This window comes from Panthera tigris, chromosome D4 (genome assembly GCF_018350195.1).
Source record: "Panthera tigris isolate Pti1 chromosome D4, P.tigris_Pti1_mat1.1, whole genome shotgun sequence".
In the NCBI taxonomy this organism is placed as follows: domain Eukaryota; kingdom Metazoa; phylum Chordata; class Mammalia; order Carnivora; family Felidae; genus Panthera; species Panthera tigris.
Window position 1 is genome coordinate 57,940,378 of NC_056672.1, and position 288,358 is coordinate 58,228,735.

Consider the following 288,358-nt stretch of genomic DNA (forward strand, 5'->3'; position numbering starts at 1 on the left):
TCCCAGAGAGGCACGAGTGGAATCCTTCCTTGGGCTGTAGGTTGACCCAAAATGGCTCCTGTGATCTTTTGACACAATGATTTACTAACAACTGTCAGGACATCTGAGTATGGCAGGAAGTTTTTAAACGAATATATCCTCTTCCTACTTAAAATTGGAAGCAGATGATGAAGCTACATTAGTGGCAAATACAAAGGCCCAGGATACTTTTCCAGAGCTCAGTAGTATCATCAAATTAAACTCATAGCAAAGCTACTCTGACACATGGTAATGATGCAAATAATTGTTGTTACCTGGATGATCAATTAACCTAAGTTCACTTCATTGACTCTAAGCAGTATAATTTTCATTAGTCAAACATGCATTTTTATGTTTTTCTTTTCTAGCTTTATTAATCTACCTGACTTTTAAAGCAGTGCTGAATTGGGAAGTTTTTCTTGATGCACTGTAGGGTTTGTAGGGTTTTATCTTTCTTGGAGAAGCCGTTAGAGGATGGGAAGCTTGGAGGTGGGGGATCACTCCTTGGTTGGATAGGAAGAGCCAGGCAAAGGCCAAGGACCTGCCTGGTGATCAGGAGCTATGGGTAGGGAAGACCTGACAGGAACATGGGTCAGAGCTTGGGAGTCTGGGAGGAGCAATCAAGCTCTCAGCAGAAACTACAGTGATCCCACAAAATGGCCCAGCCCCTTGGGACCAAAGTCCAGGGCAATGGTCAGAGGTGATAAAATAGGGCAAATGCAGGAGGAATGGTGTGAATAATATGTGGCCCCTGCCTCAGCATCTGGGCCTTTGTCTGGATCCCCTGAGGGCAGGAGCCAGTTCCACATGGGTGGGCATAGGTTCTGGATACAAGGGCAAGAAATTGTAATGGATAAGCAAAAAGACCCAGTACAGGGGTCCCAGGAGCTCCTGGTAGTAAATCCAGACCAATGTTTGCAAGCAAACCTCCTCCCTCCCCAAGATCTTACCCCCATGGGGGTGGTGGTTGGGGGCACAGGGCCGTGATTCCAGTCCCAGCACTGTCCCAACAGTGCATAGCTTTGGCAACATCCCTTCTTTCTCAGGCCTCAGTTCTTCATCTCTACAGTGGGAGAATTGGTCCAGACGTTCCCTAAGGACCTCCCAGTTCTAAATCATGATGGGAGTGGCTCTCAAACATCTTCTTCCCCTTCTAAAGGGCTGTCGGGAAGATTAAACCAACCATGAGTCTTTTGCTCTTCTGCTTAAGAATTGAGGATTTCTATGAACTAGAGTTTTTGATGTGCAGTCCCAAGAGCAAACTGGTTCAAGAGGGAATAATAAGCTCTTTTGCCTTGGAAGCTCCTACAAGTAATGATGGATGTCCCGAAGGGATGGTACATCCAGGAAAGTGTCCCCAGCCCCCCAGCAGAAATCAATCTCCCCATCCCCTGAATGCCCAGCATCTCCCTAATAGCATTTTCTACCTAGTATTTTGAGCAACTGCTTATGGGTCGTATATCCACCAACTAGGTCCTAAGCCTCCTGAGCTCAGCAACCGTGTACCTAGTAGGCTCTCGGGCAAGATTTGTGGTACAGCTGATGGCTGGCTGGATGACTGGACATCTCTGATTTCAACCAAGTGTCCCACCTCATTTTGTTGGGAAGATCTACTAGGATCTGCACTGCTTAAATGCACAGAAGCCCTCCTACTCTGGCATTCCTGAAAATAGAAAAAATCCACATGGGTAGGAGGGGGGTGTGCTAGGTAGAAACTATCCAGGCATTCCCTGGAATGCAGACTCCTAGAAGCTTTGTTTCTTCCACCTGTGATCTTAATCCTGGTGACACTCCAGAGCAGACCCCTGGGGGTGGCACCTGGGCTGGCCTGGGGGCTTCCAAAAAAGGCTCCATGCCATCTTCTTATGGTTGGAGGCCCAAGAGCTGGGGTTTGGTGATATTATGCTCTAAATAATAAAAAGTAATCATTGATGGTGAGTTTACATTTTGGCAAAGTCTGTGCTCAGCCTTTTACCTACTGAATCCTCGTCACAACTTTATGATGAGAGAACTATTGTCACTCCCAATTCTTAGAGAACTAAGACCCAAATCCATACAGCGAGTGATACTTTTCCTCTGGCACCTCACATGAATCCTTCTCATTCCTGTCTCAGCCTTGAACGTCCCTTCCTCAGACCAGCCATCCAGATCACTCCTCAATCAAGAGGTCCCCATGCTACCCCATCATTCTATATCCAAAGTCCTCAAAGTTGAGCATGTAACAGAGTCTCCCAGAGAGCTTAAGACATACATTGCTGGGCTCCACCCTAGAGGTTCTGATTCAGTTCTCCAGCAGGGCTGGCTCATGCCTAGGTAAACCAGCCCCAAATTTCTGATTGTGTGCAAAGGGGCTGTTCTGCCATGGTCCGGTCATGTATATCCTAGAAACTACCTGGAACCTAGAGAGGCCAAGAGGCCCGGTGAACAGTGGGGATAATGTTATAGTCACAGCCTCCAGTTTCTGACTACCCACATGTAACAGGGCAGCTGAAAGCCCAGGAGGAACTGACCCAGCACAGCACCGGCCCATCTGGTACTTGGAGCTGTGTAGGCCCAGTCAGAGGGCCCCAGAGACCCAGGTATGACCAGAGAGGACAGCTGATGGCAATGGGACTGCTGGCTGCATGTTGAAGCATATAGCCTTGTAGATTCTCACTCCTGAAGAGGAAAGCACAGGAAGAAGAAAGCGGAGAGGAAGGACAGAAAGAGGATAATAGAAGCACATCGCGCACTGTGCTTCTCTTTGGCAAACCAAATGCTTATTGAAATTAAGATAAGCTTGACAGACTTTTGTTAGCAGTTTTGGGGCCTATCTGAGAATATCTTGCCTTGAGAGACTTCTATTAGAACTGACTCCACAACTAATAATGTAGTCTCTGTCACTTAACTCAAAAGTCCCTCCTGGACCCGCACAGTGAAGCGTTAAGGAAATGAAATCTTTTTTTTTTTTTTAAACATATACAGCAAAGTTTGATTTGTTGAGAACATTTCTTCAACTGACAAGTTACAAGCCATGTCTGAGAGGCCCACTGGGAACTTTCAAATTTTGAGCAGCAGTTTCTAATCACTGACGATCATTAGCATTTTAGTGAATAGATTTTTGATAAGAAAAATCTTTGCTCTGTGGGTAGAAAAAAAAAAAAACCCTGACATTTGATAATGCAAACAGAGTAGCAATTTTAATTAGGCCTGCAGTCCTTCTTGGTGTGGCAAACATTGCACAAGATCCAGATGTTTTCCATCTTACAGGATGTGAACTTAAGGCTGTGTCAAGCCACTGGTGCCGGGCGCTTTGCTGATTGGATCTCCAGGGTGAACATAATAACCACTATTTACTGAGCACTTACTACATGCCAGATTCTCTGCTGTTTCATATGCATGATCTCAATTGGTTCTCAAATCTATCTGATGAGATAACTTATTATTTTCATTCCCATTTTACAGGTGAGAAAACTAAAGACCAGAAAGGTTCACTAACCCAAAGTCACCCAGCTCATTATTGGTGGAGATACTAACCAAAGTCTGTGTGACTTCAGAATCTCCATGTTTACCCACTAAGCCATGCCTCCTCTCAGAGTCATGTGACCTCTCCCAGCCTCAATCTGCTAGTCTGTGGGATGGGGGTGTGATCAGTCATATTTCCTTCACTGGACTCTGGCAGAACTCTGAGGAAGGGATGGCTGTACTTAGAACATTTTTTCCTCTCAGGGAACTAGAACCTAACACTTTGTTTTTTCCATTGATCCTAGCCTTACCTTTTGGGGTCACCCAGAAGAACCCCGATTCTCTTTCCTGGTGATATTCAGAAATTTGTAATCGGCTCTTGCTGGGCCATTGGATAGATAGATGTTTAGCTTTTCAAGAAACCACAGAACACTTTTCAAAAGGAGCTGTACCATATTACACTCCAAACTGCAATGTGTATGAGTTAGAGCTGCTGTATATCCTCTCCAGCATCTGGTGTTTTAGCCATTCTAGGTGTGCAGTGCTATCTCACTGCAGTTGTGATTTGCATTTTCCCAATGACTAATGATGTTAAAAGACTTTCCATGTATTTCTTAGTCACTTGTATATCTTCTTTTGTGAAGTGTGTTTTCAGACTTTGTCTTTTGTTCATTTTTTTAAAAATTGTGCTGCTTGTCTTTATTATTGAGTTGTAGGGGTTTATGTATTCTGGGTACAAATCTTTTGTCAGATAAATATGTTGTGAATATCTTCTCTCATTTTATGGTTTACCTATTTCTTTTTTTTTCTTTTATTTTTTTTTAGAAATAGCAGCACAAGTAGGGGAGAGGGGCAGAGGGAGAGAGAGAATCTTAAGCAGGCTCCATGCCCAGTGGCCTCTCACAGAGCCTGATGTGGGGCTCGATCTTACAACTGTGAGATCATGACCTGAGCCGAGATCAAGAGTTAGACACTTAACCACCGACTGAGCCACCCAGGCGCCCCCATGTATTTATTTTCTGAATGGTGGTTTGTAATGAGCAGATGTTTTAATTTTAATCACGTCAATTTTCTCACATTTTTCTCCTATGATTTAGACTCTGTGTACTTTCTAAGAAATCATTAGGTTACAAAGATATGCTTTCTGCTTTCAGTTTTACTTTTAGGTCTATAATCCATCTTAAGTTTATTTTTGTGTACGGTGTGACACAAGGTCAGAGTTCTTTGTTTTTCATATGGATATTCATTTGTCCCAGCACCATTTGTCAAAGACTTTTTCCTTTCCTCATTTAATTGTTTTGGCATCTTTGTTAAAAATCAAATGACAATAAATGTACGGACCTATCTCTGAACCTTCTATTCTGTTCCATGGATTTGTGTGTCTATCCTTTCACCAAAACCATACAGTTTTGATATTTTTAGCTTTATAGTAAATCTTAAAATCTGGTAGGTTAAGTCTTCTTATTTTGTAATTCATTTTCAAGGTTGTTTTGTCTATTATTGGTCCTTTGTCTTTCTGAATGTTAAAATCACCTTGAGTGGGCTTACAATGGATCTTTCAATCAATTTGAGGAAAATTGACATTATGATAATATTGAGTCTTACAATCCATGATTTTTTCATTCAATTTTTAATTTACTCAATTTATTTAGGTCTTTTTGATTCCTTTTGGTATTATTTTATAGTTTCACTATAGAATACTTTCACATCTTTTGTTAAATTTTTCCTAAGTGTTTGATGCTTCTGAATGCTATTATAAATGGTATTTATTTTTAGTATAATTTTCTGATTGTTCATTTCTAATATATAGGTGTGCAGTTGATTTTTATATCAATTTTATATATTGTTACATCTTAAATTCACTTATTAGTTCTAGTAGTTTTCCTTCTTTCTTTGTAGGTTCCTTAGGATCTCCTATGTACACAGTCATGTCATCAACAAATAGAGACACATTTAGTTCTTTCTTTGCACTCTATATGCCTTTTATTTATTTTTCTTGTCTTATTGCATTAGCTAAACATTTTCCCTTTAATGCATCTTAAGAAAATCTTGATTTTGGTAAAAGTCAGTCTTTGCACAGGTCTCAGTGTTTTTTGCCTTCATAAAAAAAATCACAAATAATCAGTTGCAAAAATCTCTTCTACTCACAGGGGTAGTATTTTTCCAGACTTAAGAGCAAACTCAAGAACTTGGCTGTCCTTTTTCTTCTTGACATGGGATGAAATTTAACTTGCATAGTAGTTTTTAGAGCTGTTTGCCGAATGTTCCTAGTCTTTCCACTTTCTGGACACAAGATAGCACTGCACTTCTTTGGTAGCTCATGGTTAGGTGGAGCTGTGTGACTGGTTTCAGCCAATATGTGAGTGCTGAAATGATATGTGTCATTTCTGCACCAGGGCATTGAACTACTACTAATCCAAGAGTCTCCAGAGCTCTCTTCTTCCTCTAGCACATTAACAAGTGATGTTTGAGATGGAAGCCACTCCATCTGCCTAGATCTCTGAATGCCTAAATGAGCAGAGTGTCCCCAGTCCTCCCCCTCTCCCATTCCCTCCACTACCACTGACCCACAATGGACATATGGCTTAAGGTAGAAATAAAATTTTATTGTTTTGAGGGACTGAGACTTTTTTTTTGTCGTTATAGTAGCATTACCTAGCCTATCCTGACTGATACAACTTGCATGAAGTTTTAAAGAGAGATGACTAAGCAAAATGATAGGTGGAGGCAATGTAAGAAAACACATTGTTTTAGTTTTCTTTTAGTGAGACAAAGGACATATACTTCCAGAGAAACCAGCAGTGAGCCAAAGCCCAGAATCTTATGTGAGTTTTGAAATACAACCAGATCCCCAGTGCCCAGCATATAGTGTACATTCAAAAGAGGTACTTGCTTGCATTCAATTAAGCCAGAGTTCTCCCTTCAGCTTGTGCTTGGAAAAGTAGAAGCGTGGCATTTTCCTTCACTTTCCTGCACTACTTTCTTGCCTGCAAATGGGAATGGCAAAAACAACTTGTCCGCGAGAATTGTTGGGAAAAATTGTGCTGATTACAAAATGCTTTGCAAAATGTAAAATCCTATCTAAGTGGCAATTTTCTCCATTGCTCTGCCAATTGTAATAAATAAATATTGTTTTTAAAGCTGGCTCCTGGCTTGCTTTCCAGTGACCATCCCATCAAACACTCTAACATGCCTAGGGTTATTGTCCACTCTGGATTTGCATGTGTGTGCATGGCATTTGTGTAATGCTGTTTACAGAGGAGTTGAGTAAGCCCATCTTGTAGCAATAAAACTTGAGAACAATGTCATACTCCATTGGAGAGGTGATGGGTTAGAACAACTCGTTCAGGACAACTGTGCTATATGCTCCCCAAGGGCACAGGAGCTTGTTTCAAGTCATTTCTGTAGCTCCAGTGTACCTGGATTAGGGGATGTCCTCTGTGGTTATTAAAATTTTTCAGTTCTTTGCCCAGCTTGGATTGAGACCCTAGGTTCCTGGTTCATATTATAGCACCATGGGCAGAGTTCTAGAACTCCCATAAACTATGTAACTGCTGACCACATGGTAGGACCATGTTCACTGACCACCTACTATTGACCACATGCTAGGAACCATGAGGGATGTAAAGATTACTGACATAGTCTCTGATCTCAATGAGCTTCCAGTTAGTAAGGGGCTAAGGGAGACGTTCATTCATCCATTCATTCGTTCACCTGTGCAGTCATTGATCCTACTAATACTAATTCCATAATATTGACTGATATTCCAGGTACTATTCTAGCTACAAAACAGAGTCTCAGCTCTCATAGGAGCATATATTCTAATAGGGGGATACAGACATTTATCAAATAATTACAGTAACAGATACTTTATTCTAAGCTGTGATAAACACTGTTGAAGAAGACTTTAGAGTGCTGTAAGGACAAGAAAACAAGAGGAATAGACTTTGTCAGGGAGAATCAGCCAAGAAAGACTTCTCTGAGTAAGTGACCTTTGAGTTGAGATCTACAGGATGAATTAAGAGTTGCCCAGTCTGGGTGTTGGTGGGGGGAGGGAAAAGCCAGGCAAAAGAAACACTACATTTAGTACAAGACAGACTATATGATGAGCTACAACATGCTAGAGGAGGTCCCAGAACAAGTTTAATTATTACTAGGGGAATGAGAAAGGCTGCCTACAAGAGGTGGTGCTTGGGCTGGGCCTGGAATGACAGGAAGGACTTTTGCAGGTGGAAGGAGAAAGTACAAGCAAAGACCCAGAAATACAAAGAGTAGAGGGTGAAAAATCTAGGACAGATTGTGAAGAGTCTTTATTGCAGACTAAGGAGTCTGGTCCTTACCAACTGTTGGTGGTGGAGAGTCACTGAAGGTGTCAGAACAGGACAGTGATGTAATCAGAGCAATTGAGTGAGAGAGACTTCTTTGTCTCCCTGGAGACAACTTTGTCTGTAACCCGAAAGGATCTCAGAGCCCCTGGCCTCCCTGGAGCCCAGATACCCCCTTGGGGTTCCAGTGGTCAGCTCTCTCTCTGCCCACAAGGAGAAACCCCAAGGTCCTGAGGATACAGTGCAGGAGAGGCAGGGAGTGGGGGACATAGGGTCCTAAAGCTAGGACCTTCTTCCCTAGTGGCAACAGAATGTATTTATGAGCACTGTTTCCAAAGTGACTCAGAGCAGAGAGCTGTGTGTGTGCCAACCATTGTGTGAAACAGGCTGACATGAGAAAGGGCCTTGTATTAGTTTTAGGACTCTTTTATGTGCAAGGGAAAGAATCCCAATTCAATCTAAAACAAAGACTAAACAGAAGTAATTGAGCCATGGAACTGGGTACCTTCAGGGGATTGCCCTGGTTTCAAGCACAGCTGAATCCAGGGACTAAACCAAGTCGTCAGGATTCTCTCTCTCTCCATCTCTTGGGTTTGTTTCCATCTGTCTTTGCAGTTGGACTTCCTTTATGCAGGTGAAGAAAAGAGCTGTTGAAAGTCCTAGTCTTACACTCCAGCAGACAGAGGGAGTTTCTATGTCAGTACGTAAGTCCCAGGGAAGCACTCTGATTGGCCCTGATGAGTCACATGTGCATTTCTTGGACCAATCACTGGTGCCACAGAGAGGAGGTACTATGGTTGGTACCGTCCTGAGATTGACTGGCAACCCCAGCCAAATCTCATACAATGGAGGAGAGCACAGCCCCAGTGAAAGCAAAGCTGAGCTAACAAAAATAACCCAGAGCCATTATGGTTCTTTCCTCCGGTTGTCCACTGTAGAGCAAATCATAGGAGAGTATTTATATTCATCCTAGAAATCTGGGAGGCTGAATCATTTAAGGAGAGCATAATACTAATTATATATATTTAAATGAGATTTTGAAGACAGGTATAGTAAATAGTTTCCATATGACAAGATTAATTAAAGTTGTGGAGTTATTTTTTTTAATGTTTATTTATTTTTGAGAGAGAGAGAGAGAGAGAACATGAGCAGGAAGGGGCAGAGAGAGGGAGACAGAATCCCAAGCAGGCTCCATGCTGTCAGTGCAGAGCCTGATGCTGGGCTTGAACTCACAGCGCAGAGCCTGATGCAAGGCTCATATGCATGAATGCTGAGATCATGGCCTGAGCTGAAATCAAGAGCTGGACGCCCAACTGACTGAACCGCCCAGGCGCCCCTGTGGAGTTGTTTTCAGTAGGGTTTCAGTTGCTCCTCCAAGGGGTTTTGATGCAAAGGGTTTGATGGTGCTGTTATTTTGGGGGAGGAGCCTCAGAGGGAGTTGGGGTGACCTTGGCTCTGCCTCTGGGCCTGCGCACAGCTCACTTTGTGATTTTAGACAAGTCCTTTCCTCTCCCTGGACCTCAGTTTGCCCAGTTTTACAATGAGAGCCATGGTGTCTGCTGGTATATCTCATGGATCTACCACAAAGCCATGGATCTATCATAAAGCCCACTCCTGTACTATCCGCTCTCTCTTAGTTAAATCACATTGCAGGAGAGACCTGTTGGTCCCACAAGCACAGGATGCCCCAACAAGGAGCACATGAATTCTGCCCCTGTCGGCTTCTATCTGAAGACTTAGAGAGGCTTGTGCTGGGATTAAGACTGAACCAAAGTTCAGTATTCCTGAAGTGCCTGGCCCTGGTGCTGGCCCCGCTGACAGGGGCTCACAAAGAGGGCATTTACCCAACTATGATTTCTAAGAAGCAGATACACAGAGTCATAGAGACTCTGGGCTAGAAGTTCCCACGAGGTCCCTGAGCCAAGACTGCTGCTGTCCTATGCTGGAGGCTCCTCCCCAGTAGCCAGGAGAGTGCTCCTCCGTTGCTGCTGCACACCTCCCATGACATGGGCACACTTCCATCTAGACCCCTCTGAAGTCCAATCTGCCCTGAAGCTTGCTACAAGTCTCAGTGGCAGAGGAGAGTATCCCAGTCACAGATTTGGGGGACAAAAAGCTCAGGATGTCCGGAGCCCTGAGCAAGTACGTGGCAGGAGTAGGAGATGAGGGGCAAGAGAAGGCAGGCCTTGAAGACTAAAAAGGAAGCTGAATTCTGCCTCGAGGGCAAGGGGATACCTCTGGAGGACATTAGGTGAGAGAGAAAGTTGACCCTTCGGAAAGGCCTCTAAACTGTGGTTTGGAAGACATTGGGGCCAAGCTGGTGCCTAAATCCAAGAGAGATGATGGATGCCCGCACTATGGAGTTGATAAGAGAAGACCCAAAGGCTGACTACGTGGCATTTGGTGACCCAGTAGTCATAGGATGGCGTCCAAATCAGAGGACAGAAGCTGAGATACCATTGGCTGGGATGGAAACCCAGGGAGGCAGCTTTGAAGAAGGACTAAGTTCATTAGTAGACACAGGGCGTGTGAAATTCCTGGCTGGCCATCTGGAGGTTTCAGGGATCGTAGTGGAGGTCGGAGGTTCAGACCAACTTCTCAGATCCCAGAAGACCCCTGGAGGCCTCAGCAATGCCTTACCTACCCCGGATATCTGATAGAAAGATGGAGTCCAGTTCTAGCTGAGGGCCATCATTTCTGAACAGGGATTTCAGTGCCTTTCTTCCTTTGGGAAGGTTCTTGATCACAGAGTCCTGAAGGGCTCCTGACTCTCTGGGATCAGGGAGATCCTGCAGTTTCCCTTCCTCATGACTGCTCCAGGCCAGCTTGGAAGGTGGGTGGAGGTTGCGGGGGAAGGAGGGCAGGCAGGTGTGCAGGTGTGCAGGCTGCCCAGGGTGGAGGGGCAGGGCTTGCACCAGTACAACCTGTGAGTGTGCGTTCCTGTTTTATTAAGCATTCCTGGTGAAGTATGTCTCATCTGCAAGGGGCCACACCAGAGGATCTTAGCACTCACCTCTGCTTAAAAATGGAGACTAGTTCCTTGAGTCTGAATTTAAAGAAACTTCCTGTCAAAGCCATTTAAAAGGCTGAGGAACTGCTGAGAGGGGAGAAGATTGGATCAGAAGCCTGTAAAAATGAGTTTAAATAAAAGAAAAAAAGGAAACAAAATGAGTATACAAGCAGTATGTATTTGTGAAATAGAAAGTGCAATGTGTATTGAAGAAAAGGAGAGTGTCCTTCCTGGCCTCCCTACTTTCCTTTAGGTGGTTGCTGGGGTGCGGGGGCGCTGGGTTCCCCACCTTTGGTCCTGGAGGTTTGGCCCAGTGGGGTAGGGAGGGAGGCTGGGGGGCAGGCAGGGTTGGGAAGGCCACACCTCCTGGTGGGTGGCATGAGCCCTGGATCTGTAGCCTGTGACGTCAGGCTCTGGCTGGACTGCCCCTCTCTGGCCTTGGCTGCTTCCTCCGGAAAATGGGGCGAGGTGCCCGTGGGGCCTCCAGCCAGGGGGCTGAGCTGATGATGGGCATGAGGGAAGGGATCAGGGAGCTGGCTGGAAGCTGGTAATTAATAAATGAAATGCCCTGGGACTGCTGCCGAGCCGCCTCAGATGACATATCTGTCGCGGGCTCGGCAAACCATTAAATGACCATTTTCTGACAGAACGACTTCCCCGCTTGCCAGGACATATTTTCTCTTCTTGCCCTCTTTTCTCCTCCGCTCCCCTCCCCCATTTCTCCCTCACCCTGGACTCTGCCCTCCCTGCTGTGCCACTGTCCTGGATGTCTCTCTTTCTGTCTCCGCACGTGTCTCTGGCTATCTCTCCATCTCTCTGCCTCTCCCTGTATATGTGTGTCTCTGTGTGTCTGTCCTCCCCTAGTCTCTCAGTGTCTCTATCTCCCTCTATCTCTGTGTGTCTCTGTCTCTCCCCTACCGTCCCCTCCCCGCCCCCCCCCCACCCCCATCTCTTCTCTTTGTGGCTGCCTCTCTCTTTCTCAGGTCTCTGGCCTTCTCTTCTCCCAGGCTGCTCTCTCTCTCCCCCACCTCCCCTCTCTCTGCTTCTCCCCGTCTGTATAAGGTTTAACTACCCCCCCACCCCCCCTTGTCTGGCTCAGCCTACCCCCTCCCTGCCTCCCCCCTCCCCGGCTGCCTGACGGCTCCAGTTCATTTCTGCCTGTTTAATTGGGCCCCGGATGAGTTTGGTCGACAGGGCCATTCATCATGTGGCCGCGGCTGGCGGCGGAGCCCGGGGGAGCGGGGCTGACAGCTCCGCCAGGCTGGGATGCGGCCTGCGTCGGGAAGTTCACATATTTGGGCATTAGTGCAGCTATTAGTTTAACAAGCTTCGTTTATCCTTGTCACTACCACTTCAGCTTCCCATGTAATCATTTGAAATGTAGATTACAGCCAGACAAATGGGACAGCGCAAGACGCGCAGGGTGGAGGGAGTGACACGCAGCTCGTTAGGGCCGCCTTCCCAGCCCCATCCCTTTCCAGGCAAGTCTTTGATTAGCTTAATATTCACATGATTTCAGTGGGAAGCGCCAGTCACATGTGCCAAGCCCCCAGTGCTGGGCCGAGGTGCCCAGGGTGTACCTAGGTGAGGGTCCAGGTCCTGCCAGGATGGGGTTCCTCTGGTTCAAAGACTACCCACGCTGCAAGGAAACGTGGGTGGCCAGGGCCTCAGAGTCTGCCCTCCCAAAGTGGTCTTCCAGGATGAGGTGGCTTCCAGACCCTGGCTGTGCCCTCCAGCTCTGATTTTGGCATCGTGGGCTATTGACTTCTTGTGTGACCTGAACAAGGTCTGGCCTTCTCTGGGCCTTGTGTCCCCATCTGGAAAGTGAGGGTTCCAGATTGGATTGGGTGGGCCTGCTTTTCTCCATTCCCCTGCCAAGACCCCTCACCTTGGTTCTTTTGAACCCAGTTTCCAGTCATTACTATTCTTTACTCAGTAGATTTAGGGCTCCTTTCAAAATGTAAACCTGGCTGTGTCTGTGTCCTGCTCCGAAGGCCCTCATGGCCCTCAGAATGAAGGCTGAACCCCTTCCGAGGTCTTGGAGTGAAGGTGGGGAAAAGGAAGGCTTCGGTATCTCCTACTGCCTGCCCTCCAGCTTGACCTCCTCTGTTTATGCACTTCAGTTCCCTGCAGGCCTGGAAGTTGTCAAATGCCCCGAGCCCTCTCTCAGCTCTGGGGTTTTATGCATGCTGTTTTCTCTGCCAGAAATACCATTCTCCCTGTGCCCCCTTCCCCAACCCTTTTTCTCAATCCTCTTTCTTATCCTTCTCATTCTTAGTTTAGATGTTCCTTCCTCCAGGAAATCTTGTCCCCCGCCCCGGGGTCCTTCTGCCCAGTGCCTGCCCTATGTGCGTCTCAGAGCCCTACCTACAATAGCACTTAGCACGTGCAAACTGTCTGCTTGTGTCCCCCACTGGACTGTGAATTCCATGAGGGCAGGGCCTGCCTAGCACAGGACCTGGCCCTGGAAGCTGAAAGAGTAGGTGGACCACCAGCAGCGCCGTGCCTGAGCAGCCTTGGACAGAGAGGCCCTCACACACCAACATTCCTCGTGCAGCAAGTTCATTATGCCTAGGCTCCTTCTTCCTGACCCCCTGTCCCCCATCCTGCTGACACTGCCCACCTCCCTCCACCCACACGCACAGCTCCAGAAGAGTCAGAGTCTGGTTCCCTGGGAGGACCTCCTGAATCAGTCAGGGCCCAGGAGAAAATGTTTGGCCCTCTCAAAGAGTTCAACCGAGGAGAGTTTACTGACGGGACTCTGCAGAGCTGTGAGCCAAGCTAGGGAAACCAGTATGGAATAGTGAGGCATCGGTGGGGAGCCATCACACTTTAAGGCCTGAAGGGCAAGGGCGAGGGAGTATTGTTGCCAGAACCTGGAGAAAGAAGATGTAAACTTTATAAAGCAGTCACCATAGAGTTGGGGTGAGGCAAGGAACGACTAGGGGTAAATCTTCTGACTCCTCACTCTTCTCTGCCTCTACTGTCTGTCTGGTGCCTCCCAGAGGGCCAGGGGACTCTGAGAGCTGTGGTCCATGGAGATTAACCTCCTGGGATACAGAGCAGGGAAGAGAATAAAAGAGGGGGATGACCTGGTAGAGGTGGGGGTATGGGACAGATAGAGAATACCCCGCATACCCCCCAACATTGCCACAGGCCAGCCCCTCTGCAGAGAGGCCAGAAGGGCCCTAAGCAGACTCGCCTCTGGAGAAAGTGGAGATATCCTCTACAGAGGGCTCCACAGGGCATGGACATGAGTGCCAGCTGCCTTTTACATCATCCCTTCACTGGGACATCTCCCTGCTCAACCCAGCCAGGCCAGGGCAGTCCTAAACGGTTTCTTTTTTCACCTCTCCCCCTGCTGAGCAGCTTGTCTCTGTTTTCTTCCTGACACCTTCTGAATAATGACACCAGACCTTGAAGCCAACGAGTCGTGAATCAAAGTGGCTTCTCGATATCATAAAAGAGATGTTCTAAACCCCAAACATAAAGATCGTTTTATCTTTATTAATAGTTTAATGCATCTGAGAAAGCTATTTGACATTTTTTACACCTCCAACTCTTTCCTTCATGCATTGCTGGTCAGATTACACCAGGGTTCAGCCACTTAAATCCACTTAATAACTGACTAAATTCTACACTGAATTTACATTGAGCTACAAGCTGATTTGCAGATATAGGGGAAATTTCTAGCAAAAACAAATAAACAAACAAAAAACCCTACACCAATGTCCTGACTCCAAAGTTGTAAATCTGCTTTAATAATGAAAAAGGAATTAAAGTATTGGGATTGATGTCACATTTAATAGTACTTCCTGACGAAGACTCTGCAACACAAAGTGAAGAAATGTATCTCAATTAATAACTGGGAGTATTTTCTTCATCTATTTAATTAAATTATTGCACTTGCAAACACATAATGTGGAATTAATTAAAAACACATAGAATTTGGGAAATGGAGACTAATTCAACTCCTCCCAGTTGCTGTCAGGCCCAGTACACATCAGTGCATGACACTGAGAGGAGAAAGGCTTGGTTACTAATGACATCTGAATTGGAATAACATCTAATTAATTGGCTAATTGTTTCTATCATACACACCGCCGCCACCACTGCCATTGCCACATCACAAAAACGTATCCAAACACATATGACTACACTTAATATATACATGTACACACACTGGAGCCCAGCACACACCTACAAACATACAACCCCACATGCTGGGCACTTACATGCAAATATTCTCTCATAGGAGATACACATGCGTAAATTTATATATCACACACAAATACTCCCAAGTAAAGGTTAGTGGAGAAGAGAGAAAAACCTATTCTCTGCTTCTCCCCACCTTCCCAGAAAGGAAAAAAAAAATGTAACTGTCAGAAATGTGATAGGACTGTCGAAGACATATAGAAAAAGCTCAAACAAACCATGTAAGTTGTGAAACATAAATCCCAATTCTATTTGTTCTGCGACATTGTATAAACCACACATTTTTCAATAAGATAGAAAATTAAAATCCTCACCAGGTTCAGAATTGCTTGGGGAAGTTAGATAGAAAGCCTACTGTCCTGGCAAAAGGAGAAGCAACTGTTGGCTGGTCAAGTACTGAAGGATGCTTCAGGACCACGGACAGCAGGGCCTCCCTTCCTCCTCATTTTAGAGCCGCTATAAATGTGTTCACACACCCAGGGCTGTGATTGGCCAGACATTCCATAGGCATAGTCTCTACTTAAAAGATTACTCAATTCCTTGATTCCTTCAATTTCTGGGGAGTCCTTGAGCATCTCTAATCTACACATAGCTCCTGGGGTGTGCCTTCTACTCCCCCAAATCTGTAGTCTGTCCTTTCCTGCCCCTCCCCTACCCCACTGAAGTTCACTTGATTCATTTAAATGTTTTAGTTCCAAATGGCTTAACATCTTCCTCACAAGGAATTCTCCCCAGTGACTATCAAATATTAAGTAAAGCCAGTTAACCCCACACCCTAGAGAATTGTATAATGTTACTATATTCTGTTCAGAGAAGTTTTATTTATCACATTTGGTTTCCCTTTCCCTAAGCCAATTTGTTACTCATGAAGAAATGTTTCAAGACTTCTTGAAAAGCTCATTGTTTTTAGTGTGTTTTCTGTGGAATGTCCCCAAGCCATTTGAAGACTAAATAATGACATCCTTTGGTTCGTTCTCATCCAAACATCATTCTTCCTCAAACAAGCTTCCTTGATCAGGCAGACAGGCTTCTCTTTGCAGGAGCCTCACTCCCCCCTCCCCATGGTTTGTCCCTCATGGACCTCCAAGCCACTATTTTTAATAGTTTCCCCCAGACACTTTCTGTTGACAAGCAGTCTGCTGCCATGGCAGCCTGACCCTTCTTTGGCTTAGGGGTAATTTTCAATGACAGGTACCTCATTGTAGCCAGAGTTCTACAGTTTCATTCTTCACTTTCTTCCCAGCCCTTGGGTTGGTGCCAGTGTTGATTGAGATCTAGCTCATTGCCTAAGCAGGATCAAGTGCCTGGGGGCTTCAGCCCTTTTGTGGGATGGAGATTACCACAGGTAAGGCCAGACCCAGAGATCCCTCAGTCTCTTTGATCTCTCATCTTTGACTCTGAGTCCTTGTGGTCAATGCTTGGTCCCTTGCCTTTGATTCATTTAGAATCACAGACTCATTGTCACTTTGAGATGGAAGGGCTGGAGAGCATGTCATTAAACCTTATGTCCTCCACCCCATTGTGCATATGGAGAGCCTGAGCCCCAGGTAAGGACCTTCTGACAGGGGTGTGAGAAGATAAGACAGGAAGATGCCATTTCTCTCAGTGGGGATAGAGTGGGGGGGTCCCAGCCAGTCCCTCTCGAGTTTCTGAAGCAGAAACTCTGGGTCCCCTACCATCTTCATACAAGTCTGCCCTATCTCCCGTCTTCCTTCAATTTAATTCAATGAATGCTTATTCAGTATGGACTAGTTGAATAAAAAGGAAGGAATCTCTTCTCTGAGCCAGGCAGTGTGCTACAGGCAATGGAGACAAGGTGGTGTGGCAAAAACTTCTGCTTATGTTCCAATATCCACTCTCTCCCCTTCCCAAAGCAATAGAATTTGTAGCTGGACAAATAGGGCCACTCAGAATAAAGATCACATTCTCCAGTTTCCCTTGCAGCTAGATGTGGTCATGTGATTTAGTTGTGGCCAATGGGATATAGGCAGAAGTGTCAGGTACCAGCTTCCTGGAACCTTACTTAAGAGACAGCTGGTTCTCTTTTGTCTCCTTTATCCTGATCCCTGCAGTCCTGATGCTGCCATCTTGGACCTTGGGGCTGAGGAACTAAAAGGAGGTCTCTGTGGGCCTCCTGCTGCCAAGTTGCCTTATCAGCCCTGATCACCAGCCTCCAGACTCCATATGTGACAGAGGGTAATCTTCTGCTTGTTTAAACCACTGTTATTCTGGGTTTTTCAGTCATTCATAGCTGATGTATTCTAATATGGGTAGTAAAATAAATACTTAAGGGTTTTTAATTTTTTTCTATTCTTTCTAGCTTTGCCAAGAAAACATTGGTCTCTTTCAAAAGGAAATTTTATTCCTGGGGGCTCAGTCAGTTAAGCGTCCGACTTTGGCTCAGGTCATGATCTCACAGTTCGTGAGTTCGAGCCCTGCGTCAGGCTCTGTGCTGAGAGCTCAGAGCCTGGAGCCTGCTTCAGATTCTGTGTCTCCCTCTCTCTCTCTCTGTCCCTCCCCTGCTCTCTCTCTCTCTCTCTCTCTCTCTCTCTCTCTCAGAAATAAGAAAACATTAAAAAAAAATTAAAGGAAATTTTATTAAGAAACTAGATTCTCTAACTAAAAATATTTTAAATAAAGCGATGTGGGGGCGCCTGGCTGGCTCAGTTAGTTGAGCATCTAACTCTTGATTTTGGCTCTGATCATGATCCCATGGTTGTGGGATCAAACCCCACATCAGGCTCCATGCTCAGCATGGAGTCTGATTAAGATTCTCTCTCTCCCACTCCCTCTGCCCAACTCATTCTCTCTCACTAAAAATAAAGGCAAAATTTTTAAAAAGAGATGTGTATATACATATGATGTCTATATATGCATAAATTATCTCTGGAAGAATAAAAAGAGACTGTAGTCATGGGAAAGAACTGGGGGCTTCAGAGGTGGGAATGAGACTTACTGCCTACTTTTTTGCTCTGGATTTTTTCACACAAGTATGTGTTATCTTTTTTTAGTGCTAAGACCTAAAAATGAATGAAATACCATTTTATACCTTGGAGGCCCCCAGCCCAGTCACTCTCAGAGGAACCTTTTCAATGTTGCCAAATGGACATCCATTCAGCTCCTCTTTCAGCCCACCTCCTCCCGGGACAGCTTAATCTCTCTGTGGAAAATGAGGAAAACGACAAACACGCCAACCTCCGAACCTGTTTGCGCATCTGGGGAAGATAGAGGCCCTTCTTCCAGGGCTGTGGCAGCTACACCTGGTGAGCTGACACATCCTAACTGCTCAGCAAAGGTGATGATGACTGTTACCACATCCTGTGCCTGCTTGTCGTTCCTGGGTGTCCCACAGCACCTCACAGACACCACTTGCTCGTGCAACCATTGTCCTGATATGGTTTGCCTCCTCACTACCAGAGGGGGAGCTCCATGAGGGCAGGGTTCATATTTCATTCATCTCTGTCCCCAGCCGCGGTGCCCAGACCAGACCCTGGCATGGAGCAGAAATCAAGGAGCATTTATTGGCTGGAGGAAGGAGAAAACAACGGGCAGTTCATTTTAAAAATGCAGACCCTGATGGTTCCCGGAAATTCCAGTTGATTCATGGTTTTTGACTGGAATTGTGGTTTTCCCTGGATTCAACATTCAGCTGAACCCAAGGAGTGCCAAGGTGAGGCATGTTAGGATAAGGGAACCCTGGAACTCTGCCCAGAGGTATCACCCAGGGAGTACTTTTCTTAAGAGGAGTAACAAAATCCTCTTGGTGTCTCCATGAGGACTTCACTGTCTGTGGCTGGACCAGGGCACTGACCACTCACAAACTCAGCCCACAGCCAGAGTGCAATGACTCTCAGAGACTCTGCTCTGGGGTCACAGAGCTTGGCTTCTTATCTTGACCCCACTGTTCACCAGCTGTGTGAGCTGGGGCAAGATATCTGAGCTCTCCAGGCTTAGTTTCCTCACCTGTAAAAGTGAGGATCCTAACAATTGTACTTACCTCATAGGGTTAATGTAAGGATTTTAATGAGATAATGCATGTGAAATCCATTTATTAAGGAGTCACAATTCTTTGAGGTATGAACATGGTTTAACTTTTCCCCCAGCTGCTCCAGCTGTGCTCTATGGAACTATCCCCTCCCCCACCTTTTCTGGTAGGGGAGCAGTCTCTTTACTGACATCTTAGGCATATTTTAGAACTTTCTAGTAAGTTCGTTATTAGAACAGTTTCATTCCGGAATTTAACACTCAGTCCTGTTCTTTTTGGAACTTTAGTCTCAAACGTAACTCAATACTGATATTCTACCCTCATCCTCCCAAGTAGACAGCATCTTTATTTAGCTCCCATAACCTGCAGAGAAACTGTATTAGTTTTCTATTGCTGCATAACAACCCCAAACTCAGTGGCTTAAAACGACATAAATATATCATCTCACAGTTTCTGTGGGTCAGGAGTTTGGGCCTTCCCTTGAAGCCTCACCAGACTGAACTCAAATATTGTCTGGGGCTGCAATCTCATTTAAGGCTTGGGATCCTCTTCCAAGTTCACTGATTATTGACAGAATTTGGTTCCTTGTGGTTATACAACTGATGCCCTCAGCTCCTAGAGGCTGCCCACCGTTCCCTGCCACATGGCCCTCTCCACAACATGACACTCTGCTTCTTCAAGGCCAAAAGTAGGGCACCTGCTTCTCTGACATCTAGATACTCTTAAAGAAATCACCTGCTTATGTCAGGCCCACCAGGGTAATCTCCCCTTTGATTAACTTGAAGGCCACTGATTAGGGACTTTAATAACATCTGTAGACTCTCCTCACCTTTACCATAATTTGGAAAGCCTGTGTGCCTCCCCTCCCTGACTCCTGGATGTGGGAGATCTGACTCTGCTTCTTCTCCTTCCTCCAGCCCCACCAAAGGTGGTCATCACACACCACATGACACAGCCTCCAGCTGACAGCCTTCAGATGTCCCCTCACCAGGGAGAGGCCCTTTGGGGCAGGGTTCCAGTAAGGCATTGTAAAGGTGACAAGTAACTATAGTGCCCCCACAACCCATAAGGCTTACCCATATTTTTGTCTGGTTTCCTTTCCCCTTCTTCAGTAAACACAGGCACAGGTCACCAAATCTTCAGGCCATACAAGGAGTGAAATTCCAGTCTTCGTTTCTTGAAAATACCTCCAAACTTCCAAGGGATGCTCTTAAAGCCACTTTCCCTTGGCTTTGGAGATAGGAAGCAGCAGTTCTGCCCCAGGACACCTGAACCTGCATTTTGCCCAAGCTGGCCACCTGTTTCTGTCTCAGTCTTCTTATATTTGTACTGGAGGGATGAAGGTAGGAGGATGTTATTGATAGTCATTCTTTAAATTGTCATCTCTCAGGTAGCACTGTAGAAGGTGACTGGACCCAACTGGTAGAGGCTCCAAGAACTTTGGGTTTCAACTTTGGGTCTTGGCTGTGCAATGTGGGGACAACAGGAAAAATTCTACTAAGTCTCAGCACCTGGTAAACAGTGCTTAATAAATGCTAATGGGTATTATTGATCAGAGCTCAACTCGAAGAGTCTTGCATTGAGAAGCAGGGCGGACCAGGAGTCAGAGTGGACCAAGAGCAAAGCTGCAGATGACAAGTGGTGGGACTCCTTCAGTACCTGCAGGCCAGGAATACACTTGTTCTCCAAACCTGGTGTCAGTTGGAGTTCAGGCGAGGGTAGGGCAAAGGTGAGGAGCAGAGAGGGCAGGACATATTCATGCCATTCTTTTGCTTCAGGCTGTTCGTCCTTCACTGCCTCAGAGGTGGCAGGAAAGAGCTGAGTGAAGCTGAGATTGAAATGCTCTGGAATTCGTGGCGTCATGAAGATACAGCCTGGCTAACTATCCCCAGACCCATTTCCTTTTTTTCTTCAGCACACAGGTAGACTACATTTCTCAGCCTCTCTTGCAGTTGGGTCTGGCCACAAGACAGAGTTGTGGCCGATAACATGTGAGTGAAGATGTCTCCCATTTCCAGCCCTGCCTGTGGAAATCTTCCAAGGCATGATACTCCAGATGCTTATCTTTTTTGCAGCCTTGATGCAGACAAACAACTTTGGAGGCTACACATAAAGAGGGCAGAGCCAAAAGATACAAGGGACCTCGATCCCTGAGTCACTTTGTGGAAGGCTGCCTCCCTACCAGGAACACCCACATTTAACCGTCAGGTGAGTGAAAGGTGTATGGTTTTGTGTGGAGACATTTCAGTTATAGGGTATGTTTGTTGCATCAGCTGGCACTGCCTTATCGGACACACGAGTTCACAGAGCAAATGAGAAAATTAGCCTGCATCCACACTGTCCACACTGTAAGAATTTCTACGAGTTTCAGGAATGTATCTGCCATGCTCTACAAAGTATGCACAATGTTTTAATTCCACTTCACAGAAAGGTTTTCTTTCCAAACCCTCTTCAGGGGCCTTCCCTATTAAAAAGTCCCATTTATAGAAACTACTACTTAGCATTTTTGGAACCTGTTATCCTATTCAGCAGAGTCTAAGTCAGGAGGCTTTGAACTCGGACATTACTGCTCTTGATTAACAACAAGAACTGATGAGTTGGCCTTTCCAGTGTGCTAAGCAAACTCAGCCAAGCAGAAAATATCACTGAAGGGGAAACAATGGGAAGTGATTTTCTTGGTTACATTATGAGCCGTCGTGATATTTACACATGTTTGTGGATAATGTGGGAAACTCTGCTGCTTGCGTGCCCTTGCAGATGACACTGTTGGGCTTGAAACACCATGTTTCCCACTTGATTTGGGCTGCAGATGTCATCCTGCAGGCAGCCAGCCTAGTGGAAAAACCACAGACCTGGGAGTGGGCAGGTGTGGGTGCAGGATGCCTGAACCGTGTCTTTGGAGCACCTGTTCCTCCAGGTGTCCCTGGGGCCAGCACCCAGGCCTGGAGCCTCATATTGTCAGACAGCCCAGTGGCAGCATAAGTGTCCATTTCTTTATACCTTTGACACAACTGGGTATTTTAATTTTTTTTAATGTTTATTTTTGAGAGAGACAGACAGACAGAATGTGAGTGGGGGAGGAGCAGAGAGAGGGAGACACAGAATCCAAAGCAGGCTCCAGGCTCTGAGCTGTCAGCACAGAGCCTGATGCGGGGCTCGAACCCGTCAACTGACAGATCGTGACCTGAGCCGAAGTCAGACGCCCAACCTACTGAGCCACCCAGGCACCCCAACAGAACTGGGTATTTTAAAAGAGATCTTTGTGAAGTTGAGTCATGTTGCTTTTAATCCCAGATTGCACATTTACTTATATTTAATATGTCTGCATTTGTGAGTGATCTATGTAAGTCCTTTATCCATTTCTCCTTTGGGGATAGTAGTAGTTTTCATATCATTGCATACAAAATTTTCATTTATTAATGGCATTGCACCTCTTCATGTTACTTAGGTTTATTTTTCCAAGTTATTTGTCCTTTTTTTGTTCATTTTTTGTACATTTAAAGTTAAAAAAATTAAGTAGCCAAAATTCTATTTTTTCCATCCTTTTAAGCTTCCAAAGTCACATTTCATAAGGAAGTTTGAGATATATTCATCTATAAACCCTACTAGATTTATTTTAAATATTTAAAACGTAACTGGTTAGGGACCCCTGGCTGGCTCAGTCAGTAGGGTATGCGACTCTTGATCTCAGAGTCGTGAGTTTCAAGTCTATTTAAAGAAAAAAAAAAGTAACCTTCAATCCACCAGGGGCTTATTTGAGTGGAAGATGTGAAGTGAAGATCTTCCTAGGGCTTCAGTAGGTTCCTTGATAGTTCATTTCTGCATTCTACCTTTGTCTCAGTCTGCTCCAAGTCCTATAACAAAAATACCACAGATTATGTGGCTTAAACAACAAACATTTATTTCTTGCAGTGTGGGAGGCTGGGGATCCAAGATCAAGGCATCAGCAGATTTGTATGTGTGAGGGCCTCTTTCCTATGTCCATAAATGGTGGGAGGGATGAGGGAACTCTCCAGGGTCTCTTTAAAAGAGCACTAATCCCATTCATGAGGGCTCCACCCTCATGACCTAATGACCTCCAAAAGTTCTCTTCTACTAATACCATCATACTGGGGATTAAGTTTCAATATAGGAATTTTGCCTGGACACAAACGTTCAGTCTGCAGCAACCCTCCTCCTGAGTTTGGTAGTGAGCCTGGCTCAAAGAAGCTTCCGCCTAGAGTTTAACCTTTGGATGTAAAAATCTGGCTTCCTTACAAGTGAGGAAAGAGGTTGGCAAACTCACACTGGTCATTTAGAAAAAAAATTTTGCACGGCACATGTATTCTTCACATCTTCAAAATAAATGTTATGAGATTTATACCCATTGTGCAGAAGAAAAAAACCAAGGCTCCTAGAAGTGAGGAGACTGCTCATACCAGCAAACTGACTCCCAAGATCTAGAGCTGAGAGCCAGCCCAGGCACTTAGGAGCCTTTATCCTTCTGCCTTTTTCACAGCCCTGATGCAGCCTGATCCCTCCACGGATCACCTCTTTACCCAGCACCTAGCATGGTGGGAGTTTAGGGAACGAATGGGCCTAAGGCTTAAGTCTCACATGGCAGATCAGCCATCCCCCTCTCCTCCTCTTTGTGATGGTCACTGAGGCTGCTGAAGGCTGCCTGAGCGTACTCAAGGTTGGCATTTCCACCCTCCTAACTGGAGGCCTCGCCGTGGCCTCCTTTCTGCCGTCATGTGGGGACTGCACGTGCCCGGGTTACTGCATATACTGGTGTCCCATAACTGAGGAGGGCAGGCTTGAGGCCCCTCTGTCCCAGGGGAGCCAGGAACGAGGGCCGTGGCATCAGAGACAGAGGGGCCTGCTCTGCCTCACCAAAGGGTCCAAGTTTCAGTTCCAAAATGCTGCCACTTGTCTTTGAAGCTCGAGCCCCTATGCCTCGAGCGCTGGGAAGAAAGGAGCTGGGCCAGTGCTCCGCTGCACCAGCATCCTTCTCTCTCCCTCAGGAATCACCTTCGTCACCATCCATTGCCAAAATGAATGGAAGCCGCACAGCCGGCTTTATTAAATATGAATGAGTCACAGCCCACGGCCCCCACGCGGTCACTCACCCACTCCATCTCTGGCAATTACCGCGTCGCACACACTGTGCCAAGGGGCGCCGCGGTCCCTGCCTGCCCTTGCAGACTGACACCGCCCAGCAGGGGCAGGGCTCAGGTCTGCAGCTGCCCCTGATGGAAAGCCACTCCTGGGCTCCTATGCAGTCCAAATGCTCCGCTCTGAAGCTATAGGGACAGGGCACCTTCCGCAGAAGGATCGTGGACGCTTGGGCTCTGAGGTCTGGCGGGGGATAGCCTGTGACTTTGGAGCCCAAGGTCTCCTGGCAGGACGGACTCCTAAGCTCTGTCTGCATGTCAAGGGTGTGTGGGTAACAGATATTTTAGATTTCAGGCAATTTTAAGATCCAGCCTGGATCAAGGTTAAGAGCATGTGTGCAAGGGCACACGGTCACCGAGCACACATGCAGTGTGTGTTCACGTTCCCCGCACAGGAGCCCAGTAGATTGTGAGTTTCATGTCACTGGGGTCCTTGTTAACCCCGTTCGCTGCTGTGTCCTCGGTGTTTGTTGAATGAATAAATGAGGCAGGTGTTACCGACCATTTTGGAGCTACTGAAGTTGAGTTACGGAACTCACCAAGGTTCCACGGCTGTGGAATATCAGAGCTAGGTGTCAAATCCGGGGTTGGGCTCCACCCTGCCAAGTGGCTGGCGGCTTGCCTGGGAACCCCTGCCCTGCCCAGGCCACGGTCCGATGCCTCAACACAGCACTCTAGTTACATAGATTTGTTTGACCCTGGTTTCATCAGGAGAGCCAGTAAAGTTCCCCACAGCCCATGTGGCTTCGTCAAAGGTTAAAAACAAATGCAAGTTGTACAAAGTTGGAAAAACAAATGAGATACAATTCTTTTCCTGAACTTAAAAAATTACTTTTATTTTAGGAACCAATAAAATTATGGCAAATATTTACAAATAATTATCTCACATAAAGGTTACATAAAATCAATCCTTCACAAGTAACAGTCACTCATGAAAAGACACACAGATATTGAAACTACGCCAATCTTATTGCAAGTTTCTCCAACTAATCTAAAAGAAAAGTGTTGCAGTCAACCATTTAACTTAGAATGAAACCACAAATTCCAAGTTTGACAAGAAAAAAAAAGGTAAAAAATGAAACCAAAATCCCACCCCTGTTTTCTCCCAAGTCCCACCCCAAGCCCCTGCCCTCCTCCCAACAAAAGAAAAATATGTCCAACATCTTTGGCAAATCGGCACTGCTGTAATTACATTCAAATATTATTACACACAAAAGCAACACACGTCACTAAGAAAAAAAAAACCACCAATATTTCAAGTCAGGTATTTCTACTAGAAAAAAAGAATACAAAACATACACATTTTTAAGAAGCATTTTTTTTTTCAATCTGTTGGAGACAGATCATCTCCTACTTTCAAAGGCAATTCAATTGTGGTTTTTTGTTTTTTTGTACTTTTTTTGTACTTTTTTTTTTTTTTTTTTTTTTTTTTTTACAAGTAAGCGTCTATGCAGGCATCACAAACTTTGGCGGATATAGTAGATATGTATTTCTTTGATGCTGGAAGGTCAGTCCCTAAGACAAAGTCAACTGTCTCAAAGAATGAAAAGCTAAATCCATGTGTCTTCCTGGCAAAGAGTTCCATTTGCAATGTAATCTGCATTTATTTCTATAAATAGTCAATGTCCAAAGGCCACTAGAGGGTGAAGAACCGGGGCAGCGTCTTCCAGCAAGAGTCAGGGCAACACCCAAGTCAGATTTCCACCCTCCGCCCAGACTTAGAGGCCCAGCAGCTGGGGCCAAGGAGGGGGCCCTCAGTGCCCACAATACCCCACTCTGAGCTGGTGGCTCCGGGCCAAGGGATGGGCTGCTGCTAGGTCTGCTCACCATCTCTGACCAAAGGCCAGGAGAGCAGGCAAGAATTGGCATGAGGAGACTCAGCACTATCTCTGAGTTTCAAGTATGTCTGAGGTACAGGGGTGCGCGTGTGTATGTGCATGTACACACTCACATGCACACATATGGAGGGGAAGGGCTGATCCAGAGGCTTTGAGCTTTGCAGGGCATTTCAAAAAGACTCAGGACTTATTTATTTTTAGCTTTATAGCAATTAATTGGCTATTGATTGGTTGGAATGTTCAACTCTCCATTTCCTCAAATACAATAAAATAGTTTCATTAAAATGTATTCATGCTTGAAAATAGGGAGCCATTAAATGGTTTCCTTTCTGTTCCACTCCAAGGGAAATGCACCGTTTGTAAATCAAAAATCCATCATCCAAAATCACTTGTTCTTAATGGTGCTTTTAGAGAAGATGAGAGACATGGTCGTAAGCATGGTGCTTTGGGGGATAAGGGTGGCCTGGTGGCCATAGTTGCAGGACTGGGTGGGCCCGCAGTTGGGACGGGTGAGGCTCAGCTTGGCCCCCTCCAGCCAGGCCTCAGAGTCAGGGAAGGGGACACAGAACTCCCAGTCTCGCCCTTCCCCTGCTACTTCACACTTCCTTCCGCATGCCATGCTCAGAGCTGTCTAAAGCTGAAAGGTGGGATTCCTGCCCACAGGCCAAATACACTACCTGAGACTGACCCCATTTTAGAATTAAGATTTCCTCAATAAATATATAAACAGCTGCATTTTCTCCTTATGCCGCTCAGGGGTCTCAGATGTGGGAAGAGGAATATCTAGACTTACTGCACGGTGGTTACATTTGCCCCTAACTCAGAGATGGGCTAAATGGGACCCCTGGGAACACGTGGACTCAAACTCTAGATTGGCAGGGACATGATCCTGACGTCTCCTTTGATCCTGGGGTGGGGGTGGTCCAGGAACGGGACCCCAGTGTTGAGAAATTACAGTGAATGCAAGAAAGTCTGGTGCCTGCCTGCTCCTGGCAGCAGCCCATGTCAGAGACACTGCAGACCCCTCCTCAGGAGAGCGGGCAGGCTAGGGACTTGCTTCCAGTCCTCCCCACAGCCCCTCGGGACCTGGCCGCCACTCTGGAGGTGCAGCCATGAGCTGACAGTGGGGAAGTGCAGATCAACACCATGGCTCCACCATGAATATGCAAGAGGGAATCCTGAGGTAAGGGGACATCAGGGGACAAGGGGCTGAAGGGGCTGCTGGGAGGTGGGGCAGACTGCAGGCTAGGAGTCATGGCCTGACTGTCCAATTTTCCAATAATGTGTTTTGTTACCTTTTAAGAAATGCACTTGCCTTGGACCTCTCTGAGGCCAAAAGAAGTAAAGGAATAAATTCTCCAGGAGCACCGATGTGCGTGCCTGGAAACCATCAGAGACAGGCTCCTAGATGGGTGACAAGGCCAAGGCTGCAGAGCCAGGTTCTTAGTGGGGCCACCGAGGAGCTGGTCTAGCTGAGTGCTATGGGATCCACCCACACCAGCCTGGGCCTGGCCTATCCAGGGACCCGGATTTTTCTCTACCCTCGGGGCAGCTGTGTCTCAGACATATCTTGTTTCTAGGTATTTGTCAGGAACGCTTGGTTTGTTTTTAAGATTTGCTCCCCATAGCTTGGAGCTAAATTCTAGCTGAAATGTCATCCAGAAGGGGGTAGCCGGTGTCAGAGGCTGCAAAAGCAGGGCAAATTGCTCTGGGATGTGACTTCTCATAAAGGGATTTCACCCCTCAGTGCCCTGTGGCCACATCTGGGGCTCTTCCCTGCACAGAGGAAACGCCCCAGCAGCACTGACCTCCTCTCAAAACCAACAATCCCTCCACCCCCCCACCACCTCCAACTGTTCTACCGCACCCACCTTCAAAGCCCAAACGGCCTGCAAGAACCCAGGTAAGGAGGGAGGTGGAAAGGACTGGGGTGCCTGTTCCTGACAGCAACTGGCCAATCTGAACCGCATCTTCCATCTCTCTGGGCTCCCATCTCCCCCCAAATCTTCAATGAAGAGCAAGGAGGTGGAGAACAGGGGCGCCTGGGGGCTCAGTTGGTTAAGTGTCCAACTTTGGCTCAGGTCATGATCTCACGGTTTGTGGGTTTGAGGCTCCGCATCGGGCTCTCTGCTGTCAGCACAGAGCCTGCTTCAGATCCTCTGTCCCCCTCTCTCTCTGCCCCTCCCTTGCTCACTGTCTCTCTCTCTCTCTCTCTCTCAAAACAAATACACTTTAAAAAAAAAAGGAGGTGAAGAAGAAAGGGAGCACTGGACAAAAATTGAGGGCCACAGGGGCACCTGGGTGGTTTGGTCGATTAAGCGTCTGACTCTTGGTTTTGGCTCAGGTCATGATCTTGTGGTTCATGAGTTCGAGCCCCACACTGGGCTCTGTGCTGACAGTCACAAAGCTAGTTGCCAGTGAGTGGGTCAAATTTCGCCCATATTTTTTGGCCGGAAGAGCATTTTAAAAGCTTTCACATTTGAATGCCATTGAATGGGGTAAGCAACCTGGTTGTCTTAGGTCCCACCACCCCATGCTGCCTCATGCCCTGCCTGAGTGGCAAGATTACTCCACCTGCCTGACCTGGAAAGTAGCAGTTTGGGGCTCTTGAGATTGTGATCTGTGTTTCCCAGGCCTGTGAGTACCCTAATGGGCCTGCTAGGGGACTCCTGCATATTGTCACAGCCAGGCCTAGAGTCTGAACCACAGTGGGATGGATAAAGAAAAGAGTGAGGGACATCTCATAACATCTCACGACAGACATCTCATGCCACTGGAAACTTAGACCCCAGAGGTCAGATCTGGTCCCATGTCTAGGCCCTGCCAGGGCTGATGGTACAGTCCTGGACAAGATCCGATCCCATCGGAGTCTCGGGACACAGCAGGGAAGGAGTCTGATGAAACCTCAGAAGCACTGATGTGAGTGAATCTGGGCAAAGACTTTGTAGGTCTTGGTGTTAATGGGAATCAAGTCAGACCAGCAAAACTACCAGCCTGCAGGCCCTTTGGTCAGGCCAGCCTCTGGGTCCCTGTTCTTTCTTTCCTCATTGTGGGTCTAGGGGGTTTCTAAGATATTGAAGGGTGTGTCTAAGTCATAGGCTCCCATGACAGGAGCGCAATTCTGTGGAGGGTGAACGGGGCCTGGAGATCTGAGAATTCACTTCAGCTCTGTCTTACCGTGCAAGCCCCAAATCTCAGTTTTCCCATTTGTAAAATGGGCATTGTGATCTTTGCCCCAGAGAATGGTCAAGGATGGCAAAGCACCATACAAATGTCAGTTATGAAAAGGCTAACCCTAACTAAGGCGCCTTGGGAAAGGGATGTTGGATTTGATATGTCATCAAATTTTCAAGGCTGGAGCTAGACTAATGGTATGAAACTTTTTCATAAAATTCACAAGGTCCTTTTCCAAAAGTCAGAGCTGGAACATAGGGCTGAAGGTCCCTAGGCCTCCAGCCACGATGCTGGTGAAAGCCCTGACCTTGTGTTTTTCATTCAGAATTCTCTGGCATTTACTCAACGGCTTGTGTCCTTCGGAACCGTTCTCTCTGAGCTCCCGGGCAGCTCAACCAGCGCGGGAACTCTGAGCTGGGGAGAGCAGGTGCATGTGTGAGAACATGCGTGTGCGTCCATGTGCTCTTGTGCTTCTGCCTGGCAGCCCAGGAATCAAGTGCTTGTCTAATAAATACCAATGCGATCTGAAGACCAGCAGAGCTTCAGAGAGGAAAGGCATGGAGGGAGCTCATCACAGGGCAAGGAGAAAGAACAGTATGGGGCCAGATGGGCTTTAGTGTGCGCTTCAGGCTGTTGGTTCAGGGAAGGCTGGCCTCCCAACAGCCTGAGACCACAAGGAGCGACAAGGATCCAAAGATGAGGATGCAAGAGGTCAAAGGCCTGACCCCATCACTTCCTGAAGAAGGGAGGGAGGAAGGGAAGGAGGAAAGGAGAGGCCAGCTAACATACCTTCTCCTACCTTGTCTGGCAGGTAGAGGCTGGAGCTCGTTCATCCTGTTTTCAGAGGTGGGCTCTGCCCCAGCTGCCTCCCTTCTTTGCCCAGAAGGTTCCAAGGTGGTGGGTGTGCCTGCAGTGAGCTCACTGGCTCCACTTCTGCCCTGGGTGCCTGGGCTCCCTCAGCAGTGCTAACAGCCCAGGACACTCCATCTGTGGCAGTGGACCCAGAGCAACCTCCCACTGCCCTCACTCTCAACTGCCCTCCCCAAGGATGGGAGGATCACCTTGTTCCTGGGGTCAGGGGGCTGAATGCCAGCTCCACCTCTGCCAGTCACTGCTTGGGGACTCCACCTTGTTGAGCCTCAGTTTCCTCTTCTGTCCTACCGCCTCGTAGGATGTTGGGGAGAAAACACTTGGTGGTGGCCACAGGAGGTCTGTTCTATCTCCCTGCATGGTCCTGGGCTTCCCCAAATGGGGCCTCAGTTTCCCCTGAGGGAAGTTGGACTAGGTCTTCCCCAAGGCTGATTCCCACGCCTCTGGGTGTTCTTATTTCCTATTTGGTCCAAATATTAGCAGGACTCGGGTGCCCACCCTGTATGGTTGCTCAGAAGTGGAAGATATGCCCCAGATGACTCTGTTACAGCCCCAGCATCCTGGGAAAGAGGAAGGCAAGGAGAGAGCTGTAGGATGACCCTGCAGGTGACCCTGCTATACCAAGGGAGCTGAGGCTCAGAGAGGTGAACGTCTGAGGTCCCACAGCAAGGAAAAGGTACGGCCAGGACAAGACCTCTCAGGCCCAATAACGTAAAGTTCAGGCTCTCTCTACCCCAGCTCTTTGCCAATTTGGTGACGTGCCAACATTGGGGACACTGTCACATGAGATGGCAACATCCATTGTTCTCACTGTAATTCAGCCCAGATTCGGGTAGTGCCTCACCTTGCTGTTCTGAGTTGGCAAAAAAACTATTCAAGGAATTGAGGCCCTGGGAGAAGAGATGGTGGCCCCTGGTACCCCTATTTCAAAACCACTCCCAGTTCAGACACCAGTTCCTCACTGCCTGTCCTAATCTTCCCAGAAGGCCTTCCTCTGTCCCCTGCATCCTCCCAGGTGGGTTTTTCTGATCTCACCAGCCCACAGCGAGTTCTCCAAGCTCCCCTCTCCAGGCTCCTTGGGCCACTGGCCATGGCTCTGACCATCACAACCCCTTGCATCAATAGGTACATACCCACTGTGCAAGGTTAGGCATCTGCTCCCACCCCAGCACCTCTATTCCCAGCTGCATACTAGGCTCCACGAGGGTGGGGAGGGGTTGATCATGAAGTTCTGGCTGACTTCTGTAGGTGTTTGTGGTCCTCAGTGCAGGAAAGTCCTTTTTGTTAATCATTGTCTACATGGCAGGGACAGGCTTGCCCAGAATCCACTCTCTGGCATCCTGGAGGGTGGGAGAAATGTCCACGGTGGGTGTCCGGTGTGATATGAACCTGGGAATTCCTCAGAAAACACATCCCAGTTCAGTTCAGTGGTTCCAGGGCCTTGGGGTTCCCGCCTAGGACTATGGTCTCCTGGTCCTGTCCAGCCCTAGCATTCAAAGTCCGCAATGCAGTCAGCACCTTGGACAGCATCTTACTTTAGAGTAGTAGCTGAAGACTCTCCCAGACAGTTCTCTTTGAGTCCTTTGATATGGAAAAGAGCTGCTCACACTGCATTGGGCCCAGGGAAATGAAGTCAGGAAGCCAGGGCATCTCTCCAGAGTGTGTTTCTCCTGAGGAGGTTCTCAGGGGGGAAGCTTGAAGCATAACTAGCCCGATGAGACTCCTAGTCCAGACGTTAAAGAAGTAGCAATGAACAGGAGGCTGGGCCCTGAGGTGGGCATCCTTAGTCTCAAGGACAACTCCAAGCCCACCCTTGGGGGGCAGCCAGAACAGAGGGGATACTCTGCACACAGGTCTAAGATTTCCTGTGACACATCGGGAGTACTGGATGCATAATGGGTGGGCTGTCTGCTCAGCTGGACCCTCAGGCCCACAAAAAAGCAAGAAGGTATTTACATGGGTGCTGTTGAAGCGACAAAAGCAAGCTCTCCTTCCCAGGCCTGGGGCAGGAAGACAGGTGGATGGTCAGACAGCTGGGGACTGGCAGGCTAGGCTGGGGCTACAGTTGTCTGAAGAATAGTCCGTTGGTTTGCAGAGACCCAGCTGCTGTTGGGAGAAGCTCACTGATTGACTCTTAGAAATGGACGCATGTCTACAAGTCCAACAGCCTTACCATGGAACCCCAGAGTCCCTGGCAGGAAAAGGTTGGGAGGGAGTTTCAGGTGAGTGGGGGTTGCTGGGGGATGGTCTCGTTGGGCCCCTCTGGCCATCTTCAGAGGGGCTGAGAGGCTATCGCCCTCAGTGATATGTGTTATAAGTGCTTGGCGCCTGCCTGGCTCCGAGGGTCAGTGACGGTCATAGGCAGTGGCGGCTGCAGGTGGGGCAGCCCCTCGGGCAGCGGCGCTGTAATAGTATGGGGAGCCTGCGAGAGACAGAAGAGAGCACAGAGTTCGAGGGTGACCTCGTGCCCCATACCTGGGGTCCCCTTTCCACCAGTGTCCCCCACCCCTGCCCCTTCCTCCCTCCCAGCCAGTCCAGGCCAGTCTGTCCCAGTCTGTTCCCCAAATTGCAAACCTGATCAGGGTTGCTTCCTGCTCACAAGATTTCAAGGCCTCCTCACCGCCTAGAGCTGGAGTGGGCAGACTGGGGCCCTCAGGTCAAATCCTCCCTGCCGCCTATTTCAGTAAACAATGCTTTACTGGAACTCAGCCTTGCCCACTTGTTCCCTGTGTTGTCTGTGGATGCTCTCATGCAACTACAGAAGAGCTGAATATTGCAACTGAGACCACACAGGCTGCAAAGCCTTAAACTATTTACCATCCAGCCCTTGACAGAACGAGTTTGCCAACTTTTGACCTAGAGGATGGAAAGTCATCACTTCTCAGTTTGCCCTGTGGATACGTCGGGACCTAGCTCCGCCGACCTCTCTGGATTTACCTCCTACAACCACTGCTTCCCACTCCACACCGCTCACACATCACACTCCGGTGAAATCAGACTCTGCAGGCATCTCACACAGACCCTAATGCTAATAGTAACTACCACTGGATGAGCATCTCTTCTGCCCCACACCGCAGTGTCCTTCACATGTGTTGTCTCACTTCAACCTACAGGGCAGGTGAGTCAGCCCATTTTATCATACTCTCTGATGCCTTTTCCCATCCTCTGCTTCCTGAAGCCCCTTGCCCCGAGCTCACACTCTGCCGCAGCCTGGACCATGTGCTCTTATCACCTCTTCAGTTGCTTCTTCCTCTGCCCGTGGATAGAGAGCCCCACAAAGGCAGAGGCTGGACGCTGCTCTTCTTGGCGTCTTTCTTTAGTCCCCAGTGTGTAACCTGGCACGTGGCATGTGCTCACAGCCAGGTTTGTTGAGTCAGTGAACAACAGCACTGAGTAAACGAACGACAGTGAAGACCCCTGCCCGGTCATTCATTTATTTTCTGGCTCTACTGCAGCAAGGGGCAATGCTGCACAAATATCACACACAGACCAATGTTCAGAGTCAGGAGGGGGATTTGAGCTCCGAGAGAAGAGCTCTGGGGAATTCAAGATTATTCTGGCAGGGTCAGGCTTCCTGGAGGATGTGGGTTGGACTGGGTTTGGAGGACAGGAAGATATGGACATGGAAAGACTGAGGTATGTGAGTACGTGGGAGAAGGGCCAGGTGCTGCCCGTGACCTCCAGACAGAGCCAGTGTGAGGGCCAAGCTGGATTCCTCCCACTGTCTCTAGGCTTCATTCTGTGACTACATGCTTTGGATGAGGCCTCCAGAGGCTTATTCTGTGCCCTGACTCCTCCCCAGGGATGAAAGAATCTGAGGGGAGTCCAGCAGATTCTCAGAACCACAAAGGCTAGGCTGTTGCCTCCTTCTACAGATGAGGAAACTAAGCTCAACAAACCAAAACCATGTGCCCAAAGTCACAGGGCCTCTCAGTGCCACAGCCTGGCCTGGATTCAGGACACTTTCCACCACAGTGCAATTCATGGCCTACACGATGCTGGAGGCTGTGTTTATCCAAGTGGACAGCAGTAGGGGTCCTCGTTGCCATCGTAGATCAATACATCTCTTGGGGTGGGAATAGTGAGCTTCTTAATTCCCCAGGGGAACCAGCCCAAATTTATTCTGAAATCTCAGCCAAATCCAAACCAATCCTGGCAATTCTCCCGGATACCATAACTGAGCACCAAGGCCTGGAGGTGGCTAGTCAGGCTCTATCACTCTTGGCTGAGTGACCTTGAACAAGTGGCTTCCCTCCCTTGAGCCTCATTTTTGTCATCTGTAAAAGGGGGTCACAATGGAGCTATATGAGGGCACCATGAGAAAAGGATGTGAGAGTGCCTTGGAAATAGGCACTTTTCTAAGCCCTTTATAGCCATTAACTCTTTCCATTTCCAAAACCATTCCATCAGGGAGGAACTAGTATTGTCCCCGTGTAGTAGATGAGGGAACTGAGGCGCAGAGAGAATAAGCAGCTTCCCCAAGATCACACAGCTAATCTGTAATCAAGAGGGCAAGCTGGGGCAGGGAGGCACTCTAGCATGTGCCACAGTGGCCCTCCAAACCCAGTCCTAACTAGCAGATACACTACTTCCTCCCTTTGCCTCCCTGGGAGGCAATATGGCTCAGGCAGCAATGACAACAGAGGAGGAGCAGGCAGTGCCTTGCTATGCTGTTCCAGAGGCAGAGACGCCAATCCCAGCCTATGTATTCCCAGAGATGCGTTTTCTGATGCCTCCTCTGTGACCTTCCTAGTTGGAGCCCTGACTCAGAGACACCTGTCAGCCGGCCTCCTCTGCTCTCTCTTCTGGGATGGGGACAGCATTAAGACAGTCACCCACAGAGCATCTGCAGTGCTAGCCCTGCCTGCTGCCTGAGCCCAAGCGAGAGGAACGTGTGTGTGTGCCTATGGTGGGGGCATCCCTGCACGCCTGGGCATGGCACGGGAGCAGGAAAACCACAGGAGCTGTCCTCGCAAATGGGCCTCGAGGGACAGGAAATGGAAGTAAAGCTTCTTGGACGATCCTGGCTCAGCCCTCTGAGCTCCCCACTGGCCACCTCTCACCCTCGGCTCTGACTCACTCCCTTCTCGAAGCCTAATCTCTTGGCCAGCCTGTCCTGCAAAATCAAAACTGCTTGCGTTTACCATAAGAAATAAAAACAGCACCTTACAAAGTACTCTGTCTTTCTGGTGCCCATTAGACCTCCTTCTAGAATAAACTTGTCCTTTTCTTCTGTCATTTTTCCTCTCTAATTCTCATTATCATCAATTTACTTCTTGGCACAATCATTCCAGGCTCCTGCTCACTCTCTCATCCCCTTAGAGTGGCCACAGGCACACCCCATTCTAATCCTAATTGACCATCGCTTTCTTCCCCACGGCCTGCGTCTGTGCCTTCCCAGCCTGATCACCGTGCCCTGGCTGGGCCTTGTGTGGACAACCTACAGGCAGTTCCTGCAGAGGAGGCTCAGTGGGGAGGGAAGTTCACCTGAGCAGTCAGTGTGCAGCTTCATTAGGCAGCACTGTCCCTCCACTTTGGTGGTGTTTCTGTGAAGGGGGCTTCAACCAGGCTGGCCAAGGTTGGACAGTGTGGGCAAGGGTGTGAGTGCGCATGCGTGTGCGTGTGCGTGTGTGTGTGTGTATAGGGTCTCACCTGTTTCCACAGCTCCCATGGATCTAGCAGGAGCACCATGGAACCGAGGAACAAGTTTCCACACCCCTGGTGCCCTCCCCAGAAATAGTCTAGCTCCCTGCTGCAGTGGGATTCTTTCAGCTTAAAGCCCTGAAGACGCTCTGGGTAAAGGGAAATCTGGGAGATGTGAGTGGGCCTGGAGCTTATTTGCAAGACTATGGTAGAGGGAACCTGGCATCTCACCCATCTTCAGGAAAGTGGGATCCCTGCTCATTCAGGGCTGTGGGCCTCAAGAGAGCATCATATCAGCTGCTTGCTTGCATGAAGCTGCCACTGGCAATCACCCTCACTTTACCCCTGAGGCAGCTGAGGCCCAGACTGGTTGATGACCTGACCGTGATTCCCCAGGTCATAGAGCTGGATGGTGCAGGGGCCACCTCTCACGTCTGTAACTGCCCAACATTGTTTAAGCTTTTCCTGTATCTGCAGGGTCTCCTGTGGTATGAGGCCCGCCTCTTCGAGCTAGAAGTCAGAACTCGTTCTCCCAGTCGTGTGCTGCTAGGGCACAGGTATATCACCTAGGTTCTGCCATTTAGACTCCCTGGCAAATGGTTTTGACTGGAAAGGGAGCAGCCTGAGGAGGTGAGTGGGCTGAGGGACTCGATCTGCTCGGATCGCTCAGCAGCCTGGCTAGTGCAGCAGCATAGAGCACAGGGCCAACCGGCAGCAGCAGGAGGCTAGAGCGGCCCTGGGAGTGTGGCTGCGTGTTGTTCCTCGCTGTGTGTCCCGACCCGTGTCTCTTTGGTCCTCCTGGAGGTCCTGGAAGCCCACGATATCCCTCAACAAATTGGTTTTCTGCTTAAACTAGCCAGAGTGGATTCTGTTGTTTGCAACTGAAATTCTGACAGGTGAATACAATAACATGGCTTTCAAAAATTGACCAGAGCTATTCTCATCACATACATAGTCTGTATTTAGGACCCGCAAAGCTTCCTATGGAGGGATGAGGCTGAAGTACCGTTGGGACGTAACTGGTCAGGGGATGAGAGCGCCACATCACACGCTGGTTACGAAAATAGGCTCTGGGCTCCACGTAACCTGAGTCTGAGACCTCATTCTGCAACCTGCATGCTGTGTGACCTCAGGTAAGCTAATTAACCTTTCTGAGTCTCACTGTCTTCATATGTATGTGATGAGATAGTAGTATGTGCTCCCTTGGGCTGCTGAAATGATAAAATAATGTAACCCACACGAAGAGTTTTTGCCTGGTGTCCACACAATTAGCAGGTACTCATTTAGATGGACAGGATTTTGTTTCTTCTTCCTTCTCTCCATACTGGTTCTGGTCCCTCTCAAGGCACTAAGCACCTCCCAGCACAGACACACTTGCCTGAGGCTCCCTCACCTCCAGCCTGGGAGCGACCTGACACAGAGTCTACATCCTTTCCATACCAGAAACACAGCCCATGCCTGATAACTGGGGATGTGAACTGGATTTCACTTGAGCTTGAGCAGCTAAGGCCTCAGATGCGGTCTAGTCCCACCCTCCCCTTGCCATCCTCTTGGGCTCCAGACCCATCCCTCTGCCCCTACCCCTGCTAGAATTCTGGTTCAGGGAGACCATGGTTAGCCCTTGCCTCCTGAGACTGACAGCTGGGCCTGAGGCTGAGACCCAGGTCTCTCAGGGGGTTTGTTTAAGGAAAAGCATTAGGTAAGTGGAGACATGGCTCCATACTTAGAATTAATTTTTACCAAAACCAAAAAAGAAGTCTGAGACATAGTCCACAGATGAGCCCCTCTGGGAGGCCATAAAAAAGACCCTGGTCTTCTATGAGTGACATCGCCAGACATAGGGACCTGGAGTACTAACTGGCATTGTTCTTTATTGTACCCACAAGTTTTGCATAATATGCCAAAATGCTTTGGGCAGCCTGAGGCCCAAGTACATGAAAGGGTGGTCTATGTGTCTATGTCACGTGTCTGTCCTAATCACCTAATCACGATCGTGACTTCAAGGCCTCCTTCAAAGACCCATGACCTGGCAATTTGAGTCTGAAGGTACCAGGTTCTTGCTTTCTTGATGAAGTCTGTTTTCCAGTCCTAAAATAAGTTAGGATCCAGGAATTAATAGGTTCTGATTTAAGCAGGCCTTAGTAAGCTGGACGGACAGACCTGGATGGTCTCTGAGGCTCTTCCTGACCTGTGTAGAAATTCCTCAGCTGACTGCTGGGGCAGGATCAGTGTTGTCACTTGCAGGCTCATTGGCTAGCGCTGCCCCCACGTGGTGAGTGACATCTGTCAGCCCTGGGCCCTGGTTTCATGCTCCAGAAACTTGAGCTCCCATTATCACTCACCAGCTGGTTTCATGTAAGTTAATTTCAACAAAACAAAAGGCTCTCCTTGGCTTTTTGAGGGCTGAGTTAGCCCTGCTTGATCTTTGGAGTGGCCCAGATATCCTTGATGATGTACACAGATCAGGCTGGCCCCAGCAATGGATAATCTGGGCTCCAACTGAGCTCAGAATGGCGTGACTTGGAAGGCCTTCAGCCACAGGGCAATCAGTTTCCAAATGGAGCTGGCTCTGCTGATGTCCATGGCAGACATCACTAATCAATCACTAAGCCTCAGAGTCCTTATCAAGATGGGTAGCCACTACCAATCAATCCAAGTCGGCCTCCTCACTGCCTCTTACTTAGAAATTTCTCACTGGAATATTCAATGATTCTTAAGAAATATGTTACTCTTGGGCAGGCAATTTTTCTACATTCCTCTCATTTCTTCAATGCCCTTTTTTTTCTGTTTCCCTTCTCTGCCATTTTCCCTTATCCACCAAAACCTCTGGGGGAGGGATAAGGGTACATGGTGGGCTGCAGTGTGTTTACTGTCTGAAGCTCCCATCACAACCCCCAGACTACCCATCCCCAATCAGTGACCAAAACTCAGGCTGTCAAGGACCCTGGCCCAAAGAGGAGTCCTAATGGGGCAGCTGATGACCCAGAGGCCCCATAGGGCCTCTACCAGTACTCACCGAGCAGCCCCGGGTTGGGGAACCTCCAGGAGTCGTTGTATGAGGGATACTGAGGGTGGCTGTAGGGGCTCCCGGAAAACTCACTCCCTGTATGTGGTGGGTGGGGAGAGAAACAGGAACCAAATGTCAAATCAGGTTTGGAAAATGCCAATGGCATGTGCCTCTTACGTTAACGGCAGGTATTTTTTGTAACCAATAAAGGCAAGTCTGGTCCACATCCTGACTCAGTGGACAACTATCATTGGTATTGTATTTCCCCCTATAACATTTTTCTCAGCAGTGGGAGTACATACTGGCCTCTAACATGTGTACTGTGAAACTACTATGAGCCAGGTGTTCCCTGGGGTTATTGGACCATTTTACAGGTGAAAGGGTCTCTCACAAAATGACTTTGACCCAAGTTCAAAGCTCCAGGCTGCCTGGTTCTCAGCCCTGACTGAGGCACTCCAGTGCCCCAGTGTGGATTCGATTTCACTTCCCATGTGTTTCCCGAGTGGCTCTGAACTGAGAAGCCAAAGGCAACCTCAACTGTAGTCTGGCCCTCTGTGTGGTAAACCTAGAGGTGGCTGCTCCGTGGGCCTTGGTCTAATGGGGGAGGATGAGACACAAACTCAGACCCAAAGCCAGGAGAAGGCAGATGGCACTTGACTGAGATGAAGGGACAAGCCAGAGGGCTGGGGAGCACAGAAGGGGGAGTGGGTGGGGGCCTTGCAGGCACTGGAAAGGTGTGCTCAGGCAGGAACTACAAGCTGGGCTGGGGGGCAGGGGGGCGGGCAGCGCTGGGGAAAAGGGCATAGCAGGCCTGGAGGACGGCTCCCTCTTACCCAGCTGCTCATGGGGCAGTGGTTCTTGCATCCAGCCCTTCCCTGTGCTCTTTCTTCAGCCCCACAAGAGCCTGTTTACCACCAGCCAGTCATAGGAAAGGAGTTCAAAATCCCTGCCCTCAAACCTTGCTGTCCTGGCTCTGTAGCAGGAGGGCCCTGCACGTCTTGTCCCTGTGGCTGGGACTCCAGAGGGCCTGGTTTGGGCCTGATGCATAGCAGAGACCTCAATACCTGGCCCAGGCTGTTGGTAGCTGGCCGTTGACTGGCTTTTTAAGCCACTGGTTACAGAGTTGTGCACCCCTCCCTGGCAGTGGTGATGGGAGTTATACAGCCCCGTGAGACCACCCTGGGCCCAAACATGCTTCCATGGAGTCTTCTCAAGGATGCCAAAGGGCAGGGGCCTCCAGAAGGACCAACCAGAAGTCAGGACCTGGAGCACTGCTCTTTCCCCAGCAGCCAGGCCCAGATGTAGGGTCCCTGGGGGCTCCCCCAGGTTGGGCAGGAACAATAAAGGAGGCCTGCGGGGCCAGCCACTCCCACCCCTTGGGCCCAGCTAGCCTCCTCCCCATTTCTACAGGCAACCACAGGCAGAGCATGCGACAGACACACACACACACACACACACACACACACACACACACACACATGCATGTGCTCCTCCTCAGGCCTCTCTGGGGGCCACTCCCAGCCTGACAGGCTGAGCCTTCCAATTCTCTGTTTTTTATGCCTCAGTGGTCAGCGTGTCAGGTTCCGGCGTAGGGAGGGAGAGCATGGTGACAGTGCTGGGCCGCAGCAGCCCAGCCTCCGCATATCCATCAGTGCCTCCTCCTCCTCCTAGGGGGCAGGGTGGGGGATCAGAGAGACCGAGCAGCCTGGAGAAGGGGGACAGCCACCCTCCCCTCAGGGCTCCGGGCTGCCCCATCAGAGGCACTTCCTGACAGCGTTGCGCCTGGGCCCAGGGCATCTGCTGGCAAAGGCTGTCTCTGCTTCTCCATCCAGCAGCATCATGCCTGCCGGCCAGCTCAGCTCCAAGGCCACCTCTTCCGGGAAGCCTCCTGGATCTCCAGCCCCCGGGAGTGCAGGTCTTGGGTCCATTCGGCCGGAGTTTACTGTGTCTGTGTTATCTGCCCTGCACCCCCCACCACCTCCACCCTGTCCCCAAATTGGCTCTCTGATACCTCTTTCTCTGGGAAGCTGCCTCTTCAGATGCACTCAGTTTCCCACAGCACTTACATGGGAGTTTCCTGTGATGCGGAAGTGTCTGCCCTGCAGGTCTGGGTGTGGTTCCTCTCTACACCTGTGTGCTGCCTCCCCCCGTACCCCGCCCCCTGCGTGACGCCCCAGCCACCGAAGACAGTCCGTGTTCCATGAATCACTGCTAACTCGCCTGCCTCTACCTGTAACACAACAGTCTTGCACATATGTCTGCACGACTCTCTCCCTCACTGCCTTCTAGGCTTTTTCAATTTTATCTCCAGACCACTGAATTTATTTTTTTTTAATTTTTTTTTAATGTTTGTTTATTTTTGAGAGAGAGAGAGAGAGAGAGAGAGAGACAGAGCACGAGCAGGGGAGGAGCAGAGAGAGAGGGAGACACAGAATCTGAAACAGGCTCCAGGCTCTGAGCTGTCAGCACAGAGCCCAACGTGGGGCTCGAACTCACAAACAGTGAGATCATGACCTGAGCCGAAGCCGGACGCTCAACCGACTGAGCCACCCAGGCGCGCCCAGACCCCCGAATTTAAAATGGTAACTCCTCCCGCCTGATCCCTCTTTCCTGCTTTATTTTTTTTTCCCCCATAGAACTGATCACAATCCAACATATCTTGTTTTTTGTGCTTATCTTTTTAATTCTGCCTCCTCCAGTATGAGGTAAGCTCCATGGGGGCAGGAGTTTTGTCTGTCAAATTCATGTCTCCATCCCAATGTCTAGTACAGGGCCTGGCATCTAGCAGGCATTGAAAACTATTTGTTTGGTTTTTTTTTAATTTTTTTTTTTAATTTTTTTTTCTTTTGAGACAGAAAGAGACAGAGCATGAATGGGGGAGGGTCAGAGAGAGGGAGACACAGAATCTGAAACAGGCTCCAGGCTCTGGGCTGTCAGCACAGAGCCCGACGCGGGGCTTGAACTCACGGACCGCGAGATCGTGACCTGAGCCGAAGTCGGCCGCTTTAACCGACTGAGCCACCCAGGCGCCCCAATGTTTATTTATTTTTGAGAGAAAGAGAGAGAGTGCAAGCAGGGGAGGGGCAGAAAGAGAGGGAGACACAGAATCCGAAGCAGGCTCCAGACTCTGAGCTGTCAGCATGGAGGCCGATGCCGGGCTTGAACCCATGAACTGTGAGATCATGACCTGAGCTGAAGTCGGACACTCAACCGACTGAGCCACCCAGGCGTCCCTAAAATTTTTTTTAATGTTTATTTATATTATTTCTGAGAGAGAGATAGACAGAACGTGAGTGGGGGAGGGACAGACAGAGAGCGAGACACAGAATCTGAAGCAGGCTCCAGGCTCTGAGCGGTCAGCACAGAGCCCAACGCGAACCCACAAACCGTGAGATCATGACCTAAGCTGAAGTCAGACACTTAACCGACTGAGCCACCCAGATGCCCCTGAAAACTGTTGAATGGCTGAATAGGTACTCCCCAGTCAACTAGGGACACAGATGGTGGCTCCCATCTGTTATTAGTACTGACGGCCAGGATTCAGGCCAGTTTATCTGATCCACTGTCAGGTTCCACTCACCACACTATCCTGCTCCTCAGCAGAAGATGTGAACCCCGAGGGACGCCCTGCCGGTCTGTTGAGTAGGGTCATGGTGGGCGTCCTTGGCAAGCCCTGCTCTGTGAGATGCCCTGGGAGAGTGAGCATTCTGGGGGAGGGGTCATGAGGCTGACCTGTGGGCGTGGTCAGCCTCCCCAACTCATGCTCTGTTTCTGGGATGCTCCGAGGTGCCACTCAGAAAGCTAGTGTAGGGAGCCCTCAGCCCATGAGATGTGGGGAGGCCGGGTCCTCAACCACCCAGGAAGCTGCCCGTCTATAAACCTCACCTCGCCTGGCCCCAAAGACGGCTGGGAAGCAGCACACTGCCTAGGTTCAAGCCCTTGTGCTACCACTGAACCCTCAAGTCAGTTTGGCACAGAGGCTGGGAGCAAGGGCTCTAGAGCCAAACTGCCTGGGTTTAAATCCCGAGTCGGCCTCTTCTGAACTCTGTGATCTTTGGCAGAGTTAAGATCATTCAGCCTCTTCATGCCTCAGTGTCCTCCCCAGTGAAGTAGGGGCAACTAACAGATGCCCCTGATCTGGTCATTGTAAAGACTGAATGAGTGCTACACAGAGAGTGCCTGGTGCACAGTAAATGCTCAGCAAAGATGACCATGACCTGAGACCGGCCGCCAGAGCCTCCCTGGCATCCAGAATCTCATTTAACCCTCCTGACCATCCTGTGAAGCTCACAGGTGGGTGCAAATGTCTGCATTTTACATGTGAGGAGACGGAGCCTCAGGAAGGCGGGGGTGGGGGGCGGGCTCCCAAACGGGCATCCTGCCTTCCAGCCTAGGACCCTCTGCCTACGTGACCTGCCCTCCCATTTTGGCCTCTGTCTCTCTTGTTTTCGAGGCCCTTGTCAGCTGAGTTTCATTTTCACTTCTCAGGAGCCATGGTGTAGAGAAGGAGGCCTTGTCCGTAGGGCTCACTGAGTCCCACCTGCTGCTGGCTTCTCCAGGTCTGGAGGCTCCAACCTCCTGCTTCATCTCCCTGCTTAAATTCACCACCGACACGACACCCGGGGAGCATTCACCTTCTTTCCTTTCAAACTTCACAACAGCAGCTTAGAAGAGGGAATCTTGCCCAACCAGGAGAAGGTCTGGGGAAAGCACGGGGGGTACTTTCTGGCATGCAGTGGGGAGCATGTGAGCCAGGATAGATAGGATGTTGATATGCAGAGGGGAGGCAGGGCATCCCAGGCACAAGCAGAGGTCTGGGGTGGGTCTGGTCAGAGTGTGAACCTCTGCATGGCCAGGTCATTGTGAGGCCCCGGCGGAGGCAAGTCGCAGAGCAGAGCTGGTGGGGCAACAACGCTGTGCTTTTCTCCCATTAGAGCCGGTACCCGGGGAAGACCAGGCAGTGCCAGAATCTGGAGGACAGCGGGAGAAGGGGAGCCTGCGGTCAGGGAGACCAGCCAGGTGACGGCAGCCACAGTCCAAGCAAGCGGGAACAACCACATGGCTACAATAACCATAGGTACAAAATGATGCTCCTTGGGGCAGAAAACCGAAGTCCCCAGTTCTGGCTCATCCTTAGGACCCTCAGCTACCCTCCGGCTAGCTGGCCAGAGACACAGATCACACAATAAGCACCTGCTCAGATGGTAGCTACCCTTGCAGTGAGCGTAGCTGTCACGTATAAACACGTTGAATCACTATGTTGTGCACCTGAAACAAATGTAACGTTGTGTGTCAGCTACACTTAAACACAAAACTGAATTGAAAAAAATAATAAAAACCTTCTCTTATGACTGCACAGCACAAAGGACAGCATGGGCCCCTTGTCTCATTCCACTAACTTACCCATGCTTTTGGCACCTCTCAAAAATACCACCCCCTTCAACTGGGAAACCTTTATTTTTTATGCATTAATAGAAAAGTCCCTATGAGGCGGAATGGGTGCCAGCTCATCTCATGTCCAGGTGGCTGTCACTCAGGGGCCAGTGACACCTCCATCCGGAAGACACGCGGCACATGGGCCCTCCTCAGAGACAGCTCCTGGCCTGTCTGGAGGTGGTCACAGATAAGCCCCCAGGAACTCTCACCAACCAAACACATCATCATCTTCTCCATCCCGGACCTCCTGGGAGGGAGCAGTCCCAAGGGGAAACCAGGATGGAGTGAGAGCAGAGTTGGAGTCAGCACTGCAGGTTGGGCCCCTGATGCTTTGTGGGAGCAGAAAGTAGGCAGGGGTGAGGGAAGGTGGGCCCACAGGTGGGTGTGGACATTCCTGTGGGAGGGCCGGGCTCTGCACTCAGCCCTTCCCTTACTGGCTGCGTGGCCTTGAGTAAGTGATCGAACCTCTCTGGACAGTCTCCTCATCTTGAATATGGGCCTAAGAAAAGCACCTGTATCATAGGAATGGTGAGAGGGAAACAAGATAATGTTACTGGGAGAACAGAACTTTCCTCTACCCATACCTGGGAGACTGAGGAGGCTGGGGAGAGAGGGAGGAGGAAGAGTCTCTTCTAAAAACCGAGAAGGCCCTGAAAGGAATTTTACAACATTCACTGAGTTCTTGAATATGCAAAAGAAAGCCCATACTGGTTTAGGAGTGGAGTTTAGAGACCCTAGTGCTGTGCATGAGAAAGGACCTGTATCGTGGGAGGTTCTACTATTGAGAGGGATAAAGGGAAAAGAGGATGTGTATATCCCATCACGTGTATGTGGAGGGTAGGAGGGTGAAGAACATTTAAGTGGGGGTCTAGATTCCCATTTTAAATCATCCGTATTGGGGGCTGGAACCCCTCCCCTCCCGCAGCCACCATCTCAAATACATTTAAGCCCACCGCATATCCCAGTGCCTTTCACGACTAGGTTGGTGATTTCTCCGTATGTGGAAATCAAAGGAAGTGGCTGAGTGCTGTGGTTTGGTGGCCAGCGGGGTTGACACGAAGGACGTGGTCCAAAAGCAACATAGATCACAGAGCCCAAGAATTCTGTGACGTCAGGAGGCCTGGGCCATCGTGTGCAACAGTGAGCCGCCCCTGGAAATGTGGCAGAAGTCTAAGGGAGGACAGGACCTTTCCACGAGGCAGGGAATAAGGGTTCGAGTCAAGCTTACTTGGTCTCCAGGTGCCAGAGACACCAGCTGGCTGTTGTTGGCATTCTGCACCGGGTAAGGCAGTGGTGGGGCCCGAGGGGGCAACTGCCTGGGCAAATGCAGGGAGGTGGGACCAGGCAGATGGGACATGGTGGGACTCTGGGGCACCTGAAGCAGATTCCCCCCTCCTCGGCACTGTCAGAAGGACCAACGACAGAGGGCTGGCCCCTTTCAGGCTCCCACCCAGGGCCACACCCAAAGGTATGCTCCACCTTCATCCCTGCCCAGAGCTGTCTACCCTGGAGAAGACGACAAAAAATGGCCTTTAGAGTCAGACAGACCCACGGTCCAGGCCAGACTCTGCCACCCACAGGCTGGGTAGCCTTGGGCACGTGAATTTCTCTCCTGCGCTTCAGCTTTCTCATCTGTAAAATGGAGGGAAGGAAAATCTCTATTTCTGAGGCTTGTGGAGATCGGCTGACTTAATGGTGACAGATCTTTGCACACCCTCCTGTGGGGAGGATCCGGTGCCTCCTCATCACTGATGGTAGAGAAAACAAATTCGGTCGTCCCTGCTCCCACCCCAAACCCTCTGACCACAGCCCCGACTGCTGAAAGAGGCCCCTGGCACACATCAAAAGTCCTTCCAAAGCAGAATAAAGGTGAGGAATATATGTTCTTCCCTCAAAGACTCAGAAAGGAAGCAGAGGCTTGAGACATTTAGGATAAATGGTGGGCATCCCCCCAAACAATGCTGTCTTCCAAGTACAGAAGAACTAGCGATAAAAATCAATGAGGTAACTAGGAGCGAACATGTGTTTTCCCGGAGAGTCCAGAGCCAGGAACATTGTCAGCATCAGAGATGTTTTGTTTCTCCTTCGCTAAAAAGCTCAGAGACGGCAAGAAAGTCGAAGTTTCCTAAAATTCTCAGAAGTGACAGGTAACCGGCTCAGTGTAGCTCTTAATTAACCCAAAACGACACCTGCCAGATGATGGGGATTTGCAGAGCTCGCCGGGGGCCGACCCCATCTGCAGATGGTGGGCTCCCACCTCTGCTCGAGACCTTGGCTGGCTGTAATTAACATACGGAAAGTCTTTCAAAGTGACTTCGCGGCCAAGTTCTATTTCTGAAGGATTGAAACTGGGCTTTGAGAGAAAATCTTTGCAGAGGAGGAGGAGGAAGGAAAGACTTGAAAAGGACCGTGAGATTTCTCCAGCTCCTCCCCATGGTTTTGTAGAACCGCATGATGTGCCGTGGCTTGAGGGGCTTGAGGGTCAGTGGGTACTCGGTGCGTTGCTGTCTATAGTCAGATGATAACTGCAGCATCCCACACAGGCACAAACTCTCAAATATATATACATATATTCTATAATTGTATATACATTGTATTACTATACTAGGTATTACACGTGTAACATACATGTGTATACACATAACCTATATATATATATATACACACATATATACATGAATATAGACATGTACATACATACACATGTGTATACATGGATGTGCATGTTGTGCACACACACTGAAGTCTGGGGCTCTGTCAAAGCCTCCCTGAGTGATTTTGACCAAGCCCCTTCTCACCAAGCCTCAGTTTTCTCACCTGTAAAGAAAGTGTGTGCCGCAGAGATTTAAATAACTGACCCCAAAGGGTGTTCAGCACTAACACTTTCCCCTTTCCTACTCTCACTGCACCCACCCCCAGATGGGCCCCCTTGAAGGCCAAGGCTTCTCAATCTCCCTCTCTCCAGAGCAAGACCTTCGTGGACTCCCAACAGGGAAAGGAAAACCCGAGCCAACTCAGTAAAGGTCAGCCCTGTCAGCCCAGACAGCCTGGTACACAGAGCATCGATCCATTCCTGGGAAAAACCTCTTCTCCCACCAGCTCAAGCCAGCCACGAAGGCCTTCAGAAAAACAGAGAAGAGAAAAACCGAGAGAGAGGGCAAGCGTGAGAGAGTGAATGCTGAATGTGTCTCACTTCTGTTTCTCAAGAGAGCCGTGGGCTTTGCAATCAGACGGAGACTGGGCTGGAGACCAGGGCCGAGCCCTGGCTCTCTGCCACTGACTGGCCTTGAGGCAGCTGAGTGACCATTCTGAACCTCAGCTTGGTCCTCTGTTGTGCCGTTAGCTCGATTCCTGCTGTCTACCGCAAGAACCTGAATGCAAGGGCCCTTCGGGGAACTCAAGGGAAACAACCCCACTGTCGCATTACAGCACCTCCACCGTGGGCTACAGGGTGCACAGCAGACCCCACCAGCTGGCCGTCGTCAGAGGCAGGAACTGGGGCCTTCTGGCCACGTGGGGCCAGTCAGAATATACTGATGGTCAGCCCAGTGTTTTAAAGGGGCAAGTGTGTCATCAGTCACAAGCAATTTACAACCATTGCCTTGTCCCCCAAGGCTGACTTCCCATCTTCCTGTAACCTGTCTGGGCCCCTGTAGACATTTCAATCTGAGACACTTGGCCATGCTATGGCACGTTTTGAGCAGTTCTGGGTCAATTTTAATCTGCTCACCCGCTGTGGTATTATTCCAGAATTCCGTCTCCATGCCCTCATCTAAGCAAACAACGGGCAAGACAATGTGCAATGTGCAAATTGCTCTTGCAGCCTCTCTAGGGCACAACACCTGATTTGTGTGTGGGGCGGGGGCGGGGGGGGGAGGCAAGGGAGTTCCCAGTCTCTGGGGTGCCTCACCCGGGAGTGCCCACAGGCAGCACAGTTGTGATGACAAAGCCGCAAGACGATGACCAGAAGCTCCATGGTGCCATTCAAGACCCTGTAGGGTCTGGTCCCAGTGAGCTTCTGAGCCACACCTCCCATTCCCCGCTTGCCCCAAAGACCAATTGCCAGTCCCCTGATGCTCCATGGGGCCCATCTCCATCCACTCATGCTGTGCCTTTCATCTGAAATACCACCTTCCTCTTCCTCTTCATGTCTAATCTCCCAACTTGTCAAGACCCAGCTCAAATACTGCTTTCTCCAGGAAGCCTTTCTGGAGTGATCGTGCCAGCTGAGAGCATTCCCCCACTTTCCTCTGAATCCTCAGCCCCATGGTCCAGAGCACTTCCTGCCCAGACTTAGGGTAGTTGTGACCCTGTCTCCATTCATCTGTTGGGGAGTCCACCTCCTCCTCGAGGGCGTGAACCAAGACGATCACCAAGTGATCACCAAGTGATCACCAGGACCAGCAGATCCTGGCAACCTTCCCTGCCCCCAGCACAGGGCCCCACCCACAGCATAAATGCACCCCTCCTTCCTTAGGCCAGCTCCTATGGGTGTCAGACCCAACCGGGTCATGGAATCATGCTAGAAAAGCAGTAGTAAAACTCTGGTTCTTGGTCTTTGGTAGAAGCATGAGACAGACAGAGGAAGACAGCAAAACACACAAGGAAAGGGAAGTGGGCTACGTTTGTTGCAGGGGCCAGGGTGCAGGTCCCGTGGGGGAAAGGAGCCCCGGATGGGTGCTCTCCTGAGGGGCTGGGCTCCCACCAGGCCTGGCCAGGCCTCTCTGACACACAACAATGGCACCGAGTTTGGCTCCCTACAGGAGGGTCTAAGAGAAGTGTGGTTCTTGCTATCATTTTGCTTTGGTGTTTTTAAAAGGCAAGAGCAAAACCCACTGGTAGTTAGAGCTCAGAAAAGAGCAAGAGCGAACTGCATTCCTTGGGGCTGCAGCTGGGCTGGATAACTAGGAAGGTTTTTTTCCTTACCACTCCCTTGGCCATCGGAAGATGCTGAGTCTGGAAACCTGAAGGTTTTCTTCGAGTGACCTTGCCAGAAGCCCCCATTCCATGACCTAAACTTCGAGGCTCCAGATTCCGCAGAATTCAGCTGGCGTTAACACTGAATCGTATCCACCCCCCACCCCAAATCCAGTTCACATATCTGTGATGGATGTCTAAAAAACTCATTAAGATTTTGGTAAATCTATTCAATTCAGCACTGACAGTGGCCCTACTCCATTCAGAGCTCTGTGCTTAGCCCCCGGGAGGGTCTCACACTCCAGTTCTCAGGAACTCCTTGCATCTAAGGGGTTCTTAGACCCTGACCTAGAAATTTGGGTACAAGAAAAGGGCAACGTGAGTTTAAAATCAGAGAGGAAGTTAAAATTTATTCTAGCTGGGGTATTCAGGAGGGCTTCCTGTAGGAAGTGGCTGAGAAGTGGGCCTCAGTGAACATTCATGCTTCATCATTTAGTAGGTTACCAAAACCTGTCTCTATGTACCTCCTGCCAGCCCTGGCTGCGTTCAAAAGAGTCAAAGTGTGAGGCCCGCATCACCAGGGAAGGGAACCTGGGGGTGAGGTCAGTCTCCCAAACAGGAGGCCAGTTTAGCAGGACGCAGTGTGTCCTGGCATGGGACAAGCCACAGAGGCCCAACGAGGCAACTGCTAAAGTAGCACACTGCCCAATAAACCCCAGACACTTTTGGGGCGCCTGGGTGCCTCAGGTGGTTAGTCCAGCTTCAGCTCAGGTCGTGATCTCATGATTCGTGCATTCAAGCCCTACATCAGGCTCCACACCGACCATGACAGCCTGCTTGGGATTCTCTCTCTCTCTCTTCCTCTCTCTCTGCCTCTCCCAGGCTCATGCACTTGCTCACTCTCTCTCTCAAAATAAATAAATAAACTTAAAAAAAAAAAAAAAACAAACAGAAACTCTTTAACTGCTTGGAAACACATCGCGATTTTGGTTTTTTTTTTTTTAATTTTTTTTTTACGTTTATTTATTTTTGAGAGACAGAGAGAGACAGAGCACAAGCAGGGGAGGGGCAGAGAGAGAAAGAGACACAGAATCGGAGGCAGACTCCAGGCTCTGAGCTGTCAGCACAGAGTCCAACACGGGGCTTGAACTCACGGACTGTGAGATCATGACCTGAGCCGAAGTTAGATGCTCAACTGACTGAGCCCCTTTTATTTTTTTGTAATTAATTGTAAACGGCGGGCCTGATGTTCTGCACAGGCCCTGACAGCAGCAATGGCTGCCACACCGTGTTGATAGCAGAGGGGATGGGAAGACCGTGGGCTTGCAGCCAGCCAGTCCCTGTCAAAGCCCCTCGGCCACTTAGCTGAGTGGCTTGGAGAGGTCACCTTACCTCTCTGAACCTGACTTCCTCATTTGCTACATGGTATTACAACACTAAATAATATTGGTGCATGTCAAAGTCCTGTGGGAATCAAAAGCATTCTACAGAGGTGAGGGGCTATTTAATGCTTAACTCAGTCTTCGGCACACAGCACATGCTCTGTGTGATTGTTGAAAAAAGGGATGCACTCACGCTTATTTTCTGAATAAAAATTGTATTTCTAGGTAGATTCCTCATATTTCAACAAGTGCCCCAAATACTTGATTGCAGAGAAAGTTTTAACCTAAGAGTTAGGCCCCTGATCTCATTCTGTCTCTACCACAGTGTGACCCTGAACATGGCTCTTTCAGGTTCACCTAGCCTCAGTTTCCCCAAATGGACAATGGCGGGGTGGGAAGGAGACAAGACTGGGTTCCAATCTAAATACTTTTTCTTCCCAGACTCCTTTGCTTGCTCAAATGATGAGTTTAACGCCGTGCCCTTTTAAAGTGTTCTATGAGGCCTTTTTGGGGGCAAATGGACAATTTCCACCAGGCTGTCTATAAAGCTGAAACGAGTCCCCAGCCCTTATTATCGGCTCCCAGACTCAAAAAATGGCTCAAGCCTCCTCCAGGTCAGAGGCCATCTAGCCTCTGGGCACATTCCCAGGGCTTTCAGGGACTCTACCTCTCAGCCCAACGTCAGCCCAAAGCTGACTTACTCTTCTGTGGTCTAGACCTTGGCCTGTCCCTCAGAGCAGCCAGGGGTCCTCCCTGGAAGAAATCACCTCCCCCTGGCTGGGCCCAGCTCCATGCAGAGGCCCACGCATCCTGCCGCTGACTAATGAGAGGGAGGTGATGGTGTCATACCTTGCTGGGAAGTCACAGTGCTAGTCCCGACCTGAGCCGCCTGCCATCAAATTTTAATGCTGCTGCTGACATATTTATGGAAAGCCTCACCAAGTGTTTGCGAGGAGACCAGACAAGATTTACCTTCACAATTACTACCACGATGCGCAGGCTTTGCTGTGCCCTGGGAACTCAGTAGCACAGAGGCCCTGAGCACCACCGCGCCCGGAGGAATACACTCAATTCCACACACCTTTCCTACCCCCAGCACGCAGGGCCTGGGGCCTGGGGAGGCAGAGATGAATCAGACACGGTCCCTGCCCACCAAGAGCCCACAGTCTGCAGGAGGGGGAAACATACACATAAATTACATGGGTCCTGGGTGGTTGGGGACCAGTTCAGGGGTACAGGTAGAGAGGCAGAGAGGCAGGCTAGGCTGAAGCGGGGGAAGGGAGTTACTTCGCTGTCAGAGGCAGGGTTAGGATTGAAGCCAGAGACCAGGGCTCTGAGGGGCCATTCAGCTGCTTCACCTCTCCTGGTGGCTTCTCTGCCGGGGAGGGCTTCCCAGGCTCTCTCTATCCCTCCCTCACTGCTGGCATCCAGACTCAGCAGCCCCATCCTTTGGTATCCGTGCCCCCCACTGCATCCTTGGGTGCCCTCTCCTGTGCCCAGGAGCGGGATGCAGCCTCCCAGCTCCTCACCCCTCCTCATTGCGTCAATCCCCCACCTTTGTCTTTCAGTTGTATTGCTTCCCCAGAGCGGAGCTGCCCCGGGTGCAGGGATGATGTACAGTGACCCAGGCCAGTGGTTCCCGAACCTTGCTGCCTGTTAGAATCATCTGGGGAGTTTTGAAAACCTCAGGTGACCAGGGCATACCTCATCCCAGTTGAATCGGCCTCTCCGCGGTGGGGCCAGATAGCAGGATTTACCCAAACTTCAGAGGTGACTGCAACGTGCAGTGAGCAGGAGCACCAGTGGATAGCGACTTGAATGTAGCCACGTCAGCATCACTGGGGAGCTTGTTCAAATGCAGCCTCCTGGGCCCTACTCTGGGCTTACTGGACCAGAATCTACTCTGGGAGATGATCCCCAGCTGGCCTTGTGCAGTCAAGTTCGAGAAGCACTGCCCCACATGAAGGAGTCGCCCAACAGCCCCAGGGGCACACAGGTGTCTAGTCCCCAGGTCCTAAGGAGGCCAACCTCTAATTACACTACGAAGGGCTTGGCTGGTGTGGCTGAAGTCCAAGCAGGTCATTGGGCAGCCATCACCACTACTCAGTGAGCTGATAAGGCACAGGTTCTGCGGGGGGAGCTGAGTCAGGACTGCCCCTCAGGCCAGTCTCACAACTCTAAGGACCAGGAGGGAGTCTCTTCTCTACCCCAAACTCAGTTCAGGCCTCAGTTTCCCCTGGAGTGTACTGAGTGGATCAGCCCTGAAGTTGGCTGTGCTGATGGAGATCTCTTCTTTCTTAAATTCAACCGACATGTTCATCTGTGTCCTCTGTGACCAGCCCACAGACCTGGCTGAGAGGCGTCTTCTGGGGGGAACAAGCTGGGGGGACAGGAGAAGAAGGGAGAGATCTTTGGGGGCTAAGGAAGGAAGAGTCGAGAAGCCTCTTAAGGGAGCAAATGCAGGGCTAGGTGGGGGAGCACCACAGATGTGCTGGGACATCCCGTCTGTGTTGACCTTGACGCAAGGCACACAGCAGCTCATCCACTTATCCACTGACTTATTCCTCAGCTATTGACTGAGTACGTACTAAATACCTGGCACTGTTCCAGACACCGAGGATACAGCCATGAACAACACAGATAAAAGACCCTGCCCTCACAGAGCTCATATTCTAGTGCTACAAACAGACAATAAACAAAACAAAATAAGTAAAACTACAGCATATAGCATGTGTTATGGGGAAAACATAAAGTGGTAAAATTTTAGATAGACCGGGTAGGGATGGCTTCACCAGAAAGGTGACTTTTGAATAACAAGCTGAAGGAAGTGAGAATTAGCTATGTGGATATCAGAGGGAACAGCAAGTGCAAAGGCCCTGAGGCAGGAGCGCAGGCAGTGTGTTGGAAGAGCAGTGAGGAGGTCTGCATGGCGGGAGAGGAGAAGCGAAGGGGAGGAGGTAGAAGATGAGGTGAAGGAGGGAAGTGGGGAGGGAGAGATGATATAAGGATTTTGGCTTCTACTCTAAGTGAGCAAAACAGGGACATGTCCTGACTCAGACTGTAATGGCTTACTCTGGCTGCTATGTTGGGAATGGACTAAACATTGGCGGTGGGGAGGCCAGTAAGGAGGCTACTGCAAAGGTACTGAAAGACTGCCCTATCCACAGAGTGGTCCCTTCTGGCCACTTGGGGAAGAAGTGCCACGAGGCCAAGAAGGGCCAGGCTGTGGGGTCACGCAAGCAGATGGTCAGCTGGCCAAAGCCAAGGACACTCGGGGAATAAGGCCAGATGTGGGCTGTTGGTGGAAGGAAAAGTACCTGGCTCTGTATGACCTCGGGCCAGCCCCTTCCACTCAGTCTCTAACAAAAGCGATAACCAAGGGTACCCACGGGGTTGTGACAAGGATTCCAGGAGAGTATGCACGTACCAGCCGTGGGTAAACTGAGAAAGGCTGAGGCGGCAAGAGGCATTCCTGCCGGGTCCTGCCACATACCAGGAACGCAGCAGAGCGTCGCACCCCAATTCTCCACTAGGGGGAGCCTGGGCAATTCTTCCTAGAGCAGAAATGCAGTTTGCAGGCATCCATCCGTTCTCATTCAGGGAACTTAGGATGTCTCCAGGACGGCCTCTGGGGTGGGAGTGAGTGTGCCCCTGAATTGTCCTTATAGTGCCTGAGACCCTGTGGTTGGAAGGACTTGTTCTCTTCAAGAGCCCAATAGCAGCTATTGAGAGATTGGTGCATACAGCCCTAAAGTTCCATCAGGCTCATGCCATGGGCCCCCAATAAACAAACCAAAGACTGGATGGAAAGAAAAATCCACATGGAAATGAAAGTCACAGCTGGCTGAAGGTGTTTGGTCTGAGGTACACAGGTTGGATGACCTGGCACATATTTGCATATTTTAGTTCATCCTGGCACATATTTGCATATTTGTTTTTTTTTCTTAGTCCGCGTGTTATTAAATGTGGCTTCTAAACCTTTATTGAGCATCTGCTCTGTCCCAGGCTCTGTGCTGAGCAGTGGGTGGTGCTGGGATGCGGCAGGGACTCAAGCTCATGAGCCTGCTTCTGCCCCCCAGACAGCCAGGAGCCAGCTGGGGTTTTGGATTTCTCAGCATCTCTCTTACCTCTGTGTTTGTTTACCTGAAAGCTCAAAAGGCCCAGTGAGATTCCCTTAAAACAGACAAGGGGGCAGGCAGCCATGTAAGGATGAGTAGGTTGTTCACTGCCTAAGAGCTACCAGCTGATGGACTGAAATCCATCCCGCTGTCCACTCACCAAACCCTGCCATTTGGCATGGGGCTGCATCTGGCTGATGGCGAGGAAGGAGCAAGCTCTTGAGAAACAGCATGAGGGAACTTCAAGATAAGCCTTGTGGCTCCCCCTCTTTCTCCTGCAGTAGCTTCTTCATTCTGCTGTCACAGATCAGGAGGGGAACATAAGAATGGATACTGGGGATCCCAAGCACAGTCACACCCAGGCCCACCTGGTTCTCTTCCTTCACACGTTTATTTAGTACTGAGGATGTGCCAAACCCCGTAAGAGCGTGATTCACCTGCAAGGTGGTGTCCTGGTGCTTTTCTCAGAAGTAGACCCGGCTCTCGGCGCCCTGCGCCTTCTCCTGTTAAAAGGGCCCTGGAGCAAGCAAGACTGGACTGTCCTGGCCCTGCCACTTGGGCAGGTTCCTCTGTATGAGCAGAGGCCTCAGCCTCCTCCTCTGTGAAAGAGGGTAAGATCAACACCCGCCCCGTGGGGTTCTTGTGAAGGGCAAGCAGGCTGGGAAGTGACCAGCACACGGAGGTTCTCACTACACATCAGCTACTAACTACTAGACAGCAGGGCCTTCTCCCTCTCTCTTACCCTCACGACAGCCCTGAGAGGAACACCATAAAGATGTCCCCACTATAAAGGTGCAGAGACTGAGGTCCAGAGAGGGGAAGGTGACTTGCCCCAAAGGCTGGTAAACCTGGAGGCAGGACTGAGGCCCAAGGGTGTGGAGTCCGGTCTAGGACACCCTGCCCAAAGCACATACCGTCTTAGCCCCCCCCCCCCCCCCAGTTCTCCAATATGGCTGAAGGAAGTCCATGCAGAATTTGCACAGAGCTGTTCCAGGTGTGGGGGAGGGGCAGTCCTACGTTAAGTCAGACCGGGAAGACAAAGAAGGGAGAGCAAGGCAGGATTTGAATTGGCTCCTTGTGGACGTGCACGTGGGGGAAGAGGCCCAGAGTCCCCACTCTCAGAACCCGCCAGCAGGGAGGGTCCCTGCGTCCCAACGGGGCCCTGAGTCAGGGGGCCACAGCTCCACCCTCCCTCTCTCCCATTGCCCCAGTCAAGCCCAGGCTGGTGGACCTGAGCGTTGGCCAGCCTCCCCCACCAGCCCACCTGCCTACTTGCCTCCTTCGGCCGGCAGGCACGGTGGCAGGCCCTGCCTGCTCCCTGGGGAGCCTGCCGCCAGGCCTGATGGCGCTGACGGAGGGAGGGAGGCCGCCAAGCTGTCAGTCTGGAGGTGCCCCTCGGAGCCCCTCCCTGCTGGAGCGAGGAGGGTGGGCCGGCGCTGGAGCCAGGCTGTCAGGGCCTTCACGGAGACGAGGCCGGAGAGGCGCTGCCTGACAGCTCGCCCACCGAATTAGGACCATTTGCATGCTAATTTCCAGCACTCTAACGGGCTGGCAGGCTGGCTGGGGTGTGTAGAGTGTGCAGAGAGAGGCGCCACGGCCTCCCTGCCCGCGATGGAACAATGCTTGACTGATCTAGCTGCGTTAACGAGCAAATTATGGTAATTTTGTTATTACAAATGCATAGAAATTTCCAAAGCGGGCAGCCATTCAGGGCAGCTCCCTGCTCCTCCCCACTCCTAAATACAGAGTCCCCTGTTTGTACACATGGGTCTGGCACCCACTTCAGGGTGAAGACTTCCAGGGACCAGGCTTCCCTCGGAGCCCTCCTGGGGAGGCCCAGGGTCAGCTGGCCACAGGCCAGAGCATCCCTTCCTGTCAGCAGGCGAGCCCTCGGCTCCTGCATCCCCCAAACCTCACCTTCCTATCCCCCCTCCCCCCTTCCCCAGGGTCCCTGCTTGGTCTCTGGGCCTAGCGATCCCACAAACTGCCACAATCAAGCTGGTTTCTTTCCATTCTGAGTAGGTAACATGGGTGATATGCCCCACAAATGCTCCAAGGACTTGAGAAATTCAATTATTTCTGTGCCCACTCTGTGAACTGGGCTCAGCACCCAGGAAGAGCTGAGGGATTGTCTGATGAAGAAAGGAAGGAAGGAAGGAAGGGGGAAAAGGAGGGAGAAAAGGAAGATCAGAACTTATCCCACAGTTGAGGACCATTAAGAGACCCCACCCGCTCGGCTCGCTGGCGGTGTAATTAATCAAAGACCTCACCGGAGGAGTTTATTTGCCAACTGGCAACCCCTCTTGGCATTTATAATCGTCCACTGTCAAAAAAAAAAAAATCACAATTTGTCCCAGTTTTTCTGGTGATCTTCTTTTTGATTAAAAGTATGTTTTTGGAAGCATGCTCTGGAACCTATCCAGACAGAAACTGTTTCCAAGAAAGTGAGCTCCCTGCTCCAGCAGCGAAGCATGGGCAACTCCAGGTGCAGAGCTGGGCACAAAGCATGGGCTCGATGGTGGGACCCCGACCAGCAGTCCACTCATGGAGGGGGGGTGTGCAACAGCAGCCTCGCTCCCGGGCCTCTGCACGAGACCCACCTATTGTATAACAGGGATTTCAGGTTTGGGCCGATGCTATTGAAAGGTCAAGAAGCTGTCTCAAATCCATTTTGGAAGTCAGTGGGGAATAAAGCATCAATTACAGAGGAGCACGACACTGAGGAAGGTCTGCTCCAGGTGGCCAAGGAAGCCTGAGCCGGCCAGGACTCACAGGAGAGCGTCAGAGGTAGAGACCTAAATGCGAGCAGAGACTTTATAACCTCAGCTGGGGTCGTGGCCAGATTTTTCTATTTGTCTGATTTTCTAATTGGGTCACAACTTCCAGAGGGAAACTGAACCCAGGAAAAGAAAACAATCATTTCTTTTTTGTCTAGCTGCTTGACTCCGGAGGAAAAGCAGAGAGCGGGAGGAGCCGGGTCCTGGCCTACAGGTCCCAGGCAGAAGCTCTGATGGGGACAGGGACGGGGACGGTCCGGATCCCAGGAGATGCTCTTGCAGCTGGCCAGGTCCCAGGCCGGGGAAAGAGGTGGGCTCAGGAAGAACACGACAAGGCGGGAGTAGGTAAGAGTCCTGCTTTGAGTTGTTCTAGAAGCCAGGTCATCCCGGGCCACCCCAGGAATACCAGGCCTGCCTGAGGTCAAGAGACCAAATGCTTTCTTTTCATTGCTTCAGGGAAGCGCTGAAAGGTGGGGAGGGCATTAGTATTTCCCCAGTGGGAACCACAGGGCAGGCTGCTACCACGGCAAGGGCCAGCCTGGCTCTTCCCCTGATTTGCTGTGTGACCCTGAGCAAGTGCTTTTCCTTGACCTCGTCTGCACCCTGGCAGGCTGATTTCTAAGGGTGAGTCCAGCCCTGTCCTCTCATGACAGAGGGAGTTGTAGCTACAGAATGTACTACGGTCCTCTGTGAGATACGTGCTAGAACAGACCCCTGCCCACACCACAGAAACACTCCCCGATCTAGACCTGTGCTAACTGCCTTTAGTGCTTTTCCTACATGCAGATTCCACCAAAGCCAAGGGCAGGGTCCCCACTGAGTCATTGTCTTTGCTGCTGCCCCCAGTAACCTGCTCCACACCCCACCACAAGATCCTAGGTAATGGCGGATGATACCTAGCTGGTCTCCAGGTTCTGTTCCCTTGCAGCTATTGTCCCAAGTGTCTCTGGCTTCTTCCCGGGGAGTTCTGTTTCCAGAAATCCCTTACCCAAAGCACTCTCAGAAAGTCTGCCATAGACAAAGCCCTGATGGAAAGTTCCAGGGGCTGTGGGGATTTGCTTCAATCCAAGACTCCTGGGTACAGACATGGTACCTCCCCTTACCCAGATCTGCTCATGTACACCCTTCTCTAAAAGCGATTTCTAACAGTGTTTCTGAGAGACAAACACCAAATTGCAAAGTCCCCTTGTCATCTGGACTGGACCACGTGCTAGCTGTGTGACCGTATGCAAACCACTTTTCCTAAGCCTCAGTTTTCATCTCTGTGAAATGGGGCTACAAACTGTGCCCTCCTAACACTATGGTACGGATCCTTTGAGATGATGCACGAAAGAGGCTTGTAAATTGTAAAGATCCGTCCAGATGGTGATTCGTATTCTTTGCATTGTTGTGAACAAGACCTCAAAATGGCCACAACTGTCATGCATCCTGCTCTGGCAGGACAATGCCCAAGGCATTTGTGACCTGGGATTGCTCTTTAGACAAAAGGACATGATAACACAGTTGTCATTTTAGAATTTCCCTTCCTCCCTCTTTCATCTCTCTTGCTCTCTTTTCCGCTCCTTCCCTCTTTCTTTCTCTCTTTTTTCCAACCCTGGATCTAAGTCTCCCTGATCTGGGTCCTTTATGTGTGTCGTTGCACATAGACTCCTTATAAAGAAAATTCATTTGTTCAGGGTCACCGCGTGGTTTTTCATTAAAAACAAATTACCCGCATTCAGGGAGGACATCTGGGCTTCGCGGGTCCCATTAATGACTATATTTCCAGCCTCCCTGGCCCGGTTGGGCTCCCCTTGCCTGTCACCCCGCGTTCCTGGCCCCGGGAGGACAATGAGAGTGACAGTCAAGTGAAAGGGAAAACATGAGGGATGAGGGCGAGAGGCGAGTCCCCTGAGAGGGGAAGGAGGGAAAAGTGAAAAAAATAAATAACTCAAACAGAGGGTAACAAGGGCCATTGTCTCGGCGTCTTCCAGCGAGAAGCCAGAGCAAATATTGGAAGAAAGAGTGGGGGCATGGAAGTCAAGCTGAAGCCCTGTTTAATTACACACATTTGGGCCCTAAGCCCCTGACTCTGGGTCGGACACGGTAGGGAGGGGCATGTGCCCAATTCAAATGAATTCCACTCATATCCATCGAGCGCCTACTGTGTTCAGGGACCACGTAGGTAGAGGATTCCAAGAGGAGCAACCAGGATATGAGAGCACTCAGTCACCACAGCTCTGACGAGGTAGACCATGGGCAGTACCCTGGGGTATGCTCAAGGGAGAGATGAGGCCCGGGGGTGTGTGTGGGGGGGTGGTGGTAGCAGGCTTCCTATAAGACAGAGCGTTAGATCTGGGGTCTAGGAGGACAGGTCAAACATGCACAGGGGAAGGTGGGGAGTAGAGGGAAGGTACTGGAATCTGAAGTGTGGTTCCCTGGTGTCCCAGCTGGGAAGAGCCTCATCTGGACCATAAAAAGGTCTCTGGGTCAGAAAGGCCATCCACAGCCCTGACGGACCACCAGGAAAACCACGACTGTCTCCAGGGCCCAGAGCCCATTCCTTCTCACTCTCCATGGGCACCAGGAGCTGGGTGAACTTGAGACATGAGTGCCAGTTTCCAGGCCCAGATGCTCCCCTGTTGGCTGTGCACTCCTGGCAAGGCATGCTACCTCTCTGAACTCAGCTAGCATGTCTCTGAAGTGGGCCTAAACACTCCAACCTCACAAGGTGCTTTCAAACTGCAACTAGGGATAACAGATAGGGCTCCTTTTATACCACCGCGCAGGCTGGCGGGAAGGCTTGCTGGTGGAAATTAGATTATGGACGTAAGCAATTCGGCCTCATTAAGAAGTCTTTTGGAGGGCAGAAGCCAAGGCCTACTGGCTCTCCCTGCCCCCGAAGGCTCAGAGCACTGTCCAGAAGTTCTGGAGAGAACTTCTCTCTTCCGGAGAGAAGTCCCAGGTGGAGTGACTCACAGACTTGGAGAGGGTGGTCAAGCCAGCTAAGGGCTAACAGCTGATGAGGTCTTGTAGCTGTGGGCTGCAGATTCCAGCAAATCAAAGGGAGGAAAACACAGATAACTCCCAGCAGATTCAGTCTGGTTTGGGGGAAGGACTCTAGCATGTGTAGAGGCAGAGCGTACCTTTTGTCCTTACCGTCCCCCACCTGCAACCCATTCATTTTCTCCCTCCTCACTCCACATTCCATTGGCTAACATATGCTTCATCCCCAGTGACAAGCCAAGCCAGAGACTCATCTCTTCCTAGATCCCTCTCCTGACCCAGGGTTAGCTACACCTCTAGCCTCTTTCGTTCTTTGATGTGGACAGTATTTCACAGTTTTAGCCAAACTCTGCAAAAGCAGCTTCAGACATGCCCTCCCCACTCCGACCCTCCTACAGAAAAATTCTGGAGCCCTCCATGCCTGACATCCCCAGTCTAGGCTGTACCCCCCCCCTTCTCTGTGCTCCCAGAGTCCCTGAGTTTACCTGTTACCACATTCGTCCCCCTAGACCCTTACTGACTTGCCCATCTGTGCTGTAGACTAAGAGCTTTTCATGGACAACGGTCATGGATTTCACCTTTATATCCCTAGGCTCATGCTTGGGATGTGCAGATAGTCAATAAATGTTGGAAGGGAGGCAGAGAGGGATGGGGGAGGAAAGAAAAAAGGATGCATGGATAGATGGATGGATGGATGGATGGCTGCTGGCACCAGCTCAACCTGATCAGCTCAAGGCCCCACCATTAATTTTTATGTTCAATACGGCTCAACAGGAAACCAGGGTGTCTCATGCCTCTTCTTCCCAACCACGTACCTTCCTATGGAAGCATGTCTCCAACCCACCTTACGGCACTTCACACATAAAGGTACCACAATGATGATACTTTTCAGTAAAAATAAGAAAGGCTTACTTTTATAATTCCATCTTGGAAATTATTTGGCCACAGTCATTTATCTAATCTATGGGTGGCTACGATTTCTCAGCAATCAAGACACGGAGTAGGGAATTCTTGCAAAGTGAGAAAATCTAACTTAAAAATTATTTTCAAATGTCATGAAATTTTTATGAGCACTAAATGTAATAGTTAATGAAGTTAACATAATGTTATAAGTTGTAGACACTAAACTTAACATTTATTAATGCCAGTTTCCCAGCTTCATTTTTGAGTTTCAGAGGCAAAAACAGTTTGGGTCAGGTCTCATATTATTGTAAATTCCCGAAAAACTCTTAAGCTTTTAGTCCGGGACCTCTCGGGGACCATGCCATCCCCTATTACTGTCCCGTGGAAGTCCCGGCTAGGATGTCAATCTCCTTCAGGAGTTTAAGTCTGATTGGGGCTAAGGTACACTCACAGATAATGTCATAAAAACTAAAAGGAAAGTTAGCTGGAAGAAGTTAGCTGAGCTTCAAATGGCTAGACGGCTAGGGGGCTTGTCTGAGCCCTGGCCACCGTGGGGCGCTGGCTCCTTCATGGGGAGCCCTTCCAAGAGGCCTCTCCCTTGCCCACCCAGCTGAGCCAGGTCCAAAGCACCTTTTCCTCATTTGCCCCTAACCAGGACTCAACCACTTAACCAGAGAGAACTGTCACCCAGCCCTCTCGGACCTTCAGGCAAGAAGTGATACTGGGAGGCAGTGGAACAGAGTGGCTTAAAATCCCAGGGGCTCGAGGCAGGCTGCGCTGCCACTTCCTGTGGGCCAGGTGCTCAGGATGACCCCCTGTCGCTGCTCTCCAAGGGCCTGTGCCTACGTGAGCGGCAGCCCTTGTCCAATCCTGAGGGTGTATCTCCTAGAATCTGATTCAGCCACCAGGATTTAGGAGGATGAAGTCCCCAGGCCCAGGGAGGCCGCCCATTCTCCTCAGGACACTCACACTCTAGGGCTTTGCACCTGCACTGTTTCTGCACCAGCCTGGGAACCCAACCTCTTAGGGCAGGAAATGCCACCCACTGCTCAGATGCCCTCCAAACACTCCATTTCTTCTAAAGCCAATCCTGGTCGTATTCCCCGATTTCCTAAAAAGGCATCATAATCCAGTTTTTTGTTTGCTTGTTTGTTTAAAAAACACATGAGGCACATGAGGGGGAAACTGGAAGTCAGGAGCCCAGACATATGGTGTCCTGTACTCATGACTGCCTCTCAGTAACCGCCATCAGAAGGAGCAGAGTGGGGGTAAAGGTAACAAGTGCACGAGACAGAGTAGCCGCAGGAGGTGAGATGTCCCCACCTCTTGCTCCAAGCTCCCAGTGCTGGACATTTCCTAGGCAGCCAGTGAGCTCCTGGCTCTGGGCAGGGCCCTCCTCCCTAGCTAGGATTGGATTTCTCACCTGTTCCTGTCATGGGCTATGTGAGAAACGCCCGTGATGTGTTCCCTCCGCCTCCTCCCATGATCCCCAAAAGGACACTCTGTTGAGATGGAACGAGGGGCACCTGGGTGGCTCAGTCAGGCATCGGACTTTGGCTCAGGTCATGATCTCGCAGTATGTGAGTTCAAGCCCTGCGTCAGGCTCTGTCCTGACAGCTTAGAGCCTGGAGCCTGCTTCAGATTCTGTGTCTCCTTCTCTCTCTCTCCTGCCCCTCCCCCACCTGCACTCTGTCTCTGTCTCTGTCTCTCTCTCAAAACTAAATAAACATTAAAAAAGTTTTTTTTAAAAGATGGAACAAATCACGTGGCCTTTGCTGCTTCTAAAATTTGCCCTAAAATTCTAGATTCTAAAGTCTGTAAGAACCCATCCCAGGGTGTGGAGGCCCTGAAGGCTAGTCTTTGTGTTAGGGGAGGACCTTCCCTGTGGAGACAAGGATTCCCTGTGGGTGAATAGGATTGGCACATCCCGAGGCCCCCTTCCTTCAGCTCTACCCCTTGGAAGTCATTATCAAATGACACATGATAGCCCAGGGCCACCGCCTTGTCACATCACAGACCCAGTCCTGAGCGGGACTCGGAAGCATTTGCTGCCCACTTAGAACAGAGGTGGCGGTGCTCAGCCAGGCTTCCAGTCCAGCTGGGAGGTGATACCGGCAGGCAGGGATGTCACAGACTTAGAAGCCCTTGAATGGCTGACCAGAAAGGCCCTTAGAGAGCATCTTATCTAATCTCCCCACCCACCGCCTGCCGTTTTAAGAGAGAGCCAAGGAAGCCCCAAGGCCATGTCCCAAGGTCACACCGTGAGTACTTGGAAGCTGGAATCAGAACCCAGATCTGTGAAATTCCAAAAAGACCTTCATGCTTCTGGCATGTTTTCCATCTGAGTCTTTGATTTTGCAATTCTTCTTTCCCCAATACAACAAAGAGATCATTAGGCTCACACTGGGTATCAGTTTCTCCCCAATCCCAGCATCACTTCAACGCAGGGTTCCCAGGAGCTAGCTAGCTAGACTGTCCAGATCAGACCACTCCAGACCCCTCAATGCTCCGTTCTGTGAGGGCACAGCCGCCTCACCCTGACTCCTATCCAGATCGGCCTGAGCAGAGCCTGCCATCTGTCAAGGCTGCTGGCTGCACTCTGTCATGCACTCCAGGTTTCCAGGGGGTTGACGTCTGGGTGCTGGGAGAGGCCCTTCTTCATTCAGCTCGGCCTGTCCTTCCTGCTTGTCCCTGCCAGCACCCCAAAGTCTTGGTCACACCCAGCTCCTGCATGGATGCCCATGCTCTCTGGTCCTTCTGTCTTCTCACGCACTCGTCCCCCACCCTACAACACCCTTTCAATTTCTCAGACTGCAAAATTACCTTTCAAGGTCCAGCCCAAGTGGCCTCCTCTGGGAAGCCTTCCCTGATTTCCCCCACCTGGCCCCATGGCCCCAGCAAATTCAGCAGCACCCTCCTTTGCATTTCCTCAGCATATTCCTACATTTTAGCTCCTGACACAGCATGCAGGGATGACTTTTTATATCTGTCTCCCCAACTAGTCTGTGAACTCCCTGAAGGCAGGGACTGTGTCTGCAACACCACACCTAGCCTAGACTGGCACTTCCAGGAAACGTTTGAAGAATGAACAAATGACTAGCCGGCTGTTGTTTCACACTGGTTGTGCCTGGTATTCCCCTCCCACCCTCCACCCCTCACCCTCCACCCCCAGTCAGTTCCTGGTGTGGTAGAGTGACTAGAGGCCACTAGAGGGCAGTAAAGAGTCAGGAAGGAGCAACAGGTGGGCGATGGGGAGCCCAAGGTGAGCTTTGAAAGGTGTGGAGGGAGCTTCAAAAGTACCCAGGCCACAGGACCACCAGAAGCCCCGGTGAGGGAGAAGTAAGAGCTAAGGCCCAAGGCCATTCATTCTCTGAGCAAGCACTCTCTGAGCCTGATACTTAGGCCTTGGGGGGCACTGGTCCAACCCCCCACCTTGATGCTCCAGTCCCTCCACCAGATCCTTGCTGGCTTCTGCTAGCCCCTTCTCTCCCAAACCTGCCCGTGTGCCTATCTTCAGTTCTAATTCTGGGGAAGGGTCTTCATACAAGGCTGAAAAGGGATCCCTCTGGCTCCCATTCATGGTCCCAGCCATGACTTACAGAATTGTGCAGTGTATTTTACCCGTGGCCCACGTGCCAAATGAGGCCCAGAAAGTGGAAATGTCATGTCAGATCACACAGCGAGTTCCTGGCTGACTCTGGCCACCATCCAGGCTTTTGCCTCCCTGCCTGGTGCTGGGCCCCCCCTCCCCCAAATCTTGGCTTCCAGAGAGCAGGCCTGCCCAGCAGTGGAGGCTCAAAGTCAGGGAGGGGCTTGCTACAGATAGGGAAAAGAAGCCCTCCTCCCCTACTCTCCTGCCTCATATGGCTGGTGTTTCGGTAACACTACAACCATCATTTCAAATGATTCTCGAAAACAGCAGGCAAGGCAGACTCAGGTCATGGGGCTTGTACGTAGTCACATAGATAGTCAGTGGTGAAGCCACCCTCCTTCCATGGTAGTCCTCACTTTTCTTGGGGAACTCTCTCTCTGTCTCTCTCTGGACCAGGTCTTGGCCCTGGTGTTCCTGACCTGCTTTGACACCCGCAGAGGACCTTGCCTGGATATCTGCTTGGCCTCTAAAAGTCGAAAACTTGAGTCCTAATCTCGCTGGTCACCAGCATCCTCCTCCTCAACCAGCTCTCCTTCCTGCCAACTTTATTTACTCATTTACCGGGGTAGCTGTGCCATGCTCCATACACGTGAACCCACTCCAGCCACTGGGCTCAACCCTGCCCCACCCCCAATGCCCCTGCCCTCCTGCTCAGATGGCCAAGGATACACTTGTCACAGCCCAGCCTAAGGGCTCCCTTCAGCAGGACACCTTTCTCAACTGAACCACCCCCAGGTGTCTTTCTGTTTTCTCCAAGGTGGCAGCATTCAGGGTCTGCCCCCACCCCTGCTTGACAACACTCTTGTCTGTGACTGGATTCTCTTTTGTTCTCCAACTGATCCATGGGCTCCATTGGGCCATGAACTCTGCTGGAGAGCCCTCAATCTGATGTCAGCCCAAGTCAGGCCAACTTTAGGCATGCTAGCTAGGTGTCTCCTCTCACTGCCACACCCAGCTCAGCCCCTGTATAAACAACAATCATCATCATCATCATCATCAACACTTGCATGGCACTTAATATGTACCAGGCAAAAATCCAATAACAGTGTTTACATGCATTACATCATTTAATGCTCACTCTTATTCCCATCACCCCATTTTACAGATGAGGAGGAAACCAGGGCATGAAGAAGTTATGTAACTTGCCCCAAGTCACACAGCTAGTGAGAAACAGGATGGTGATTCAAAACTAGGCAACCTGGGGGTGCCTGGGTGGCTCTAAGCATCTAACTTGGGCTCAGGTCATGATCTCACGGTTCGTGAGTTCGAGCCCCGCATCGGGCTCTGTGCTTCACAGCTCAGAGCCTGGAGCCTGCTTCAGATTCTGTGTCTCCCTCTCTCTCTCTGCCTATCTCCTGCTCGCTCTCACTCTCTCTCTCTCTCTCAAAAATAAATAAACATTAAAAAACTTAAAAACAAAACAAAACAATGGGCAGTCTGGCTCCAGAGTCCATGCTCTTAACCACTCAGCCTCCCTGCTTCACCATGTGGCTGCCCCAGCATCTTTGGCTACAAATGCTCTGGCAGTGGGTTGAGCTCTCACTGGCAGCGCAGCCCAAACCCCGCCCCCCCCCCCCCCCCCCGCTTTATATTTCAACTACTATTCCCTGAGTGCTACCACAGGTCAGGCACTCTGCCAGGAACTGGGACACAGCAGTGAACAAAATGACATAGCTTTGGGTACCACACAACCCCTGTAAACTGCACAGACCTGAGGGGAAAGCAGATGAGGAAGGAGTAAACCACTAATTAAATTCCTTCAACTGTGCTTAGTATGACGAATGAAAGGAACACGATGCTTTGTGACAGGAGTGATGGGGTTCCTGGTTTAGATGGTGTGGTAGGCAGAATGATGCCCCCCCCCCACCAAAGAGGTCTGCATCCTAATCCCTGGAACCTGGGAACATGGAAAGTTAGATACCAAAGGAGGATTGCTAAATAGCTGGCTGAAGATCAGGGGAGTGCCCTGGATTATCCAGGTGGGTCCAATAAAATCCCACGAGTCCTTACAAGTGGAAGAGGGAGGCTGGAGAGAGAAGCAGGAAGACGGCGTCACCATGAAGATTTGGCTCAGCGTCGCCAGCTTTGAAGATGGGGCACTGTGGCCACGAGGCAAGGAGTGCAGGTAGCATCTGCACGCTGGAAAAGGCAAGGAAACGATTCTCCCCCAGAGCCTCCTGGAGGAACACAGCCCTGCAGATGCCTTGACTTTTGCCCGTTGAGACCCATTTTGGACTTCTGACCTCCAGAACTGTAAGATGGTGAATGTATACATCATATTCTTTGTGGTACTCATTACACTAGAAACAGGAAAGTCATGTGCATTTGTTACGGGGAAGGCCCCTCGGAGGAGGTGAAATGCCCGGTCCAGTGACAGCGGCAGAGAGGGCTGAGAGGAAGCTGCACCTGCACCTCATCCCCTCGCCCCAGTCCACCAAGCACTATGCCTGCCCACCTCTCACTGTTGTTCCAGACCTCTGCACTGGCCTCAGGTTCCTGTTCCATCCACCCTCCCCTCCTTCCTCATGAAAATAAAAGGCATCAGCGAATTGGGCGATTTCACTGAAAAGCACCTAAGAAACACTGTACGCCTATCCATGGCAAGGAGAGTGCCCAGGACAGGAGGAACCTGCCATGCGCCTTCTAACACCTCCAATCGGCTTCTTGTCTATTGCAGCCCAAGGAAGGCAAACAGGACGTGGTCAGGATTTCTGGGCACTCTGGCCTATAGCTCCAAAACGGGGCCGTACATGGGGGCCATCCCTTACCGGTTCCTCTAAAAACCCATTCCCTTGCTGTTGAGACTCACTGGAACCAAAGGGCAGCGAACACCCTTCTTTCTCACCTGGCCTAGAAAATTTAAGGGTTTCAAATGCCATGTCGATCGATATCTGTTAGGTTGTATAAATATCTCCAGGCAGGAATCAACTAGTTATACCCATCAGGACACTGTGGAATCTTTGGTGCAAAACTTCTGGCATTTGCTAGGACTTGATGAAACTGAACTGTTTCCGTTCTAAGCTGATATGTGCCCTCTTTGCTTTATTCAACGTAGGGGATTAACAAAGGGCGGTGCAGATTTTGCAGACCTGCAGAAACTGAATCTCCAAATACCGGAGAATATCAAGAAGCCCCGTTTTGCAGACATGGGGGTACCCCGAAGCCAGAAATGTCAGACGACACTCTGATGGCAGAAGCAGGATTGAAACAGAGTCCAAGCCCACAAGCTGGAATTTACAGAAAAATGCAATGCTGACTTTCTTCAGGGCCACGAGGTCAATTGCCCAAATGTACTCTGGAGGCAGTCCCTCCTCACTGTGTCCTAAAAGCAAACCTTCCACATGAAAGTCTTCCCTTAAAAAGAAGAGGTGGCAGCCAAATTTCCTAAAACCTAGAATGGAAAAAACAATTCAGAAGATTTCTGGTCTCCCTCTGGATTCACTGCTAGGCGAGGCAGGAGGACAGTTCCATAGAGTGAAACAGCCCGTTGCCATGTTACAGCCTCAGACAAAAGCAGGATAAACAATCTCCTTTTTTTTTTTTAATATTTATTTTGGGAGAGGAGGATTGGAGACAGTCCCAAGCAGGCTCTGAGCTGTCACAGCAGAGCCCAATGAGGGGCTCAAACTCACGAACCATGCGAGCATAAAGAGTCAGATGCTTAACCAATTGAGCCACTCAGTCACCTCTTCTCTCTCTCTCTCTCTCTCTCAATCTCTCTCCAAATGTTAAAAAAAAAAAAAAATCTTCTAAAGCCTTGCTCAGTTTGGAGAAACAAACAGTACCGACATGCCCCTGGGGGCCTATGACATGGCATCAACTTCAGCACTGCCACAATCAAATGAATGCCTCCCAGATTCAGAAGTCCAAGAGATTACGAATTTGAAATCTGGACAAATACAAAGTTGAAATCCTCAAACAGGTTGTGGTATATTCATGCCCTAATCCCTGGAACCTGTGAATGTTACTTACATGGACAAAAAGGAGGAGTGGGGGGTTCCCTTTGTAAATATGATTAAGGACTTTAAAATGGGAAGAGTACCCTGGGTTACCCAGTTAGGCCCTAAATGCAGTCACGTGTGTCCTTCCAAGGGAGAGGGAGATGTGAAGGTGGAGTGAGGTGGCCACAGGCCAAGGAGCACCAGGGCTCCAAGGAGCACCACATGAATGGATCCTTCCATAAAGCCTCCAGAGGGAGCACAGCCCTGAGCTCCAAGACTGTGGGACCATCCATTTCTATTATTTTAAGCCAAGGTTTGCTGACTCGTCACAGGAACTGATACACGGTTTAGTATTAATTTTCTCTGCCTCCCTCCCTCAGCCACCACACACAAACGGGCCTATTATGTGCCAGGGACTGTGAGGGGTACAGAAGACAAGGCAGAGGGCCTAGGCTTTATGAGCCCACCATCCAGTAGCATAGCTGACAAGGCCACAAATGTGCTGGGCTATGAGGCATAACAAAGCCAAGCATCCAGCATTATCCCCCAGGGGACGGCCACGCTGGAAGGTTTCATGGGGCAGGTGATGTTTCCGCTTGGCTCTGAAGGGTAAAGCTGGATCCCGACAGGTGGAGGCAGGAAGTAGTCTAAACCAAGGTCAAAGAGTGACACTGACTAATAAGTATGTGAGGCATGCTAGGAACCAGTGGGAGGTCAAAGAGAGGACAGGCTGGGAGACTTGACCAGAAAGGCAAGTTGAGGACAGATTGTGTGATGCCTGAATGGCAGGCCTAAGACCTACTCTCCTGTAAGGTGAGCTCTCTTTGTGCCAGCCCTGAGGGCAGTTCAGCAAACACCATGCATGTGAGCCAGCGCCCATGAAGCCACTCAAAAAATGGATTTGGTGGGGTGCATGGGTGGCTCAGTCAGTTAAGCATCCAACTCTTGATTTTGGCTCAGGTCATGATCTCACAGTCGTAAGATTGAGCCTTACATTGGGCTCTATGCTGAGCATGGGACCTGCCTGGGATTCTCTCCCTCTCTCTCTCTCTCTGCTTCTACCCTGCTCCTACATGTGTTCACCCCCTGCCTCTCTCTCTGTCTCTCAAAAAAAAAAAAAAAAAAAAAAAAAGGTTTGGCAGTCATGTTGGAAACAGAGCTCCAAAGGCGTGCCATAGTTTGGACATTGAGGAAAAAGAACTAAGGATCGTGCCCACTGAGCGTGGAGTCCCAGCCCTGACACTGGGTCTGAAAATGAATGAGTGCTGGGGGTGTATGAGAAGAAAAAGCATAAGGAGAAGAAAGGGAGAGAGGAGGAGGCAGACCTGGGGCTTCCTGCCAGAATGTTTGTGTTCCTCCCTCCACATTGTGCACCCTCCCTCTGTGCCAGGAAACCACGCCAGCAGGCCAAGCCTCTGATGGTACCTGTCCAGCTGCTGCCAGCAGGTTTGGTTAGACTGTGCCTTTGCTCAGGCCTGTGACTCCTGCTGCTGCTCTTAATAGGTGAGGAACCGCCATCGGTTCCCACGGGGGTCTCTGCCAGGTCCGTGCCCATTTGGATCTTGAGCCTAGTAATTAGGTCTAGAGGAATCACAGGGGCCGGGGGGAAAGCTCTGTTTGGATAGACTCAAGAAAGCTCAACTGCTTCTCTGAACTTGGCCTCTTTGGGGTCTGCAGTGGGGAGCCAGTGAGGCCGGCTGGGAGGCTTCAGCCTTACCTGCCAACGTGTCCTCAGGAGAGGGCCTGGGGCGGCTGCCTCCCCGTCTGCCATCAGTGAGAAGCTTGTGTTGATGGAACCAGAGCACACAGAGGAGCACGGGACAGAGGAAGGAGTGCTGAACCGGGGGGCAAAGACCCAGACCCAAACCCTCCCACCTGTAAGCTATTTGGCCCTGGGCAGTTCCCTAACCGCTCTAAGTCTCTGCTTCCCCTTTTGGAAAATGGGGATTCGATTCCTACCCAGCCCACTTCACAGGGCTGGAACAATAAAAGGTTCCTGGGAAAGCATTTTGCCTTTTATAAAGTGCCACGTTAAGTATGAGGGGCCGTTAGCAGAGAGGACTTGGGCTCCATCTCCTGAGAGTGGGGCTGGGCAAGAGTTTGGGTCCCACCGCCTCTGTCCGCCTCATGCACAGCACTTCCCTATGCTCTGAGGGGCTGTGGGCCCCTCCTCACAGCAGAAAGACAGAGGCTTCTCGCAGGTGTGAACCTGGCAGGCCTCCCTGGCACTGGCAAGGCCCAGGGCAAGGGCCCACACAAAGGCCATTTCCCATATGTCTCATATTTAAAAGTCATAAATCAAGCTAACAAACCGTTAAATGAAATATGCTCTGTCCTCCTACCTTGTTAAATACATCTCTGTAGCAACCTGGAAGGCCAAGAGTGAATTCAGAACTCTGGGATTCCTTGGTATCCGTGCCAGGACCTGGCTGAGTGGAGAAGCCTGGCCAGGCGCTGATCTGCCCCACCTCCCTTCCCACCCCTAGCCTCACTCATCATCCTACGGGGCTTCACACGCAGATGTGAACATCTGATCTCACATTCAAGTTCTGTCCACATCCCCCACCAGTCCTCGGGCCCAGGGTGCACATGCCCGTGACATGGGCTGGGGAAGAGGCTGGGAGAGGCATGGGGCTATTTGGGCCAGACCACTAGGGTGGGCTAGAAGGAGGGGCTCAGGCACCAGGTAAATCACTCAGAAAAAGAGACTTAAAAGAAGCATCACAACATCCAACCCTGTCCTGATTTTTCCCCTGATTTTTTAAAACATTTTTCAAAAAATGATACTTTGGGTTTCCCTACTATGCTCATGCCCTTTAGTACACAGCCAGCCAGCACTGTGATGATGTGCTGTCCTTCCCCATACCTTTCTACAAGAGAAGGAGACGCAGTGGCCTCCTTGCCAATGTCTTTAAAGAAACTGACACATTGCTGGCCCGGGGGGATAAGGTTTCAGTGGCCACAGGGTATTCAGCTTAGAATCAAGTGACAAACCCATCAGCCAACATCCTGTCTGTGCTGAGCACATGGTCCTCAACCCCAAGGAGTCGGGCTGCTGGGAGCGCCTGGGGATGGGGTCTCCTGGCGTTTGAGTCATTTAAATTGGGTGGGGGAGGATGGAGGAGGATCCCTACTGAGCACTGACTGGGCAACCTTTGGCCAGGTCCTGCACCCTTCTGTTCAGGCTATCTGTGTGGCCAACAAGGGACTGTGTGAGTGACAGTCAAGGCTCCTCTTGCTTCTCCTGAGTTCACCGCTGGCCCCACCGAAGGCCCAGTTGCAGAGAAAGAGGCTGAGAGCGCAGACCTCTGCCTGATTTATTCAGGTCCACTTCTCAGAAGCGCAGAGGTCACCCAGGCTGTTTGGGGGGATGCCCCCCCACCGAAACCCCATCCGCTGCCTGCTGTGGAGACGCCGACAGTGCAAACTCACCAGGCACCATCCCTGTCAGCGTCGGTGCTGAGTAGCTGCCTTGTCCGGCGGGGGGGACGTGCGGAGGGTACCCGGGGAGGGTCGTGCTCGCCAAGTCACGGCCTGAGGAATCAAAGCAACAAATCACGGGGTGAGTGTCTCCGTGGCCAGCCGCTCATGTCCACAGCTCCTGGGACATCTGCACATTTGTCACGTCTGGGCGCTGAACGCCAGCGTGCGGCAACCCCCCCCCCCATCACTCATGCATGCACACACACACATGCACACACCCACACACGCACACACGCACACCCCTCCAGCCACCCTGGCTCCACTCAGCAGGAACCCGGGCCAGCTCTGCTGCTTCCCTGGGAAAATGGAGCTCAGGCCAGCTCACTTTGCAAGAGCTAGAGTAGCACTTGGACTTCTCCCCCTCCACACCTTTGCTTCTGCTGTGCCTCAGCACGAAGCACCCTCTCCTCCAACCGCGGGCAACCCAACACCGCCCACCTTCAAAGCCCATCTCAAACACCTCCCTCCTCCTCCTGCTCCTCCTCAGACCCCTGACTGAATTCCTCCTTCGGCCTCCAGCTAGTCAGTCACTCAACAAAGGTGCAGGAAACGTACTTCCTCACACCAGACACTGTTCCGGGCCCGGGACGTGGAGATTCAGGCCTCGGCTGTTGCAGGCAGACCCTCTGTGCTCCTCTCCCTTTGCAGGCTACCAGCTCCCGGGTGGCAGGGCATTCATGCACCACAGAGGTTGGTGCCTGGTGGGCCCTGAGTAAATGCAGAATGAATGGTGTGCAAATGTGCTGGATTTCACGCGATGCAGAAGAAACCGCAGGCAGCAGAACTCGGCGAGGGAGGTGCCACTGAGGTGCGCCTGCCACTTAGGGAAAAAGAGCCACAGCCCTTTCAGGCATTGCCAGTTACGTGAACGTGACAAGGTGTTCATGCGTAAGGCAGTACCCCGGATCTTGGGCGATCAGACTGTTCTGTGGTTATATGTGTTGGGCCCTGAGGACAAAACCCCACCCTAGTGGGTGGAAGTAGGTTGCTCCTGGAAAGAAGGAGATGCACTGGCCTTAGCCATCCCGGGAAGCAGGTGGGAAATGAGGTAGCCTTGGGACAAGGGAGGGAAAGTGGAGCCTTGACCTCCTCTGAATGTGGATGCTGAAGACTGGGTGGGGGCTCCTGACCATGAAGAGCCAGACCAGGTACCAGGACCCTCCCCTGGGGCCCAGCAGGATGGTGCAGGCTCTACCACAAGTAGATGGCTCTGAGTTCAGCCCCATTAGCAGGTGGCCCAAGGGGAGGGACCAAAGAATCACTCCCAACACTCCCCAAAGAATCCAAGCCAGCACATGGTACGAGCCGTGAATGTTCCCCAGATAAACCAACAGCCTTTCTAGTGCCAGTCATTCAAAGACTGTCTGGCCAGCAGCCAGAGGCTGCCTCATTTCACAGGGTTCTGCTTACCTTCCAGAACCTTATGGAACACCAGGCATGTGGCTGCCCCTTTCCTCTGCTCGCCACCACCCTGGCTTTGGACTGGGCATCCTAGCTTGTGACAAGCACTGCTCATGTCTCGTTGTATGAGGCATTGTAAGGGGAGCAAATGAACTGCACACATGACTCCCCACAAGAGCTGACATTAAACAGAAAACTGGAATTGGCAGAACTGACCGTTTACAAAGTGATTTAAGGAGGTCCCCCCACCTGCCCTCTTATACCTTCCCATCTCATCCTCCTCAAACCCAGCACCCACAGCCCTCTATGGCAGCTCCTCTCTCTAGAGTGTAAGCTCCAGGGTCAAGTCGCTAAGGTCTTTGTGCGCTAAGGTCGGATGGCATAGGCCTGCAAAAATCTACTGTCTCATTAATCAAACGAGGTTAGAAAGAAATATTTGTTAAGTGAATGAAGGAAGAGGTCCTGTTGGAGCAGCAGAGCTCTCTGGAGCCTAGAACAGTCCCTCCATTTGTGGTCAAGAATCAGTGAAGGGAGGGCCCTTGAAGCTCTTCTTGACCAACCCCTGTTGCCATTCTGCAGATGGAAAAGCTGAGACCCACGGTGGGTGGGGGGCAAATGGCTCAGGTTCCACAGGGAGCAGATGGCAGAGCAGGGACCTCAGCCCACATTTCCTAACATCAACCCAGGACCCTCCTCTACCTTAAGCAACATCGTGGTGGGGGTGGGAAGAGCACTCACACCCAACACAGAGCCCTCTCCACACTGTCACGGAGACTTGGTGACCCGAGGGCTGCTGCAAAGGAAGAGGAGTGACCATAAGTGTCAGACTAGTTGGTACAAGATCAAAATGCCAGGGGCCAGACAGTGAGACATATAGAGAAAGCAGCCATGGCTGGGCTGTTCCGATGGGTGTGGAGCTCTGGTCCCCAGCACCACCCCCAGGCTCATGCCCCCTGCCCCCGATGATGTCAACAAACCATAAACATTTACATTGAAATTATGAATGCCAGTCTCTGGGGGCGCCTGGGTGGCTCAGTCAGTTAAGCGTCCCACTTTGATTCAGGTCATGATCTTGCAGTCTGTGGGTTCGAGCCCCACGTCAGGCTCTGTGCTGACAGCTCAGAGCCTGGAGCCTACTTCGGATTCTGTGTGTGTCTCTCTCTCCGCCCCTCCCCCACTTGTGCTCTCTCTCTTAATAGTAAATAAACATTAAAAAAAAATACATACATACATACATACATACCAGTCCCTGTTCTCAGTCTCTGAAATCATTAGCTCATTTAACCCTCAGCAACCCTAAAAGGTAAGGTGCTGATACTTCTCCCATTTCACTGGATAATGAGACAGAGAAAGGGCAAGTACTTTGTTCAAGGTTGCACAGTAAGGACCAGGATTTGAAGCCAAGTGGCCCAATGTCAGAGGTCACACATTTAGCCACTCCACTTCACTGCCATACACATACACCTGCTATGCTTCTGACCACGAGTCCAGAGGCTCCAGGTATCTCTCAGCTGGGACACCCAGGCTGAGCCTTGCCTCCGGCACACTGTCACCATTGCTTATTGGCTCTATCATGCAAAAGAAAATTCAGCTACACAGATTTTGTGGATATATGTGTAGGGATAGGAGCCAAGACCACATCAGAGGGAGGCCAAATCTGCCTCTTGAAAGACAGTGGGCGCTGGGGCGCCTGTGTGGCTCAGTCAGTTAAGCGTCTGACTTCGGCTCAGGTCATGATCTCATGGTTCATGAGTTCAAGTCCCACATCAGGCTCTCTGCTGTCAGCACAGAGCCCACTTTGGACCTTCTGTCCCCCCTCTCTCTCTGCACCTCTCCTGCTCATGCTCCTTCTCTCAAAAATAAATAAACATTAAAAAAAAAAAAAAAAGAGGGCATTATCCTGACAGGAGGCCTCCTGTGCAGGTAGTGCATGGGGGCCAAGCCTCATGAGGTCCACATCCCACCAGGTTGCCTGAGATTTGGAAAAGAGGGTCCTGGGCTGAGAATGGACTTTCCCAAGGACACTCAGCTGATTTCAGAAAAGGCTGGGACTGGATCACAGCTCTCCTGCCTCCTGCGATTAGGTTCTTTCTTGAACAGAGGCTGTGCCTTTAGTCAGAACCCCAACAGTTTCTGCCACTCTTACACATGCTTTAAAACCTTGATCCCTAAAGCAGAAAATGCAGTGCCTCACCAAAGCACTTAACTCAGGAAGCCAGATAAAAAAGTAACAAAATGAACTGAAGGAAAGAAGGAGGAAGGAATCGATAAAGAAAAAGCAGAAAATAATGAATTAGGAAAGTGAAAAAAGCAGACACAACAATAAATGCAACCAAGAATTGTTATTTGAAAAGACCAATAAGATAGACAAACCCAGGGCAAGATCCAAAAAGGAAGACACAAACATCGAGATAAGGAATGAGAAGATACAACCACAGACGTGGAAGAGATGATATTTAAAAATATTTTTTAAATGCAAAAGATGCTCTACATTAATAAATGTGGAAATCTCAACAAAAAGTATATTTTTCTAGGAAAACATGAATTACCAAAATTAACTCAAGAAGTAGAAAACATTGGGGCGCCTGGGTGGCTCAGTCGGTTAAGCGGCTGACTTCAGCTCAGGTCATGATCTCGCGGTCCGTGAGTTCAAGCCCCGCGTCGGGCTCTGTGCTGACAGCTCAGAGCCTGGAGCCTGTTTCAGATTCTGTGTCTCCCTCTCTCTGACCCTCCCCCATTCATGCTCTGTCTCTCTCTGTCTCAAAAATAAATAAACGTTTAAAAAAAAAAAAAAGAAGTAGAAAACATGAACACCCCAACTGCCTTGGCCGAAACAGAAAAAGTTGTGTTTTTTAATTTATTTTTTAATATAAGATGACTTATTCACTTAGCTTTCAGGCAAGTTTCTTGTTTGTTTTGTTTTGGGGAAGTTCTTTGAAACCTTCAAAGGACACATACTTTTGTTATTAAACTGTTCCAGGATATATAAAACTAAAGGAAATCTTCCCAATTCATTTTCCCAGCTAGCATAATCCTGCTATGAAAACTTAACAAAGGTGTACAAAAATGAAAATTAAAGGGTAATGTCACAATTTATTAATATACATGCAAAAAATCTACTGTCTCGATAATCAAATGAGGTTAGAAAGAATAATATACCATGAACAAATAAGGTTTATTCCAGGTATGCAAGGATGATTCAGTGTTAAAGCATTGGTTGGGAAATCATAGTAACACATCAAAAGTTGAAAAACATATGATTATATCAAAGCTGATGGAAAGCTTTTCTTATGTGGAAAAGGCATTGGCTAATAAATTCAATACTAATTCCTTCCGATACCTCTCGGTAAGTATACTTCTTTGATCTGGTATTGATCTTAAATCTTGAGTCAACATCATACTTAATTGGTGAAATACTTGAAACATTCTTTATTAAAATAAAAAAAACATGTCAAGGAAACCTGTTATCACTGAAAACTGTTCTGAAAGTTTTAGCCAGTACAAGAAGACAAGATAGAGACACAAGGATAAGCACTGGGAGTAGGGGAAACACCAAAATTTCAGTAGCTGGGTATACCGTGAGCCTGGAAAGTCAGCTCATCTGAACCAGTGAAAAGGTTTGGCAAGGCAGCTGGGTAATGGATGTCTAGAATCGGACACTTAACCGACTGAGCCACCCAGGCGCCCCAGCGCCCTCTGTCTTTCAAGAGGCAGATTTGGCCTCTCTCTGATGTGGTCCTGGCTCCTATCCCTACACATACATCATCTTGAATGAATGGTAATCTCACACCAAAATGTAGGGAAAACATAATATGAAACTATTTTAGACCAGGTAAATTTAGTTTTATGAAAAACAGAAAAGAAACCCTTTGAAGTTCTTCCTACTAGAGGCACTGAGTGCTTCTTTGCCCTTTCAGTTTGGGCTCAGTCACGTGCCTCACCTTGGCCAATGACATGTTAGTAGACACTCAGCAAGCAGAAGCTTATTATATGCTTGTGTGGCTGCGTGTGCGCCTGTGCACTTCTGCCATCGCCATGAGAATAGGCTCGGGCTAGCCTACCACAAATAGGAAGGGAACGTGTGGGCAGACCTGGACCCAGTCTACCACTGGAGCCAAGCCCAGCCTTGATCAGCCAACCCCCAGCCAACCTCCAGGTACATGAGCAAGAAGAAACGACTGTTGTTTTAAGCCCTGAACATTGGGGTGGAGTTTGCTAAGCAGCAGTATTGTGGCAATAGTTGATTGATACAAGACTTCGTAAATGTTAACTGTTCTTGTTTTCATCATTATTCTCTGCTTGAGAATACTCTGCCTGGGACTTTCTAAGGACATCTGTCTAAATCTGAGCAGAGGATGGACACCATCTGGTGGGAACCCACAGAGTAAATTTAACCCTCACATTTGCTTTGATGCCCAAGAGGACTCTTCTGGCACTGAGCTGGGCATGTCACCACAAGACCAGTCAACACAAGACAGCTAAGAGGCTACTGCTCTTTAGCTCTAATTCAAGCCTCTAGACTCAATGGAATACCAGAATTAATGCTTCTGAATTCAATATAAAACTTCAAAACACATAGTTATGTCATTTTTTTTTTTGCCAAGGAAGAAATGGCTTATATCATTTGCAATAGCACTGAATATTATTGATAGCATATAATATATTTGCAAATAATTGATCTGGGTTCTTAACATAACTGTTCTTATTAATGGCACATAAGTACATCCTGGACAATTCATGTGTTGCTTCCTCTTCCCAGACAGAATAATCAAGACTTGGCCTTGTTCACTATTACCAAAGAGTCCATATGGATCTTTCATCAAGACAAAGGATGTTCTCTGAATTAATTTAAAATAACTTGTCTTTTTCAACCCTGAGGGAAGGAACCTACCCCTGTTATATGAACGAGGAAACTGAGGCTCAAAGATGAGTCTGACTGACCTACAGTCACGGAGTAAGGGGTAGAACAGCTCATGACACATGACTTCTAGTTAAATGCTATTTCTGAAGGATTACTCAGAATGTACCCCCTCAAGGAGACAAGCCCTCCTGGAGGTTAAAACAGTCTACAAAGTCTTCATAATTAAAAGTGTGATACCAGCACATGAATAGACAGAAAACCAATGGAACAGAATAGAAAGTCTAGAAATAGACCCAACTATTATATATGGAAATCTAACATATGACAAAGGCAAGGTCTCAAATCACTTGGAAAAATATGGGCTTTTTATTAAGTGGCGTTAGGATGACTGGAGAGCCATTAAAAAAGAAAAAGATAGGGGCGCCTGGGTGGCTCAGTCGGTTAAGCGTCCGACTTCAGCTCAGGTCACGATCTCACGGTCCGTGAGTTCGAGCCCCGCGTCGGGCTCTGGGCTGATGGCTCAGAGCCTGGAGCCTGCTTCTGATTCTGTGTCTCCCTCTCTCTCTGCCCTTCCCCCGTTCATGCTCTGTCTCTCTCTGTCTCAAAAATAAATAAACGTTAAAAAAAAATTTTTTTTTAAAGAAAAAGATAAAATAGACGGACTCTTCATACTATATACCAGAATAAACTCCATATGATTCTGAGATCTAAATACAAAAACTAAAACCATGCAAATACTAAATGAAAATATCGGTGAATTCCCCTCCTGTTTGTAGGGAGAGGCTTTCTAACCATGACTTAAAACCAGATGCACACACCAGCTACAAAAATTAACTCAAAATGGGTCAAACACCAAAATGTAAGAGCTAAAACCATAGCACTCACAGAAGAAAACAGAGGCATACATCCTTATGGCCGTGGATTAGGCAATCGTTTCTTAGATGTGACAAAGACAACAAAATAAAAATTAGCTCCACTGAACTTTATAAAAATTTAAAACTTATGTGCTTCAAAGGACATCATCAAGAAAGTAAAAAGACCCAGAGAATGGGAGAAGAATATTCGCAAGTCCTATATCTGATAAAGGACTTGTTTCTAGAAAATACAAAGCATTCTTACAGCTCAATAATAAAGACAACCCAATTTAAAAATGGGCAAAGGATCTGAATAAAATAAGATATACAAATGGCCAATAAATACACGAAGAGACATTCAACATCATTAGCTATCAACGAAATGCATATCAAAACCACAACGAGACACCATTTCATACTCACTAGGATAGCCATAATCAAAAAGGTTATGACAAGCATTGGCCAAAGATGTGGAAAATTTGAACCATTATACACCTCTGGTGAGAATGTAAAACTGTGCGACCATTTGGAAAAGCCTGGCAGTTCCTCAAAACGTTAAGTGTAGAGTTACCATGTGACCCAGCAATTCCACTCCTAGGTATATACCCACGAGATATAAAAAACTGTGTCTCTACAAAAATGTGTACATGAATGTGCAAAGCTGTATTCTTCATAATAGCCAAAAAGTGGAATCGATAGCTACTATGCCTATGTATCAAGAACCTGTAAGAATTAAAGGGAAAAGGCCAAAAATTCCATGGAACATCGGGCAAAATTCATGAACAGAAAACTCACCAGAATATATATATACCCGTATGTGCATTTACCCTTCCGACATGGAATCCTACTTCTAAAGATCTACCTTACACATACACACACCTTCAGCAATGCACAAATGCATATGCACAGGTTAGTCACTGCAACATTATCTGTAATTACAAAATACCAGAAACTATATCTAAAGGCCCGGACATAGAGAAATGAGTGAATAAACGGTGGTGCATATACACGATGGAGTACTGTGCAACTGTACAAAAGATGAGGTGGACCTGTGCCAGGCACAGCTGAAGCCCAGGAGCGAAACGCTGGCCTCCCCAGGTCAAAGTCCTTATGGAAGTTCAAATTCAGGTTCTAAATGGCCAATGGAAAGCCTTGGAGGGACAATGGTAGGGAAGAGAGAAGAGTAGATTACTAATCCTGGAGGTGCATGAGATTGGAATGCTCAAAATACAAAGAAGTGAAGGGAAGGTGTGAATTCTCAGGATGCATCTGCATCTGGGGAGAGGGTGAGACTAAGGCAGGCCTGGCCGACACTGTGGAGGAAGTGACCTCCAGAGGGCAGACCCATCCCCAGGGAGGAGATGCTCAAGCCAGCACTGAGGGTGTCGGGCTCGAATGGGCCAGAAAGCCATCTGCCTTTCACACAGGCCCCCCAGGTGCCTCCAGAGCTGCATCTAGACTCCTCATTGGCAGCAGAGGGGGGCGGGGGAGGAAGGGGGTTGGAATTTGGAGTCACACAGGCCTAGGTTCAAATCTTAGCACCACCGGGGCACCTGGGTGGCTCGGACGGTTAAGAATTCAACTTCAGCTCAGGTCATGATCTCACGGTTTGTGGGTTTGAACCCCGCATCAGGCTCTGTGCTCTGGCTCAGAGCCTGGAGCCTGCTTCGGATTCTGTGTGTGTCTCTCTCTCCCTGCCCCTTCCCTGCTCTCTCTCTCTCTCTCTCTCTCTCTCTCTCTCTCAGAAATGAATAAACATTAAAAAAATGAATTTAAAAAAAATCTTAGCACCACCAATTACTAGCTGTGTGAACTTTGGCAAGTAACAATACAATCATTCGAACCTCGGTCTTCCTTTTATAATCGGAGAAAGAGAGTATCTATTGGGAGTGAAACAGTGGTCCTTGCTGTGAAAGTGTTAAACATGTCTGCAAATACTTTGCCACCTTTCTCATGGGACAGTGGGGTCTACATCCCCTTGCCTTGAATCTGGGCCACCTTGGTGACTGGTCAACCAAGAGAACAACAGCTTCCCTAGAGGTTCCTAGGAGTCAGGCCCTGGGCACCTGTATGTGCCTTATGTCAGTCAGCACTCACAACGATCCCAGAGGTGGGTGCTGTTATTATCCTCATTTTATAGATGAGGAAACAAAGGCTCCAAACAGTTGATGCGCCCTAAGTTCCCACAGCTGATAGTCATGAAAGCTAACATTTTTGTAGCACTTCCTATACACCAGGCCCTGTTCTAACACTAGGTGGTGTTCTAAACACTGTTCACTGTGCTTTTTAGATCTCAACTCCTTTAATCCTCAAAAATTCTGTAAGATAAATTCTATTATTATGCCCATTTTATGGATGTGGAAATTAAAACAGAGAGATTAGTTACCTGTCCAAGGTCCCACAGCTAGTAAGACATGGAGCCATATCCACGCCTAGGCATTCTGGCACCAGATTCCCTCACATTGCTCCAAAATACGGGGCACTTGTGCTTTTCCTGCCTCCAGACTGGAGGTCCCCGGAAGCAAGAGCTGCTTGAGTCCCTCCTTCCGCTATCCTGGCCCAGCACATAACAGGTGCTCAGAAAATGTCTGGCAAGACGAAATTAGTCAAATGACATTGGTTTTACCATCTGAAAGAAACTTTGGATATCTCACCAACATCTCAGAAAGCCTTTCATCATGAACTCCACAGAATAACCAGGCCTAATGTATCCTTTTTTTTTTTTGCTTGGATACAACTTTTTCTTTTTTATACAGCCCATTTCTAGGTAGGCTCTATGTACACTAATGGGGGGAAATGTGAATCCAATTAACTTCAAATTTAGCTCGTAATGAACTTATCTCATTTTGCTACCAGCTCGGTTCTCATCGTGTGGCAGTAATTAACCACTGGGGGTTGTCACTCCCAGACACATGACACAGAGATCCTCCCAGCCCCTTGCTTCAAACCCTTCCAGAATTCATTACCCTGACAGTATGAAAACCCTTCACTTTGAATACCACAGGGCACCAACCAAACTCCCCCTCTATCTACCTGACTGAGTGAGAGAAGGAAAGCCACTGAGAAGCATGAATTATTGGGGACAAGATGGCCGGTGAGAGCAGGATGCTGATAATGACTCGATGGCCAGAGAGGGTCCACCAGCCTTGACAGCCCTGGGCCAGGGTTCCTGCCAGAGGAGAGGGATCTCCACACACAAGCTATGAGGAATATGGTAGAGCTGGTCAAGAAAGGCAAAGTCCCAAACTGGCCGTGCCATTCACTGGGGACTATGAATGCCCAGGAAACCTGCACACTCCAGACAGGGGCAATGGTAATTTGATGTGTGACCACAGGTCAGCTCCACCTCCTCTTGGGGCTCTGGCTAATTTTCAAAAGAAGTTGGAACTCTAGTATTGTCTTCATCTGGAAATCTCCTGCCTTTGTGGATGTTGACATTAATCAAAATACACATCGAGGGCCAAAGAAAACCTGCCCAAGGGTCATGTTTAGCCCTCAGACTGCCACTTTTCAATGCTTACCCAACCTCCAGCCCTCAAGTCCTGTCTGAACCCCCCACCGTCACCATTCCCACCAGCATCACCAGCTGCCAGGCCTTTCAAGGACTTAAGCCCTTCCTGGGTGTCCAGGTAACTGCCAAAGAGGTAACCATCTTGCAGGGTTGAACAGGCCAGAGCACAGAGTAAAAGCATTGTAAAAGTGATTTCTGGGAAACTGGGACATGAGCCCATGGGCTGCCTAAACCCCATGCCATCTGCCTTATTTCTCTGGTGACAGTCCCGACCTCCCAGCCATGCCGGCTTCAAAGACCCCCACCCCCCTGCTCCCTCATGTCCAGTCAGGCCCCAAGCCCCTCCTGACTCTCTATCCCCTCAGTCCCCTCTCCTCCATGGCCCCAACCTGCCCTATTCTTCCCTTTTCCCTGTTTCCTGGCAACCCCAGGCCTCCTGCCTCAGCCCTGCTCTGGACTGCCTGTCAAGGCTCCTCTGCCAGCGCCCCACGTCCAGCCACAGAGCCACTTAGCTCACTCTGAAGGACACTTGGAATCACCAAGGAACTCAGGCAGTGAGGGCTCCGAAGCCAACGCTTCTGATTCTGTCTCAGTTCAAACCATTAAACCAAATCTTGCAGACACTTCTACTTCTCCAACATTTTCCCAGAATACCCTTCCTCAGAGTCACAGAACCGTAAGAAACCTTCTTGTGTATTAAGAAACATTATTTAAAACTCTAAAAAATGGTCATAAAGATGGGAAGTAGAGCCTTTCAATGTCACGGGCACTTTTTAACAGGCACACCCAAGGATCGAACCTCTAAGAGAATATGCCCGTGTTTGACAATTCTTTACTATTTGAACAGAGCTCAGACACGGGAAGTTACATGTGTATGTTTATGTGTAGATTTCTATCGAGTAGAAAAGATAAACCTAAAGGTTTGGGGGTTTTTTGTCCTGTAGGACATTAACCAATTTTGTGTCTAATCTAGCAATTTTATTCCAGCATTTTTTTTTAAATGCTGCCCTTGATAGAAGATATAAACCCCTGATCCTCAAATGCTCTTGAAACCACTTTTTACAGGTTCCCTTGTTAATTTACGAGCTGAATAAAACCTTCACATAGTCATTCTGTATTTGTACATGAGGCATCGTCTTAACTTTTTAACGGAAAAAGTCAACTGCGCCGGAGTGACATGAGCTGAAGATCTTCAAACAACATCAAAGCAGATGACAGTACACAACTGCCACCTAAGGGGAGGGGGAGGGATCAGCCCAACACTGCGGATGCGGGGTACGGGAGGGGGTGCGTCCCGCTCCACACACCCCTGCGTATGAACACGCGGCGCGTTCGCCACCGGGCCTGCTTGCTCCAGCTGGCGTTTGAAATATGTGACAGTTTGAACAGGGCTGCTCTGAAGTCTCCCTTTGTTTGGACCTGCCATGAGTATGGGGTGCGCTGAGCCGGGGAGCGCAGAAGGGGGGTGTTTCACCTGGAGGGGAAAGGCCGTCCCAGGGCTGTAACAGCCCAACCCGGCCGGTAGGAATGGACATGCTGCACATCACAGAGGAGTCACGTCCAGTCATTCTGGCCTCTCCGAATAACAGGCTCACTAGCCATTGGATTAGGTGCTGTTATTTACTTAAAATTTTTTTAATGTTTATTTATTTTTGAGAGAGAGAGACAGAGTGCGAGCAGGGGAGGGGCAGAGAGAGAGGGAGAAGGAGAATCTTAAGCAGGCTCCAGGCTCCGGGCTGTGAGCACAGAGCCGGACGCGGGGCTCAAACTCCCGGACTGCGAGATCATGACCTGAGCTGAAGTTGGCCGATTAACCCACTGAGCCGCCCAGGCACCCCAGGTGGTGTTATTTACTAACCCTACATTTCTTTTCCCAAAAATTGCTTCATCCCTACTTTTCACTATTCCCGACTGACCTTCCTCTAACTGCCCTGGCTGGAGATCTAATCTGGCTTTGTAGAGCAGGGAAGACAAGTTGGAGAATTCACTAGCCAGGGTGCTGCTTACTTTGCAGTCTCAATCCTCCCCATTCCTTCGTTTGAACCAACCCCATCTCCTTCCTGGAATCCCCATGAATTTCCAGACTCCACCACTGTGTTTCAGTTTTGAGAGGGTGTTTGAATAGTATCTGCCTGGGCTTTTTAGAGCAGGCACTGGGGCTCAATCAATATTTCCATGTCGTTTACGACACGATCGGCCCCGAACTAGCAACTGTTGATCCAACGTAATAATCCTATGAAGGTGGGGTTCTAATGAGGCAAGGCTGCCAAACGGCTCTGCCGTGCTCGTGGCTCGAGGCCTCCCTGCCAGGATAGGCACGGCTCCAGGGACAAACGGAGGCCAGTATTTACAGCAGGAGGATGGTGAGGGCAACTGCAGGCCAGCTCCTGTCTTCATTTATTCATTTGTCCACGCATTCATTCGTGCGTTATCTGATACCTCCTAAGTTCTAAGCATGTTCCTGAGTGCTCCAGAGGACCCTGGAGAGCATAATAATAGTAATAATAATATCCATAAAATAACTGTACTTTATCATTTATCCAGCTCTTACCATGTGTCAGGCACCATTCAAAGTGCTTGTATGCATTATCTCATTTAAGCATTACAGACACCCTGGGAGATAGAAACCTTTAAAATCCCCAATTGGCAAGTAAGACACCTAGCTGGAAAGAGGTAGGGCTGGATGTAAACTGAGGCCGTCTGATGCTAGAGTCTTGGACCTCTCCCACCCCCTCCCCACACTATTCTGCTTTAAGAGGTGAACTGCAAAATACAAAACACACCTCTCCTTTGACCAGCAATTCTACTTCTGGAACTTTACCGCTGGAAATGCACAGAAAGGTACACCAAGATTTACATGTAGTGGAAGGAAAAGAGATGGGGCGGGGAGTTGGGGAGGGGGGACTACCATAATGGCTGGGTTCGATAAATTATGATGTTTCCCTATGGTGGAATGTTACAGAGTTTTGAAAAATGAGGTAGATCTGAATGTGTGGAAAGAGCTCCAAGACACATGACTGTGTGAATAAAACAAAGTACAGAAGAAATCTGTGTAAAGTATGATTCCACATGCGCTAGTAGAAAACAGATAAAAGTTATATGCTGATAGATGCATAAAAATGTTACTGAAGTATACACAAGACACTTAACTTTGGGGTGAGGGGCTATGGATGCGAGGACTGAGGTTGGAGGAAGGAGATTTAGTTTTCATTTTATATTTTTTTGTGTGGTTTGAATATTTAACCATGTGCACATATGACTTTTTATTCAAAATTAACTTTTTGACTTAAAATTAACTTCTTCTTAGGAACCAGACACCGTCTGTGCCCCAGGGGCCCACTCACAGTCTCAGAGGAGAGATCATAATGAATCCAAGATGCACAAAGTACACAGATCTTCCCTGTCCTGTGCTCCCACCTCAGCAGGTCTCAGCCTAGAGCTGTCTCGGAAGGAATTTCTTCCCTTTGAGGACAGCATCATGATGGCAGGAGCACCTTGGCCAAGTCACATATTCACAGCTCATGGTCCCACCAGGCTCCCCTAAGCCAGCATCCAGCCCTCACATAAACAGTAAACACCGTGATGTCCCGCCATGCTGAAATGTGCCATCAGGCAATCTCAGCCCCGACAATCTGGCTGTGAGTAGCCAAGGTGGACACAAAGCCTGTCCCTAGAGTCCCTCTGGGCACCAGCTCTAGGGGGTCCAACCATTTGCACACAGTTCCAAAGAGCTCAGTGGCTTGGTTTCCCAGCCCCCAGCAGAATGAAAAGGGGGAGAGAGACTTCTAGAGCCAGGCAAACTGACATTAGAAGTGACAGGTGACAGGTGAACCAGCAAGGGTAGAGACAGGAAAACAATATAATTAGACACAAGCAGTCCAAACCTCAGCAGTCTGGGGTGCTCGGAGGAAGGACACGCGGCCTGCTCACAGATCTCCAGAGGCTTTGCCACCCCCTTGGGCGAGGTTCAGTAGTGCCAGTACTCAGAGATGAACCTGGGTGCTGTCACTGGGAAGGGTTAGCCTATGTCACTCCAGCATGATCATGTGCATCTCTTAGCCAGGAAACTGGTATGACAAGTGTTTGGAGAGTTGGCCTGGGACCTATATAATCATATGGAGCAGATGGAGAAAAGCCCGATTGTCCAATTCAGTCTGGGATGTGTCCCCGGAGAACCCTTGTACAGTGCAGGGCAACAGAAAAGACCGCCAGGAGATTAGCTTGTTGATGGAGACCCACCAGGCCTCCAGGCCTGGTTACGGTACGTACGTGCCTACCCAAGCTTGATAGAAAATACTGAAAATGTACCTTTCCCTCATAATGTTTCAGAGTCATGGAGTCCCATGGCGGGGCTAACATGTGGAGGTGTCCCAGTCCTCCCCTGCCACACGCATTCCCGATTCAGGGCTAAAGGTAATCTCATCACGGTTTCCCACCGCCAGGTTGCTAATGCAGAACACAGTTCCCAATTCTAATGGTTGGGAAAGTCTGTCTTCCTGAGAGTTGGATTCTACATAAACTAAGATGACTGTTCAATGGCAAATAGATCGAAGGAGGTCAGGAAATACACAGAAATCATCGAGTCTCCCTGAGGTGACCTTCCAGACTGGGGGACATTACATCTCTGTAAAGGGGGCAGTGTGGAATGGTCGTTAGGGACAGGGGGCGCAAGCTGCCAGTATCGATGCAGACCCTGGCTCCACGCTTGCCGGCTGTGTGATCTTGAGAGTTGCTAGCCTCTCTGTGTCTCCGTTTTCTCATCTGTAAACAAACATCTGCCTCATAGAGTTGCTGAGTGGATTAAATTAACAAATGTATGTAAAGCCCCTCAATAATGCCACTCTCGTTCCACGGCTCACCTGAGAGTGCAACCAAATCAGTCTCTGAACATGTGCTCTGCTCACATCAAGCGGCTGTCACATGTGCCATGGCTCCCCACTGCTGACACAGCCACGAGCCATCAGCTAAGAGCACAGGGTCCCGAGCTCTGCCTCTTGCCAGCTGTGTGACCTTGGGCAGATGCCCCAAGCTCCCTCTTCACGTGTTGAAGGAAGGTGGAACAGCGCCCCAACGGTTCCCCTCTAGTGGGGCGACTGTGCTCACCCAGCAAGCCCGATGCCTGGCCTCAAGCCCCTCACTGCCCACTCCCCACGCCATGTATACACTGCGCCTTCCTGTCGCCACCTTTCTTTGTGCCGCACTCCCGCCCACTGCTGCACCCACGTAAACCACCAGAGACCGAAACGTGAAAGGTGACGGGTAAAGAAGGAAATAGTACTTCACACGAAGGAGGAAAGCCTCAGAAGCGCTCACCCACCCACCGCTGTGTGTGCCCCCGGAATCACTGAACATGCATGACGTGGACAGATGGTAGAAGCTAACTCAGTCGAGCTCTATTTCCCAGACACTCTTCCAAGTGCTTTGTGCACATTGTCTCATTTAATCATCAAACAATCCTACAAGGTAGAAAGCATCATTATTGTTGGTGTTGTTGCAAGGCTGAGCCTAGCGATTAAGAGCACAGACTCCACGAACATGCTTCCTGGATGCAAATCCCGCTCTGCTCCTCACTGGTTGTTGTGGAACATTGGGCAAGATACACCTCTGTCTTCTCATCTGTACAATGGGGCTAATGATAACACCATCTCTTGAGACTGCTTGAAAGGACTAAAAGATCCAGGACAAAAAGTGCTCCCAAATATCAGCTAAGTCTGTTATTACCTCCAGTACTCAGAGGAGGCAACCGAGGCTCAGAGAGGTGAAGAAACTTGCCCAAGGTTGCACAGGTAGAAACTGGACCAGGTCGAGGTGGTGGGGGCAGGGTTAGAATCCCAGGCAGCCTGTGCTCTTAATCGCCAAGTTCCACATCAAGAATGGGTTTGAAATGAAGTCAAGCATGGTTGAGAGGGACCTACTGGATCTTCCTCAGGGTAAGGTCAGGGCTGAAGGATCAAGTTGAAAGCTCACTGAGGCACAGCCAGTGCCTTCAGGCAGGTCCTCTCCTCTCTCTGAACATTTTCATCTGTGAACCTGAGTCCCAATCCCAGGCCAGCTACCTAGGAGATCAAACAGTGCCGGAGATGTGAGGAATGCCTATTACCAGGTTCTCTGTTTCACGTCTGGCTGACAGCCTGTTTATTTCAAGAAACGGTCAATAGGTGAATGTCTAAGCCAGAAAAGCCTCAGATAGGCTTCTGATCTCTTCTAAGGGACTGAAGCCCATCACAACTCCTAAACCAGTGCCTCAGCTGATCCGCTTCTGGTCCAGAGGGTAACAGGATGGTGGATGTCACAGGGATCCAGGCCTGGAACTGAGAAAGCCCAACCAGACAAGCCTCCCGCCCCTGCAATTGTTTCCCCAAACTAAACAGTGAGGCCACGCATTAGAGGCAGGCTGGGCAGGTGCACTGCTTGTCAGGGAAAACCAAACCCACCCCACAGAGGCACCTCCCAGGGTGCATGGCAAATTAATGTGCTGCAGAGAACACGCATTAAATTGCGCTGCTGGCGCTGCAGGCTCAGAGACTGCAGCCCAGCCCTCCCTGGCCCTCCCTTCCCAGAGAGGCTGAATCAGGTGCCAGGGCTTCCGAGAGGCTCCACACAGCTCCGGCTCTTGCTCACAAGCCATTGCCGGTTCTGGGATCATCCCTGCCCTGCCTCCTTCAGGGGCCACCGGGAGTCCTAAAGGGGATCGCAGAAGTGAGAGTGCTTCACATAACACGGAGAGGGAAGGGGCACTACTGAGTGGGATGCATTATGTGGGGACAAGTGCAGGAGTCAGTCAGGCCTGGGGCTCATTTGCTAGTTATTTGCCCTCTCAGTGCCCACAGCTGGGGAAACTGAAGCTATCTGAGTCCTGCCCAAGACCCCATAGATGGCAAAGAGCAGACCTGAGATTCAATTCCAGCAGCTGGACTGCAGGCTTCCTGGAGAAGGCACTGGAGCTGGGTCTCAGTGGGTACGGTTCCTCCAGTGGGGTTGGGATTGGGACTCAGGCTGAGTCGTGGTGAGTTAGGCAGTACTGGTATTGCCGTTGCACCTGTGGATGAATCTCGAGGAGCCGTGTGCTCGAGACTGGGTCTGAGCTTCCTCAGGCGCAGGCAGAGGTTGGGGTGAGGTGGGCGGGCAGCCGGGGTGTAATATCAGAGGCCTGGGGTCCCCAAGGCGGGAACTGAGAACCAGGCTGAGCAAAGGGCACACCCGTTCTCTGAGCTGATTTCACACTGGCTCAAGACCACTCTGGTGGTGGAGAGCACCAGAGCCCAAAGGACGCTACGGGTCAGCCAGTGCAGGGGGTTCCAGCTGTGCTCCTCTGGTCCTCCTGGGGGATCTTCAGGGCCTCTGGGGCTCCCATTAATCAGTGAACCCTGCTTCCAACTGGTTCACATAAAGGGCTTCCCATGAAGGTTTTATCTGAACAAAAGCCTTCTTGACAAAAATTTTAAAACTTAACAATTGTTGGGAAATCACAAATGGCCTACTCTGCAGGTGAGTGAAGAGGCCCCCTCAAGGGCCAGGCCTTGCCCAAAGAGCCACGCACAGCCAGGCCTGGGCTCTAGAACCACCGTGGTCCCTGATCCAAATTTCCTTTTCTCATTTCTCTATTCATTTCCTGCCTCTTCCCCCTCTCAGAATACCCCTCAAGCTCCAGAAACTGATTCTCAATTTTTTTCCTTCCAGTAGTCTAGGGCATGAATGTTCCTAATGAAGTAAACAGAACGCTCTCCTTGGTGAACGTGTCTAAAGACACGAGCACCTTCTTGAGCTCCACAGATGAGGCTGGGGTCAGCAGTGACACTGGAGCCCAGGACAGGGCTGAACTCTCCTGGGGGGAGCGGGTGCAGAGAGTGGACTGGGGCCCAAGGGGTGTGTGTGTGTGTGTTTGTGTGTGTGTGTGTGTGTGTGTGTGTGTGTGTGTGTGTGTGTTAGAGACAGAGAAAGAGATTTTGTCACATCTTTATATTTATTGACCTTTATGGTCAGGAGCACGTAGGGGGAACACACTCAGGAATCAGACTTCACAGGATATTCCACTGACTTCCTCCCTCTGGGCCACCAACAAATGATCGTACCTGGCTGAGCCTCGCTTTCCAAATCTGCAAAATGGAGTCATAACCCTTGCCCTGCCTCCGTGGGTTCCTGGGCTTTAGAGGAAGGAGAGAAGGAGGGAATGAGAAGAGGAAGAGGAGGAAGAGGAAGGCAGAGCCTTCTGGTGCAAAAAAGAAGAAAAAAAAAGGAAACATTTGCATGTGTAACCCAGCGTGCCATCAGCTTGAGTTTTAAAGTCGGACGGGTCAGTGCTAAGTCAGACGGGTCAGTGCTTGCCACCTTGGCCAGGTCACCCAGGAGATGGAGCCTGGACTCATGGCCTCTCTTCCCACCCCAGTCCCAGTCCCCAGGTCAAGCTCCTTCAGGCTCCAGCCTTCCCCACCAAAATGAACCTCACCGGGGCAGGAGGACTCTGAGAATTAAAACACACAATCAAACAGCTTCTTGACGGGAAACGCTTTGGAAATTTTCGGCTCCATTTACTTCTCAATCTAATTTTGTCCTCGGATGCACATTATGCTCGAGATGGGATCTCATGTGGTTTGCCTGGCGCTCCGCACACCAGCAGGAGGCAGCCGGCGTCTCGATTGCTGCTCTCGTCTCTCGCCGCCCGTGAGCGGCATAATGAGGGCACCCAGCAGGCTCCAGAGTGGCCCTGGGCGAGAAGGCCCCGCCTGGACACCCCGGCACCCACGGCACCCACAGGCCCAGCCCCTCCCACCAACACTCCAGGGGGAAGGTTGGGGGGGCACAACAACCAAGTGGCAGCCCCTCTGTATCCACAGCCAACTCTGGCCACAGTTCAGACTCCCATGGCCACTGCACCCACAACTGTCTCCCTGCCTGGCCCCAGCCTCCCCCAACATGCCAGACCCTCTGCTTCCACCCTAAGGCTCCCCCATGGCCTCTGGATCAAATCCAAACTCCTCGCTACCCTCTGTTCCTACTGGAGTGGTGTAGCCTCCACCCCGCCCCACCCGCACCCCTACACAGGCCCTAAACAGCTTGTTTTTCCCCATCTCACCTCCACCCTTTGCAAATGTTGCCGCCCCACCCTGGCAGCATCTAGTAAACTCCACCAAAGTCACCTCCTGCAGAAAACCTTCCCCAATGCCCCGCCCTGCCCACCCAAGGTCACACACTCCCTCCTTACTGCTCTCAAGAGCCCCTGGGTCCAGCTCCACATCACAGCACTGGTCAGACGGCCTAGGGCGGCTGTTTCCACACCTACTGAACCCTTCCCAGACAAGGGCCGTGTCCTATTCACGTTTCCCCGTGGTGCCAGCACAAAGCTCAGCACAGAGCTGAGGCCAAACATATGTATACTGGTCCGTTCATTCGTTCATTTGCTCAGAAAACATTTTCCAAGCCACCCTTCTGGGCCCAACACGTCAGGTGCAAGGGATTTTGTGCCTTGTTTCTTAGGAACAGGAAGCTTTCTCTTCAAGCCTCAGAAGTGATACTTTTGATCCTCTTCCCTGAAGAGAAGACACCATCCCAAACTCAGAAGCTACCCAAGTTGTAACCAAAGGAAATGCCTCCCAGCCACCCCAGGGTTGGGGCTGGGCCTCAGGGCCCTTGGGTCTTCCCTTTCCCTATTCCTTCCTCCCAGGCCAGCCACTTGCCAAAGGTCATTCAAGTCCAGAAAAAACAGCCCAACCCCACAGCCTCCCAGTCCAGCTGCCTCTCCTCACCAGGGCTTTCCTGGCACCCAGTACAATGATTTCTCCCTTTCTGTCAGTGGTTTCTGGCCTGTCTGCAGATGGCCTTGAGTTTGAACTTAATGCCACCTCAAATCCTGTGGGAAGAGATGGACACATGTCAATAAATGACTCCAAGAACAAGGCCCTCCTAACTGCCATTGTCCCCCAATTCTTCAAGGTTTTTGGCCACCTGATACCACTGAACACCCCTCTTTTGGGAATTTTCTACCTTAAGAATTTAGTCTCAGGTACCTGGGTGGCTCAGTTGGTTAAGTGTCCAACTCTTGATTTCGGCTCTGGTCATGATCTCATGGTTTGTGAGATAGAGCCCCACACTGAGTGTGGAGCCGTTCGTTTATTCGTTTTTGAGAGAGAGATCATGAGTGGGGCAGAGAGATAAGGAGGCAGAGGATCTGAAGCGGCCTCTGCACTGACAGCAGAGACCCGGATGCAAGGCTCGAACTCATGAACTGTGAGATCGTGACCCGAGCGGAAGTCAGATGCTCGAGGGACTGAGCCACGCAGGTGCCCTGAGCAATCCAGGTGCCCTGAGCATGGAGCCCGCTGAAGATTATCTCTTTCCTTCTCCCTCTGCCCCTCTCCCGCTCCTGCTCTCTCTCTCTCTCTCTCTCTCTCTCTCTCTCTCTTAAAAAACAAGTAAAAAGGTTTAGTCTCCTCAAGGCAGAAGCCAGAAGACTGATCTCCCAGCCTCCCTTGCAGACAGGGCACAGGCACCTTACTGGCTCTACCAAGTAGACACATGGTATGGGTTGTTAACTCAGAAGCTGGTGACACAAAGAAGCAGGAGCCCATGCGGCCCATCTGCTGAGGCCGAGGTTCCGGTGGTGACATCCAGTGTCCGGTGACAGCAGTGTGAGCCGAGTGCTCTGTGTCCACAGGCCAAGGTGCGGCATCTCGTCAGGCGCAGTCCTGATGTGTGGGCTCCTGGCTGTGAGGCCTCTAAGCCTCTTAAATGTCCTAATATCCTTCGGAAAATCCCTCTTCTGCTTAAGCAGTCAGAGATAATTCTGTTGGTCTCAATTAAGAGCTGTGACTGCTACAGTCTCCAAAATGGAGGGCTTTGGTGGCCTGCTTTGTCCTTCATAAATCACCTCTTCCCAGGCTTCTCCATGGCTTCCTCTCTCCAGACATCAGTGTTTCCCCAGAGACTCTTCCTAGATCTCCACTCCTCTCTACGCTTCCTGTCTACACATCTTCACTGGGTGACTCATCTCCTCCATGGGCATGATTTCCAAATCCTCATCCCCGGCACTGACCCCTCCCCCACTTCCCTCTGGGGGTTCCTGCCTGGGTGTCCCTGGGATACCACAAAGTCCACATATCCAACCCAGCTCCTTTTCCCATTGTCTTTGTCTCAGCTGGTGCCTCCGTTATCCACACAGCCCCCCAGACTCCAACCAGGGAAGCCAACCTTGACTTCTGCAGCTCACCTGTCCCTGACATTTGAGTACTGCCAATTCTACTCCTCAAAATGTTTTCTCCATTCTCATCGCTGCTGCCTGGGTCCAGGTCCTCATCCTTCCTCTCCTGGACTTTTACAACCACCTTCGATGGGTTGGGCTTTCTTGCTCAGACTTGTCCTCATTATGTCCACCCTCTGCCAAGACCCCAGAGAGATTTCTTTGAAGATGCTACTCCCGACTTAAAGCCCTCCGAGGCCCCCTAGCATCTGGAGGTTATGACCTCAGGTCACTGGTAGCCTCCCTGGTCCCACCCCTGCTCCACGGCCAGCGGCACGTCTCACCACTCCTGGAGCAGTTGCACTTCTGATGTCGTTTTTGCGTTTATCACGTTCTCTCTGCCTGGTATGCTTTTCCTTCCTGCCCTCGCAGCCTGGCTAATCCCTGCTTGTTCCAATCAACTCAAGTTTCACCTCCTCTGGGAAGCCTTCCTTGGCCACCTCCCCGCACAACCTCAGGGAGGCATAGGCAGCCATCCTCTTGCTCCTGCAACACCTACCACATTCTTCTCCTATTGTAGTTTTTACCTTTAAAAAACATTTATTAAGCACTTACATGCATTATCTCACTTAATTCTCATAACAGCCCTATGAGGAAAGTGTTGTTCTCATTTTTCACATGAGGAAATTGAAGCTCAGAAAATAGAAGGGACTGGGACGCCTGGGTGGCTCAGTTGGTTAAGCGTCCAACTTTGGCTCAGGTCGCAATCTCGCAGTCTGGGGGTTCGAGCCCCGCGTTGAGCTCTGTGCTGACAGCTCGGAGCCTGGAGCTTGCTTCAGTTTCTGTGTCTCCTCCTCTCTCTGCCCCTCCCCGATTCATGCTCTGTCTCTCTCTGTCTTTCAATAATAAATACACATTCAAAAAAATGTTTTATAAAAAAAAAAAAAAGAAAATAGAAGGGACCATCCCAAGACCAGCAGCTGGACAGGGGTGAGTCCAGGGCTCTCTGACTCTGCTCAGAGTGCCTAGCGGCCATGTCCTGTTGCTTCACCCAGGGAGTTGCCCTCTGCATCTGCAACCTGGCCAAGCCACTTTGCCTTACTGAGCCTCGGTTTCGTCTTCTATAACATGGGGATCAAGCCTCTCCCTTCCACCCTCCCAAGGATAGGAGTAAGACCTGAAAAATAGCAGATGTAAAATCACTCGGTAAACTATAAAGGGTGATACACCCTTTGCAGTAATGCAGGAAGGTATTAGCATACTTTTAGAGTTTGCCCACCTTAGAATCAAAGCTCTGCCATCTCCTCCTTCCTTTAGGGTGGAGAGGACTCCCACTTTCCTCTCCGGCCCAGGTTGCCCCTGGGATATTTAAAGGCATCATCCAGCTGTTCCCATCCCCCCTCCCAAAACACAATTGTGACAGTCAAGCAAAGAAAGGCAAGGGGAAAAATCCATAAAGGCTCGGCAAAGCGGCGGCCGGTGGAATTCTCCAGCTCCTGACCACCAGTTAGTGACGTCAGGATTTATAACTGTATTAAATGGTGTGACAGGCAGCCTTGATATATCAGTTCCCCCTTCTTCCCAAATCACAGACAATAAAAGCTTTGGCAGTGAAAGTCATTCATCATCATAAAGACCTGAGACATCCCAGTCATCAATTTCACTCACATCCTTAATACACTGGAGAGAGTGCAGGAGTTGAGCACCTCGAAAGGGGTGGTGGGGGGAGGAAAAAAACATGAAGGAAGATTGAACAGGAATAATTACAAAGGTCAAAGAAGGGATTCCTCCGGTGGGGGGGGGGGGGGGGCATGGGCTGGGCCAGTCCCTACCAGAGGTGTGCTCGGCCCACGGAGAAGCTGGGCAGTTGCTGGGCAAGTTCTAGGCAGTCTAGACCAGCATAGATCAGGCTTAGTGAGCCTGGGGAAGGGCCCAGCTAAAATGGGCTGCGGGACCAGAGGGGGACAGGAAGCCAGACCCTGGGCTCTGTGGCTCCAGGCTGGATTCTATGGGAATCTTTTACTCCATCAGTCTCATTAGTACAAAAGAGATTTAGAGATAATAATAAAACCACAGGTTTGGTTGTTTTTTTTTTTTTGTAACCTACCCTCTTATTGGTACAGATGGCTATTTGTGCCAGCTATGGTCTTCTTTTGGGCAACACCTTTTGACCAACTATACAGATTGACATTGCTGGTTATAAAAGATACTGTAATCCTACCAGGCCAACTGGGAAAGAGACACGTCTCTTGTTTGTGGTCTGTTCTCCAGATGAGGCTCTGCCTGACTCAGAGCTCTGCTGGCCACAGCACCAGGTTAGTGAGAAGTGGTGTGGCACAGTGGTCAAATGTGTGGCTGCTGGAACGTGACTACATGCATTTGAAACCTGGCTTCACCACTTAGGAGCTGTGCAACACTAAGCAAACTTCTGTGCCCTGTGCCTCAGTTTTTGCAGTAGTAAAATGAGGGTAATACCTCTTTCATGGGGTAGTTACGCAGACTAGGCAAGTTAACATACATCAAGTGCTCAGAATGATTTCTGGTGCCTGGTGAGTGGGAGACAAGTATCATCACCCCTGCTGGTGACTCTAGCCTCCCCAGGGATGAGCTCTGGGGAAAAGGCCCTTACCCTCACATGACCCCACCCTACACACCCACTCCCCAGATAGACTATCTGACCACCCTTCCCTTGAGGTGTGCTTGTGACACCTTCGCAGACCTGAGTTAAAAGACACTTAAAAAGGAAGCAGTGCGTTTGGAAAGGTAAACATATCTCTGGATGGGCAAGTTGGACAGACAACAGGTGCCTGTTAAGGATCCATGCCCAAACCAGCCTTACCAAACATGTATAGAAGATCTAGGGTGGGAGTAGAACTTCTACAGCCTCTTAGTTAATGAAAATAAGAACTAATTGAGATAAATTAGAGACAGATTTTTTCTGGGCTGTGAACACTGCGGGGGGGGGGGATCAGGGGGGAAGGTGGCAGACGAGAAGTTTATGCATTTGAAGAAAAATAATAATTGCGATAATACATTACATTCAAATGTGCCTTATGCCTATCAAAGTGATTCCAGTGTGTGAATAATAATAATCTAGGGGGTTGATAACCTTGGTAATAACCTAGGAGAGTGGAGTTTGGGGCAATTAGTAACAATCAATCACGTAGACAACTCATTTGTTCATCCATCGTCCATCCATTCAACAAATACTTCCTGAGTACCTACTATGTTCAAGTTCCATGCTAGGCTGTTCCGGGGAAGGCAGATATCATTCAGAACCTCAAAGTCTAAGGAGAAAGTTAGGCTGGTAACAAAGAGTGATAAATCAAGGCACAACATTATAACAGGTGGGCTGGTCCCCAGAGGCCAGGTGAGGTGGACATCACTCTGACTGTGGGGTAACCGAGAGGACTTCTTGGAGAAGGTGGCACCTGGGGACTACTCCCTGCAGACACTCCCTGAAGGCATACAGGCAAAGACTGCCAGCAGGCCTGCTAACTCCTCAGTTCCTCAGTAGGTGTCATGAAAGCCTTTTACAGGCAAAGCCCTGCATCAACTCACATTTTCCTTCTTGACGGGAGACAGGACCTGAGCACCTGGCGCAGTCAAGGTGGCACGGGCTCCATGAAGTCCTAAGAAAGGGCACAGATCCTTACAGCTTATAGTTCGTGTGCACTTCACCACAGTGCTGCAAGAAGGGATGAGCCCAGATTATAATTCCCTTCGGCAGATGTGAAAACTGAGACTCAGACAGGTGAAGGATGTTCCCAAAGTCACCAAGGAGCATGGCAGAGGTGGGATGAAGATCTGTGACCCTGACTCCAAGTCAACCCAGTGCTCATCCTTTCACAGCACATTACTACTACCTCTGAGCAAATGACAAGCATTCTAAGCCAGAGGAACCAGCAGAAGCAAAAGGCTTCGAGTGAGACCAGGCATGGCTGAGTTGGATGCTAGTAAATAGATCAGCCTGGATAAAGGGTTCCATTGGACAGCTTCACAGATGAAGTAGACAGATGGCAGTGACCAGGCAGGCTGAGAAACAAGGAGAGGAAAGGGAAACAGTTGCATTCTGGAAGGATGAAGGCTAAGCCTGGCACGGAGGAGAAGCACTAGGTAGAAAAAGAGTCGAGGGATATGGATTCCAGAGCTGTCTCACTTTGGAGACCCTGAGTTCTCAGTCCCCAGTGTTTCTATCTGCTCACCCAGGAAGTTGCACTAGATGATCTCCAAGGGCCCATCCAGGACCAAAATTCCAGTCTCTTGGCCCTGGGCACCTGGGGAGGGCACGATTGTCACAACAGTGGGTCAGATGGAGGAGACAAAGTGAGGACCAGCAGTGCTTACAGACATGGTGGGGACAGGTCAGACAGAAACAGAGCAAAAGAGGTACCTGATTCCCTCTCAGATGATGGGTTAGGCCAGGTATGAAGGGACGTGGAGTCTTCAAGGAGACCTTTATAGTGAGCTCAGGGGAGGTAAGGGTAGGTATGATGGACATCTCCCCCACCACCAAATATGCCTACATCCTAATCTCTAGAACCTGTGACTATGTTACCTTACGAAGCAAAAGAAACTTCGCAGGGGTGATTAAATCAAGGATTTTGAGACGTGGAGGAGATCCTGGATTTTCCAGGTGGGCTCAATGTAATCATCAAGGGTCTCTATACAGGGAGGTAGAAAGGTCAGAGTCACAGCGAGAAGAGGTGACAGCGGGAGCAGAGGTCAAAGGGGAGAAAAGATGCTACCCTGCTGGTTTTGAAGATGGGGTAAGGGGCCATGAGCCAAGGAATGCAGGCAACCTCTAGAAAAAGCTGGAAAAGGTTAAAAAAGAAAAAAGAAAAAAAAAAAAGATTCTCCCCTAGAGCCTCCAGAAGGTAATGCAGTTCCTTGATGCTAGGACTCTTGCCCCCCCAGAATGGTAAGAAAATAAATTTATGTTGGTTTAAGCCCCAAGCTTGTGGTAGTTACAGCAGCAAGTAAAAACTAACAGAGGAGACCAGTGGAATATCCAGAAGAGGGAGCCATCAGGCCTGCTCAACGCGGGACACATCCCACCCTTAGTAAGGTCTTCCACCATCCTCTTGTCATGGTGGACCCCTAGGCTCTCTGGCTCCGGCTGCTTTCCTGAGCTCCAAAATTTTATTTTATTTTATTTTTAATCAAAAATTAGGGGCGCCTGGGTGGCTCAGTTAAGTGTTCGACTTCAGCTCAGGTCATGATCTTGCGGTTCATGGGTTTGAGCCCCATATCGGGCACTGTGCTGACAGTTAGAGCCTGGAGCCTGCTTCAGATTCTGTGTCTCCTTCTCTCTCTCTCTCTCTCTCTCTGCCCCTTTCTCTCTCTCTCTCAAAAATAAGTAAACATTAAATTTTTTTTTTAATTTAAAATCAATACTTACACAGCATTTATTGTGCTCCAAGCCAGGGTTTTTGTGTGTGTGCCTTTGAAATATCAACTCATTTTATCCATATAATGAGTTTCTATCGCCATTTTATAGATGAGGAAACTGAGGCACACACACTCACACGCAAACAATTGAGCACCTGAGGTCACCAGTTCATAAGTGGCAGAGCTGGGATCCAAAGATAGGCAGTCTGGCTTCAGAGTCTATATGAGAGATTGTGCAGTGTGATCAGTTTCTGCAGACCCCAGTGGCTGCTAGTTTAACTGTGCTGCCGTTAAATGTGAGAGAGCTCTGCTTGGATACCTCTGATGACGTGGAGCTTACTACCTACAGGAACCATACCATACGGAAGTAAGGAGAAAACCAGCTTTGTTACTTACTGGTGTGTGAATTCAGGCAGTTTCTTTAACTGTTAGTTGGGACAAAAATAGTACCTGTGTTCCACAGAATAAGGGATGAAATGAACCAAAGCACATAACAAATGCTCAATAAACATTAGCTATCATTGTTATTATCTCCTGAGGCAGCCTATTCCAGTTTCAGAGAGCTCTAACTATTAAAAGTTCTTCTTTGCACTCAACTAAAGCTTGCTTCCCTGTGGCTTTCCCTGATGTACTCCCAGCAACCACGCCTCTCCCCCTACAGCCCTGAGCTGTAGCAGCCAGGCTCCAAGTCGGCTGTCGTAAGCCAACAGCGCTGGGGGACAAGGTACCCTGCCTGCCCTCCTCCCTAGACACTATCCTTCTCTGTCTGAAGCCCCAGTATTGAATACTGAGAGGGATTCCCCCTCCCTAGCTCTGAGAATATGGATTCTCTAGCTTGTATTGCTTGAGAAAAGTTAAGAACATTAGAGAGGATAGAAGTTCTGTCCCTATCGACATGTTGGGTATCCATAAAACGTGAAATACAATTTTCAAAAATTGAACAACAGTATGAGGAGTAAAAACCCATTTGTAGGAAATAAGCTACATATGTGTATATATATATATATATATATATATATATATATATATATATATATATATATAGAAAAGCTTCTGGAAGAACATATACCAAACCATCAACTCTGATGGCATCAGCAGAAGAGGTTAGGAATGGGGTGAGGGGATATGGTCATATGCAGCTATATATACACACTTTCATGCCATTTGGCTTTATTGTACCATGGGCACGTGTTGTGTTGTGACTAAAAAGGAATTAGGAAAGGGGGACTGCAAGAGAACAAGCCAAGCTTCAGAACAGAAAACAGAAGCCTGGAGTGCTTGGCTCTCCCAGAACAGCCTAGACATGGGCCTCTCCACAAAATGGTCCCCAAAGCCCACAGTCAGAGACAGGCCATCATTCCCTCTTCAGTGCCTTCACGTATCATGGCTTCTCCCATGGGATCTCCCTTGTTTTTCTTGTTGGTTTTGTTTTGCTTTGTACGTGCAACCACCTTTGCCTCCCCCATCAGACTGTAAGCATGTTGAGGGCAGGGACTCTATAACCCTCATGACTCAGGCTAGGCTACAGTCTGACAGGAAGGAGGAGTTGGTTTTGATGAAGAGATAAGTGAGTGAGTGAATAATGAATGGCAGTAATCTGCAAATTGCCAGGCACTACAGTCTGGTTTGCTTTCTCCTGCAGATAATGGCAAGGCGGTGGAGATCTCTGACCAGGAGAACAAGCTAATGAAATCGCTATTTTAGGAAGATGGATCACAGCAGGGTGGGCTGGGAAGCCGGAGGCCCAGAGACCTGCTCGAAGGCTATTTGGAAAGGTCGGCTTCCAAGCTGCTCGCAAGTGTAAAAATCTATGAGTGCATTACCAGGACGGCCATCCAGCTTTGTTTATTTTTATCCTACGAAATACAAGGTCAGAAACAACCAGAGTCCTTTCTGCTGAAATTATTTTTTTTAATTGACACTGCACTTTCCACAAATATTAATTCGTTTATTCAACAAATAGTTCTTAGGAACACTATGCTAACCTGAAAGCAAATCATATTTTCCTCTGATGTGCATTTTAATTACGGAGATGCTTGAATTTCATTTTGGCTTTAAAATGATCAGAGCTTCAGCTTCTCTGAACCTCTGAGTATCCTTTTAAACACAAACATTCCAAAATTCCAGGTTTCTATAGAATCTACAACTCTAAGTCTATTTAACAATCCCATACCAAATACTTTAAACCCCAATCGTATTCGCCTTGAATCTTTCTGGAATGCAAATAGCCTTGTATCTACGGGGAAGGTTCCAGTCTCAGATGCTGAGTTTTCTCTCTGGGTCGTGCTCCCCTGAAACACAACATCTCGTTTGGAGAGAGTGTGACATCACTGCGCTGGGATGAAATTCCATGTTGTTGCACATTCTCGGGACCTTTGCACTCAGTCCTCCAGGCCTTCCCCACTGCATGGGTTACACGCTGAGCTGATATTTGGGGAAAGCCATTCCAGGTGGGCAGAACAGCCTGACCTAAGACCTGGAGTCGGAAACAGGCAAGGCCAGTTGGACACCTGTGGCCAGCCCTTTCTGACTTGACAGAAGGGTTTTCTGTTGGACAGAAGTAGGAGCAAGAGGAGGCAAGGAAGGATGGGGCTGGAGCAAAGTCAAGAACTCGTAAATTCACAGGGGCTACAAACATGGTAAATTAGTGAGCTGTCCAGGAATCTGGGGCAAACAGAAGACTCACGTGTAGGGGGAGCCACTTCTCCGCTATACTGAGTGTAGTAGTATGGGGATGTGGACCGAAAGTGGACAAGTTTTTCAATTAAAAAATTTTTTTTAACATTTACTTATTTTTGAAAGATAGAGACGGAGCACAAGCAGGGAAGGGGCAGAGAGAGAGGAAGCCACAGAATCTGAAGCAGGCTCCAGGCTCTGAGCTGTCAGCACAGAGCCCGACACGGGACTCGAACTCATGGACCGCGAGATCATGACTTGAGCTGGAGTCAGACGTTTAACCAACTGAGCCACCCAGGTGCCTCAAGTTTTTCAACTTTTTAAAGAAAGGTTAGACATTTTAATCTTTATGTTAAATCTCCTGATTTTGAGGCGCTTTTAACAATTTTTTTCAAAGTTTATTTTTGAGAGAGAGAGAAAGAGACAGAGACAGAGTGTGAGTGGTGGAGGGGCAGAGAGAGGGAGACACAGAATCCGAAGCAGGCTCCAGGCTCTGACCTGTCAGCACAGAGCCCGACTCAGGGCTTGAACCCATGGACCACAAGCCTAAGTGGGACACTTAACCGACTGAGCCAGCCAGGAGCCCCAAGGCACTTTTAATTTAACGTTTTGATAGTTATATATTGACAACATTTGAAAAGTTAAAAACGTAAATGGTATTCAGTAAAAAAGTCCTCTTCCCACATCCAGTTCACGGCTTCTGCCTAAACACGGTTATTAAGTTCCTGAGTATCCTTCCAGGGTTTCTTTATGCACGTGTGCACAAATACAAATGCATTCCCATTGTCCCTCTGTTCTTTACACAAAAGGTAGCATTCTGTACACAGTAGTCTTGCTTTTCTCATGAATAATGTATCTCAAAGCTCCTTCCCTATCAGGACATAGAGAGCTTCCTCATTCTTTCCTATAGCTGCACAACGTTCCATTGTACGGATAAGCTACTCTTTACTTAAACAGTTCCCTACTGATGGACATTTGGGTTGTTCTCCTCCAATCTTTAAAATGTTAGTCTAAGTTGTTTTTTTTTTTTTAAGTTCAAAAGACACTATGCGGACCAAACAATCTTTGGGCTTCACAGTGGGTACACAGAACGCCAGTTGAGGGAGGTGCTGGGCAGTGGCTGGGTCTACGAGTTCATACCATGGATGTCCATCTGGACATCCTTCAGGCCTGGGTTGTTAACGGGAATGGAAATCACTTTCAGTGGAGAACAGCTGCAGGTACGTACTGTTTGAAGATTCTTTGCCTTTGAGGTAGCAAAATCATCATCACCAGAGGTGACCAAGCCCTGATGTAGAATAGATCCTCGGGGGGCGGGGGTTGAAGGGATGGGCTACTCAACCTCTGAAGTTCATTTCCACTGACTGCAAGAGTCCCCAAAGCCTGATTATGGGCTGAGCCCAACTAACAGCAGAGAAAGAACCAAGAAATGGCCTCCTCCTTTCCACATCTCATTCACTCATTCATTTTACAGCTAAAAGGCATTTACCGAGGCTGTATCTTGTTAGGAATACCTTGCCCCCAAATCTTCCCAAAGCCTCTCATCACTGGGATCTCAGATCAAATGCTACCCGTTAGAGAGGCTGTGCTCCACCCCCCCCCACCCCACTCACCAACCATCTCTCCAACCAGCTAGTTTCTTCAAAGCACATGCCATTACAAAATGAAACTGCACATTTTTCCCCCTGTTTGCTGTGAATTGTCCAGCTTTTCCCAGCAAGCAAGCCTAGTGAGGGCAGGGACTGTCCACCAAGATCACCATCGTTCTCCCAGCTGGGCACAGAGTGAGTCCAGTGAACAGTAACTATTCACGTTACACTCTTTTCCTGCGCACACAACTTTGACATCCCAGCATCTTCCACAGGATTCCGAGGAAAGCTCCACGGCTGAGCCTTTTGTTGTAAGATGTTATGCTGTACTGTAGCTTTAATTATATTCTTTTGAAGCACCTTTGGCAAACTGGATACATAAGGAATTTCTCATATTTTAGTTTTTGTTATTTATTATGATTTCACTCTGAAGGAAGAGATATTTAGTTGAGCCTAGTTGAGCCTCAAAGGCTCATAAAAAAAAGATCTAAGAAGTGTTCCCCATGGAAAGATGAACAAATGGCATTCAGAGTGGCTTGGTGCTGGCCAGACATCTTGGTACAAGAGCTCCGAAACATACTAATAACTACCATTTGTTGAGTGTTTACTCGTGCCAAGCACTGTGCTAAGGTTCCGCATGGACCATTCGTGCTATCCTCACAGGAAGCCTACAGTGAGTTCTGTTTCGGCCTCATTTATAGATGGAGAACTTGGGCATGGAGGCTGGTAACCTGCCCAAGGTCAACCAGCTAGAACATGGTGACACTGGGCTTCAAGCTAAGCAGTCTGGCTTTCCTGCTGACATTCTCAATTACATGCTAGAAGAGGCACCCTCTGGAACTTTAAACTGGGATTTTGTTTGTTTGTTGTGTTTTGTTTTTTTGTCCATCCCATCACATAACGGCAGCAGGCCACAAAGGTCAGGGCCCTGGGCGAGCCCTAGTTCCGGCTCTAACTCACAGGATGTGGCCCTGAGCAGGGCACCTCCCCTCTCTGGACCTAGGTCTCCCGAGCTGAGCTGTTGGGTGAGCAGCTGGACTGCACAACACTCCCACCCTGCCCATCTGCGGTCTCGATATTTGTCCTGAGGGAGGCTGGGAAGTGCCAACACTGGATCCTGGACCCGCCAGATTACCTTCTCCCTCAACTCCCCACACACACTCAGATGCCCCCGTGGTGGCTCTCAAACTCTCTCCCCCCACTGCCTCATTATATCCTTGCAACAGCCAAAGGAGGCATGCAGGGCAGGAACTGCCATCCCCTTTTCATTGATTGGAAAACTGAGGCTCAGAGAGGACAATCTATTTGCCGAAGGACAGGACAATTAAGGGGGGAAAGTCCAGGCTTACGCCCATTCCTCTGACTCTTAATCTAGTGCTCTTTCCTCCAACCCTCAGCTGTTGCTCAGATGAAAAAGGCAGAAGAGGGTGGACCTTCTTGGGCTTCCAGGTTTGGGATATTGAGGCTCCAAACATTGAACCTGGGGGCACAGCAAATCAGAGCCGGTGGTCCTGGGGACTTGGTGGCATTCTGTCTGTCCTTGTAGGCGCCTATCTGCTGCCCCACTAGTGGTGTCTTTTACTTAGAGGGGACAGTGCCCAGGGGGAGCCTCATACCCCGACAGGTATCCACCACGCCAGTGTTGCCCAAACTTATTTGATGAGAAACCTCCCTCAGTCTCCTCCCTCCATTCTAACTGCTGATGCAAAAAGACAGTCCTCAGGGGAAGAGGCCAGCAAGGACACAGGCTGGCCCCATTCCTTTGTTCTTTCAGGCAAGGGTCAGGGGGGCACAGTGGAGGGCAAGACTGCCAGGCCCTTTACCAGTAGGGGGGTGAGCAGGGGGCCTGGCACCCCAGCCGCTGTCCTCCCTGGCAGGTAGGCACAGTGGCTGCCCCATGGGCAGGCCTGTGGCCCAAGGACACACCTGCCGAGAATTAGTCCCAATCAGGACGGCCCCAAACTACTGATGATGCAGGAGCAAGCTGGCCATGTCACTGGTTTGCAAATGGTGAGCCGCTTCTGAACCGTGGCCCGGGCTGGTAGAGCAGGAGTTTAAGTTAATATTTAATGTGGCATATAAACGATGGAGAGAAATCGACTCATTCTCTAATGAGACCTTCCCTGCACAGCATGGAGTATAAGGGCCGAGATGGAGCAGGACGGAGGCCACCTCCTCCCCCGGCCCCGCACTCCAGGCTGGCACTGCCCAGCTAGAGTCCTGGGCTGGCTCACAGTCCAACTGAGCGCCAACTACGCTCTGGGCTTTGTGGGGAGGGGAGAAGGTAAGGCGTGGGGCCGGAAGACTCAAGGTCTCCCTGAAGAGTTCAGAACTGTGTCAACACATCCATGAACACAAGGGAATAAAGTTACTGCCATCCTAACAGCTCCTGGAGGCATTCCTTCAAGGTGTTCTAACACTTCTCAGTAGGGTCAGCAACTGCCCCCTAGAGGGTGCTCTGAAAACTTGTGGGGGCTTTTCTATAATTGAGAGGCATCCCTGCCTTGCAGAGGAAGAGTCCCCACAGCGACGTTTCCTTTCATCTTGCATTCTGTCATGTCCTGCCAAACAGGACAGGTGAAAAATCTGTTTATAATTATTTGAGTCTAGCACTGAACTTCATTTACATATAAATGTGAACTTGCAATCTCCATGGTCTTAATATACACTGAATTTTCTAGGAATGCAACTACTGTGTAAACCGAGAAAAGCTCATATCTTATTTTACTTGGAATTTTGCCAAGAGTTCCTCACCTAATTCATAAAATCAGGCTCGCAGTATGAGTAAGTAGGAGTCCCTAAGTCTGCGTTCAGGGCCGTGGCATTCATAGTGATTCTGTGCATGGGGCAAGCCCCGAACTACTTCATTATTTCTTGCAGTTCAAACACGCAGGGTATTTGCTTATCAAAGTACATAGTATTTCATTATAAACAATTTCGCTTTCATTCTTCCTATATCTCATGATTAAGGCTTTATTTTGATTTAACTTGAAGTCAGATGTGATCTTAATTTCCGGAGAGTAAAGGGGCATTGTTAATATTTGCTATCCCAGGGCGCCCGGGTGGCACAGTCAGTTGAGTGCCCGACTCTTGATATTGGCTCAGGTCATGATCCCCAAGGTTGTGGGATTGAGCCCTGTGTCAGGTACTGTGGAGCCCGCTGGGGATTCTCTTTCTCTCTCCCTCTGCCTCTCTCCTCAGCTCATGCGTGCACACACTCTCTCTCTCAAATAAATAAGATGAAAAAAAAATACTTGCTATCCCAAGGGGATGTTAGGTGGGACTGGGAAGAGAACCCTAACACCACAATGCCCCATAAAGCAGGAGAAGAGCTGGAGATCTTCTAAAGAATCCTCATTACACAAGCCTCTGACCTGCCTGTGTGTGCCTCTGCCTCTGTGTGTATGTCCTTTGTATTTTTTCACACCAATGGGATCATACTTAACATAGTATTATACAAATTGCTTATTTATTTAAAAATTTATCTTGGAGGAGCGCCTGGGTGGCTCAGTCGGTTAAGCGGCCGACTTTGGCTCAGGTCATGATCTCACGGTCCGTGAGTTCGAGCCCCACATCGGGCTCTGTGCTGACAGCTCAGAGTCTGGAGCCTGCTTCAGATTCTGTGTCTCCCACTCTCTCTGACCCTCCCCCGTTCATGCTCTGTCTCACTCTGTCTCAAAAATAAATAAAACATTAAAAAAATTTTTTTTTAATTTATCTTGGACCTTTATTCATTTCAGCACAGACAGCTCTACTTAATTATTTTTAATTGGTTTGCATAGTATTTTGTGTTATGAAGGAGCCATAATTTATTTAACCAGCTCCTATTGACAGACACTGCCTTGTGGCCATTTGTTTGCCGTTATAAATAATTCTATAATTATTATACAGATAAAGGTATCACTGTATATTCATGAATATATCTGTGACTTGATTATGAAAGTTCTGGGTTAGAGGGTAGGTAGGGGCATTTACATTTTTGATAGATATTGCCAAATTTCCTTCCAAAACAGGTTACACTGATTTGTAACAGTGGATGAAAATATTTGTTTCTCATACCTTCTCCAACATTTGCCCTCCAGAAACATTTCAATCTTCGGTAAGCTAATTGACTTTTTAAAGTGTCTCATGACTGTTTTAACTTGCAGTTTTAAAACTATGAGTCAGGTATGTACCTTTTCATGTGCTGTTGGACGTCTGTATTTTTTCCAATGAATTTATCCAGTCTTGACCTGTTTTTCCTACTGATTTTTTTCTTATTCATTTCTAAAAGCCCTTTATGTATTAATAAAATTAGCTTTTGTCATCGGTGTTCCACTTTTTCCCCCTAATTTTGTTGTCTTTTGAATGTTTTTACATACAGACAAAAGACTTACATTTTTAAAAGTCATTTAGACTAGTTTTCTTTGTCTTTTATATTTGGAACAGATGTTAAAAGGCCTTCCCTGCTCTAAGATTCTAAAAAAGTATCCTTCATTTTTTTCTAGTTTATTAAGGTTTCATTTTTTACATTGAAAGTGTAGATCAACTAGGAATTTATTTTGATATAAAAAGTGAGGTATGTATCCAACAAGCCTAGTTGTCCCAACACCATTAACTGAACGATTTATCTTTTTCTCTACCTATTTGAAATATTACATTTATAAATACCCATATCTATTTGGATCTATTTAAGGACTCTCTAGGCCATTATATGTGTCCATAACTTCAGTTTCATTACTAATAGTTTTAGGGGTGTTTGGCTGGCTTACTCGGGAAAGCAAATGATTCGTGATCTTGGGGTCGTCAGTTCAAGCCCCACACTGGGTGTAGAGATTACTTAGATAAATAAGTAAATAAATAAACTTAAAAAAACAAAAAATAGTTTTAAGTGCTGCTGCTTTATCATAATGTTTTTAAATAGGCTACAACTTTTGCTCATTTCCCTATTTCAGAATTTTTTAGCTATGCTTCAGTGCTTATTTTTGCAGTATTTGGTATCATTTTGACATGTTCCCCCAAAAATTCTGTTGCTATTTTGATTGGGATTCCTTTGAATTAGTAGATTACTTAGAAGAAACTGACAACTTTATGATATTGAGTCTTCCTCCCCAAGAACAAGTTATCTCTCTCCATTTATTCTTTTATGTCCCTTGGTGGAGTTTAAAGTGAATTTTTCCTCAGCATTGGTTTTTTTGGTACTATTGTTAAAGGACTCTTCTATTATTTTTCTAGCTAGCTATTGTTTACTCACAAAAAAAGCTAATGATTATATTTATAATTAGAATACTTCCAATATTTCAACATCAAGCATACCGTTATGCAAGATCAAGCAAAATAAAGACATGGGTAAACTTTTAAAAAATAAACTAAATTTTGAAGAATTTTAATAAAGTAAAATAGCTCAGAATTGCACATGATCACGATGTGGCCCTAGATACAGTAAGAGCTCTTCATTTAATGTAACCCTGACTTTCCCCTACAGCCTTCATCTGCCACTGCATATCTTTCTTTCATAGCCCTATGTGGTCCTCCAGAGAAATATCCCTTTGGCAATGAACACCCAGGACAACACACCTTTCTGGAAGGGCATGCAAAAGAGCTCACTATCTCTACTTTCTGCAGAGCAAGGCAGAAAATATTTCTTCCAAAGTAGCCATCCACTACCTGAGTGCTTTTAAAATTCTACAGCAGGTAATTTCATGTGTTTTTAGGAAAGATGAAAGTGAAAAGCAACACAAGTAGTAACAATGGGTCAGAGACTAGAATTATCTCCAAAATTAATTTTTTTTTTTTTTTTAAAGATCAAGCATGATTCTGACTTGGGTCTGGAGTACAAACAAGTCTTTGGTCAAAGGTTTACCTGAAAACCCAATCCACACCCAGACCCACTGCCTGGGTCAACTAAACCTTCTGTGACATCAGGGGAGAGGACCTCATGGGACATCTGTGCTGTTAGTAAAGCCCCACTCTAACGGAGGCTCCCCACCCTCTATCCCTGTCCCAGTGTTGACACCTCCCCACCTGTGCTGGTTCAGCTGCCCCCAGAAGCTTGCCAAGATCTGCAAACAGGGCCTCCACTGCTTCTGTCTGAGCCCCACGAGCCTCAGTGCCAACCTATCAGCACAGGTCTCAGAGCTGGGTTCTCTCTGTCTCGGAACCTACGTGACATCAAGCCCTCTCCCCTAAAACTCAAACCTGAGTACAATCCCCAGCTTCCCCGACACAACCATAGCCCGCCTGCACTTCTAAGAAGCCCTTGTCTCTGTTACTTCTTACCGTGCCCTGCCTACCAGCCTCCAGGGACATCCTGCTACCCCCCGCTGGACCCCAAGGCTCTGGCCCAAGTGCTCCCCTTGAGCCTCCTATTATCTGTCTGTATAGTATCTGAGACTGCTTCCTGCCTGCCAGCTTGGACAAACTTCCAGGGTCTGTCCCCCCATGTTATCCCACTGCTGCTGGAGCAGGAAGAGGTGTCTGCCTAACTCAGCCCTTGTGGTCCAGCCTTTTCTGCAGCAGCAAACCCAACGATGTGACCGGCCACCACGAGAAGGCTCTGAGAGGAATAACAGCAACATGTATCGGGTGCTTGCCGTGTGCTAAATAAGAGTCTAAACACTTTATATGTATTAATGAATTAATCCTCACAATAACACCATTCCCACTGTAGAGATTTTTTTAAAAACATAGCCTGGAATCCTTATACATTTACCCAAGATTACACAGTTAGTCAATGGCAAGTTCAAATCCAGCAATGTGCCTCCAGGATCCAAACTCAATCTTTACACTGACGGCTAAAGAGGCTGGCCCTGGGCCTTCCAGAAAGGCAGCTACTTTGCATACGCCAAGCACCTTCCAGCCTAAACCTCTTACCCTTCCTGACTCAGTCTCTGCCTGGAAACCCGAAATACCAATGCCAATCTGCCAGGAGTCTGCTCCTTCTCAAGTCCTACCAGGCAGGGTTGCCCTTCTCGTGAGAGGGATAAATCCCAGACCTCTGAACCTCCTGGCTGTATCCACAGAGAATCCCGAAGTCACCACGGCCCTTCTTGTCATGGGCCTTTCTTGCCACCTGTCCCAACCCACAGCCCATTTGACACTCACTCTCCGCTGGCTTTATCAGAGCAAATACAGCCATGACTCATCACAGCCGCAGCTCTGGCCCCGGCAGTATCCTGCCTGACCGATTCCAGGGCCCCAGAACCTTACTAAAACAAAAATGGCCCGTCAAGTCCAAAAGCACCAAGCCACTCTTCCCCCCGCCCATGCAGGCACTCTCAGTCTCCCTCTGTCAGTCTCTCTCTCTCTCCCCCACCCCAGGTACCCTCACCTGTCACAATGGGGTAGGACTGTGGCCCGGGCACGCTGCTCCCAATGTCGGTGGGAGTGGGGCTGGTCAGGTTGGCCTTCATGTCATCCAGCCCTCCAGCCAGCGAGGCCATAGCTGAGTACTCAGTGGTCTGAAAGAGGAAACAAAACAGAAATGTCTCAGCATCAAGACTCCAAAGCCCCCCAGCCAAACGCCACCGCCACATTCTGGGCTTCAGCCACCTCGCTGGGCTAGCCCAGGCCAGCGCCAGGGCCCACGGGGGGCTCGCAAACCCCCCAGTGTTGAGAAGGCAGATTCAGCTCAATAGAGCAAGACAGGTATCCAGAGTCGACAGTTCTCCCCGGGTGAGGAGGGAGGTGGGCAGGAGTCAGGTGCAGCTTCACAAGAATTCAAACCTAGCTTCTTGTGGCCTGCAGGTTCCATTTGCCCAGCCCCAGTGGCCACCGACAATGTCTTGAATACAGGGAGGGAGATATCAGTAACTAAAAGCAAGGCGGAAATAACAGCCTTGTTGCCAAGAGGATAGAAAGAAAAGTTTCTGATTTCAATGCTCTTAAACCACAGACGCAGAATCACAGACACAAGGTTAAAAGGACTTTGAGACCTCATCCATGCCAAACTCTCAATTCACAGATGACTGAACTGAGGCCCAAGGCAAAGAGGGCTTTGTCCATGGCCAGTGGGGCAGAATCCCAGTCCAGGGAGTAGTCCACCAGAAACTCTCACTCAAAATCCAATACATCAAACCAAATGAACCACAGTTTGGCAAGTGTGTTGAATTCCGGCAGCATGTAAACTATGTGCTGCAAATTGTGAGGTGCACACATCTGATTAGCAAGTCCACAGCAGCCATGGGCACTTGGCCCAGGGTCATGCTCCTTCCTTTAAGCCATTTCATGAAATCAGAGCTTGTGATGAGTCATTTCCTTGACATCCTAGCCACTGTCAAATGGCCTCCAGAAGATGCCAACCTGGGCCTTCCCACTCAGAGACAGACCAAATTAGAAGTGTGAGTTCCAGGTCTCTTCCTTCCACGCAACCCCCAGGCCTAGTTTCGGGTACAGAAAATATCTGCAAATGCCCAAGCCAAAGAATTTGGTTGTGTATGCCAAACTCTTGGCATGAGCAGTTCCCTCCAGGACGCTGGCATCGCAATGGAGGGCACATCCTTGTCTGTCCAGGGTTACATCCTTGGCAGACAGGGACAGGGAAGGAAGCCACCTTCTGAAAGGAGACACAGGCACCTTGGGGAGGATGCTGAGGACTGAGCCACAGGGAAGGGAACCAGGGGAGCCACTGAGCAAGTGGCAGGCAGAGGGGACTCAGACGTGGGTACATTCCTGGTGCTTCTCTCTGCATCTGAACTAGAAAGTACTTCCTGGGCAGCTCAGCCTGGGGTGGTGGGCAACAGTGAGTCCACGAGGGTGCAGGCCCAGGCACCTGCCATGAGTCTCACCGAGGACAGCTCTGTCCAGAGCTCTGGGGCTCTCAATCATCTCCAGCAGAGGCTGATTCGGAAACATGCAGAGAACAGCACAGGCTTCTACAGGAGAAGGACATGATAGGGACACGCCTCCCCGACTATATCACTATAAAGCTGTAGTAATTAAGACAGGGTAGGATTGGCACAGGGACAGATAAATAGATCAATGAAACAGAAGCGAGTCCAGAAACTGATCTGTGCATAGATGGAACCTTGATATATGAGAGAGGTGATGTACAAATCAGCAGGGAAGGATGGACTCTAATAAACAGTGCGGGGGTAACTGGTTATCCATTCAGAAACAAGGGGGAAAAAAGAAATTGGATCTTTACTTTATACCAGACACAAAAATCAATTCCAGGTGGATTGGAGACCTAAGTGGGAAAGGCAAAGGCATCTAACGTGGTCGGCTCTAGGTCCAGTCAAAAATCCTTGGGAACAAACCTGCCCTTCAAGAGGAAACAAGTGGTTCTGGGATGCTCACCACAGGGTGGATCCTAGTCATCCTGCCACCCTGATCCAATGCCTCCTCCTCCAGGAAGCCCTTCCTAACTACCATTTCTTAGGAGGCAGGAGCCCTGCCTTTGCCCCACTGGCCTCACCATGAGGTGTCAGGGCAGTAAGAACCATAATCTTCACAATCACGTCAAAAGCTCACATTTATTGATCAATTGCTCTGTGTCAGGAGGTTTACCTGAATCTTCCATTTAATCCTCACAGTAACTCCACGAAATAGGTTCTATGTTATCCCCATTTTACAGATGACGAACTGAGACTTGTTATAGAAAGGAAGTAGCTTGCCTAAAGTCACACGGCTTCTAGGTGCCAGAGCCAGGATTCCAAACTGGATCAATCTGACTCCAAAGTCTTGACAGTTACTCTAATGATTTCCATACCGTAAATCCTGTCCTATAAACAGATGTGAAATCAATTTGCTAGTGCCAATGTTTTAAAAAAAAAAACGAAATTAGAATGGACTAGAACAGAAAAATACCCAAGGTTCCCACACACAGAAAGAAGAAGCCCTGTTTTATAAATCTTTGTTTCACATAGAAGTGGAGATGAAAAGATCTTTCTTGCTTTAGGTCAGGACCAGCAAAGTCTTCATTCTATGCAGCAAGGAGCTGTTGGGAAAAGGTCACTGTCTAGACTTCATTCCCTGTAGAAGGAGACTTGGTCATGACATCAGCCATTAGGCATTTGCTGAAAAAGGACCTTGGAAGTAAAGCTCACTGGAACAGCTCCTTCAGCGTATCGCCACGAGCAAAGACAGGAGGTCAAAACACTTCTGTAAGGGTCTCTTCTGAGATGGTGTCTTCTAGGGTTCCCGGGACCCTGGGGTAGGGGACAGGGCCCCTTCCTGTCTGTGTTACCAAGGGCGCTGGTGGAGGCCTGAGCATAATGAATGTTCAGTATTTATTGAGCCTTTCTTGGGCACAAGATGCATGTGAAGCCCAGACATGCTCTTTGACTTTCATCCACAAACCCCAAGGGAAAAGATATGTGGCCCCAGAAGCTTTATCGAAGGGGAGCAGGAACACAGAGACATTAATTGACCACGGAGCAGGAAGCGGCCAGGAAAGGGTTCTTGCGTGGGCTTTATTCAGCCCGGGTCTGAGCTATCCCAAACCCTCAAGGCTGATAAGAGCTGAAGAAAGGTTCAGAGAGAAGAGGACAGGAGTGGTCTGAAACAGGGCACATGACAATGGTTGAAGGAAGTGAAACTGTAAGTGGCAAAGACGGAAAGGTAGTCCGGCTGGGATCCGCCTGCGAAGGGTTTGCACAGTGAACACATGGGTGAACAAATGAATGAGTGACCTTCAGGCAGTCCAGGCAGCAATCTCAATGAAGAGTCAGCATCCCTGCGCCCCTCCCCACCCCACTGCCAGACCTACCCTTCCTAGATGCCAGGCTGGGCAGCTGGGTCTGCAAGGGAGAGCCTTTATTTCCCCCAAGAAAGCAGAGCCCAACCTGAGTTTCAGAAAATTGCAAGAGGGTGGCCAATAGGGATATTTCTTCATTTCTTTGATGTCCCATTGGAAGGGTCTTTTTGCTATTTGATTTTGTTTTAGTCCATAAATTCATCGTCAGAGTTTGCCCGGTCACTGGGTGCCAGGGTGGCTCAGTCGGTTGAGCGTCTGACCCTTGGTTTTGGCTCAGGTCATGATCTCACAGTTCATGAGCTCGAGCCCCACGTCGGGCTCTGCTCTGACATCACAGAGCCTGCTTGGGATTCTCTCTCTCCCTCTCTTTCTGCCCACCCCACCCCCCGGCTTGTTCTCTCTCTCAAAAATAAATAAACTAAAAAGCATTTTACAAAAAGATAGCCCAGTCACTTTGACAGTTGAGTTTGGATCAACTTTCCAAGACACCAAATCTTTAACTTGTGTTACACATGTGCTAGGAGGTCTCAAAATCCAGTCTCCCAACCACCACTGGCTGCCAGAAGGTAAAGTGAATGTCCCTAAAGAGTGGGGACTCTGGGGACAGGGGACTTAGAAACCGGCCCTCAGCAGCCCTTTGCCAACTGTCCCTCCTACCACCACCACCTTGCAGGTCTTGCCCCCTGCCTAGTCTCTCCTCTTTGGTGGGACTCACAGTGCTCACCCTGCTCCTGTACGAGCCAGGGGATGCTGCCATTTAGGTTGGTGTGTACTTTTTCCCTAAGTCCTCATCACTGCCTGTCCCTTTGAGCTGCTATGATTTTGAAAGGAAGCTGCACTCTCTCCAGTCTCCTGCTTCTTTGTTACAGTGGCTGCTCTACAGCCTGCCTCTGCCCAGAAGACTTGTCTCACTCAGTCACTTACAGAACTCCTACACTGTCCACAAGACCCAGCTCAAATGTCACCTCCTCAGTGAGGCCATTCCTGGGCCCCACATGCTACAATGAAATCATGACTCCCTTGTCTATGCTTCCACACTTGATGGCATTTTCCACAAACCTCCATGATCACTTTTCACCATGTTTAATGGTTGTTTGTCTATCTCTTTCTAGGTTGCCTTGAGAGCATGGAACATCCCTAGAGCCCCTGAAGTGCTTTTTGAATGAATGAATGAATATATGATCCAGTAGCATGACATCAACCACAATACTCCAAAATTAACTGAGAAGTGTTTCAACAAGAACTCCAAGTGATATGTCAACCTTCCCCTGCCCCCCTCCCACCTCTCCCCTCATCAAGTCAGGTGACCAGAAAACAATGTGCTTGTCCACCCTTAAACGCTCTGGGGAAGTGTTTTCACTCATCTGTGATAACATATCAGGCATTCAACATTTGTTAGAAGAAATAGAAGCACCATACAAAAAAAAAATTGTTAACCTCCGAAGACACTGCCACTGAATATTCAAAGTCCTTGCCAATCCCTCCTGCAATTCAGTACCCCAGAAGCCAGTTTTTTCTCCTGATAAATGGTTAACCTGCCTGTGGCTGAACAACAGGAACACTGGAAACCACTATATATCCCTTTTTGCATTGGCTGCCAGGAAGCTCAGTCTATTTCAGTGTTAAACCACCACAACCACATCATTGCTTGCACCTGGTGTTATGATCTTCCCTTTTTCACTACATAATTTCTGAACTTTCTTTTCAGCCTTAACTTACTAATTTAGATACATGTAATTGTTTATTTTTCAGGACACCTCAAGTCCTTTGTGAAAATGGAGGCTGGGAGAGGTAGAAAGAATGACAGAAAAAGAAAAAAAAGGAAGATCAGGAGAGAAAAAGAAAAGAGAGAAGGCATTGTTGGTGCCTCTGGGAACAGTGACAATTTACTTCTGTTTCTCATAGTTATTTGGGAAGCCAAGGGTTGAAGATGACTGAACAAGGGCAGTCACATGCGCGGAAGTGTGCTGGTGCGCCTACATTGGCAACATAGCTCTGCTCTCCTCCCCACCACTGACAGTCACAAGGCAACAGCTGCGTCCCACATTTCCAACTTCTCTGAGCTCTTAGGGTTCTTTCTTAGAGTATTATTTTGGGCTTCTGCTCCCTTCCCACCAGGGCCCCCTGGTGCCATCCTTGACTGTGACCCAGAAAGATAAATGAACCGAAGTCGGCAATTCACAGACTGTCCACTCCAAGGCAACCAACTGGGATAAAACTCTCTGCCTGCTGCCACAGATTCTTGGGAGGGCTCAAGGTCAAGCCCGCCAGGGATGCACACCCTCCTCACAGCGGACGCCGTGCTCCAGATGATGGAAAGTCTTACACTCTCCCGTGTCTGAGCCAGACGGATACTCGGGGTCATCTTCCCCAACCTGGAAAAACTGAGGTTCGGGGAGGGGAGCGGACTTCCTCAGCTCATGTTTATCTGTATCACTCATAGCCTTTGACCCTGTGGTAGAAAGAACAATGAACTAGGAGCAATAACACAGGGCTCTCCCCCCAGTGCTGCCTCTTTCTCACCTGTGTGACCTGAGGCAGGCCAGGCCAGCTCTCGGAGCCTCCTTGTCCTCATTAATAAAAGGAGATTTCAGTCGAACCCCTTGCTGCCTGCCTGCCAGGGCGAGCACGAGGATCTGAAGGATAAGGACAGGGACGGCACTTTGGAAACTAAGCACCACAAGGGATAAGGAATCCTAAAGGGGACTCCAGGAGGCACGTGCTCCCGGAACGTGGGTGCTGGGCGTCATTCGGGTCCCTAGGAAATTACCTGGAAAAGGACTGCCTGGGGCTGCACCAAGTATTGTCTCATCAGCACGGGGCACCACTGCCATAGCATGGAGGAGAGAAGAAACACAGACACGTGAGAAGGAGGGCAGCACGAAGAAGGGCAGGGCATGGGGACAAGGCTGCAGGGCTGGCTACCTCTGGTGGCTACCTCGGCCAGAGAGGCTTCCCCGTCACCTGCTGAGCTCCTCCAGGCTCGCTGCCGAGCTTCAGATGGCCTCGGCAGCTGGGCCAGTGCCAGGCCAACTGCTCCCAGCCTGTGGGACCAGACACCTGCCCATCTAACACCTTCCCAGAGGAGGGCACAAGCTGGAGTGGGGGAGGTGTGTCCTCGGGGCCTGGCCCGATGACCTGAGATTGAGGAGGCAGAGGGGTCTGGATGCCTAAGGCAGCTGGGGTGGAGCCCGGCCCTGGGGGCAGGTGTCTCCCTTCCCGGGCCTCTGCCTCCCCAGCTGCCTGAGGACGTGCACTTGATCTCCACTCCCCCTGCCACCGCCGATGCTCTTTGCCTCTATAACTGGCCACATGACAAGGTGTGGGTGCCCTGTTCAACAGATGAATTCCAAGGCAAGAAAAGAGAGATGGAGGGAATCTTATAGGTTAGAGAAGACTTGACACGTATCAGTGGGTCGCAGTGTGGACCCTGATTCCAACAAATAAACTGTAAAAAATACAGCTGTGAAAGAATTATTATGACATATTATGAAACTATTGTAAATGCAAACACAAACTGTGTATTTGAAATATTTGAGGACATTACAGATTTGCTAACTTTTTAGATGTGATCATGGAGTCATGGTTATTATGCTTGTTAAGGCCTCATCTTTTATTATTTATTTTCATTTATTTATTTTTTTTGATGTTTATTTTTGAGAGAGAGAGAAAGAGACAGAGCATGAGCAGGGGAGGGGCAGAGAGAGAGGGAGACACAGAATCTGAAGCAGGCTCCAGGCTCGGAGCTGTCAGCACAGAGCCAAACACAGGGCTCGTACTCACGAGCCATGAGATCATGACCTGAGCCAAAGTCGGACGCTTCACCGACTGAGCCACCCAGGCGCCCCAGGCCTCATCTTTTAAAGTCATTCTAAAACATTTGCAGATAAAGTGAAACGATGTCTGGAGTTTGCTTCAAAATAAAACTAAGAGAGTTCACTGCAGTTACCCTGTAGTCTATGTACGCAATGGATAAATGTGGTCTCTCTATGCAGCGGAGTACTGTTCAGCAGTAAAAAGGAACGAGGCTCTGAGGCATGTGATACAGGTGAGCCTCAGAAGCATGCTACGTGAAAGACGCCAGATGCTAAGTGGGACGTCCAGAACTGACAGAGCTACAGCCACAGAAAGCAGAGCAGGGGTCAGCTAGAGCTGGCGGGAGAACAGGGGTTGATTATGAATGCACACAAGGGATCTCCTTGGAGTGACAGGGTTGTTCTAAAACCGGGCTGTTGGTGTTGGTGACACAGCTCCATAAATTACTAAAAATCGCTGACTTGTATACTTCAACTGAGTGAATCTTATGATATAAAAATTCAAATTCAATAAAGCTGTTACAAAATAAAGCAGAGTGTGGGGAGAAGTGGGGGTACCTATGGAACAGGTCTAGCCATGAGTCGAGAATCGTTGAATCCAGGGGCAGGATGCTTATAGGTTAATTAGACTATTTTGTCTACTTTTGAAATTCTCCATAATTAAAGTCAAAAACCCGAAATAGCACGTATTTGAGTCATGACCCCACTTGCCAGCACCCATCAGCTGTCCAACAAACACCTGCAGAATAATGAGAGCACCCCAGAGGATGAGGAAACGGCCAGGAATTTGCTCTCTTGAAGTCTGTTCCTTCTCCATCTTCAGGGAGTCCAAGGTTCCAAACACAGGAAGCATAAGGCTTCCGGTGTGCCTGGCCCTTTCCAGCCTGCAAAGTCCCTGCAGGCCCATTACGTCCTTGGGAATCCTGGGGTGCAGGCAGACACAGGGACGGGGCTCAGAGAGGGGAGCCCAGGTGTGCCAGCTCCAAGCTCAGTGCTGGCCTGTTACCCCAGAAGCGGAGTTGGGATTAGAGAAGACTTTACTACCTAAGCCCTGAGGAGAAAGCTCACACACTTGCAGGGGGACGTCCTCCTCTCTGCAGTGCCCCACCTACAGGCTGAACTCCACTCTTCCAGCTAGGGAGAGAGCTCTGAGTCTGCAAGCAAGGAGGAGGAAGGTTCCACACTTTTAAACCTGGGCACACAAAAACTGCACCTGCACAACATATGTTAAGGAATAGTTCTGTCTTGATTATAGTGGATCAGACCAATTGGCAGGGAGCCTGGAGACCGGACACTGCCTTGGACTCCCGTTCGACCTGAGGCAGACCCCGCCCTACTCTAGGTCTCAGTGACTCCAGCTGTCAAATGAGGGAGATGGACCAGAACTGTCAGGGCCGCTCTGCCTTTGAGGCCTCACCCAGGGTCTGTGCTCCACGCAGGTGTGGTCCTCGACGTGCGCATTGGGTTTCACCTTGACGTGGCTGAGGTCAGGCTTAGCCCACATTCTATGGGTCAGTGAAGGCGTCGCCCATTCTACCCAGGTCCCTGAATCCAGACGCCTGGCAGTCATCAGGGGCAGAATATGGCCTAGGAAGCCCACCAGCCCTGGATCCAGGAAGATGGGCCAAGTTCGTGCTATGTGGAACTAGGCCAGGCACGTTCTCGGTCCCTTTTCTCATGTGTTACATGAGGATATATGACCTTCCTCACAAGGTTGTGAGAAGGCACAAGGTAGGTGATAAGAGTGTCAAGGCCTTGAGGGCAGTCCTTTTTATTCTCATTTTTTGATTCCTCGGGGCCAGACGTGTAAACAAACACTTGAAAAATGCTGAAGAGGGCAATAGGAGGGATCCCGTGTTGGGGGTACTGTTCTGTATCTTAAGTCTCTCAACACCACTATCCCGATGTGATATTGTACTATAGCTTTCCAAGATGTTACCACGGGGAGAGACTGGAAAAGGGTATACAGAATCCTTCTGTGTTATTTCTTATAAGTGCACGTGGACCTACAATAATCTCAAAATCAAAGTTTAATTTAAAAAAGGGTAAAAAATAAAAAACAAGGTTTTAGCATTCCATCCCCACTAAACCTAATAAAAGATGAATTCAACTTCTGGGGCACCTGGGTGGTTCAGTAGGTTAAGCATCCGACTCTCGATTTCGGCTCAGGTCATGATCTCATGGTTCGTGGGTTTGAGCCCTGTGTCCGGCTCTGGGCTGACAGCACAGAGTTTGCTTGGGATTCTCCCTCCTGGTCTCTCTGCCCCTCCCCGACTCTCACGTGCACTCTCTCTCAAAATAAATAAGTTAAAAAAAAGAAAGATGAATTAAACTTTTAAAAAATGTTTGCTACAAGCAAACATAAATGATGCTTTCAAGAGTACTCCATAACCTACACTGGTACTGTTAGTATTGACTAGGGAACGAACTGCCAAGGATTCTGAATGACCTGCCCCTTCCAGGAAGCTTTCCCCGATTTCCCCTCTTGTGTGTTCCTAGAACACCAAAGTGGTTATACCTCTGTCACGACCCTTATCACTTTGCATCATACACCTAATTGTTTAGGGCCCTCATGCCCCAACTAGAGTGTGAACTTCATGAGGATAGAACTATGTCTCCCTCATCTTAGTGACAACAGCTCCTGGCCCAGTGCCCAGCTCTGAACAGATGTGACATAAATGCCCGTGGAACCAAATGAACTGGGACAGGTACCCTGGCCCGGCTCTGCCGACAGTACCAGAGGTGCTTCCCAGGGTCACTGAGAGGATAAGTGATCTCAGGGTGCTTTTATTTATCAGAAAGTACTAGGGCATGGGTGAGACATGCCCTCTATTCATTTGGCTCTCCAGCTCTGTGCCCGTGCTTGCGCCACAATGGATTGCAGTGAAACCAAGGGGCTTCCAAGAAGAGACCTGCGAAATGTAACTGACTCATCTCTCCTTATTCTGTTTGCAGCCTGCCGGCACACCCCCCACGACGCACTCCCAGGTGACGTGGAGTAGCAGGGAAAGCCCCAGGGAGGGGGTTGAAATGAGATACTGTAGTTTCTGTCCAAGAGAAACTTTCCCAGCAATGACTAACCGGGAGGTCCCCTATTTCCTCCCTGACCACTTAGAGAATTTTATGGGCCCCAAATCTCAGGGCCCAAAGGAGCTCGGGAATTACGACAAAGGCTGATCTTTTATCTGATGCTTGAAACCCACTAGTGATGGAGAACTCACTGCTTCCTGAGGCAACCACTCCAAGGCCGCCCAGCTCAGCCTTGAGGAAGTGCTTAAACTGTCCCTTTAGGCCATCGTACACTGGTCTTGGGGCTCCAGTCCCAACAAATGTCCTCTCGGGCCACGGGTGGCAGCGTCCCTCCCTCCTGGGTCCGATGCAGGGCTCACAGTCGTCCACTCCTCCTTCTGGACGTGTTCTCTCTGACTGGGGCATAAGAAGCTTCCTTCTGCTCTTCTGGTGACCTCATCACCTGGCTGACTCACGCTGTTCTCAATCAACTCAGGGCTCACTACAAGTTCATTAGAAATGGAAAGCGATTGTGTATATGATTTTTTTTAAGTGTTCCTTTTCTCCCGCCTCTAACCACTGTGCTATTTGCAACCAGAATGCTCTATGCTTATAAACTCTCTCTGGCTTCACGCTGCCTCCAGCTAATATTGAGCCGAACCATACCAGCCCCAATCCAAATTCCAACGGACCTTTCCAGCTTCAACTCCAATCCACCCGACTTCCAAAACAGCGTCCGCTACTCCAACCACACTGCACACACTAATCCCTCACAGTCCAGGTCACTACACCCAATACCTTTGCTCACAGGGTCTTCCTATCCCCACCCCAGTCTAAATCCTTGTCCTCCAAGGTCAAGATCAAATGGCATCTGCTTCTGATGCTTTCCTTAGATTTTTGGTTGAAATAGATCATTTCCTTCTCTGAATTCCCAAGGCATTTTCCCTGCACTTCCTTTAGGACATTCATTCCATGCTACTTTATCCTAGTAATTTGGGACCCTGTCTGCTTCCCCACTGAGATGCCTATAGGCAGCATTCTGGCCTGGTTTGAAGCTGGATCCCACCAGTAGGCAGAGGGAGTGCCCTCTCTGTCACTCAGATAGGACCTATCCTGAGTGAAACTGAGCAAGAGAGGGCAAGAAGGGGCAAACGAATCTATGGCTCACCCTGAACCTTAAGAGTTCTGCCAGAAGAGGGGGAAGAGAAGGCCCTGGGCTCAGAGCATTCCAGCTCTTGCCTTCCCAAATGCAAGAAAAGAAATGACAAGGTTTGGAGCACTAAGCTCCACTTCTGGAATATGAGAGCCAGGATCCAGGGGTCAAGGCCTCCTAAGTGATAAGAAGATGTAGTGTAGGGGGAAGGAAGGAAGGAAGGAAGGAAGGAAGGAAGGAAGGAAGGGAAGGAGGGAGGGAGGAAGGGAGGAAGGAAGGAAGGAAGGAAGGAAGGAAGGAAGGAAGGAAGGGAAGGAGGGAGGGAGGAAGGGAGGAAGGAAGGAAGGGAAGGAGGGAGGGAGGGAGGAAGGAAGGAAGGAAGGAAGGAAGGAAGGAAGGGAAGGAGGGAGGAAGGGAGGAAGGGAGGAAGGAAGGAAGGAAGGAAGGAAGGAAGGAAGGAAGGAAGAGAAGGAGGGAGGGACGGGAATCATTCAGGGGAGGAAGGAAGAGGACACCCTGACCTGGGAGCCCCAGGTCCTGCTCAGGCTCTGCCTGTCTGTGTGATGAGCAGCTCCAGATCCTGACATGAAGAAGAAGAGAGACAGTTCCCAAATCAGAGTTCCATCTTTAGGCAGCCAAATCTCATGGACTTCTCCCAGGTGGTCCATGGCATGGGGGGGGCGGGGGGGGGGCAGGGGGCGGGGCTCAATGTCCCACTCTGCTACAGGGCTAGGAAGGGAGCAGGGCAGAGAGACTCATTACCCCCCAAAGGAATGCAGGTCTATTGGCTAGCGAGGGCCCTGAACGGGGGCATGCAAAGGGAGCCCTCTCCCCATCCTAAAGTACCTGGTATGAGAGTGGAGGGGGCACCTCGAGATGCTCATAGTGCACTTTCTTTCGGACTGACTTCCCAGCTGCAGGAGGAGAGAGGTTATCTTGGGGCCATAAAGAAAGGAGATTTCCCTCTGGACTGCAAGATCAATAGGGTGGGGGCAGGGAGGTAGGCCTGGATGCCCCTGCCCAACACCACCACCTCTGTCCTGCTGCTGCTGAGTGGTGACACACGTGCATGCACACACACACACACACACACACACGCACACACACACTCCCCAGGCCAGAGGCCACCTCTCCACCCCATCTGCTCCCTATCAGACAGAACTTTCTAAAGGGTGATATTCTGCAAAGGCAAACACGGGCAGTCTTGGGAGGGAGTGCCCTCTCTGTCACCAAGGATTGCAAGGGCCAAACAGAAACCATGCAAGAGAAGCACCAGGAAAAAAAAGAAAAAAAGGCTGAGAAGACCAAGACCCCTTGGTTTGCAAGTCTAAAGCCTATACCGGCTCTCACCTAGACCCTTACATGCTTTTCATAACAGTCAGAATAACAGGACTTCCCCGGATGCTTGCTACACATCAGGTGTGATTCCAGGTGTTAAGACACATTCATTTATTTCATCCTTACAACAACCCTGTGGATATTATTATCCCCCCTTCCGCAGATGATGAAAGTGAGGCACACCCAATCACCCCCTAGCAGTGAGACCCCAAGTCCAAGATCTTAAAGTGCTATGTACCACCTCTCTGCCAACTGTCATCAACCCCATCCTGGGACAGATGAGAGAACACAGGGCAGGGGAGTCGAGTGAACTGGGGGGGGGAGGGGGAATGTCAGACTAGGTTCTGTCCATGACTCCGAGTGCCTCATGAGGAGGTGCTTGGGCCCAGGGAGTGAGATGCCAGCTCTTAGACCAGGGATGGTTTCACACGCTCCAGTCCTTTCAGACACCTACTTGGTCTTGACATTCCCCCTCCCTGAGTACCCTTTCCCTTCCTCTCTGCCGATCCTTGTCTATCCACCCCTTGAAACCCTGGCTCAAGAACGATCTCCCGCAGGAAACGTTTCCAGATGGGTTCAGCCACAGACGCCATTAACTTTATTCTTTCTTTTCCCCACTTAGACTCGGAGGACAGCCTACACGATAAACTCAGAGGACAGCCATGCTCAGATTTATATGTCAGAATTAGCAATTAATCTTAACATCAGTGGGAAACAATAGAGAAACAAACAGAAACGTGACATTGCCAATACTGTTAAGGAAAAATCAAGCATCTGACTGCTTGGCCCAGGCACTGTGTTCTTTACGGAAGGTAATCTGGCTTTTAGAGAGATCAGAAACTGAAGGCAGGAGACACTAGGCTTAGGTTTTAGCTATTATGTCCGAGGCCAAATGTTAGCTCATGTAGATGATAGAAAAAAAACTAGCACAGTGACAACAGTGATTCTATTTATTTGCCTTTTTATCAAGGTTAACTTAGAGCTTCGCTTTTAATTATTGAAAATAGGTTCGCATTTTGCAGTTGTGTGTTAATTTCACAAATCTTGCATTTTGTACCTGGAAACAAAGCATAATAATCATTCTTCTGCGTTAATACCTATAACTTACTTAAATAAGCAAGCCCTTGGCCTTGAGACTGGACGTGTAAACAAACACACTTCTGAGAGCTTGGTTGGAGTTTGATTTTTAACAATTCCTTTTTCTCTCTGTTACACAGATATACATTAAATTTAGCCTCCTCGTCTTATTTCCTTCGCCTCTCTCCCACAAATCAAACCTCAAATAATATAAAACTGCTGGCCAGGAACAGGCTTCACACAAACAAAAGCTTTCAAGGCACCTCTCCCTGTCCAACCATCTCTGCCTCTTCTGCCTGCTCCAACAAAACAGCCTCTCTCTGCCCAACTGCCCTGGAAAACCCTGAAATACCTCATTTTCATTTCTGGGAGAGGAAGAGGCTTGATCCCCAAATAAAAGAAAACTTCAGCAATAATAGTAAGCTGGGAAAACCCGGGCAGACTTCTCCTCGCAATCCGTGTCAAGCTCACAAAGAGAAAAAATCGTACCATCCGACATGGTTGGGAGAGTTTAATCCAAAGCAGTGCTAATTAATATCCCCGGCTTTCCAGAAGCCAGTGCCACATACAGCTGCGAGGGCAACAAGGCTGTTCTCCCTTCAATTTTATGGGAAGAACATTTTCATTACAAAGCCTCCTCCCAGACCCTCCTCCCTCAGCCAGATTAGCCTCGAGAAGGGAGCGGATGATCCATATATCAGAACTCTTTCTCTCCCCATTAATTTTATTATTTATATCCCATTTTAGAAGTTTATTGGTGCAAATCCTGGTGCACCTGGCCAGAGCCCTTCTGACAGACAGTGGTACCTTCACACGTCTCCTACTCAGGAGCAGTTGATGCACTGGTCACCAGGATGCGCCAACTTTTTGAAATCTGCCCAGGAGAGAGAGCGGACTCCAGTGGCATTTCCTGCCTCCCCGTTGCAATATACACGCCATTTCTTAAAACGAACGTTGAAGGGTCTAAACTCACTCACTTGTGAAATATGTGTGGACTTGATGGCTTAGCATGAGCTATGGGTGATCCCCAGAGTCCCCTCAAAACCCTGAGGGATGCCCTTCATGCCCCCACCCAAATCAAGCATCCCCAGCTGACCCAGTGGAGCTCACCCATTTTTAACCCAGACTGCCAGACCATGGGCAGGCCTGACGAGGCCACGTGTCTCACCATTTTATTCTGAAACCCCACGTGTTCAGGGCTGTCTCTTTCCAGCCTCCTAAAGGGACCCCAAATCCAATCTAAATGTCTTGAATTTACCTGTTTGTCTTTTATACATATAAATAGCTGCATTTCCATTCTCTCTTTGTTTCTCATTTTCATTTGGTTCTAATATCTGCATGTAAATGTCGGAAAATAGCATCTGTAATTGGAGATTATGAAGTATGGCCAGCTCCTGACAGGCTGCTAAGGAAGATGGATTATCCTCATTTTTCTGTAAATTTTGTCAATTTTGGAATTCATAAGCTATCAACACTGATCAAAATGGGACTTCACAGCTGTGTCAAAAAAAAAAAAGAAAGAGCAAGAGCGAGAGAGAGCTCTCGAAGGCAGGCGGTTGTGCGCAGGGGCTGGGCGGCAGGCGGCCGGTGGCGTTGGCGCAGCAGATTGGATGCCCGGTGGTGTCGCCAGCCTCCACCTTTCTTCCCTGCACCCTCCCCTCCACACTGGCGGCTCCCTCAGCAGAGGGAACCCCGGCACTCGGGGGTGTGGGCCTGCCTAGTCCCCTGGCTAAATCAAATAGCTAAATCACACAACTGGAAGGCCGCAAATCCTCCAAGGCACCCACTCAAACCTGGGGCTTAATTTATTGCTGGGCGCTGCCTTTCGTATTTATCCGGAGGGGTCCGCAGGCTCCCTCTGCGTGGGCCTCGGAGATGTACTCCTTCCTGACCATCACGGCACACTTGAGGCAATTGTGTTGGTGTCTCTGTCTCAATTTTCCCATTACTGGGAGTAAGTACTGTTGGGACTCTGTAATAGCCCGACTGCAGCCCATATCAATAACAGATGAGGTTTAATCGTCCAACACAGAAATTATTTAGGCGCAGTAAGGACATTCAATGTCATTTGCATAATGGCATTTCTATCGCACGCACCTAACCCGTCTTGCATAAACAAGGCCTTGGGACCATAAATAATAATAAATCATGACGTCTGCACGCCTCTTGCGGTAATAGGAGCCACTCTTTGTGGAAATTATTTCAGCAGGAAATGGGCACTGTAATTTTAAAGACATGTGGCGCTGTGAGGCGCGGTAAATCACACGGGCACGTGATCCCCAGGAGCAGCCAGGGGACTGTACAGAGCCTGCAGCGACATCCCCGGGGCAACTGGAGGAGGAAGGCCTGTCTCGAGTGGGAAACATTTGGGGCCTCTAGAACAAACACCAGGATGTGCTGCTGTCCCAGTAAATGGCAAGAAGGCAGGGTGCTCTGAGCTGGCCCTGGTAGAATTGGCTTTGGGCCTGCAGAAGCATGTAGGCCTCAGGGCAGAAGCCGTCTTCTTCCAGGAGAATAGAAGCTCCCTGAGGGCAGCCATTCTTCATTCTTGTCCTTTCTGCTTTACCTAGACTACCACCTGGCACCCAGCAGGGTGCAAAGAGGGGCACGTGGTGGGTGGGGTTTCAGTAGGTTAAGGGTCTGACTTTGGCTCACGTCATCATCTCACGGCTCATGAGTTCAAGCCCTGCATCAGGCTCTCTGCTGTCAGCACAGAGCCTGCTTCAGATCCTCTGTCTCCCTCTCTCTCTGCCTCTCTCAAAATAAATAAATGAATAAACTTAAAAAAAAAAAAAAGAAGAAGAAGTGTAAGGAGAGGAGAAGATAGTACCTGGGCTCAGGTGGTGAGCAGACACAGAAAGCCCTGAAAACAGGGTAAGGGGAGATAGATGGAGGCACTTGCCCAGGGGAAATTAAGGCAGGAACTGCACAGAAGCACTGGTCCCACTGATCTGGTGAGTGTGACAGTGAAAATGCCCAGTAAACTCTAAGCTGTGCTATCAGGCAGCTGTGGGCTGAGGAGGGCATAGGGCCAGAGCAGCGAAGCCTACAGACTCTGGCGGGGGATGGGGGGGGGACAGACACAACTGACTTAGGACCCCAGTTCCACCACCCCAGACCATTTCCTCACCCGGAGCCCAGCTTCCTCACCTGTGGAACCAGCCCAAGAGCAGTATGTAGCTCACAGAGCTGTTCTGAGGGTTACATGTGACTGAGGTCACGTGTACACGGCTCCTAGCACCCGATCAAGCTTTGCTATCATCATTTCTGGTACCACTGCTATTTTTCGGGAAGCGACAACAGAACTAAGTTGCAGAACAACTCTGCCTCTTACTAGCTGTGCGATTTGGGGTTTGGGACAAGCTACCCCCTCCCACCCCCCACCCTGGCTCCTGGCCTCAGCTTCCTCTAGTCTGTCCAAGGAGAGCTTGATAAGATGGTCCCGCCCACCCCTTGGAGAGGCCAGAAGACTCAAATGGGTCGCACCAAGAAGCTGGCTATTAGTGTGAAGTGCTATCTGCATGGGAGGGGCGAACATTAACAAAAAAAGAAGAGGAGAGTTCCCAAGGTCTGCCCGTGGTCATCGCCAGCCACCCCCACTGGTAACAGTGGTTGCCTCCCAGGAGGGGAACTGGGGGAGGGGGGAAAAGAGTGGGGAAAGGACTTTCTTTTCACTGCTAGCACCCTGAAAAGCTCACCTTTCCGGAAAAGTTCGGACAGGATACACACCAAAGCAACCACAGCGTGGCCTCTGGGAGGGGAGAGAAGGGACTGACATGGAGTTGTTAGCTCAAGCCTTCTCTGTACTGTGTGAATTTCACTAGACAAGAAGGACTGCTTGTGTCCTGGGTTTGTTTTTTGTTTTTTTTAAATGTTTACTTATTTTTGAGAGAGAGAGACAGACAGACAGAGTGCCAGTGGGGAAGGAGCTGAGAGGGAGACACAGAATCAAAGGCAGGCTCCAGGCTCGAGCTGTCATCACAGAGCCTGACGCGGGGCTTGAACTCACAAACCGTGAGATCATGACCTGAGCTGAAGTCGGACACTTAACCGACTGAGCCACCCAAGTGCCCTGTGTCCTGGGGTCTTTAAAGCTGGTGAAGTTTCATACCGCTATGCCTTGGCACATGCTATTCCCTCTACCTGAATACCAAGAACTATGGAAATGCTGCCAAAAAGAGCCAATGCGGTGATTTAACAATAACTGCATTTCTCTCCCAGAGGAACTTAGAGAAACAGCAATCATTTCTCCACTGAGTCTGCCTTTCCAGCTCCGAGGCCTGGGCTGTGGGCTGCACTGTGCGGGGAATGATGTAAATCACAGTCACCCACAGCCTCTGGGTAGAGTAGTGGCTCTGGCATCTGCACCGCCACCTTCAGCTTACACATTTACCTTACGCTCACCAGTGTGAAAACTGCTCAAAAGCCAAATAAAGTCTGGAGTTTAGCGATTAGTAGAAACCAATGTTGGTTTCTTTGTTTTGGCAGATGAACCATGGTTATATAAAGTGTTAATGACAGGGGAAATGGGGTGAGAAGTTTATGGGAACTCTCTGTACTACCTTTACAAATTTTCTAAATTTAAAAATTATTCCAAAATAAAAGTATGTGTAAAAAAAAAAAAAAAAGGCCAGACCTTACTCATAAGAAGAGAAATTAAATTAAAGCCATAATGTCTCCTTTTTCATTTATAAGATTAGCAATAAGGGGCACCTGGGTGGCTCAGTTGGTTAAGCGTCCTGCTTTGGCTAAGGGCATGGGCTCACAGTTCATGGGTTTGAGCCCCACGTCGGGCTATGTGCTGACAGTGTGGTGCAGGCTTCAGATCCTCTATCTCCCTCTCTTTCTGCCTCGTCCATGCTCACCTGTGCTCTCTCTCTCTCAAAAATAAATAAACATTTAAAAAAACAGATTAGCAATGACTCAAGATGCTGATGCTACACTATGTAGGCAGACTGGGGAAACAGGTCTCACTTCAGGGGATGAACCTCTTTGGGGAATAGAGGCTGTATTTTTCAAAATTCACAGCACACACACACACACACACACACACACACACACACACTGATCTGGCCTTTCCACTTCTGGGAGTTTATCCTGCAGACATAGTCCCACCTGTGCAAAAATAAATGTGGAGAGGATGCTCAAGGCAGACTTTTTGGAAAATGAAAAAGATTGAAAGTGACCAACAGGTGACTTGTTATATAAATTATGATATTCCATACAGTGGAATACTATGTAGCTGTTAAAAAGAATGGAGCAGCACTCGATCGATAGGGAACAATCTCTAAGAAATAAAATCGAATTGAACGGTGCATATGGAATTCTACCATTTATGTTCAAAAGGAAGGAGTTATAGGGGCACCTGGGTGGCTCAGCCGGTTAATTGTCTGACTTCGGCTCAGGTCCTGACCTTGTGGTTCATGGGTTCCAGCCCCGCGTCAGGCTCTGTGCTGATGGCTCAGAGCCTGAAGCCTGCTTCAGATTCTGTGTCTCCCTCTCTCTCTACCCTTCCTCCTCTCACACTCTGTCTCTCTCTCTTTCTCAAGAATAAACATTAAAAAAATTTTTTTAAAGGAAGGAGTTATATATATTGTAATACACTTATTTATATACATATATCTTACCCTCATTCAAGTACTCTATGTAAATCTCTAAAGAACACAGAAGAAACTGTAACAGTGGTTGCCTCCCAGGAGGGGAGCTGGGTGGGGGGAGAAAAGAGTGGGGAGAGGACTTGCTTTTCACTGTCTATGTTTGGTATCGTCTGAAATTTTCACCATTTGCATGTACCACTTATTAAAATTTTTTGAATAGAAAACCAATGTTAGGTAAGTGGCAATGAGCACAGGCCGCCTGGACCTTAACAAGGCCATGGCTGTGCCTGTGGGTGCCTTAGGGCCTCGTCTGTCTTGAGGGGCACCCTGCACACCTCTGTGTCACCCAGCGTGTCTGGCACCAGTCTCCCTGGCATTGTGCTCAGCAGCTGGCAGCTCTATCCATGAATTCATGTGCCCACCGTGTATCTAGAATCCTGGTTCACCCTTCCGCTCAGGGAAAGGCCTGAGGCTCTCCTAAGTCAGACGCACGGCTCTAGACAGTGTCTAAGCTGGAAGGGATTTGGGGTGTCCCCGCTCACCAATTTTCAGGAAGTTGAGGCCTGATGAGAGGAAGAGCTTTGCTCGGGTAGGTGGGCCCAAAGCAGAGCGCAGGTCTCCGGAAAAGTGACGTTTGCAGTTGGGAGTGGGAAAGAGACGGGCTCCATCTCTCTGGCTCTCCATTGCTTCCCTGGCAAAATGGGAGTAGGAGCTTACGTCTGCCCTTCACATCCCAGAAGTGTTAACAGGGATCAGGTAGGGTCCCAGATATGAGAGCAATCAGAGAAATTCTGAGCAGAGAAAGCCCCACCGGGGTGCGGGGTAGGCCTTGAGGAAACTCCAGGATGGACACATTTGATACATTTACAGCTCCTATTTGTTGCACATGCTGTGCTTAGCCGCTCATGCACCTTTTATGCTGAGCTTTGATCCAACTCAATCAGGGAGGTGCTGTCATTATTATTCTTCCTTTCTGTAAATGCAGAAATTGAGGCACGGAGAGATGGAGTGAGTCTCCCATGGCCACACAATAAAATTGTAAATGAGATCACGCAGCTGCAGTCGCTGATGCTGGGGCAGAGCTTTAGGCAGAGAAGCTGCTAGCAGTAGCAAAGGCTGGCTTCTCCCCCAGAGTGCATGGGCACAGTAGCACGGGTTGCCACGAGAAGTCCCGGCCAACAGGCAAGGCCTAGTGGCTGGACAGCTACCTTCAGCACCGCGAACTCTACCCCAGGGAAGTGGGGATTCCTGCAAGTGTCCTGGCCTCTCCTGAAGGAGTGGAACACCCACTGACCTTTCTGTCCCAGCCTCCTCCTCTGCAACCAGCCCTCGGTTCCCCCCACACAGGGCCTTCCCTGTCCTTAGGCTTCCCCTCCTCCACCGCACGTGCCATCTCAGCCAAACCCATCTATTCTTCTCCATTTCAGTCCCACCATTCCCCACCTCAACTGGTTCGCACTCTTCCCCCCGCCGCCCCTGACATGAGCAGGATCGTCTTGCCTTGTGGATCTCTGGTCTGTCTGGAGGATGACTGAATATACCACCCCAGGGACACTGCCCCGAGGTAGACACAGCCTGAGGGTAAGCTCTGGTAGACAGGGGGAGTCTGAGGTCACCAGACCTTTCCCAGTGTCTGGCTGGCTCCCAGCATCCAATCCATGTCCCGTCCTCTTCTATCCCTCATTTCAAATGGTTACGCCTGGCCTCCAGAACATGAGCCCGGAGTTTTACCATGCAACATTTCTTTCAAAAATCAGAACTTCATGGTGAGATAAAGCTGATGTTCCTTGCTGACTTCAGCTCTACTGAAGACATTGCTGAGGATTTGTGGATTAGTTTGACGTTCACACACACACACACACACACACACACACACACAGAAGCCACATCTCTGCAAGCTATTTAATACCCGAAGAGAAGGCCTAAGGATCTCTGTGTGAGGATTCAGGGTAAAATAATGCTGCGAGAGAATTTTCATAATGAAATCAGAGAGGATACATGAAAGACTTTGAGAAGAGTTAAAGAGTCCCCAAACAACTGCTCCTATTAGCAACTGTTATTTTAACTTTATTCAATCACTCATTCTTTCATACCTCACCACTTTGCAGAAAAGATTTAAGGCAGCTCACAATGATGCACAAAATACAAGGAGGCGAAGAGGGCAGAAAGGGAAGCAAGAGGAGAGCACAGAATGGGACCAGTAGTAGTCAGCTGGAGCGAACAGTGAAGCATACGACATGCTTGGCCCGGGCTCTGCACCGCCCAGAGATCGTCGCTTAAACCTCACACAATCTTATAAAGCAAGAACTCACTCCTCCCATTTTGTAGTAAACAAACTAAGGCTTAGCAAGGCCAGGCAACCTGCTCAAGACCACACAGTTGGTAGGTGATGGGGTTGGGACTGAACCCAGACAGTCTGGCTCTACAGCCCACGCTCCAACCCAAGACTGAGGCTACAGGCATTTGAACTTGCGACAAGAGGGGCCACATCTGGGCCTCCTCGCTGCCATCCAACTGGAGAGAGCTGGTGTGATACTTCACAGAGTCCATGAGACACAAACTGTCCATTGCTCACAGGTTCTCTTACTGACTCTTAGACCAAGCAGGGATCTCCCTGGGCCCTCCCTAAAAACCAAGCTGAGAAATTGTGAATGCCCTCCAGACCCGGGGACAGTTGCCAGAAGTTGTTTCTTAGGATATGCCTTGTGCAGATTCAGGCATCACCCCAAAGAGTAGTGCAGTAACTCTAAGGGAACCATGCGTGTGGTTTAGTTACCCAGTTGAATGGCTTGAGCTGGGAATTATTCAAATAAATGGAAGACTCAAAGATTATACGTTCTCCAAGCAATCCTCCCTAAATATTGCTTCTCTGAGCCAAACTAATAACAACGGGAAGCACTCTGATTCCTAACAAGTGGCAGGATGGAAGTTATTCTGCCCACAGCTAAATACAGACCCAGCTGGGAGTGACACTGAACTTGCTTATGAAAACTAAAGGGCTGGGCGGGGGCCTGGGGCCAGAGCCTTGCAGAAGTGAACAGAGCAAAGATGCAGTGGCAGGGACAGGAAATCTCCTTAGAAAACTGTTTTGGATCCACTCCAACACACAGATATCTAGATGGTGGAGACCCCAGAGTTTTCCTCCAGTTAGCGCTGACACGGGTTAGGTCCCAGAAGACACTGGGGGCAGGTGTAGCCACACTTCCATCTCTGTCATTAAAAAAAAGGCAGTAAAACTGCCTTTGGACAACTAGCTATGATCAATGCTGCCTCCTGTACCTTCCAAGATGAAATCTATATCAAGATAACCAAATCAAGTAGCTGGTTAAAAGGGATTGCTATTTGTAAATCTGTTCAAACATGGGAAACAGGCTTGTATTTTAGAAGACTTGGCCCACAGCCATTCATTCTGGCAAATGGGATCAACGGATCTGATTGTTTGGGCCACTTCTTGAATGAGACAGAAGACCCTGTCTTCAAATCCCAGCATGACCACTCACTAGCTGCATGGCCCTGGGGAAGTTACTCAGCCATTTTGTTCCTCAGTTTCCTCATCTGTAAATTAAGATAATAGAACCCCCCCCCCTCCGCTTCACAGGGCTGTACAAGGGATGAAAGGAGTTAATGCATGGTTAATGAGTTAAAACCAGTGCTTAGCACAACATGAGTGCTCACTTATTATAAAGCAGTGTGGTCGTGGACTGGAGAATATCCAACTTTGAGTTGTCTACACCAACATACACATACAATACACACACCATCAAAAAAAAATTTTTTTTTGAAGAAGAGTGCACAGGAAACTGTGCTGCCCCATCACAAGGCCCACAAGGTGCCCCTGCCCACTTTCCCTGAGCTTCAGGAACCCTACGATGACCAGCAGTGTTGCTCTGAGCATTCCTGAATATGTCTATGGGAGCACAGATGGCCAGCTTGAGTTTTTAAATCAAGTAGGTGTTATGGGAATCAGTCCAAGATCTGGAGAAATACAAACAGTTAACCTCAATTTGTAGAGCTAGGAAAAGAAACTTCCCCAGAACCAGCCAGAACCTGGGTCCATATTCACCAGGTTAAAACCTCTAGAGATTAGGACCCCAAATCTGCCCTAGCATAGGATCTCATTGCCAGTTTTAGGTCCTCCCATAGACTGTCTAGTCTTAGCTAAGCTTCTCCGAGGCAATGCAGGGTTGTCATTCAAGGTTGTGTGTAAACATGTCTGAGTTATTTTGCCCCCCCAGCACAGATGTGGATTTCTGACTCTAGGGAATGGAAGAGAAAACTGGGTGCTATAGTGGTGGGTCACAGGTTCACCAGGGCCCTTTGTGGTTAAAGTCTGGTTTAGGATATTAGGATTTCACTGGTGAGCTATGAGGCATCCCCAGGAGACACTTGAGGCAACTTATTTACCAGTAGGCAGGTCCCCAACGAAATCTGAAAGCCCCATGGCCCTCTTTCTACTTCCTAGCTCCTAACCTCCCAAACCACAAAGACTAAGTGATGAGGTAAGCATGCCCAGAGTCAAAACAGGAGGGAAATGGCTATCCAAATATCTAGCCTAGACCGGATCAGAAGCCTGGAAAAAGCTTATTACCAAGAGAACCTACAGTGCTTCCCCCAAAGCACAGAGAGCAAAGGATTTCTCTACTTTTACTCCAGGTTATAATTTACCACCTGGATCTGTTCATAAGGAATTTTTTGAGGACAATCTGTACAAATGGATACACCTATTCCCGAAAGAATGTCCCAGAGGGAAGCAGTGCCCCCTTTCTAGCAGCTCCCAACGCAGCCCCCATCGCCCACCACCAGCCCTCACACTGGGGCACCCCAAAGTGAGGAGCCCTGAAGTTGCAAATAGGATACAAATCACACCGTAACCAAACCTACCACGTGTGTCTCACCAGGCAATAGTAACGTAAACATGTGAGACTTCACTGTGTATCGAGTACCATCCTCTCGGTTTCCTCATCTTTTAAAGGAGGAAAATAAACACCAGCCAGAAGAGGTTTGTTATGAAGATTAAATGAGAGAATTCAAAGTATTTAACTGACGCTTGCCTAGATATTATGTTATTATATGCTATACTATATTACATTTCATTATATCATATTGTGTGTATTCCTCTGTGTGTGTGCGTGTGTGTGCGCATGTGTGTGTGTGTGTGTTTAAACAGGCTTTCCTGGGGCGCCTGGGTGGCTCAGTCGGTTAAGCAGCCGACTTCGGCTCAGGTCACGATTTCGCGGTCTGTGAGTTCGAGCCCCGAGTCGGGCTCTGTGCTGACAGCTCAGAGCCTGGAGCCTGTTTCAGATTCTGTGTCTCCCTCTCTCTGACCCTCCCACGTTCATGCTTTGTCTCTCTCTGTCTCAAAAATAAATAAACGTTAAAAAAATAAATAAATAAATAAATAAATAAAAATAAACAGGCTTTCCGGAGTCATGACACCCACCCACTCACACTCCAGCCACCTGCAACCACTCCCCCTTCCCTAAACTCCATAAGCACAGGTCTCCGGCTTTTGGTCTTTCTCTTCTCCACCTGGCACCCTCTTACACTCCTCACCACCCATGTCCTGGGCAGGCCTCCAGACTGCTCTGTGGGGGCAGCAGCCTCGTCTGTATCATTCGGCCATTCTCTTGGGGTGTAATTAATAAAGATAAATAGCACGGGCCAAGAGCTGTCCAAGACTATGCACGAGCCTCCCATTCTGTCCTCACACCAACTCCGCAGAGGGCATGCTAGCATCTCCGTCTTCCTCTTTTGGATGGGGAAACCGAGGCTCAGCATGGTTGGGCAACTTGATCAGACCGCACAGCCAGTAGGCGCAGACAACTCCAGAACCAGGCAAACTCCAGAGACCTCAGAATGAACCACCTTACCATGCGGCCAACACAGGTGACCAGCACAGTGCCACCTGAGTTCCCAGGTAGGCTGAGCATGAAGGCGGGTGGCAAGTATCCTCAGAAGTGTGGTCACAGGCACTGCCAGGTCCAGTCCTTCCTCCCAGGAGGGACATTCACAAGCTCGGAAGTTTCAGAGTCTGGATTTGAATACCCCCTTCTCTCTTCAAGACAAATCTAGGAGACCGGAGGATTCTGTCCTCTGCTGCACCAAGTGGGAAATATTAATTTGCTTGTTTATAGGGGAAAATTCTTATAATACAACCCAGAATTAATAATTTATTACAAAGATTTCTTAGCTCCTCAGGCAGAAGTTCTAAAAGTGATACAAATTGTTATTTTGATTACTTTAATGGGATTTTCCCCTCAAAGCCTGAGCTCATTTGCTGGTGTAATTTGGAGTCGGGCAAACAGTAAAAGCAGAGCCTGGGGAAGAGAAGTTGCCAGCACCTCCACAGTGCACTGCAGACCACAGCACCTCTGGTGCATCTCTCAACCCTCCCACCCGACAAGCTGGAACTCTGCCTCTCTCTGCAGCAAAAGCCCTCCTGCCTCCTCTCAAACTCCCATCCTGTTCAGCCAGTCCGGATCCCTTTGCCATCATAACCCCATCTCTGCCCTGAGGCTCCTCTGCTGTGGCAAAATGCCCCTTGATGATAATGATAAAAGTAACACTAATCGAAATCACATTTATGGAGGGTCTGTTATGGGCTGGACCCTCTGCTAAGTTCTTTTCATGTCCATTTCATTTAATTTGCATAATCCAAGTGACGCAAGAGCTGTTACTATACCATTTTATGTATAAGAAAACTGAGGTTAAAGCAGTGGTAAAGCCAAATTGGTTTAAAGTAATAACTCTGCACACAAAGGAAGAAAAGCTACTGCTTGTTTTGGGAGTGATGGTGACCTGTGTGCTCAAACTCAGGCATAAAAGAGAGAATCACACAGTCTCTGGAGGTAAGCCTACAATCACTTATTACCATAATGTCCCAAGAGGTTCAAAACTAACATAAAAGGGTGCAAAGTCCCAGACAGCTCCTTGGGAAGCCTGTGCTCTCTTGCCACAGCACTGTACTTCCTCCAGCAGTCCTCCACATATTGGTCCCTGAGGTCCTCTCCAGTGGGGAGCATGCCTCCCTCCTCTCCCCACCACTTTCTGCACAAGGCAGAGGGGTCTGCGTGCTCGCTGTGCCCAGGCACCAACTCCATCCAGGCCACAGCTCCACCACAACTCCCTGCCCCTACTTCTCGGAACCCCTTGCCGTCTGCCCCAGCCAGTCCCTCCAAAATGTTAAGGAACTGCCTACCTCCCTCCTGACAGATGTCCCCTTCCTGGGGACCTCCACTGACATCTTCATCTTTCAACCTCACTGAGCACACTTCTTTGACTCCGTTGATCTAAAACTCCATTCGCCTGCCCCAGCCCCATGGGTGGCCACAGGTCATTTAGATCTGTCATTTAGATCCTGTCCACCTCCCAGATCTCAAATCTCTAAGTGTCTTCGGAACATACTCTCATCCTCATGAGCCAGCTCCTGCCAGGAACCCCCAAAACTTACAACAGGTGCATAAAGTGATCTGCCCTCTGGGTGGCCCGAAATGATAATAACATGGCCAATTCCCTGACCTCAACCCTAGATTTGTCTATATTCTCTTAAAAGCACTGACACTGAACTGGAGGATGTGATCATCTTCAATAAATCCACACTGTTTTGTTTCGTAGCCAAGTTATCAGGAAAGGATCAACAAACCATCTTTTCTCCCAAATGGGAGAGAGGACAAGCAACCACATCTGTCACAGAATGCTGACGCTCAGAGCTGCAAGGGTCATCTCTTCCAAGCCTCCATCTGATGCTTGAAAACCTTCCTCAGCCTTTCCCCCAAGTGTTTGCACTGCCCATGCCAGGTACTCCCAGCGACAGGAAACCCACAGCCCAACCCACATTTGGGCAGTTCTGTCTGTCTGGAAGGTTTCCTTTGACTGAGTTGAAAGCTGTCTCAGGGCATCTGGGTGGCTCAGTTGATTCAGTGTCTGACCTCAGCTCAGGTCATTATCTCACAGCTCGTGAGTTTGAGCCCCACATTGGGTTCTTTGCGGAAAGCTCGGAGCCTAGAGCCTGCTTCGGACTCTGTATCTCCCTCTCTCTCTGCTCCTCTCCCACTCATGCTCTGTCTCTCTCTGTCTCCAAAAATAAAAATAAACATTAAAAAAATTTAGAAAGCTGTCTGTAATTTCTACCTAGGTTCTGGGTCTGCCTGCTGGACCCACAACTAAGTCTGCTCCCTCTCCACAGGAGCCCTTCTGAGATCAGACTACACTCTTGCGTATCCATTGCATTTTCTCTTCTCCAGACCAACCAGTTCCAATTCCTCAAGTGCCTCACAAGACAGGTTCCCCACAAGAAGGTGGGAAAACAGGGGAGTGAGTGTGCGGGGGGGGGGGGGGGTAGGATAAATGGTGCTTCAAGGTATAGGCCCTGGACTCTGACCTCCTGGCTTTAAGATCCGGCTGCAGATGTTCCCACCTATGCATGGGTCTTTGGACAAGCTGTCCTCTCTCTTCTCAGTTTTCTCATCTGTAAAATGGGAATGATTTTACACCACCTACTTCATAGAGCACGGAGAGGGTGGGTAAGGGGCTACACAAAGGGTTCTGCACAGTCCCTGGCACATGGTGAGGGCTTAATAAATGTTAGCTCTTAGGTCTAGTCCCTTCCCCAACCCGGTCACCCGCTCTGGTCATGTTCCAGTTACACGCCATCCTTCTTAAGGTGGGGCACTCACCTGGAGCCCCACACCACAGGCGTGTCCTGACCGAAATAAAGGAGAGCCATCCAGAGCCCGCTTTCACGCTGGCAGACACATCACTGAATCCACAGACAACTAAAACCTCTGGATCTTTCTCCCCAGAGCGGCTCTTTATCTTCAGGTCCTCTTGCCTCAGTTTTCTGCAATATTACTTACATAACTACGAAATTATTATTATTTATGAAACCACTGATCCCTTCCTATACCGAGGCCTATCCACTCACTGCTAGAGCTATAACTATTCACTGACTGCTAGTTTTAGAAAATACAAGTCTAGAAATTCTTCTTGCATTTGTTAACACTGGCTCTCTAAGCAGACACAGATTAAGCAAGGTGTAGGAAGACAGCCGTCGCTTTCTTTAGTGTGATTCTGTGTTGTTTGAATCTTTTGCAACACGTATGTGCTTCCACCCTGCCTTATTGGAATTTGCTACTCTTTTTGTAACTTCTTTCTTTTTTAATGTTTATTGATTATTGAGAGAGAGAGAGAGAGAGAGAGAGAGAGAGAGAGAGACAGAGCCAGAGCATGCGCAGGGGAGGGGCAGAGAGAGAAGGAAACAGAATCCAAAGCAGGCTCCAGGCTCTGAGCTGTCAGCACAAAGCCCAGTGCGGGGCTCGAACTCACGAATAGTGAGATCATGACCTGAGCAGAAATCAGACACTTAACCGACGAAGCCACCCAGGAGCCTCTCTTTTTGTAACTTCTTGACTTACATGCTTAGCTTATTAGTTTTATCTTCTTTTTAAAATAAATTGCATTTAAAGCTATGCATTGCCCTCTAAGTACCACGTTAGATTCACTGCACAAGTTTTGATATGCAGTGCTGTTGCTGGGGGTTGGGTTTTTGGGGTTGTTCAATTATATTTCATAATTTCCATTAGGATTTCTTTTTTGACCCATGGAGTTTTTTTAGAAAGTTGATTTTTTTTTTTTTAATTTTCAAACATACAGAAGATTAGAGATCATAATCTGCTTTGGACTATGAATTTTCAATTTTAGCACACTCTGATCAAAGAACATGGTCTATGACGTGAATTTTTGGCATTGCTGAGATTTGCTTCCACAACCAGCACACAGTCAATCTCTGTAAGTGTTCCTTACATGTATGTTTGAAAAGCATGTGCAGTCTCTAATTGTTGGCCTTTTATGCGTCTATTTGGTTAAACATATAATTATGTTGTACAGAGCTTACAAATATCCCTGCCAGTTTTTTGTCAGCTTGACCTATCCATTAATAAGGGGGATATGTCGGGGCACCTGGGTAGCTCAGTTGGTTAAGCATCTGACTCCTGATTTCAGCTCAGGTCATGATCTCACGGTTCATGGGATTGAACCCGCATCAGGCTCTGCACTGACAGCGTGGAGCCTGCTTGGGATTCTCTCTTCCTCACTCTCTTCCCCTCTTCTGCTCACACACGCACTCCTGCGCTCTCTCTCTCTCTCTCTCTCAAAATGAATAAATAAACATTGAAAAAAGTTCACTTCTAAAAAATAATAAATGAAAAATAAGAGGGATATATTAAAGTTCCCAAAATATATTATCAGATTTTTAAAGTCGGTTCATTGACGTTTTTTTTGTTTTAAAAGTTTTGAGACTCTGTTGCTAAGCACATACAGTTTCAGGATTGCTGTATCTTCCTATGAATGGTTCTTGACCCTCTTTGTCTTTGCAGATACTTTGGACCTTAAAGTTCATTTCATCTGAGAGTGATAATACTCTATCACATTTGATTTGGTTTGTATTTGCCTGGTCTATATTTTCCTATCTCCTTACTTGCAACCTTTGAGTACCATTTTATTTTAGGTTAATTTCTATAAACAGCATATTTCTGGGTTTTGGCTATTTTTCATATCTTCTGTATTATGTGACAAATTCAATCTACTTATATTTGTTGAGACTACTCAAATAATTGTATTTATTTCTACTATCTATCATCTAATTTTGTATTTTTAATTTACCATGCTTTTTTCTTGCTCCTTTCTTCTCTCCTGTCTTCTATTGGATTCACTGAGTATTCTATACCTTCTCTTTTTTTGCCTCATCTGGTTCAGAAGTCCATTACTATGCTTTTAGTGATTACCTTAATTTGTTCATCCGCATCCTTGACATAACCAAATCTAAAGCTTATCTATGTATCTATCCTCCTCCTGAGTAATACAAGGATCTTAGAATTGTTAATTCCCATCAGCCCATTCCTAATGTTACATATTATTATTGTATTTTTTTCTATTGGTTTTTAAACCCACCAAAACTAGTCATGATTTTTACCATCCAGTTATTTAGATTATCCTTTATTTAGAGATGCCTGGATGGTTTAGTCAGTTAAGTGTTGGACTTTGGCTTGGGTCATGATCTCACGGTTTGTGAGTTCAAGTCCCACATTGGGCTTTGTGCTGATAGCATGGAGCCCACTTTGGATTCTCTGTCTCCCTCTCTCTCTGCCCCTCCCCCTGCTCACACGTACTCTCTCTTTCTCTCTCTCTCTCAAAAATAAGCTAACATTAAAAAAGTGTTTTTAAAGATTATCCCTTGTTTATCAAGGTGTTTGGCGGCCATTGCTCCTTAGATCCCATCCCTTCCTTCTGGGTTTCATGTTCTCGTAGTTAACATATAGTTTGGTCTTGTGTGTTTTTTTAATCCACTATGACAATCTTTGTCTTTTAATGGGTATATTTATTTATTTATTTATTTAAGTTTATTTATTTATTTTGAGAGAGAGAGAGTGCATGTGTGAGCAGGGGAGGGGGAGAGAGAGAATCCCGAGCAGGCTCCACACTGTCAGCAAGGAGCCTTATGCAGGGCTCTGAGCCAAAATCAAGAGTTGGACTCTCAACCGAATGAGCCACCCAGGCGCCCATTAATGGGTATATTTAGACGATTCACGTCTAAAGCAAGCGATGTTCTTGTTGGATTAACATCTACTAAGTTTGTAACTATTTTTTATTTATTGAACTTGTTCTTTACTTCATTCCCCTCCCTTTTTCTTCTTTCTCTGGGTTTAATTAAATATAGTCTATGATTCCATTTTATCTGCTTCACACTACTGAAATGTACACTTATATATGTTTAAGAGGATAATTTTTACATTATGTGTTTTTCCCACAATTAAGAAAAAAAAAATTTAAGTTTAAAAAAAGAGCTTTAGTGGTTGTCCTCGAGTTTTCAACATACATTTAAAAAGTTCACCTTAATTAACACTGTATCTCTTCAGGTGTAGTACAGGTACCTTCTAACAGAGTAGAGTATTCCCAATTCCCCCTTCCTGCCCCTTGTGACACTGCTGTCATTCATTTCACTTATCCATATGTCACAATCACCCCCATACATTGTTACTATTATCACTTCAAACCGTTACCTTTCCGATCAACTAAGACTTAAAAAAAAATCAAGTAGTTTATTTTTTTTTTTTCTTTTATTCCTTTTCCCCTGTCCTTCTAGAAGGAAGGTAGCTTTTCCCTCTGGCTTTCCTGAAGATTTTCTTTTTGTCTTTAGTCTTCTGATGTTTGAGTATGATATGTGTTGGTGTAGATATCAAAATATCTTGATATTCTCCAAGATTTCTGCATCTGTGGTTTGGTATCTGTCATTAACTTTGGAAAGTTCTCAGCCGTTACTACTTCAAATATTTCTTCTTCATTCTCTCTCTCCTTCTGGTGCTCCAATTATGCATGTGTTACTCCTCTTAAAATTATTCCACACCCCTTGGATGTTCTGTTTTGGTCATTTTGTCGATGTTCTTGTGTTCTCTTTTTTCCTCTCTGCATTTTGGCTTGGGAAGTCTCTATGGACACCTCTTCAAGCTCACTGATTCTTCACTTGGCTGTCCAATCTGCTGAGCAGTCCATCAAAGGCATTCTTCATTTCTGTTATTGTGCTTTTTCTTGTTAGCATTTCTCTTCAATTCTTAGAGTTTCCATATCTCTGCTTACATTATCCATCTGTCCTTTTGTGCCATCTGCTTTTTCCATTAGAGCCCTTAACATATCATAGTTATTTTAATTTTTTAAATTTATTTGTTTTGAGAGAGAGAGAGAGAGAGAGAGAGAGAGAGAGAGAGAAGGGGAGGGGCAGCCAGAAGGGGAAAGAGAGAATCTCAAGCAGGCTCTGTGCCATCAGCACAAAGTGGGGCTCAAACTCACCAACCTCACGTGAGATCATGACCTGAGCTGAAATCAAGAGTCGGAAGCTTAATCAACTGAGCCACCCGGGCATCCGGTATCATAGTTGTTTTAAATTCCCTATATAAGAATTCTAAAATCCGTGTCACATCTGAGTGTGTTTCTCATGCTTACTTTGTCTCTCAGACTGTGTTTTTTCTTGCCTAACTTTTTGCCAAAAGCTGGGCATGAGCATTGGGTAGCAGAAACTGAGGTAAACAGGTCTTTAGTAGAGGCTTTATGTTAATCCGGAAGATATCAGCTGCAACTCTGTATGCTCCTATCTCTGCAGGTTTCAATAGCTGTTTGCCCTTCCACCTCAGCTCTCTGATGGGTCAAGAAAAGGTGTTGATTTCAGCTTGCTCAGCTCTACTTGTTGTTGTAAATATGGGAGCAATGAATTCCTAGATCTTCATATGCCAGAGCTAAAACTGGAGGTCTCTCCTATCCTTCCTCCTGGAGTACCTCATTATCAGATCAGTAAGAGTGTCTGAGTGGTAAGCCCTCTTTGTATTTGTCTGAAAATGTCTTTATTTGCCTTCACTGTTAAATGATCATTTATCTGAGTACAGATCAATTGTTATTATCTCATAACACTTAACGATATTTTCTACTATTTTCTGGCTCCTGAAAAAAAAAGTGTTGTCAATCTAAAAGTTATATTTTCTCTCTAGTTGCCTTTATAACTTTCTTTGTCTCTGACATTCTTCAGTTTCACTACCCCTTTGCCAAGATGTACATTTATTTTTACTTAACTTGCTGGGATTTAGTCATGCTTCTTCAATCTAACGCCCCATGTCTTACAACAGTTCTATTCTATACATTCTTTAGCCAATATTTCTTCAAATATCACCTCACCTCTATTTTTCCTATTTATTTCTCCAGAGCAACTACTAGATATAGTTTGGCCCTTCTCGTGAAACTCTGCTTTATCTGTAACCCTCTCTTTAAGACTTCTCAACTCCTTAGACTTCTAGCCTGCAGTCTCAGCAATTTCCTCAGCTCTGTTTCCCAAATCACTAATTTTCTACTCAGCTGTGTCTTACCTGGTATTTAATCCATGAATTGAAAATTTAATTTTGGTAACTAATAAAATTTTTATTTCTAGAACATTTGGCTCTTTTTCTAATCTGCGTTTTCCTATTCCATGGTGTTTTCTCCTTTTGTAGTATCTCCGGTCCTTTTTTCATCTCTGTAGTCGTTTCACAGTCTGTTTCAGATTGTCTGTTATTTTAAGTTCTTGGAGCATTAATTCTTCTGGTTATGTCTCCCATACGCCCCCTCATTTCCTGGTGTGGTTTGCAACTTTTTTAAATCGTAAGCTCATCTTCAGTAGTTATCATTCACTCTGTAGGCAAGTTGTACAGACTGGACTGTGGAAGGATCCAGGTGAGAGTTTGTCAGGTGCTTCTCCTAGGCATCTCAAGGATTTCACTGATAGGAGCCTGCTTTTTATATTAACTTCTCTACTTGAGTTTCTTGGGAATAATATAAAGTGGATACCACCCTTGTATGGGGCACAGCCGTGGGATTATAACTTCTCATGGGAAACCTTTGCTGTGCTTGGAGTCCTGTATGGAATCAGGGTTTCCACTGTTTTCATCAGTCTGGAGGTGAAATGGGCCCACTGCTCACTTCATGGAAAGTGCCATCCTTCCAGGTTTCAAGTTTTTTACAGACAGTTCACTTCCAACTCCCCTATCACGTAGGTCTGAGGCCAAATCTTCTGTCTCAGCACCAGCATCAACACCCCCAGACCCTGTTCACTATGAACTATGTCCAGGACCAGGAAGTACCCTGAGCCACTGGGATATTAGCTCATGCACTTCAAGTTCTGGCTCTGAGCTCCCTCCTAATTTCCAGCCCCCAAGGACTTCCCTCTCTTTAATGCAACATCAGATATATGTCAAAAATATTTCATTCTTATATTTGATCCAGTGTTTCTATTGTTTAAGAAAGACGTGCCTATAATAGCTGAGACCTTGTTATCAGAATCAGAAATCTGTGTTCTTTTTTTTATAATTTACAAAACAACAAAGTGTGCGTCTGTGTGTGTGTGCTTGAGAGCTTTGTAAACAGCCAAATTCCTTAAGCCAAACTTCCAGTGCACTCTCAAAACAAACAAGCTATGAGTAGAATATTCTGTTTGTTTTCTTTTTTGCCTTTTTTTTTTAAATTACAAATATTGCTTAGCCTTGTGTAGGGGGAAATATCTCTACCCCCAAAGTCAATTTTCACACAGCACCTTTGGTTGCATCTATCGCTGTTACTTTATGCCACACGGCACAGCACAGGTGGTCAATGTCACTGACATGGCGTAGCCATAAAAATTTCTTGGATGAATGAATGAATAAATGAATGAAAGAACATCCCAGCAAGGCACAGGCAGCTCTTTGACAATTTGCTTGTAATCTTTAAACCCCACGATACACAGAATTTGACTGTCATCTAAAAGAGTGGAACAGACGGGAAGAAAAACTGTAAACAAGTCAAAATAAAAATAAGAGATGGGTTTCCAATTTGTTTTCTATCTCACAGAATGTTAGAGCTGGAATGAATCCCAAGGATGACGCAGTCTAATCCCCCACCCCAAATGCAGAAACCATAACCCAGAGGGAAGTGACGAGGCCAAGAGGCATCACGAAAGCCCGGGGGCCTGTCCCACACTTTTTCACTATGGCAACTTCCTCAGTGTTCCCTCAGACATTCCTCAATCTCGCCAAACAGACCCAATGACTTTTCTTGGGAAGCCACCCTTCCGCTTGACCCACAGGAACACAAAGAATACTCAGAACATTCCGTTGTTTAGGAAATATTTTAACAGCTGTTCAGGAAGAAATGGGCATCCCTAGGCAAGACTCTAAGGGAGTAGAGCAAGTGAAAAAGGTTGAGGCCTCAGAATCCATGTAGTTTCACCCCTGGGTCACTTTGAGATGACAACAGCAGAAGGCTAAGGGAGAATATGGCTGGTCTAGAGGCACCAAGAACCTCTAGGGATCTGGGAGCAAGAATTCCAGCACAGTCTTTGTTATTAACTCATTCCAAAGGCAAGATGACATCCAAGTTAAATCTTGCTTGCATCTCAGTGTTCAGAAAGGGGTTTTAGAGACGCCTGGGTGGCTCAGTCGGTTAAGCGTCTGACTCTTGGTTTCTGGCAGGTCACGATCTTGCGGTTCATGAGTTCGAACCCTGCATTGAGCTCTGTGCTGACAGTGCGGAGCCTGCTTGGGATTCTCTCTCCTCCTCTCTTTCTGTCCCTTCCCTGCTCATTCTCTCTGTGTCTCTCTCTCTTTCTCTTTCTCTTTCTCTCTCAAAATAAATAAATAAACTTTAAAAAAGAAAGGGTTTTCTGCCCTCAGGGAAGAACTGGGAAGAAGTGGGAAGACAAGTGCCCTTCTCCTTGCTGCTTCCATCCTCTCCACTCTTATGGCTCCTTCCATGGTAACAGTCACTCCTCTGACCCGTCAAAGCCCAGGACATTTACTGGGCCACCTCCACCATGCCTTGAGGTCAGAAGTCTTCCTCTGGCATCAGGCTTCTATGTACAACTAGGTCAGAAGGTGCCTGCTTCCCATGGGAAGGCCTAGCCATGCCCTCTCACTTCCATCCTGTTTATCTGCAACTGCGTGGGTAAGCCCTCTGCTTCTTTCATCTCTAAAATTTATGATTCCTCCCCCCTTAAAATCCCCAAGTTCCTGCACAGCAAGCCCATATGCAAAGTCAATGCAAAGAAGTCAAATGCAAAACTACTAAACTCTCTTTCTCGTCAAGAGCTGAGTTGATGATGAGGTACACTCTTATAGGCCAAACCTTCTGCTTAGGACATTTTCCCTGAGGTACCCTTGGGTGGCGGGAAGTCACAAAGCCCCAAGATAGTGGCACATCTTCCAAGCATCAAATTGGAAAATCTAGGAATGGTGCCCCAGAATGTCTGGGATTTTTCTTAGTTTAACTTAGGCTACTGGAAAAGCTGCATTCTCAAGCCCTATGATCACAGCAGCCAGGCCCATGCAGAAATGCACTGATTAGCGTGTGGCCGTCACATTCATCCGTAAGACAGAGCCCTTTGAAACCTTCTGCGGCACCTCTGTGGGTGTGGTTGAGGATTGTGCCCAGGGCCTCCACAGGGCCCCCACTGGAAACCCATGCGGCCATTCCCTTCCACCCTGTCCGAAAAAAACATGGCTTCCTTTGGGGGAATTGTCCTATTTTCCCCTGGTGGATAATGAGAAGCACACAAATGACTGCTTCCCGCTTTGCTTTGACCATCAGAAAGCTCACAATCAAATCTGAGCTCAACTCTAGTAACCTGGGGGCCTGGCTGCAGAGTTGGGGGGTTGGGTTAGGTGGGAGGAGGTAAAGGAGCAGAGAAGAAAGGGGAGAAGCAATGCATCACAGGGCCACACAGTTCCCGGTCAGCGCCCCAAGACTGGAGAGAAGGCCAACCCCAGCCAGGGCTGACAACTATCTCCAGGGGACCAGTGACTTGGTCTGCACCTGGCAAATAAGCCTCCTGGTCTCCCAACCCTCCAAGTCTCCTCATAGCAGTAGAATAACCTTCTAATCTGTATTGGATTAGATCCTGATAGTCCCTGGTTTACAAATTACAATCTTCTCTTTGCTCTCAAGACAAAACCCAAAGCCATGGCCCTAGTCCACATCTTGCCCCCACCACCTCATTACCTGCACCACAGGCCACTTTCTGCCTCTCATGCTTACCAGCCCCACAGGACAGCTTTTGGTTACTAGACCACCAAAGCCTTTATATAGGCTGTTCCCTCTGCCTAGAACACTGTTCCCTGCCACACTTCCCCTTCTTGAGCTCAAAGGTGCATCCTCAGAGAGACATTCCCTGATGCCCCCCCCCATATAGATGAGGTCCCACTCTTTACTCTTTGGTCTTTCTCTTCAGAGCACCTATCATACTCTGTGATACCTGGTAATGACACTATTTTTCCTGGTAGAATAATGTTGTCAAAATTTGTCTCCTTTGCTATAGGGTCAATTCTGGGAACGATGTTTGTCTTTGTTGCTGCTCTGTCCCAACGCTTAGCACAGTTCCTGGCACAGAGGGGATGCTCAATAAATATCTGCTGAATGAAGCCAATAAATCAATCAGGAAGTGTCTGCACACACAGAGTAAAGGGCTCTGACCCCAGAGGACAGTCTACACCCGCAAAAAGCAGGGAGCAGAGAATGGGGCAATCTTGTGAGCTACATCATTTAGGGCATGGGACTTACTCTCTCTCTGCCTCAGTTTCCTTATCTGCCACATGAAGATCCCGCTCTGCTTTGCAGAGCCATTGCGAGCTAGACTCCCCTGCTAGCTGTTGTGGGTTTTAAGTAGTGATCCCTTTATCTTAAGTCATGCATCACTCTCCCAGCCCCTTGCAAGCTGGCACCTGTTGGCAGGACACAGGTCTGTTTAGTCCTCTCCACCCTCCTTCCCTGAGGGGCCTGGCTCTGAGCTCTTGGGCAGAGGATGCCCAGTACCCTGTGTGCGTGGTGAGGCTGGTGGCAGCCACCACTATCCAGACTTCCTCACCAGAAGCCTCCACCCTGCTCTGTGCACGAGAGGAGCTGGCTTCATCGCTAGCCTCCCGAGAGCTTGCAGCCTCCAGCCCCTTGCCACTCAGGGCCACGGGTCCCGGGCCCCAGGCTGGTCCACCCCTGTGAGGATTCCTGAGGGGAAACATCCCTTGAATGCCCCTTCCACCCGGCAGCTTTAAAGGTCTCCTTTTTTCACCTTCCCACTCACCAAACCCCTCCTGCTCTCCGTGCCTTAGAATTATTCTTTCAGGTTGGAAGAGACTTGACATTTAGCTAATCAAGTCCTCAGTGGATTCTTAAACTTCTAATACAGCAAATATGAATAAGGATAGATTCTACTTACATGCCTCTGGTGACAGGAGGCTCACTACTTCACAAGGAGGCCCACTCCACTGGGTAGGAAGCTTGGGCTATGGGAAAGTTCTCTTAGCCTGCCTCCTTCCCTGCTCACATCCCCAAGTCTTCCCTTCTTCAGACCAAACAGCCCCAATTTCTCCAGTCATCCCTCCTAGGAAAGAGTTTTCAATCATCTCTTCTAAATGTTCTCTACTGTATCCGCAAAGAAGGAGTCTGGTTCTGAGCACAGCCTTAGCAGGGGAAGGCTGGGGTAAGCAGAGCAAAACCAGATCAGAGTGGAACAGCACAGCCACTGCCCTCAGACTTCTGTTCATACCTCCAGAAACCACACTGGTGCCTGTGGCGGCCCCACCACTTTCTAACCCATGCTTGGCTCCCAGGATGAGTAGATTGAACCCCCAGGTGTGTTCCCAGGAAACTGGTCACCTGTAAGAATCAGTGGGCAGCCTGACTGTGTTGCAATGGGAGCGACCCGGTGGCCACCAGCCTGGACTCTGGGGCCAGGGATTTGGGCTCCGATCCCGCCCCGGCACTAACTACATACCTTCGGCGACATTACTGCTAACCTCACTAAGCCATCCTGTCTGCACAAAGGTGATAATAGCGTTGTCGTGACTTTGTAATGACATGGGGCAAGGAAAGTGCTCCTCAGAACACAGCCAGACACATGGCAAGCAATGAATACATCATTGTTACAACCATCACTACAGTAATGATTAGGACTTGATGCTTTCATGAACTTAGACAAGAAGCAACTTAGTGCTGGCTGAACTGGGTCAGTGAAGGCCACGCCTGGTGGGCCCCGACAGGGTAGATTTAGAAACAGACTGAAGGAATAGTCTATGCAGGGCAACAGTGAGCAGAAGCTTGGAGTAAGACAACAACAGTAAGGGACACCTGAGTGGCCCAATCGGTTAAGCATCTGACTCTTGATTTCAGCTCAGGTCATGGTCTCACAGTTTGTGGGATCAAGCCCCTCGTCGGGCTCTGTGCTGAGGGCGCTGAGCCTGCTTGGAATTCTCTCTCGCTCTCTCTCTGCCCCTCCCCTGCTGGCACACGCACACACCCTCTCTCTCTCTCTCAATAAACAAATAAACATTTTTTAAAAAGAATAACAACATTAAGAAAGTAATAATAATCGCAGTAGCTGCCACTCTGCGTGCTCGGAGCTATCCCTGCTGTTCACGCACTCATATACATGCACACGCGTGCACCCCACACACAGGCCCATGGTCCGTGCGCCCTCAAACAGAGAAGGAGCCCAGCCCACAAGGGGCAGTGAGAGGTCAGGCCTGGCCATAGCCAGAGCATCCTGTGGGCAAGCATAGGGGCATGGCGGGGGGGCGCAGTGAAGGGCCATGACGGGGATGAAGGGCCCAGGTTGGGGTCTCGAGTCGGGGAAAACCACGAGGGACTCCCAAGTGAGGATGGGCTTCAGAAAGAGAGATTTGACAGTAGCAGCAGGGACAGGGCAAGAGGCAGGAGTCCCAGGGAAGGTCGCCTCCAGATGAGCAGAGTACTCCAAGCCACGGATGCAAGGTTCTTTGGGGCCCACTACCCCCACAGCGAAGTCAGACGTCCTCACCTCCACATGCCAGCCCTCTGGGGTTTGGCTGACCCACTACTTCTCCAGTCCTCTTGTCCAGACTGCCTCTCACCCATCCTCCATTCAACTACCTAGACCGGCCCACAGTTCCCTGCTATCTCACACTGCTTCATGCCCTTGACCACATTGTCCTTCTGCCTAGAATGCCCCCTCCGGCCATCTCTACCATATCTAGATTCTGCCCATCCCTCAAGACACAGCACTAACGGCACCTCCTCCAGGAAGCCTGCCCCCTTCCTCAGCCCAGCACACTGGTCTCCTCAGTCCCTCCTCTCCGTACCTCACCTCCTTCTGATGGGCACGGACCCACTACAGAGGAAAACGAGCTCCTTGAAGAAAGGAAGCATGTCCAGCACCTCATCTTTTTCCCTACAGTCCCAGCCCTTTTTCTGAGTCAGGTAGGTGTTCAGACCATCTCTGATGATCAAGCTCAATTATGCTCAGAAACTCAGGAGTAGGACACCCACAGGAATAGGCAATGCTCGGCCCAGGGCCACCAGCCTGGAGAGAAACCACCATTCAGGGGGCAAAGCAGCGTAAGCAAGTGGGAGGCATTTCTGGTGGCTTTCTCTTTCAGACAAGGGATAGGCCCTTTCCCAGTTTAACCCCCCATGACCTTTGAACTTCCTGGGAGGTCAGCAGCACATCCCCTTCCCCAGCTGTCTTTCTGTCTCTGGCCCGATGGGAGGGAGGGCCCTGGGCCGGTTCCATTTTGCGCCCGTATTGATCTGTTGGCAGCAATGGGCTGGATAATTAGCCAGGAATTAGGGTTTCTATTACAGCCAGGAGGCTGCTCCAGCTGATTTATCACCTGAATAATTTACTGTGATTGAAAGGAAATTAAAATGAACTCCATTTGACAACTGTGAGCTTTTATGGGCTTTAGTGAAGGCTCAAAAGCCAGATTAATAGCCTGGTGTTGGTTAATAGTCTGCCGAGAGTAAATACGGCAGGCTGAGCTCTGAGGCGGCCTTCCTGCCGAGGCCGGAGGAGGGACCAGCTCCCGCTAGGAGCAGGCAGGCGACAGCGTCACCGCGAGTTTTACTGAAACAGATTCCACTGTTCAAAACGCACTCACCACCAGCACTTGTTTCTTTCCTTTCCTTTTCTCTTTTTTTTTTTTTCCTCTTCCCCTTCAGGGTGATTTTTACTCACTCCACATGTAGGGAAAACAGAATTGCTTTTTCAATAACCATTTTGAAAAGGAAGTGTTTCATTGCCCCAGAAGTGTGTACACATTACACCCAGGGCCAAGGGTTTACTAAGTTTCCATATAAAAGCAGGAAGCCTGCCCTACCCACCCAGGGCAGATCTGGGTGGCAACAGCGGCAAGGTGGGTGTGGGTGTGACTGGTAGGACCCCAGCCTGGCCTCAACGAGGAATGTTCTTCCCATGAGTGGTTGGGCTGGGTAGGCAATTCAGGAGGATTTGACCACCAGAGCCCATGGGGAGGAAAGACTCTGAGGATTCTGGAATGACAGGCAGACTCCAGCTGCCAAAGGCCAGTTCCCAGAACCAGCCAGTTAGAAAACGTTCCTAGAATCTTTTGGGGACAGGGAGGCCCATGCAGCCATCTAGCACAGAATGAGGACAGAAGGCCCCGAAGTCAAGTTCCAGCTCTGTGGCCTCAACAAGTTCTGGAAGCTCCCTGGGCTGAAAATGGGGTGAATGGGAAAAAGTGTTCCAATCTGTGAAATGGAGCTTACCAATCTTGCCCACACTGTTCAGCAGGCACTTAAATTGTGAGTCCAAGGGAAGAATGGATGTGAAAGAGCTTTGAAAACAGTACAGTACAGTACCCTGCTTAGGTGGGGACGGCCACTGTTGTTGGGTTGCTGCTGTGCTATTGTTGTTGTTGGCAAAATCACAATTACGGCCACCACAGATAAGGAACTGAGGTCCAGAGAAAAAGCCACCTGCCCAACAGGGTGGAGCCAGACTCAAGTCGAACTCCCTCAACCCCAAAGCCAGATGAAGCTCTTTCTTCCCCATAGGCTGCTCAGTGAAACTGAGAGCAAGACCCCACCAAGGCCACTAGGCCATGGAGACACAGGTCTGCTCACATATAGAAGACACGCCACCCTCGGCTGCCGGAGCTCCAGGCCCCCTTCTCGGTGCCACCACTGTGCCATGCTGCTCTGGGGCTCACAAGGCAAAGCAGAGAGTGGGCACGAGGGGGTTCATACCCTTGCGTGTCAACCTTGTACGGCAACTTGTACCCTTGACACGTACTCTTTCCCGGTCTGTGGCCCCTTGCTTTGGCTGTCATTTGTCCAGTGACTGGGAACCAGGAGCGAGGGTACGTCATTCATAGTCCAGTGCCTGTGTGTGTGCCTGGCAGCCCCGTGGCCTCACCTTCCATCTCTCCTCATTACGGCACATTACGGGGAGGTGAAGCAGATTAACCAGAAAGCACTGAGTCAGTCATTATCCCGCCACACGCTCGCCCGCAGGCCCCGCCTCAGAGCCCACACAGACACAGGCCCGCGGTCGTGTCCGCGCCATTCTGAAGGACACTGCACAGCAAGAACGTTAGGAACAGGGCCCTTGCAGAGTTTGTAACTCGGTCTCCTCCCCACCAGGCTGCATCTCTACAGGGGCCTATCAGGACCTGTCCCTCAATGTTGCCTCCTCTGTAACTCCTCCTCCGATGCTCCCAAATGAGGCAACTTCCCCATTCATCAGCGCCCGCAGAACCTTCTCCCTTGCCTTGCAGCTTCTGGATCCATGTCACATGGCCCCTGAGAGAGTGTGGGCAGACAGTTGACGCTTGACTCATCCCTCTGTCCCCCTGGGTGCCTGGCACTGTGCCAACCTCACAGGCAGCATGCAAGAAATATGTCGGATAAGTGAACATATGAATGTCTAAGCAAGTGAGGAAATACACGGATGGCTTCTGGACTCCTCCCAATTATGATGCCCTGCAGTCTCTGCCCAGATTTCCTGGGCATTCGAAGCTAAAATGATGCAGACTCTGAATTCCGTTAAGAATCGAAGGAAATCCAGTCTCTAACACTGAATGCCTGCCTTAAGTAAACAGAAACTTAGTACAAGTGCTGGAGGCTTCATGAAGTAGAGACCAGGTTGAGTGTAGAGGCCTGGGCCCTCACTCTTCTCCACTCACTTGCTGGGTGACCCTGGACAAACCCTGTCCCCTCTCGGGGCCTCTAAAAAATGAGGGAGTTGAAAGCTTGCCTCTGTACCCTCTGCTAGTCTCTCAAATCATGTGATCTTGTCGATGGTTAGAAGATACATTTTCTCCCCAGTTCTGGAGGGAAAGGTAGGCTTCATCCAAGGAAGGCTCCTTTTCTTTCTCCTCCTGTGTCAGATGGAATGTGGCTTTGGCCACCTCTCAGAAGGGCTCTGAGCAGAGAGAGAGGCTGTTTGTGATGGAAACAGACTCTTTACCTGAAAGCTCAAGGTCTAAAATGTGTGGGATCAGCTCTGTCCAGCCCACAGGACCACCTCACTCCCAGGGGACACTTTACGTGTAGAAGAAAGACCAAAATCTTGACCACAGCATACGAGACCTGGCCCATCTCCCCAACACTCCCACGCCCCCACGCCCTGAAGCCCAGGCACAGTGGCTCTCTTGGCCCTCTTTCCATTCCTCACCTTGCCGTGCCCCCTCTTACCTCAAGGCCCCTGCCCTTGTTGTTGCCTCTGCCAGGCACATTCCCCCCACCCCGTGTCCCTTCTCCTGTCCTGCCCTACCCCTCAGGGCTCAGCATAAAAGCATTTCCCCCCAGAAGCCATGGTGGCCTCCAGGCTGACTCAGCTTGTGCTTTATTCTTTCAGAGAACCTCAGCACCTAGCACATCTGTAATCCATGACCTTTTGGGGTTATTCTTACTTATGGGATTCTTCCACATATCTATAGGTTCCCTGAGGGCAGGTCCAAGCCTGTCTTGTTCACTGACAGTACCTAGTGCCTGGCTCCATGCTTTGCACACAGGTGATACTCCTTGGTGTTTGTTGAGTGAATACATGACTTGCCGTGTGGCCTTCAGACAAGTCTCTGCCTCTCTGGGCCTCGGTTTCTCCATATGAAAACAAAGTGGCTAGATGGTCTGTGAGAGCCCTCACAAGAACTGCTCAGACAACTAGACTGTCATAGGATGGTCGCCCTGGAGGCTTTGCTCACTCCTCCCTACTCAACATCCCCTCTGGTCCCTTTCCCCTCCGTGGGAGCTTGTGCACACAGCCTATAGGGTTTTGACTGGCTCTATGGGAAAACTTCAGAAGCCCCATCTAATTAGCATGTAAAGGAAGCTCAGCAAGGCCAGTCCTCAGCACCAGGATCAGCTAGCTAGGTCTCTGACTTGCCCACCAGATGGGAGCTCTCGGCAGGCGGGGAACATATCTGAGCCGCCTATGCCTGCCAGGTAACCAGCCTAGACTGGGCGTCAGGAAATAGTCTCTCGAGTTGCATCTGGTACTTAGGGACCTTATCCAGGCCCCAGAAGCCTCTCACTGGGCAGATCTTTCTGGTCCCATAGCTAAGACAGTGACTGCTTGTCTGTCCACGGTCAGCAAGGGGTCATCCTTCTACTTCTCTCCCTGTCTTGCAAATGACCCGGCTGGGAGTTTGTCCAGTGAGACACTTCCCCATCTCCAGACTCTTGGATTCGGTCTCTAAAACATTGCCAGGGCGAGCTGACGCGTGGGCTGACGGTGGGGTACACGCTGGCACCACTATAACGTGCTTTGTGACCGTATTTCCATCTTTATCCTGACTGGCAGGATGGTGACCCAAGACCACCTCCAGTGGCCCAGAAGGTCATGACACCAGCTCTGTGCCGAGAGCCTGGGGAAAGGACGCCATTCAGCAAAAGCAGAGCAGCCAGACAAGTCATGTGACCATGCCCCACCCCGCCCCCACCCCCCCCACCCCACAGGCTGGCAAGGGAGACAGAGGCACCAGGGCAAGAAGTTGCCAGAACCCCAGACAAGTCCTCCTGACCTTAGGGGACGCTGCAACCGTCCAAGTCGGGCCGAGAACAACGAGAAGCCCGCCTCTGAGTAGAACCCGGCATTCCCGCCCACACCCCGCCAAACGCCTTCGGGAGGGCCCCCCCCAGGTCTGCGTCTGGCTGGGGGGTACGGCACACAGGGAGCCGTGGGGCGTACCTGCTCGGGCTTGATGGGCTCTGTGGTGGTGAAGATGTCCGAGTAGTGCTGCCTCTCAAACACGCGGTCCAGCACCTCCAGCTGCTGCTGCGTGAACAGTTCTCCCCGCATCTGCTTCCGGAGGAAGTCTCTGCCTGGCAGTGAGTGGCCGTTCGGCACCGGAGACTCCTGAATACCTTTGATGAGCATGAGAGAGGAAGGGGGGGGGGGTGCAGGTTACACAGGTTGCTAAAGAAAGTCACGTCAGCCGGTGAGAGAAGACAGCCTGAGAGACCCACAAGCCCAGCTCCTTCCCTCACGAGAGAGGAAACAGACAGGGACTCAGACAAGGGGGCCCTCAGTCAAGGTTACCCTGCTGGTTAGTGCAGAGCCAGCCTCCCGTAGCCACCTGCCAGGCACCATGTGAAGCCTTTTCTACATGCATCATCTCACCTAAAACTCACAACGACCCCAAGGTAGGTAACGTTATTTTCCCCATTTTGCAGATGAGAAAATTGAGACCCGAGGAATTAAAGTCATTCACCTGAAGATTAGAGCTCAGGTTGACCGGAAGGCTTAAGTACCAGGTGCCACTTCCTCTTCTATAATGAAGATTCCCCCACCCCGTTTTGTCCCAGAGCCAAGGCCCTTAACCCAGAACATCTGCCACCACATCACATGACCAGTCAATAAAGCACCGTGCCAGGACGGCTGTGGGGAAGGACACCACTTTCGTACAATTCTGGTGGGAGCCCACCGGTCTCACACCCACGATACGCAACTTGACAAAATCCATCAAAGTCACAAATGCACATATCCTTCAATGACACAGTTGCGCCTCTGGAAATTTTTTTTTACCACTAGACTCACAGGTACGGGAAGTGATATGCGTGCAAGGTTCTAGCTGCAAAAGACTGGAAACAACACATGAATTTATTTGCAGGGGCTGGTTAAATAAGTTACGGCGTGCTCACACGGTGAGCCGCTGCAAAAGCGAACAAGGACTCCCACCGTGAACTGATACAGAAAGATCTTCGGGATACACCGTCCTATGAAAAATAAACCAGGTACAGCACAGCATGTATAACGTATAACCTTTTGTGTAAAAAATAAGAGGAAGAAAATAAGACTTCCCACGCATTTTGTGTATGCATATACAAAAGGAACTCTGGGCACCATGAGAAACATTTAGAGCACTTACCCATTCCTTTCCGGGAGGTAGGAGCTAAGTGGATAGAGGTCAAGGGGGGAATGCTTTTTTTGTTTTATGTTTTGTGTTACTGCAGAACTTTAAAGGTACCACTTACTCAAAAACACGAATTACCAAGGGTTAAATTCTGTATGTGTTCTATGTTGTTAGCTCTCCACACTGTCACCATCTCTGGTGACGATGCTTACATTTCAAAGAAAATATTATGAATTACCAATAAAAAAGAAAACGGGAAGAAATATTTTTTGTGAGCCTTGAGCTTGAACCACTCAAAGTGAAAGACACAGCAAGGAGGGCAAAAGTTTCAAGCAAGGAAATGGCCTTGAGGGCCGTGCATCCCCCAGGGCCCTGTAGGACCCGGTTGCTCATGCAGGGCTGACCAGAGGTGAGGCGTCAGGCCCAGAGGTGAGGCATCTGCCTTTGCCACTGGGGAGCCCAAGGGAAACCAGCGCTTGTCAGATCTCTCACTGGCCCTCACACAGGCCTTGCCTGATTCTCTCCTACATCCCCCTCTGCCAGCACATGCTGCCCCAGACTTCATCCATCATGTCACAGCCCCACTCGTGTGAGGAAGAAGGCCCAACCAAGGAGCTTGAAGCAGTAGGAGGCTGTGTCACTGAGATGCGCCAAAAGCTGGTGTCTCCCTAACTGTCCTATCTGGGGGCAAATGCAATGCAGGGTCTGACACTTGAGCGAAGTCACCAGCTTTGGGTGTTCACACGAATGCTGGCTTTCCAGTGTCCTCCATGGAGGCTGACAGCTCAGAGCACCTTCCTCTACGGGAAGGGCCTTCAGAGGCAGCTCATAAAGCCCCTTGAGAAAACAGATCCCAGCTCCATTTGGACCCAAGAGGATACCACAGGCTAGGCTACAGCCTGAATGACCACATACCCCAACACATGGACCACGATGAAAGCTGGGCTCTCTGGCTGATGTCCCCCAGCCTAGAGTTGAGGCACCTCCACTGGCAACCTGGGACATTAGTCTTCCACAAGACCGGTCCCTCCCTGTTCCTGTCCATAGGACATCATCCTCAGAGTCCCTTTTTCCATCATGGCCCATCCCCATGGGGGCTATTCCTACAAGGACAGCAAGACTAGCAGAATGTGGGAGCTCACAGCCCTGTCTGTGCTCTCCCATTGGTTGGCATCTGCCAAATAACCCTATTATCAAAGGATCAAAGATACATGTACGTGCGCGCGCACGCACACACGCACACACACGCACACACACTCACGAGGACAGCTCATCATGCTCCTCCTCAGCTATTGCGATGGCCTGTCATCCTGGCCCCAGTCACTCCTGCTCAAGTATGATCTTGCCCTGGGTCCCCAGTGCTCCCGTCAAGTTTCTCCCTGTCAGAGAGGAACCACATCTGATCGTAAGAGACGTCTCTCTGCCCACCAACTTCACTGATACTCCCCAGCCCCATCCTGCCAGCCAGGCCCCAAACTCCTCATGAAGGCTCCTTCCTGATAATTCCCACCCAGGTCTTGCTCTGCCCCCAGTTGGACAGTGTCCACCTCTCCCCCCCACCCCCCCACCAATTCAGTCTGCTCCACTAGATGTGCCAGCCAGGCTGTCCTCCCACAGATGTCCACAGGCTCGATCCCTCCCCCGTGGGATTCATAGGCTGGGTTCTTTGCACATCCCATAGTTCTGGAAGGGCAGAACTTCACCCCCACTAAGGGAGCTGAGGGTGGCTCTGCTGAGGACCCCTGTGGGCAAGGTCACCACCTGGTCACTGAGTAGGTCCTGGCACAGAGTAAAGGCTCAGGGCACAGGGCCAACTCAGGTATATGCACTGGGGGTCCTTGGAGTCCTATCTCCCTGAGGACAGCTCAGGTACTCCAGGCACAGACAGCCTGGCGGGGCCCTGCCCATCTAGGAAGACTCACTACATCCCACTCTGGCTTTCCAAAAGTCAACCATAGCACCCATGGGCCAAGCCTGGGAGAGGGTCCTGGCTGTCCTGGTGACCCAGACACTCCTCGTGGAAGACGGCAAGCTGGAAAGACCACCTCTCCAGGCATGTGCCCTGACCTATGACCCTGCTGCTGTCCTTGCCCCTCCAGCACCCCTGCTTTCTCCATTAGGAAGGGAGGCGAGGTAGGTCTACCCTGTCACCTAATGCAGATGCCTAATGTCTGTCATTTCCTTGGGAGGCTGGGGACACTTCTACACATATAATCACCCATTTAACAAGTATTGATGAAGTATTTACTCTGCACCAAGTGATGTTTAGAAAAAACAACAGAGGATCCAGTGATGACTAAGACAGGCCCCTCTTTCCAAACTAGAAAGGGCAGCCACTGTAGCCAAGTACTCCCACAGATATACGGCTACAAACTGTGATTACTGCCAAGTAGAAAAAGGGTCCAGAAACATATGCATAGGACTATGGATAATGAATGGGGAAGGGGTGTGACCGCATGGGGAGGAGCCAGAGAAGTCTTCCAAGGGGAAGTCATGCTTGAAGTGAGAGTAGAGGACAAGGGTCAGCAGTGCAAAGAGGGTGGGGGTGGGGAGGGCATGCCAGGCAGAGGAGACCGCCTACAAAGGCTTAGACATGAGGAATCGAAAGGCCGGGGGAGAGATGGTGAGGGGAAGAGACCCCAGGGGACCATGGAGAGGCAGGCTGGGGATGGCCTAGCAGCCCCGGACCCCACAGAAGGCCACGGGGAAGATCTGAGTCCTGCTGGGGGAGCAGTGCAGGGACCACAGGAGGGGCTAGGGAACAATCACCCTCCACACTTCTCAGTCCCAGGACCTGAAATGCTAGTTCCTTTAGATCAGGCTGTTCTTTCGAAGCCCTGCTCCCAAGACTCATCTTTTGGAAAGACTCGGGGCTGGCCACGTGAAATTTGCACTTGTGGGCATCTGAATATGATGCTTGGAGTCAGGCTGTCACCCACAGGTCGCCCACCATGCTCCTATGGAAGGTAAACCGTTCCTCGTTGACATGTGTACCCTGTTACTAGGACAGACACAGCCTGTGAGCATGCGTGCCACCTCCTCCAGGATGCCCTCCTTCCTGCCCCAGCTGCTTCATCTCCCACTCTTTGAGCTCTGACCACTTTCTCCCTTTTCTCAGGTGTCAAGGCCCCTGGGCTCTTTACTCTGACACTGCGCTATTAGCCGCCTCAAGGGGAAGCCCCAGTTAATTCATCTCTGTCTGCTCCATGGGGAGTATTTATGGGATAAATGAACAAGTCAGGAATACCTGTGACAACCACTCTCATTCCGCAGGTCTGGTCTGCAAATGTCAGCATCCCTCTCTATCTGACCTCATTCATTCGATCATTCATTCTTCTCTTAACCAACCTCAGTGAGCAGGTGCCGTGCTAATGCCGGCATACAACGATGGGCAAAAGCCGCCCTGGCCCTGCCCTCATGGACTTATGTTCAGTGGAGGAGGGAAATGTTAATTGAAAAATAATCAGACCAGAAAAGGCGCACGTGTCAACCAAGATAAATACTCTGACAAAAAGATGCATAATTCTCCGGCCAGGGACACAGCTGACCTGCCTCTGGGAGCCACACGTAGTGGGTACACAGTGAGTATGAGCCAAACAAACCAATTGTATGCTAAGAGACAGCTATAAAAATGAATATCCGAAAATCATCCCTGGCACAAGGGCAGGTCTGAACCTCCAAGCCTCCAGTGGAAGTTTCCATAGCATTTCTCATCTGTGCTGCAAAGATGCTGTCTGACTTCGTTGGGGAATGTGGTCTTGGAGACAAGCTACAGAAATGCTCGGACCGATTTTATTCCAGGGAGAAAAATCTGAACTTGCAATGTGAATGGTATGCTTAAATATATGGATAGACATGGGCAAAGTACAAAGGTATACAGGGGGCATGGTATCTTTAAATCTTTTTTTTCTACTCCAAATCAAATAATATGTAATAGACCCAGTGCTGGGCTTAGTCAACCATGGCTCGTAGAATTAACATTCTGGAAGCTAGCTTCAGGGGAGCAAGGGGCAGGAAGCCCCGTCTCGGGGAGCAGAGAAATGCTGGCTTTAAATTTCAGGTTAAACCAATGTTATTCACAACCCGGCTTTGAAGCTAAAAGCTTTACACAATCGGGTCTGGTCACGAAAAGGGGGAGGAAGCAAAATAGCCTCAGATTCCCATCTGTCAAGAGAAAGCTGTCTCTTGTGTGTCTTAAAAGATCATAAACCCATTGCGTTTTCTTCAGAGCACAGAAGACTCAGAGGTTTTGCATTTTTCTTGAAGGGTTCTGGTTTGTTTCTTTAAAAATCATCATGTACTTTATGTCTGCAGATGCTCACTGGGAGGAAAAAAAAATAAAAACAAACAGGAATCTCCATAATCCCTTCTGGTATCATGGCCTTTGGGATGTAACTGTAGCCAAAGGCCTAGGAGCCCCAGGAAAGGAAGCTGGAGCCCTTGGGTCAGTTTTCAGCCTTTCTTGGGTCCTCTTTCTCTACAAACCCAGACAAAGCCAGAGCCCTTAGTGAACCTCCTCTGTCCTCACCGCTGCCCCTCTGCATGGCAGGGCAGTGGCAGGGCCCAGTGGGAAAAGGGTTGAGAGCCAGCAGACCTAGGTTCTAGCCCCAGCTCTGCCCTTACTTGCTGTGTGAGCCCAGGCAAGTTTCTCGCCCTCCCTGGGTCTCAGGGGCCCCATCAACAAACTAAAGAGGCTGAGTCAGTCATTTCTAACCATTTTCTCCTCCAAAATCCACCCAGATTTTGTCTACTAAATAGTATTAAATAACCATTAACTTATTTTCCCATTTTGGTTGTTTTGTACAGTCTTTTCAGGGTATCCCCGTGCAGTATCCATTCCACCCCTAAACAACTGCCCACACCTAGCCAGGGGATCCCATTCTCTTTGCCAATACTTGGTTTAGGAACAGACGTGAAGAGCAAGGGGCTGCTGGGAGCTTCTGGGAGGAAGTCAGAGAGAGGAAGAAATCTCTTCTGCACTAGGACACACTTACCCTTAATCTTTTTGAATTTGTGAGAATAAGTCCCAGATCCCATTACTGCTGTATGCACTACAATGCCCGCTACCCTTACCCCAGGGCCCAAAGTCCTCTCCCCATCTGGCCTGCAGGGTTCCGTGGTAGTGACACCCAGCCAGTCTGTTGCCTCTGGCCCACGCTGATATTCTGACACCCACCACGCTCCCAGGCCTGCCTCCCCCAGTGAAGATGGGGCAGAGCTGGGTCTTGGCGGATCAGGCTCAGAGAGGTTGAGTAACAGAGAGGTTGAGTAACCCCACTTAAAGTGGGGTCGCTCAGCTGGGATGTGTACCTAGGTCTCTTCTCTGCTGTGTTCTTTCCACTTCCCTTTACCCTTCAGGTCAGCCACTAAAACTAATGCCCTCCATTTCCTCATCTGCAAACTGTCACAAAGGTCTGCAGGACAATCCCTGGGGCTTTGGTAAGGATTAATGAGATAATCTCCAGGAACGTGCTTAGCACGGTGCCTGGTGCAAAGTTAATGTCCAAAGAGTGTTAGTCACTGTCACCATCACTTTCACCAGGGAAACCCTTCCGAGGCTTCCTCAAGACAAAGTCCAAGACTTCAGGGCCTTCATGATCTGCCCCTGCAGCCACAGGCACCCCTCAGTCACTCCACAATGTCATCCCAGCAGGGTACGCCTCATTCCTCAAGTGTCCCTTCACGGCACTCCCCGATGCCACCATTCGCTCCGTTCCCTCCGCCGGCTGGCCTTCACTCCTGCCCATCAAGGCTCAGCCTAAAAACCACCTCCTCTCTGAAGCCTGCCTCCAGATCCAAAGGCTGAACTGCCTGCCCTTTCTTCTGGGTCTCCTCAGCAAGCTGCACAAGCCACCACTCTGGCCTGGATTTTGCTCCTTACAACACATCCTGTGAGGCTGGTCCCCATTTCACAGCTGGCAAAGATATGAAGTATCTTGTTCAAGGCCACAGCAAATGCTTGCATACCTATTAACATGTCTTAGTGTGAAGCCAGGACTATGGTGGACGTGGCTCACACACCAGGGAAGCCTGGGCACCCCAAACTCAGGCCCAGACGCAAATCCTCACTCTGTATCTTACAAGCCTATGATATTTGAGAAACTTCAATCTCTTGAATCCTCGATTTTGCCGTCTGTAAAATAGGACAATAATGAGACCTGGGGTTGACAAAAGAATGGGATGAGGGTACGAGTAAAATGCTTAGCATAGTACCTGGTACACAGTAAGTGCTGAAAAAACATAAGCCATTTCTAGGATTATTCTTTCTTTCCTTCCCTGCTAAGAGTATGAGCTCTCTGAGGACAGAGGCCATGTCTGACTCACCTCAAGCACAGGAGATGCTAATCAAGGTTTGTTGATTGAATGCATAACCTAGGAAGACTTGAGGGGATGCAGGCCTGAATGACTTGGGGAACTCAGCAGCAGGACAGTCTCTGGCGTCATCAGAGAACTCGGGAGAAAACCTTCGGGAGTGACCTCCATGACATCAGTGATCCGGAGAAGGAAAGAGTGAAACAACTAAGGCCTTATGTTCTAAACTACTTCTAAGAAAGATCTGAGGCAGTTCATAAACTTTTAAATTTTAAACTCAGCTGAGCTCTAAGCTCCCAGCAACAACAACACAACGCCATTAATTCTTGTACTCTGCATGGGGGTGTCTGGATGCTGAGGGTGACCCAGAGACGACTAACAACAGGGAGGGGGTCCTGCCGGAGGGGCCATCCGAGCCAGACCCCAGATAAAGAGAGGAGACAAAATGAGAAGATGAGGGGGATGGGATTCCTGGCACAGACAATAAGATTCAGCTGAGGACACTTCTAGAGCATCTACTATGAGCCAGGCCCTGTGCTGGGGACCAGGATGGCAGGGCTGGAAATATCCCGTGGCAGCGCCAAACCAAAATCGATGTTCTGGGTGATTGTATAAATACCATCTTAAAGTGGGGCCGCAGACTGAGAAAAATCAAAGTGGCGTGGAGGAAAATTCCATTGGAACTACCATTATTCAGCCATTAGTTTCACTCAATCTTTCTTCTCAGAGAAGGAAAACGCAAAATTGTAAAATTGCCAAATACGTTCGGGTTCGACCAGAGTGAATCTGATTGTACCGTGTGTTACCCAATGTGTCATAGGCTGTCAGTGAGCGAAAGGCCCCAAGGGACCGACAATTCCACACTCCAGGATGGCAAAGGGATTTGTCCAGGGCCAGAAGGCAAGTCCAAAGTGAGCTGAGCCTGGGAACACAAGACTCCTGATTCCTGTTCCAAGCCTCATGGACCCATTCATTCCTGAGCAACATGCACCAACACATCCTGTGAGGCCGGTCCCCAGTCTGGCCATGAGTGTGGCACCTGAATTAGAGAGGGGTTTAAGTCACCCCCCTGCCCTTGAGTGGACGAGGTACACGAGTGAATAATTCCAATGTAGTAAGTGCTGGGAGCCGAAGAAGCGGAGACAGCCCCGGGAGCCAAATGGTGGTTGGCAGTCCTTATACAGAGCTTGCTCCGTGCCAGGCACTATTCTAAGCACCTTACCCACTTAGTCCCCATAACAACCCAATAATGTTAAGTCTGCTATTTCCCCCTCCCATTTTACAGATGAGGAAACTGAGGTGCGGGGAGGTTAAGTAACTTGCCCATGGCCACACAGCTAAGAGATGGAAGAGCTGGGATCCAAACCCAGGCAGTCTAACTCCAGAGTCTGCTCCTAAGCCTATACTAAACCACTCCACTTAATCCAGACTGGGGGCAAGGGTGATCCAAAAAGCCACGTGGGAAAAATGGAGCCCAAGACTTAAGAAAGAATAAGAAGGAGATAGCCAAAGAAAGCGGTGGAGAGAGGAAGGAAGTGCATTCCAACTAGAGGGAACAGCATATGCAAAGGCCCAGAAACACGAGAAAACACGGTGTTTGGGAAATGGCTATAATTCAGTAGGACTGGAATGCAGGAATTGGGGGAGGGGGAAGAGGGCAAAGTGTGCAAGGCTCTCTCCTCTCTGTCTAGCTGCTCAGCGCTGCTATCCATTATCCAGACCCTAATATATACTGTGATGTACAAACAGCACAAATACATAATTGAAGCTCTCATGGTGTTGGTACGAAGAGATGGGATTTCTTTGTGCTTAATTAAATCAAGATGACCTCAACGAATAGGCAGGAAGGAATACCCAGTGCACTGCCACAGGACAAGTCTGTTTTCTCTAATCCATACTGTCCAAGTCCATTACCTTGCACAGTAGTACCTAATTCCTCCACCTTACAGAAATAGGCACACTAATTAGGGAAGATGTTAACCACCACGGTGAAAATATTCCAAAGCGAATGAAATATTACTAGCAGCAAAGGGTGATTTGTTTCTATGAGTTGTGCTTTTAGATGAGATTAAAGAATGCTAAAGGCTTCATTTTAATTATACCTGGAAGGACTCCTTGTGCATGCGTCCCCTTTTTTGGCTTTCACACACACAGCAGTCTGTCCCCCATCCCCGCGGCACAGAAATAAATAAATAAAAGGGTTTAAAAATCATATTTACACTGATATCTTTGCATTACCCCCATTTGAGTTTTTAAATTACTGTCTTTATTTTTTTCCAAGGACAATATAACTAAAAAGAAGGTTCATATTTTGAAGTGTATCTATCTGATCATTGCACAAATGTTTTCAAGAGAAATCACTATATTTCTCCAAGATGGGTATGGGTTTTGTCATAGATCAAAGTGAGAGGGAGGAAAAAAAGATAAATCATCAGAGATCCAAAAATACTTTTCATTTGGAGAAGATATCAGGCCATTTCGATGGGGCTGATGGAGTCCCTGTTCTGTCTCCATTACCCGAGGCAGGCAGCCCCAGCCAGGAGCCAACTACTGAGATTATATTCCCCATAAGATGGTCCCCGATATATATATATATATATGATCTTCAACCTCTATTGATTGACCAATTTCACAAGCAAAGACTGGTGAAATGAAGCTGAAATGAACATCATGCTTTAACTCATTGAACCTATCAGGCCTGAGTTAATCTCACTGTCCACTGTCTCTGATAGAATTCAATTGATCAATCATGTTTCGGTGATAGTACCATTTCACTGGCTTATTGCTTCTTCATTTCAGAGCTTGACCTGTTAGATATACTCGGACTGGCTCGACTCCTCTTGGATACACAGAGATCAGCCTCTGTCTGCCAATGTGTGTCATCTCCTGTCCCAGTTGAAAAGAACTCAAGAGGCTTTTGTGTGGATCTGTGGTGTGTTTTTCCACCAAACACATGCACGTCGATGGTGGACTCAGGATGGCATGGAACTGAGCAAGCAGAAACTCTAAGAGGGCTCTGCATTCTGCATGGAACCACCGTCAACTGCACTCAGAAGGGGCATGTGCTTATGTTATACTGGAAAGTGCGTGTGCCCACACCGGGTAAGGCACATCCAAAAATGGTAACCACAACAGCAATAGTAACAGCCGCCACTTGAGCATATGTTCTCGCCGACCTTTCACTTTCCTCAGTTTATCTGCCTCTCACAAGAGCCGAAAGAGTTGAGCAAGTGATTATCATTCCCATTTTACAGATGAGAAAATGGGCTCACAGAGGGGGAAGGTGGTTTGCCCAAGGTCACACAGCAGCGTTATCAGGACAGGTGAGACTAAGAGGCCTAGGGACTCAGCTCCTGAGTGCCTCTGCCAACCTCCAGGAATTTCAGGATTGCCAAGACATTCTGGGCACACCACTGTCTTCGACTACTTGGATGAAAGAAACATCTTCAAATCACACGTCCGAGAATTTTAGAGCTTAGGGTGGATCCTAAGATTGTCTGCAGCTTCACGTACAGCTTCGAAACTGAGGCCCAGAGGGCAGTAAACAGTTGTCCAAAGTCACTAAGACACTCAGCAGCCTAACCGGAACTCAAACTTGGATCCCAGGGGCTCAGCTCAGGACTCTGCACTTTCTCCGGACACCTCTCTGATTTGTGCCAAGCCAATGGGCTCCTACCAACAGAGAGAACCTCATTCTCCACTGTCAACATGGCCCAATGTACTGTTATGGTTCCTTCACGGCATTTAATTTAAATTTCCCAACTGCAAGCCAAGATTCTGTGCTGTGGGAAATCAGGGGACAGGGGCTCTGCCCGGCTGTCTGCCTGGGGGAGGTGGTTCTTGGAGCCACAAGGCTGAGCCCAGCATGCGGGTCTCTGGAGGAGGCCAGGGCAATGACAGTTTGCAAATAAGCCTTGCATCTGCTCAGAGCTGGCAGAGTCGGCAAACACACTAATGGACTTTTCCTCTACCCGCGGGGAGCTGGGGAGAAGCTATAAATAAAGTAGGCGCCTCTGGGGGGAGCCATTGCTGAGGCCTGAGAGAGGGCTGAGACTAGGGGCTCGCTGAGAGTGGGGGAAAGGGCTTTTGGACCTCTCCCTGCAGCACACTGCCTCTCTTACCCACCAGATGACAGTCCACCTTCCAGTAACCCCAAACCCCACATCCCAGATCCCCCCAGTCTGTTTTCCAAATAGTTGGGCCCTTGTGTGATCATATTAATATACTTAAAATTCATGCCTGGCACAGAAGGGTTATGGGGTGGAGGGGTTCATATGGTCTGATCTGGCCACAGTGTAGAGACCTCATCAGAGGGAGATGTGACAGAGGCTCCGGGGCCAGACGATGGTCCCAGCCCAGGAGAGAGCTGACGACGGGAATGACTACCCAGTTCAGAGCCAGGCTCAGGAGACGATCAGGAGCGAAAATCTGACGAATTTAGCGACTCACTGGTGGCAGGGGGCAAAACACACCTCTGAAGTTCCCCGTTAGACGTACTGGGCTGCCATCCACTGATGCCCCATCTCACTCCCAGCAAAATCCACAGTGGATCATGGCCTACAAGGCCCTTCAGCATCTGGGTGCCCTGCCCTTCAACCTGGCCTTCCTGTCTCCCCTCCTCCCACTCTCCTCCACTCAGTCAGCTCTAGCCACACTGGCTTCCTTGCTGTCCCTCAGTTATGCCAAGCACACCCCTGCTTCGGATCTTCACATCCGCCTTTCCCTCTCTCTAGAAAGTTCCTCCCCAGATGTTGGCTCACTCCTCCCTCCTCAAATGTCATTTCATCATTATGACCACCCTCCAGAAACCAGCATGTACTCCCCACCCCCTCCTCGCCTCACTCTCTATCCCCTTACCCAGCTTCATTGTCCACCAGAGCACTTAGCAACATGCTGTTTATTTTCCTTATTTACTTATTCTCTTTCTCTTATTAGAAGATGTCACTCATGAGGGCAGAGGTTTTTGTCTATCCTGTTCATCGCTGTGTCCCCAGTACCTAGAGCACTTAGCAGGCACAATATAAACACTTGTGAAATGAATGGACAAAAGTGGACATTTCACTGAAAGTGACAAAATAAACAAGTACAAAGAAGACAGCCGCTCCTTGATGACCTGTTGGTAAAGGGTGGTCACTGGCCCACTCGGGACATCCGATGCTGCCTTCCGTGCCTGGCCTAGGGCCTGGGAGACAGAACCCCCTGAGGCAAGTCAAAGGGGGCCACCATGCCATGTTCACCATGGAGGCCACAGTGCCCAACACTGAGTCAGGAGCCTTTAAAAAGATGAATGACTCCCTAGGAGAGAGGCCCAGGCTTGGAAGTGTTTAAATGACACAGATGGTAATGTGCAGGCACCAGCTCGGGCTACGCCACTTGCCAGCTGTGTGACCTCCTCAGTTCATCCGTGCAATGGGCTCAATAAATTGTGCCGAGTCCAAGCACTAGGTCGGAGCGAGCAAGCGGCTAGATCCCAAATGAGATCGCAATGTTGGCACAGCAAGCATCTCCTGTCAGCTGATGAGGACAGGGAGTGAGGACAGGAGAAGGAAGCCATGTGCTTAATTAAAAGGACAAGATATGTACAGAGAGGGATACCGGGCTAGGCTGCATCTCTTGGCTCAAGCATTCAACCATCTTTTCTGGTGCTCTGAGTCCAAGCTTAGCCCAATAAGGGAACCCAATCTCAGCCCTCAAAGGAGCCATCTTCCGGCAGGGAGACAAAGCCTAGAGATGCAGCTATGACACCAGCCTGGGAAAGTGCCCTAAGAGAACCCCAAAGGGCAGGCGGTGGAGGCCAAGAGACAGAAGTCATCTGGTACTAAACGGGGGGTCAGGGAAGGCTTCCTGGAGGGAGGAGGTGGCATCTGAGCCAAGATTTGGGCTTGGGAGGATGAGGAAGGGGGCAGAGGATATCCCGGCAGAGATACGATGTGAGGAGGCTGTGCCACTGACTGAGGGCTCCTGGGAGCTTGGCACCCATGGAGTAGGGGCTTATGTTTCACAGCCCGGATAGAAATCAGCTCATGTTTCTGTCTCCCAAATGCCAGGTCTTGCACAAAACAGGTGCACAATACATGCAGATAGTGTTTTTTACCAGAGTCACAGAACTTCCCAAAGGAAGGGAGCCCAGAGACAAACTGTTTGTTCCAGTGGATCTCAACAAAGATGATCAGATCAGAGGAAATTTGGGTAATCTGTGCGTTTTTGTTACCAGGGAGGAATTACGGCATTTAGTGGGCAGAGTCAGGGGGGTACCCAGCCCCGTTCAGCACAGTGAAAAGTTGCCCTGAGCCCACATGTCTTTGGAATGACCCATCATACATTCAGGTTGGTGAAAACTTTTTTTTTTTAAGGTTTTATTTTTAAGTAGTCTTTACACCCAGTGCAGGGCTCAAACTCACAGCCCTAGGATCAAGAGCTGCCTGCTTCACTTACTGAGCCAGCCACGTGCCCCAAAACTCTCTTTATAAATATCTGAGCCATGAACCTAACTGTTTTACTTATAGACACAAACTTGTGTTTTAATTTACACTGACTTTTCCGGGAATGCAACCATCACATAAATTGAGAAAAGGTTATGCTTTGTTTTGGTTGGAATTGTATCCAGACATGTTCATAGTTTCAGAAAATCAGTTTACTGACTGCAACACCACCAGAAGAATTTGCATTGCCAAAAAACACAGCTGCCCACATTTGTAGCCGCTGCATTCGTGGTGATTCTCTGCATAAGTGCAAAGCAACTGACTACTTTATTATGTCTTCTGGCGTAGTCATGCCTGAGCATTTACATAATGAAATACACCATTTTATTATGATTTTATTTTTCTTTCCCCCTTTTGTCACAATTGGGGCATTGAATTGATTTTTTAAAATTATGTGGGTAGGTAGCTTATATTGTTTCTAAATTTCATTTTCACATAGCAAAGGAAGCACTACAAAACATTTGTTTTGTTTGTTTAAGGTTTTTTTTAATGTTCATTTATTTTTGCGAGAAAAAGAGAGAGTGTGTGCCAGGGTGGGGTAGAGAGAGATGGAGACAGACAGGCTCCAAGCTGTCAGCACAGAGCCCGATGTGGGGCTTGAACCCACAAACCACAAGATCATGACCTGAGCCGAAGTTGGACACCCAACCAACGGAGTCACCCAGGAGCCCCCCAAATACTTGTCTTAAAGAGGGGATGCCAAGTTGACAGGTATTCACTGCATATACTTTCCAAGGCCCCTCCAGTTCTGCCTGTTAGGACTATCCCATGGCAGGGACTATCTTCCTAATCTGTCTTCCTGAAAAAGGGACGTATCTAGGGAAAGAAAGAGTTCTCCAGACACCTTTCGAGAGACAGGAAGACGAGTGCCACAATTAACTCTCAAATAAATGTACTTCCTCAACATGAACAGTGAGAGCTTGCTCCTAAAAGCCAACACCTGGAACCCCCCCATCCTTTTTAGAAACCCATTTCCCAAACACAATAATCCAGCTAGAACAGAGCCAAGAGGAGACTAGGGTTCCACAGAAGCTTCTCCTTCCTGCCTGGGTCTCTAACAAAGGAAAGAGCAAAAGGCCAAGGGAAGAAAAGACACCTTGAGAAATCAGTGCTCCTGCTGTCCTGCAAACATGCAAAATGGGCCTGGAGTTGAGAGCGCTGGGGAGGTGGGACAAAGCCGGGGTGAGGGTGAGGTGAAAGAGTAGGGGAGTGGGGGAGGAGGCCCTTGTGCTCCCCCTGCCACAGGCAGAGCAGGTAAGTGCACAGGCTCTGAAACAAGACTGCCTGGGTCTGAATCCCAGCCCTGCAACGCGCTAGCCTTGTGACCCTGGGCTGGTTATTTCATCTCTCATTTTTTCCATCTGCAAAAGGAAAACAGTAATAGCACCTGCACTTCTCAAGGCTGCTGAGAGCACAGTGCCTGCCACATAGTGAGTGCTTCAGTCTCACTGCCAGCCTCATAAGGCTGAAAGAAAAAGAACATTTGCTCCTCCACTGGTCACACTGCAAGACCAGGGGGCTGGGGGCTGGGGACAGAGACCTGTGTCCTTCCTGGCTCACACTCATCCTCAGCTGGCCCTCACAGATGATCAGTGGCAACTCCCCCATTTTACAGATGGGGATACTAGGGCACAGAGGGGAGGAACATGGACATCGCTCATATGGCAAACTAGTGCTGGATTCCCAAGCCAGACTCCTTCCACAGCATCGGGCTCCTTCTTAAACACTCTAAGCACCAGTCTGTACATCTGTGAATAAGAGTGATTGTCACAGGGTGGCACTAGGGATCACTGAATGCAATGACAGAGGGAAAAGCCCTCAGCAAGCCTTCATCAAGCTTAGCTGACTCGGAATTCTGGCCATTATGCAGCACACAGTAGGTTCCTGGTGTACTGATCACAAGGACATGCATTATCCTCTCTCGCTGACCAGTAAGCTCCCCAAGGGCAGTGACCCGTTAGTACCAGGGTACCTAACACATGGTTGGCTCTCCGTACATATTTGTTGAGTGAATTAACGATAGCATGCCTGAAAAAAGAACTGGAAAAGGAAAAAAAAAAAAAAAGGAGAGAAGGAACTCTGGTGTCTCTAACCAGGGGGAAAGAAAGAGATTACAAGAAAGAGAGAGGTCCAGTCTCTTATCCACTCCTTCCACATCTGTGCTCTGTGCCAGGCTCCATGGTGGGTGCTGAGGAGAAATGGAAGGTGGCTCCTGTCCTTAGAATTCATGGTCTGAAGGGGGAGATAGTAGAAGGCTGCAGAGGCTCAGGGGCAGCCACCCGACTGAGTCTTCTCTGTAAGAGCAAGGAGGGCTTCCTGTGGGAGGTGCCATGCCACAAAGCCCGGGGATGCAGACTGGGGATAGAGGTGGAGAGAAAACCATCTCTCCAGGGCGGAGGGTATAGAGGCAATGCCCACACATGTTGGGCGGAAATCCGGCCCTGAATTTGTCAAGCCACCGCACTGGAACGAAGCAGGAATGCCTTTCTGCTTTTTTTCTACTTTCCACTCGTGCAAGAGACAAAAAGTTGATGTCAAAGCCTCACTCCGTCAGACCAGAAGCCCCTAGGCCCCAGGGGCCGAGGGAAGAAGGGGCCGCGGGGACACCCAGGAAGGCTGGCCGGTAGGACAAGCAAGCGTCTTGCCATCCCAGGTCTGCACTGTGGTCCAAGGGGAGAGCGGTGTGCATCATCCACCTCGGTCCCAGGCGGCCCGGCAGCGCGGCCTCTCCTCCCCAGGCTCGGGGGTACGCAGCGTCCCCGGGTTCCTGACACTCGCTGGGCCGGGTCCCCGCCGCCGGCGCCCCTCGCCTCCGCGCGCATCATCTGCTCCGCTGCCCAGCTCGTGGCTGCCGCCGCGCCCGCGCTCCCCGGGGCCCGGAAAGCTGGCATCCGTTGTTACCATAACAAACTCAATTGTTCTCAGCAGGGCCCCGGCAAATAAAGTCATTCATTACGGGCCTCTCCCGGCCGCCGTGGGCTGCGCGGCAATCAGCGGGCCGCTCGCCGCCCCCTCGCGGGCCGAGACACGCGCCAGCGCCGTTACCTGCCGGGGCCGCCACGCTGTGCCCCGCGGCCCAGCCGAGGCCGCCGGCGGGGGGAGCGCCCGGCCGCCGGGTAGTTTTATCGCCGAACGTCAATTGACTTATACTGATTGGCTTCCTGCCGCCAAATGTCAATTAAATTGCAAATGCTTGGCGGAGCCGGGCGGCGGGCCGCCTCCTTCCCGAGGGCGCCGCGCGCTCCCTTCTTTTTGCGCCACGGCCTGAATCTGCGGTTGAATTTATTTCTCCTTCCACACCGCGGAGGAAAATCCCGATGCCCTCCCGGGAGAAGTGTACCCTCCGTTCCGGGCCGAGGGGGACCGGACCAGGAGGGCGGTCTGGCCTCTCTGTCGCAAGGCGGCACGACGGAATCTCTGGAAATTCCTCAAAGCTCCTGGCGCAGGAATCCTGGTGCGACCTTGAATAAACCCCTTCCCGCTCCGCTCAGGCCTGGCTCTCTTCCACCTGCCTTGGGGGCTCGAAGGAGACCGCAGCCGGGGTCCCGCGTCTGGCTGTGCGGAGGGCGCAAGGTCCGGCGGAATCACTAACATTCACCTGGCGCCGACCCTGGGTCGAGTCGTGTATGGGCACCGTCTAATCTTGTCAACAACCCTTTGAAGCAGATATTACTATGATGCTTTTTTTACAGGGACGAGAATGGAGGCGCAGGTTAGGGAAGTTGTCTAAGCTCTCCCGGCCAAGGAGCCGCCGCTCGAAGATTTGGCAGCCAGATTTTGGAAGCATGTAGCATAATTATTGTGCGCTGTGCTCACGGGGAAGGGCTGTGGAAAAATGAGAAAGGGAAAGGAACAGGGCGCTGACCTAGACCTGGGCACCTGCCACTGCCAAGAACTGTGCCAGGTGTTTTGCACTCTTTACGGAATTCTCACAGTAATTGTATGACCTAGGTACTACAGACCCCACTTTACAGATGGGAAAACTGACCTCTGGAGGAGTTAAGGAATTGTTCAGTCTGGGAACAGGCTCATGAACTGAATTACAGGAACCATCTCATACCTACATAGAGCTTTACAGTTTACAAAGTACTTTCTCACGCATTGCTTCTCACCGAGTCTGCACAAGACCTTGAGGAAGGCATTCTGTTCTCTTTTGCCAAGAAGAAAACTGAGGCCCAGAATGGCTTGCCCAAGATCACCAGCACTCAAAGCAGCACTTAAACCCTGTCCCTCCAAGTCCAGTGCTCCACGCCCTACCTCAAAGAGGCCTTGAGGTGAGGGCCACCCAAGTGTGGGCTCTGTTCTTGCCCCCTCTCCCATTCTGCAGGGAGCTAAGGGGGGACAAAAGTCATAACTGGAGTCAAGCTGGAAAACGCTTAAGGTCATGGCAAGAGCAGGAAAGGGGGCTCTCAGGAAAGAAGGCATTTTCTGTAGGGACCATACATGAGGCCCCCAAAGAGATTTTGTTATTGTTACTCCATTGTCTCCCATAAACGCCCTCCCCACCTTTGCAGCTTGTCTACTCCTTAAGGCTATGTCTTGGGAGAGAGGTTTGCAGGTTCTTAACTGATAAAACGTGCCAGCATTTAAAAGATACAAACCTGACCAATCATCCTTTTCAGAAAAGAGATGTTAGCAGAACAAAAGTACCATTCAAGAGTGCTGGATGGCGTTGTGTCTCAGACAGAAAGGAAACGGAAGAGAGAGAAGATGAGGAGCAGGAAGGGGGGCAGTGGAGAGGGGGGGAGGAGGGAAAAGGAAGGATCCGGAGTTGGAAGGTTTTTCTGGGCTCAACTGAGGACCCAGAGGGGAGGGACCTGATCGAGATCACACAGCAAGACAGTGGCTGAACTGGGGTCAGGAACCCAGGCTTCTCCACCCCATGTCAGTCTCATCCTGCCTCTGCAAGCTGTCCTCATCCACAACTCGAATTATTAGCCGTTTGGAATACAGAGCTAAAGTTCTGCCAGTGTAAATTCTGGTGGGTATGTCTTCCTTTTTCTTTGGACCCCTTGCCTGAATGGTCCTATCATTAATCCTAGCAATATAAATAAAATAATTATTAAGAAAAAAAAAAGAAAGAATGGGAACACAAAAAAGCTGGGAATTTAGAAAACTGTCAACAAGGTCATCAAGGAATCTGAATTCAGGGTAACAACTCTGCTTCGATGATAGAAATAATAATAGCTATTTTGAAACTTGCCACATGCCAGTGCCTAGTGAAATATCACAAGTAACATTTTTTAATTGCCAGGAAAAGCCAAAATTATTATCCCCTTTGACAGGCGAGGAAACTGAAACTCAGAGAAGACCCTTGTCAAAGCTCACACAGCTGGTACCCAGAAGGGCTGGGTCCAAACTCTAGTCCACCCGCTGCACTACCCAGCTGTGGTTTAAAGCCTATGTGTGATCAGCCAATTATTGCGCTTGAAACTGACCAACTTGAAGGTGTGACAAGAAAGTGTGCACAGCGGTGCTGGGGGAAACCTCCGAAATGGGGCACCTAATTAATAAAGCAGGCTCTGAGCCAAGGTCGCCCCCTGTGCTCAGACTGGCAGGAGGACAGGATGGCAGAAACGGACGGGGCGGCGGGCGGGGCGGGGGAGGTGGAATTGAGAGCTGGGGGAGTTCCCACTGATGCCATCCTTTGCGACACCATATGAGAGGAAGATCAGGATGGCGACCACCTAGGTGCCAGTCCCAACACTGCCACTGTTGAATGTTGGGCCTATGTGACCTTGGACAACTTCCCCAATCTCTTTGAATCTCTATAAAACAGGGATGATAGGAGTACCTACCTGGTGCCGTGGTGGTGAGTATTAAATGCATTAATAATTTAAAATGCATACAGTAAACAGTAAGTGCTACCCGTTAGAGTTGCGATTTGGGGCCATACACTGGAACATATGCTCAGGTGTGGCAGGCAGGATAGGGGCTGAAGGCACCAGCATGCACATATGTGTGTGCATGCGCATCTGTACACGCATATACGTGTATTTAGAACAAGGAGCTCCCTTCCCTTCTGGAATGGTTGCCATGAGATCCTTTCTATGGGGCCAGACAGCAGCGGCTGGAGGACAGAGGCTTTGGGGTCAGGCAAGAATGGGTGGATGTTTGATGTGCAAGGCTCTGGGTTCTACACAGCCGCCAGCATCCACCGACCAGATGGGCTCCAGGCTTCTATGTCATCCAGAGTCCCTATTCAGTACATATTTGCTACCATGAACCAGTCCCTGTGCTGGGTACTAGGGCAACAGTGATGAGCACTGCAGACACAGTCTCACAGGGCAGACAATGACCAATGTGGTATTTTTATCAACAGGCAGGTTCTGTGTGCTGAGGGTGGGGCCAGGGGAGCCGGCAAGAGTGAGCACCAAGGAAGCCCTCGCTTAGGAAGTGATATTCATGCTGGATCCTAAAGATTTGGGATGTCACCTGGGTAAATGGTGGGCAAGAAGGGACAATTTCCCAGGCAGGGAGAACAGCACCATAATAAGAGGCATCCTTTATTGAGCATGTATCACACACAGAGGCACTTTACACGCATTACCTCATACGATCCACATAACAGCCCAATCATAGGCATAATTTGTGCCCTCATTCTATATATGGGGAAACTCAGGCTGAGGCTCAGGTCAAATAACTTGCCCAAAGTCACATGCGTAGGCATTGGTGGAGTCAGCATCAGAGCCCCCACTGCCTGATCCTACAACCCATGCACAGAAAGCTTAGGCTGCAAGCAGGAAAGAACAAGACATGGAAAGAGGTTTGGTGTGGCTGGAATAAGCATGAAAAAAGGAGGGTGGAGAGAGATGAGGCTCCTGAGATGGGCAGGAGCCTGATCACGGAGGGCCTTGCAGCCTTTTTAAGTCTGCTGGGCTTCTGAGAACAACAGGCAGAGCTGAAGAGCAAAAGCCCTTTAGGTGAGTCACTGATCAGAACTATTTCAGAAGTGCATCTGGGGCTGCTCTGTGGAAAGTGGACTGTTTGGAGAAGTCAGAGACATTGGAGGTAGGGACCCACTAGGAAGCTATAAGCAATAGTTCAAATGAGAGAGTGCTTGGACTGAGGCAGTAGCAGTGGAGATGGAGAAAAATGAGGAGATTCAAGAAAAACAGTGACCTTGAGCAGCACCTGCCATAAGGCCTTTATTGGTGGTCACAGGCAGAGGCACAAACTTTCTACACTGTAAGGATTTGCCTCTGGCCAACTTCAATTCCAGGGGAAATAATAAATAGCAATCCTCTTTGTCCTACAGGACCAAAAAAGATTGCAAAGTCTTTTCGAGGCTGCTACTTTATCCAAAAAGTCTGAGGGAGATGTTACTATAATCCCCACAGATGGGAAGGGACCTGCCCAAGGTAATACAGCTGAATGATCCTGAATTTAACTCCATCTCCCTCCCGTGTTCCCTCAGGCATACCACAGAATGTCAGAGCCCAAAAGACCACTAAAACTGCCTGTTCAAATCTCCACATTTTGACATGCAGAAAACAAGACTCAGAAAGAAGTGACTTGGCCTGGGTGGCTCAGTCAGTTAAAGTGTCTGAATCTTGATCTCAGCTCAGGTCTTGATCTCAGGGTCATGAGTTCAAGCCCTGCACTGGGCACCATGCTGGGTGTGGAACAAAGAAAGAAGAGGAGAGAGAGAGAAGGGGGGGGGGGGGGGGGGGGAGGGGCTAGTGAGCGAGGAAGGAAGGAAGGAAGGAAGAAAAAAAAGAGAGAAATGACTTGCCCAAGGCCACACAACCAGTAAAGGCTTAGAATAGAACCAAAGACTTGACTCTCAGAAAGGTTTATATCTAGACATCTGCACCATGGAGTTGAGGAAAGACCAGACTGATCTGCAACAAGGATGGTCCAGCCTCTGCCTGCCCTGACTAAACGCTTTGAAAGAAGTCTCTAGGAAACAGTCAGCCTACCTGGCCACCGCCACCCCCCACTGAATTACAAACTCCCACATGGCCATTACACACTGCCCTGTTACCCCTCTTGTCCCCAACCCTGGACAGCAACTAAGCTGTCTTGGGTCAATGGTGCCACCTGGTGGCTAGTACAGGGAAGTGCCTGACCTTCTTGTCGCTTTTCATCCTCCTCCTTGAGTTTCTCCAGGGGCCATGGTTTTGTTTCCCCTCATACATAGCTCAGTTCATTACACTACAAGCAATCTCTTTCTCATATGCATCTTCTCTAACACCTTTAAGCCCTGGTCTCTCAGTTCTTCTCAAATTACCTTAGGACACCTCCTTCTCCTCCATTTTAGTCCATTAGTCCAAGGAAAGACTAGTACAAGTAATAAGCTTGTACCAATGAAGAGGAAAACTGGACATTCCAAAGTGAAACTGTACACACACACACACACGCACATGCACATAGATGCACACACACCAGTGCCCAACCACTGGCATTCCAGAAACATCTAGAAGCGCCTATGGAATCAGAACAGAAATCTCCCGTCTCAATTGCCTTTCAGACCTACTTTTCCTCAAATAGCAGGAGTTCAGATAAATACCAAACCTACTACTTTATTTCTTTTTTTTTTCATTCCTATTCAATATTATTACCTGGGGTTTTTTTTTCCCACCAAAACTATGCCCAGCGTGAGATCTCAGGGATCTGCCAGCTAGTGCAGAGCTGAGCTGGGTTGGGGAGACGTGGTTGGGTCTCAGAATGCCCGCTCTCCAGTCTCATAGGGAGCACTGGGTGGCTGCTTTTTACCCTGAAGAAAGCCTGCTGGAGGGAGGTCAGACCTCAAGCCCTACAGACATTCTGCTGGCAATGAAAGAAACCTCAGTAGCTGCACCTTTCTGTGGGAGCTCACACTTGGGAGAGGAGTAAGCACTGCATACCCAATGTGCTACAGGAGGATTTCCAAAGCCCAGCATGTCTTGTTACTCCCCCCCCCCACCCCAGCTCAAAGACCTTCCATGGCTCCCCCTGCCTTCAGGAGCTAAAAATAGGGGGAACTGATGGTACCTTTCCTTTTAGTAAAAACTATTTAACTGCTTTCCCTCTCTGTATAAGCGATAAGTAAGCAAGCTCAGAGTCCCCAGTAGCCTGAAGCAGAGATTCTCAAAGTATAGTCCAGGGACCCCTTGAGGGACCTCAAGACCTTTTCAGGGGGTCCTGTGAGGCCAAAACTATTTTCATAATAAATCCAAGATTTTATTGGCCTCATTGACTCTCACCCTCTCACAAGTACACAGTGGAGTTTTCCAAAGGCACTAGGATGTGTGGTATCACAGCAGCTTGGATAAGGAAGCAGATCTGAGAATCCAGCTGTCTTCTATTAAGCCAGACACTAAAGAGATTTGCAAAATCATAAAGCAATGCCACTCTGACTAAATTTTTTGGTATGGAAAATATGATTCTTTCTTATTTCAAACACATTACTTATGTTACTTGTTTATTACTATTTTCTTTAATTTTTTAATGTTTATTTTTGAGAGAGAGAGAGAGAGACAGAGCACAAGCAGGGGAGGGGCAGAGAGAGAGGGAGACACAGAATCCGAAGCAGGCTCCAGAAGCGGGGCTCAAACTCACAAGCTGTGAGATTATAACCTGAGCTGAAGTTGGATGCTTAACCGACTGAGCCACCCAGGCACCCCTATTATTTTTTATGAATTAGTAAGTAAGTATTTAAACTTTTATGTTTTAAACTAAAAACCTTCTTGGGGTCCTTGATAATTTTTAAGCATTTAAAGGGGTCCCAAGACCAAAAATTGGAGAACCATTGTTCTAAAATACTGCAACAGTATTTGAGATGGGACTAGGAGAAGCTCAGAATCTTGGTGCCACAAAAAAAAACCTTAGGAATCCCTTGATCCCATATCATAGATGAGGAAATAGGCCTAGAGAGAGGAAGGGATTCCCTCCAAGGTCACCAGTAAGTTAGCCACAGAGTCAGGAAAGGGGCCCAGAGGTCCTATCCCCCTCCTTCCGGGCTCCTGCACCTGCCTTATAAGCCTCTAGTAGTTTGGAGCCCTGTGAAGCCCCGAGCCTCAGACTGTGGCCAAGGTTTAACCATATTCCAAAGCCAGAGAGAAGGGACTGTGGGATTTTCTGCCCCACAGGGCAGCAGACACAGATCGGGGAAGAAAGCCAGTGGGAGCCCGTCCACTGTGGAGACTCTATCCCTTAAGCTGTCCCCTCAGCTGACCCCAGAACTCTTGTTCTGGCTGACCTCAGAACCAGCTCCCTGAACTGAGATCCCTCACACTCTGTCACCCTATCCTTTACATTCCCTAGGGTTCTCCAGAACACCAGACCACAGACCATGGGAAGGGGAGCTGGGGGGTGAGAGGGGAAGGTGTGGGCAAAGCAAGCGTGAAAACAGGGGCAGGGAGGGGTGGAGGGGGTATTCAGTGGTGCTGGCTCTCACACAGGCTTTCACTCACTGAATCAAAGTGAAACTCAGGGACCCGGGGGCCAGGAGGAACTGAAACTCGACCCCCCACACACACCCAAGGGACAGGCCCTAGGCACTAGGGAAAGGCCCAAGGAGCCCTTCCAACTGGCCACCTGGCCTCAGGTCCTCTGCTTTACCAAGAAAGTCTCTGACACTTCTCAGAGTGCCAATGATGACACAGCCAGAAGGATACGGAAAGTGGCCAGCCAGGTTGGGAGATGGAAACCTGGGTCCCTATTACCACTGCCACTCAGCACGCCCTGCACGCCCGGAGGCAAAGCCTGGGACCTCTGTGCCTGTCTCATCTGGTAGGTGTGGACTGAATGACCTCGATTTCACTGCTCTTCTGGGCTACGGGAGGTGTGGCTCCTTGACCTTGCCCTACTGCCGTGCCTTACCCCACTCACCACTGGCCTAAGAACCTGACTGCCTACTTCCCTGACCACACGCACACGTGTACACACACACACACACACACACACACACACAGAGCTCCATTGGGCCAGGTCATGGTGCTGCCCCGCACAGGCTTTAGTTACATCGACTGGACTCATGCTTGTTCCTCCAAGTCCACTCTAGGACTCCAGAAACTCAAAGGCCTTCAGGTAGAGAAAAACGGAGCACGAATAACTGAGAGCAAGTTGAACAGGGAGCAGCCTGAGGCCCGCAGGCCCAGCAGCCACAGACGGTCATGGCTACGTGGGAAAGTCTGCCCAGTGTTGCCAGATTGGAGTTTTGGGGTTTTTTTCCCCCAAGAAAAGCCAAACATCCACATATGAAATCTGATTTTTAAATGTCGGTAACTAATCAAAAATTACTTTAACTCCAAGGCAAGCCAAGTAAAGCATGACTGCCAGGCTGGGAATTGCCACCTGGCTTCTAAGCGATCCCCCTCCCAGTGGGAACCTTGGTTCTGAGCCCTGCACAGATAGACAAAGAAAGAACTCAGAGAAGGGCCCCCTGCATGGGCAGCCTGAGGAGACCTCCAGGGGGGCACCTCATGGAGGGCTGGGGAAGGGAGGCCTGCCCTGGTAAAGCCCCAGGAAAGACGGAGACAAAATGCTAGTCACTCCTTTCCCTCTCTGCAGAGGCTCTCTGGCTTCCAATGCTCCATCCTGGGCCTGGCTGTGAAGGACTACTGGTCCAACACTGAAAATCCCTGCAGGGAGTGGGCTGGCTCTGGGAACCAGGCCAGGCCAACAGACCAGCCTCAAGGACAGCACTCCTGTGGGAGGGCCCCCTGTGTGGATAATGGCCTGGAGACAGGAAAGCTCAGAGAACGCACAGGGAGCAGAAGCACAGAAGGGACAAGGAAGAGGAACGGGAGGCAAGGCAGGAAGGGCAAGGCTCATTGTCAAGAGTTGAGGTTCGCCCTGGGGATGAGTCAGGGGTCAGAGCCCCTCTGTCCCAGCACAGGCAGATGAGGTTCCTGGTGGCTTTCAACAGTGGGGGCAGCAGCCGGAAAGGAGAATGGGAGAGAAGGGACAGAAGAAACTGGGAGATGCCACATCAAAAGGCAGCTGGATACCAAGGATGTTCTGAAGAGTCCATTCCCTCCCTCTGGGTTTTCCAGATTTTTACCACGTGACCTGGTCAGACCCTTTCTCTTCTCCAAGTCTGTTTTCTCCTCTGGATAATGACTGGAATGACATGTCCTAGATGTTCTCCAAGGCCCTTCACTCCAACAGGGGAGCCCTGAGGTCCAAGCTGATGACCCCACCCCCAGCCCTCCCAGGCCCAGGTGCTCTGCCCTCTGCCCTCCATCTTGGAGCCTCTCGTGTGTACCTAGGGCCACTCTTTGTGGACTGAGACTTGATCCTTTTACTCTTTTCCATCAGGGGGCTGGAAGACCAAGGTCCTGAGGAAAGGAAGCAAAGGAAAGCAAGTGGCCCTTCGTCTTGCTGCTGACACCTGGGGGCACTGTTGTTCAGTCTCGATGCCACAGCAGAGGCCTTACAAACAGGAAGACTGCGGTGGGCAGATCCCTAGTTTCAGCCACCAAACAGAAGGCTAGCGACTGCTTGACTTCAGCCTGTGACTGGCCTCACACCCTCCAGCCCCACTCTCCTCCGTGGCCATTTATTAAGCACTTACTATGACTGGCCCCTGGGGCTAAACCCTTTGAGGGTATGATTTCATTTTATCCTCACAATAACCCACAAGGCTTGTGCTACGGATATTTTCCAGATGACAAAGTGGAGGGTCAGAGAGATTAAGTCACTCGCCGAAGATTTCACGCCAGGAAGTCCTCATGTTGCTCTGTCCCTGGCCTGTGAGCCTGTGTCCTTGCCTCAACACCTCACCATCTCATCGTGGGCTCTCCAGAGATGAGCGATCTGTGGAATCAAGGGCTGCCGATAACTCTTTTCACACATCCATTCCCTTCTGGCAAATCCGAGAGGGGTCTCTGCACCTTCGTCCCCAGCCTTCCATCCCAAGCCAGGGAGCAGCAGATAGGATGGGAGTGTCCAACAAGGAAAAGGGTCCTGATAGAAGAAGATCAGGGTCTGCCCGTGGTGGGGGAGGGGGTCGGTCTGTGAGCTTCTGAAAGCCCTTCCCTCCCTGCGTGGGGTCCCATGGAGGTCTGCAGAGCAGGGATGAGCTGGGGCTCCCAACCTGGGAGAGAGAGGAGCAGAGAGTTGGCAAGAGGGCGAGCAAGAGTGAATACAAGAAAAGAAAAAGTGACTGAGCATGTGTGAGAGAAAGAGAGAGGAACGAGAGAGACAGAGAGGTATGTGTGTGTGTGTGTGACAGTATGTATGTGACAGTGTGTGTCTGTATGTGAGAGTGTGTGACAAAGACAGGGAGTGTGTATGTGTGTGAAAGAGTGTGTGAGAGAGAGCGGGTGTGCAACAGCGTGTATATGTGTGAGACCGTGAGTGACAGAGTGTGAGTGTGTGTGCGTGAGAGAGAGAGAGAGAGCATGCACACTAGACCAGACAGAAGCAGACAGAAAAAGTCTATTAACAGGACACAAACAAAGGCAGATAACACTGGATAAGATGCACCCCCGAATGAAAGACATGAGGAAGAGACAGGCACCCCCAGAAAGGGGTAGAGATAGTCATGACAGGAGCCCCTCCTAAATGCCCCCCAATCCTCTCCTTGAGAGTCATGCTGGACTTGGCATTTCTTGAAAAGGACAGGCCACCTAGGGATTTTGGATGCCTTTCCTGTGCCCTCTTCAGGCAGAGAGAAGCCGGGGGACAGAAGGCCAGAAATTCCACCTGCAGTGTACCTCTACTGCTCACAAAGGAGCTGTGGCTCCCACAGTCCACACTGGTCCTGGACTGGGCAGCCTTCTGAGCTAGTGAAAGGGATTCTCGCTCAGCTGACCTTGGTGTGCTCATCAGAGCTTTTCAAATTCTGGGGGTTGGAGAGGAGGGGGGAGTCAAGGGGACCTTAATGGGGGCCCTGGAGATAGATGGTGGACAGAGACCCCACCGGAGATCCAAGGCCCAGGAAGAAACACAGGGTCTGGGGCTGCCCTTTCACCCATGGCCACTGTTCACAGCCGCTCCTGCCTGGCCCAGTCCAGCCTCCTAGTGGGGGAAGCACCGCATCAGGCTCTGTCCCCCTGGCCCAGTGGGATTCCTGAGGCCTACACCAGAGACTTCACGAAAGCTCTCAGTACCAGCCACAGAACTCCTGAGCACCTCTGGGCACTGTGCCTTGTGCCAAGGAGCTGACCAGGGAGAGAAACGCATGCGATGTGGCCTCTGCCCAGTCAAGTCCATGTGGACGGCCACCTCAGAGTCAGGTGGCAGAAGGGAAAAACAAGTAGGGAAAACTACTTGCAGACATAGGAGGTCACAGAAGCACCTGCTACCCAGATTGTAACAGGTCTCAAAGTCATGGGATCCAAATCAGAATGCCTTCTTTGGCTCTTCTGCCTCTCCTTTGTCTAGTCCCTGATCACACATCTGATGACAGGGAGCTCATTCCCTTCCCAAGCTAATGCTTCCATCCTTGGCCTAGCCTGGCTGTTATCTGAAAGCAGTTCCTTGCACTGAGCTACAATCTGCTTCCCGTAGCTTCCCTCAGCCAGCCCCAGCTCTGCCCTCAGAGGCCCCAGGGCCTTCTCTGCCACCTGAGCCGCACACAGCTCATCTGAGATCAGGACACAGCGGCCACATCCCCAAAGCTGATCTTGGAGGCAAATGTCCCAGGGGAGAGTCCTAGAATTTCTAGACCAAAGGGGCCCCTGGCAATCCACTAGTCTAACAGTGCCCTAACTTTTTTGTTTTTGCTACAGAAGTCTTTATTCAAATAGAGCTTTCTGTGGAAGCCCAAAATACCAAACAGAAACCCTCCTGGTTGAGGAGATTGCCCACTCCCCCTCCTTACTAACTGTGAACCCTCCACAAGCACATGACTGACCCATTCCACCAAGAAGCACTCTTCTTGAGCAGCTACTATGCACCAAGCACTTGCATCAAAGCCATATCATCCGATACAGTGGCCACTCAGCACACCGTGAGACTACTGAACGCTTTGAAATGTGGCGGGTGTAACTGAGGAACTAAAATTTAAATTTCATTTGATTTTAAAAACAGAAGCAGGGGCGCCTGGGTGGCTCAGTCAGTTGAGCGTCTGACTTCGGCTCAGGTCATGATCTCGCAGTCTGTGAGTTGCAGCCCCGCGTCGGGCTCTGTGCTGACAGCTCAGCCTGGAGCCTACTTCGGATTCTGTGTCTCCCTCTCTGTGACCCTCCCCCGTTCATGCTCTGTCTCCCTCTGTCTCAAAAATAAATAAACGTTAAAAAAAAAAAAAAACAGAAGCAGTATAAACTATTTTTCCCTTGATAAAGGGCCACCTCCTAGGAGGAGCCTTCCTGGATCCCTTTGGTCAAAATCTGCCCCTCCCTGCCTTGCTCTTCTTCCCCTCTGGTGTCACCGTCCATCACAGCACCATCTTACACACTGACCATTGGAGGGACTTTGGGTTTGTCAGTCTTGACCCCAGTCTGTGAGCTCTAGAGGGCAGGCCCTTTGTGACTAGACTCTGTAACCACCCACCCCTGTCCTGAGGCCTGGGCATGAGAGTGGCAGCAGGAACTGCCCACAGGGCAAAACCGAAGTCCTAGCTGGAGATGACTGCAAAGTAGAATCCACCTTGCAGAGCCTCAGTCGCCTCATCTGAGAAATGGGGGTGAGGATTCCTCTTGGCCTCTTCCTCTTGGCCCTTTGTGCCTCTCTTCCTCATAGCTCTTCCCTCAGGCTGTCAAGGGCTCCTGTGAAAAACAGTGCCGTGGTCTTCCGCAAGAGGCCAGCCCTCCAGTGCGCCCAGCAGTGCTGGTTTCTGACTTTTTCATCACGCTCTCGGCAGCATCCAACCTGCTGACCAGTCCCTTCTGCTTGAAACTCTTCCTCACACTGTCCCCAGGCTCTGCCCAGCCCCAGGCTGCTCTACCTCCCAAGCATCTCTTTGGAGGGACTGAGGGTAATGAGAGCTGGGGGGGGGGGGGATTCCAAGGAACTGGGGCCTTCAGGGCCTCTCCAGCTGCTCCCAGCTCCCCAGGCCACACCAGCTGTGTGGCTTTGACAATGTCACAGAACTCTTTGGGGCCTCAGTTTCCTCCCCTATAAGATAGGGGTGACAATTTCTGCCTCTTTAACTCCCCCTGAAGCCAATGCCAGGATCCAGGGAGATAGGGAGGGAGAGAGGGAAGGAGGGTGGGAAAGGGTATCCGGGAGCACTGGGGAGTAGTCCTTCAAGGCAGTTTGCTGATGTGAACAAGGGCACTTCTGCCCACCTCTCTGCTTTAACACACTCCTGGTGCTGCAAGGGGAGAAGGGGCTCTGGTTGCCATTTGGGGCTCCCACTCTTCCCAATCCTGTCGGCTTCCAGGACCATCAAATCATTGTCCCTTAGCCCCCGGAAAACGGACTAGATCACTTCCCAGGTCTTTCTGGAGATCAGTACTTGGTCTCAAAGAGTATCCAATCCTACATCTGATCCTTGATGCTCTCATACAGCAGCCCCAGCCCATGGTCACCTAGGCTCTACTTACATACCTCTAGTGACAGGGCACTCACTACCTACCAAGGTAGCTCCCTTTGCCTCAGACCACTCTCATATCTACAAGTTTTTTCTTACACTGAGCTGAAATTCTGAATCTGATGCAGACTGGCCTTGAAGGCCAGACAACAAAGTCTCATTCCTCTTACCTTCCAGGCCAGCTCTCCAAATATTTGAAGGCAACAGTCCAGTCCTGCTCATTCTTCTCTTTGTTGTATCGAAACAACCCTAGAGGCTCAAGGTGTTCTCCAGGGGCTGTAATATCCAGATCCCCGCCATTCCAGGTGACACCCACCCGGACACATCTCAATCTGTCACTGTCCTTCTTAAAGGTCAATACCCCAACTGGGCCACAGTCCTCGAGAAATGATCTGATGGCACAGAGCAGTCTAGACCAACAACACCTGCATTCTGACCACTCGATAGCTTTTTTAATTTCTAAATGTTTATTTATTTTGAGAGACACAGTGCATGCGAGCACAAGGCAGGGAGGGACAGAGAGAGAGGGAGAGGGAGAATCCCAAGCAGGCTCCGTGCTATCAGCACAGAGCCCCATGTGGGACCCCATCTCACAAACCTCGAGATCATGACCTGAGCCAAAATCAAGAGTTGGACGCTTAACCGACTAAGCCACCTCAATGCCCCCCACTCGATACCTTTTAAAGCAGCACGAGAAGCTGAACAGTGGCCGATGAGCAGAAGCTAAAAGCCAATATAATGCGCCACAAACACAGTAAAACAGCTGCCCCTCCCCCCAGTGCTCCACAAACACAGTAAAACAGCCCCCACCCCCTGCCAAATCAGGACCTGTTTGGTGATAGACATCAAACTAGATTTTTTTTTTTTAATTTCTCCAAAAGTCTGTGCCGGGATCCCTCGGCCTGTGAGGGAGTCTCACACAACCTGCCCCTCCACTGTGATCAAACACAGCCGGGCCCCAGCTTGGGCACATCTGCTGTGAGTGCAGGTGACAATGGCAGAAAAGATGACAGCACCAACCCCATAAACCAACAGAGATGGTAGGCCCACTGCCTCCTGCGGTAACACAGCACAACCGCCCACTGAGTTAAAGACTTCTGACATCTGCTCCGAGTGTCTAGAACAGGGGAAAGGGGTGAGGGAAGTTCCAAAGCCGTGAATCATCCCCCCCCCCCCGGCGCCCCCACAGCTCCAAGAGGAGGCCAGAGATCCAGCTTCCACACTGCCCAGAACACGAAGACCACAGGCCAATCCACCGCTGGGCCGACTCAATTTTCTAGTTACAGATCTTAAGTACTTAGGCATGTGCTCACGAGAACACACATCCCTTACAGGGAGCCGAGAAAGGGAATTGTGCTGAGGAACAGAATAATTGAATCAAGATTTCTGTCACGCAGCTCTCAGGCCCTAGACCATAGGCGTTTTTTTTTTTCCCCCTCTCCTGGAGAAGGTCTTACAGACTCCCAGGGGTTCGTTTCTCCTCTCAAACCCATTAACGTCAGCTGCACTGGCAGCCCATCAGGGAACAGAAACCCAGGTTAAGGTAGGCCTGTGTGCAGGACAGAGATGGCCGGCTCCCGGGACCCAGGCAGCAGGCATACACAGGGGTTCAGAAAAAGCAACTGGGAAGATTGTCATCTTTGTAATCCCCAGGAGGCCACTGCACTCCTTCCTTCCAGGCCCAAGGGCAGAGATGAGATGATTAACTTCCTCAGCCCCCCACCATCGCTGCCTTCGTCGTCGGAGGCCTTCTGGGAGAGCCAGCTGGGAGAACCCACCTGCTGACCCCCTCCGCCCAGGTGTGCGGCTCTCACTGCAGGGCACCCAGCACGCCCTCGGCTCCCAGGCTCCCCAAGAAAGGAGACAAAAGGCCTTGCACTGTACCCTGCACACCGTGCCCTTGGGCATCAGATCTGCACACAGGTTTCTTACAGACCACAAAGCTCAGAACACAAGGACTCTGCCAGGCCCTCTTTCCTTCACCCAAGGGGTGAAGATGAGGGCAGACTAGCGAGAAATCCGCAATCCCAGCCAGTACCCTGCCTGCCTCTCCCAGGGCACCCAGCCCCTTCCCGTGTCCACCCGCCCTGGGGACTCCCGGTGCTCATCAGGCATCTTTGTTTCTACTCCTCACTGACGGCCCCACAGCAGATCCCGTCCGGTCGGGTCGCCCCGGACAGGACCGCAGAGGCATCTCTTACCTTCATCTCTCTTGCGCTTGTTGGTGTCTGCGCTGGGAGACGTGATGCCCAGGATACCGCTGATGGAGTACGAGGAGCCGGCCGAGTCCGTGCTCACCGACGACACCTGCGTCACGGAGCCCGTGGACACTGTGCAGAGGGAGAGGGGCTGGTCAGGGCCCGGCGGGAGGGCTGTGGGGGGCGGGCGCTTTGCCGGGCAGCCGGCCAAAACAAAAGCACTCACCCTACACTGGGCTGGATGCCACTGTTTGCGGAGCAGCGGGAGCGCGGGATGCAGTGAGTGTTCGCGGAGGACACCCGCCCTATGGCAGCGTCTACACCTGGGCGATGGGGGCAGCCCTCGGGGCATTTGCCCCGGTTTTCTGCTGCTGGGGGGATGCAAGGGGGAGCACGGGCAGCTAGGAGGGCTGACGGTGCAGAAAGGCACACAGGACAGCGTGAGAAGAGCAGTAGCTCAAATCCTGTCCAAGAATGCAGGAAGCAGGGGAACGGCGAAGAGAGAGGGGGGAGCTGGGGCCTACCACCAGCCAGCCTAGACCACTCATTAGGCAGCTTCATTCCCTGCTTACATATCCACCCATCCACACGGACATAAATACCTGCACACTCATACACTTAGCCAACAAAACTCCAAATGGCAAACTTCCTTCTCTTTATAGTTCCTCACTGTCTTTTCTCCTTCTAGTTTACCTGGATTTTCACATTCAATATTAATTATGTAATAATGATAGGCTATATAATAGAATATATATTGTGCACATATAATATATACTGATATGTATAATATCATAATGATAACTGATGTTTTCTGAGAACTTACTCTGTGCCAGGCATCATTGAGGCATTATTTTATTTAATTCTAAGAACAATCTTGTAAGGGAGGTGATGTTGTTATCTCATTGGAAAGGTAAGGGAACCCAGGCTTCAGGAAAGGTAAGCGACTTGCCCAAGGCCACAGAATCCAGAAACTGAAGTCTGAACCCTTACAGTAATCTGCCCCTCGTTAAGTAATAATGAAGAACAATAATACGCTTCACATTAATGCCTTGCTTTTCATTTGACGGTTGCAACAATGTCAAGTGCTGTTATTTATACTCCTGGGTCAAAGGAGGAAACTGAAGGCGCCATAAAGTGAAGTGATTCGCTAAATGTCATCTAGCCAATAAGCAGTAGCACCACCACTTGGCCTCAGGTCTACTGACTTAAAGTCTTGATTTCCCCTGCCCAGAAACGTGGGCTGAGCTCAGTGACTTATTGTGACTAAGGCCAGGTCTCTACATTCCTAAGGATAAGAACAGGGGAGGGGAGGGGAGGGGAGGTTTTGCGCAAGTTTCACTTTAACTCCTAACCCCAGAGTCCAGGGGAAAAGAGCAGCCAAGTCGGCAGGGTCCTCTCAAGCTGTACAGCTGAATTTCCATTTCTGGGCTTTGGGAATTCTCTCTTGGTTCATTAAAACCTACAAACCAATCTCTGACACATTTCCTTGGGCTATAACTAGCTGGAGGCAGGTGGAGCCGCCTTTGACTCTAAAGTGTAGGAAATTACTAGAAATGGTGGTGTTGCGTGAGAAGCTGTTTGTTGCTTTCCTGGGAGCATATCCAGCTCTTGCTCCTACAGACCTAGAGGGAACAGTGCCTTTCTTCTTATATCTGAGTTAGATTTTAGATCTTCCTTAGGAGACACAGAAGTAGAAATCGTTAACTTCTCTTTTCCTTCACCAGAAGAAGCTCCTCAAAATAGATTTATGCAAATCTCACAACCTTTTCTGTATTAAGGTGCAAAGAACAGAGGAAGAAAGAAGATCACACGTCATTTGGTACTTTAAAAACCAACGAGCACATATAACCAAGGCTCGCCATGTTGCTGACAGAGCCAGCGATAGTTCTGGTTATCTTGTGATTGTGCCAGACTCCAAAGACCCAGGTTCCAATTCTGGCTCCGTCACTTATGAGCAATGTGACCTTGGGCTAGTTATTTAATCTCTCTAACTTCCATTTCCTCACTCCTCAATAAGTCTGTAAACGATAAAGGCCTGGACGCATACAAGGTACATTTTTTTATAAAACTTTCCGAGACAAAGCATTCTGCTGACCTACAAGTAGAATTATTCCTCTAACCCAATTGCAAGAATATTATCGGGTATTCTTAGTCTCATATTCATTGCTCCGTCATCCGAAATAGTTAAAGCTACAAGGGAAATCTCAGCCACAAACATTTCCCCAGGAGCCCTCCTCAACCCTCTTCACACCAGCTCAACAGAGCTGGTAACAGTTCCCTGCCTTTGGCTCACACAGCATCCTGTATTTCCTTCTTGAGCCTTATCTCAGTGTTTTGCAAACTTCTCTTCGTTACATTCCCCTATTAGACCGAGAAGCCCATGAGAATGGAGATTCTGTCCTGCCTCCTTTATAACACTAGTCTCCATGCAAAGCAGGGGCTTAGCAAACACTTTTTGAATGGATTCCTAAATAATTATTTTATGGAAGGGAGGAACTCTCTCTTACCTTTATCCACAGAGGCAACCATGGTGGATCAGAAACCTCAGGGAGCACCTAGTTTGCGCACGTCAGTCCGCAAATGGGGAAACAGACTCGGAGAAGTAAAGGGACGTACTCACTGGATGAGTTAATGGCAGAGCTGGAACTATAAGCCTGCCTCTGCCCATCCCCCATCACTGCGGGGGGGTTTCTTCAGTTAAAGAGGGAGTGACAAAGGTGGGGAAACATTACACAGTCTGAGGCATTATTAAGTGACATTGACCGGGACTATCAGAGGCTTACTGAACTGAATGGTCAGCACTTTCTTATAGTAGAATAACTTTCCCCCCAGAGGTGTTCCCTTTATCCCAAGTGGAGAAATAATATGTCTTAAATAGACACATGTCATTTTCATCTCACAGTCTTTTCGGGGAAAGGACAGGCAAGCGAAACTTCTGAACTCTTTAGTAGTTGGAAATAGGACCCCCAACCCTTATAAGTCATGCTCACTCAGACTATCTCCCATGAGTATCAAAAGCCCCACTGGCAGTCCTCGACAGTTCATGGAGTACATGAGATTGAAGTGAGAGAGAGAGAGAGAGAGAGAGAGAGAGAAAGTTTGGGAAGTTTTGCCACATCTTCACTCAAGACTGCAAGTGCACAAAGAATTGTAGAAGGGCTGGTTGATAGAAGAAAAAAACACATTCAAAACTACTTACTGACTAATGATGCAGAAAATGTTATGAATAAGTATCCCTTTCTTGATTTATTACTTTAATTATCTGACATTCTATAGACCCCCATTAGTGGATTTTTTTTTTTTTTGGCTTAGATTTCAATTTTCTGTCTCATGGTGAAAGCTATTTATCATAATAATCAGTAAAATTCAAAACCTTTTAGCAGTATTTATAAAATTCATTTACCAGGTTCAGCCCTTGGAGAATGACAAAGAAGGCGCATTAGTACGTGTGCCGAAGTGTTTTATGCAGAATTATCTGTCCATAAGAATGATTAAAAAGTTCTTTAGAATATTTGGAGCCCATTAGATTTTTAAATTTTTTTAAGAAGTTCTTCTTACCTATGCTGTGACTGGAAGCTGGGACCGGCTGGTTCGGGGGTTGTTGTACTTTTGTCCGGATGATCCTGTGGACAGTTGGGGGAAAAATTAACGGCTATTTACCACCACGGAGAAGAGATCTCAACCAGCTATGCACGGAAAAGGCCTGGCAAGCTGGGGCAGACGAGGAGGGAGGTTATGACCCCAGATTGGGAGTGTAGGGGGTTAGCAGCACTATGGACTAGTCCCAATTCAGCCCCTAACTCCCTGGGTGTCTTTGGGTAACTTGTTCCCACCCCTCTCTGGGCTTCAAGTACCTCTTGTGTAGAAAAAGGATGACACATTAATGTTACAAACAGACATTTTTTTCTCTGGAGCAGCTCCAGTTCCATAAGGAACTCCCTGAGGGACGCTAATAGGGACTTTCTTCCCTTTCCTGGACCTCTGCCCACCCCACCCCTCGGTGGAATGAAGGGACTGAACCAGGTGACCTCTCTGTTCCCTGGGGGCCCACGTGCTCTGGTTTCTCTGCAGGAGAGAGCCACAGGAGAGAGCCACGTCCCCACCCATTAAAAATTACCAAAGGAAGCAGATGCATGTTGCTCTGAAATTAGAAAGGGTTAAAGTGCTGCCGGGACAGGCCTGGCTTTGCTAAGAGGAAGCCTCCAAAGCTGCCGTGTACAAAGCCACATGGTTAGGCTCCAACAAGGCCAGGAGCCGGGGGTGTGCTGGCCTGTCTTTCCAGAGACCTTGCCCTAGTTCTAATATGATGAACTTGATTGTGACCCTGGGCAAGTCCATTCTGTTGCAGGCCTCCATACAATGAGGCAGTTGGAACAGACCACTCTAATTAAATCCTTTTTTGGGGAAAAAAATCTTCAAACAAAGCCCACTGTATGAAAGGGATAATAGTGGTACTGCTTTTCCTTTGCCCCGGCAGCTCTGATGTTCTTCTGTAGGACCTTGGGCTCTGAGAAGCTTAGCTTATAAATTTCTGTCTAGAACAGCACACTCATATGGGTCTCCCCCGTGAGACCCCAAGCCCTGTGTGTCATAGCGCAACCAACCAGGGCTGGGCCCAAAGTCCCTGTGGGATCTGCACGAAAGCTCCTTCCCTGAGAAGGGAAGCTTCTCCCTTCTCATTAGGGAGAAGGGTGGGTGGTAACAGAATGTTCAGCTTCTTTGGAGACGTTCTACTCCAGCCTCCAAGGATCACCTTTTAAAAGAACAGTTATTAGGGTTTTTCTTAATTATAAAAGTACTTTGTGCTCATTGTAGACTATTAGGACGAGAAATACAAAGAAGGTATCTAAAATCACATTTCGATGTACCTCCTTTATGCTAACATTCCTACGCATATTAGGAAATACCCATTTCCTTTAACAAAATCAAGATTAAATCGCGTCCATGGTTTTGTATCTGGCTCTCTTCACTCAGTGTTAAGTGACAGGCTTTTTCACATTCCAGACCATTATTTCTGGAAGTTCAAGTTTCAAGCTGCACTGAGTCTCCAGCTTGTACAAATGGAGAGAAGTAAGGATACCCTCATTGGGTTATGGTCTCTGCCCTCAGAGATCTCACAGCTCAGTGGCAGGCACCGAGGCCCCTCAGCATGCTCAGCTGAGAGCCTGAACGGACATTTCTGTTCACACCACACAGCCCAACCACAGGTCCCCTGGAGTCCAGGCCCCTGGAGCCCCCAGGGCCTTTTGCCTTTTTCTTATGAGTCAGCTTAAGTGTTGCTTCAAATGCATTCAGGGTTGGTTTGTTTCCTCCAATTTTCAAAATTCTTATTTTAACTAAACAAACATGGAGCATATTGACAAGGACCTGGGAGTGAGATAGTCTTTTGGACCACCTGGAATTAAGTTAGAATCTGATCTAATTTTTGTATTTGTGTGTATGTCACCTTTTCCAAGGATACATGTGTGTTTGTCTACAGAGATATAGCTCAATGTGAGTATCTGGCTATACAGATATAAATACAGTTTACCTATATTATGGGTTATGTACATATAAATGTATGGTAAAATATATGAGAACTATTTCTCATATTTATTTCCTATAAAGTCCTAGCTTTGCAGAGTATTGCTTGGCCATTAAGTTTGTACCTAGGCAGAGCAAAGAAAATTATGTTTTCCTTATTTTTCTTTTAAAATATAAGCCATTTGGTAAAACATTATTAATTGTTACAAATCATTAAGAGGCCACTGCAGCATACTGATTAAAACCACAGGCTCCAGAATCAGACCACTAGAGTCTGAAACCCAGTTTTCCGATTTGCCAGCTACATGACCTTGAGTAAATTAACTCCTCTGTGCATCAGTTTCTTCATCTGCAAAATGGGATCAAGAATCATTCCTACATCATAGGGTTATGATGAGAATGAAACTAATCAATTACTTAGAATAGCAGCTGTTGCACAGTAAGTTTGCTATAAATGTTAGCTGTTATCTTCAGCAGTATCTTCAGAAAGATTAAAGACCAGCTTCAACCTTAAAAGGTTCATATTTTCTACAAATACCTTAAAAACACATGAGATCCCCTTGGGAACTAGGGAGGGGAAAGTAGTCATCCCCACACCCTATTTTAAGGCTATAGAGGAGCTGTCCTTTATAGGCAAGACCAGAATTGTAGGGAACCCTCCAAAGCTGTCCCCAGGGATAGAGATTTTGCCCATCTGCTTGCAGCAGCTGCCAAAAAAAAAAAAAAAAAGGAACAAAGAGCATTATCTTCCACTGAGAAGAAATGGTAGTGGGAAGGACAAGACTAATTGAATCATAGCAATTCTAAAAAAAAAATTTAAATTAACAAGCAATCGTCAAGACGTGTCACAGTAAGAGTCATACTCCGGACCTCTTCTAAACCAGAGACAGTCTGGTTACCTGGCAGTTAACACTAAAGGGTTTTGCCTTTACTTCGCTGAGCATGAGCATGATCCTGGGTGCCATGTGAACATCCTAGATGGTCCAGCAGAGAAGGGAATTCAACAATCCACCAATTCCTGCAAATGAGGACACCAAAGCCCAGAGTGCTGAAGTGACTTGCCCAGGGTCACACAGCAGGTCAGCCCAGACTCCCAGCTCCCATGCTCGAGCAATTTCCTTTGCACCACATTCAAAAGAAGTGGCCCCTCTGCTAAATATTTCCTATAGGAGACATAAAGTCTATTTGGATTCCAAATCCATTTAGAAACTGAGGGACTAAACTTCAAGGGCTTCAGGTATTACAGGCATTTGTAAGGATCCTATTTCAACATCACCCTCACTTCTTTGAAAGGCTAGGTCTTCTCACACACATACTCCTCCATCCCCGCCCTCCATTACACAATTACATTGGAGGAGAAAATCATGGTGCCTTTAAAAAGGAAATAGGAAGACAGGGCTGAAGATATACCCACATCTACTGCACTGGTCAAACTGCCATTGGTGCAGTAAGAATCTTGGGTCATCAGCTGTGCTAAGAATCCCAAACCAAGGGTCCAACTGGGCCATGCTGGGAGGGGGCCCACAGGTGACACCCAGGCCAGCAACTGATGTGGAGAAGAAAGAGGGGAATGGGTAAACACTCTCAGAAGTCTTGCTGCCCAAGTTCAGATTAAGAGTAGATTTTACAAACTGTCATCCCCAGGCCACATCAATTCCTGAGTGAGTTTTGTTTGGCCTGCACAGTCATTTGTTTTATTTGAATTAGTTGCCAATAATTGTAGGGTGGGAGCTTTTACATAAATACACGGATTTGTAGCTTCCCTTGAAAAATCGAAACACCTAGCAATCCTGATCCCACGTTCTCACATGACAACAACCAATCGTTGCTAAGTGGAACCGTCCTTCTAACTGGGAGTGCCACTCGCAGTCCCCACCACTTGGCCCCTGATTTAGAGATCCAGGACTGGATCGGAAGGAAGGCTCCATTACCGGCTTCCGTCAGCTCTTGGACAGTCACCTCCCACTGACACTCGGGCTGGATTCTAAGAATCCTTGGTGCAGGTCGTGCAGCACCCCCAGCCCTTTTTTGTCCTTAGGAAACCACATAAACATGATGGCTTGTGTCCCAGCAAATCTCCCACATGCTGAGCAGAACAGGTTCGTTGTCGCTGAATTCCGTGTCAGTCACGGGTTCCCAGGCTGCTCTCCCAGAAGACAGCAGAAAGGCATACACTGGTAGGGGTGGATAGTGGAGACGACACTGCTGCCACCGGAATAGCTACAAATCCAGCCACCATTCCCTCCTTAGCTGTGTGAAGTAGGGGAAGAGTGAGAAGTTGCCCCCGGGGAGGCAAGAGCTGGGAGAGGAATCTGTGGACACTCTTAGATCGTGATCATGACGTTTGCGAGACAGTTACTTGGAAACTGCACCCGTTTGAACGCAGCTTTGGAGAGCAGCTTTGCCTTCATATGGAAAATAAAACTGCACGCAGGGATGGCTCAGGCTTTCTTGGACGGGGCAGGGGGAGGCGGGTGGCGGTGGGAGGGAGGCACCAACAGTGTCCTTGTTCATCTGCATTGCTGGCTTGGTTGGCTAAAGACACAAAGAGCTCTGAGTGAAGTGCCATAGTGTGCCCCCAGAGAAGAGCCCCCAGCAGGGTGCCCAGGAGAGGGCTGTGGGCCACAGAGGGAGCTGCAGACAGGCAGCAACGCACAAAGGCTGCAAGGTGCGTGGACATGGTAGGAATGACCGTTTTACTCCTCCTTGCCTCTTTGCTCTCGGATCCTCAGTTCTGTCACGGGTAGAATCCTACAGGGCAATGGTGGAAAGAGACAGGCCCTCCTCTTACTAACATCAGGGGACCCGGACTCTACTCCCATCTCTACCTCAAAATCATCATTCCTCTACACCTCTCTTCTGGGCCTCAGTTTCTACACCTGCCAAAGAACAGAGTTAAGCCTCAAGGGCTACAGGAGACGACAGACCTGAAAACACCTCAGAGGCACAGCCACCGCTGTGAACACACAAGAGCCCCTGAGGCTAGCCACAGCCCCAGCAACCAGCAAGCAGCCGCCCAGCGCAACTCCAAGCACAAAGCACCAGCTGGTCCACGGCTTCCCTAGACACTCGTGCAAGTCCTGCCTCACGGCCTCCACCGCTCCGTCGGGCCACTGTGCTCTTTTCACTTCGTATCTTCCTTTCAAGTAACTTACGTTTTGACTTAGACTTACTTTATGAGGCAATACAAGTTCTTTACCGTAAATGGGAGGGATACTTCATAAAGTTCACACTCACTGGCTTGGTGTTCCAGTTATATTTTTCTAAAATACATTTAAAGCAAATTCATCATAAATAGATGACTGTTTTCATCCTTGTATTACAGAAGATATAAGCTGGAGCCCTGCAAATGAGTTATGCTCGTCCTGTAAGGCATTTTTTTTTTTTCACTGAAATTCATTGCCACCATTTAATAATATGGAGATTTGGAGGGCACCTGGGTGGCTCAGTCGGTAGAGCGTCCGACTCTTGATTTCAGGTCAGGTCACGATCTCCTGGTTAGGAGACTGAGCCCCGTGTCGGGCTCTGAGCTGACAGCACAGACTCTGCTTGGGATTCTCTCTCTCTTCCTCACTCTCTGCCCCTCCCCGGCTGGTGGACTCGCACGCTCGCGGGCGCATACACACTCTCCCTCCAAATAAATAAATAAACTTAAAAAAAAATCCTGGAGGCATTCGGCTGGAGCTGAGAAGCACCTACCCCTTCAGTAACTCTCGTGCTGTCTGTTTTCCCTCAGACCCCACCTTTCCCTATCACCTCATACCTAGCCTTCTTCACTTGTTACATTACTGCCTGCCAACAGCAGGCATTAGGAGCTTGGGACCCCCACAGGCAACCCAGGGTTATCTTTCAAACCACCAATTACACGTACACCCTACATTGGGAAATCTGCGGGCCCCCAAAGCCTGACCATGGGTTTGGTGGAGGTTCCTCTGAAGAGAAGGCTTCCGTTCCCCCATTGCTATAGGCATTGTATGCCTTACTCCACACAAGGGCTCTTGGAGACATGGGAAAAAGTCATGTTGCTCTGTGTGACGGTAATCCTGCAACGTGTCAGAAGTAGGGGACTCCCAAAGCACACTGGAGCCCCTCATAACCCAGAAGAACAGAAGTTATCCCCCTCCCCACCCCAAACCCACCACAACCGTTGCTATCTCCTCAGCTAATTCAGGTTGACCAGAATTCTCATGCATGCCTGAATGCCATCCTACGCAAGGAGGCCCTCTAGAACAGAGACTACGAGACAGTGTACCTGGTGCCCCTCTCTGTGGTCTGTACCTCACATGATGTCAGGACCAAGATAAAGACTTGCTGAGAGAAAGGAAACAGGCTCATGGCTTATGAAATAGCAGGTCTCAAAACATCAAGAGATGCACTTACACAGTGATTCTGTGCATTCGAGGCATCACAGAAGGAACAACCATCAAGCCCAGAAGGGATCTCAGGGACATTCTAGTCTGACCACCTCTTTCTGCCGGGGGGTGAGGGGTCTGCTATGCCCGGACAGGCTCTGCATGGACAAGGGTAGTGTGTGACCTTAGAGAAATGGGAACCATTCAAGTTTTCAGTCAGCTGGTTCTCTTTTCTTTGTGGAGTTTAGAGAACAATCATTTCTGTTCACCTCACAACTTCATCCTTGACTTCTATAGGTTTAACGGATTTGAGACTTTGCCGTTTACAATAGAAAATTTTCTTTTAAAAAAAATTTTTTTTAATGTTTATTTATTTTTGAAAGAGAGAGACAGACAGACAGAGCATGAGCCAGGGAAGGGCAAAGAGAGGGAGACACAGAATCCAAAGCGGGCTCCAGGCTCCAAGCTGTCAGCACAGAGCCCGACACGGGGCTCCAACTCACAGAACATGAGATCGTGACCTGAGCCAAAGTCGGGGGCCTGCCCAGCTGAGCCACCCAGGTGCCCCTATAATAGAATACTTTCTTTCAGAAATTTTTGGAAGCTCTGAAAGCTCCATTAGATATATCCTGGATCACACTTCAGAGAAGGTGCCGCTGTGGCTCCCAGGAAGATCCCATGCCTGGTACTCATGGTATTTCTCTGGTTCTTTCTCTCCATGGGTGACATTGAGGGAAACTGGGGAGAGAGCAGCTCCCTAACTCCACAGCATCTTGGTGTCCTGGATGTCACTCTTGGAGATCACTGACCTACATCAGGACCACCAAGGTTCTGGGCTCTTAAAGAGAGGAAGAGCTTTGTCAGGGTGACACTTGGAGTTTGTGGCAGAACTGGGACAAGGAACCAAATCTCTCAACTTCAAGTCCAGGCTCTGTTTTCCACATTCAACGGCTCAACCTCTGCCCAAACTGGAGGCAGGGATTTTCTTCCTTGGAAGCTCTGATTTATATCAGCCAGTGCGGAGACCCTGAGCACGGGCTGACAAAGAAGTGACATTTGTCAAGGCCTGATCAGAACAGTTTGCTGCTAAGTGTCCCACACACAGAGGTGGCGGTAAAGGGAGAGTAACAGAAATCACTCTGGGCTCAGAAGACTCTCAAGCAGCCTGGGTACTGACATGGCCTTCCCTCCCTGAGCCTAGGACCCCTGCTTACTTTGGAAAGATAAGAAGGGCAACAGCGAGATCAATCTAGCCCCATTAGCACCCCTCTGTCCAATAACCCCTAAGGGGCCTGGATGAATGGAGAGACCAGACTTTTAGGAAAGGCACTCACAGAGCCTCCAGGATGCCCCATTCCCCCCGATCCCTAGCCCCCCACAGGCACCAGCCCCTCACCTGTTGATGGAACTGACACTGGGCACCGTGTCATTGTCACACACCCGTTCCGCCAGCAGCCGGTCCCTGATCTCCCAGGCAAACATGGTGGGATTTTGGCGTTTATACTCAGCAATTTTTTCCACCACTTTGGGCGTGGCGACCTTTGGTTTGGATCCTCCAATTACACCAGGCTTGATGCTCCCCGTCTCATAATACCTAGGACCCAAGCAGAAAGGAGCTTAGCCATGAGGAACCAGCAAAATGGATGTTTGCAACAAAATAGCTACTCTGTCCAGAAAACATCCAGATCTGTGCTGTCCAATTCAGCAGCCCTAGGCTAGCCATATGGGGCTTTGGAACATCTGAAACATGGCTCATTTGAATTGAGGTGTACCGTAAGCATAAAACACACACAAGATTGTCAAAATTTAGTATAGAAACAAGAAGGTAAAATATCTCATTAATAATTTTTATACTGGTCATAGGCTAACGTGATCACATTTTTCATATACTGGGTTAAATAAAATATATAAAATCAATTATACCTGTTTATTTTTCCTTCTTTAATATGCTACCAGAAAATTTTAAATTTCAAACGTGGCTCGTGTTATATTTCTATTGGACAGTGCTGGTCCAGACACTATGCATTAATTAGTTAATTAACTATCACATTTATCTATCATTTTACAGTTTACAGAAAACTTTGAAGTCAGCTTTCCCATTTGATCCCCACCACAGTTCTAAAGCACATAAATATTTTGAATGAATAAATGAATGAATAAGTGCATGAACAGGTCCCCAACTACAGGTATAAAACAGAGATCCATGAAGGTTAAAAGGCTTGCCCAGGGTCACACAAGGCCCATTGGCCAAATCAGGACAGTGGCCTGGCCCCCGAGCTAAAATTTCCCCCAGAAAGTTGGCCTGTACCTTTAATTTACCAGTATTCCCATCCCCTAGCAGATTCCATCTGCATTCTGTGACACTATCCCTTAAGTGCAACTTTTTTTTGCCATAAGATTACAATGATAGCCCTAGCCTAAAATGAAAGGAAATGTTGGATTCCAGAGTTAACTGGAAATATGTGTTATATACAAGTCAAAACCCAAGCAATCAAAAAAATAAATAAATAAAAACCAACCACAAGTCACCGCAGCTCTTCCAGAGACCTCCCCTGAGGTAAATCGCTGTTTCTAAGGACATTTCCATGCTATCAGCTCTTCCTCGTTAACACAAATAGGATGTCAGGGTTTTACAGTAAAACCGAGACCGGGGAGAAGAGTGCCGTGAAAGATCATTTCAAGGGAAAAAAATGACTTGATTCCTTTTCTGAATCTGAGCCTTCACTGGATGTCTCTCAATATTTACAGAGGAATTCTTGACTTCCCCTTGCAAAAGAGATTATCTTGTAGTTGAGATTTTTTTTTTAGGTAAGGAGACATTTTAGAACTGACTGGTAATTTTTTTTTTTTTTTAGGTAAACTCTATGCCCAATGCGGGCTGGAACTCACGACCCCAAGATCTAGAGTCACGTGCTCTACCAACTGAGCCAGCCATGCACCCCAATGACTGGTAAATTGTCAACCTAAAGAGTTTATAATAGGTAAGGCAAAGAGACGATTCTCCCATGGGATGGGTGGGAAGTGTTACCCAAGACCCAGTGACTAGTCACATTTAAAGAGATGCTGAGGGGTGCCTGGGTGGCTTAGTCAGTTAAGCATTCGACTTCAGCTCAGGTCTTGATCTCTTGGTGCAAGAGTTCAAGCCCCACGTCTGGCTCTGTGCTGACAGTTCAGAGCCTGGAGCCTGCTTCAGATTCTGTGTCTTCCTCTCTCTCTCTCTGCCCCTCCCCTACTCATGCACTCTCTCTCTCTCTCTCTCTCTCTCTGTCTCTCAAAAATAAATAAACACTTAAAATAAATAAATAAAGAGATGCTGAAAGTCTCAGCCTGGGGAAATCTAGTTAGGGCCAACCTAATGGACATTCTAGAAACAGATGAAATAATTTGAGAGCAGTGATATGGACATGGAAATTCTGTTTTTCATTGAGAAAAGTGAGTCATGTTTAAATTTGGACAATAAGGCAAAATTCAACCTATTCCCCCCTTCTGTAATTACTGAAAAATTATTAGTCACAGTCTTTAAGAAACATCCAAGAAAACACTATTTTGTCAGAAGTTTAGAAAGGCAGCTAAATCAAGGCACACAGCAATCTCTGCAGCTTCCAATTATCCTTCCAATTTTACAATAAAAAGTCATTTGTTACTATCAACACAATAACTCATTATTCAGCACAGGGCTCTAAAATTTACAGAGTTCTGCCTCAAATTATCTGGATCTCCACGTCAATCCTAAGGGGCCAGCGGGGTTTTACGGAGGGGAAACTGATGATTAGAACAAGTGCCTTGCCCAACTCCCTTTTAGAAGCCAGAGGCGGTCCCAGCTTTCAGGTCTGACTCTGGCCTCTTCCCACTAGAGCAAACTTCTGCTTTGACTGTGAAAATTAAAATGATAATGGGGATGATGACAATTGTAGGAAGCTCTACTGTTTACCAGGCATTTCGCAGACCTCTTTTCACTCACTCATTCACTCACTCACTCCTCTCTGGGCACCTGTTAGGACAGGCACTGGCTTGGGGCAGCAGTTACAGACGCAAGGACAACCCTGGGCTAAGTACTCCAATTGTAATCACTCGAATGGGACTGCACTGTTCCTGCCGCAGCTGAGAGAGCAGCGGGGGTGGCAGGATCTGGGGCCCTCCACCCAGCCCACCTGAGCAGTGCCAACCATAGCAGGCTGTGGTGTTCACACGAAGAGGTCTCTGTCTGCCTTTTGACTGACACATCAGCCTGGCCCTTAGAAAGCAGTCCTGGCACCCCAGGGGAAACCCCAATTGGCAACTGTATAAAGTGAGGAATCAGACGGAAAAACTGCTCTTTCATCTCAGCAAAACAGCCATGCCACCTTTTGGCTCACACACGACAGACAAACGGCAGCCACCAGCACAGTGTAGTTCCGTGCAAAGAACATTCGTTTGGGAGTGAGGAGGTGGGCGTGTTAGTCAGTGGCTCTGTGTGACCTTGGCCAAATCACTTAGCGTCTCTGGGCCTCCAAGTGACCCCCTTTGTATAATAAGGGGAGGATGTTTACCCTGCCTGCCTCCCAGGACACGGGCAGAAATGCAGAATGGTTAAGAAAAAGCTTTGCAAAACATAAAAAGCACGTGTTGCGGATTAAAATCCTCTGAGTGTTTATTACTGTGTAACATACCACCCAATTCCAAACGGGCTGAACCTCCCAGCCAGGCTCCAGTGAAAGAAGACAAGAGCCAGGCTTTCTGGGTGGATTTAAATGGGCCTCACATGCCACTAGGCTGTGCCTCTCCAGCCCCTCCTGAGCCTCGAGCTCTGTGGACTGAATGCCCACACTCCTGGCAAATCGCCACCTTCCCAAGATGACGAGGGTCTCTGCCTGCCTTGTCATGCACCCTCTGAAAACCACGACCACCACACACAACACACTCTCTATAATCTGTCGCTCTGAGTGCACCCATCAAATTCTTCGGTAACCGAAAAAATAAAATAAAATAAGTGGATGAACAGCCCAGTTCAGAAATTCCCAGTCACACTGTTTTAGGGCTGAACTTGTTTCTTAAGAGGCAGTTCTAATTAGAGTGACATTTTGTCCACTGTGGTTCTTAGTTATGAAAATAATGAGCTATGAAATTCCAATTTATTGTTGACAACTTAAACGGCCAGGCACCAGAGCGGCGCATAACTTCCGAGTGCCACTCTACCTAGTGACAAATCTATTCTGGGCCTCCGGAGGCTGCCGGCTGTGCCTGGGAAGGTCCTTGTCCCCTTTGGTCTCCAGGGGAGATTTGGAGGGCTTCGGGGCACCAGAACATGAGGACCTGGCATCTGGACGTCCCCTCTAAGAAGGGCTCGGCATCTCGTCCTAAGAAGATTTCAGATAGCTAGCAAAATGTCGGCTCAGCAAAGATGTCTCAGCAAACACAAAGGAAGGGCCTTCTTTTTTCTCTCCCTCAATGCAATGAAGAGGCTTCCCAAGAAGATAGCGAAGATCCACTTGGCTCTCGAAGCCTGACACTGGGATAATCTCAAATATTTCCTTCCTCTTTTTCTCTTTCCTTCTTTCTTGTCTTCATTTCTCTATTTCTGTCTCTCTCTTTTAAATGGATGATTCTCTTTTCTCTGCATCTCCCTCTCCTGTATTTTTCTTCTTTTATTCTCACTTTCGTCCTCCTGCCTCAAACCACCGTCTAACAAGAGCACCGTGCTAATGTCCAGCCTTCCTCCTTGAACTCTGGCTGGGGCTCATTCGCTGTTAAGTGTTAAACAGGAGTGGAGCCCAGAGCCTCCCTGGCTGAGGAGACCCGAGGTAGGTAAGGGATAAGGAATTAACACAAGGATCAAGGTCCCCAAAGGGGACGCCAGACCCCTGGCCTTGAAACCTCTTCCTTTGGCCTCCAGCAAGGCTCCCCAAGGTTAGAAACTGTTATTCCTTCCATCTAAAAGAATTTCTTAAATTCCAGCAGATGAAAGGGAGAGAGCAAGCAAAAAGTCACAATATCACTGACATACTGCAAAATATTTATTTTCTCTTCAGGCATCTGTTCTCAAATCATAATGCAAGCTACAGGACCAAGGTTATTTTCTGACCCAGGGAGAAAAATCCTGAGACAGCTCTAAACAACTAAACTTGAGAACACCCGTGGCTGCCAGAGCAGACTTCGAACAACTTCACATGCCCCGAAACAAGCCTGTGGCTTTGGCTTTGCAGTATGGTAAGGTGCCAATGGTCTAAGAATCCTTGAGGCCTTTTCCCAGTCCGAGTACTGACTAGCTGGATAGACCTGGCTCAGGCACTTGGCCTCTGTAGATTTGTTTCCTTCTCAAAACAAGCTTCCCTGGACCATACTGAAGCTCTCCTGAGAAAACACACAGGAGTGCTCAAAGGCTGGGCTCTACAGCCCTCTGGGAGAATTGGCATTATTCGTATTTTGCTTGCTGCAAATCGAAGGGTCAAGTGGCAACTTTCAAATGTCAGATTTGAGAGTTAGCGTTTGAGTTTTTTTCCCTCTCTAATATATGCTTAAGATGCCTGTCACTACAAAGGAAACAAAATGTGTAGAAGGAAAATACTACAGCCCAACATAATAAGGCTGGTGATAACCAAAAACTGAAAATGACAGCTGACTTTTAAAAATGGAATGTGCTTTTTGAAGACATTAAAATGAAACACTGAACTCTAATAACGTGATTTTATAACTTGTGGGTTTTCCACCCAGCCCTGCTCAGGCCCCAGACTCACCTAACATGTGTAGGGGAAATTCCCAAGAACCTCTTATTCTTGGGTTCTTTGGAATAATTCACCAGGCTTTCAGAAAACATGTCATTCCTGATTGAGTCACCTCATTCCACATGTCACTTGAAACAGGGGTTTCCCAGGACTACTTTGAATTGAATGGCTTGAGCTTTGCAAACTCTTAAGTATTATGCATGTGGGTGAAGTGCCACCATGATTTTCAATATGACACCCGCACGTTGGACAGCTACTGGGTCATGTTTTAGGTCGTTATTTGAAAAATCAAGGGAAGCCTGCAGCTTCTGCCTTTACCTGCCAAGAATTTTGCTGACACAACCATGGCTGACTCGAAGCTGCCTTGAGATGTCGCAGGGCCTGACACCTTGATGAGCAAGTTCCACTATCCTTTGGCGGACTACATCCGGGAGCGGCCGTCCATTCACAAAAACCCCCCCAAGCTGATTCACTCCTCCATGTCCTGAAACAGATCAAAAACAAAAGCAGAGAGAAAGGGTGGTTAGAACCAGTCACACGAGAGAAGAAGCGTGTTGTAAGCGCCCACAGCCCCTCTGATCGGAAATGGCCGCAGGCTGGAGATCTTGAGCCTGGAGTCTGATCGTGCAGGCTTCATGAGCCCCTCAGATTGCTTTTTAAAATTAACCTTTGCCTTTGTCCATCTTCAGCCAGTCGGGCTATTGATAACAAGCATCCCCATCCTTCAATTTTTGTTGTAATTTGCCTTGTAATTTTTTGTTAACAATGGACTATGTGAAAGACCCCAATCTATACTGGAGACCTAACTTATTACATGCATGATGCTGAGGTCTAAGAAAGATCCTGGGGAGAAAATGTTTTAGAATACATCAAATCTAAAGAGATTTTTAAAAATATAACTATTTTCCTTTTAGCAAATATCTGTAAAAGTGAAAAGAACTACTCCAATAAACCTAGATCTCAGGGGGAAACATGGGTTTTGGGTTTTTTTAATCAGCAATCTGATTCAAAGGCTAAAGATTTTTTTTTTTTAATTTAAATAGTGTCTGCAGAGTACTGAAACAAAACCCAACCACTGCCTTGATAAAAATCTTTTCTTTAACAAGATGGGGCTCATCCCTCAGTAAAGGCAAAAAATAAACAAACAAAAAAGGTGAGGTTGACATGCAGCCTGTACCCTCTCAGAGCACACAAAAGAAATGGGTCAGAGGATCACATTCCACTCTACCACATCAGGATTTGTTATAAAAGAGTTTCCTTGGAATTGCTGAAGTGTTTTGCAAATGACAAGCAGCTTTAAGTTGGTTCAGGGGAAATAAAGAAGCTGGAGAAGGCTTCCGAGTCCCAGGTTTTACAAGGGCTCTGAGATGGATTTTAAGTAAAAGGAGTCCAGGAAAGTGTCTCCTCCACCCAATAAGCTCCCTCCTCTTACACCAAAGTCCATCTGGAGGGAAACAGGAATCCAAGTAAATGAATAGCAAAACCAGTAAACACAGAGTGATCCAGTATAGCACCACTGTATATAACATCCAGTATGTAACATCATTGACCTTGTGGCTGTTAATCAGCCACTAACTGACATCACTAAGGACAGCCAAAAGCCAAAAGCCAAGTCCAAGAATTTATCAATGCTGCTGGCAGCTCAGAGGCCAATGATGGGGAAATCTCTATCTAAACCGGGACTTGCCTGGGACTAGACTGTACCAGGGAAGCTAGGGCATCTCAGATGTCACCCATGCACACACACACACACACACACACACTCTCTCTCTCTCTCTCTCTCTCTCTCTCTCTCTCTGTCTCCAGCTCTAAAACATAAAATAGCCACCTCATTTCAGCAATCCCCCACCAAGCACTCAATTACTATCTAAGTTCATGAACGACATCTGAAATAAAAGGGGGGGACACTCATAACATAACCTATTTCCTAAAAACTGCCAAAGCTATTCACTGAAGTTTCCCATGAGGGTCCTAATTGAATATTTCCCAAATTTCCAAGCTCAGACTGATTTCAAGAAAAAACATAATTTTATTGGTAATGACAGTACCTAATTCTAATTCTTAGCTGAATTTCTCTCTCATTTTTGAAACAAGCTTTCATTGGTTTTGATTGTTCTAAAACACCCCAAACGTAAGAAAAAGGAAAACCATCCCCAACAGGATTTTGCAGTTAGAAAGAAAACTGCGTAGTTCACCCAAAACAGAAAGACTGCGGCCACCCCTGGTTGAGGGCCTTAAGAAGGCTTTGTTCTGGGGTTGGGAGCATCTAATAAAAAAGGATTGTACAGATCTTTAAAGAACAGGCTGGCCTGAAGAAGAAAGTAAATTCAAAATTGGTACAAGCCCATCTGAGAGGACAAGAAGGAAGCCAAAAGCATCCAGCACTTTTGAGATAACCTATAGCCCAGGCATTGTGACCCATTTGCAATCGCTTGTTCCCTATACCACTGGCAATGTAAAATTTCTGCCCAAAACAGAGTGGCAACCTTCAAGAGGACTTAACTTCCAAGAGCAGTCCTGCAGGACATTTGTGAGCTTCGGGGGCCGTTTGCACCAGGGAAAAACCCCCAGGGTCGGACACTCTAGGTGGCAGCAAGGCCCCAAACTCTCTACTTTTGACCACAAAGACAAGGCTACCAATGTTCTTCCAGAGTCCGATCCAATAACCACAGCTGACCTCAGACTCAGGATGACCTTGGAGCCCCCAATCTCCCTCAACTTTCTGGGAAGACTCCCAAACTCACTTAGGTGAGCCCTTTCTGCCTAAGTCACAGTCCTATCCAACAGAGAGCATTTCAAGGGTGGTGGGGAGGTAATTTACCTGCTCAGAGAAGACAGTGTCTCCCATTTACCCTGAGATTAGAAAGAAGTAAAACCAGAGGCCTGAAAGAGGGAGGCAGGATGGGGAAAGAAGAGAGGAAAAGGGAGGGGAAGGATGCAATGCATAGGAACTAAATGACACAGACAGCAAGGACAGAGAGCCCAGAAGGGAAGCCTCAGGTTAGAAAGGCAGAGGAAGAGAAAAAGGAATGGATCAGCTAGTACAGGCAAGGAAAAGAAAGGTGAGTGTGGTGTACATGGGAGGCAAGAAGACCAGAAGAGAAAATGGAGGAAGCCCAGTAAAGGGGTATCTGGAAGACAGGGGACTTCTTTGGAGAAGAATCTTTGTTTTCTGGGACCCCGGCTCCGGCCCTGCATCTCCTCAGAAGACCCAAGTCCCAGCCTCTACTTCCTATGGACCTTAGCTGGGTGAGGGTTCACCTCCTGAGCGGTGCATGTTCTCAGCTACACTTCTCAAGGCCAAGTAGAATTTTCAGAGAGCCTGGCACAGAGACAGATGCAAACAAATCAAGGCAAAGACCAGGAAACAGACACACAGATACTGACCCCACAGGGAAGACTATTCAGGGTTTGGAGGAAGGTGAGGGGAGAAGGGTTGAAGATGCCCTGAGGCCTCTGTGGCTCTGGTCTGGAAGGGCTGGCCTCCACAGATGCTCCTTAGGCCCTGATAAGGACATACTACCCACCAGGGACCCTATCCAAATCGTGAAGACCATGGCTGGGTAAAGAGTCCTGAGGAGAGGGTCTCTGCTGACTCAGAGGGAAGACTGAACTCCAGAACCCCACAGGGTTATTGAAATTCCTCCTAGTGGCACCAGAGAGGATAAATGAAGGGGCACACAGACATGCAAACAGGGACACAAGGAAAGACGAGGGATGAAATTTCCTTAATGGGTTCTAACCGACAGACAGGCGCTGACACAGATGGACAGTCCGATCATGAGTACAGGTATAGTGAAACCAGACAGAGAGAGTGTCTTGCACATGTGTGTACTCACTCAGGCCACTGCCCTCTCTCTGGAATCTTGAGTCCCTCCCTCTCCCCTTCCATGAATCCAGGATACCCAAGAATCAGCTCCAGCTCTGCCCATGTAAACTTCCTGTCAGTCCTTTTGTCTATCTGGCTTCAATTATCATACTCTGTAAAATGGGTGTAGCAGAGGGTTTAGATGACACTTAGGTAGGAGATTGCCCATGAAAGTGCTTTATAACTGGAAACCCTACCTGGGGGAAGGAGACATCTATGCAGGGATGGTGGGAGGCCATTGTGCTGATGAAAAGGATGAGTCTAGAATAGGGAGTAGGGGCAAGAGAACACAGAAGCCAATTTCCCAGCAGTGCCTTGCCCTCCCCCAATACCACCTCCCCACAGATGATGTCCTGCTCCACGGGGAATGGGGGAGATGGGGGAAGCAGGGGGAGAAGCTGACCCCCCTCAATAGCCAACAAATTGGGGGCCAGGGTGGGCCTACAGTGTACAAGCAAATAGCTTTAGGCGTCAGAACCAAGGCACTTCCAGAGAAGCCAGCTCTGAAAGCTAGGCTGGCTGGGGCCCAGCCCCCCACCATGCAGCCGGGATGATTGAAAATGGGAGGAGGGAGCACTTCTCGAGGAGGGGGCAGATGAAGGCAGGGACAAGGAGGGACAGAGACACTGGCATTTTCGGTTGGCTAACCAGCACCTGGAAGGAGCTGCCTTCTCCACCCTCATGCATAAGCCAGGAGACCACTGGTTCTGATGCTATCTCCCCAAGGGCCGGCACGACTTCTGGGGCTCCTGGCTCTCCGCAGGAGGCAGCGAGACTCTGTAAATTGTGGCTGGCGAGGAGAGAAGTGCAGGGGTCAACCCTCTCCATTTTGTCCCCCAATCGCCCCTTAGCTGAGCTAAAGGCTTGTCCACCTCTCAGAGTATTGACCCCAACTCATTTGTTCTCTCGCTCGCTCTGCGAGAACAGATCCTCCCCAGAGCATGGCTCAAGTCTGCCCCAGAGAGGGCTGCCAGGGACGCTGGGGTCACCATGGACTGGAAACCGTTTTGGCACAGGCCCCAAATGGTGAAGAATCGTTTGGGGTAGGACCAGCGCAAGCCGCTTCTGTTCGCAAATCTCCTCGCTGCTTTGGTGGATTACCTTGCACTCGGGAAATTGACACAAAGAGAAACTGACCTGCCCGCAACCAGCCCCTGCCGGTTATATCAGCATTTCCCTGCTTACCAGGCCACTCGGCCCTCCAGGGCAGAAACCAACAAATCCGCCTGGAAGCTTGCCTTCTCTCCAGCCGGGTCTGTGCTGCCTTTGTTAAATAGGGGACTCACGGCTGAGTAAGCAGGATCCTGGGCTGTCTGAAGGAAACCTGGCTTGGGTAAGCTCCCAGTCCGGGAGCAACTCCCTGACCTGCTGCCCGTGGGGACTCAAGCAGGCTACCCTGCTAGATGCCGCCAAAGCCTGGCGCCTTGCTCCGGCCCAGCTCTGCAGTGAGCAGAAGGGAAACGCGATTCGTTCCACTTGGAATTTCCTTGAAATCTCTGAATCTAATCCGGCGTTAACTCACCATGAGAGAAGCGCTCATCTCACAGGAAGCTGTGCTAAAGGGTGAACTGGCAGATCCCGAAGGGTCAGGCAGCTGGGTCAGCCTCACCTGTGCCCAGAATGACCCTTCCCGTCTCCTACAGAAGCCACGGTTGGGGGGGGGGAGTGCCTGTTATGACTAACTGACCTCTGGGTTTTTTTTTAAGGGGTGAAGCCATCATGAGGCAAGTGTCCTGAAGAGAAGGACTTGATAGTGTCTTTAAGGGTCTCTGTATGAATCGGCAGCTTCTAAGCTCGCATGAGGGAATGCCACTTTGTTGATTTTTCAGATCCCACTCCTCAATTCCAGGGCGCCTTTAGAGCTCTGGACTTGGTGTCCTTGCTTACTTCTCAGCCTTTTCTTCCACACATACAAGTACACAGGTGCTGGTCAGGGCCCCAATTTCCCTCCAAGCCTCAGTCCCTTTTGATGCCCCACGGCTGTAAAAGGCACCACCCAGGTTGGGGTGTGGGGCACTGTCTGAGACTTAGACTGACCTCTCCTACAACTTTGTGCCCTCCAACTAGCCAGGCCTGGAGCCCTCTTCAGGTCCGAGCCAGGATTCTCCCAACACGCGGGGATGTTGCTGCCCGGAGCCCTTGGAGAGGCTGCAACTCGCTGCCTACACTACGCGTTGCTGGAGGCGGGATTCCCGGTACCAGGTGCTCTGGCCGAGCTCTGGGTCGGACAACCAGGCGCGTCGTTCCACATGCCCTGCCTGGGAGCACTGCACTTTGCCAACTTGACTGCGCTGCTACGGAAGTCCTGAGTCCTCCTGGCCCTGGTACCTGCCCCGCGGTCCGGCACACCCAACCCCGTCCCGGCCGGAGAGTGAGAGAAGCGAGCTCGCCGCCTACTTACTATGCATGGATGCAAACGGGTCGTGCTTACAGTGTATTTCCATCGGGGCGCTCCAGACTGCAGGCCGGCCCACGCCGCCGCCTCCCGGCGCCAAGGGGCTGCCCAGCGCGGCTAGGGAGCCGAGCCGCCAGGCCGGGTTCTGTGCGATCTGGGTTCGGAAAACGCTGCTGGAGCTGCCGGGCCTCTCTCAGAGCCTCTCCGCTGGAGATCGCCGAGAGCTGCGCCTAGAGGCGGGAAACGGTGCTAGTGCCGTCCGGCTGGGAGCGGGGCGCCCAAGTCCTGGTGGCTTCCCTCTCGGGCTGGCTCAGGCAGTGGCTGCGGACTCGGGCCGAAGTAGCTGCGGCCAAGCAGCCGGCAGCTTCGGGGGCATAGCGTAGGGGCCCGTCTCCGGGACGGCAAAGAGCCCCCGGCCTCCGGTAGGAGCGGCTTTTGAGGAGGCCTTCGGGACACACGGCCCTTGGCTTCACTCAGGGGGCAGCGAGGCCCGCGGACTGACAGGCTGGTTCCGCGGCCTCGCTGCCTCTGGAGTCTCTCCTCGACCCTTCGGTCTCCACCGGATCCTTTCTCTGCTTCTCTGAATCTCTGGGGCTTGGAGTTGCAGCCCCAGCCTCTCTCTACTCGGCTCTCCGACGTCTCGGACGAAGTTGCAAAGAACTTCCTCTCTGGCGGCGCTGGGGCCCCGGCGGGTTCGGAGACGCTTCCGTCACTGACGTTGGGGCCGTGACTCCTCAGTCCCCAGGAGCTTGCAGCTCTCACACCCCCGGAGCTTCTGCCTTCAAAGTTCCCCCGGCCCCCGATGCTCCCCCATCGCTGGGACCAGGAATGGGGACAACAGCGACAGTAGCCTCCTCGCCTGAGTATCTGCCTCACGCCCACCAACTCTTCGAGCCCCGCTGCCCTCTTTCAGGGGTCTGGTTCCACTGTTTTCCAGTTGCCTCTTCCGGGACGGCCGCCGCGCCTGCCCCTGGCGTGAAGCGAGGGACCGAGAGAGCGGAAGGTCCTCTCCACCAAGGCCGCTGGGACTGCCGGTGCTGAGATGGAGCCGCTGTCGGCTTTGACTGCCCGCGCTGTCGCCGCCGCCGCCGCCGGCGCTAGCCCTCCGCCTGCTCGGCGCTCACAGTGCGCCACCGCGCCGCCCCGGAGCCGCTTTCAGGACCCGCTGCGTGTGGACAGCGCCGCCCGGGGCTCAGCCTCCCTCCGGGCGGGGGCGAGGCGGGGGCTGACCTGCCAATCATGCTTCATCAAGCCAATCAGAGCTGTGGCAGCCGGCCCTGGCCCGAGACAGCATCCCATTGGCTAAGCAACCGGCGGGCTCCGCCTGATTAGCGGACACCTGGGCAATAGGAGAGAATGGGGGGCGGGGCCCAGGCGGCGGCGCCACGTTCATTGACAAACGCGCGGGGCGAAGGCCTAGCGGAACGCGGATGGGGGGAGGGGTAAGGGGATCTACACAGGGCCTGGAGAGTCCCGCCGAAGATCCCGCGGGAGCCTGACCTCCCCGCCGCAGTGCTGGGAACTTGGAATGCCCTAAGAGATTGGGGCGGCCAAAGTGGGGATGGGGAGGTGAACGGGGAGGGTGGAGGAATAGTCTCCTGAAAATCTACACACGGATATTAGAGGAAAAATCGGAGCGCAGTAAAAGATCCGGTTTTCAATCTAAGCACCACTAGATTCGCAATAGACTCGTAGTGTGAGCACATCTACCCGGTTCTGAGCTCAGTTTCTTCATCTGTAAAATGGGTAGAGTTGGCTTACCTAGTTTTTAATGGAACTCCTTCCAGAGGAAACATTTCACAATTTTAAACATTTCAAGAGCCTACTAAGCCGCTGCCGCCGCCACCTCGTCCACCTCCCTCCCTCATTTTACCCCCAGGACACCCCAATTCTGAGCTAACAGAAATGCAGAGACGTTGAGAGGAAAGAAATCTCACACCCCTTTAAAGTTAGTAATCAGGGTGCTCCTGGGAGAGGAGACTAATTGAGGCTTTGGACCAGGTTGTCCAAGCACTGAGCCCTGAGCCTCTGTTTCCAGCTTCAGACCAGGAACTGCCAGATGCTTTGGGGGCTAGTGATGCGCAGCTGAAGGATTCTGTTTCCAGGAGTAATACTGCATCTGACGCAAGACTTCTTGGGAACTGAATGAAGCCAGTCCTGTTAGTCCAGTGCTAATGAGGGTCCCTGAAGCAGGCAGGTGGGAAGGCGAGTTCTATTTGCAAGGGCTGCACCAAGAAAGGCGTGCTACACCAGGCTGCTGTAGAGAAAACTCCTCCTTCCCTTTTCTGGGGAATTTCTTGTTGCTTTTAAGACAAAATGCGTGCATTTCTAACAGACTCTCCTGGTCCAGAAGACAACGAGCAAAGGAATGGACTTTGAAAAGGAAGCATGTGACAGCCATTCTACACCCAGGAGGCACTGGCAAATACACTGAAGATTCCAGCCCCAGCAGCTCATGGAAGTGGTCCCCAAACCCACCATTTGTAATTCACAAGTAATGATCCTCTGATATTAAACATAAAAAGGGGCTCTGAGATAACCTCTCCAGACCTAGGCTTGTAAGGAAGACAGAGCACAGATTGGTTGCTCCTGAGAGGAATTCTGGTTCATTCTCTGCCTCAGTCTCCCTTCTCTCTACCTCTGCGCCACTTCCCTACACTGAGTTAGCCTTCGGTCTCACCTTCTGTTACTGTCCCAGACACAGCTGCCCCTAACCGGTAGATAAGTTTCCGGTGCTGACACCATCCCCACCCCCTCCAGGGCACAGCTGCGCAAAACGGCCCCAAGCGGCCTCTTGGGGCCCAGAAGGCTGCGGTGTGCATTGGGGAGGAGTGGCTGCGTTGTCTCTCCTTTGTCTGGGACCGTGCAGGTTCCGATCCTCACCACCTCCCCACCACCCCTCTCCCACCCCCTCAAACCTGACCCCGTCTTGAAGCAGAAACCCCCATCTCTGCAAAAGCAGAGAGGAGCTACTCATCCTGGTTCCCATGTTCTTTCCACCCGGTGGCGCGAGGTGCATAAAAACTGACTAAAATTTGAAGTGGTGGCTCAGCGTTCCCACCGGAGAGGCGGGAGTGTGGGGACACCCTGAGGGACACCTCCAGCCACACTCATTGAGTCCGGGCCTAGAACCACAACTTCTAAAGTCTTAGAGCCAAAAGGGCCCTGAGGCGTTGCTTTCCCCATTTTTCAGATGCATAACCTGAGGCCGAGGAGGGACTTGTCCAAGGTCATGTAGAAAGTCTAAGGTAGAGGAAAGGCTGTGGGCTGGGAACCTCTCTCAGAAGAGAGCCACTCTTGGGATGGCAGGGAGTTTGGGGGAGAGGTGAGGGTGTGGATGCTGCCAAATCAAAGAACCCAGTTAGGATATGCCGGCACAAACCAGTTTTCTTCCCAATACCTGTGCAGCTTGGACAGAATCTTGGAAGTACTGCCGGAGAGGGATGGAACCACAGATATTAACTGAGCAGGAATAGCTTGGACTCCCACTTCACACAGAGGCGTGCTGCTTCAGGACAGGCTTTAGCTGGGCTGCCTAATTTGTTGGGCGACAGGTGCCCATGACAGAGGAAGTTTCCCTCTGGGTGGGGGTTATTCACCATCTCCAAGGCAGCCGTCTTGTGGGAACTTCTAACGCCAAGAGGCACCACCAGACCTAACATCCTGGCCACCTAGCCCAGCCTTACAGGCCACCAAATGATGGCCCTGACAAGTTATAGAACTAGTTCAAGATTACACAGCAATTCCATGAAGGAGCCGGGCTTCGGCATCACAGTCGTGCCTCCGAGGGCTCATGAGCCCACGGGTCTGAGTGAGATTAGTAGAGAGACAAGCAATGAGAGATGGAAAGGACTAGCAGGGAGTTGGTCTCAACGATGGCACTGAATGAGGTCGGGACTTGCTGTGTCCAACAGTCACGGGGTTACGATCCCCAACGGTACAACTTTGAGCAGGGCCGGCAGGCCCTGTGCTAAGTACTGGAGGCAGGAGACTGGGAAAGGAAACCATCCGGGAAGGAACTCAATTTATGGAAGTCGAATCGCCTTTGAAAATTCTGCTGTTGGAAAAAAAAGCCCATTGAGAATGTATGAGAGGCCAAAATACCTCCAGAGGAGCGTCCACCTCGAGATTCAGCCAGCAACCTGCCCTCACTCAGAACATACTCTCCCTTCCTCCTCTTTCTCTCTGCCCAGTCAGCCCCACCCGCCACGCAGGAGTTGGGATGTAGGAGTCTGGGCTTGGGACTGCTAAAGGGCTCTAGGGGCTTGAAATCTACTCCTCCAGCCCATCTCCCTTCTCTTGTTTGAGGTGAAGGGAGGCCTACAGGGCTCAGATTAGTTGCTCAGTCTGAGGGCGTCAAAGATGCTGCTGCTATCGCTGTCTTAACTCACTAGGTCCTCTCTCTCGAACCCTTATTTTATTTTATTTTTTATTTTTTAGTAATCTCTATACCCAGCATGGGGCTCCAACTCATGACCCTGAGATCAAGACTCCAGAGATCAAGAGACACATGCTCTTCCAACAGAGGCAGCTAGCTCCCTCCCACCTCCACCCTCACCCCCACCTACACTGGGTCTAATCCTCACTTTTAAAGTATCAAAGAGAGAAAGCAACTGACCCGGGTTACACAGCTAGTGGTGGCAGAGTGAATTCCTGTGTGATTCCTGCACTGGATCAGGGTCTTTCTGTAGGAATCACTTAAGTATGTGAAAAATAGAATTTAACAAAATTTTTCAAGAACCACGTAAACTGCCTTTGTCAGGGTTTGTTATCATTACCAGTGCACCCTGAAGGCCAGGGGTTCTGGAACTACCTTCCTCTCTCCCAAAGTCTTCAGGCTACAGGCCACTTCTCTTAGGGCTCAGCTTCCCTATGTGTCTAATGGAGAGACCCCTGAGATGAGGCCTCCCAAAGTTGTGAAAGATGAAGATCCATGGCTAGGGAGTATTATTATCATTCCACCACGTTCATCCCAGAGCTAGGGTGCTAGATGCCAATGCCCAGACAGTGCTCAGCCTCTCCTGGCCTTCCTGGCCTTGGACTCCTTAAGCTAGCTTGGCCAAGAATAGTTTTTCTCCACGGGGGCCTTTGGAGGGTGGGGCTCCATCTCCTCTCCCAGCAAGAATGAGAGCTCTAATGGCAGAGAAGTCACCTGTCAGTCCTACTCCTTGTAGTACTTCTTGTAGTACCTACTCCTGTACTTCTTGCTGTATGATGTCAGACAAGTCCCTGCCCCTCTCTTGCCGTCAGTTTTTCCTTTTTGGTACCACAATGATCAGAGGCTAGACAGGAGGGTCCTTAAGTGGCTCCCTGCTCAAGGCTGACCTCACCTGATCTTGGAATTAGAGCAAAAAGGGCATATACTCCTTCCCCATTGTACAGATGGGGAAACTGAAGTCAAGAGAGGGAATGGAATACAGTTGGAAGGAAGGAAAAGGAGGTCAAGTGGCCCATAAAAGGCTTCGAAGTTGAGAAATGGGAGAAGCCCACACAAATCCCTTAGAACCAGACCTAGATGCCCCGAGCCTGGCCAGCTTCTCAGCTGTCTCCTCTCCCCCAGTTGGGGCGCAGGCTGGTGCAGACAGGCGGAAGTGCAGTGTCACCTGAGATGTCCACCCTTGCCAGAGGAGGCGGCCCTTACCCCAGCCCAAAGGAGAAGATGGGGCGTGGCTCTCCAGATTTTAAAACTCGGGCCAGACTAGGGCCCCCCAGCCCCACCCAGGTCCGCCTCACTGAGGAATGAAATGCTTTATTGATTAAACGATTATTCAGGCGATTGAACTAATCAAAGAGCCCATCGACCGCCCTGAATTACATTCTGGGTAGACAGCTCGTAGGGAGAGGCTGCCTTGCCAGCCACCCAGACCCTCCCTCGGAGCCTCACATGCCTCTGACCCGTTCCCGACATACACACAACACCTAGTCCTCATTCCGACGCAGGCGACTCTCTGAGTCCTACCCTCCGAGGGACCCCAGTGGGGAAGGAGGAAGGGGATGGAGCAGAGGGGGTTTCCGATTCCTTTCCCTTCCTGATGCACCTTAACCTTGGGGAGTCCGCTTTAATTCCCCACCTCTTAGATTTCTGTCCTCATTTCTCCTGTTACAATTTTGGAAACCTATGTATGTGCAGGGAGTTGTCTGGGTTTAGAGTTAAAGTCCACCTCTCTCTCTCTCTCTCTCTCTCTCTCTCTCTCTCTCTGCTTTTTGACCAGTATTTAAGGCTGAGATGGAGGTACGGCCTCAAAGATCCACGAGGATAATGGAAGTGGAATTCTTGCCCGCAGGGCCAGGAGTGTGTTTGGGTGGGGGGGGTTAGTACACTTAGCCTAATGCGTAAAAGAGGCTCCTATACCCAGATTTAACCTCAGGGCAAACTGAGGCCTCCTGCTGCCTGCCACTTCCTCTTAGATATAAACACACTCTGCTACCACTGCCTGGGCCTGTGGGTGGCACACCAAGCTCTGTGCCAGGAAGGCCCGTGTTTATACAGGCACCAGAGTTGGATGCCCAGGCTAGGCATACATGTCCACCCACTGTGCTCTCCTCCACTGGAGCAGCACCCACAAGATAAAACCCGTGCACACAGCGTGCGCGCAAGAGCACACACACACACACCATGGTCAAAGGCTTGTCTAGGAAAAAGTGAAGGCAGGCTGGAGGTCCCTAGAAATGTCACAACTAGCCTGTAGGTTGCCTGCTGTCACCCGCCAAGGTTATGCCTGCCACAGGAGACACTTTCATACAAATGGTAGACTCAACAGAGCCCACAGAGTGAAGCAGTGCACCCCACACACCCAGGGACGGCCCTCCCTGAAATCACGCCTCCATTCCGGGTTCTTCCAACATTATGTGACCACAGCCTGACCATCCGCAGGCTTAGCACAACAGAACCCCACTGCCCTAGATCCATCTCTGTGCCTCCAGGCAGGCATTCTTGTGTACATTGGCATGTACACGGTGAACAGCTGTTGGCATCCAAAAATGGAGGAGTCAGCGTAACCACCTCATTCTCACTGCCAAAGGCACTTGGGATACGACAGGTAAACACAAGCCCTTAAAGGAGTAGATGTACACTGAGACACTTCTCCAAATTACATACACTCGGCTCACAGACACACATTTTGGATATGCAGAGTACAGTACCCAGAAATATCAACTCATAAACATGACTAACACCCATTAATATAAGGATACGCATACACACAGGCACATAAATTCTTAGGCACACAGACATTTTGAAAATACACATACAGGGACACACAAACTCACTGTCACTCACGCACACTCTGAGCCCCTATGTAAACACACGGACCCAAACGAACTTTCAGACCCCCAGATAGACATACAGTAACAGAGAAAAACACAAACTCACAGATACTTGGACGGATGCAGAAGTGTGTGAACAAATTGGTGAAAAGACATAAAAAACGCGCCGCAGACAGACACGCAGTCAATCCCTGAGAAAATGCGGCTCACTCCCTCCCCCAGGGCCGACGTGCGTGAGGACCAGAGCCGGCTGGGTCCTGGAGTTAGCATGCCTGAAGCCCGGATCGCAGTCCTACCTGTCCTGCCGGTCCGAGGAGTCGGGTAATTTTTCTCTAAATCCATTTTGATTTTCCAGAACTTGATGAAGTGGACAGGGGGAAAAAGTTTCCACTTTTTGTGTGTGCTTCTTTTTCTTTCTTTTTTCTTTTTTTCTTTCTTTTCTTTTCCTTTTTTCCCCTTTCTTTTTCTTTTTTCTTTCTCTTTTCTTTTTCTTTCTTTCTTTCTTTTTTTTTTTTTTTTCTGGTGCCAGGGGCCGCTCACAGGTCGGAATAATTCAAGCCTTCCGCTCCCCCGCCGAGCTGGGGTAGCTGATCACTGAGCTGAAACTAAACGTTTTAGGTGGAAAAAAAGCGTCCGAAGGCACCGTGAAATGATTAAGGAACTAAAGAGCTTCTCGCCATGTGAGATCATGTCCTGTTCTCGCCAACATCACAAGATGTCCCCAGACACGCCGCGCCCCCAGCGTGCCGCCCCGCACTGCCGGCCCCGAACAGGGAAAGGGTGTCCGCGCTGTGCCACCGGGCCTGCTCAGCTGGCCAGACGGGGCGGGCCGGGCCGAGCCGGGCCGGAGCAGTGCGGGAGGCCGGGAGAGCAGCAGTGCCGCTGCCGCGCCGCCCTGGACTTTTATAGGGGGTTGGGGGGAGGGAAGGAAGGGTTCAAACGGAGCCGGGCGCTAGCCCGCGCGCCCACGAGAAGGTGCGGACCGAAGGCAAGCCGGGAAGCCCTGGCCTCGTGGCCGCACGTTCTACAAACCCCTGCGTCTCGATGTCTCGATGTCGCGGCCCTGTGCGGGTGACTCCTCTAGGTGTGAGCCCCGCCGCGTAGGCGGGTGCAGGCCGGGTTTTTGTTTTTTAAAAAATAACCACCTCGCCAAGCAGGTGTTTTTGAAGGGGGTGCAAAGGCAAGCAGCGTCGCCAGGCGTAGAGGGGGGCGTTCCAGTTTCCTCAGATTCACCCCTAGGGCGGCGCCAGCCCCCAGAAATCCTACCCCCACCCCAATTTGCAGCTCTAATAACATTGCCGGGTCCTTGACTTTAGGGTAGTGCCAGAACCCTAAAGCCCCCAGGTCCCCACTCAGCCTCCTGGTCCCAGAGCTCCCTCCCAAACCATGTCCCATTCTGGCCCGGAGCTTATAGAGGTTATAAGATGGAGATAAAATCCGGGCCTCGGCTTTGGAGCGCCCGAGCTGAGCAGAACCATCTCAGAGGTCCTGGAGATTGGCGGGAGTCCTGGACACCTTACCCCGGCCCATAAATAGAATCCCTTTGCCCTCTAGCCCGGAGACGTTGCGGCGGGCCCGGCCCCGAGACCCGGGACTTGATTCCAAGAGGGGAAATCAGCCCGAGAGAGACGGGGCAGTGGTGTGGCACGTCCAGCCCGTTCTCTTCGGCCCAGGCTTAAAACTTCACTCCCCTCCCCCCTCCCCAGTCCCGAGTCCAGCTGCAAGGCTTGGCCACTGGAAGTCTGTGGGGCCCCGCTGTGGGGTGGTCGCAGGGGCAAGGTTCTTCAGGGCGGGGGAGCGCTCTGCAGGAGGACTCTTGGCCCTCCGGACAATGGCAGTTTCGGAAAGTGAATCGCCCTCAGCAAGAGTGTTGTTTGTTTTTTGGAGGGGGTGGTCACGAGGCTGGGCCGCAACCTAGGGGGAAGAGCCCAGAGCTCGAGAAAAGGGGGAGTGGGGGAGGCTGGCGGGAACCGGACATCTCTTATCCACTGAGCCGATTTCGCCACAATCGGAAACGTGGCTGTGGATTCCCCGGCGGCCCCCCCACCAAGTAATCTGCGCAGTCCCCCTGCGCCGCCTCCTTCTTGCACGCTTCGAGTCCGGGTCCCTGCCCCGGCGATTCGATTTTTGGCCCTCTCCGAGAGCTCGACTCTTCCTTCCGCTGTCCAGCCCCAGCTCCTGCTTCCCGCCCTCTCGCCTAGCCCGCGCGGGGTGGCAGAGCCGAGGAGGAGCGGCCTGTCCGCGCCTAGAGATCAAAAGCCCTCCCGGAATTGACATTTCACCCCAGGCTGGGGGCGGGAGTTGTTGGGGTTGTTTTCGATTTAGAGGGTTTGTTTTGTTTTTATTTGTTTCCCGTGAATTTTCTTTTCATTATCTCTGAGAGAGTCTTTTGTTTCGGGTGTTTTGCGTGTAGTTATTTCGTGGATTTCATTTTAAGAGGGTTTTGCTCTGTGAGTCTTGGCCTTTCTGGTGGCCTTTGTTTTCTGTCTGGTGGGTTTTAATTTTACGTGTTTTGTACTTTGTCCTAGGAGGTTGTCCTTTTGTGTGTCGTTTGGAAGACTGTTGCTTCTGCGCGGTGTTTTGATGTGTTTTGATTTTGTATTACTGGGTGTTCGTCTGTGTGTTTTGTGTTAGGTGAATTTTGTGTTTGTATGTGTTTTGTTTTCTTCGATTTTGATTTTATTTTTTAGGAGCCGAGCGTTTGGATGGGGGGTTGGGGTTATGTTTTTGTCTGTGGGCTTTAGTTTTTGTATTTGTGAGATGCTTTGGTGAGTTTTACAAGTGTGTTTTGGCTTTGTGGGCTTTTGGATTAGGGAGGAGACACTGGCCACTACTCTGTTCCAGTCTGCACCCAGGAAGGGCGGAAGAATAGGCCAAGCATCAGAAATGATGGGTTCACGGTGCTCCGCAAAACCTGACCTCGGCGCCGCCGCGTCGTATTCTGCGCGCTCCAGACCAACGCGAAACAAATGTGCGTTCCCGAGGGGGCGCCCGCCTCTAGTCATAACCCTGCGGGTTGTGCGGGGCCAGTGCCAGGCTCAGAATTCACAGAGCCCCCCTCGCGGGGTACCCATCCCCAGCCGCCGTTCCCTTGAGCACCCTGTCCTCTGTGGGTCGATCTCCCCTCGCGCCTGGCCAGCTTGCTCCGGACCTCCCTGACTCCCGCAGCATTGGACCGAGGGGCGGATCCCCACAGAGGAGCAAGTGGAGAAACTCTTCGGACCACACGGAATTGATGCTTCGGCCCTCGAGATACTTGGCAGATGGTTAGGGACGCGCGGAGTCTAGAGGCAGATTCGCGTCGGAATCCCGGAAAAGTCCCCCATATTACTTGCCCGCAGCCCTAGTGTCCTAGGAACCCAACTCCGCTCAGCTTTCGGTTTGGAAAGGCTGTCCTGGTTTGCAACCACGGACACATAAATCCACACTCGAGCATACGCATACACAGCTAGAGAGCGAGAGAGCGAGCCAGCGCCTTGGTAGCAGCGGCCTGCATGGCGGTACCGGCGCTGGCATCACTTCAAGGAGAAGACAAACTGTAGTGGCCGCAAATGTTACAAGGACAGAATAAGGCATTCTTTCTGTCCACGTCGCCGGAATTTCTCCATCCTCGATACACCTGGATTTGTTTAATGCTACACCCAGGAGAAAGGGAGAGGGAAATTTGGAGAGGCAGAGAGACATGCTGGCTAAACCCGCAGGGAAATGCGGGAAGAATCTATAGAGACAGAATTATGTTGAGGGAGAGACAAGACCGTGAGGAAGGGCAGATTGGAGGCCCAGGAAAGGGGCTGGTGTGGAGGCTCCTCGGGGCCCCAGCGCTCTGTATTCTGTGAGAGCGAGAAAGCAGAAACCGAGAACAGAGAGTGACAGGAAAAGAAAAGAGTCGCAGAAGGGGTTGGCCTAGGCACGCTGCGAGCTTCCCTCCAGCTAAGACACTGAAGTCTAGGGAGGGGGAGGCCAACGACGGGAGGAGAGGAGCCTAGCTCGGGCTCTTCCACTCCGCCAGGAAACGCCCGATGACCCCAGGACTTGTGGGCCGGAACTGGGGCCCGGTTCCGGCCCAGCGCCCCCAGAGATCCCCAACCCGGAATCCAGCATGGGAAGGTTGGACCAGCGCGGTCCGCCGCTGGGCCTCGCTCTGTAAGAGCCTAGGGAGACGCTGCGGAGAACGACTCTGACCCTAGGGCTCTGGGCTGGGGCCTGAGCTGAGGGTGGGTGGGAGCCGACGTCCAGGCAAGAGGAAAGGAGGAGGCCCCGCCCCAAAGCTGGGGGCCGGGATCTGGGAGCGGCAGAGGCCGCAGCTGGACTTGCAGGATTCAGGGTCCTTGCAGCGCGCACGTGGCACCGCACCTTCCGCGGGCGGTGCCCCTAATGCCCAGCCCCGCCCTGCTTCGTTTGCCGACCCTGGATGGTGTTGGGATTGAGGGTGGACACCGAGTCGCGGCGAGTAGGTCCCTCGCGATATAAGCTTGGGGCTTGCCTAGGGGCGGCGCTCGGGTGGTTGGGGCGCCTCTCCACTGGCAACTCCCTGGGTGCAGAGCGCAAAAAGCGCGCAACGCAGGCCAGTCGCCGCCGCAAGTTTTCTAGCGGTGTCCGCAGCAGAAAGGGGCTGAGGACGGGTTTGGGTCAAAGCACCCATTTCTGCTGCCAGCGGGGTCCTCTGCGCCCAAAGGGCTTTGAGGTCTGGCTCCTGGTTCTCTAGGGCACCATGTACTAGCGGCTCGCCACCCAGGAATATTCGGGTAGCGCTGGAAAACGCGATGGGGCTGTGTTCGGGGAACCTGGCGCTCGTGGTGGGTTATCGCTATTGTTGTTTTACTTTACTGCTTTTCTTGTTTTAATTAAAGGTGTTATTGAGAGAAGCCTCGGGGAGGGCAGACCTGGGTCGTTTGGCTGGTTTCATTTCAACTCAATCCAGTAATCCAATTCAGTTCCACTATTGGTTTCTAGTGCACAGGTACACATGGCAGACGTCATGTATACGGCGTATACATATGCACAGAGACAAGGTTTGAAGGAAACTCTAGGAGAATTTTGAGATAAAATTTACTCTCTTGGAGTTACACTTGCAATACGTGAGTATGGAAAACCGGCAGTCAGTTGTATTTAACATTTGCCAACATTTTCCAGCAATCCACTGTTACCTAAGAATTCCAAACGAGGCGTTGAAAAGATTTACTGGGCATTCTGTTTAACATTGAGAACAAACGTTAAGTCAGTTCATTTCTTATTATATTTCCCCTTAAATTTAACAATGTCATAATTTGTAAATAATAAAATCTTATTTTGCTTAAGAAAGTTAATACATAGGATGTTTTATTTCTATCAATATACGATGAACTGTTAGCTCTCCCTCCCCTTTTTCTTCTGCTATTTCTCCGTGTAATGTGAGCTTTAAATATTCATGCGCCAGCCTAGACTTACATCCTATTTAGTGTTTTAAACCAATAACATTTAAATGTGATATAATTTCATCCCGTGAAGTATTGGAACATAAAGGAGCCTACTTCACAAGCGATTTTGAGTGAGTGCACAGGTTAAACAATCTTTTTAGTTTTTGGACATAGATCAGGCTATTAAACGGAAGTGAAGCGCGCCTGTAAGTAGGCCCTTTAATGTTCTCACTTACTTCATTCTCCATTTTTCTGTAATAACTTCGGAGCTATGGCAGAGGATCACAGCAGGATTGGAGCGCTTTCCCTGGAGCCTGTAGAGTGACCTTGCAAATCGCCAAGCGAATACCCCAGACTCATGGCAGGTTGTGGACTGCTTTTTTTTTTTTTTTCTTTCTTCCTTTTGAGGGGCAGTCAAAGGGGTAGAGAGGGGACTGCAGGATATAAAGTCTGGATTTGAGAACATGCCTGTAATAAAACTGAGCTCTAAAAACCCTTCAGATTTGCTGCTGCTGACCTCTTATTAGCAACTTGACCAGCTATTCTTTGCTGGTAGCTTTCTCCAGGACTTAGCCCAGAGTGAGATGCAAGAGGAGCTGGCTGGATTTGGGTCCAGAGGGCCTTTGAGGTGAGCCCTGCAGCCAGCCCCAGTCTCTAGTGACCAGAGACACTTCCCAAAGTGTTTAACTTCTCCTTTACTTAATCCTGGAGGTGGGGGCCAGACCTTCAGACATTGAATGGCAACTGGCTAAAAAATTGGCTACAAAAAGAAAAATTAAAAACCTGTCCCCTCATTTACTTTCAATCAGATGAAAGCCATTTGGCATATCAAGATGGTATGAGGAGGTTATGAAGCATAGAACAAGAAGGTTGTTTTCCCCCTAAATCATGAAAATATTTCTAATGGGAAATCATGACACTATTTTCCTTATAATCACCTAAGTGTCCATCTATCACATAGGGAAACTAGCAATACACTACTACTTGAGAATCCAAAATGGGGCGTCGACAAAAATTGGAGGTCTAGAACAAAATATCCCTACTAAATTCATACTAAAAGAACCATACCAAATCACTCATACTAAAAATGCTGCTAAATTTTCAATGAAAGCAATTTTTAGGACAAGCGTTGGTAATGTTATGGAGAGATCTTTATAAATTCTCCCAGAAAAACAAGTAAGGACTATCTATTCCGAGTCTTTATTTGCAGTGTAAGTTGATATGTATATATAAAGGTTTGTGGATAGGCAGGCTAAGAGCCCCAGACGGGATTCTTGTTAGGCACAAATTCTTACCCACAAGGTGCGAGTTGGAAATAGTATGGTGAATTGAAAGGGGGACCGATTTTTTTTCCGAGTTTGGTACAGCAGTTGGTGTCTCATTTCTCATGCAATTTGCACGTAGACTCGTGTACCCCATGAAGTGACAAAAGAGAATTAGGCGGGGATGAAAACCTGCCGGTGTCTGCAGGCGGTGCCTCAAAGCGCTCCTTTGGATACACGTTCCTGGTGGTGGGGAGTTTGCTGCCTCTAAACCAGGACTGACCTTTTGTCTTTTGACCTCTGATGCATGAAATTAGGTAGCAAAAGAAGATGCGAAGAAAAGGATACAAAAACACGGAAAAACAGCCCTCCCTGACAATAGTCATTGTATCAGATCATAGAGGAGCTGCCCAGCACAGCCCGAAGCGCTTGTTTTTAAGGCTTCGGGTCTTCCTGGCCACTGGCATTCCTGTTCTCCTTTGTGGGAGATCAGCATTTGTTGGGGGAGGGATTAAGCACTCTTTTTAATTAGGCTCAGAGCTAGGTTTTGTGTGGGCTCCTTTCACCAAAGCCTGCCCCCGTTTAGCGAGTACTTGGTTCCTCCATTTCCTCTGAGGCCCTCGTTGCAGGCTGGATGCCCGGGTTGTGCCATCGGTGGCAGCTTCGGAGACACCGAAAGCTCTGTCCCTAAAGCCTTTTTGGCCACCCAGGGGAAAGCTGCTGCCCAGCAGGCATGGGGGAGGGGGAGCAGCGTGCTTCTGGGGCCAGAAGGGCCACATGCTCCGAGTAGATAGCCCTCCCTTCTTTCTCCGGACCCAGTGGGAGTATCTGATGCCTGCAGTGCTGGGGTGTCCTGTCCCCTTGGCCTAATGGGCCAGCCCCGTGCCCTCCACTGTCACGGGTGTCAGGGAAGAGGGCAACAACATTTGCAGAGACACCCTCAGTGAGTGCACACAGCAGTCATTTGACCCTTGAAGCCATCCTGGGAAAGAGTACTCAGCCCTGTGTCAAGAGCCAGGGCATAACGTGGCTTGAGCCCTTGTCCAGAGGGGAGACAGATCTCTACTTGGACTGTAAAGAGTGTGAGGATGGGGGTGAGCAAAGAGGGCAGTGGGAAAACAGCAGGGTGATGAAGCCAGACTCTGGAAAGGCAGAGGAGGTTGGAGGAGACCTCTCTTGGGGGAGCAACCTAGAGGATGTTGAGGGGTGAGTAAGACTTCACTGGATAATGACTGGGAGAGCATGATCAACATTCCCATTTTGCAGATGAGACTACTGTGTACCAACATATCAGTAAAATGCTATGAAAAGAGCTGACCAAGGGCTTGTGTTGGGGGGCAGGAATGGTAAAGTCTCCTGAGGGAAGGAGTTCAGCGTGGTTTGGGGAATGGAGCAAAGTAAGGAGGAGGATGGATAAGGTGGGCAAACTCCTGCCATACATCCCTTGAGATGGCCAGAGTAACGGCAGCAGATATTCTCCCCCTACTGGAGGAGTGAATGGACCCCAAGGGTCAAAGGGAGTTCAAAGAAAAGCTACAGGACCAAAGGAGACATACACAAGAACGCTTAACTTGTATCACCTTTTCATGGTCTGACCTGGAGAATTTGCTAAGTTCGGAAAAAACGCCAGCCTGGGGACAAACAAAAGAATTTCAGCCTGCAATGTTCCTCATCCATTTTAGTAAATCTTCCAGCTGTGGGACACCCTCTCAGAGCTACCACTGGTGGCCACCACTCACTGCTCAGGCCACATAGTCCTGAGTTCTCCCTTTCCTGTTTCCCTGTGCAATGGCAAATGAGTATGTGTGTCCAGTCCTCCCCCATCTTCCTAGGCTATGAGCTCCCGTGGGCAGGGCTCCACCTCTGGGACCTTGGCTCTTCTGGCAGTATGCCATTCTGGTTGTTAATAACAGTAACTTCTCAACTTCAGTGTGAGAAGGATTGCATGCAGATCCCTGGGCCCCAACTCTGGAGAGCTTGCTTTAGTGATAGGGGACGGAGCTTGGAACCCAAATGTTTAATAACTTCCTCGGGGAAATCAGATGCAAGAGGTACCTGAACCATCCGTTGAAAAACACTGACTTAAAAGCTTTTCCAGGGCAAGGACTGAATCCCTTGGGATTTACTCATTCCTGCCCACCCCCCACTTCACCAGGCCTCCACCTATCCAAACATTGAGAATTTGGAGCTGGTAAGGATCACAGTACTTAGATGCCCAAAGTGCCAGCAAGTCTCTTTGCAAACCATCCCCAATGTGTCCCAAAAGAGCCAAAGAACTGTCTCCTCCTCCCATTTTTTCATTCTGTTCCATTCAACAAAAAGAGCCCAGTGCTTAGGCTTAGAGAGAGACAAGACTCTCTTGCCGTCCAGTTGCTCACAGTCAGGTGAGAGAAATAAGCCTATAATATAAGGTAGAACCTGATGGAGCTTTTAATTGAATACAGTTAGGAAAATGAAGGAAGAGTCCTTTCCTACTAGGGGGAATCTATGAAAGTTTCTTGAAGGAGGTGGTATTTGATCTAAGCTTGGAAGACTGAGTTGGAGAAGATGTGGAGAAAGGTGTTTGCTACAGGCCAAGGGTTCAGTCTGACCAATGGCTTAGAGGCAGACAATGCTTGGCCTGTTTAGGAAGTGGAAGGGCAGGAGCACACAGTGTTCCCTGGTGACCAAACTAGGGAGCTGAGAAAATGGAGTCCCCAGGGAGAAACAGTTAAGAACTGCATTAGAGCAACCTTGAGATTTGGCCCAATCACCTACCACTCCCATGGGAACATATCACCTTCCCTCCGAACTTTGCAAGACCCTCTTTCTTGCTGAGCCTCTCTGGTTGAGCAGAGGTTACTACTACCTGCTTCTGTGGGGTTTTGTGTCTGTATTATGCCTAGAGTCACTCCCTGAGTGAGTGTATCGGAGTCCCTCTGGGTCCCACACCTCTGCAAATGCCTTCGTCACACTATCATAGCAATTTGTCCTTGTGCCTTTCTCTCATGAGAGCAGGGACAGTATCTTATCTGTCTCTGCAACCCCAGAACAACACAGGACTTGCACATAAATCAAGAGTCTGATGAATGAATAAACGTGGTGAAGGGATGATCCTCTTTAGACTGGGCCTCTGTAGTCCACAACTCTAACTCCTGCTTTACCACATCCTAGCAGTGTGACCTCGCCTCTCTGCCCCTCAGTTTGCTAACCTGTGTGTTGGGGAGATTAACTGGCACCCACTCAACCCACCTCTCTGGGCTTTTGTGAATATCAAATGACAGAATTGCTAGGCTCTTATCTCATGAGGTACTGTTAAGATGGGTTTACATCCCCCAGTGCTGTTTAAAGAAAATTTTTTTTTTTTTTTTTGGTTGACTAAGAATATTTCTCCTTTGGTAGAGGAGCCAATGGCCCAGCATTTGACAGGAGCTGTGAGTGGGGGTTTGTATAGGAGGAGGCAGACAGTACTCACATGTTTAAAAAAATTGTGCCAGTCTTTTCAAAGTATCCTTTGCCAGCAGGCAAAAAATTCAACTCAAGCACATCTCAGAGCCATTGGTTAACAGCTGTCATGATACCACTGCTAAATTTCTGAAAAGACAATGTCGGATCTAGAATTGCTGGGGAAAAACACACAGCTGGGCAGAGCTGAACGGAGAGGAAAACCTCAGATCCTACAGGGAAAATGAAAAGGCATAATTGCAGTCAATAGTGCATTAATGAGGTGAAGTCTACTGTATACACACACACACACACACACACACACACACACATACCCTGTACATTATAGAATTTCACTCTGTGGGAAAGAAGGCGCAGAAAGATGAGTCATAAGTCATGTGTTCTGTCAGATTCTCCACAAACCCCCAATCCCAGGAGTCTTCCAGTGAGCATCCTCTTCAGAGAGCAACTAGAATAGGCCAGATTCTCTTAGATGGTACAGCTAGTAGTTCATCAATTAATGTATTAGTAATTAAATCAGTAAATTGTTCATTAATAGCATGGGCACTTGGAGTAGAGGACCTCATTTCATTATATGAATTGTATCTAGCCTGGCCTGTCTATAGCATCCCAATAAACACTCAGCCTGCGCTTGAATACCTCTAGGGACAGTGAGCTCACTAGCTCTTTTCATTGTGGAATGGCTGCCAAGAATTCCTTTCCTTCATTGAGCACACGTCAGCTTTCATGTAATTTCTGTCCATTGGTCCTAGTTCTGCCCTCTGGGGGTCACTACCCTCATGAAAGAACAGGCAAGGTAACACAGTGAAGGTTCCTGTGAAAATATCAGCTTAGACAGTGCAAGGGGGGTTTCAACATCCTCCCTATGTCATTGGATGAATAATCCCAGCCTAAAAGGGTGATCTTATAATGTCAACTAGGGAAAGCACATTCAGGAGTAAAGCAGGGGGCGCCTGGCTGGCTCAGTCTGTGGAGCATGCAACTTTTGATCTTGTGGTTATGAGTTCAAGCCCCACGTTGGGTGCAGAGATGACTTAAAAATAACTCTAGTGGCACGTGGGTTGTTCATTCAGTTGAGGATCTGACTCTTGATTTTGACTCAGGTCATGATCCCAGAGATGTGGGATGGAGCCCTGAGTCTGGCTCCAAGCTGAGTGTGGAGCCTACTTAAGATTCTCTCTCTGTCTCTGTCTCTGTCTCTCTGTGTCTCTCTCTCCCTCTGCCCCTCCCCTCCCACAAGCATGCTCACGAATGCACACATGCACTCTCACTCTATCTCTAAAAACAAACCAAAAAAAAAAAGATTCTTTTTTTTTTAATTTTTTTTAACGTTTATTTATTTTTGAGACAGAGATAGAAAGAACATGAATGGGGGAGGGGCAGAGAGAGAGGGAGACACAGAATCTGAAACAGGCTCCAGGCTGAGCTGTCAGCACAGAGCCCGACGCGGGGCTCGAACTCACGGACCACGAGATCATGACCTGAGCTGAAGTCAGACGCTTAACTGACTGAGCCACCCAGGCGCCCCCCAAAAAAAAGATTCTTAAAAAAAAAAAAAAGAAAAAGGAGTAAAGCAGGAGCAGGATTATGGGGCTGAGAGGCCAGTCTACAGAACATTTCTGAAAACTCAATTCCATGGCCGCATCCCCACGGGCTACAGATTCCCGTGTAACTTTATCTTTAAAAGGACATTGGTACAACCACCACTGTGACACCACAGACTGGGCCTGTCTATGCTAAGAAAGACAGCCCTGAGAAGCCATTGAATCCAACCTCTTGCCCCATTTGACAGATGGACACACTAAGGCCCCGAGAAGGAAACAGACTTGCCAAAGTTTCCACAGTGAGTTACTGGGAGGGGCAGGACTGATGAGAGTTCCTGACATTTCCTGAGTGCTTACTACTTACTGCTCACCATGCTTTACAACATTGTCATCATGAGTTAAGTAAAGCCACAGAGACTTGCCCAGGACCATCCGGTTAGGAAATGGCAGAGATGGAATTTGAAAGTCAGTTCTAACCTCACAGTCAAATTATACTACTTCCCTAAAACCCAGGACTCCTCCAGGCCCTACCTTTACCCTCACCCAGATTCTACCCCTGTGTGTCCTTCATGATGCTGCACTGACTCTCAAAGAAAAAAGATTCAACTGTATGCAGTCCATAGGATTTCCAAAGTGATTCTGGGTCACCCTACACACATTATCTCAGGGGAGCCTGACCACAGACTCAGGCTGCAGCCTGGGCAGGAATTAGCGTGCTCATTTCTCAAAGCAGGAGCAGTTGAGTTTCCTTCAGTCTCACTGGACCTTCTCCACCACTGTCTATACATCCAGAGGGAGGTCCTACAAGCTGGGAAATGCACAAGGTAGGAGTCAGGACCCAAGCTCCACCAACAGAGAACAGACATATGGAAACTGGCTGAGGAAATTTTTTATCCAAAAGAAAAAGGAGTGCATTTTCTTTCTTTATATGTTTTAAATAGAATGATGAGATAATCCTGGATTTTAAAAAATCAACTCTGGTGTTTATATTTTAATTTATTCCCAGAAGGGTAGGAGGGTCTGGAAGAAATGCAATATGTGCTTCTTATTTTATCATTTTCTATGGTAAACCACATTTAATCCCTTTCTTCACTGAAAGGATTTACAAAGGATATGACAAAATGTACCTATCTGTTGCTTTCATTGTATTTTTTTCCAGATTTTTTTTTGTGGTTTACACTGTTATAACAATAAAGGAAATTAAAAGGGGAGAAAATTATCCATAATCCTACCATCCTAACAAACGAACTGTTCAGCTTTCCTTTTATGCCCTTATTTACATGCTGGCAAAATTTACATAAGGATTTTGTTAGTGTGGTTACAGCTTGTATTCAGCTTTCTCACTTAACAATTTATGATTATAATGCTACATGGTCTTCATAATTATTTTTTTAAGTTTATTTATTTATTGAGAGAGAGAGAGAGAGAGAAATGAACATGCAGGGGAGGGGCAGAGAGAGACGGAGAGGTAGGATCCAAAGCAGGCTCCGTGAGGTCAGCACAGAGCCCGATGTGGGACTTGAACTCATGAACCCTGAGATCATGACCTGAGCTGAAACCTAAGAGTCAGATGCTTAACTGATGAGCCACCAGGCGCCCCTGGTCTTCATAATTATTTAGAAAGAAATGGGGGTGCCTTGATGGCTCACTCAGTTAAGCGTCTAACTATGGCACAGGTCATGATATCACAGCTTGTGGGTTCGAGCTCCGCATCGGGCTCTGTGCTGACTACTCAGAGCCTGGAGCCTGCTTCAGATTCTGTGTCTCCCTCTCTCTCTGCCCCTCCTCTGCTCACACTCTGTCTCTGTCTCTGTCAAAAATAAATAAACATTAAAAAAAATTGTTTTAGGTGCACCTGGGTGGCTCAGTCAGTTAAGCATCCGACTTCAGCTCAGGTCATGATCTCATGGTCCGTGAGTTCAAGCCCCGCATCAGGCTCTGTGCTGACAGCTCAGAGCCTGGAGCCTGTTTCGGATTCTGTGTCTCCCTCTCTCTCTGACCCTCCCCCCGTTCATGCTTTGTCTCTCTCTGTCTCAAAAATAAATAAACGTTAAAAAAATTTTTTTTAATTTAAAAAAAAAATAAAAATACATGGGTTTTTGTTTTTTTTTTAATGTTTTAATAATTATTTTAATGGCTGCTTAATACCCTTTTTAAGTAGATATATCATTCCTAGCATTATACTTTCAAAAAGACTCAATTTTTCACTATCACAGATAATCCCAAACTTTACGTCTTCATACTTCTGTCTCCTTTTTTTTTTATTATTTCCTAAAATCCCCAGATCTAGATTTGCTGGTTCAAGAACTTGCCCGGTTCTTGATATATATGGACAAATCACTTTGCAAAAGGCTTTTATAAATTTATTTTGCCTCCAGTAATGGATGAGTATGAGTATGATACTTTCGTACTACCCAAGGGAAATCTTCTGAAAAACAAAAGATAACTTGATAAGCAACATTTTCACTCATTAAAATAAATGGTTTGACAGAACTGTCATTGGCTCTCTATTCTCTTCTTTGTTGCTGTCATAAATTAAATGCTTTTACCGAGACTTTGGGGAAAGCAGCAAAGCAATTATTATACCCACTTTATAGCTGAGGAGACAGAGTCTCAACTCATGGTTTTGCCCAAGGATGCACAGAGAAAAATGGTCTTGCCTTTGGCACTATGAGTAACTGTAGTGAACCAAAGATGATTTCATTGGTTTCTTACAACCTCCTGGAAGATTCTCAGGTTTGTTTTGTTTTGTTTTGTTTCATTTTGCTTTGCTTTGTTTTGCTTTTGTTATCCCTGGGGTTTGGGGAGAAGCTAGGACAGTACATTCATATCAGGTAAGTTTGTAACTTCATAAACCTCCTTGCCTCCAGTTGCTACTGAAAGCATGGGCTCTCTTTGGTTTTTCTTTTGTTTGTTTTTTTTAAATTTTTTTTTTAACATTTATTTATTTTTGGGACAGAGAGAGACAGAACATGAACGGGGGAGGGGCTGAGAAGGAGGGAGACACAGAATCGGAAGCAGGCTCCAGGCTCTGAGCCATCAGCCCAGAGCCCGACGCGGGGCTCGAACTCACAGACCGCGAGATCGTGACCTGAGCTGAAGTCGGATGCCTAACCGACTGAGCCACCCAGGCACCCCAGCATGGGCTCTCTTTGATGTATTCTTGCCAGAGAATCTTTGAACTCCTGAGCTGGGAGGGATGTTAGAAAGAATCTCGTACAGCTGATTCATTTTAGAGATGGGGAAACTGAGGCCCAGAGAAGAGAAATGACTTGTCCAGGTCCATTCAGGGAGTTGGCAGCAGACTCAGTATCCACTCTCTCTTCTACCCTCTGATTTAAAATGTGGCCTAGGGGTGCCTGGGTTGCTCGGTCCATTAAGCATCTGACTCTTGATTTGCATTCAGGTCATGATCTCATGGTCGTGAGATCAAACCATGTGTGGGGCTCCGGGTTGGGCCTGGGCCTGGAAACTGCTTCAGATTCTCTCTCTCCCTCTGCCTCTCCCTCCCTCCCTCCCTTCCTCCCTCTCTCTCTCTCTGTCTCTCTCTCTCTCAGAAAAAAAAAAAAAAGTTTTCCTAGAGCACATTAGTGGGGTCACTTGTGTTTTGTGAGACAGTAAAATTGGATATTTTGAAAAGGATTGCAGGGTCAAAATCACTTGGGAAATACTGGATACTTTATGTTTCTTTTGGAGCTCTCTGGTGACATGAGTCTGGTAACACAGAGTTAAAATTAAACAGGTTTACTTATTAAAGGACTTCCCAAAATCCTTAATACCCCAAATGACATTTGTTTATATTTATTTGTTTTATTTTTGTTCTGGTGTTTCGGGGTTTCTTTTGAGCAAATATTTCCTTTTTTACTAGATTTTATTTTTAAATTTAATATTTTATTGACTTATTTGTTTGTTTGTTTGTTTTGACTCACTAATATATACATGTGGCTCAAATTCGAAAGGTACAAAAAGAACCTGAGGAAAAGTCTCTTCCTATCTCTGGACCTCAGCTATCCCCCTCCCCCCCACCCCCTCCCACCCCCGATCCCTCTCTTTGAACCTGCCAGTATATGTTCATGTGTGTAGTCCATATGGGTACACTTAATATATCTTGGTGATTATTCCCCATTGGTACATAGAGAGGTTCCTCATTCTTTGCATTTTCCCCTTTGTAGTATGCATTTGAATGTCCCATTGGAATATAGTCTTCACCCTTGAGGGGCACACAGTCCCCTGGGAAAATGAGGCTCATTATGATCACTGCAAAAAGGTAGGAAGTGCTCACGGAAGAGTGTATGCAGTTGTGTGGCCATGTAGAAGAAGGAGGAGGTCACTTAGTAGGGCTTGGTTTGGAGCAGGAGCCTGGACCTGAGAAGGGTACCTGCTGCAGGTGGGTCTTGGCAGAGGGAGAGGGAGAGTGACAAGCAGTTATTCGTCACATTGACCTTTGTTTTAAAACAAAGAAGGCCAGTATGCATGTTCTGGCCAACCCCAACATTTAGATGCTGAGCACAAAGGCTTGATTTTTATTAGCTATATTTGTTGCCCATATAATGGAACCGATCTTAAAGTGGAAGTCAGACGTGTATATCAGATATCATTTGGAGTAATGAGTGTATTTTCCTAATCTTTCCAACACCGACCTTACAACTCATCTCCAATAGTATGCATACTAATTAATTTGTTTTCCATATAGTAATAAGATTAACAGCCTTGCATTTACACGGGGTACTGAGTCATGTTCAAATAAAACAAGTTCTAATGAGAAAAATTGGATGCAGCAGCAAATCGTGTCCCACTCGGCAATCCAGGTTTATGTGTGTTTGTCTGTCTTTGCTACACGTATTTTTGTCAGGATCTCACTGTAAACAAGACGATTTTTTTTTTCATCGTTGGGTTAGTCTGAGTAAATTTGTTTAATGAACAACAAAGTCATTGTAAACATTGCACAAAGCTGAGTGCCTTGCCGCGTGGCGAGGAATCTTTTAAGCTGCTTCAAAAAAACACAATGTGTTAACCACAAAAACAGTATTGGGGGTAACACTATTAACAAATCAAGGCTCCTAGAGATGCAGTCTGACTCAGTCGTCTCCTGGATAACTGAGGGGTGTGTGGTGAAATGAGATGTCACCTCGTACAGATACTCTGCCTTCTCTACTCTGGGCCTCACCTCCTCCCTCCATCATGGGAGACAGTTGTCGAACCTTGTGAATGTCCCACGTGCTAATCATCAGAATCAACAAGGGGCTTTAAAAAATTATAGATGGCCAAGCTGTCCTCCTAAAATCCCAGCCTCACTAAATTCCAATCTCTGGGGCCTGGGGTCCCAGAATCTATATTTTTTAAAATATTTATTTATGTTGGGGCGTCTGGGTGGCTCAGTCAGTTAAGTGTCTGACTTTGGCTCAGGTCATGATCTCAAGGTTCATGGGTTCAAGCCCCACATTGGGCTCCGTGCTGACAGCATAGAGTCTGCTTGGGATTCTCTCTCTCTCTCTCTCTCTCTCTCTCTCTCTCTCTCTTCCTATCCCTCCCCCACTCATGCTTGTTCTCCCTCTCAAAATAAATAAATAAACTATAAAAAATACTTTTAAAATATTTATGTATGTTAGGGGGAAGGAGGGGCAAAAACAGGGGGGACAGAGGATCTGAAGCGGGTTTTGTGCTGACAACAGAGAGCCCGATGTAAGGCTCAAACTCACAAACCTGAGCTGAAGTCAGACATTTAACCAACTGAACCACCCAGAAGCCCCCCAGAATTTGGATTTTTAAAAATAAGTTCGCGGGGTGCCTGGATGGCTCGGTCGGTTAAGCCTCCAACTTCAGCTCAGGTCATGATCTCACAGTCCGTGAGTTCAAGCCCCGCGTCGGGCTCTGTGCTGACCGCTCAGAGCCTGCAGCCTGTTTCAGATTCTGTGTCTCCCTCTCTCTCTGCCCCTCCCCTGTTCATGCTGTGTCTCTCTCTGTCTCAAAAATAAATAAACGATAAAAAAATTAAAAAAAAATTAAAAAATAAAAATAAGTTCCCCAGCTCATTAAAAAAAATTTTTTTTGATAAAAATAAAAAAAAATAAGTTTCCCAGCTGATTTGATGACCAACTTGGTTTGGACGCACTGGACTAGAGAGATTATCATTAAGATCTTTCCCAGCTCTTATGTTCTCCATGATTTCATGACCATAAAAACCCATGATACTAAAAATTCATCTTGAAAAATACTATTCCTCTTGTCTGGGCTGAGGAAGAGAACTGCTCAGGGAGTCAGAAACCTGAATTTTAGTCCTGGTTCCCCTCAAGCTCCCCACATGACCTGTGGAAAAGTCACTTTACTCTGCCCCTCATTCGCTTCATTCACAGAACAAGGGCATCGGATCCTTCTTCTCTGACATTCTGGAGCCTAATTTCTGACTGCTTCGGCATTCATCCATTTGTGCATAAAACGCCATCCACTTGACTTTTGAGAACAGAGATTGGTATGAAGGCTTGATTGCAGTCATCCACAGTAGCCTACTCATTCTTTTTGAGGCCAGGGTAGTCTCTCTCGGTCCCTCCCTCGTGATGGGTTTTGCCCCAGCTGGTTGTTTTTCAGAGGAGGGCAAGGCTATGTCCTGGCTGACAGCCAGGCACTTCCAAGACCCTTATTACTTCCCCCCATTTCAGACTCAATTCATTCCAGCTTTCGTTGATCCTTTGGGCCCATAGTTGTGCAAGATACCTCTATGCTATATACCCCACCATTCCCAACCCAGAGGCCCCAAAGCATCTGAGGAATGAATGAATGAATGAATGAGTGATTTGAAGTCACACGAGGTGATTCCCAGCTCTAACATTCAGTGTCTCTGTGCCTCTTAGTCTTTAGTGGGTTCTGTGCTCAGTGAGGTGGAAGAGGAAGAAGGCATCCCAGGTCTGTGTGGGAGTGATTACTTCTGCCTACACATTGAGTTTGTCAGTTTTCTGACTTCATATGAATGGGATCATACTGGATATATTCTCTGTGTCTTGCCTCTTTCGCTCACCATCGTACTTTGTTTTCTGACCAGGGTGGGAGTTGCCAGAGCTCACTTTTAGTTATTCATTAAATGGTCTTCTGTACTTTATGCATTTTTTCAGGATCTGGACTGTATTTCACAATACAAGAAGAAAAATTGAAGGAGCCCAAGACAGTTACTATTCAATTTTATCCTCAAGAGACAATCTAGACTGTTGTAGAAAAAGGGTCTTTTCGTCTTGGGGAAAAGTGACTTGGGAATTTACAATGATTTTTTTTTAATTTCTTAAAATGTTTATTCGTTTTTGAGAGACAGAGAGAGACAGAGCACGAGTGGGGAAGGGGCAGAGAGAGAGGGAGACACAGAATCTGAAGCAGGCTCCAGGCTCTGAGCTGTCAGCACAGAGCCCAACGCAGGACTCGAACTCACAAACTGCAAGATCGTGACCTGAGCTGAAGTCAGACACTCAACCGACTGAGCCACCTAGGCGCCCCTACAATGATTTTTACAAATTTTCACAAAAGTTTAGCCTCAGAGCTTCCAGTTACCTTTCTTTTTTTGCCCACCCCTTAGCAAACGTTCCAAAACTTGGTCAACGGCAGCTCTACCCTCAATTCCTCCATCACGCACCACCCCACGTGCCTCCCCAGCAAGTCCACTGATCTGTCTGAGCTTCCATTTCCTCCCATGTAAAACCATGGCGTTGCTCACATCTGCTGGTGGTGTGGGCTGTGGGCTGTGGGGCACGTAAATCAGTATCGGGACCCGACTTGCTATACCTATGACAGGGTCTGAATCTATACATGTGGCAAAGTAACAGTGTGGAAAATGGGGGTTATAGGCTTTGTGTCGATAAACCTGAGAGAGTGGGGGGAAATCATTTTCCATTAGGAGACCCAGTTCAGCACCACTTTGGTATTACCTGCCTGGGCTGCGTTATGCATTGCTCTGTGGGGAGTCAGGGTTTAATGAAGTAGGATAAACCACACATGCACATTAGTTAGCCTCAGCACAGGCAGGATTAACTTTACACTCCATTTGCAAGAGCAAAGCTCCTCTCCTAGAGTTTGTTATAAAGGGATTTAGAATTACAGAATGATAGAGCTGGAAGAGAGCCCCTAAGACATCATCATAATCCTCCCCCGTCATTTTACAGAGGGTCAAAATAAAGTCCAGACAGCGGAAGGGACGTGCCCAAGGTCACCTACTGAATTAGTGGCAGAGCTCAGGTAGGAACCGGGGTCTCCTGCTCCCCAGCCCTGCGTCCTTTCCATTTTTTTCTTTGATTACTTTACTGTAGCCTTGAAACAAAGACAAAGTAATGTGTTTCTCTTGATGGCTTTGCTCTGCACTCATTCATACATTCTTCACTCAACTTGTCCTTCCCTCTCTATACGTTCTTCATATTCAGGTTTCATAGGTGTACAAACAAGCCAGGTCATGCTGGGGATGAGGAATCTGTGTGCTCAGGTTGCATTAGGAACATCGTGAGATCCTGGGTCCCATTCCAGGAGCTATACCCAAACCCAAGGGCTAAAGGCAAATAGTCCTCACAATAACATCACTACCACCACCAGCAGCAGCTAACGCAACACTCATTAGGTGCCAGGCTCTGTTTTAAGCACTTCCTATATTTTAATTCATTTAATCTTCACAACAATCCTATAAGGCAGGTACTGCCATGTGCACACTAGTATCCTCATTTTACAGAGGAGGAAGCTGAAGCAGAGAGTTAAGTAACCATCTCACCATCACACAGATTGTAGATAGTTTAGTCAGTTTCAAAGCAGGCAGTCAGGCTGCAGAGTCTGGGCTTTCCTAATCCAGTTCAATCTGCCTTTGTTCATGGTCCACCTTTCTGTTGGATGCCACCCTCCAGTACACAAATACCGTTCCCCTCCTCTTCTTCGTGGCCTTCTGCTCTGCCTTGTCCAGTTTATGGCTCCTTGAATATTCCCGGAGCTTTTACTCATGCACTTTCCTTTTCCTGGAAGACCCCTTTCCTATCTGTACAAGTCAAAGATCTTCAAGGCCCAGTTCAGATGTTCCCCACCCATGAAGCCTTCAGGTCTAGAATTTCTCTCTCTTCTCTGTCATTCTTAACCTTTCAGAAAGGTGCTGAATGTTTTCAAGAGAAACAGGTGCTCTTCCAAACCCACTCTTTACCCTTCTCCTCCCCCCCCCCTTTTTGGTACCCTGGCAAGCTGACCTCTGTAGACTTCATCAACTAAGACTTCTTGCCCTTCGACTTCCTTTTGGGTTCAGCCAGTGAGAGGCACCAGACAGGAAGCAGAGGATGGGAAAACAGAGAAGTCAGAATACTTATTCCCTTGGGGCGCCTGGCTGGCTCAGTCAGCGAGTGTGGGTCTCTAGATCTCAGAGTCATGAGTTTGAGCCGCACATTGGGTGTAGAGATTACTTAAATAAATAAATTTTTAAAAATATGTATTCCTTTGGTGGTGTGAAAATAACAGCTGGTGCAGTGGGCTTAAAATAATGAAAAGCAAAATGCTGCTTGAAACCCTTCTATAGCTCTCTGATTCTTTAAGGGAAAGTGTAAACTCCTCAGCATGATATTCAAGGCCCTTTGTGGTCTGGGCCCTGCTCAGCTCTCACTTGTACATCTCCCTCTGGACCTGTCTGTGACACACCGTACCAGAGGCTTTGCATTTACTCAGCTGAGCCAAGCTCCCTTACATCAGTGTGGCTTTGCCCTTTCTGTTCCCTTCGTCCAACTTGCCCTTCCCTCTCCATTGCTTCCAGAAAAACTGCTCGGTGTCACCTCCTTCGGGAAGACTGCTCTGAACCATGCCCTCTCCAACCCCATGAGACTGTGAGCTCCTCTGCAGTGGGAACTACATGTTTTTGCATTCCCACTGCCTAACACAGGAATGCCATAGAGAATTACAATTCTAACAACTCTTAGTTGAAGAAGGGGCCTTTGGATGTCCCTTATTTATATTCAGATCCCTGAAAGGGAAATTCAGGGAGTGTGTGTGTGTGTGTGTGTGTGTATAAACACCTACATATATGGATATACCCATAGAATAAGAATTGAAATAGAAGTCAGGGGACTTGGGCTTCAGCCCCAAATTTGTCAGTGAAATGGTTGAACATGTAGGCTCTGAAGCCTTATTACTGAGTTTGAATCCCAGCTCTACCCCTTCCTAGCTGCTCAGCCTCGAGTAAATTGATTAGCATCTGTGTGCTTCAGCTCCTCATCTGTAAAATGGAGGTGATGGGGCGCCTGGGTGCCTCGGTCGGTTAAGCGTCCGACATCGGCTCAGGTCATGATCTCACGGTCCGTGAGTTCGAGCCCCGCATCGGGCTCTGTGCTGACCGCTCAGAGCCTGGAGCCTGTTTCGGATTCTGTGTCTTCCTCTCTCTCTGCCCCTCCCCTGTACATGCTCTGTCTCTTTCTGTCTCAAAAATAAATAAACGTTTAAAAATAAATAAATAAAATGGAGGTGATGATATTGCCTACCTCATAAGGTTGTCACGAAGCATAAATGAGGTAATATATGTAGTGTGCTTAGACTAGTGCTGGGAATTTAGTAAGTGTTACGTAAATATTTATATATTATTATTACCTCAGAATCTTGCTTCATACTACCCCTTCTGCCTGGAATGTTCTCTGACTTTTTGCATACCCAGCCCCTTCTCATCTTTCAAGTCTTTGCTTACTGGTCATGTCCTGGAGAGACCTCCCTTAGCGACCTTATTTAGAAAAGATCTCTCACCCGCCCCAGTTATTTTCAATTGTAGCTCATGGTTTCATTCATAGCATACAACATAATTTATAACTGACTAATTAACTTACTTAATTGTTTGTTCCCTCTCCCCCTCCTCTAGACTGAGAACTCCAGAGGGGCAGGCTGGCTTTGCACAGCATTCCGAGCTCTCAGCACAGAGCCCAGCAGAATATAAGTTCTTGATAAATGTTTGGTGATTGAATGCCTGGACTATTCACTAAGTGACTGTGAAATGCTCATCCTCTCTCTGGCCTCACTCCTGCAGTAGATTGAAGGATCTGAGCTAGAAGCTTCTAGGGTTCTTAGAGTCTAGGATCTGCATGCTGGGCAACAAGATTCTTTTTTTTTTTTTTTTTAATTTTTTATTAAGTACACTTTACACCCAGTGTGGGACTTGAACTCACCATCCTGAGATCAAGAATCCTATGCTGTACCGACTGAGCCAGCCAGGTGCCCTTGGGCAACAAGATTCTTGAGGGAGTCTGGCTGGCTGCTGTGTGTGTAAGGGTGGAGTGGGATGGGGAGGGAACTAGAAGTGTCCCATCAGCATCTGAAGCTGATGTTGGCCGAGGTGACTGGTGCTGCCCAGGATTCAGCTCTTCTCCTTTCAAAAAGGAGATCCAGTCAAAAGCCCTGGATCCACTCTAGGCTCAGCATCTAATTTGTTGTGTGGTTTTGAGTAAGCCCTTTCTCTCTCTAGGTGTTCCTCACTGCTTGAGAAGATTCCTCAACATGCCCTGAGGTAGGTGTGCTCTGAAAATCAAAGCCCAAATCATGTTTTGGCCACTTGCTTCACACTTTTAAAATTGGAATCTCTTCACTCATCCATCTTTCTAGACCTTCTTTTCACAGATATCCATTCCCACTTGAATACCTTAGTCACCCTACACCGAGTTTCTGGCATGTCTACAGCCAGTGGGGCACATCAGGGCTTTGCAGCAGGGAAGGGTAGTCTCTCTCTCTCTTCTTTGGTTTCTAAAGCCATATGCAGTGGTGGAAAAGGGAGAGGGGTGGGGGATGGCTCCCCAAGTCCTGTTTAAGCCTCACCCTTTACCTGTGTGAGCTGGAGCAAGTTGCTTAACTTCTCTAGGTCTCAGTTTCCTCCTCTAAAACATAGGGGCAGCCACGCCCCCTTTGCACGGTGTGTTATAACGATTAAAAAGTAAAAAGTAAATAAAGGTCTGGCAGAGTGCCTAGTAAATGGTCACGCCAGGTGGCTGTTCTCTTCATCTAAAACATGATATCATCTAAAACATGATACCCATGTTTTAGTGGATTTGTGGTCACTTGGGCTGCTGCCTTCAAGGAACAGTGAACATTGGATCATCCCTAGGTCATCCGTAGATCTTTTGCTCTGGGTCTCCAGTGGTGGTGTAAAACCCATCACTTGAAGACACAGCACCCTGGTGACCATTCTGAACACATTCAGTGGAGATTATTGCCAGGCTACTCGAGAGCAGAGACCTCAAAATGCAAGGCATGCTTGAAGGCTGTAGGGTTCTAAGGTCCTGAGAGGAAAAGGAAGGTGAGGGGAACACAAAGGCTGCCTTCAGTCCCCAAAGTACCATGAAAAGAGAGTCATCAAATGCCCTTATTTGACATGGAGGGTCAGGAGAGCTTCTGACCAGCACTAGGTGCTGCCCATATCATATCTTGGAGAGAGGAGTCAAGGATGAATCAGTAGCATTTCTGAAGATTGCCTGAGGGAAGCACTGGAAGCCAGTAGAGACATCAGGCAATGGGGAAGGGGAGAAGGAGAACTTCAGGGACAGGGAGGGGAGATAGTGGGGTGTCCTTGATCCATACTATAGTTGGAAAAGCTACATAGGGTGTGTAGGAGCCAAGAATGCTGTCTTCTCCATCCTGAGAACCAGGCTGATAATGGGGAGGATATGGAGAAGCAGATTTGGGGTTCTCAAGGGAATATTTTTCTACCAACTAAATCTCTGTTAGTCAGGCTTATTTGGGGGTTGCAAGTGACAGAAGCCCAAGTCAAGGAAATTTATGAGAAAAAGAGACCACTTTGGTTCATGTGAATGGATAGTTCAGGGTAGAGCTTCAGGGATTTTAGGAACTTGAAGATGGTGCCATTGGGTGTCTCCCCTCCCTATGCCAGTTCTTTCTCTAGCTAACTTCATTCTCCCGCTGTGCAGATGGGCATCATAGACATAGCTGCAGATTCCAATCTTACCCAGTCCAAGCTTAGCGACCCCATTGAAAAGCGCACATACAGCCCTAGGAAAGGACTCTAACAGATCTAGCTTGCATGCTATGTCTTCCTTCAACCAATCTGCTGAAAATAGGAACTATGACTGTCAGGTCTGATCACACATGGAACCATATCAGTTAGGGTCCAAACAGGAAACAGAACCTGCTCTGAACAAAGGGAGTTTATTGGTTATACGCAAATGATGGGAGAGCTTCAGAAGCCTTCCTGAGAATGATGCAACAGCTCCAATATCACCAATAGCGAGGAGCTGTTGTTAATCCTAAATTGGAGGGATAAAGAGAAAAGATGGTATTTCTGGGGTCACCCAGCAGAAGTTGGGACCATGGTGGGTCTGTGAACCAGAGCTGGATCTGAGCCGTGGAAGAAATGTTACTGCAGTACAGGAACCTGACCATCTCCCCCTCTGTGGAGGGGGGAGAAATACTTTGGCTTCTCCCTTTCCTCCCTCTCCAGTTTCCTACCAGTGCCTCCCGTTGGTCAGACTCACCCAAACCCCAGCCGAGAGCCTGGGACTGAGGGCCTGTGGCCCCCCCCCTGCAGTACAGAGAGGGACGAGAGAAAAGCGAGGAATGGATGCGAGGGAATACAGGCCAGGGAGCAGCACATCACCTCTGTCCTGTCAGAACCACATGGAATGAAGAAGTAGCAGTTCCTCCAAAGGAAGCTGGGGCTGTTCGTAGAAAGAAGAAAGGATGCTGAACAGTATTTGCCACATATGAAATGGGTTGCTTTGTGAGGTACCGAAGGTGTTCAAACAGAGACTGGTTTCTCACCTGTCAGGGATCTTCTAGGGGCATATATGGGAAGATGGATGAGACTGTCTCTAAAACCCTTCTGGTTCTTATCTTGTGTATTTTCTACAAGGTTATTATTCTTATACTTTTAAGGTTTATTTATTTTTGAGGGAGAGGGAGCACGAGTGAGGGAGGGGCAGAGAGAGGGGGACAGAGGATCCGAAGCAGGCTCTGTGCTGACAGTAGAGAGCCCGATGAGGGGCTTGAACTCACAAACTGTGAGATCATGACCTGAGTGGAAGTCGGACGCTCAGCTGACTGAGCCTCCCAGGCGCCCCTGCAAAGTTATTATTTTTAGACATGCTATTTCTCCCATAAGCCCAGGCCACTCATTTGTGTGATGAACACAGAAAAACAAACTTGTACACTGTAAGCAGATTCGATCTGGAACACAATGAGGAATCTGGCACCATCAAGTGGGCCACTGATTGTATATCCAGCTTACATCTGGTCCTTCCCGTTACATATTTGCTCCTGTGCCAGAAGTATCGTTGCCAGAGATGGTGAGACACTTAAAAGTTTACTTTTACCTTTTGGCAGAGTCAGTAAGCTGGATTATTAAAGTTTTGTCTTCCCTCTTTGAAACTCCCAAAAGAAATGAAATCACAGGAACAGATCTTGGCATAGAAAGAAAATGAGACAAAGAATGTAATCATAATACTAGTGAATGGTTTTCAGACTGACATCTGTACATTAAGAATATGTAAAAATACCAATTTCATGCTCTGACAACTTATTCTGCATCAGGGGTGGGGTAACGCCTTGGGAATGCCAAATGTCAAAGCATTACATAATGTCAGCTATTCATGTGCTCCTTTGACGAGAGATCACTGGGAATGGGAATTCCTTAAGGGAGCAATGTCTTAAAAAGAGGGAGGGGAGAGGGGAAGCAATGAAGAAAAGAAAGAAAGGAAGGAAAGATGGGACAAAGGAAGGGAGAACCTGTCAAGTCAGAATAAAAGAATGTGCAATGAGAAGTTAATATATATATTAAAAAAAATACATACAATCCCAAATCGAAGCTACCATGTGTTTAGATTATTCCTCTCTGTTTTGATTTTCCACAGAATATCCATGTCTGATTTTCTTTCACATGTGAACAGAGGGGTTTTTTTTTTTTTGCCTGAATTCTGACAACATTGACAGAAATCTAAGTGTAAAAATTCATTCATGATCCTTTTGCTCCAACATATCAAACATTTTTTTCCTGTTCCGTTCTAGTTCTTGTCCAAATGCATACTTTCATAGAGTGGCCATCAAAATATAAGTAAAAACTCACCTGCTTTCTAAAATTTTATTGTAGCCATTTCCCTATATTATGAGATGGATTTTACAATGATCGCTTTAATTACTTAAGAACATTCCAAAGCATACTCGTACTATAATTTACTTGTCCGTTCTGGTGTTATTGGACTTTTAGGATTCCTCCCTACTTTTTAATCTTCGTATATTCAATATATTCAACAAACGTTTATATGACAGGTACTGTGCTAGACAATAGGGATTATCTGGAAGGATTCTGCTTCAGGGTCTAGGGAAGGAGACAGACAAAAGAATGCACAATTACAATTCAGAACTCTAGCCCCTTGCTACTCAAAGTGTGGTTCACAGACGGGTAGCATCAGCTTCAGCGGGGAGCATGTTAGAAATGGAAAATCTCAAGCCCCACCCCAGACCTACTGAATCAGAATCTGAATCTTAACAAGATCCCCGGGTGATTCGTGTGTTCGTTACTCAAGAAACTGACAGTTCCAATCCCTTCCGTCTACCTTGAAAGGTCACTTTATTGGTCATTTCCAGTCTTTCTTGCCTTTCCAATCTCTTCTTCACTTTCCAACAGCCATGTTGTCAGGTATCTCCTACTTAAAAACATCACAAGAGCTCCCCAAATCTTTTTTTTTTTTAAAGTAAGTTTACCCAACATGGGCCTTGAACTCAAGACCTTGAGATCAAGAGTCACATGCTCTTCTGACAGAGCCAGCCAGGCATTCACTCCCCCCCAATATTCATGCTACTCCCTATCTCTAGTATGCCCCTCAAAGACTTACCGCATGTTTCTCTGTAACCTCAAATTCAAGCACTCGGGCTTCTGTTCCCACCTCTTCACTCGGACTGCTCTGAAGATGGACTCTGGGCACCTCTTACTGCTGTGTCTGGTGAACTCTTTAGTTTTTACTTGGTGTTATCTGACACCACAGTCAATCTTGTCTCCCAAACTCTTCTAAAAGTCACCACTGCCTTCCAGTTTTCTCCTACTTCTCTTACCATGTTATCCTGGTATCTGATCTTTCCCCCTTGATCCTTTGCTGCTGGCTCCTTGGTCTGCCTCTTAAACTTTGGGGTCCAACTTCCAGAATTGTGTCCTTATCTCTTCTCACTCTATATATCATCCCTAAATAAGCTCATTTCCATCCAACATTTTTTTTTTAAGTTTATTTATTTATTTTAAGAGAAAGAGAAGGAGAGAGACAGGGAGAGAGTGCGTGTGCACACATGTGAGTGGGTGGGGGCAGAGAGAATGGAGAGAGAGAATCCTAAGCAGGCTCCTTGCTAATAGCATGGAGCCCAATATGGGGCTCGATCCCATGAACCGTGAGATTATGGCCTGAGCTGAAATCAAGAGTTGGACACTTAACCAGCTAAGTCACCCAGCCATCCCTCCTTCCAATATTTCAAATGTCATCTCCAACTGAAGATTCCCAAGTATACAACTCATATACATGTCGTACTCTCTTTTGAGCACCTTTCCTCTATGTCCAACCACCTTCCGGACTTTACCACTTGGATGTCCAAAGGTGCCTCAGTATCAATGAGTCTAAAAGTGGTTCCCTTCAAAAAAATCTGCTCTTCCTCTGGTTTCTCTGTCTCAATAAATGGTTCTACCCACTACCCAATGACTCTTCCCCTTCTCTACATTCAACTAACTGGTGTGTATTTTTTTTTTTAAGATTTTATCTTGGGGTGCCTGGGTGGCTTAGTTGGTTAAGTGTCTGACTTCATGATCTCATGGTTCATAGGTTCGAGCCCCGCATCAGGCTCTGTGCTGACAGCTCAGAGCCTGAAGCCTGCTTCAGATTCTGTCTCCATCTCTCTCTGCCTCTTCTCTGTTCATGCTCTCTCTCTCTCTCTATCTCTCTCTCAAAAATAAATAAACATTAAAAAAAAAGTTTATCTTTAAGTAATCTCTATACCCAACATGGGGCTTGAACTGATGGCCATGAGATCAAGAGTTGTGTGCTCTACCAACTAGCCAGCCAGGCATCTGTGCATTGTTAATTCTACCTCTCCCACATTTTTTGAGTCCCCCATTGCCATTTCCCCAATTCAGTTCTTGTCACCTCTCCCCAGTGTGACTGTAACAATTGTTTGACTGGTTGCCCTGCCTCTGCTTCCACCCTCCTTCTCTCATCCATTTCCAATCTAAAGTGATGGTATTATTTGTAATATGAAAATATAATCTTATTATACCCATGCTATGGCTGCTAAAGCTTTCTGAGGATGTCCAGACCTATTCAATCAAAACCTCAGGGAGGTGGGAGGAAAACAGGATTTTTGTCATTCTACTTTCCCTTGGTTGCAAATTACTGGCCAACAAAATAACATCCTTGGCTCTGCACTAACAGCCTGAACAGAATCAGCAGAATCCTTGAGAATTAAAAGAATACCTGCTCTGTGCTGCAAGGTCCCTGATGGATTTTAGATCAGCACAGTGCCCCCTTGGAGGAAGGCTACTGAAACTAGCCTTAGTAGTTTTCCTACTGAAACTAGACGATTTTTTTTTTTTTTTTAACTAGCACATTGGCTCTGTCTGCCCAGGTAGCGACCAGAAGATTCTACTATTTCCCCTTTCTCTGAGTGCATCTCTCTACACTGTGGTAACCACATCCCGTGGTGTGTTGGTAAATGTCTTTTATTTATTTTTATTTTTTAATTTTTTTAAGATTTTATTTTTAAATAATCTCTATACCCACAGTGGGGCTCAAACTCACAATCTTGAGATCAAGAGTTGTACCCTCCACCAATCAAGACAGCCAGGCACCAAATGTTTAATAACTGGCTCTCAGGGGGAAAAAAGTCCCGATTTCAAGCAGCTACTAATTCCTCTGGCAAAAATATTCCCCCAATGACCAGTTTCAAATTACCAGGGTGATGTCATTGGGAAGAGCAGAGCAGTAGCATATTCTACTGTATAGATCGGATAGACATAAACTTCTGGAACAGCAAAGGTAATATAATAATTAGGAAGTAGTGAATGTTGAGTATTTATTACCATTTTAAATTATAATTCACTTAATTGTAAGTTTACATAATTTAATTTTTAACAGTGACTATGTTTAACAACCAACTTGCAAAATTCTTGAAAATTTGACAACTGGCTCTCACGAGCTGGTATGAGCCAGGTCAAGCACATTATTGCCCCATCTCACCATGACTGGGTCACTCCACTTGGTCTAAGGCAACATTCTCCTAACTGGTGTCTTACCTCTAGTCTCACGTTACTAGCAGATTAGATAAAACATGCATTTGACGATGTTACCTTTCCTAAAACCTTCGTGGGTTTTGCTTATCCTGAGAAGAAAGCCAAATTCCCTATGTAGCATACATAGGTCTCTGAGACCTGCCTTCTGCCTTCCTTTAGAGCTTCCCAGACTATTCTTTCATGGTACATTCCCCCTTTCCCTACATCCCTCAACACGCTGTGCTCCAGTTAGGCAGTTCACGTGCAATTTCACTGACACATGAGGCTGAGTCTTGCCTCTAGGGCTCTGCTCCGGCCCAGCCTCCTTTCCAGCATGCTCCTCTCCTGTCCTGGTTTTTCCACAAGTGCTTTCGCCACTTACTCCTCTTACGAGATTCATGGAGTTGCTTCTGGAGATGTTTCTCATTATTTCAGTTATATATGAATCCTTCATTCTTGCATCTCATGAACTTCATAATACGTCTGTCTTAGAAGCTAAGAGCAGGACTGGGACAGAGCAGGAGCTCAAGTAGGTGTCTAGTAAATGAATAAATGAATGAGGGCCAAAGAGGCCGAAAGCCTAGTTGGAAAGATAGCGCGATGAAGGTCAGGAGGCTGGATTAGGCTAGTCCTTGCTCTTATTTAACCAGAAAAGCTATGTCTTCCTACAGAGATAGGAGATCTCAGCGTTGGAAGGGAATTTACGGGTTCTGAGGCTCTGGGGAAGAGGCAGTTCCTAATTCTGACACATGCTAAAACATGGATTAACCTCGACGACATTATGCTCAGAGACAGGATGCTAAGCCAGTTACAGAAAGACAAATACTATACGATTCCACTTATATGAGGTATTTAGAGGAGTCAAATTCATTCACAGAGACAGAAAGTAGAGTGGTGGCTGCCGGGGGCTAGGGGAGGGGGAAACGGAGTCAGTGTTTAATGGACACAGAGTTTTAGTTTGGGAAGATGAAAGTGTTCTGGAAATAGATGGTGCTGATGGTAGCATGACAATGTTAATACATTTAATGCCGCTGAACTATCTGCTTAAAAATGGTTCAATGGGGGCGCCTGGGTGGCTCAGTCGGTTAAGCGGCCGACTTCGGCTCAGGTCATGATCTCGCGGTCCGTGAGTTCGAGCCCCGCGTCGGGCTCTGTGCTGACAGCTCAGAACCTGGAGCCTGTTTCAGATTCTGTGTCTCCCTCTCTCTCTGACCCTCCCCTGTTCATGCTCTGTCTCTCTCTGTCTCAAAAATAAATAAACGCTAAAAAAAAATTTAAAAAAAATGGTTCAATGGTACGTTTTTATGTTATATACATTTACCACGTGTTTTTTAATTTAATTTAATTTAATTTAATTTAATTTAATTTAATTTAATTTATTTAATTTAATTTAATTTAATTTAATTTAATTTAATTAATTTAATTTAATTTAATCTTATTTTATTTGAGAGAGAAAAAGCACACTTGCACCAGCTGGAGAGGGGCAAAGGGAGAGAGAGAGAGAGAGAGAGAGAGAGAGAGAGAGAATCTCAAGCAGACTCCACACCCAGTGTAGAGCCAGATGCGGGATCATGACCTGAGCCAAAATCAAGAGTCCGACACTCAACTGACAGAGCCACCCAGGCAGCCCTACCACATGTTTTCTCAAAAGAAGTTTCCTAGATCTGAGTTTAGGGGGCTAGAGGACTGAGTAGAGTGGGAGTAGAGCAGTAATGAAACTCATCTTATGACTGATTTCCCTCCCTTGCTCCCTCCCTCACTCCCCAGAACACTGGTCCTGGGCCAGGTCCTGGTTTGGGGGCTAATGCCTGTGTGTGGGGACTCAGAGGTGAATAAGACAGAGTACTTGCCCTGGAGGAGCACTTGCTGCAGGTAAGTGGGGGGGGGGGTGGGGAAGGGATGTATGGGAGCCATGTTCACAGGTGGGATGATGAGGGAGACCATACAGCACGACCCTCAATTTTCCCGCTCCCCTCCTTTCCCGTCCGACCCCAGTAATGTGCATCTTTCTGAGAGGAAACACCGCACTCGTCCTGGTACCGAGATTAGATGAGAGCATTTAATTGCATTAGAAGAAACATCTGGCTCTAATTATGGAGCTTTAAATGGGGCCTTTGTATTTGACACTTGGAATTAAGACTAGTGAATCCTCCAGATGTTTTTGAAATAAACTAAACTATCTCACGGACAACAGGAAAGTAATTGGAAATGAACCCAGAGAGACCCTGAGCATAAGCGGTCTGAGGAATCAGTTTAAACAGATTAGAGCCCATTGTATCACTTGCAAACGATCTTTTAACACTGAATGCATATGCGGAAGAATCTTAGAATCTGGGAACCCAAAGGGACCTGCCTTTGCAATAATTAAGTCTGGCTCCTTGTTTTGTAGGTGAGGAAATTAAAGTGCACAGAGATAAATGTTCACACAGTAAAACCATGTCATACCCAGCCCTACACCCTTCTCCTTTGCTTCCAGTGTAGGGTTCTTTATTTCCTGCTCACCTTTTGCTTTCTTTTAACACGATGTTCTAATGTTTTTTTGTTTGTTTTCTTTTATTTGTTTGTTTTTTCTTTCTAAATGTAGGACTTTCTCTTCCAGGACTGCAATGAATCAGTGAGGTAGAGGTGAGTCCTTCAAAATGATGGAGATATATCGTTATAGGTTGAATTGTGTCTCCCAAAAAGATATGTTGAAGTCCTAACCCGTGGTATCTCAGAATGTGACCTGTTTTGGACATAGAGTCATTGCAGGTACAATTAGTTGTATAGATATGGTCACAGTGGAGTAGGGTAAGCCCCTATTCCAATCTAATATGCTGGTGGCTTTGTAAGAGGAGGAGAGAGGCACGCGGGGAGAATATGGCCATGTGACGACAGAGGCTGAGATTGAAGTGATGAATCTACAGGTCAAGGAGGATCAAGCATTGCTGAGAACCTCAGAAGCTAGAAAGGGGCAAGGAAGCATTCTCTCCTAGAGCTATCAGAGAGAGCTGGATAGGAGCAAGATTAGGTTTGCTACTGAAGCTAAGTTGGTATCAGTTGAAACTAGATTGATATAAATTTAGGTGTTACCTGTAAACCTCACGGTAATCATTGAGACAATAACTAAAAAATTTACAGAAAAGAAAATGAACAGAGAATCAAAATGGTATACTAGAATAAATAAAAAACAAAAGAAGGCAGTGTTGGAGGAATTTAGGAACAAAAAGATATCAGAAATGTAGAGAGCAAATAGCAAAATGGCAAAAGTAAGACCTGCATTGTCAACAATCACTTTAAATGTAAATGGATTAACGGAGCACCTGTGTGGCTCAGTCCGTTGACTGTCCAACTCTTGATTTCAGCGCAGGTTATGATCTCATGGTATGTGAGTTCAAACCCTGCATCAGGCTCTGCACTGATGATATGGAGCCTGCTTGGGATTCTCTCTCTCTCTCTCTCTCTCTCTCTCTCTGCCCCTCCCTTGAGCACTCTGTAAATAAATAAATAAATAAATAAATAAACAAACACCTTAAAAAAGTAAATGTAAATGGGTTAAATGCACCAATTAAAAGACAGAGATTGGCAGAATGGCTAAAAAAATATATATGACCCCCCATATACCACTTATAAGAGCAGCATAGACTCATTTTTGAACCAAACACATAAATACAGGGATTGGGTCTCTTTTTCTCATCATTTTTCCATGAACGACACATAGTAGACTCTTAATGAACATTTATTTGAATGAATGAAACAATGAAGTTATTATCAATCTTAAAATTTGTAAATCTGATTTACAAAAATTGCATTATGTTTTAGTTACCATTTATCTGGCTACTAGGAAGATCAATTATTATCCCATGGTGGCTCAGTTAGTTAAGGCATCCGACTCTTGGTTTTGGCTCATATCATCATCTCATGGTTTGAGAGTTTGAGCCCTGCGTCCAGCTCTGTGCTTACAGACCCCCTTGCTTGGGACCTCCCTTTCTCTCCCTATCTCTCTGCCCTTCCTCCGCTCCACTAGCACATGTTCTCTCCCTCTCAAAAATAAATGAACTGAAAAACAATAAAAATAAAGGAATTATCTCATGTTAACCAACTGTTTTTATTTCTCTGTCTACAAGTACCTGTTTGAATCCTTGGCTCTTTTCCTATGGTGACATTTAATTTCCTAATTGATTTGTGAGAATTCATTATATGTTATGGTTAATATCGTTTAGTATATGTGAGAGAAGTATTTTCTCCTATTCTGTGGTTTGCCTTTTAATTTTTTAATGTTTTCTTTCTCCTTAAAGTACTACATTTTAAAATGCTTTTTCTAATTCATATGTAATTTGTCAGGAATTTATTTTTTGAATGGAGGTAGGCTCTAATTTCATGTTTGCAGTTTTTTTCAGCATCATTTATCAAATATTCCATATTTTCACCGATTTGAAGTGCGATCTTTATCACACACCAACATACACACTGACTTTTGATGTTTATTCTTCTTCAATACCACATGAGATCCATTTTAGTCCTGATAGTCTGTGTTTACCTGTTGGTCCTCACTTGATTGCAGTACTCTTTGCAGCCTACAGCTTTTTTTTTTTTTTTTTTTTTTTTCCCCCAGAGATATGTAACTTTTACCCTCTACTGCCTAGTAGCTCCCAGCATTCCCTGCTCACTGCTTTCCTGGTCCCATTTCACACAATTCTATCCTGGTCTAATCTGGTCAATGTTTGCCCAGGTGGTCCTTGAAGACAGGAAACTGGAGCCTTGATAACACGACCTGAGCAGAATCGGAGTTTGGGTCTGCTAAGCAGCCTAAAGCTTTTTTAGGGTACTGTTCGGTCAGGTATATAGATTCTTCCCTGTGCCAAGAAACTGAGGCAGATGATAAAAACTCTGCCTGTCCCCCAATAGCTGAGCACAGGCACAGAAGAGACAAGGTTAGAGAGTAAGTTTTGAGAGCAACAGCACATCAGGGGAAAGAAGCCTTTTTGAGAGAGAGAGACGCATTGAACATTCTGACGAAAATGTGTAGTAGTTCTAGGATTTTAATGTCTAGTAGCAAAGCAAGAATAGGGATTGCCAGGGTCATGCAAATATAGTTGTCGAAGATTGTACAGAAAGTGTGAAGTGTGAGGTATTGCAGATAGGGAGATTAGCATCTTCTGCAATTAATAGGTCTGATGCAAGAGAAATACGGCACAAATGTACACAGGAATCAGTCTTGAAAGAATATCAGATCCAGAATGAAGGCAGAGGTAGAAGATATGGACTCTATCAGAATAGAGACAGTCATTTTAAGCCCCACCTTGCTAGTGGTTTCACCAATTTAGTAAGAAACAATGGATATTAATGGTTGAGACACAAAGCATGACATCTATAATTTATTTTATATAATTGTGTTTAAGTTGATTGTTGTCAACTGTATATAACTCATTTGATAGGGCAATCTTGATTATTCTCAATTAATTTTTTTCTGTTGTCAATCTAAAGTCCTGAGTAAAATAATTCATTGCTAATGTAGTTACAAAGACATGTCTGGACTGAAAATTGCAGGCATGATTCTGGAGTCTGGGGCAGGCAGGTAAAGAAAGCAGATCCCTCATAGAATGAGACATGAATAAGGCTAGTCCCTTTCTGGGTATGTGTGTCCCTTCATGCATTAGAATCTGTGGGTTTAGGGCTCCTGGACGTTTAAAATAAAGGCATACCTTTGGGAGTGTGCTGCTTCTCAACGCATTACTGATGATATGCTTGAGATTTCTTGTATGGAATCTAATGATTCTTAAATAAATTAGAATCTCAATGGGCTTGCTAGTCAACGGTCCTTATATACTCACTTAGATCTGAGCCTTGAGGAATACAATTCTAACTAGGGATAATAACAAATGAGTATAGAATTCTTGAAATACTAGCTCCGTATCCTAGGATTTTATTGTAATGTGACCATTATCATTTATATAGCTTAATTTATAGCATATATATTTTTAAATTTCATGATTTTATAAGGAAAAGAGGTCTCTAAGAAAAATTAAAAGCCATCTATACGAACGTCCAAATTTTCAAGAATGATTTCATAGCCTGGATGAAAATTGCGTGCTCCCTCCATCACCTTGCAATTTGAAGAACTGCAAAATCATGAATAATAAAAAAGGATGTTAAACTTTTCAACAAATCCAGATGGGTACCAATGTCATTGAGAATTCCCGAGAATCACCTTGATTGCTGCTTCAGACTCAAAGCCTGTATTGAATATCACTTCCCAGTTGCAAGGCATGGGCTTTAAGTGATAACAGTTTCTATAATTACATTTTAAAATTATACAGACATTAAGTTTGTATTTGTGGCAAATGCGAAACATCCAAACTTTAAAGGGCAACATTCACTCATTTCACTTGCCAGCCTCTGTTTCTGCCTCAACCTTTCAGACTTCGGTGCAACAGAAAGAATGCTGGATTGTGAACTGGAAGCCACTGTTAACACAAACTTTTGCTGGGAACCTGCAAGTTTCTTTTTTTTCCAAGCGTTAGTTTTCCCTCCTGCAAAATGAGGGCATTGTACTAGGTGTCCCCTTCAGTCATTATTCTAGGGTTTCTTTTTTTAGGGTAGGAAGAGAAATCACCAATGAAATGAGCAGCCAAAGTACTCAAGGTATTTTTTGCAGGGCATGAGGCTGGGTAGAAAGAAAGCTCATTAGGTGGCATGGAAATGTGTCCATTTGTGGGTCCTGCTTACTCACCTCTGTCTCCCTTTCTCCCTGCCTCATGATGTGTCCTGGACACTCAGAGCCACTGGTTGTTTCTCAGTGCAGGAGACTCACATCTGTCAGTTTCCTCCCCTTATCTTGTTCCTTTGCCAGAAGATTCCCCTGCCTTCTCTATCTAGCAAATTCTGACCCATTCTTAAAAAAATTTTTTTAAATGTTTTATTTATTTTTGAGAAATGAGAGACAGAGCATGAGTAGGGGAGGGGCAGAGAGAGAGGGAGACACAGAATCTGAAGCAGGCTCCAGGCTCGGAGCTGTCAGCACAGAGCCTGTCACAGGGTTCGAACTCGTGAACCGTGAGATCATGACCTGAGCTGAAGTCAGACGCTTAACCGACTGAGCCACTCAGGCACCCCTCAATGTGTCCTTGTTTATTTTATTCCTCATTTTTCGATTTCTTTTTGGTTGTCAAATGATCCTTTGAAATATTTTCCTTTGTGGGGCGCCTGGGTGGCTCAGTCGGTTGGGCATCCGACTTCAGCTCAGGTCATGATCTCTCGGTCTGTGAGTTCGAGCCCCGCATCAGGGCTCTGTGCTGACAGCTCAGAGCCTGGAGTCTGTTTCGGATTCTGTGTCTCCCTCTCTCTCTGACCCTCCCCTGTTCATGCTCTGTCTCTCTATGTCTCAAAAGTAGATAAACGTTTAAAAAAATAAAAAAAAGATATATTTTCCTTTGTAGTTCTTAACTAGCTGGGCATTCCACTGCACTACTAGTGATGTCATCTGTGACGTCATGAGGGTGGCGGCCACCAACATTGCAGCCTATGGATTGGTCAGTCCCCAGGATCTCTTCAATAGTTCCAGAGAATTCTCTGGCTAAAGATCTGTGCCACATCTATTGGGCAATGTTTACAATCTCATCAAAAGTGGTATTTTCACTGTCCTTAATGTGTTTCTGCTTCTTTCTGTTTCTTGGCAGTTTCTTGAGGGCTCTGATGATCAGGGCAGAGGCAGAAGATACCACTTCAATCTGGGTCTGTTCGTTCTGAATGGTCAGTTTCACTGTAATCCTCAGACCCTTGCAGTCACTGGTTGCCTTGGTGATGTCATCACCAGTCTTTTTTGGAGATAGACCCAGGGGCCGATTTTTGGAGCCAATGCAGATGTGGTATCAACTTCCCCACTGGTGCACCTCAGGTATATAAATGACTTTGATCTTGTGGGGGTTGAACTTAGGTGGCATGATAGAGGTGGCTGGTGTCTGATAACCCAGAATCGGGATGGCCTCCTCTGAGCCAAAAGCCACAAAGTATTTTATTCCTCATTAATGAATATTTATGCCGTTTCCATTTTTCGTATCACAATCTTTGTACATACACCTAAGGACATAGCTAATTTATAATTTTGATACTTCAGATAGCTTCCTCAAAGGCTTTTCCAATTTGTATTCTCATCCACTGTGTATGAGATTGTTTGCATTTTTCTGATTATTAGTGATGCTGAACACCTCTTATCATTGTTCATGGCTGTTTGGATTTCTTTTGTGAATTGCCTGTTAGGATTCTTTGCCGTTAGAATGCTGGATTGATGTTTTTTTTTCTTACTGACCACTTATTTGGCGTCCCCCTCTGCAGAGGGAGGCTTTCTCCACTTCTAAACGCCCAGCTGCTCCCTCTGCTGCTGTCCCACAACATCGTTCATACTGCACGCAGGCCTTCATTTCGCGGACACTCCATACTAAATCCACTTATTCCACAAGTGTTCTTTGTGAGCCTACCGAGTGCTTGGCCTTGGGCTAGGTGCTGGGTGTAGAGATAGAGGTAGGTCATCATAGTCTCCGCTTCAAAGAGTTTAGTTCTGAAAGGCAGCTTTGGGCATAGAAAAGAACATCGTTTTGGATTCAGACAAGACTTAGGTTTGAACCCCAGCTGTATGATTTACAGTAAGTCACCTGACCTTACCAAGTTGCAATTTCCATACCAGTGAAATGGGCTAACACCTCCCTCACAGAGTCATTTCGAGAATGGGAGAGAGGATAATATATTTGGAGTGACAAGCAAGGTCCTCTTACATAGTAGGCTCTCAGTGAATGAATAATAATAAGTACAAAAGCAACTGTTAAGTGAGTGGTCAAAATTAGTTAGTTCTCAGGGGTACTAGATATTACTGATAAACTGGAACCAAAGAAAAAAGGCAGCTCCTCCCTCTACAATGGAAGAGTAAAGACAGTAATATGCGACACTCACCCGGACCCTGCTATAGTACATCCCCCATCTTGTCTGCTCTCTGCAGCAGATTTCTGCTTTGTCCTGGACCCTCGTCCCAATTCAGCTGCTCACTGTTGATGTAGTACTGCCACCGTCTTGGGGGGAAAACAGGTGCTTCCTTCCTCAAATAAGTGGGCTCTCTAGAACATTCTCTGTAAGAGAGACTTCAGGGTATTTTGCATATTGCTACCCATGATTTCAAGAAGTGTGGACTAGAGACTGCAGGAGGTGGAAACAGAACTACTGTGTGTGTAATTTGGGGAGAGACTCAGAGACCCAGACTATAGACACAGCTCTGCCTCTGCTAGGTTGCTAGGTGACTCTTGGCATGTCTCTTCCTTTCTTGGCTTCAGTTTTCCCATTACTGTAATAGGAGACCAGATCTCTCAGTTTCTAAAAGCCATCTAAATGAGAACTCACCATGTCAAGGCAAAAGTGTATATATATACACTACTCTCCTCATCTACAGATCTCTGTATCCTTGGGAACCCTGCAGCTCTTTATGCCTGTCTTAATGTCATAGAGCACTACACTGCATCCCACTTATCTGGGGACATGACATGGTTTCCCCACTGATCTGACAGCTGGTGAATCCACATCTAGTTCTTAGTTTGCCTTCATTTCTTTAACACCTTTAATGAGTGCTTGGGGTCTGCTAAGTACCACGTTAGCTTGTGAAGATACAAAGATAAAATGTCAAAGCTTCTGCCTTGAGAGAGTCCACAATCCAGCTGGGAGACAACTGTAAGGCAAACACAGTATAATTGACTTGATGGAGATTTGTCCAAATTGTAGGGAAGCCTAAGGGAAGGAATGCCTATTCTGTCTGGCTGGTCTTCTTCCTGAAGACCCAGGGCTTGAGTGCAGTAGGGTATGGTAGGGGTGTATTTAAAAGACAAAGACAAGGACTTTATAGGCACTGGGAATGCCTTTTGCAAAGGCACAGGTATAGGAGAGCATAGTGTCTTCTGGTGACTGCTCAGGATTTAGCATGGTGGTCAACAGGGAGGCAGATGTCAGTTCATGAAGTGCCATCCAGAGGACTACAGGTTTTATGAAATAACCTAAAAGGAGTATCTAAAGCATTTTGACTAATGGTAAGTAGTAAATCTTTGTTGAATGCTTGAGTAATAGTAGGATTGGGCATGGTCACTCAGTGCATTTCCTAACCTTGTGGCCCTGGGCAAGTTGCGTAACCTCTCTGAATGTTTCCTTTTTTGTGAAATGGGAATGAAGAATCAACCTCAAGGGAAGCCTGGCTTGCTCAGTTGGTAGAGTGTGCAAAGCTTGATCTTTGGGTTGTGAGTTTGAGCCCCACGTTGGGTGTACCGATTACTTAAAATAAAAATAAAAATCAACCTCAAAAGGTTGTTAAAACTTATTTATAACTTTTTAATTAGATGGTTATTTATTTTGAGAGAGAGAGAGAGTGCATGCAAGTAGGAGAGAGGCAGAGAGAGGGAGAGAATCCCAAGCAGGCTCCTTGATGTCAGTGCAGAGCCCTATACAGGGCTTGATCTCAGGAACTGTGAGATCATGACCTGAGCTGAAATCAAAAGTGGGATGCTTAACTGACTGAGCCACCCAAGCATCCCAAAATGTTGTTAGAATTTAAAACGGTGTACTGGGGATTCTTTGCTATGGATTCTCTCTCTGCTCTTCCCCCACTCGCATGCTCACTCATGCTCTCTCTCTCTCAAAATAAAAAAATCAAAACTTAAAAAAAAGCTCTTAAAATTTAAAAGGGTTTAGGGACGCCTGGGTGGCTGTCAGTTAAGCCTTCGACTTCAGCTTAGGTCATGATCTCCCAGTTTGTGGGTTCTAGCCCCACCTTGGGCTCTGTGCTGACAGCTGAGCCCAAGCCTGCTTCAGATTCTGCCTCCCTCTCTCTCTGCCCCTCCCCTGCTTGAGCTCTGTCTCTCTTTCTCTCAAAAATAAACATTAAACATTCTTTTAAAAGGGTTTATACGTAATACACTTATAGATAAGCCTGGCACTTGACAAAAGCTTAACACTTTATTTTTTTAGAGATAACTTCTCTACACCATACACGTTACCTAAACAATTTAGTAATCTCTGTGATCCACTTCTAAGCCTTTTTCCTGCTCTGCAAAATGGTTCCTCCAAGTTTACCTTTTCATTATAACCTGTCCTTCTTCCTAGCATTTACCATGTTAATTTAATTTCTAATTATTTTCCTGATCACACTCTTAGACTACACCCAAATTGTATTGTTTTCCCAGCTAGACTCAGCTCTAGGAGACCAGAGACTTAAATTTTTATTTTATTTTATTTTATTTTATTTTATTTTATTTTATTTTATTTTATTATTTTTTTTTTTTTTTACCACTACATCCACAGTTGCTAACACTGCTTCTTAACAGATGCTCAAAAAATGTTGGGAAGAAGTACCAATGTCAAGCTTATCTTTCAGGACTGTTGCCCAGGACCAACCTATACAGTGCTTTGCCATTGTGTAAAGTTGTACAGATGGGTTTATTATTGCTAAGTATTAAAATAAGGTGTGAGAAGAGGAACAGAAGACAGAGGCTTCTAACACAATCTTGTAGCCTCTGAAGGCTTCCAAAGGACGAGTATTAACTTCAATCTTTATCAAGAATGCAGCTCTTCATGAGCGCCTGGCCGGCTCAGTCAGTAGAGATGTTGACTCTTGAGTTGAAGACCAACATTGAGCGTAGAGCTAAAAAAAAAAAAAAAAAAGAAAAAAAAAGGCATGTCTTCAAGACTCACAAAGAGTTAAATCTGTTGCCTCGAATTCTAGGAAAGAGAGAGCCAGAATCATCCCAATACTAACTAAATTCAACTTCAAACTAGAGGTGGAAGGGACCTGCCTAAGATCACCTAGCGTTAAGGCCAGACTCTTTCAAAGAAGGTTCTCTTTCGTCGAGGTCCCGCTGTACGCTGGGGAACCGGCCTCTAGAACCCGTCCTCCCTACCCTAACCCACTTGGGTCTCAGCTCACCTCCCACGCCACGTGGCACAAAGACGATTCCCCGGAGGTCGAGACAGCAGGAGGCGGAGCCCGTCCGGAAACCCGCCCAGGGGCATCATGGGAGATGTAGTTTTCCTCGCCGGCACAGAAAGGGTGCGAGGTCTTCCCTGATTTTGCCTACTAAGTAGCATCCCCTGCGTGCAAGTCTTTAAAGCCAAGTGTTACCCCATTATAGATGTAGCCTAGGTATCTTTGAAAGAAGTCACGAAGGGGAAGGGGCAAAGCAAGGAAGGCAACTCAACAGATTATCAGCAGGGAAATGAAAGGGTTAACAGTTATTACGCATGCGCACAGAGGGCTCGCCGGGTAGGCGGGGACGGAAGACAACTCCCGGGAGCTGTGTTTTCCCCGGAAGTGCCTTCCCTCCTCCCGGGTCCGCGCGGACGCGGTTTCCTTACCTCATTTGTCCTCGCCCCTCCCCATCCCTCTACGCGCTTTGGTTCCTGGTTGGTGCTTCCTGGTCGCAGCCGCGGCAGTGAGTATGTGTGTGACGGACCCCCGGCCGCCCGCGGCCGGGGGACCCCTGCCCGCCCTCCGCCTCTCTCGCCGGGCTGTGGAACTAGCTCGTGTCCCCTCCCCGGCCTCCGCGCCCCCCGTCTGTCCCTACTCGTGGCAGGGTGCAGCTCTGGCCCCTCAGTCGTGTTCTGCCTCTTGCGGCTCGGCTGACCGGCTGGGGTGTTCGCTTCTCCCTACTCGGCCAGGGGCGAGGTCGTGGTTCAAAAAACCCCGGGCACCCATGGCCTTGGTGGGGGTGGCGTTTCTACCCCATGCCTTTTATCCTCCCCCAGGTCCCGTTTTTTTTTTTTTTTTTTTTTTTTTTTTTTTGTAGGGAAGCCGGTCAGTCAGTTAAACGCGGAGGTCCTGCCTCACTGAGGGAGCCCGGCCTGTGGGGGACCGAATAGCCCAATTCCAGCCTCTGCTGTCAGAAGCAACAGCTACAACTGTGGGGTCAGAAAATTTTAGGGGATTGTGCTACTTGTCCTATGTAAAACAGGGGGATTTGGACTGTGTGCACCAAGATTTGCTATATCCCTCACATCCTGTGAGCCCGCAGTTAACTTCCAACTTTAAAAGCTGCAGGTGCAGTGGGAGAACTGGCTGGGAATCAGCAGGCCTCGGTTCTAGTCGTGGCTCCACCACTGAATCGCTGGTGACTCTAGGAATCTCATGTTTAGGCTGAATTTACCTCCGTTTCACATTACAGGGTCCAGTGAGGAGATCTTTAGGCTCAATGAATCAATAAGCTTCTCAGAGAGCCCGTTTCTGTATACATAAAATGAGAGCGTGCAAGTTAGTGACTGTCCATTCCAAAGCTCTTGACTTTGTGTTTCGAATACTTTTGCTGTAACATACAAAGACTCTGAAATGGGCTGTGTGTATATTTCAGACAGGATTACCTTTGGGGGACAATTCAGTATTGTTGCTTTCCAGAATCTGAGGGTAGGGGATGAACTGAGGAAGACCTGGAAGTGAGGATTATAAAGTGGCTACAAGAGTAAGGTGCTGTGTAGTAAAAGGAAGAAGGTTTGAGAGAAAGGTGAAGGAAGTGTTTTGAGATAGGATTAGTTATCATAAAAAGACTATGTATACCAAGAACAGCTAGACTTGTCTGAATAAATTTAGCATAACTTTCTCCCACCAATATCTTGTATTGTCTCTCTTTTTTTTTTTTTTTTGGTGAGTGTCGTTTCACATATTTGAATTCTCTACCCTAGTCAGATTTGCTTCAGAGTGAAAATTGTATTTGAAGAATAGGTAGAGATTTTCATTCTAGACTGAACTTAATAGTGTTTCAAATCTGTCACTGTCAGGATAGCTAGCAGAGTATATAAATATAATAGAGTATGTCAGAAATTTTAAGTTGAAAATCAACTATGTCTATTAATCACTTTCCAGTGAACATTGGACTTAAGAGTAATCTGTGATTTGAATGTTGAAGTGGATACCTATGTCATCAAGAAGAAACATTTAGGCTAAAAGTTCTTTGAAAGGAAATAAGAGCAAAAGGTCTGGAATGACCAGCTGGTAGACTGTTAGAGCAGAAAAGTATTGGCCTCAAAAATACTATAGTAAAATATAAAAGCTTAAAATAAGCCTTAAGTTGTGTAGCTTAAAAATTTTTAGTGAATGAAAACTGCTCCCACTTTTGAATGGTGAGAGTCTTTGCAGTGATTCTCTATGCCTGTTTTTTATTAGTTAAACCATTTTAATTTTATGAATAAATTTTATTCTCAAACTGGGTGTTTTAGGTTTTAAGAACCATCTTCTTTGGTCATGGGATTGCTGTACTCTTGAGTACCAACTTGCAAGGTTCTTGGATGGTAAAGTGATAATAAATTCACATGTATGCTTTTCCTTCCAATTAAAATACCTCTTTCATAGTTTTTATACTCCACTGGGAAGTGAAATGGATATTTTTGAGATAAGCTTAGGTGTTAGAACCAATGCAAATATAGCTTTGAAGGAAGCCTTTTTAAAAAAATTTTTATTTGAAATTATTTTGGAAAAGTGAAAAAAAAAGTTTAGTGAACACTTGGCTAAGAGTCAGGGAAATGTGAATCTGTCCCACCTATGTTCTTAATCAGCTGCATAACCTCGGATAGGCTTCCTTATCTCTTTAGGCTTTAATTTCCTTATGTGTAAATTGAGGAGGTCGTGTGAGATAATCAGGAAGGTCTCTTTGAGGTTTAAAATTTTGTGGCTCTCATAGGGACCTTATGTTATCTAGTTAAGTATGCTTGAGATCGTATATAATGATTAAAAGCTGAGAAAGTCTTCTAGTTCAAGATGTGTGTGTGTATTTATTTATTTCATATTTGTCCTGCGAGTGTATACTTAAAAAAAATTAAATGCATTTGAATGTGATTAAAGTAGTACATAAACATAAACCAAAATAGCCTCGGGCAAACCTTAACCCTGGCATACATAAGCTACATAAAGAGCAGAGCAAGTTATGCTGAGCACAATTTTCAAGTACAGAAGATACAAAATCCTCTTAAAGGCCATAGGGGCTAAATTGTTAAATTCATTTTTCTACATTTCAAGGAAAGAGATAAACCCCTAGACCCAAGGAAGTCAGTTTTTATTATATTTCTGTAGTTTATTTTTGGCATACATTCACAGGTGTGCCCGTGGCTCTTTTCTTAATCCCTTTCCTTTGGGATGGTTCCAAGAGTAGTACAAATTTGTAACTCTGTAATTTAGCTCTTTTAATTTTTTCTGTGCTGCACTGGAATTATGTTATTTATGTTTTATCAGTATGGATCCAGTGAGGATTTTGAAGGAAGCATAATTCCTTTGACTTCTTTCAGAATTAATTTACCTATTAAATAAAAAGGAAAGAATTCATCTTTTATTTGAATTGCTCTGAGGCTAACATTTCAATATAAACTGATAAATGCTATGAGCATTATTATTCAGACAGCCACATTTAACTTGTATGACAACAACAGCATAGCAACCTGAAGGACAGTGTAAGAATGGAACAGGTGTATCGTAACTTTTAGAAGAAAAAGGCATTTAAAAGTTGGTTTCTTCCCCCCACCCCCACCTTTATTGAGGTATAATTAACAAATAGCATTGTGTAAGTTTAAGGTGTACGATATCATGATCTGTTGTATGAAATAACTACCACATTGAGATTAATTAACACAGCCATCACCTCACATACTGTCTTCCTTTTTTTTCCACCAGTGAGAACATTTTAAGATCTACTCTTAGCAGATTTCAAGAATACAATACTGTATTGTTAACTCAGAAGTTATCATTTTTACTCCCAGCTTTGTTGAGGTATAACTGAACATATAACATTGTGTAAGTTTAAAGTGTATGACACGGTTTCTTTATTTCTGTGAACAGAAAAACTCCATTGTAAGGAGTGCATTTTTGGCTTTTGTTCATTTGCTTCTTGGAGTCAGCTGGTTATATTACCAAAACTACCATCAGAACACTGACATTTGGGGCTGAAAATTGGTAAACTAAAAACAGCTGGTCTTTCTGAATTGCATTTGTATAGCTAAAAAGGACGTGGAAAGAGTAAATTTTCATTGTAATTGTTCTTTAGGCTGTCCCTGATTTTTGAACAAAACCTGAGTTATTTTTCCAGAGCTTTCATTTGGATCAGTGTTCCATCAGTACCTCATTGAAACATCTGTGTAGATTTTGGGTTGATATGAGAATAGTTGGAATAGTTGGAGACAACTTTGAACTTCGTCCCACCATAATTTCCATATTTTAGGCCCATACTAGATTTATTAGTACTGAAGAGCAAATGCCAGATAATATTATTCTTTTATTTATTTATCCGTTAATTCAACAGACATTCATGCAGGTCCTGCCAAATACCAGTTACTCTGCTTGGCTTTGGGGATCCAGTGTTTAACAAAGTGCATATAGTTTCTGCTCTCCTGGGCTATGTCGTCTGTTTTTGTGGGAGATTTACATTGAATTAGTAATTAGAACTGTGGTGAGTGTTTTGAAATGTAAAGTGCTATGGAAGCTATAAAAGGGACACTTAATTTAGTCTGGTGGGTCAAGGGAAGCTTCTCAGAAAAGTGATGTTTAAGCTGAGTGGAAGGTGAATAAGATTTAATATGCCACAGTAGGAAAATAAAGTGCTCCTGTAGCTAGGAGTTTGCCTCAGTTTTAGGTCCTTAGTGTGTGTTTCATACACATCTTTATTGCTAGTACAAAAGTAAACCATGGCTTATCACGTATTTTTATGTATTATTTTAGTCAAGTTAAGGTCATGAGATTAATTTTTTGATTGAAAATAAAAATCTGGGGGCGCCTGGGTGGCGCAGTCGGTTAAGCGTCCGACTTCAGCCAGGTCACGATCTCGCGGTCCGTGAGTTCGAGCCCCGCGTCAGGCTCTGGGCTGATGGCTCGGAGCCTGGAGCCTGTTTCCGATTCTGTGTCTCCCTCTCTCTCTGCCCCTCCCCCGTTCATGCTCTGTCTCTCTCTGTCCCAAAAATAAATAAAAAACGTTGAAAAAAAAAATTTAAAAAAAATAAAAAAGAAAAAAAGAAAATAAAAATCTGCACTAAAACAGTAAATATGATGATTGTTTCCTGTAGTGGATTTTCATTAAAGTTGAAGTGATATTTCTATGTGAGAATGCATATCTGAAAAGATGAGAGGAAGAACCAGAACCAGGGAAGAGATGAAAAATGGACGGACTAGTGAGAATGACTTAAAACATTCTTGTGATTTTTAACATTTTAGGGGAAAAAAATGTTTGGTGTCTGAAGCAGTGGATGTCAACCTATTTTTTCTTTCTGTCACACCTGCAAAATATTGTGTTTCCACTAATAGCTGTAAGTCAATTTGTTGGTAGTAATTTTCATTTGGGAGGGGTGGGCATTGTTAGAGTAGGTCATAACAGGATTTGGAAATCCTTGAAAAAAAGGTACTCTAAGAGGAAAAGGTATTTTAATATGTCACTGAGAACAGTGATGGCTTTCACAGAAGTTAGCTCTAAGGTGATATTGTTATGCACTAAACAGGCATGATCTGAGCTTTTAAAATACATTCTTTGTATGATTTTCTCTTTTACAGCATCAAGATTACTGACTTTCCATGATGTTTGGTGGTTATGAGACTATAGAAGCATACGAAGATGACCTTTATCGTGAAGAGTCCTCTAGTGAACTGAGTGTTGATAGTGAGGTGGAATTTCAGCTCTACAGCCAAGTTCATTATGCCCAACATCTTGATAATGTCATTAAAGAGGAAGAACATGAAGAGAAGAACTCCGGGAATTCTGAATCATCCATTAGTAAACCAAATCAGAAGAACTTAATTATCCTTTCGGATAGTGAGGTCATCCAGCTATCAGATGGGTCAGAGGTCATCACTTTGTCTGATGAAGATAGTATTTACAGATGCAAAAGAAAGAATTTTAGAGTCCAAGCAAAAGAAAAAACCCAAGGTCCTCCTGCATCTTTTCATTCTAATAAGTTGACTGATAAGAAATGCAAGAGGAATATTGAGAAGCCTAAATCTGAAGAGCTATCGGGTACAATCCGAGAGGTCATGATTATAGAGGTCAGTTCAAGTGAAGAGGAAGAGAGCACCATTTCAGAAAGTGATAACGTGGAGAACTGGATGCTGCTGGGATGTGAAGTTGATGATAAAGATGATGATATCCTTCTCAATCTTGTGGGATGTGAAAACTCTGTAAATGAAGGTTAGTATCATGTTGGCCATTTTGAAAAGTAGTACCATCTTTAATAAGGAAGACTGCTTTTCCTAGACAAAAGACCAATAGGGTCTGCTCCATTTAATTCCTCACCTTTCAGTCTTGTTTTTTGGCTTGTTTCTCATGAGACTCTTACCAGTGGCTGCTCTAATAGTGGTCTGTGTGAACATCAGAAAGAGTATGTCAGAATATCAAAGACACTCTGCTTCTACTGTAAGCAAATTCATAGCTGCTTCTTCCTGTTTGGCTAGAGCCAGTTCTGGACCTGAAATCTTAGTCCCCCTCTCTCTCTACTTGGTATCACAGGTGAGTACTCCATCCATCTCTGACATTGGTCCTGTGTTCTCATTTGGCCAACTCTGTTGGGACTGCCTCTTCCTAAGTGATTTGCTTACCTAGGAATTAGCCAGGTAGCAAGCATGGGGAATGCTTGATACACAGAGGATATGGAATTAGTATTGAGATTTTAGGAACTCTACAGTCACTAAGATAGACTCTGAAAAGCTGTAAGTCTACAGTAGATTATAGGAGAAACCACATCACCAGAGATTGAAATTTTGGTGTGAGCTTTGTCTTCTCTGTCATATATTGCATCTAATCTTGATGCTTATTCCTTTACAAAGTCCCTTTTGTTTCTCTCCCTGTATGCCTAATGCTAGACTCTTGCAGTGAGTGATTTCCTAAATGATCTTTTATATCTTCCCTGCACACTGTTGTTAAACTAGGAGTCTTGAAAGGCCCTTTTGCTCATGGTACTTTACTTTGCTCCAAAACCTTTAATAGTACCCACTTGTTCTCAGAGGAAATGATGGCATTGAATGTAGATCATGCTTTGGAGCCCCAGTACTTGACCCCTTTTTAAAAATTTATTTATTTATTTATTTTTATTTTTAAATTTTTTAAGAGAGAGCACAAGTGGGCGAGAAGGGGCAGAGGGAGAGAGAGAGAGAGAGAGAATCTTTTTTTTTTTTTTTTAATTTTTTTTTTCAACGTTTTTTTTTTTTTTTTTTTTTTTTTTTTTTTGGGACAGAGAGAAACAGAGCATGAACGGGGGAGGGGCAGAGAGAGAGGGAGACACAGAATCGGAAACAGGCTCCAGGCTCCGAGCCATCAGCCCAGAGCCTGACGCGGGGCTCGAACTCACGGACCGTGAGATCGTGACCTGGCTGAAGTCGGACTCTTAACCGACTGCGCCACCCAGGCGCCCCAGAGAGAGAATCTTAAACAGGGTTCTTTCTTGCTCAGTGCAGAGCTTGATGTGGGGCCCAGTCCCACAGCCCTGGGATCATGACCTGAGCCGAAATCAAGAGTCAGACACTCAACTGACTGAGCCACCCAGGGTTTTTTTGTTTTTTTGTTTTTTGTTTTTTTTTTTTTTTAGGAGACAAACTGTAGGTTTCCAGGCCATAGGATTTCCTAACTACTTAAATTTGCCCTTGTGGGAAAGCAGCCACAATACCTAAAAAAACAGGATGGCTATTCCAACAAAATCTTATTTATAAAAATAGGTAGTTGGCTCAGTCTATAACAGGCCAGCCCTTAGAAGTTGACAGCAAAAGGAAGAAATAGAGTAGTAGCTAGAACATGTAGTAGAATCAAGTTTTATCAGAATAAGATAGATCTGAAAATGTTTTTAGGTAGAAGGGAAAAAACTTTTGAAGGAGAGATTAAACCTGTTTGATAGATTGAGGTAGTAGGGACCAAGGAAGAGATGGGATCAGGTGTGTATGTCTGAATTAGCCTTAAAAGGGAAGAGGCACACCAGTAACTTCTAAAGTATCAAATAGAGAAGTAGTGAAAATAAATAAATTCAGATGGATGGCAGATGAGGGGATATATGAGCATGTGTTTGATTTTCTTGAGAAAATGAAAGGAGAATTGGGAGTGGAAGTGGGCAGGGAGTACCTAGGAGCTTTGAGTGCGGAAAGCATGTTTAAGTGCTGTGGGAGATTCTCTTAGGCAGTGGTTCCCAGTATTTTGAAGATGACAACCTTTTTAACTTCACAACGGTTTGTGAAACCCTCCCCCCACATCACTGTAGTTATGTTTATAGTGCTTGTTAGTTGAGAAAATGCGTATTAGCAAAAAGCTGCTGTTTTAGTACTTTCTCACATGACGTTGTGTTTTATTAACCCCAGTATCTGCACATTGGAAAAATGTTAATACATATAGGTGTATATTTCTTTATATAATGCATGCCTCTGGGTATCCATTGTGATAGCTAATTGTGCAGCTCCCCGGGAGTCTGAAGCTCATAGTTGGAAAATCATTGTGCTGATAAATCAATAAGCAAATAACAGGATTACTTAGAAGTAGTATTCAATTAAAATTGAAACAATATGGACTTGCAGTGAACTCACTTTGAAGGATTTCATAACTTTTTCCAGTAATACTTGGCAGCCTGGAGCAAGATTATGGAAACCAAATGATCCAGGGTTAAGTGTACGATGGGTCAAAAGCATTTAGCCTGTTCTTTCTTCAACCCTGACATTGCACCTGGTTTCATCAAACACTAATGTGTTGATCATGATCAGCCACTTTTCTTGAACTCAGATTGTCCACCTTGCTGATTTTTCCATTTGGGTATCTTATCGTCATTTCAGACTTAACATACTGAAAAGTTTGATAAATTGAAAGGGTTATTTTTCCACAGAAAGAGGAGCAGGTTAACTGGGAAGTGATTAGCAGTTCTCATTTTGCCCTGAGAACTAAGGTTTTTCAGGACAAAATGAAAGAGGTTAATGAGGGGTAGTGAGAATGGGGGTATAGGGTAGCTATATGGAGTGTGAGCCATATGGAAGTGAGGATTCTAGAAGAAAGGGAATGATAGATTTAGTCAGGTATGTTTTACAGGAGAGAAGAAACGAAGGAATCTAAAGAGATCTCTGGCAAACAATTTTAGTGTTTTCTGTTATTAGCAGATGATAAGCATGGCTGTTACTGCATTTTTGGAGGAGGGGACATTTGTGTTTATTATTAATTGTGGAATTAACATAACAAAATTAACTATTTTAAAGTGTTCAATTTAGTGGCATTTAGTATATTTACAATGTTATGGAACCATCATGTCTATCTAGTTCCAAAACATTTTTAGAACATTATGGATCTCTTTCTTCCCTCCTCTCCCTGATCCTGGCAACCACTAATCTGCTTTCTGTCTATGGATTTACCTATTCTGGGTATTTCATGTAAATAGAACCGTCTAATTAATATGTGACTTTTGTGTCTGGCTTCTTTTACTTAGCATAATGTTTTAGAGGTTTATACATATTGTAGCATGTATCATACTTCATTCCTTTTCAAGGCTGAGTAATATTCCATTGTGGTGTTACACCACATTTTGTTTATCCGTTCATCGGTAGATAGACATTTGGGTTGTTTCCACCTTTTGGCTATTATGAATAGTGCTACTGTGAACATTCATGTATAAGTATCATTTGAATACCTATTTTGGGTATTATTCTAGCCATATACCTCAGAATAGAGTAGCGGAGGTTCCTGTTTACTTTTGAGGAACCACCAGACTGTTTTCCACAGTGGCTGCACCATTATACGCTCCCACCTGCCTTGTGTGAGGGTTCCACTTAACTGCATTGCTTTTAACAATGATTTGTGATGTTGTGTATTTCTGTTGTGATGTGCTGGTTTACTCTGTTATTTCTTAGTTTTTTCTCCTAGTATTTTGTTTTTTATACTTTTTACTTATGTTGTCTTATGTTTTTCTAGAATGGTTTTTTTGGTATCACGTTTTTCTTGTATCTTTTCTTCTACTTACAGGTTTTAAAGAAACTGATTCTTGTAAGTGTGTATTCTCTTAAAGTTTAGTGTGTTTATGTGTATAAATTTATAACACCTTTTCTGCAACATTAGTAGCATTACTAATGTTTGGTACAAGACCCAAGTAATTCCAAATACTGTACTTCTTGATTCCCTTTGACATTCATTCAGCATATATTCCTCTTATCCATATTGAAATTTATCCCTTTGCTCCTAGGATGTGTTTTTTGTTCCAACCAAATTGAAACAAATTCTGCAATTCTGCAGATTAACTTGCTTGACTTTTATAAATTCTGACAAATATTTAAATGTATATCTCCTGTTTTATTTCCTTGATCTGCTAATGCCGTAATCCTATTTCTTTTCAGTTAATAAACAATATATTCTGCAGTGATGTTTATCTGAGTGCGTTGTTACTCTCTAATCATTATTATCCTGTTTGTGAATAGATCTGAGTTCAGTTTATATAATAGTCTTTAGAGAGAAGATTAAATGTTGGTGGAAATTTGTAGAAATTCTGGCATACTTTTGAAATGATGATTATTAAACAGTAGCAGTAGCTGTTTGGTGTGCTGCTCCCCCTTCTCTCCAAACCCCCAAACTATGGCATGTTTAATTTTACTTTTAATGTTTATTTATTTTTGAGAGAGAGCGTGAGTGGGGGGAGGGGCAGAGAGAGAGGGAGACACAGAATCCAAAGCAGGCTCCAGGCTCCGAGCTGTCAGCACAGAGCCTGATCTGGGGCTTAAACCCATGAACTGTGAGATCATGACCTGAGCCAAAGTTGGATGCTTAACCGACTGAGCCACTCAGGTACCCTAAACTATGGCATATTTAAAATATCACTATGACAGAAGGGATTGCAGGCTCTTGAGGGCAGGTCTTTTCCATACTCAGAAGCCTCCTTACAATATTTAGAGTACTTCTTGGATATATATTAGTTCTGTATTTATTAGTTCTGTATAGCTAAATGACCAAATATTTATTGAGCATCTACTCTGTAGAATACATAGAGGGGATTTAAGATGATAAAAGACATAGTTTTAGCTTTAAGTGGCTTAGTGTTTCATTGAAGAGACAAAATTTATGTAATACATGTATTATAAAAAGAAGCTGACACTAAGAAGCTAAGTAATTTATGGAAGTCTCTCCTTAATAGTGGGAGTTAAGTCTCTTAAAATCCTGATGGTAGATTAGTTGAAAACTTAACTACCTTAATAAAAATAGAATTAGTGAATTTGAGGTAGTGAATGAATGAAGGAATATGTAAGTACATACATATTTCCCATTTACTATTGTTAAATTTGTAGTAATGAGTGCAGTGCCATTCTTGCTCTATGGAAACTTCAGACTGTCCCCCACTACTTCAGTTTTACTTACACATTTGTTTTGCTTTAATACACAATCAGGCAGGGGCACCTGGGTGGCTCAGTTAAGTGTGTGACTTCGGCTCAGGTCATGATCTTGCAGCCCCATTTCGGGCTCTGTGCTGACAGCTCAGAGCCTGGAGCCTGCTTTTGATTATGTGTCTCCCTCTCTCTCTGCTCCTTCCCCACTTGTGCTCTCTTTGTCTCTCTCAAAAATAAACATTAATAAAAAATTTAAAAACACACAATCAGGCAGATAATACACAACTAGGAGGCCTTTTTTCCCCCTACTGTTCTTCCTCTGAATGTTGGATGCGTTTCTGATTTTCTGATTTGAAGTTCTTTTTTTTTTAAACTTTTTTTTAAGATTTTCTTTTTATTTTTCCTTCTCTTTTTTTCACTTTTTAAAAATTGTTTAATTTTTTAAATTTAATTTTTTAAAATTTGCATCCAAATTAGTTAGCATATAGTGCAACAATAATTTCAGGAGTAGATTCCTTAAGCCCCTTACCCATTTAGCCCATCCCCCCCCCCACAACGCCTCCAGCAACCCTCAGTTTGTTCTCCATATTTATGAGTCTCTTCTGTTTTGTCCCCCTCCCTGTTTTTATATTATTTTTGTTTCTCTTCCCTTATGTTCATCTGTTTTGTCTCTTAAAGTCCTCATATGAGTGAAGTCATATGATCTTAGTCTTTCTCTGACTAAATTTCACTTAGCATAATACCCTCCAGTTCCATCCACATAGTCGCAAATGGCAAGATTTCATTCTTTTTGATTGCCGAGTAGTACTCCATTGTATATACATACCACATCTTCTTTATCCATTCATCCAGCGATGGACATTTGGGCTCTTTCCATACTTTGGCTATTGTTGATAGTGCTGCTATAAACATGGGGGTGCATGTGTCCCTTCGAAACAGCACACTTGTATCCCTTGGATAAATACCTAGCAGTGCAATTGCTGGGTCATAGGGTAGTTCTATTTTTAGTTTTTTGAGGAACCCCCATACTGTTTTCCAGAGTGGCTGTACCAGCTTGCATTTCCATTTAAGATTTTATTTTTAAGTAATCTCTGCACCCAACGTGAGGCTTGAACTCACAACTCTGAGATCAAGAGTCACATGCTGTCTCTACTGAGCCAGCCAGGGCCCCTGGTTTGAAGTTCTTGATTAGCTTCCTGAGGTCCCATTGAGGCCTTAGGGATGTAACACTTATGTAACGTGCTCAGCCTAGCCTTCCTCAGTACATGCAGTTTTATGATGAGGGCTTTGCTTATAATAAATTCATGCGAGATCATCGGCTTTCAGTGCTTGTTGTATCTGGCTTCCTGCTCTTTTTACTGAGGGATGTAGGAGTTTATTTCTAAGGTATAGGCTTCATTTCCTTCACTCTTTACTTTTTCCTAAGGATTTATATAACTGCCTGTTCTATCATTTGTTTTCCTTTTTGAAATTCTCAATCTTTACTTTCTTTCTTTTATTATCTCCAGTACTGTGACTTGCAATTCTCATATATTAGAAAGGTAGAGCTCCTGGTTGAAGAAAAGATGCGCCAAGGGAAATTAGCATGTTTCTTAATTTGTGAAGAGGATGTCAAGTTTGGGAAGGATTATTACGTAAGATAGCCAGATGATGGGGAGAGACAATAAGTGCTATAGGAATTGTAGAGGCGTAATCAGCCACTTATTTTCCTGCATAGAGAAGGGTTATTAATAGCGCTGGGAGTAATTAGTAACTTTTTGTTAGTTTTTTGTTTATTATAGAAAATTTGAAGCATATAAACATAGAATGTTACAATGATTTCAGTGTCTCATAGCCTAACTTATGACTAGTCTTTTCTCAGTTATAACTGCATACTCCTGTATTATTTTGAAGCACATCATAGCACATTTTGTTCATTCATATATATGTGTATCTATATTTCTTTTTTTTTTAAGTATTTATTTTTTGAGAGAGAGAGAGAGACAGAGCATGAGCAGGGGAGGGGCAGAGAGAAGGAGACACAGAATCCGAAGCAGGCTCCAGGCTCTGAGCTGTCAGCACAGAGCCCCATGCACGGCTTGAACCCACAAACCATGAGATCGTGACCTGAGCTGAAGTTGGACACTCAACTGACTGAGCCACCCAGGCGCTCATGTAATATTTTTCAATATGTATTTCTGAAAGGAAAAGTTTCTTAAGAAACATAATCTTATCATTATCACACCTAAACAAATTACCAGTAATTCTTTTATTATTAAATACCCAGTCAGCATTCAGATTTCCTTTCCTGGCTCTTAATTTTTTTTCTTACAATTTATTTGAATCAGATCCATTTATTATAATTGGCTGATAACTTAAGTGTCCTTTCTAGATTCCGCTTTTATTTCTTTATTCTCTTTTTTTTTCCCCTTGTAACTTATTTGTTGTATTGGTTGTCCTGTAGAATTTTCTGTAGTCTGAATTTTATGGTATTGTTTAACATACTCCCCTGTGTCCCTGTGTTTCTTGATTAAATTCCGGTTTCTCTCCCTGTGGTTATGTTATCAACTAGATACATGGATAGGTTCATTTGTCTTATTTTGCTTTGGATATGTTTAATTTTTAGTTTTGCTGTTTATAAGTTTAATTTGTTTTATAATTATAAAGATGTTTATAATATCCAGATTTAAGTCAATAAGACAAGGTAAAATATATTCAGAGAAGTCTACCTTCTACTTTCTATTCAAGTCCTCACCCTGTTCTTGCCATTCCCCTTATGGGTAATTATTCAGAGAAAATTGATGGTATGTCCTTATATAAAAAAAAAATGTAAGCAAATATGTGTATGTCTTTGAAATCTTTCTCCCCCTTCTTAAACATTAGCATACTATTCACAATTTGCTTTACCCTCCCCCTACCTCCTCCCGTTGGCAATATAGCCTGGAGATCAGTCCATTGTACAGTATATGTAAAGATAGTCCTCATTTCTAGGACTCTGGACTATTTTGGGTTGTCTGCACTACTCCGAGCTGGATACATTAGGCATGTAACATACTTTTTAGAAGTGAATGAATGGTGATTTAAAGTATTTGATGAATGAAATACTTTTGCAGTCTTAAAATGTATTTTAAACACGTGTAACAATCTAGTTGCACTTTCACAAGCTTGCTTTATATTTATTCCTGGTCTTAATGTTTGTTTTTCATTTAGTAATTTTGAAAGATTAAGCAAAAAATTAGATTCGGATTTTTTTTTTTAATTTTTTTTTTTTTTAACGTTTATTTATTTTTGAGGCAGAGAGAGACAGAGCATGAACAGGGGAGGGGCAGAGAGAGAGGGAGATACAGAATCTGAAACAGGCTCTAGGCTCTGAGCAGTCAGCGCTGAGCCTGACGCGGGGCTCGAACTCACGGACCGTGAGATCATGACCTGAGCTGAAGTCGGACGCTTAACCGACTGAGCCACCCAGGCGCCCCGAGATTCGGATTTTAAAAAGAAATAACTTTTGAAGAATGAAGAATATAGTATTTTTAAGAGTTGAAGAAGCTGTATTAGTTCCTAGTATGTAATTGTTATGTTAGAGAATTTTATGTTAATATAGAGCTCATTCAATATGTACAACTTGACACATCGTTTCTTTATCAACATTTGCCACATAGTGGATATCTAGCAAATCTTAGTTGAATTTACTTATTTTTTTAAACTTTTTAATTTTGAGAAAGAGAGACTGAGCATGAGTAGGGGAGGGACAGAGAGAGAGGGAGACACAGAATCCAAAGCAGGCTGCAGGCTCTAAGCTATCAGCACAGAGCCCGATGTGGGGCTCGAACTCATGAACCTGAGATCAAGAGTCTCATGCTCTGTTGACTAAGCCAGCCAGGTGCCCCAATCTTGTAGTCGTTTTTGTGTCAGGTCCCTTTACTCCCCCAAAATATGCACATAAAATTTTTGGTACCATTTCAGAGGATGAAGAACTCATCTAGAGGTAATTGCTGAATCCCTGGCATTTATTAAGCACTCAACCAAGACTTGATAACTAATTAAAATTTGAGTAGAGTGGGTTACCTATTTGAATTTCAGTTTTCTGGATAAGTCATATTTTATTTTATCTGGGTCTGTACAAATGCTGTTTTTTTCTATCTGGATCATTTTCTACCTTGCCTGGCTGATACCTACTCATCCCTTGGGTGCCAGTTTAAAATTTAATTCTGAATGAGGTGACCTATAGGCCCTCAATTAGTGGTAGTTATTAGATCTGTTATAGCTCCTCAGTTGACTGGTTGTGACTTTGGGTAACTTAATTTCAATATTGGTAAAATAATGATTTTGTTTCATTAAAGTTATAAAGCTAAAGTGAGACAATGAATAGACTAAATTAATGTAATAGGAAAATATTTTGAAAAAAATTCTTCTAACTACAGGATCACTGTGGCAAGCAGGGGCATATGGCTTCCACTTGGTATTTTGAATTCAAAGTTCTCCACTTTTTGTGGACCCAAGTTGCTTTTGAACATGTCTCTAGTATGGCACTTTCCTTAAATAAATTTTATTTGATTTGGTGACATTTTAGTTAAACTAAATCTGAAATCTTAAAATTTGTCCAGTAGTTACCTACTGGATACTTACAATGTACAAGTTACTGTACCATTTGGGTGTTGAGATTCAAGAATTGCTATGTAGTCTCTGCCTTGAGAAGCCGTAAAATGCCTGATGATATGGAAAGTTCACTGGAACACCAGAGTTAAATACATTTCTACAGATACAAGAGATGCTCCAGCATAGTAGACAATCATTTCCAGATTCATGTAACAGATCAAAAACAATTACATGTATAGGCAAAGTATAAGACTGAATTGCAAAGTAGCCTTTTGAGCTGGGTCTTGAAGAATGGATAGGATAGGTTAAATGCAAGGGGGAAGAATAGAAGCAGAAAACCCTCATAGAAACTTAAGACTGTATGGTACCCCAGATGCTAAATTAATGGTTTAATATTTGGGTTGGTATGATTAAATATTTTAATAGCCTGCCTTTTTAGTAGCTGTCTCAGCCTAAGTGAGAAAGGGTATTTGTGTTTCATATATGTTCTTCGTATGTGTCAGAATGCTTTTGGAAGATTTTTTTTTGGTCATTATTTTGTTCCACCTTTTCTGCTTGTTTATTACTTGTGTATCTTCTCCTTTCCCTTCAAAAAAAATTGGATGTTTTATGCAACTTTATGGCAGGTAGAAAAATTCTCTCAAATGGGCCAGGTGCTGTAAGGTTAGCAAAGGACATGACCAGCTATTTAAAGTATATATTTTATACAGGGCTGTTCAAGGTAGAGCATTTCTTAAAATAAAACTGGCTCCTCATAGCTTGTGTTCTTTACTATCTTCTAACATAGGGAAGGGACACATTCTGTTCGTTTAGGAACATTCATAAATTAAACTTTACTTTCAATACTCTTCAAATCTTTAAGGTAGTGTCCCTCCCCCCTCTTGCGTTTATCAGATAACAAGTCAGCTTAATTTCAATAAATAGTTTCTTGAGAGACCTTTTAGAGCATAAGGGTGGGTTGCCATTTGACATATTTCTCATCGATGTATAGTTTAATTTCTGCCTTATAATTGAAAAATGGCCACATGCTAGAGTTCAGTGACTGAGGGCGTCAAGGAGCTCCCTCCCTGATGTTTTCAGCTTTTGTAAGCCTGAACTACACAATTCGTAAAGCTGCTTTTGAACTGTGTCTCTAGTTGTAGCATGTCACCTTACACTTAACTATTGTAAGGGCATCTTTTTATTTAATTTCTAATTAGCATAATGACTTGAGCTGTGTTATTCACTGTTCCATGGTGAAGTTGTCATAGGGAGAGAAGAAATAAAAATGTTCAATTTCAACTTTACTTGTGAATGGAGTGAAGTTTGAAAGCCTTTTATGGCTATTGTTCAGCGGACTGAAAATCTCATTAGAAATTCCAGAAATGCTAAGGCAGCTTTGGGTTGGATTTTAATAACATTTTGGAATGTTGATATTGTATGTTGCTAATTTCTGTGATTTCCCTTTTGATCAGCAATTTAGGTATGCATTCTTCCAAAGTCAGTTTATGACTTTGAGTCTAAATTCATTACAGTAGCTTTTCTTTTCAACAGCGATAAGTACCTAGGCAGCGAATTAAAGTTTTACCCTTTTTTTGACATTTCTTTTAGATACTGATTTGATTTTCATATAAGATATACTAAATTTATTGGAAACTGCTTAATAGGAGAATAACATATATATTTATTGAACTAATGACTAAGTTTAGTGGCCATTCAAATATTATTCATTATCCACTGTTTTACATTTTGGGGGGGGGGATGGAGAAGCATAAAATTAGATGGGCAGGCAACATTTTCATTCTTATCTGCAGGTCATAGGAACTTGAATCCTGATGTCTGGGTAAAGAGTATTGAAATGTAATTTTCACGTAGCTGTTTGCTATAAAAGTAATGTGTTGCATATAGTGATCACTTGTCTAAGAAGTAAGTGTAATTTATAGACAGTAAATTTTTTTATGGTCAGAAAGTAAACTTGACGTTAACTACATGTGATCAGACTGTAAAACATCGTTCAAAGAAGTATAGAATGGAGAGCATTTACTCTTTTTTCCCTTGTAAGAATAAAGACCATTCAGATAATTCATGTCTCTAAGTAGGAGATCTTGTTTTTAAGACTTTGCTAAATTTATATTTAATTTCAAAGTAATTTACTAATCTCTTGCCAACACAGTCTTGGTTGTTAACACTTAATGAAGTAAAGTATTAACCTAATGGAAGTTTTTCAGCCAAAATATTTTACCCTTTCAATCATTGTTTATCTTTGTTTTGTTACAAATTATTGTCATGGTTAAGTTTTTGGCATTTTGAGTTACTTGCCAGATTGTTGTTGATTCTACTAGTAATAAAGAAATAAATACTTTAATTGAGCATGCACCATGTAGAAGGACACATTTTTCTTTTTAAATTATACAAATATGCTTAAGAATATGTAAAGGAATAGCTTTGACTTGTTTTTTAGCGTTTGAATCTTGCTCTGATAGCATTAGCTCTGGATAGATGTAATTATGGGGATAAAAAAATAATTGTTGTAATATAGATTTGGATTCAAATATAAATGTAATGTAGTGATAGATTATTTAATAGTGAATCTTGTCTGTTAAATGTGTAGTTTTTATTTCTATGATATTTTTACCTTAAAATTTCAGCTTTTGACATAGTTTTGAAAATTGGCTAACCATGGACTTGAGAGCATCTGCTGTTACTTTCATCTTTTGCAAATACATTTTAAGGGAAGACAGCATAATTCTTTAATGAGAAAATAATTTGTACTCCTACCTTTTGTCTATATATATAGTTAACTTATAATTACCTCAAGTTGAAAGAATGGCTATTTAGAGCTATTTATTGAAAGTGTTTTTATTGGCAATTCCCTCGAAGTACTGAGGTCACATTTGGTTTTGCTTTGTCACTCAATAGTGCCTGTACAGAAGAGGAAAAGCCCAGATTTCTAGAATACTTTTCAGTACTGTGTCCATATTTGTAGTTAATGAGAAATTCTAAAGATGTAGGAAATAGACTGGTCATGGCTAATAAGTTTGTTAAAGTAATGGAAAAATTATACTTAGAAAAGTCAGGTGAGAAGAATTCAGGACACAGAGGGAAATGACATATAAATTTAACCGAATGAAGGAGGTTTTAAAGAAAAAAAATGCAACCCCAGTGATCCTGTAAGTTACTTTTTATATTGTACTAGTCATTTATTAGTGTTAAATGGTCTGATTTAAACAAAAGTGAGCTTTTGTGAATGGTTTTATTTAGAAATAGCATTACTTTCCACTTTTAAGGAAGATTTTAATTACCAGTAAAATTTCAGCATTCTATTAAGTACTTGAAAAATTACCTCACTCCTATATAATTAGTATTTTGCTCTTCATTCCATCCCCTCTATCTACTCCAGCTCTTTTGGTTTGCTTTAAAAATGGTATAAATTTTGTGGGAGAATAAATGTGGCTTAAGTATTGCTGTAAATGTGTTGTTTTAATCTAGTATGATTGGTTTTTATGTGTATGAAGTACTTACCTCAAAAGGTGCATAGTATTCAATCTAAATGTTTCTGGAGAGGTGAGTTACTGGTAAAAATTCATCAGGTCCTAAGTTGTGGAATACTTGTATTGGTTCTTAATACTATGACTGTTTTGGTTGTTGTAGAAGTCCCTTAATTCTTCTGTTTGAGATGTTGTAGTTCGGGAAATTTTTTTTATGATTGTATTTAATTGATGAACTGCGACGGTTGTATCACAGATCATCTGATTTTCAAGCTCGTTTGGTTAAACTAACTTTGGCATATAGTTCTTTGCAGGGCCGTCAAAGGGGAGTTGTGTTGAGCTTGTGTGATTGTGCCACCACTTAGGTACCATCAGCAGCGAAGGGTCTTAACTGACTTTTCTTCCTTTTGTTAAATCGTTAAGTTGCTTTAACATTATTTACATTTAGAAGGGATAGAGTTGTGAAGCATATTTGATTTGCTGATTCTCAATTTTAGCAATAAGAATCTTTTCCTTTAGATCTGTCACAAACGTGTGTTTTGATTTAAGTGGGGAAAAACTTAATCTTTATGATATAATTTGGATGTAATTATTATTTTTTAAAATTAGTAAAACTAATAAAGTTTGTTTGGAAATCTCAAAAGATCTTTAGTCGGGTACCTGCCACCTCAGCAGTCCCTTTTTATCTCTGCAGATTTCCTTGCCTATTGTGGCCGTTTGCTCTAATTTAAATTTCCCATGGCTTTGGGTTGCAGACTTGGTTTTCTGCAAGAGTGCCCATGCTTACATGGTCATATATTCTGGGGGACTTTTCCACTTTTTCTTTTTTGTTATTTTGTTGATTGCTAAAGGGAAAGAGGTTTTGTTTTGTTTTGTTTTTGACTTGTTTCTTTGTTTTGATCTTTCTTCCTTAGCCCATCTATTTGTGTTTTGTTTTGTTTTGTTTTGCAGATTGGGAAGAATTATTGTGTGGACTTAGATCCATGGGGACTAGCAGGGAAAAACTAATTTTGTTCTTGGTTTTGTTTTCTTAATAACAGTAGCAATTTAATTTTTGAGCCATTGAGAAGCTCAAAAGATATGTTAGCTTTATGTATGAAATTGATAGAAAATTATTAATCCCCAAATTTTCTATTTACAATCGTTCCACTGTTGGAATAAAAATGTTATAGTTGAACTAAGTAAAAAACTAGAAATACTAATTAGCTGGAAGTAGCTGTTAAAAATTTTAATTTAAATAATTACTGTATATTCAACAGATATTCATAGGAAATCAGTTACTTCTGATATGTGATTTATCTTACATTCAGTTTTTCTTGTCCATGGTAATGTATACATTCAAATAGATGTATGAATATACATTTGCTTGGGAACACACATTTTTAACCTGACTAGATCTTAAAAGTGCCTGTTCCTTCAAAACATGCTTGTTTTTCAAATGTGAAGTATTTTGTTTAATGAAACAACTTTATGCTGCTGAATGTTAAGTCCTTGGAGAAGTGCTGTGGCAATTAAATATTGAGTGATTTGTTACTGCTGTAAGGGAAAAGAGAGTTCTCTAGTCCTAACATCTCCTCAAAATATTTTTTCATTAATATCTGAAGACTTTAAAAATAGCAAATTAGCGTGGTCAAAGTTACTTCTATTTTAATTAGTTTTTTGAGGGTGCATCATACAGTAGCATTATTTAGCTGAATTTTATATCAACAAACTCCTATAAAGTAATTAAAAGGTTTGTTTTAGCATTTAAAAATTGTAATAATTTCCTAATATACCATGAAAAATGATGTGATATACTATTAATAGGCTAAAAGAACTTTCTAATGTTGATAGAATGAAAAAACAATTAATTTTGATATGCATAATTTTAGGGTTTTTTTTTTTTGTTGTTTAGTTGATTATACACCATGGCAGTGAGGTATCTAGAATTCCCTTTCTGGATGTCTGTTAAGTACTTTGGGAATTGGGGTGAGGGCAAGCCTTTTTTTGGTGTCTGCTAATTGTAGTGTTTTCTTGTGGATTTTAGTGCTCCTAGAATATGAAACTGATTGGTACAATTTGTTATTACCAAGAAACAAGTAACATTATTGAACTTTTGTTTTATGTAACTGATTTTCTAGGTAGTTAATACTTCACATTTTGATTTCTATCATATGACTCTCAAGCAGCAATTTCTTTTAAAATCTGTGAGAGTTTCAAACTATGAAGAAAATGTATCCTAATAGTCTAATTAGCTATGTTTTTCCATGGCAATTAATCTTTTTAATTCCTACGCTTTCATCATAGTTATAGAGGCTTCATAAGTTTGTAAAATTATTCTTCCTAATTCTGATTAGTATTTTGAAAGGTATTCTATAAGTTTATACTTGATATTTATATGTAATTACTGAGAAACATAACCTCTAAAATATATTCACTTCTTATATAATTTATTTCTCCTGTATTATATATAAAATATATATTTAGAGGTATTTTTAGTATTCCTATCGAATCAGGATATAATCTGTGATATGAAAAGTTATCTGAAAGTATGCAGCTTTAAAAATAACAAGGAATTCTTCTGTTAGCACATTTTACTAGTTTTACAAACATTTGTGTAAAATGTCACTAGTTTTTGAAGCTCATGGCACATGTTTTATTGTGTGTAGCTTTAGTAGGAGAACACTGTAGAGCCAAACTTGAAATTTATTAAGGAAAGAACAAACTGGTAAAGTGTTTTCATGCTATTAAAAAACTTCACAGACAGTCGTCAGACAACTTTTTTTTTTTTTTTTAAGGTCATCATTGCTTGATGCCCTTTTTCCAGTCTTTATTTGAAACTCTCATTTTATAGGTTTTCTTATTTGTTCTTTCTCTCCCTTTTTCTTTTGGTAGTGGTGGGAAGATTCTTTTAAAACTGAGTGGCTAAACATGTAACTATTCAAGTATAATGGAAATACTTTTATTCTTGATATGTTTTTAGGCCAGAAAATGTTGTGAAGGTAAGCCAATGAGGGTGAAATTACACTGTATAGTGTGGAAACTTTAGCTTTAGTTTTCTGTTTAGAAAAGTAGACTCTGATTAGGGCTTTAAATAGGGATTGTTTGTGAAGTATTTTGTAGTTCTCATTGTGTGGTAAGTTTGAGGTGTTTTTGTATTTCAGTGTTCTAGTTGATTGTTGGTATTTCCTGAAAAATCTTATACTCTGAAAGAGAGAAGATAGGGAATAAGAACAGAACAGCCCTGGGGAGAAAGAAAACTTTCCCCAAATGCTGCCACCTGACAGGTGGAGAATTATATGCCCTTACAGATTTTCAAAACATAGAGGGCTGGAACACTGTGTTTCTAAGAGTTCACTTAAACTTTGACATATTCACAAAGTTTGATTGGGATGAGTATTAAAACTTTGACTCTGGCTTTATCCTAAATTAATTTAAGCCTTTACAAAATTAATGAAACAATGCCTTGAGGCTAATTACTAATGATCAGTGAAGTCATCGTGTTTAGTTAATAGTTCTTTGTAGTATTGTTTGATTTTATTCATTTAGCTTAATATGATAAGCTAAAATTATAAGAGTACAGAAATTGAATTATGTAAAAATAATTTTGCTGTAGAGGCAAAGGAGTCTTGGTATGTACTAATTTTATTTCTTTGTGGTATAAGGACTTCTGTTGGCTTTTAATATATAGAAAATGTAGACCTTTTAATTTTAAATACTGCCATAAATTAACTGGAGTTGTACTTTTTTAAAATTGTAAAAACTTGAGGCAAATATATAAAATATGCTAGTGCTGATTTGTTAGATTTTCAGGGATTGGACTTTGTGAAATAAGAATAAGGTCTGGAATTTTATGTTAATTAAGGAAATGTACTTAATTTAAAAGTACTAATATTAGAGAAATCTTAGAAGAAACCTTAGACAAATACTAGGAATATTAGAGAAATACTAGAGAAATCTTGTTAAGTATAGTAAATCCATATCCATAATTATTTTAAATGATTAATTAGAAAGGAATGATTAAGAGATGCTAATATACTCTTTGCTGGAAGTCAAACTGTTTTGGAAAAAAAACCACGAAAGGGAAGAAGTAAACTGCTTTCAGTCATATTTATATCATTTTGACATTGTATGTTATTCGTGGATTCATGTCACAAAAGCCTGCAAAACTTCACACAGGAATTAGGTGTTTTAGATCAGTAGGCTTGCTGAAAATTATTTTGTGATAAACCTAGAAAAATTTATATATGGTATTTTTCTCATTTATCAGTGATTCATCTTGGTGCTTTGTCTAAACTTCAGTCTTGTCAATTTAGACATAATATTAGATGTTTTAGAAATGTATTTCCAGTAATATGTTATTGCTTGGGTATATCCTTGTTCCAATTACATTTTGTCCATTTGTGACATTTTATCAGCCAGCTATTACTATTTTATTGTTCTTTTTGCATTGTTGTAAGGTACAGACTTCAAGTCTAGAGTAAGAGCTAGGGTATGTTACAGTGTGTATGACCATTTCTAATTTGACCTGTTACTGTAAAGAAGGCTAACAAGTGTGTATGACTAGCCCACCCCTTCTGGAGCAGTTGAAAACAGGCCTCAGAAGACTCAAAGGAATTCTTTTAACTCCTAGCAGGGCCACGGGGTCAATGTCAGATTTAGTCATGCTGTTATTTTAGCCCAGTGGTCCAGAGAGATGACTGAAAAGTGAGTCTTTTATTTCTTTTTTTGTGTGGTTATTAACAGGATTAAATGTAAGCCATTGTGTACTTAGTACCAATTAGTTTCTCATCTGAGAGGTTCATTATGATTTTTTGTCAGCCTTCGTCTTGTAATATTTGTTTCATTGTTTGATTAGTTAAGGGGCTGAATGGACTAAAGAAAAGTTTAATAGCAGTGCTTTTAAATTCATTGAGAATTTTAGTAAGTCAACTTTTCAGATATGTAGACCTTGATTGAAAAATAGACCACGTTGAAAATTGGCATGGAAGAATGTGGAGTTCAGTAAATTGTTAAAAATTTTCCTTTTCCAGTTGTATTTTTCTTCAGTCTTAAAAACAGACTATATTATATTAAATAATGCTTTCATAGTTTTCGAAGTCTGCTGTGTTCTTAAACATATTTCTAAAAATTATCTTCAGTTTGCTGTGAATATGTAATTACTGCTTGGGAGGCACACACATCAAAACACTCCCAAATTTAAAAACTCTTTCAATTTGTAGATTAGAAACAAAGATTGAGCTATTAAAAACAGAACATAAGAATTCTAGACTAAAGAACATAAGAATTCTAGACTGAAGAATTCTTAGAGTAAACTAAATTGTTAGGTGAAACAAGCCTTAATTTAAAGGGAAACAGCTTGAAAGTTGATTCTACATGCTGTTCTAAATAAATGAAATACATAGTTGTGAGAGAGAGGAGGAACATGCCTAACCCTTAACTGCTTATTAAAATTGGTGTTTTTTTTTTTTGATCCTTGACTTAAAAAAATTCTTACTAAAATGTTTCCTTGAGTAACAGTCCTCATTTAAAATATTGAAATATTTCAGTATAATTTTGGATAAAAATTGTTCTTACAAATTGGATTGGAGGTGCTGATTTCAATTAGAAGTAAGGAATATAACCCACCATTAAAATAGGATAATTATTTTGTTAGTAGGTAATTATCTGGGACAGTAGGTCTTATATCCTGTTGTTGAAGTATACAGTATACATTTTCATATGCATTCACTTTTAAATAAAAAAAAAGGCTTGACATCAAGTTTTTTTATACGTTAAAAATTATAAATATTAATTACATATTTTTATTTTTTTAAAGTTGTATGTAAAAATGTGATTTTTATTTTTTATGAAAATAAGACACCAATAAAAATATAAAAAATACAGGAAAGTATGAAGAGCATAAAGATAGCCACAATCCAGCCTATCAGATAGACCCACTAATAACATCTTCGGGTAAAGTTTTTCTCATGGGAATATCCATATAAATATGTGCATATATAGAATCTTAAACTGCATGTACAGTTCTGTATCTTGTACTTTTCACTTAATACCATAAGTATGTTATCATTAAAATATTCTAGGAAAATACAAGTTTTAATGACTGTATAACATTACAACTATATGCATCATAATTTATTTGACCTTTCTCCTCTATTTTGTGGGGAGGGCAGCATAAAAAATACTGCAATAAATACCTTGAACATTTATCTTCGTGTGTGTTCTTATGTTCTTATGTAGTTCAGAGTGCGTGATCCAAACCCATCACTTTCTGGGGAAATCTCTTTGAACATCAGCCCTTAACGACCATGTTATATGCCTTATGGTCAATACTAATTTCAAAAGTGTAATTACTATTTTAACATATTCTTTTAGCTTGATTTATCTCATCTTGTTTGATGTGCTATATATAGATATAATACCTTTAGTTACTGATAAAATTTTTTTCGTACCTAGATTATTTTATTGTAGGAGTTGGTTATATAAGATTTTATGATCCAAATAATTATGGTGCATATAGATTCTGATATACAGAGTATTTTTTTCTCAAATCGGTTTCAGACATAGTGAATTTATAGTGCTTGCTTGTTAGTATTTGTATATCCAATTTTCTGAGAAACACATTTCTTTTAAGTCAGTATGTATGCTATTTTTCTTACTTTTCTCTTTAATTGTAATTTGGAAAAGGATGTAGATCCTCCAAATGAGAAACCTTATTTCTGACCATATTACCATGACTGTATGGCCATATTACCAAATTATACCTGCTTTATTATTGCCTACCAATCAGTCTGTCTTTACTTTCCCTACTTCTGTTTTTAAAATAAAAATGTGTAGTAGCTGTATTAAGTTACTGGAAGATTCTTTTTTTTTTTCTCTCCCTCACCCCACGTTTTAGGTATATGGTGTCCATTGGAAGATGCTTAATTAATAGGAAATAGGTCAGTAGTAACTTCCTCTGGTGATTTGTTGTTCATCACATATGAAACTAGTTTCTTTTAAGAGAGAAATGCAGTTTTTGCTGCTCAACATTCCCACAAGATCTTTGAAAAATAGGAGAGAAGTCTTTAGTATAATGGCCTTATAATATGGAAAGGTGTAGATTTTAAAATAAAAATTTATTTTATTATTTTGCATTTGACTTCAGAGGAAGTTGAAGTATGTATGTTAAGTTGAAAATCTGACTCGATATCAAGTGCTCTGATGGTCATATAATTTAAAATTAGTGAGTACCTGTACTGATTGACCTTTTTAAATTTTTAAATATTTAAAATGCAGTGAATAACATCAGCAGTTTGCAACTTCTCTTTTAAAGTGGAATTAACTTTAGGTAGCTAATAGAGTAGGTTCAGAATTTAATATTCAGGTAACTGTAGGAAGTAAAGGTGAGGTAAGGGACACGATGTCCTACAGATAATTCTTTAAGACTTCTGTTTCTTTAGCATCTTTTAATGTAATAGTTGCTGTAGTAATATATCTGTTTCGTAAGTAATCGTACCGTTAATAACATTTAGCCCCATCCCTTGTTATTGCTACCTCAACACCTTTAAATTAGGCTGTTTTAAAAACAGTTTAGTGGAAGTTTGGGAATTTAAGGTAATAGTATCTAATCTTAAATCTACTACAGAATACTCTTTCTTTGTAAATAAAGTTCTAGGGATAATGGACATTGTAATGTAATTGAAAAAATATTTTGTCTCATAAAAGCTACTTTTATTTCATGCTTTGTTTTTCTGTCTAACCAGGTGAGGCCTAACAAATACAGAAAAAAAAAAAAAGGCCCCACAAAAACACTTTGTTGAAAGTTTTTAAATATTGTCTAACATAGAGATATGGGTATGCTATTGTATTTATTCCATAAATTGCAACACAAAGTTACAAAAAAAAATAAAATAAAACTCCCAAATATCTAAATCCTAAGAAGATGAAGCTGAGTGGAGAGTAGAGAGTGAATAGGATATAGAGATCTAGTATTTGAGTCCGCTAGCTAAATTTTATATCCAAAGCTTTAACCTTTTGGGCTTTTCCATTTCCTACAATGCAAATGACTTTCTTTTGTAAAAGGCATGACAATCATGGTAGGATTAAAAGTAATAGCTCATATAGCACTTTTTATTAGCATCTAAGGAACCATCTGTATTTGAGTTACTATATAGAGACTTAGAATTGATTATTTTTTTATGGCCTTTTAATATAGACCAAACCTTTGTGGCTTTTGAAAGGAAGAGAAAGCATTATTTTATTTTAACTTACTGTATTTGATGAGTTTTATTTCATTTTGCATCAAAGGTACTATATAGATCCTTATTCACAAAATAGTCATTTATATATTGTGATTTTGTTGGTTCAGCAGGCCCATTGACCACTTAAAAACATTTAGGCTTTAAAATCATTACCATTTATCAGTGAATTTTTGATACATTGTAACATATCAGAGTTTCATTACAAAGGAATTTTTGCCTTTTTTTGGTAAAGCTGGTGTATAAGAGCACTGATGCTAATGATGTGTATATTTGTATCTTTACTGACTTTTTCCTGGTATCTTAAACTATCTGTGATGGTCTCTTCATATGGAGAAGGAAGAAAAAAGGCTAGACTTTGTTCTGTTTTTTTAATCTTC

The 288,358-nt window shown here is 47.3% G+C and overlaps 2 protein-coding genes, 1 long non-coding RNA gene and 1 pseudogene across 9 annotated transcripts in view; 2 read left to right on the forward strand and 2 right to left on the reverse strand.

The window, feature by feature from the left end:
* Positions 1-31,208: 31,208 nt before the first annotated feature.
* Positions 31,209-219,144, reverse strand: PAX5 (paired box 5). 2 transcript variants are annotated; one of them, XM_042965180.1, is made up of 11 exons: positions 218,864-219,144; positions 205,357-205,522; positions 199,734-199,931; positions 192,021-192,085; positions 188,466-188,594; positions 155,898-156,073; positions 117,178-117,234; positions 111,042-111,171; positions 72,226-72,327; positions 38,692-38,778; positions 31,209-32,454 (listed from the first exon to the last, which is right to left on the reverse strand). In XM_042965180.1, the coding sequence occupies exons 1-11, from the start codon at positions 218,907-218,909 to the stop codon at positions 32,378-32,380; spliced, it is 1,233 nt and encodes a 410-aa protein (XP_042821114.1). In that variant the 5' UTR covers positions 218,910-219,144; the 3' UTR covers positions 31,209-32,377. The 2 variants fall into 2 exon arrangements, with proteins under 2 accessions (XP_042821114.1, XP_007089380.1); XM_007089318.3 differs by lacking the exon at positions 117,178-117,234 and having other exon boundaries at positions 218,864-219,034.
* Positions 185,064-186,700, forward strand: LOC122233272. The gene is made up of 2 exons (XR_006210816.1): positions 185,064-185,415; positions 186,442-186,700. It is a non-coding gene; the product is annotated as an uncharacterized LOC122233272 (long non-coding RNA).
* A 36,710-nt stretch (positions 219,145-255,854) lies between the features above and the next one.
* Positions 255,855-256,421, reverse strand: LOC102960363 (annotated as a pseudogene).
* A 1,895-nt stretch (positions 256,422-258,316) lies between these two features.
* The window catches only part of ZCCHC7 (zinc finger CCHC-type containing 7), a 254,671-nt gene continuing 224,629 nt past the window's right edge, over positions 258,317-288,358 (forward strand). Inside the window, exons 1-2 of one of the 6 annotated variants that reach the window (XM_042963889.1) lie at positions 258,317-258,476; positions 265,949-266,579. In XM_042963889.1, coding sequence (XP_042819823.1) covers positions 265,970-266,579 — 610 coding nt within the window. In that variant the 5' untranslated portion in view covers positions 258,317-258,476; positions 265,949-265,969. Of the gene's footprint in view, positions 258,477-260,426; positions 260,486-260,689; positions 260,872-264,076; positions 264,182-265,379; positions 265,708-265,948; positions 266,580-288,358 lie in introns of those variants that run through there. The other 5 variants (XM_042963888.1, XM_015540721.2, XM_015540720.2 and 2 more) reach the window with 5 other exon arrangements.

Bases quoted from the DNA above. Each gene is read 5' to 3' on its own strand.
- PAX5 (XM_042965180.1), bottom strand. From the start codon at position 218,909: ATGGATTTAGAGAAAAATTACCCGACTCCTCGGACCGGCAGGACAG. The intron at 111,172-117,177 runs GTAATTTCCTAG...TTCCTCTTTCAG, and splicing joins CCCAGGCAGTCCTTTTCCAG to ACCACTGAGTACTCAGCTAT. The intron at 72,328-111,041 runs GTGAGGGTACCT...TTGATTCCTCAG, and splicing joins GTCCTACCCCATTGTGACAG to GCCGTGACTTGGCGAGCACG.